This window comes from Leuresthes tenuis, unplaced genomic scaffold, assembly GCF_036924035.1.
Source record: "Leuresthes tenuis unplaced genomic scaffold, fLeuTen1.0.hap1 SCAF_3, whole genome shotgun sequence".
Classification (NCBI taxonomy): Eukaryota; Metazoa; Chordata; class Actinopteri; order Atheriniformes; family Atherinopsidae; genus Leuresthes; species Leuresthes tenuis.
Window position 1 is genome coordinate 4,065,770 of NW_027325357.1, and position 243,793 is coordinate 4,309,562.

A 243,793-nucleotide genomic window follows, 5' to 3' on the forward strand; every position below is an offset into this window, starting at 1 on the left:
AAAAAGTGACGCTATGTTTGAAGGTGTCAGAGACGTTAGAGGGGAGCAAGGGAGTAAATCAACAGAGATATTAAAGATTACCGTAAATTCCAGACTACAAAGTGCACCTGAATATAAGCTGCACCCTGTAATTCTAAAAAGAAAATCCATTTTGTGCTTGTACAGGCCGCACCGGATTATAAACTGTGGGTGTCCACATTGTAATATGAGATATTTACACAGAAAGATGTTACACGTGAGGATTTTTAAACTTTTAATTAAATTTGTATGGTAACATAAAGTAATAGATTTTCCCGAACAGTGCCCATAACACAGATGGTTTTAACTTAAATACCTATCGATAACGCCTTTTTTTTTAACAATGCCTTCAACACAGCTGGTAAAAAGACAGCCTACCAGGAAAAGTCATTGATCGCCTTCTTCATCTTCCTCCTGCGCACTAAAACCATCAAAGTCGTCTTCTTCAGTGTCCGAACTGAACAGCCTCAGAACTTTGTCGCTCACTTCAGGCTCTCACAGTCTCATCTCAGATTGATCACCTTTAATTTAAAGCTGCATCATATGCATTTCTTCGTATGTTTTCCATGTTGAGGATGAGTACAAAAGACCGATTTACAGCAATTTAATAGTGAAAGTGTGTTTGATTTATCGTTCATTGGACCACTGTAAACTATTCGTTAATTTTATTGGTCTAATGTTACGAGGCAAAATGTTTTTGGCGGCATGAAAAAAAAAGAGAAAAAAAACATATTAGCTGCACTGTATTATAAGCCGAGGTGCTCAAAGCCTGGGAAAAAAATAGCGGCTTATCGGAATTTACGGTAACTATTAAATTCCCAAATTGTACAAAGGAGAGTTACAGTTCTCAGTTCCTATTATCATTGAGTGAAAACTCCCACCAATCTGTGACATTTGCTCCCATCAGCGTCATTACCGGAGCATCTCTGAGCAGACAGAACCAGACCAACCATGAAATCTCCAGCTACGTAATCCTCCTGTCTCAAATGAGAGCCACAAAGAGTTTTTTACTGAAAACACGGCGATGATGTCCCGTGTCTTCGGCCCACATTAACTGCACCCAGGCAGTAAAGTAAGCTCCATTAGGTTTGAAAAAATGTGCACTTGACTGAGAAACCTGCGCACACAGAAAAAAATCAAGATGATATAAGACAAACTTACTCAATCACAGTCGCTAAGAAGCAAAACTGCTAATGCACAGAGCGTTGAGGCCGAGAAGACTTCCTCATCTGACTTAATGCTGCAGGGGAACATTTGAAGAGCATGGCTCAGAATGACTACTTTTTCTACTTTTTCCATTTTTAAAGCATCTGTAACATATTTTGTCAGTGCCCCTGATGTCACTTAAAAACTCAGAAGGTAGGCTTCAACTTTAGCTAGCCTTAACCTCACCAGGTAAACACACAGGTAGCCTCACTGTGTATGTCTGTTTCATTAACTGATATGCTCCGTTAACACTGTAAAGACTGCGATCTTCTCCTGAACCTAACCAAACGCCAAGCAAAACACGAATGAAAACAACTACAGTAAGTGAATAAACAACCGTCCAAAGACTCAGACTCGTCTCTCTTGTTTGTGGAACCCACTGACTTTGGCTGCCCTCCCCTCCAGCTGCCTGATGAGGATCTTCTTGTTTCTTTGGGAGCACTCAGCTGACAATGACATTTGCAGTTTTTGCTGTTGGCGTGTAATATTGTCCTCATCTGCGGGTCATGAACCAACACCAAAGGACACCTTGGGGGTATTTCAGAGACAAAACAGCAGTATTTGAGAATGAAAACTAGTTGAATATACTCTAAAGAAAATTATATATCAGTCATCCCTATTCTATGCTAAGACTGATGATTTGGTTTAGGAGAGGATGTCGTTTGGGTAAAAATATGTTATTTTTCATGGTGCCCATCATGATTACAATGTCATCCATCCAGCTACTTAGACGCAATCCTTTGCTCTCATCTGAATTACCACTGCTGTTAGAGGGGTTTATCACTTGGATTATAGGAGGACAGTCTTGAAAGAGAGAAAATAATACTGAGAGGTAATTAAGTTGGCAAACTGAGTGAGCTGGTTTGAATGAGATGGCTTCAAGGATGTGACCGCGAAACAGTAACAAGGAATTCAGTTGTGGGTGTGCATTTACGTGTGTTTTTCTTGCTGCTGCTAACAACATATTCCTCTATGGTCATACGTGCTTTTTGACGTCATACTCATGTCGGCAACCTACTTGTTGTCAGCATAAAAGTTTTCTCTATGTTGCATCTTGCTTGCAGACAACAAAAGTTGGTGTCGAACACCCTCAGACAGACACTGGCACACCTAAAGGACAAAGCAGCCAAAGACAAACTGCAGTGAGGAGTGTACAGAGCTTTATATTGGAGAATCTAAACAGCTTTACAAATGCATGGCACAACACAGTAGAGCCAGCTCCTCACGTCCAGACTCAGCAGTTCGCCTACATCTTAAGGAGACGGGACTCTCTTCTGAGGATATTAATGTTGACACTCTGAAAGAGTTGAGTGAAGGAAGCCATCTATGTATACTTAATAGAGGAGGTGGTCTCAGGCATCACCTTCCCAGCACCTAAAAAGCAGCCATGACTCTCCCCCTCAGGCAGTTTCATAACAATTCACACGTTGGATCCTGTGACCAAAACATGCTTGTTCAGGCGGGTTAACAACTCTCAGGTGAGAACGACTCAAATGACCCACACAAGTGAGTCACACATGACACACATGACCTTAACATCTCGCCAAGTGGGAACGGCATTTCTACTAATTACTAGATGATACTCGTTCTAGTGTTAAGCTGAAGAAGCAGAGAGAAAAAAGATCCTTCAGAATCAAGGAAAATAAGTCCAGTTGCCCTTATTCAAGCTCTTAGAAAATGCAAAATACATGAGCTCGCCAACACAAATCCATGACACATAAAGGCAAGTATATTAATGGCCTTATTATATAAAATATTACATTAAAACATGCGTTTATTTTCAAACAGCAGGAATGCCATTCTTGCATGAGCATCAAAGCTTGGCTGAGGTTAGACCTGCCAGGTCCTGGATGACTTAAGCTAACTGGACATGTAGTACTTTGAGGTGAAAAATTAGAAGGTGTAGGTCAGAGGAGGTAGAGAAAAGAAGAACAGACCACTGCAGGACATCCAGCAGGGAGAATAATTTCAAGAAGCAGTGTGTAGTTTTAACAGATGGTCTGCATGAACAGGTGTCAGAATAAAAAAACCCATTAATTTCAGAATTACTTCAGAATGCATCTGAAAACCACATCACATAACCACTAATGCATCCTGGCTGTGCCGATGTAGATGGGAGGCAGAGCTTAGATGAACACATGAGAGGGGAATTTCACACTGAAACATTTCGAAATGTTTGGTTTAAGAGCAATTTAAAGCTCTCTTTTGTCTGTGGATAAAAGGCCGAAATGTATCATTTTAAAGTTTTTCTTTAAGAGATTCTGATGCCCGTGTGGACAACACCTAAAAAACAAAAAGGAAGGAGTAAGCGAGAGAGAACATAATAAGCCAGTGTGTCAGCTAAACAGCAACCAGTCCCTTTTCCTCCAGACTTCAAAGATCCGGATCAGCAGGGAATTGGACTTCAGCTGAGAGGAGTGGTCACCTCCACCTGAACTTGGCAATTGTGAGCTTCCTTTGTGCATTACAGTAATTTTAGCTGCAGCTTTTATCCACAGCGACTTACCACCAGGCTCCCCTAAAGCTCTCAGTCACAGCAGACTGCTTCCTTTGAAATCAATCAGAGCTGCTCTGCTGTGACCATCGAAAGCATGATCAAATAATTACAGGTCTTTGGTCACTGATTTGTTTTTGATGCTCAGTGAGGCAACTGCAAACTGTTTTACTGCTCTGTTTTCTTATAAAACAGCATTCATAATCTAAACAATACCAAACATGTAGCGGGATAAACCCCAGGGTAAATGTATCTACTTGTGTAAGAGTTTGTCATTGCTTTGTGGAAGCCAATATTTCATTGTGCACAGAGTCTCCCCCAACCCAGAATTCAAAGAACATGATGTTCTTTTCATCTTTTGAAATGTTAACAAGCCCTCTGGAGTGTGCTTGGTTATTCTGTTTGCATTTCTTATCTTCTCCTCCACGACTCCTGGCCATGTCTGAAAAATTAATAGAAATTAAGAAATGAAACTAAAACTTTACCTGTATTTTAAATAAAGGATTAAATCAAAACGGTCTAATTCTGTTTAAACAGCTTTTTGTAAAATGTGGCCAGTTCCAACCTTTAAACATTCAGCCTGTACTGCTGAGGATTTTGGGTTGAAATCACAACTTTTTTCTTTCTCCATTCAACAACACAAATTTCAACAACCTGCGGGTGCAGATGTTGTTCATCAAAGGAAAAGAAGAACGTTCTTTTTTATCTGTCAGCCTCAATCTCTCCATTCAAAATATTTTATCTGGATCAGGACCGATTTTAGGAGGGAGAAACCTGTGAGAAAGGGAACCTGTTTTATCGTCCTCTCTGTTTGAGAATCTTTTTCTAATGAGATCATTAATTCTGTGGAGGAACACATAAAAAACGTAAAAAAAAAAGCAATTAAAACTGGACTTAACTTATTTCTCTAGGATACAACTCTCCTGAATTTGTAATAAAGGTTTCTTTCTGATATGCATCAGATATGGTGATTTGAATAACAACCTGTGTAAATAAAATTCTGCTTATTTCCTTTTATTTTGGCAAATAATTTACCTTATGTAAAAAAATATAAACTACATGTTATTACTTTTTGCTTGCTTTTGAAAATGTAGTTTTGTGATGTAAGAAACTAAGGATAATGTCATCATTATGAATGAACGTGTAGTTGTCTCAATCTACATTCTCGGGATCAGTAGCATTTGGAAACCTGCACCCCCTCCGTGGCTAATGTTGATGTAACCTGTGTGCAAACATCACTTTCTCTTCCAGTCCATATTTTAGTGTATAATACACAACATAATTAGCACTAAACACCAACAATTCAGCACATATTGTAGCCTCTTTGTTTTAGCTAACTCAACAGGTGCTAATGCTAGCTGCTAACTGCTAGCTAACATAAAGATGCATTGCGGTCATCTTTGTGTAGCCCATGTAGATAAGTTATGTAGTTCAGGCAAAGGCAGTTGTAAATAACATAAATTTGTGCACAGATTTGTGTTAAAAAGTCTAACACAAAGTTATTTAATTTTATGTAAAGCTCACTGTTTACAGTTTATCCAAAATGAGCATTGATTAAGTCCATAACCATGAATTCAGAGCTGATATTCTGGCCTACAATTACGCAAATACGTGCTGCATAATTGTTAAAGAGGTTTACCATGAACATATTTTATATAAACAGCTGTCTGCCCTTATACTCCAATGAGTATACGCAGTGGATAAGTTAGGTATTGTACAGATACAACATATTTTAGTGATTTATTCATCAGATTTTGTGAGTAGCTGCGAGTTTCACTGAGAACACCATATTTCTTGCTGGTTCAAACTGTATTTTAAAACTTAAAATGAATATTTCATCCCTGTCTCTCAATAGTCATTATGAATTATTATGTAAAATAGTAGCTGGTGAGTGAAAAACAGCATAGAAGAGAAAAAAACAGGCGGTTGTCACAGATAGAAATTACAGTGTGTGGATGCTGGACTGAGATTGCTCCATAAAGACTGCCAGAGAAATTGTGTGTGCAGTTTGATTTCAGATAAAACAACCTCAATTATCATTAAGTCTCCCAGCTGCCATTCTCAGATGTGGTCAATAAAAAAGCGATTCTTCACCTCAACACATCTCTCATCTTTCAGCCTTTTCTGTTTGTCTTTTCAGCTCTCCCTGTTTGAGCTGCTCAATAAACTATTTAATAGATTTAGCCTCCATTTGTTTCTCTTTTTCTATTCATGTTTCTCTTCATTTATACTTGAGCATGTGTTGATTTCACACCATTTTTACTCATTAGCCTACCTAAATTTTTTCACCATACACCTTTTCTTTCGATTCTTTATCTTTTGTCCTCCCTTTACATCAACTAGAACATGACTGTTAAGAGAAAAATATTACATGTCAAATAAAAGCTTATTTGAATTGTAGTGTATTTTACCACAATAATCTTGTATTATTTAACAAACCATGTTGGTATGGGACGTAAGAGAGTCCCAACAAACAAATTCACTGCAGCAGGACTGCAGTAAAAATGTGTTTTATGGGATTAATGTGCTGTTGAAACACTCAGATCAGGATATCACTAACTTATTTTCAGGCAGCATTTTTAAGTTAATGATGCTGATGACAGAACATCCCCTGCGACTGCAGTAAAGTCATGCTGAGCTAATGGAAATCCATGAGGACTGAGCATGCAGTTATTATATTTGACTACTGGCTGACAAACACTGCAAGAAGCACAGAAGCACTTATCTGCACTGACCACAGAGCAGAGACATGACCCGCTGCATTATTTTCAGTGGACTGTCCTCGGCCACACACGTACACACAAATTTGTGGTCAGGTTGTCTTAGCCTTTTGCCATAATGCCATGTCGCATCATAAGTGGGGTGAAAAAGTCAAGTGGACAGCTGCACAGTTTCTCTGTCGGCCACACAAACAGAAATGCTGCACCTGAAGAGCATCCTTTTAACACTGGAGGACTGCTCCGGCAGGATGTTTACCTTATCAAAAGAACCAGAGTTCTTTACAGAGCCTGAGTGTGTATTTTCCTGATTATAATATGCAATTAAATATGCAATTTAAAGCGTGTTTGGTTAAAGATTAGCTGGGAAAACACTGCACAAAGAAACATAAACTAACAAATGGGAATGCTTTAAGCAGGATCTGTTTTCGCAGTAAGAACACACTGTAAATATGACACAAATGCTTGTCTGAAATAGAAAGAATGAATCATGATTGGATGAGCTTGACATGCCGTCCGCTTTTCTAGTCTAGGAAACTACTAAGAGTGCTTTTATAACCACACACTCATAACCACCGACCTTCCAACTGGGAGATGACCACTTGTCCTACTGAGTCACAGCAGCAGTTTTGTGATGGGACAGAAAAAGCCCAAACATGAAATAAACCCGAGTGTAAAAAAGTGTTTTTTAATACAGGAGGAGAAATACACTTCATTTGTTGTAAAAAAAAGTGTGAAAGAAAAAAGGAATTAAAATGGGATAAATATCTGTTGTTGGGGTTAAATGATAGAATTATGCCATCATAAATATATAAATGTACGGCTTTTCTTTAGTTTTCAAAAGGATGCTTTATAGAACTGTTTTTAAAGGATGCAAGATCGAATCATTTTTCCTTTGCTGTTATTTTCAGTGGGGAACTTCACTTGTTGATAACTGACTAAAAGACATTTATATCAGTTGTATTTTTTATGACTCATAAACTAATCCAACTAAACAAGAACAGCAAAAAATTTAATATTCCTGCAGCTAGGGCGACATAATAACACAATGAAACAACTGAGTCATAAAAATACAGTAATGTTCCGTAATCAGAATACTTTTTAAACTTTGATTTCATATAAACAGTATTTTTGTTATTTCAATTTTCAAAATACTTTTTTTCAATGTAATAACAATGAAATTACCCCCAAATATAGGTAAAAAGTGCTATAATAACAACTATATTTATATTTAACATTTATATTAAATATATAGATATATATAATATATCTATATATATAAAACCCAGAATAGTTTAGGTGCGTTGTTTACAGCTTAATTGTTAACAAATTGATTAATTGAACATAAAACCAGCACCTAAAGGCCTTACACTGATTATTGTGCCTGATAAGAAAGAGTGTGCATGGATTTCAGCATTTGTCCTGAACAGTGGGATTAAAGCTTTCAGTGGCAGTAGCAGGCAGATTCCAGTGGCAGTCATGCATGAGTACACAGCTGCAGGGCCCTAAGAGACACACATGCAAATAGAGCCATAAACATACATACAGATTCAGACGCACACACACAAATGATGACAGATGACATGCGATTGTAAACACATGCGCACACACTCCAGTAACCAAGAAAAGCCAAGTGCACAAACTCACACACACACCCGGGCCCACGCACACACATGGCTGCCTCTACGTTTTAATCTGTGATGACATTAACAAACAACGGCGTGACAGAAGCTGCAAAGGCAAAAGGGAGGCAGAGAGACAGAGGATGAAAAGCAAAGGGTAACTGGAAACATTCTCAGACTTCACGAGGATGCTGACAAACAGAGGAAAGGCAGAAACAGAGCAGTGGTACAAAGAGTATAACATAAGAGGGGTAAAGGAAACGACTAAGAACGGGAGAAAAGGAGGGAAAGATGCATGAAGAAAAGAGACGAGATTAAAGTGACTGGACTAAATACAAAATATGTCTGATTATTACTGACACTGTAGCTCTCCTTCTGTTTTCTAAAATAAATGCTTCAGAGTCAGCATGCTCACCTGATGTGCAAAGGTTAGTATCTTGGCTTTAAGTGCACCCGAGGCCAGGGTTTTGGTATTTACAAGCAAATGGCAGCAACATGATGCAACTGTAGTAAAAGAGCAGCTGAGACTGACTAAATCTATCTCAGAGACATGCTATCAAAGTCTTGTAAAATGTCCCCAGTGCAGATAACAGACCATGAGTGAATTAAAGCAACACCAGAGAAGTTTGTGAACCTGAAAACTATGTGCTTATGACTTGATTTGAAGTGCTTTTTTCTTTTGTTAAGCACAATCCCGGGCCTGAACTGAACTGGAGTGCAGGGCTGAGATACTGAAATTCATTTGGTTTCCAGCCTTGCACGGCACTGCTTTGCTTTAGGGTCACTTGATATTTCTTTGGGCATTTCACGGTGTCTTTGCAGCCTCAACAACAAAACATTGTTATGACAGTGCTGTTACACACCACAACTGTATGGGGAAGCAAAGAGCAAACATTTAGCCAAATTCTCTACTGTTGCATTGTTAGGCCCATTGATTTGCCCGATGGGGCTTTTCCCTGGAAAAGACAACTAGCATCAGTGTATTCTAGTCACTCTCTACACATAACTAAATTACTCAAATACGTATCAATACCAAGTGTTTCACACAATTATACATTATGTTAAAGTTGCACCTTTTATCCTGTAGCCTGAAGCAGTCGTCCATGCTTCTGGCACTCTTGCCTGCATTCGGAACCTGAGAGCCCTGTAACGTAAAACTTCCAGGTCCTGTTGATTGTAATAATGTTAGCGACATACTGTATGAATCATTTTCATCTGCTAGCTGACGAGGACTGCAAGAGTGAAGCAGGCTCAGAGGCGGGCTCCTGCATACCTGTAGCTTCCCCTTTCATGGAGGCAGGGAAAAGTAAAATGACAGAGGCGAAAATAGGTAAAATGTTGGTGCATACTTGAAATCAAAGTTTTACTGCAACCAAAGCCATTTGTACTATAAATAACTGGATGAAAACCGATAAGAGAACCGATAAGGAACCCGAATCGATAAGCGATATCGATAATGGAACCGGAAATTGATAAATTCTTAACAATTCTCATCCTTAGTGTCATGTAAAATGTCACACTGAGTGTTGTTGAGGAAGCAGGATGGTTACTACTGAGGTTAGCCACAAAAGGCTCAGAAACAGTTGATTAAAGCTTAACTAAAGCCATTTGTACTATAAACTGGATGAGATCTGATAAGGAACCGAATCGATATCGATAATGGAACCGGAAATTGATAAATTCTTAACAATTCCCATCCCTATTCATGCAACATTTTCTGTTACATACAGTGATGTGTTTCAGCATATTCAAGCCATTTTCCCCAGATTACACATCTATGTCACCAGCATCTTGCCCAAGGACACTGTGCGATGTGGACTGGTCAAAACGGGGGATTGAACCGCTGATCTGCTGATCGACACTCGCCTGCGAGTCTCTGATTTATTATGTTGTTTCAGTGTCTGCCTAAAGTCCTCCAAAACAGCTTTGGAAAGATAAGACAGATGAGATAAAATAAACCTTTATTAGTCCCACAGCAGGGAAATTCATGCTAGGACAGCTTAAGGAAGCCAAAAATTATGTTACAAAGTTAAAACATCACTGGTTTGAACAGGGGACAATTTCACCTTTTTACATAACTCCAATCTCCAAATGCAGATTTTCAATTTGCATATTACATGTGATAAACCCTGGCTTGCCTAACGAGCCTGCCAGTGATATGACCCCATGGTGTGGACATCTGGTCAGGAAGCCTTTCAAATGCCTTCCAAAGGAGGCGTTTTGGACATGTCCCACTGGGGAGGACAGAGCTCGGACTCACTGGAGAGACTGTACAGCTTATCTGGCTTGGGAACACCTCGCTGTCTCCCTGGAAGAACTGGAAGAGGTGGTTTGAGGGAGGGAAGTAAGGGGATCTAATTAGACTGTTGCTCCCATGTCACGGCCGCAGATAAGCTGCAGAAAAAAGATAGATGCATGAAGACGTGATAAACAGTTACTTCATTAAAAGTTGTTTCATGTTTAATTTCACAAAAGAAAACGTGTTGATGTCCCTGGTTTAAAACATTCAGCTCCTGCCGATCATCTCGTATGATAAAGTCAACTTAACAAAGAACTCTTCATTTGGCTAATATTAAAACAGTCATTACTGAACCTTATGTAGTACAGTTCACATTTATTTTCAGCTGAACTTGGTTTGAATGCTGCTGAATCCATCTGAAGTCATGGGCATATCTCATGCTGCATTCAGTTGGGCTTGGAAATCTGAACGTCACGATTAGCCACAACTTTTAAACTTATTCTTGAAGGCCAGAAGTCAGTATTGTACGTACTAGCGAACCTTATACATCTCTATCCTGAACAGCTCGCAGAGGCAAATATTAACAGTTAGCATTATTTCTTTAACTGTTAAGAGAGATATTCCATAACTTTCTGAAAGATCTTACTTCATATGACAGTTATGACTTTATCAGCCTCCAGGACAATGCTGAGCAAACACACACACACACAATCTACTGGTCTTATCTTGTTATTTGTGATGTCCCACTTCCTTCCATTTCTCTTTTATCTGCAACAGTTCTTCTCTGATCTTTGTAAAGCACTTTGTGACAAACCTGTTTGATAAAAGCACTTAAGGAATAAAGTGGACTTGTCTTGCGGAAGAGAAGAAGAGAAAAGAACATCAATAGAGAGGAGGACAGGAAATAGAAGAGGAAGAGAGATTATATGATAATGGGGATCTGATGAGTTTGAGAGCACTGATGAAGAAAGGGGAAAGACGAGAAGAGGCTTTGGGAAAATCAGCAATTAAAAGGAAGTGATACATTTTGGAAGTTGCAGCCTCTTTAGCAAAGTATTTACAAGATGTTTAGACTTATAGTTGGGCTGTGATTAGGGCAGAAATAATATTTCTGTATACATAAGTCATTCGATTTGTGAGGTGGAGGAAACAATTAACATGTCACTGAGCACAGCTCTGCCTCTGTGAGAAACAAGCCTTCAAAGCCAGACCTCCCTCGCTATTTGAAATCTTTAAGGAGGAACCGGGGAAGAAATAAGAGGAAAAACTTCATTGAGAATCCTCTGAGAGTTCTACTTTGATGCCAGACATAGTTTTGTCTGTTTTATCAGCTTTAAGCTGCCGGATGTCCATTTTGATGAGAACCTATTCAACACAGAAGGAAAATGATGCAACTATGATGCAACAGTCTACATGTGCATGATGTGGATGTGTGTGAGTAAAAGAAAGGGCGACAGATGTAAACATAAAGAAGTGACACGAATAACCTCCTCATAAACATTACAGTCAGGACAGAAGCCACCTTCATGCTCTGTAACTTTTACTGCCTCTCTTTATCTTGCACTCACACACAAGCGTGCACAACTATCTTTATTGGGACATCGCAATGACATCTACTCATTGTGGGCAGCCTAACTGTTGTGATCCATGGAAGAGGACATCATAGTGGACCTAACTAATGGTGAACCAAACACATCTTCATTTAATCAAACTAAGGCCGCTGCAGAACTGGAAATAAAAAAAAAAACAATGATAACACTAAACTGAGGAGTGAGAAACTAAACCGAGAAACTCAACAGGACACAAAGTCTCACAGAAGAATCTAACAAAGAGGACTGAAAACTGAAACAGAACATGAGGAACTGAACCAAAACACAGAACAGAGACTAAACCAAGGGAATGACAGCAACCAAACCAGAACATGGAACGAAAACCAAAGCAGTAGTCATGTTTCTATCCAAAAGTGATTAGAATCATTGGGAAATGCGCATGAAAAGAAATGTGTGTTTCCATCAAAAGTACGGACTCGCGCGAGTTAACCAGTCTGTAAACGTTTTACCGGCTTCCCGACCCGGAGTGTATCACCATGGAGAGAGAGGACTTGAACCCTTATTAAGAATCGTGCATGTGGTATTGGAGCTGTCAGCCCACTTAGTCCTGGCGATTAGAGGGGCTGTCATGCGGAGAAGTGCTATTTAATGCCCTTGCCAGTGTTGCCAGGTGTATGATAATTATCGTATTTGTAAGATAATTTTGCCCTAATATATACAATAATACAATAATTTGACCATTCTGTGAATGTGTGGCTGTAATCGGATGTAATCAGCCTGTTGCAACTGTCTGTCGGATTTTTTTGTGGACCCTGAAGGCGTTTCCATTTCCATGTGACACCTTTCAAGCAAATCAAGCTTTTCTATTTGAGCTACAGTGACGTGCTGCGTTTGCCTCAGAAGTTCCTAACAGTAGGTGGCCTCCAGGCCTCATGATTTGGCTCATTAGTTCCCACTCGTCGTTGTTTACGGGGACATTTAGCCGAACGCACCTGCTGATGCAAAGCCGTGAGTCTGTTAGACGCTATTCAACTCTAGAGTGACGATAGCGCATCAATAGATTTGTTATATTGGTTATGACGGGTGTACGATTATTTCCCTCAAAATACGATAATTTTTACGTCTCTGGTACCATAATACTGAAAATGGGGCAAGAGGTGCTATTTAATGCCCTTTATTGCCCAAGCAGAGATCGGTCTCCGTCTCCGCCTACGCCCTTATGTGTGGGAAAGAAGGCGTCAGCAGGACTTCTGGAGTGTAGTCTTGGGTTGCGAACACAGCTGTTTCCATCCCTTTCGAATCAACCAAAGCCTGGCGCCAGAGAGCGTATTTTTATTTGTGCAAATCAGGGGATTTTAATTCAAATTATGGCGTTTCCGTCATAATTTTCCGATGCGATACTTCTCCATGCGCATCTAAACAGAATGATGGAAACGCACCCAATGATGATAATGATAACTAAAGTGAACACTGGAAACCAGAAGACTAAAAGACACAAACAAAAACTAAATTAAAACCTGCGTACGTAATGAAACACACACACTCCAAACATAACCCGAACCTTAATCCAATCCTAAACCGGACCCCAGAAATCGCCTCAGTCAGACCAGGCTTTGGTCATAAAGGGGACATTTGGTTTAATCTGAATGTGGTGCACACGCTCATGCAACTAATTAAGAAGCAGTGATGAGCCTGTTTTGTTCCTGCTAATGGGTGCTTTTATTGTCACATTTTTCAAAAATTACATGGCTTCGCAATTTATTAGCACTTTAACCTTCACTGCTAAACCCAAGTGCTGTGATTAAAGTCACTGGGAAATAAACCACGGCCGGAGATGACTCTCACATGCTAAGAGGTACAGCTTGAGGCAGCATCATGTCAGAGATTAATCAAAATGCAGACTGAGAGCAGAGGGTAGGCTGGAGAAGAATTAGAGGATGATTTAATGACAAACCCGACAGAATGAAACTACAGTGTTGGAAGGCAAAGTCCAAAGTGAAATTCACAGAATAATCCAAAAAAGGCATGACGGTGCAGAGCATTCTGTCCTATTTAAAACGTGGATCTGGACAAATTAAACCAGGTTGGTATATACATTACTGTGCAAGTCTTGAGCATCTTTATTTCTTTTTAGATTGCTAAAAAAAAACAGGAAATGGGGAAATTAGCAATTTGTTGAAACATACAAACATATACACACTACAAAAGGCAAAAACAGAGTTTATACAGTTCTAAGCAGCTTTAAAGTGAATATTTGGTCTGAGCTCCTTTATCCTCCAACACAGCCTGAACCCTCTGAGACAAGCTTTCTGTCATTTCTTCAGGAATAGTTCTCCAGGCTTCTTGAAGGACATCCCAAAGCTCTTCTTTGGATGTGGGCTGCCTTTTGTTCCGTTCTCTGTCAGATGATCCCACACTGCTTCAATAATGTTGAGGTCCGGGCTCTGGGGAGGATTCATCCCTCCTTAAGACCTGTTGCCACTGATTTTCAGTCCACTTCTTGTGTCATTTGGCATAGCTCAGCCTTTTCTCCCTGTTTCCCTTCCTTAAGAATGGCTTCTTGACAGCCACCCTTCCATGGAGACCATTTCTGATGAGGCTTGGGCCAACAGTAGATGGATCAGCTGAAGGTCCAGATGCATCTCTCAGGTCCTGTCAGGTCACAGCTGGATTTTTTCCTCTTTCTTAAGGACATCACTTTCAGATCCTGTTCATCTGCTGTAGATAGTTTTTTAGGCCTGACACTTCTTCTTTTGTCCTCCACTTGTCCAGTTTCCTCAAATGTTTTAAGGACACACTGCACACCATGCTGAGATATGCCAAGTTTTCAGCTAATAGCTCTTTGGGAATCACCTTGTTGCTGCAGAAATCCTATTTTATGTCTGTCAAACTGTGTTTTCTTTGCTGTTTTTCATAGATGCAACTAAAGAAATGGGAACAAATGATGTGTCTTTCTGACAGGCTGCTGGTAACAAAGTGCCTAAAGATACAGTTTAAAGTTTTTTTTGTAAAGTTGTTATGTTATGTGTAGACACAACACTGCTTCATCTCTCTTGAGTGTTATGTTCTTTATGCTTGAATGATTCATGGTCCAGTCTTTAGTGAAAGTCTGGCTGCTCTGTAATGACACATAAATATAAAAATGGCTCAATAGACAGGCTGAGGTGCCAGTGTGTGCATCTAAAATGAAATGATAAATAACTTTATGTAATAATGAAACACATTTACATTTTTAAATGACATTTTTTACTTGATTGATCTAACTTTGTGTTAATATCCTCATTTATTTTTATTTAATCAGTTATTTTCCACTTCATCCTTCATTTTCTTTAATCTCTGTATTTATCTAAGTTATTTTTCCTAAACATTTCTGTCTCCTTTTATTCCATTCAGTTCAGTTCATTACAGTTTTATTCATATAGCACCAAATCACAACAAATGTCATCTCAAGGTGCTTCAAAGATACAGTCCAATACAAGCCAATTACGATCCATTTCATGGTAATACTATCATAATCCAATCAAATCCAATTCATTAAACTCTAAATGAGTTCAGTTCATAGCTGCCAATAAAAAAACTTTCCTAGCCCCCTAAACGTTATATTTCTGTAATTGAATTTAATTTAAAGCTTAACGATCTTACAGTTCGTGGCACTGAAATAATACTCATACTTCAAGTGTCATTTTTCTGCAGCCTGTAGATGCTGACGGTTGTTGTTCCATACTGAATTTTTCATAAGCTCCTCCATGTCAGTGGGGACAGTTTAGTCAATATAAAGTGTGGACAGTTTGTCACTATCTGCCAAAACTGCCATCAGTAAACAGGCCCGTGTGTCTCTTCCGGGCACCTGTTTGTGTCATTTGTTGTCATCTTTGAAAAGTGAGGTCAGGGATTTTGCTCGACTGTTTTTTCTTAGATTGTGATACTCTCCTTCCTAATTTTTCTGGTCTGGTACTACCCCTGTGGCAAGTCCCTGAACCGAAAAAGGCTCTTTAGGAGTGAACCTAATTGCTAACAGCACTCAAATTAAACTAACTTGCATCTGAAATGGGAAGAAAACAGGGGAGAGACTGGAGCTCGGAGCAGAGACGCAGAAACAGGCAAAGCAGATGATATTCTAAAAAGTTCAGTTTATCGAGGACTTGTACATGCAAAGATCACCAGGGAAGCGGACAGAAGCAGGTAGGCAGCAGACTCACAGGTGAGCTTAGGCACACAACACAGGTAACCTCCAAATTCACTCAAAGATTTATCCAAAAACACACGAGACTACGGATTAACCTTGATACCAGTATTACCACTGAAAATGTGGACTATCTGGCAAAGAATGGGAAAGAAGAGCAGGTATTTATACATGGAAGGTAATTAGGAGAAAATAGAGAACTGGTCCCTGGAAAACCAGGGAAAGAGAACAAAACACGAAGCGGACCCTGGAGTTGCAGCCGTGGCTGTGACAGAGACGAGAATCAAGGGGAACAGAGTAGATAGCAATTTAAGATCATGATTTTATTCTATTTCTGTCACATTTTCATTCTCTGTATAGAGATTACAGTAAACTTTTTAGCTTAAAGTAAGCTTTGTCAGCTTTTATGAAGGCAGTGACATGGTCTCATCACTCAAAGTGTTGGCCTTTCATGACTTCCCTTAGGTCGTATTAACACGAATGATTAATCTGAAGACTTAGGTGAAACAAGTACAAAAAGAACCACAAGTCATGGATTCTCTGCCTTGCTTTCATTTGATTCTATTTAGCTATAATTGATCATCTACAGGAACATTTCCTGACAGATGGTGGTAATTTTTGGGGGCACCAACCATCAGCTCTCACCTGGTATATTTCAGAAGATGATAAAACACCACACTTGTATCCTCAACACACACTGAGAAAGATGTGCAGTTTGGTGCAGAACAGCTGGAAAAAAGTTAACGAGTGATGCCAGGAGCAAGGCTGTAGTTTGACTGCGTGGACCGTTATTAATTTTGTGCATTTGGAGACATTCAGATGTTCTGTTGTGCTGCTAAATTGACAAATGAGGTAGTTGTGTTCAAAAGTGCAGAGTCGGGTGTCATCTGTTCACACAACATGGCATGTGAAGCAGGATCTGAAGCATTAAAATGTGACCCAACCTGGTGTGTTATTCTACATTACAAGAGACCAAACCTGACCAAAAATGAACGTATAGGTCTGAAAAAACAACTAAATGATGAGGGATCTACACCCTCTCATTGGCGACAGTTTGAGCCAGTGATCCCCTACGTTTAAAAGCAGACTTATCAGTATTTATAATAACTATATATTTCCTGACCTTTGCCAAGAAAGCTGCTAGCTTACTTTCCTTTCAGATTGTTTCAGTAGTTTTTGCGTGTAATTTCAACACTTTACATGCCACTACATAGTTCAGTGTTAGAGCAACACTCGAGAAGTTTGTGATCCTGAAAGCTATTTGTTATGCACATTCCTGGGCCTGACACTGCCTTGAGTGCTTGGAGACTGAGGTACCGCAGATAATGACTCTGGTTTCCATCCCTGAAGCACAGCGTTCAATGACATGTAAAAACCCGAAACCACGAAGTATGACAAACAACTTGACTTGATACATTAATAATATGCTCCTTTATTTAAAGGGGAACTTGTTAAACCTTATTTCTGGCATGAAATACGTTCATCTACTCACGATAACAGTTTGGTGAAAGTCGGCGTCCTTCGGAAGATATTTAGATTCCTCCAGATCCATATAACGGAGTGAACGGGGCTTAGACGATGCAGCCTCTAAATAAGGCATTATCTGTCTTTATTTCACCAATACTTTAAGAAGAATGAATGAATGAACGTGTGCTATAGCTCTGTTAGCTCATAGCTGCTGTTATGTGGCTACTTGCAGCTAAAGGAGAGCTAACGGAGGGATTTCTACACACACCTGTACTGGGACCACTTCATCACCTTTGTATTACCTGTTGAACATCCATGAAAGAAAATAGATTAATGATAATTAGCTTTTGGAATGTTGAAAATATTGCTCTTCAATACAAGTTGGCTTCATTTGATCAGTTTGCCTTCGAAATAGACTATTCTTGATCCTATTCTGCTCATTTTTTGGTTTATTTACTGTATTCTAAAAAAACTAAACTTTAAATTTAGAAGATAATGGTGTGCTCTGACAGAAACAAATGTTATTCCCATGAAAAAAAGAGCACATACCCGTGACCCGTGAACACTTATCTGTGATCGCCGTTGGCTTTAACATTTTGAGTCATCTCTTTTGTAAATGTGAACAAACTCACTGGACCCATCTCCTTTGCTGGCTGTACATTAGTCAGAGCTGGACAGCATTGATGTTTCCCTGTCTGCTGAAAAAGCATCATTAAACAAATTCACACTCACAATTTACACAATTTCCAAACACAAACAGACATACAGAGAGTGTCATGCTGCAGAAAGGCAGCCACAACCCTGCACAGATACACCAGGTGCACATATAGGCACATACGTCGTCTTTGTTGAGTGGCATTGGCTGCTGCATTGCTGACAGCCACCGCCGTTTCATTTGCATAAAGCACAGGGGCAAAGCACCTTTCCCTCGCTCTGCTCCACGGGAGGATGATTGGCAGCGACTCGCGCTCTGCCAGACGCTGAAATGTGACTCTGCTTTGACTGAATTCAAGGGAGCCACTGGCTCCTGCACCTCTAAGGGCTACGAAGTTCCACTCAATTTCACCTTTTGCTTGGATCCAATATTTGTGACTGACATTTCTGGATTTGGCCCAAATCTGATGTCTGAGTGCATCCTGAGATAACCCATGTGAGCGCAGTAATTGCAGGAGACACCGGACGCAAACCTCAGCAATAACTCTGAAGGCTTTAACTGAATCTGCTCATGTTGAAATCTTCTTTTAGGTCCATGTTTTTATATCACTGCACTCTCACACAATTTTAATGCTAGCATCATTAACACTGTGAAGTGCCATTATCATCTCTACTTTGATATGCACCATAAGAGACCAAAAACAAAACATGTCGCATATGTGAACGCTGAGAATGGGCCCTTGTACAAAATAACAGAAAGAGAATTAGCGATGAAAGTAAAGGAATAACTTAGACTTAAGCTATTTGTCATTTTTCTCCTGGTCTTGTTGTCACACAGTTCTGAGTGTTATCAGCTTTCATTCTTCCCATCCACACAGAATGGGCCAGTATGTACCTACTCTGCCTCCCAGCAGGTTGTTCTCACTCATTCATATTGATGGAGCAGATGTCATAATGAGCTGTTTATCTGAACTAACCAGAGTCTCCGTTAGGGAGGAGGAGGGGCGGATGGCGACTGAATGTGCAGCACTTTCAGCTGTGTGTCTTCAGTTTGATAACTCTTACTTCATTTGCTCTTTACTAAAAGATGGATCAGACAGCTGCAGCTGATGCAGAACGCTGCTGCTCGACCTCACAGAAGCCAGAAAAGTGGATCATTTCACTCCAGTCCTGAGGTTTCTGCACTGGCTTCCTATTTATCAAAGATTTAATTTTATAATACTGCTGTTGGTCCGTAAAGATTTAAATGGTTTGGGGTATATCTCAGATCTTTTTACCAACTCAGAAGCTTCAACAGAATTAAAGGTTTTCTCTCCCAGAAAGACCAGGAGAAACTCATCCATGCATTCATCTCCAGTAGATTACTGTAATGGTCTTTTAACTGGACTTCCCGAAAAGAGCATCAAACATCTGCAGCTCATCCAAAATGCTGCTGCTTGAGTTTTAACCAGGACTAAGAGATCTGAACACATCACACCAGTTTTTTTAAATCTTTACTCTGGCTTCCAGTCAGTCACAGAATAGATTTTAAAAGCCTTTAAAAGATAGTTTACATCTGTGATATGTTCAGAGAATATAAACCCAGCAGAGCTCTTAGATCCAAGGACTCAGGTCAGCTGGTCCAGTCCAGAGTCCAGACTGAACCTGGAGAAGCAGCATTTAGCTGTTATGCTGCAAACAAGTGGAACAAACTGCCAGAGGAGATTAAACTGTCACCAAATTAAGACATTTTTAAATCCAGGTTAAAAACATTTCTACAGTCTATGCATGAAATCTGCACAGTATCTTTTAACTTATCTAGACTGTTGCTTATTTTTATTCATTTTAATTCATTTGATTTCTTTCTTTTTACATTCTTTCATGTATTTTTAAAGCTTCTTCCACTTGACTTCTTCTTAAACTTGACTTGAACACCTCTCAGGTCTTCAGGTTTGTTTTGTGATTCCTGATTGTTTGAAGCTTTCTACAAGCTTTAAACAACTTATCCATCAAAGTTGAACTTAAAAGATTAGTTTAGTTCCTTCTAATTCCTGGGGTGTCACAGTACCTGGCACAAGATTTGTGCACCTACCCTGGGACAGAAGTGTTTTCACATCCTTGTTTTAATTTATTCCGTTTACTTTGGCTTCACACAGTCTTCCGCCTGCTGTGAAATTTCCTGATTAGTTTTAGGATTTTCAAAGACACCACTTCACAACATTTCACCATGTTTACTACATGTTTAACCGACAAAACGGCAGAATATGAATATGAATATGAAGCCCTCAGACTGAGAATTGTCAGTTTAATTCCACGTAACTCCAACTCTGTCACCTCTAAACTGTTAGGATGGATTCTGGTTGAGTTTTTGCAGCAAATACTGCATCATTTTTTTCTGGAAGCATCTAAAACCCCGCTTGCAGCACTATATGCTCCTCATTCCTCAACTCAGTTTACTCATTATGGTCCAATTACATAGTCGCTGCTTTGGTCAGCGGCGTAATGATGATACGAGCAGCTGGCCCACACTGGACATCTGGAAAATGTGACATCCTACAGGAGAGATTGGAAGTGTGGCTGTTAACTCTTGATTTATAATGTTTCAGCCATTAAAACTTAGTTTTTCTGTCAGAAGTGGAATTCTACTAATACATCATCAGTCCACTAAAGATAAATGTTGTCAGCAATTGAGATATTTATTAGTCAGCTTGTTTAGAAAGTTACCCGACACAGTGGTGGAGTGTAACAGAGTGTAACAGATTGTTTACAACTGAAATAACTGATAAAACAATCTCTCAATTACAAAAAAACATTATTTCCGCTCCAGTTATGAGTGGAAAATCTCCCTCACAGCCCTTCTTCCTGTCTCAACTCCCTGCTGTCTGGGTAATAATAAGAAAAGAGAAAACAATCTAAATATAGCTGCAAGCAGCGATGGTGGGTCTAGCAGAATAGCAGATAAGCCTATGGCTGCTCAGGAAGGCATCATGAGTCCATAGACCAAGATTGGTGTTTGCAATGAACTCGTCTTCATCCAGGGATTCCAACGGTACCTCATTTGTTAAATTTGAACCAATGGCTCGAAAGTTATCAGCAAAATGTATTTTAGCTACTTATAGCGCCCCCTCTGGGTGGAAGTTCACCAGAATTCTTGGGCCTCTTAAAGACTTGGTCATGAGTCTGTGTTATAAGTTTGATGTCAAAAGATCAAATGGTTGATGAAATATGGTCTCACTTCCTATTTGGCATGTCAGCACTGAGTTTGATTGGCTGCTACGGGCAAACGTAAAAAACAAACCAAATTTCACATGATAGCTCTTGTGAGGCTTGGTCTGAAGGTTCTATGTGGTAAGTCCCGTGGAAATCAGACAATCTGAGTGACCTGTAATGCTTTTTGAAGGTTTTTGATCATAGGGTGTGTTGACCTCGTCTCCATCCAGGGATTCCAACGGTAGTTTACTTTTGAAATTTGAACCAACAGGTCCAAAGATATGAGCAAAAATGCATTTTTTTTTAACATAGCGCCCCCTAAAGGTCAAACATTCTTGGGCCTCTTAAGGAAGGAGTCATGAGTCTGTGTTAGAAGTTTGATGTCAAAAGACCAACCGGTTGCTGAGATATGGCCTCACATCCTGTTTGGCGTAGTCGCCGCCAACTTTGATTGGTTGTAGTGGATGAACAAAGTCGAAATTGAAAAATTCCGTCTCCTTGTTCTTGTGCGGATTGGTCCAAAGATACTCTGTGCCAATTTTCATGAGAATCTGTCTAAATGTGTGACCGAAGAAAACTTTTTAAGGTTTTCAACAAAATCCAAAATGGCGGTAAATTTAGTGACTTTGTGAAATTTGGACCAACGAGTGCAAAGTTATGCAGCTGAATGCACTTCAATGACTGAATGCACTTTGACGTGTTGGTGGCGCTAGAGAGTTTGCTTTTTCGGCACGAAAATTCTTGAGCTTGCTAATGGGATGGTCCTAAAAAAGAAAGTAGAAGAATGATAAGAAAAGCTACCAAAACAATAGGTGTCTGCAGCTATGCTGCTAGACACCTAATAAAGTGAAAAAATGACATCCTAATACGGTCAAAATGCACTGAAACAGTGTTAAAGTGCATTTATATATTTATTTCTTTGTGTTACATCACTTCTCTGAGCCCCTCAGGCAGCTTGATTAGCATAATAATTAAACCAGGGCTGTAATTCACCGTTTGTTCCTATATTGCTGCAGCCTGCAGTTGGTTTTGATGTTTCACTCTGAACACACTGCTCCCCCCTATCTGAGAAATCACAATGCATTTAGACAATTGGAATGAATTAACAGAGAGCTAATTTCTCCCAGAGTCCTATATGAACGGTTATCAGCAGTGCCTGAGTGAGTGTGCACGTGCCTCTTCTTGCTTCTTCATTACATGCACTGATTGACTGGGTGACGGAGCGGATGGTGCAAGAGGACCGACGGAGGATGGATGTTGAACGGGAAAACTTTGATTATGAAACTGAGAGTGAGAATTCAATCAGAACTAATTTTGAAACCAATGTTTCTCTTCTTTTTTTCTCATCCGTTCTTCCCTCACCCGCTTTTTCTGTCCTTCTCAAGGATGTTTGCATAGAATGACATGATTTGTAGTGGACTGCAATGAAAGCATAATGATGTTCTCAGTAATGAATTGATTAGCATTTTAATAGATTGGAGAGCAGCGCACCGGAGAGTTGAACTGTCAGTGGGTTAAGGCTCAGAATGTGATTGAATTGATTTACATAGAGACACAATCCAGCCACCAGAGAAAAGTCATATTACACCTCTCGAAGCTGCCGGTAAATATTATGTTAATGTTTGTCACATAGCCATTTTATGTTTCTTCGAACCATGAATACATTAAATCTAAAGAGTTCCCAGCAAACAATATGGCAACATTAATGAGCAAAAGACTTTAATTGTATTTTCACACCTGCAGAACTGATTCAATCTGTTTTGACCCGTAGAACAAATTAAGTAGATTTAATCTGCACTTGTGCTTGTTTCACAAATTCAAATGCAGTCATACATATTTCAAAACATATGTACAAGTTATGAATGCAATGCGTCTGTCTTTGCTCCATAATTCTGTAAAACTTGTGTTCAGTTTGAGCTACATTTAGATTCACTTTTAATTGTCTCTTTTCTTCATTTTAATTGTCTTTTTATAGATAAACCTGGTACTTATTTTCTATTCAGGAATAGGCAACAACACTTGGTCGGGGTTGTGAAAAGATAAAATGTCATTCCTTGACATTTAAAATGAAGCCTTTCAAAGCTCCTGCAAAAGCATCTTATTGGGATGAGTTTGGAGATGATTCTGGCTGCTTTAACTCAGTAATGTTGAGCATATACTCATCCATAGCCTGGAGAAAGTGAGATGACACATGTTTAGACCTATGAAATTGTAACGTTTCACTTTGGTCACTGGGCTGAGAGAGAAGGAGGGGTCAAATAAGAGCCATGAGCTTCTTAAAACGGGTTGCTTACATTGTTAATGATAAAGGAATTTACAGGATTACACTTTAGCTGTAAACCACTCTGGGTCAGCAGTGTCCTTTTATAATAAACACTAATTAATGTATTTCTATCCAAAAAAACCTGTTTTTCTCATCAAAGTTTTTACAGTAATGGAGTATTACATTTAATGGGATCTGCTGGCAGAAATGCATCGTAAAGAACAGAATAATGTTTCATTTCTGGAAGAATGATGTGAATGCAAAGTTTTCTTTAAAATAGAATAAACTATCTGGATCTGCAGGGGGTGCCGGTTCACTGCCACTGAGTTCACTTTGTTGCAGCACCGTGTTTCTACAGTAACCCATCCATCCATCCATTTTCTGTACCCGCTTAATCCAACTGTCGGGTCGCGGGGGGGCTGGAGCCTATCCCAGCCGTCATTGGGTGAGAGGCGGGGTACAACCTGGACAGCTCGCCGGTCCATCTCTACAATAACTCATAACGAACAAATCAGTCGCAGGCTCTTTGAGGTCTTTCTTTGTTTTACTTCCTCCTAAAAGTTTAGAAGAGGAGAATGCTTGTGGGTGTATTCAGTAAGTTGTAATCTGCAGGTCAGTATCCAGATGTCACTACATCTGACACATTGTTCTTTTCAAAGTTTCCTTGATCAGGAATTCATTACTGTGCCTGTACTGATTAACTGCAGGAGCTGTAATTAGATCAGATGAATCTGTCACTTTGATTTACTAGCGAAACCAACCCATTAATTGTTTTTGCTTTTACAGTGAACTAATTAAGTTTACAAATAATAATTTAGGATGTTAATCAATTCATATCATATCAAACCGCAGACCAGTGACATTTTTCACCCGTCACCGCTGTTTCTGTTAAGTTTATAATACTATTCATAGAGAATGTGAGGGAATGTTAGGGCAGGACAGGATGAATGAGCGAGGTTCCCAACCTCCAGCCGGACAGAGAAAAGAAAGGAAAACGCGACTAGGTAGATGCACTTTGTGTCAGTTTAAAAGCTCAGAAGCAGTTTGTAAGTGACTGCGTTTAAGATCAGCTGATTAACGAGCTGATTTCCTGCAAACATTGTTCATCCATCATATTGAACTGGTGGATGTTACGAGGCACTATATTCTTATCAATCTTTTTTTTTTTTTAAATTGAAGTGCCCAGATGTGTTTACCATTCATTTTATGTCAAGTTGAAATGGATTAGACATGATTTTAGAGCAGGGACGTCCACATCCAGTCCTTGAGGGCCGCTGTCCTGCAGGTTTTAGACGGTTCCCTGCTGCAACACACCTGATTCAGATCAATGCATCATTAGCAGGCTTGTGCAGAACTTAAGTCTTTTGAAGAGATGAAGAGAAGCAGGGAAACATCTAAAACCTGCAGGACAGGGGCCCACAAGGTCCGATTTTGGAGAGGTTTGTCTCTCAGTATGAACATAAAAACATGATACTAGAAGGTGGTTGGATCCTTATTATATGGTGCATAAGCAAACTCAGTTATCCAATATCAAGTGTGGTGTGATGTCAACCTTAAATCCTTTATTGGGATCATTTATCTGGAGGTCACAGCCTGATGTCTTATCAATTTTTAGTCCAAATATGATTACAAAATATCACCAAATGAATAAATCAATAAAAAAAAAGAATGAAATTATACCAAATACAGTTACCACATGAAAAAGTTTTTAATTAAGTTGTTAATGAACTTAGATTAAATTAAATGTTGTCATATTTTATTCTTTAAAAGTTTAAACGTACTACACTCGAACTAACAAACAGTTGCCACATGATGCACTTGAACGCCACGCCAAGCTATCAGAATTCGATTGGCCACTTAACGTGTCAATCACCACGAAGCTCATTATTACTCTAATCTTCTGAAGTAATGCGGTTCTTCTTGAATTGTTGCATTTAAAATCATGGACCACTTCATAAAAAGATTAACTCAATTTAAATTTGCTCCCTATCTGTTGTTAGTGAGATGCTGAGATTAGTATGTCGACAGTGAGTTTATGACCATCGATTCACTTTTTCAAAGGGCAGGCATGAGAATGGGAAGGGAAAAAAGGACAGTACTCTCTGAATCAGTCTTAGTGGCATCAGCAGAAACAAATGTCACACTGCAGTGCATGAAAAACTAGCTCTTGTTTATGTTTATGCATTTGGCAGACAGGTAGGCAGGTAGGGTTAGGGGGTCTCGCCTAAGGACCCCCACTGGAGGAAGTACCTTTCATGCAGGAGATTATCACCTTATGTAAATATAAATCCATGGAATACCACTCTGGATATTTCCACTCCCTTTTTGTGAACTTCTACTACTATTTTGTTTAATTATTTGCATTTCATTCTGTTCTTAGAACTAAATTTTGTACAGTCTATAGGGGAGACGCGGGGGAGAGGAGCTATTAATTTACTTACGTGGTGATGAAGATAAGAGACAATGAGGCAGAAGTAAAATGAAAACATCTAATCAGATTTAAGGGTGTGTCTTATCAATACAAATAATCAGAACAAATCTATGACAAAGTATTCGAAAAATATGGCTTTTGAAGAAAAAAAGTTCTGTGGCTCACTTTGCTCCAGTTTAGGTACAAAGTGAGCATCTGGTTGAATCTAAATTAAATCCAGAGACATTTTAAGGATAACATCTCTCTTTTAAAAACAGATTAAATGGTTTATTTTTGTTTTACAAATAATTACGTTTCTTTTTCTAAAGATAATGTAACATAAAACCTAACATAAAGATTACACCAAAGTTGTAAACTTCGCCAAATAGCAGAAACATTCCTGAATAAATACTGAAGTACAATGAATACAACACTGAAACGAACACTTTAAATCTAACACTGAACAAAAAAAACTAATGTCCAAATTAAAGTTGGCATGATATAAATGTGAATTTTGCACTTTTGGGAACTTGCAAACAAACCACCTTTTGCAACTTGAAGACGAGTGTAAATGACTGTTTAACACTCACCGAGGTTGTAGTGAAATGATCTCGCGTCATCGATTTGGCACGTTTTACGCCGGATGCCCTTCCTGACGCTACCCTCACCATTTATCCGGACCTGGGACCAGCGCCAGAAATACAGCCAGAAATACAGTGGCTCGTGCTCCCCAGTGGCTGGGCGCTCACACTACATAGCCTAACATGAATGTTTTTGGGGGGTGGGGGGAAGCTGGAGTAGACATTTAGAACCCAAGCATACACGGGGAGAACATGCAAACTCCACACAGAAAGCCCCCAGCTGGGAATCGAGCCTGGAACCCTTATTCTGGGAGGGGACTGCGCTAACAACCACAATAAACTGGCATCGATATAGTAGCCATTAGATCCGATATGTCAAAATTGGACTTCGATTAACAAAAATCAGTCTTTAAAGAAATTCGGTGCACTTTACTTCCCGTGTGTGCTTCTTCTTCTTTTCACGGTCTGGCATAAATGTTTAAAATGAATGGTCACATGACACTAAAAGTGCAAGATTGACAAAATCTTACCCACTGGCTCATCCTACCCCACTCTCCCCTATTTGGGGGCCACAGATACAAGGCACAAGACATATCAATTAAATTGTCCTAAAGGATTAAAACAACCCACAGTTACTTAATCTTTTATCACTGAAGACCACATACAGTTCAATGCTTGTGTTTTACTAAATTGCTGTTTTGTTTGATTTACAAGATACGTTCAGGAACTGAACACAGCCTGCAAACAATACGAGAAAACACTGCTCACAATATAAAGACATCGAGTCACAGGCCGGCAGGCTTATATCTGTTGTCTTTTCTGACTCTTTGCTTCCATGTGAACTAATTTAAATGTTAGAGTGTCTCTGTGGGTGTGTGTCTTTCTCCGAGCAGATCAAAGACCGCTCAGCTTGTAATTCTCCTTTAATAACTGTAATTTTGTCACAGCTTTGCTCTGCGTCAATAGTCTTTGTGCTGTTACTCTGCAAAGCTTTGACAGGAAAAGGCAAAAGGACAGAGAGAGCAGTTGTAGAGAAGATGACGATTTAAGGAGAAAATGAGGCGTCATTTTGTGGACTCAATTCTCTTTTGTCGCTCTTGTCACTGCAGCCACGATTTTACTGAACACTGATCTCACTCACACACTCACACACACACACACACGCACATTGTAAAACTTCCGTTATCTTAACTCTTTGTTAATCCAAAAAAATGTGTAAATACAATATATTCATTGTGTTTCCATCAGGTCTTTTTGCTCCTGAAGTGTAATGTTTTTGTGACAAAGCGAGCTGGTAGGCCCGTGGTAAGCTAGCTTCATCCCACATGATGTGCATTTCCACTTTGTTGTCCCGTTGAGTGAAATACTGCCATTTTGTTGCCGTTGCCGACATCCTCTCCGGTCTGTTGCTTTTGTTTTAGGTAGAAACAGCGCCCTAAACATTACTTCTGCATGGTGAAACAGAAGTCCCCACTTCACCCAAACAAAAAGTTAGCAGACAGTGAGATAGTCAACTCAAAAAAGTAGTCGACTATGTGCGCTAGTCGTGCACATCCCTAATACATATATGTTTTACGAGTTGAACATTGTAACCATTGGGAACTTCTTAAGTCTAGTTAAGTTTTCCGTAGATTAAACTATCTGGTTATTGAAAGGGAACTTGATAAACTCAGAAATAATCCGCCCCCTCTTATTCAGACCACATCAACCTTTATTTTAGAACTGTCATGCCAGGTCTCTGTGTGTGTGGTCCTTGTTCCTGCTTTATTTTGGTAGTACTTCCTGTCAGTCTTATTCTCATCATCCTAATTCTTTTCACCTGTTAGCGTCTCTAGTGTTCCCCTCTGTTAGTATAGTCATACCCCAGCCTTTGTCTTGTTTGTTGCGTGTTCGTCTTGTCATTTAGTCATTCATTCAAGCAATTACTTCAAGTCTAGATCTCACGTTATTTGACCTTTTGCATGTTTTTTGACCAAGGATTTTGTCAGCCGATTTTACCAGACCTTGGAATTAATAAACCGACATTGATTTTGGAACACCATCTGTCTGAGTCGTGCATTTGAGTCCACCAGTTCGGAGCGTGATAAGAACCAACTTATGTCACAAATCAACGAAGAAGGTCGGGTGAACTTATTAAATATGTCCATGTTTCTTTGTTAAATGTATATGTTTTTCTACTTAAGCATCTGTTGTAGTGTAGTTTAAAACTTGATCAAACCTAACCCAAATATAATCGATGCCTAAACTGCTAGGGTTTGTGGTTTTATGGTCTTTGCTTTTGTTTTTCATGTTCATAGTTTCTCAGTTTTTTGTTCTTGAGTTGTTAGTTTAAGGATTTATTCCATTTGTATTTTTCTAGTCTTTTCAGTCATAGTTACATTCATGTTTGTCTTTGTCATTTACGTGGGTCAGTGTCTTGTCTTGGTTTAGTTTTTCTCACTCGTTGCTTCCCCAGTTTCCATGTTTTGGTCATAAGTTCCACTCATTCGCCTGTACTCAATCCTCTCAGCTGCATCCATTTACTCATCAGGCTCCCCACGGTATTTAAGCTCCCTGTTTTCCCTCAGTCATTATCAGATCCTCACCGTTGCAACCACTTCTTCAGTCGCTACTTTCTTTGAGTTTCTGGTTAGTCTTGTCTTTTCTAGCTTTGGCTACGTTCCGGCTCTTTTTGTTTGCTAAGCAATGAATGGGTTCAGTTCACTTCCAACCTTCTGTCATCATCTGCTGGTCTGCATTTGGCTCCTTAATCAACACTCTTCCCACCAAACTGGAACATAAACCTAACTAAGCTAAATGAGTGACTGAAACCAGGAACTGAAAAATCATCTTCTCTATAGGGGGGCTGTCTTAGCATGTCAGAGCGCTGATGCTAAAGAGCACCTTGCACATGCTTCACACAAGCTTTGAAAAAACTGGTTTATGGCACAAAGATTCAGGTAAAACTACATTTGAAACATCACAGTTTCAGAGGAGTCGAATAGTTGGTGTGCCTTCTGGGATATTTTCCTTGGTTATTCTGGTTATAATGCATTATTTATTGCAGACACAACGTGGTGATAGCGTAACAAACTCCTGGCCAACCGCCATGAAAAAGCACCTTGATAGGTTTCAGTAACATGTTTGTGCTGGAAGATTAGATGCTCATGTACAAACATATTATAATGAGAACAAAGGAAATGAATATATCATTTATTCATTTTTCCCTACAGCTGTGCTTCCACACTTATCATTTATGTATTTAATGTACAAAAGCAGAACTTCCTTTAAGAGAATGTACCTCTCATTAATACACACATGCTTGTCCTACTAATTCAAGTCTTCCATCGTGGTTCTAAAACTATATTTCTTCTTCTTCCTAGTGGTTGTACGCAGAACATCTCTCACTGAAGAGTTAGTCAAGTTCAGCTAACAGCTAAACTGTAAAATGTGGGAGTTATAGTAGCTTGAAATTTTCAATAACACTGGCTGTTCTTTATGTTGTTAGCTGCAGTGTGTGTGCAGGTTTATTTTACATGACGGGGACACAAAACAGCTTATAGCACACCAACTTATTGGGATTTTGTGTAAGAGTGGGGAACAAATATCTAGTCCCCATGGGTACAAAGGGGTAAAACTTGGATAGATTTGGTTATGGTTAGGCACTCAGCTGCAATGGTTGTGACAGTCGAGATTCCCCGTACACGTGTGCACGGACAGAGACTTTTCTGCAAAAGGCATTTTCTTTGATGTCAGTTATAAGGGTGGTACCTGGAGATTTAAACGCTTTCTGAGTACATAGGAAAAAACAATTTTATCGATTAATTCAACTTTGTGGTTTAGGTGTATGACTTCTTTTTAAGGAAAATTGGTTTTCTCCCGGTCTCCTCTGCTGTTTGGAACTGCTTTGGTTTTCCAGAGTCAAGCCTGGAACAAACCACGTTCCATTGCAATGTTTGTTCCAAGGTTATCGCAGCTAACGGTAGCAGCACCACTAATTCATTTCAGCATCTCAAACAGAGGCATCTGGCCGAGCTGGAGAAATGTCGGCCACTACGAAATGGAAAAAACAAACACCCGCTACGAAGCTTTAATGGAATCATTTTCAACATATCCCGTATGACAAGAAGGGGGCGCGATGGAAAGAGATAACAGATGCAGTGGCCGTGCATGTTGCTAAAGATACGTTGGACATTTAACCTGCTAAAAACTTTGGACCCCAGGTACATCACCATGACAACACATTTCTTACATAAGGTGCGTAGATCTTTGTTATTCTTACACACTGTAACTTTAAAAATGTACCATTACCGGCTGTAATTTCTGCATCTTCACCTTATTCTGTTCCTTTATCGTGCTCCCCTCTCTGATGTACTTTCTGGCGAACCATAGGACCACTCTGATAACAATTAACTTGGTTTCAAGGAGTCAGCAAAGATTTTTCCTCGTTCTCTGTCAATGGATATTTTCTTCCTGCTGACGTTAGCACTCTGCTGTGTGTGAGAGGGCGAGGGCTGATGTGAGGCTCTGTAATTCAGTGTATTTCTGCACGTCTGACTGCCAATCTATAACTTGTACAGTTGTGTGTTTTTGTGTGATAGCCAAGCAGCTGGGAGAAATGGCAGCCTGTCTGTCTCTGTTAGTATCTTTACTCTGCCAAGGAAGCTTTGGCTCAGAGCCTGCAGCTCAGACTCCACCAAGTACACACACAAACGCCGACACTTTAACGCACTTTGACATACATAGCTTCACTCCCGTGCACATATAGAGACGTCAGCACACACATGCGGAGCCTCACTTTGACGGGAAAACACATCAACACTCATTAGCGATTACAGACCTTGACATAAACCTGCACTCACACACACTGACACACATGAGCCAAAGTGCACATGCACACAACTAAAGGAGAACTCTATTATTTCATAAAATGGGTCTTTTTCTTGACACTGTGGCTATTATTGGTAATTCCTCTGAATTTAATCCCCTTTCAGACCTGCTCGGCTTTCCAGTAACTGGCAACTCATTGTTTCAGTGTTTGCAATCTCATGAGAGTACAGAACTGTCGCATCATCTTCATCTCTTCATGAGATCCTGTTTAATAGATGGAGTTTAGCTAAGATGCCAGACGATGTGTGATAGATTTATTTGTTTTGTGTTCATCTCTTCTCCAGTTTTTACCTGCAGGTTCTGTTATAACAAATGTTATTTTCACAATAATAAGATGGTTTAATGCTCTATTTTTACGCCTTACCTGAGAATGTTTCCACGTAATGGAACTTGATATATTAGTTTTTATAGGCCTCTGCATATAATTTCTATTTAAGTCCGAGCACTGAAGGTGGTTCAAAGGCCTGTTGGATCTTTCTGTCTCTGTTTCCTTATTTCTAACTTCTGCTGCACAGGATCTAATACTGTCAGCTGGAATAGTTTTAAAAACAGGATTAAAAACAGGATTAAAAACAGAATAAAGCCTTGGTCAGGCTCTGACAACTGACTGCAGCATAGCACAGTCCAGTGTGACCCGAACTGGACTGTAGTCCACCCACAGAAGCTCACAGAAGTACAAATTAACATAAGAAAAACGCTATTAGGATAATTTCACCATAACTGTTGGGATTTATTTAGTTTCCTCACTGTTGTTTGCTTCATTATTAAAAGAAAATGTGCTTGAATAAGTAAAGTTTTACCTAATTTATCTTCAACATGACAGACATCAGATGGTAAACGAGAGGACGAGAATGTTTCCAGGAGGCCGATCAGATAAAAATGGAACGTCAGACCCTGATGAGCGTGCGTTTGTGGATTGATAAAGATGCCGTTGTGCCTACAAAAAGATGCGATAGTGTCAAAAACAAATAAAAGTATATATAGAAGTAGCTGCGTGAGAATCGCCGACATTGTACTGAATTATGGTTTGCTGAAAGCGACAGTAACATGGAAAACAACCTTCTTTTCCAGTATATACCCTTCTTCTTCTTGGCTGCAGTCTCTTGGCGTACACGTGTCAGCCAGGGCAGCCTCTGTTTATCTGTGTGTGTCTGCATTTGTCAGATGGGGAGTGTGAGATTTTGTGTTGTGTGCTGCTTTCTGTCTGGGCTGCTGGCGTTGCCCCGTTGGTCGTTGGAGGGTGAAATAGCAGGATCACCTTCAGGTAATCATATTGTTAGCTTCCTCCATTGCACCCGGCGCTGCAGTGGTCCTGCCGACCTCTGTGTGCATGTGAGTGCAGTCACGTGTCTGTCTTTGCAACCAACTCTGACTTAAGCATCCTGGTGCTGCAGTAGTCAGGTTTTTGTGTGTGCCACACTCACTCTGCCTTTCTCACGCACACAAAGAAAACTTGTCAGAAGGAAAGAGAAAGTAATGTTTGCAAAGTGAAAAACAAAAGCAGAGAGAGAAAAATGAAGCAAAGCTTTGTCTGTGTCTGTTGGTCACAAAGAAGCAAGTGAGTCGAAATTCGGACAAGAAAGCCGCGGTGTGCGCTTAAAGCCATAAAAGAAATGAATGGAGAGATGCATCAAGGAGAGTGTGTGTGAATGTGTAGCCTCTGCAGTGGAGGGATAACCTCCTGCCGTACTCTCCTGAGTGGGATTCGGTGAATCAGGGCTTATCACATACACACATCCTGACGCAGACAAAAATGTTCTCTACACATTCCCCATTTCTGTGTTTTAACTGAATTGCTCTCTCTCTCATTTTGTCATTGCCTCTCTGTCACGAACACACACACACACAGAACTTGGCGTGAAACACTGCTGCAGTATCGGGGTGCTGATGTCAGGCTTATTCTTTGTTGTGATACAAACACATAATAACTCTTATAATTAAAAGGGAGCATCTGCATACACTGAAATATAATGCAAGAAAGATTCTATAAGCATAAATGAACACACACACACTCTCTCTCACACACACACACACACACACACACACACACACACACATGCATGCAGAGTATGCAGCAATAAAGAGCAGTCTGCCTCTAGGATTAGTTGTGGTAATATCTCTACAAAGCCCTTGGAAATGGAAAGCTCTTCTGAGGGAAACTTACCGTGAACACTTTCCCCACCAGAAAATCACTCTTTCCCCCTGGATGGAAACTCAGGCTGAGGGAGGGAGGCACAGAGAGAGGGCCCTGACTTTTTATTAAAGCATCTGCACCAAATGCCACAATGACTGAATTGATCAAGGTGTGGATAATGTTAGGAGGGGAAAAAGAAACCCACAAAGTCACTGGTGCTTAATAAACAAATGGACATTTGAAGGACGGATTCTTGAGCACCAATCCGTCAACATGTCAGACACAAAGATATTTGTTTCACCAGCTGAATAAAGGCTTTATATCTCTGAGACTCTCTTCAGATTTCAGAGGTTTGCTTATCTCACTTTTCCTCACTTTAAGACTAAATTCCCTCTTTTCCATGTAGCTGGAACACTGATACAAATATAAATGGTTCTGTTCCCTGGTGGTTCTGCCCATATAGGCCTCAAAGAAAGTTTGGTCCCCTTGGATAAAAGTTTCCTCCAATTGGCATATTATCTTATGTGACAGTAGAGAGGGAATGGTGATATCATAAATGTGTTCTTGGGTTATAAGTCTTTGATCACCAAGAGAAAGAAGAGAGAAGGATTTAAAAAAAAAAAAAAAGAAAAGCTGAGGTTAGTCTAATTGAAATGCAAACAGACTGTAACCTCAGTAAGGTAGAAAAATGTAATTCTGCCGTGAGGAAATAAGCGGATTGAGAGGAAAAGCAAGAATTAGGGAATAACTTTTCCCTTTGGAGCACATCCCTCATCACCGTGTGGAGAGAAGGAAATGAAAGTAGAGGCTGACATGTCATTTCCATGCAAAACCGTGACAGTTAGCACAACCTGGTGCAGAATTTACTAAATAGACAGAGATGAGAAACTCAATGAGAGAGAGGAAAGAAAAATAGGCTCATCTTACTAAAATGCAAAACCACATGCAGCAGCATTGCCAACAAGAGACTGAGGATGAATTTTCCCCCTTTCACCCAGAATTAAGTGATGAAGGAAGTGAAATACAGAAACCTACAATGACCTTAGTAATGAAACTAAATGCAAACTCTTAAAACTGTAACAAGTTTATTCACCACAACATCTCTGATTCATCCACTAATAGTCTGAAAGATTTAAAAAAACACAATTAATCCTCCTCTGCCTTTTTTCTCATTCATTTAATTTGTTTGAATTTTTACATACGTTTGTTTTACTCAACACTAAGAAATGTCTTCATATCACATAGATTATTGTGTCACTGTAAAACTGGTCCTTCTGTCTTCGTTTCCATTTCACTGTTTTGCTGTTTGCTAGTTCTGAGCACCACGGACATAAATGCCTCTTTTCACCCTTTTCTGGTTAAAAAATGCAGTCACAGGATAATAGAAAGCCACAAAATAATCCGTTAAGAGAATAAATAAATCGCCCAAAACTGGAATGTAACTCTTCTGTATTAGGACTGCATGATATTAGGAAAACAAGCGATATATAAAATCATTGTTTAATGCTGAAGAGAATGATGTTGATAATGTTTGGTGCTAATTTTGGTGTATTAACATGGGGTGCATTCCATTTCTGTGACTGTGCAATCGAGTTAAAGCAGTGGAATGCAGCCCTCTTTACTATCTTCCTCCTCTTCTTTCGGCCTCTCCCTTTATCAGGGGTCAGCACAGCGAGTCGATCTCGCATCATTGATTTGGCACACATTTTACGCCGGATGCCCTTCCTGACGCGACCCTCACCATTTTTCAGCCCTCTTTAATACATCTGTCCTCATCCTACTATTTCAAGTCAAGTCTTTGCAATAATTTGTGCACCAGCTTGAATTCCAGCACACTATCTGCAAAGTGAAATTTGTGCAGAAACCAAACAGTTCTAATGGCTTCTGATGCTGAGGAGGACTGAGGAAGCCCCTTTAAGGATTGCTGCCTGCATGTGTTCCACCTCCCAGAATGGATGAAAGTCTCTTTCTTTTGTTCCTAGGATAACGTTTAGTGTCAGAAACATCACCTGAACCAGTTCTTGAATCAGATGAAGTGGTTCTGCACTTTTAAATATGCAAATTTAATTTTGGGGTCATTTATAAACAAATATCTGACTTTTTAATTGTTCAATGCCAATGTTAAGGACATTTTGAGTGTCATCTCTACATTTTAAGCCTCTTTTCATTCTGTTTGGCATGTTTTTATAGTTTCGATTCCCATTTTTTGTGTTTGGTTAGTTTATTATTCCACGCCTGTTTTCCCTTAGTCTGTATGCTGTAAGTCCTCATGGAAGGAGTCTTCGAGCGCTTATAGCTTTTGCATAGTTAGATGTTTCTTGTTAAAACAGAAGCCAGCGAGTCTGAAAAGCCCCTGTTCTGATTGGTCAGCTCAATTGGCCTGATCAGGATGACTCTACAGTAAGATGTATGTCTACTTCAACAACGTGTCTCACTGGACACAAAGTTACTGTACCCTCCTCAGCTGGCATCTAATGACAAACTGGAACTGAAATATGACTATCTGAACACTGCTGGAGCGGATAGTGACGTACAGATGATGAGTGGTGCAAGAAAGATCGTCAAGCCTTCATGAAGTCAAAGTGAATGTTTTCAGTTTTTATCCGTTCTGTAGAAACAAAGTTCAAATACGATACTGAAGATGAAACATAATCTTTAATTAAGTCTATTACAAAATGCTATCAGGGATGCACACATGTCAGATTCCTATAATTAAAGGATTAATTCTCTCTGACTGGTGATTGGCTGAAGTTACTTTTTTTTTTTTATATTGTTTTTTTCCCTTGTAAAATAAATGCAACATATGCATGTGTGCATGGCACTGAGATTTGGGGTTTGTAAGTTTTTCTTCTCCCAATGACTCATTATTCACAGTCACAGACACAAGCCGGCAAGCAATTAATGTTCAAGTGAACGGACTGGATTTTAATGTCAGAGGGCCTGTAGCCACGTTCAGTTCAGGAGAAAATGGAAGTTATTCATGATCAATGTTCTTGACTGTTGAATTAAAGCAAAAATGCTGTTGTAAGTAGTCGATTATAGCTCATGGACAAAACAATTTGATCCACCAAATATGGAATTAGTAGGTCAGACCAAAAAATATCGGCCAAGGAAGCTGCAATCTGTGCATCTGCGTCCGTATTCGTCACCAGTCACACTGCAGTTCTTCGATGCATTTCTAAATGTTTTCCTATAAGACTGGAGTTCTACAGCACTACAGGTGTAGATTCAACGATGCTGATATTGCACAGCTGCTCTTATTGGAGGATTTTTATCTTATTGGTCACAGGACATGATGCAAGAATAAAAACAAAAGACTGAAATAATGTAGTCATTATCCTTTAACATGCTTCTGGTGTGATTTATAATCCCCCGTTGTACAGCAAATCAAACTTTGCTGTACATTGTTTGGAACTTAATCGTTTATGTGCTGCATATTTGCACAGCAATCCAGTGTCCTTTGATTACTAAATGAGTAAAGTCAGTCTGGAGTCTGTCATCCTGTCACACTGTTGCATTAAAAGGTTAGTTTACCATCTTTCTTGTGAGTGACTAAACAGTCTGATGCAGACATACAGATTGTTCCATTAATTATGGATACCCTGAGCAATGAGCCGTACGCTCCGTCGCCTTCATGAATGCCAATGTTTTGAAGACAGAAGGTGTTTAGGTTTGTGTTCGATCTCATAAGGCAATCTGCACTTTGATGTAAAGTCGATAAAAAATTGATGACAAACGTCCCCCCACTTCATTAAGAAAAAAATAAGATTTGAGCCTGATTTTTATACCTCATGCTCCAAATGGGCTATGTCTGGTTGCAGGGTAGTTATATTACTGTGGAGGTGCAGGGGATGTGTGTGAGGGGGAAAGGCTTTTAAAAGGTCTTTAGGCAGGTACTGAAAGACCTTTTGACTCATTTTCAGTTCAAGTCTAGACTGTATTGATGTTCATACCAGAGTGTGCATCCTTTCTCTCTCACCAAGCCTTATATTTGCTCCTCTTAAGCTCCTTGTTTTCAATGTCCAACACATGCATGTTTGAGCATGCATGGTTCTTCCAAAGCAAGCAAAGTTTCAGGTTTTCCCTGACTCAATAACACATCTTTTTTGGAGAGTGATACGATCTGAGTCCATACAGATAGATACAGATATGGAGGTTTATGAGTTGGTGTTTTCCTGCATGTTGTGTTCAGTTAGTCTGCTGCTTCAGTGTGATACATAGTGGTTTTTCTAAGGCTGAATAATAATCTGGGAATTACTCCACTGGTAAACTGGTAAATCAATGATTTAAAGCCACATGGAGAAACCAGTTTGAGAGCTGTGATGATTTAAAGAAACTTCATGGTTGCAGCTGTTAACAAAGTGAAGAAACAGACAATCTCAGCGTTAGATTTCAGCTGTGTCCACACTAACATCGATAATTTGCAAAATTAACCTTTTTTCTGCGTTTGCACAATGTTTTTAGTCAGAAAAACAGAGGTTTTTAAAAACACTCCAAACTTAAGACTCTGTTCTTCGTGGTCTGTCCAAACAAACCATCGGCACATGTTTCATCATTGCACATCATTCCACTGGTTTTTGCCGAAGGGGAATCGGCTCACGATGCACGCTCAGAATATTCCTCTCTTGTATTTTGATGTGTAGACATTATTGCCACCTGCTGGTTTGGCATGATTGTTTCGGCATGTGTCGCAATTTCTGCGTTTTAATGGGAAAAAAGGAAAAATGGCCCGAATACTGTAGCTGGGGCCATAGATGTGATCCTAATTTAAAGAGACGGAGGAAGAGAAAGCGTTTAATATTAATCCAGGTCTTTCACTTCTCAGAAACTTTGTACCTCTGGAACATTTTACACCCAAGAACACAGATTTTTCTGTTGTCCTAAACCAAAACTGCTGCCTTTAGGTACTGTTAGCATTCAGTTGTTTGGCTGCCTGAGTATGTTTGACCTGGATTAATAATAGATTTGGATTTACAAACTGATTTATAGAAAGGAAATACAAATGTTTCCTTGTTTTGGCTCAGCTCAGATGTATAGCACACATGCCAGACTCTGTCGGTCTGTAACCGTGTTGTAGTGTTTCTCTTTCACGATTTAAAACCGATGGAGGGAAGGAGAAATTGGTGGAAAAAGGGAAAGAAGTAGAACCCAAACAGGTCGGAGGGTGGGCAAAGGAAACTGGAGGTTACATTCAGCTTAAGGTTGTGTGTCGATCCTGATGAAGAAAGAAAGAAGAAACGAGAGAACTGAGTGTATGAGAAATGTAGAGAAGGAGAGTTGTAAGAAAATTAAGATTTAAAAGGAGGATGTGAGAAGAATTCTGTGTCGGGAGGAGGGTTGAAGAGAGCAAAAGTAAATAGAGGAAGAGCAAATGATAAAGGTGACAGATGAAGGTGAAGAGAGGAGAGAGGAAATTAAAAAAGCCCTAACGTGTAAAGCAGAGGAGGTTTGAAGAATTCAGGTTGGATAAACCGGAAGAAAAGAGGGCTGAAATAACAATGGTTATTGCTGAAGGGTCCAAAGACAAAGAGGGAGAAGGGAAGCATTACTGGAAAGTAAGACTGTAAAAAACGCTGACAGCTGTACCCTCAACGTTTTGTTCTTTCCCAAACTTAGCCTGATACCTTCAACAGAGCTCTGTCTGTGTGTGCCAGAGCCAAAGGGCTAAACTGTACATCACAGCGAGGGAACAGAGATACAGTTTGAACAGGCAACAGCAGAGTTCATCGAGCAGAATGGAGCTGTGCCGTGTGACTGTTGTCTCTGGGGAATCTTTAAGTGCTTCAGATCAGTCTGCTTCAGGTCCACCTGCTGGGAATATGCATCAAACATAAAGACAAACCTAAAAGCACATAAGCAGTTTGTTCATAACAGAGCTGCAGCTTGGGACCGTGTTCAGCATTGATTTGTGCTGAAAAGATTAGGACGTGGCAGATGATTAATAATCAGTCATTTCTTTGACAGAAAGTGCAAGCTTTTGTGAAATTACAGTTAAAAAACTGGGATTTTAGATCACTTATAACATATTTGAGTAGCTAATGAATATCAATCCCATATTTTGTATATGTAAAATGTAACATTTTAAATAATTCCATGTTCATTGAAATTTTAGATTTAGAAACATATTTTTTGTGCTACAAAAGATGTAACTATATGTGGATCTATGGATATGCAAATTAGCTCTATCTCACCCATTACCCACTCGCCCATAGCCGAATTTCACTCGAAACTTGAAGAAACTGGAAAACAAGAATTCCCAACGCTGTTAGCTATTGCTATTAGAATGCAATAGTTAATAGCTCACATCCTCACCTACTAACAGCATTATTTAGCTAGGTTTATTCACTTCAAATGAGTAATGAAATCAACATCTTTTACATTTAGCAACATTCAAAGGTTTGTTTGGCGACAGAGATTAGCAGCTTGTCAGCTTGATAAAGTGAGCAGAATTTGGTAAACACCCTCACCTTCTTTGGTATTTCCGGTGTGCAACACCATGGCAGACCTGAGAGAGAAGCCGTAGAGAAAAACTGTCAATTCAATTCAACAAACAGGTGAGAAAAACAAATGGAATCTGTGGGAGCTGCTTGTGTCATAGTGTTCATCATAATGTTCATGACAAGAGCCAAACAGTTCCAGCTGTCATGCAGTCAGGTGTTGGGGTGTTAAAGGCATGCTGAATGATCTATTCATTATACTTTTGGAGGGCTGTGTGGAGTACTCAGGACTATCAAAATCAGAAGCTCTCCTGACAGCAAAGTGAAAGCTAAAAACTACTACAGGTAGTAGTCACAAAGACAACAAAATTTCCTTTTTAAGTTTGGTGAAAACAAGTGACCCCTTATATCTTCAGATGTGACACCCTGAGCTGAGTCTTGCAGGGCAGACACAGAACGAGCTACACAGAGACATCGTAAACGTACAAATACATGTGAAGGCTAATGCTAGATGTTCCTGATTATCATGCTTGGAAAGTTGGCTCCAACCCCCCCAAAGATGGCAAAAGTTGTTGGCTGCATGTGTAACCGGTTAGGTTCTAGTGTTGTCTGCGTTGTGTTTTTATGAACATGAACAGGCCCAGACCAGGATATCTTTCTCCGTTTATTCTGACAAAAGGTGTAAAAAACAACAAAATCCTCCGGTCAATCGTGATCAACTACAAATTAAATGACACAGAAATATGTTAGCGCACTAGCAAGTTAACAGAGGCTAAAACTCTGAAATTTCTGTGACCACAGTGTCGCTTCCCTCTCCCAAGGAGTACAACAGCAAAAAAGGGAGAAGCAAAAGCGTAAGACACATATATAGGAGGGACCCTACAAAAACTGAGTCTCAAACGTTCCACATATTGACTCAGGAGGTCAGACGTGTCAGGTAATAACTATTTACACAGATTTTGTGTAATTATAAATCTACATACTACTGCTGTATAACTGACTCTGTTACACATGAATCCATGTTCTTTTGAGACTGTAACAGATGCACTGTGGTGTCCGTGTGGAAATGCTCACCCACGGGGTTGAATGCATGTTTCACTCCGTCATGTCTTCTTCATTTAACAAAGAAAAAAAGTTACCAAGTTTGAAAACGTGACTTTGAATAGATGCTCTCTCCGTTATCATTGTGTTTGCTTTATGTCTTCTGTTCACGTGCACACAAAAATACCCAGTATGTAGTCGTAATATTGGTCCCTCATGTTCTGTACTGTTGGTGGGTTTGGTAAATGGTTCAGTGAGTGAGAGCTTTTTCTGAAAGCAGGATGTAATTATAATTCCCCTGTGTGTGTGTGTGCACGTGCGCGCACGTGCGTGTGCCCCATGCTGAAACGGTGATTAAGACTGCAGCAAAAATAGAGCTTCCTATTTGAATTGATTTTTATGCCACACTCTGCCCTTTCTTCCTTCTTTCCTCGTCCTCTTGTTCTCTTAAGATGACTCCCACCCTTTCTTTATCTCACTCCTTCTAATCCTTCTTTCTTCTCCCGCAGATATGTCCATATCTTCCCCCCTTTATTCTTCACAGTCCTGCTGACATGCATGAGCTGGGAAGTGCTTTTCTTTAACCTGGCAGATGGTGGTAAAGTTGCTTCTCTGGAGCATATCACAAATGGCTCACAACACCTGTTGGAAATGTTCTGCAACTGTGTTCTACAGCAAATTATGTTTTTGAGTTTTTTTTTTTTAATTTTTGATTGGCCCCAAGTAATTGGTCTACCTCTAAGTGTGATCGCACCATCCAACTGGACATAGTCAATTTGATGAAGGTAAAAAGGCAAAGCAGCTGAAATTAAACACAGCTAGCCACAAACCATCACCACTGCTATCTTTAATGTATATTTATAATAAAAGGAGCAAATCTTGGTACTGGATGACCAGACAGACGTTATCTGTAGTCGAAGGTTTCGCAAAACAAAGTGTTGTATGTTGCTAATTAGCCTATAGTTTTTTTTTTAGCGGAATTACATCAATTTGAAATAATTTCATCGTAACTCGGGATGAAACTCAAGTAACTCAAATAACTGAATGCAAACAAAATCCCTGACACAAGTTATTTGCTTTGATGCATCATTTAATTAACATCAACATGTTCTGCACAGTGTGGCCCTGTGATGGCGACCTGTCCAGGATGTACCCTGCCTCTCGCCTGATGACCGCTGGGATAGGCACCAGCCGCCCTGCGACCGGACAGTTGGATTAAGCGGGTTTAGAAAATGGATGGATGGATGTTCTGCTCAGTGGTCGCACTGTTTCACATGAACAGTTATTACTGTCACAGTAATTGATTCTCAGCTGGGGCCCTGGGTTTGCATGTTCTCCCCCTGTATGCGTGGCTTCCTTCCACCACCCTAAAACATGCATGTTAGGTTCAATGGTGACTCTAAAATTGTCCTGAGGAGTGAGTGTGAGCATGCATGGTTATTTGTCTCTATGTGTCTCTATCATCAGCTAAGTTGATGCCAAGCTACAAAAGCACACAGCCTCGTCTGAAAGTGCAGGGTATGCATCCTGTTTCTGTATCCAAAAGTCCAGCAATGACTTGCCCTTGAAAGCTGATATTCAGAAAGTCAGCTGACTTTTTGAACTTCTCAGATGATTTAAGTCTCCTTAAGTGTTTTTTTGCTCCATTGATTTAAACTAATTAGTTTTCAAAGTGGATGCTAGTTGCATTGTTAGTTCCACAGTTTGGTTCTGCACACATTTGCGTTCACACAGTCAAAAAATGTGGCCACGAACGTCCCGGACCACCTCTGAATGTGCCCTGAATAGTTTCACCCTCAGGTTTGGTTGTGCGTGGTTCATCCAGCATGTAGGTTAATATAAGGTGACCAGACGTCCCCGATTTCTGGGGACAATCCCCGTTTTCGGTGACCTGTCCCTGGACAAAGCTGTCCCTGAAAATGTCCCCGATTTTGACACTGAATGGGGGGGAAATGTGCGCAGACTCAAAGTAACACCAGTTATTACGGCAGCCATTTAACGCATCGTATGACGTAAAAACGCAGCGGTGTCAACAACAACAATCTAGAGACAGCAAAAAGGAAATAAAAGGAGACCAGCGGCCATGATAAATGGTATGTTGTGTGTTAACTTATTTATTTTGTGTGAACTGGCAGGTTTTTTTGTTTGTTTTTTGGGCAGATTTTTCACTGCTGCATTGAAAATGTGCCTGATTTTCATTTCAGAAATCTGGTCACCTTCGGTTAATACCACTTTTGAACAGGGCCTGTGATCCTTTTTAAAAACATAACTTCCACCCAGTGAGCAGATATTTGTTTAAAGTTACCTTTGTTTAAAGTTACCTTTGTTTTGTTCCCATCTTCTCTTTTATGAATTAATCTGTAAGATAAGTTCAAGTGGAATGGTAAGCAAAGCAATGGCAAACTGTAGTATGATCTGTACCAGAACTACACCTGTCATCTCTTACACTGGGTTTGTACACTACAGAAAATAGTTCACATCAATCCAAGGCTGTGCTATTTTCAAAGCTTCAAAAACAGTTCAGTAAACACGAGACTGAGAACAATTTGGTTTTTCAGAACAGTGACGTGACTTAACTGTAAACCCTCACCAAGAATGAAAAAGTCATTTTCATGTCTGCTACACATTATTCATCCGCTTATACTTCTGGGGGGAGGAAAAAGAAATTGCTTTCCATGGTCAAAGGAGTTGTTTTTACTTTTTCTGTCCCCGGGGTCCAGCTGAAATGGGCAGGGGAGCTTTCATACCCTCTGCTCCAGCTGTAGCAAATTCATTCCACTTCCATTTACTTTGACTTCTTCACTGATTTCAGGATGCCTTTTATTCGATTGGCATATCTTTCTATCACTGAATTAAACCTAACAACACTTAATGTTAGAGAATAAACAAAAAGTTCATATTTTGGACATGTCATGCTCACTGTGAGCATGTTAAAGTATAATTGATGATTACACTCATAGTCTAGGAAGTGGTTTGTTATCACTTCGATTAAAAATATGTTGAATTTAAATTTGAAGTGGCATACTTTCTTTAAGTTAAACTAGTTATTTTTCTCTGATAAAGTGACAGTTTTCAAATAAGATGGAATCTTCCACAATGCTGAAAACCTTCAGTATAAAGTGCTTTGCAAGGAGACTTCTGTTCTTACACTGTTCAATTCGTTTAAGAGGATACATTTTGCAAACTTCCCTTTAAGTGTCGTTTTGAAGAGAAGATAGTTGCCTTTGCGGACACTGAAATGCAGCCGTTTGTAGTTAGTGTCCATCAGTGTGGTATTAATGTGAAAATGTGTGGCGTTTTACAGCTGCACTGTGTTTGATGATCCATAAGAACTTCCTGAAACCGCTTTCCTAAAACAATACCGACAGGCGGTATCACTTAACATATACATTTTATTAATCTTGTCTGTGTCACGGCCTCAAGGACACAGATGCAGAGTCTTTTCAAGGCAAAAGGTGTTTATTGATAACAAGGCGGTTGAGGATCTCCAGGCAGAGCAAACCAAGAGGCTGTGAGACTCCTGAGCACTCTCCTCAATAACTATGGATGAGGAGAGTGCGGCTATGAAAATGATCAAACCAAAAGCCTCTCCACTCTAGGAGGAAAACAAAGGGCTATTAAAGATAAACTCACGCTCTCCTAACGAGGCGGACTAACGAAGCTCTCTCAAAAACAGAGGCACTATGAAACTTTAACAACTAACTTAAAACACTCCTTTAACGGAGACACAACAACAAGAAATTCAGAACACAAAACCACTCCAAAAAACGGAGGAACAGAAACGGGCTATAGAACTTACCGTTGCATAAACTATGGCTATGGAATAACTTACAACAAAAATTAGCTCTGAAGGAGGATCGCTCGACTTCAGGCTCATGTATTCTGTGACTGTGGATCAAAAACGCTACTAATGAAGCTCATGACCAAAGGCAACACACTGGCACAAGACAAGGGAGACGCAGAGGAACCAAGGGGAACAGGTGGAAACACTTTGGGAGTCAGGGAAGACAATCAGACGCTTGACACAAGAGGAAGGGCAAGGTACCTGAAAAGAGAGGGAAGTTAGTGATTTCAAAATAAAACAGGAAATGACGAGACAGGACATGAATCAAAACGTAAATCGTGACAGTCGGTGGTCTCCAGCAGCCAGCCTGCTGTGACTGATCATGCTAAGCAGAGAGCAGATGATTTTAAACACTCAACGTTGACTCACTAACACAAGGTGCCACTGCTGCCTCACCTCGGTGGCAAGCCAGCAGTGAGTCTGCTGCGTATACTGCGTCTTACATACACTCACATGGAATGACATGCTTAATGTTGGACGGCCGACTCACGTTTGATTTGGCAGTTTGCTGTCTCTATTCCAGACACTGACTGAGTCCCTGAGTTCTGCTCTGGGCTGGAATTGGCACACTGGCTGCCTCTGTGAATGAGCTCTGTGAGTGCGGGCAACATGTGGAGAGATAGTGTGAAGAAATGGAGAGAAAACGAGGATGGTGAGAATGGGGGGGAGGTATTGAATTTTGTCATCATCAGCTTAGAGAAACAGCAGTATTTGCTCTCAGCCAGTGCCTGATAACATTCAGTTTGTCAATACTGAAGTGACAGCCCTCTTTTGGCAGAAGGAAAGATGATAGTACGTGTTGTGTGATGTTGATGAGCCCCACAGTTAGCATAGGGAGGAAGTTTAGGTAAGCAGATGTATAAAGTGTATCCCGTCCTTTAGATTTTAACCATCACCTCCAAAGTCCTTATTTAACTTCATGATGTTGGACTTTCTGGAGCTAGAATCGACCATATTTGGACAAGAAGTCGGAGCTGAAGGGTCATTTGTTAAAGCTGATCGGGCAAAAGTGTGTTTCTTTGAGATGTTATATCTATTAAATTAGGAAATAATTTCTTAATGACTTTAGGACATTAACCTGAGGCGATGGAACTAATTAATGCCATCTTAATTACTTTATAGCACATAATTTCTTTCCTTTTATTGAATGGGAGCCAGAGATCTTTTGGAACCAGAGTGGTGTTGCACTTAAAGACTTTTATAACTCCTTTACACTCAACAGCGACGAGCTTCGTCTGCTGCTTGAACAGTCGTGATCAAAGGCTCTCAAACTGCGACTTGCAAATGTTTTAAAGGGTAGAGACAAACTGTGTCTCGTTTCTAAAGACATTAAATGAAAAAACATCTAAGAAAAGATTGTGTTGGATTATTTCATTATGTCTAAGGAATGTCCTTCTTATATCTGTGTGATTATTTCTGACGACATCTTATGGAAGCAAATCTACGGAGCCTCCAAGGGGACACGGGGAAAAAATTATGAGTGAAATAAAAAATAAAAAAGTTGTGTTTTGTGGGATAAGATGAGATCTTGCGAGGTCGTATTTAGGAAAAAGTACATCCGGGACGAATTGGAGAGCTTCTTGAGTTCAAGAGAGGTCCCAAAAGAGGACATAAGTTGAATGAAAAGTGAGAAGGTGGGCATAGTAATAGGGTAATATTTTATAATAATTCATTCTGTGTTTGTTTTCGTTCCCATGGGTCTAACCCCCCCCCCCCCACCGTGTCCCATAGGGAGCTCTAGCAGTGTTGAAGAAGAAATTGAAAATGCAGTATGGATAATTTATTATTCATTTTATTTATGGGTGAAAAAATGCATCTACGGCACATTCTGAAAATGATAAAACATTTCTGTTAATGCATTTTGATTTGAATTGTGGTACAGATTTGCTTCCATAACATCTGGCCAGCATCTGATTGATCAATGAGTTAGAAAAGCTGTAGGCCTGCTTTAATTTTCTTTCAGTTACTGGGGACAATATTTCAGACCGTTGTTTACTTGTGAAAGCAGTCACTTTATCCTGATCCCATGCTACATGTTGTCTTTTCCACCTCTTCTTTATTCAGAAAACAGACCATTATAGAGGCAGCCTTGGCTGCTGGGACATATATGCTCCCACCTCTATTACAATCCCCCTTGTTGTTCTCCTGAGAAATTATACTTTTCTCGGCTATTCATGTTTCTTTTTCAATGGCCATACCTGTTTGTACTATCTGGCGGAAAGCACATGCACATATTCCCATTTACAGTCAGAGTACCTGCAGTAATGACACTGGCTAATGGAGTGGAAACCTTTCTGTGTACTAAGAGCCTCTCTCCAGATTAATGAGGTGTGTGTGAGAGAAGGAGAACAGGTTAAACTCCTTCCTCAGGGTATAATAGGAATAAATTAAATTGAGGACAGGCCATTGTTTTAGTAGTATGCACTGTTTTTGCTGTTGTCAGCTGACACAGGAAGGTGAGTGAAGGGAACATAGTGAAAAAAAGACGGCACAGAGAACCAAAGGTGTAGTCGAGATGATGCATTGTGTAAGTCTAATGCTGACTGGTTGAAAGTTAGCTAAAGCCGTGAGAGACCGACAACAAAAGTCATAACAAACACGACTATGTTGCACAACTTTCCAAAATTATATAACTGATTAATTCAGTGTGTCACTGCAGCCTACTTTGTTTATGGTTTCTGCCATTTAGTCGTCTTCGTTATGACTCTTCAGTTATGACTGAAGTTCTATGAAATAAGTACAGAAATATATGAATGGCTAAATTAATACGTTTTATATGATAAATGTCACTAAAATTCAATGAAAAATTGATTTAGGCAAAAATAATCATATGGAATGTGAAATAAATACATGTTTCTGCTTTTAATATTAAACTATATTCATTTAAGCTTGTGTTAATGTCGCTATTCATTTACTTTGACACTCAGTTTTCAGTTGAATTTGGTAGTTTAAAAGGAATAAACTTAATTTCTTTCTTTATTTGTCACAACTGTATTACTTTCCTTTACATATTGATCTATTAAATCCCACCAAAAGATTTGTTTTCTTTACTTTATTTAGATTTTTGTAATTTATAGATAAGTATTTATTTCTGTCATTTCTCCATTGCCAAGCCCATTTATTTCCATGTTTTTACATTTCCCTGTCTCAGTTTGTACATTCCTGTATGCTTTTTTGCTCCATCATGCAAATGAGGGGTCAGCCTTTCAGATTGTGTTGCATAGGATTTTTGGTCTTGTTCTCAGGGGAGAACCTAGGATTGTTCCTCACATTTGGTCCTCACATTTTAAACACGTTTTTTCCTTAACGCACCTCACGGGAGGAACAAAATAGAGGGATCCGTGGATAATGTGACATGTACTTTAATTTGCACACCACTTATGTGCACCTCTGGTTATAGACGTCAGCTTTTTGATTATCGGGTATAAATATTTCAATTAAATTTAAAAATGTTACGTTTCTTCTTCCAAAACTTGTGAAACATCAGAAATGTAAGGGTTTATATAGACTATCTATAGACAGCTTTTTAATTCAAAACACCATGAATTTGCAATGTGATCCTCCCTCTGCTGCTGTTTTATCTCTAATGTATGAAAAGAAACATGCTATATGGCAGAAGTTGATCTTGGTGGCCTTCTAAACCTAAAGTCTTCTAAACCTGTTTAAATTGATCTTGGTGGCCATGTCAGCCAAGTGCACGGACCGTAAATCTCATTATTTTCAAAAAAACATAGACATAATGAGATTGCAAGGTCAAATATGTGCCGTCACTTTAGTAGATGAGAAGGAGAAAATTGTACACTGCGGTACATAAACTACACTTGTGAAAAATGTGGATCTACTCGAACGTGTCTGGACTGTGGAATGGCTTACAATTTTGGTCATTTTTGTGTCTGTATAAACAACATACTTATTTTTAAGCGGTTTCATTAGTGAGAGCTGCTGAAAACAGCTGTGTGTTTTGGTCTCAGGTGGCATTAGCTGTGATTGCCAGGCTCTCCGTCTAACCCCAGGGAACCTTTTCCCTGTATATTGTCTCCCCCTCTCTGCATATTTTCAACAATGAAAATTTATAAATGTATACATATTAAACCTTTGATGTAGTTATACTGTAACTCTAGTTAAATGTAGTAGTACAGTTAATTACGACAGAGAGGTTGTATTTTTTGACTGATAGATTTAGCGTATTATGCAGCCGTGGCGTGGTCCTTACCAGGTCTTAATCAGGTAAATACAACCAACAATTACAAAATTTAGGTCAGAAGCAGCATGTGAAAAATTAGGAGGACAAAAAGAGAGTGAGGAGCAGGCAGGTGCCGCTAATCAAATCTTTTTCTACTTCTACAGCCAAACCTCACTTTACTGTTTTTATTAGTTTGACCTTCACTGTTATTATTGTTTTCTTGCAGACAAAAAGGAAAGAAAGAAACCATGTTCTGATAATATATCTTTAGTTAAAAGAAACCGTCTTTCTGGTGTACGCATGCCGCGGTTATTGGCACCACTTCATTTGTTATCTTGTGCAGCCTCCTTTTGCCAAGCTAACAGCTCTGAGCCTTCTCTAATGTGTGATGCTGGTGCATCTGAGACAATTTCTGAACACATAATCACTCTGGATCATTCAGATTCTGAGGTTAATGCTTGTCAAGCGCCTTCCCTTGTTTGGGGATTTAGTTCAGGTGGCTGTAAAGGCTGTCGCAGAACAAATTTGCTGCAGAACCTGAGGTTTGCTGACCCATTGGAGGGTCCAGCCAGTGCCCATTTCAGCTCCATGGCACAGGCTTTTTGGTATTAATCTTGGTAATTCATAGCTTTGATGATGCCAGGCTTTCTGACAAGATGCCCAAGAAGAAAACATCCCCACAAAATCAAATTTACACCACCAAACTTTACAGTTTTATATGTTTATAATGTTTGTTGAGGTGAGATCTTGTTGTATAGTACAATTTATCGTAATATTTACTGCCATTTATTGTAATTACGATAATCGATTTATTACCATTTATCATAATAAATCGTAATAGTTATTGCCACGATCTTTGAAAGAAGTATACTAAACTATTTAGAAATGTTCCTGTATCCATCTCCTGATTTATTTTTCTAAAAAATACAGCCATTGCACACAGCTGCTGTGCTCTTGGGTCTTTCTCACAGCAGTGTATGAATAACAGAAATAAATGTGAAATAAATTTCGTTCACTTCAGATTGATATGAATAGCACCAAATCCCAACAAATGTTATCTCAAGACACTTAAAAATACAGTCCAATTCAAGCCAATTATAGTATAAATTAATTGTAATACAATTCTAATCCAATCACATCAAATGAATCAAAATCCAAAATTATCCAACTCATATAATACTTATTTATTTTTGAAAAAGTAGCCTTGCAAAGAAAAACCAACAGATTATTTAAAAACTTCGGTCTTCGATTTGATCTCCCGTCCTGAGCGTGCACGAGGTGATTGTGGAAAGAAAACGCTCCCTTTTAACAGAAATAAACCTCCATCAGAACCAGAACCAGGAAGGGCGGCCATCTGCCTCCACCGGCTGAGAGGACAGGAAAGAGGGGACAACAAGCACCATAACACCAGGCCAGGGATACCTGCTGAGAGAGAGAAACACAAGTTAATGACAAGAATAGTGGCTGTGTCCGAAATCACTCCCTAACAACTATATATAGTGCCATTTTGTAGTGGTGCCCGAATGTTTAGTGATCACTATGTAGTGCACTGAATGTATCCCACAATTCACTGCGAAATGTAGTGAACAGCCGATGGTCACTAACCGGAGCAAGATATCCCATCATGCAACGTTTCACCTCTGCAGCCAGTTGGATGACAGGCGCGAGACAAATTCATGAGTTGTGGAGCAGTACAACAGTCACAAAGCCAGTTTATTCCATTGTTTACTTTATTACACATTTCAGAACAAAGCAATTTAAATCACTCGGCTTCCTACAGTCATTGTTAAAAAAACGAACAGCATCTGAAACATTCCAGTAGGTTACACTGTAACTTGCTGTTACTAAAGAGCCAAGAGAATAAAATATGAAAATATGCTTGAATAGTAAACAAAACTTACAGGACAGTAATCAAAAGCCTCTAATTTAACAAAAATGCAGAAGTAAAGGCATTAGGAGTTAATGCGGTGCGTTTTAATTGTGCGACAGCGATGACGTCATTACCAGCACCAAGAGTAGTGTCCAAAAGATTTTTCTGTTGAGCTCACTATATAGTCCACTTCATTTATTTCCCTATGAAGGGAATGAGTGAGTGATTTCGGACACAACCTATGTCATATGTACATGGAGAGTAAAGAGAGCAGAGGTGCATCATGGGAGCTCCCCCAGCAGTCTAAGCCTATAGCTGCATAAATATGAGATGTTTCAGGGTCACCTGAGCCATCCCTAACTATAGGCTTTATCAAAAAAGAAGTTTTCAATCTTAAAGATAGAGAGGGTTTAAATGTGGCCCAAATGCTTTGTAACATCCATCCATCCATCTATGAATGTCCAGCCTTTATCAGGCTGTAGTTACAGTATATTGATGACTTTTGATTTTCAGTATATGTGATGGTGTTGGTAATGGCTGTTTTTGTTTCTGAAAGAGAAAAGAAACTACACCTGCTAAATGTGACATAAACATTTGTGTTATTAAGGTTTTATGTATTTGTCTTTTCTTTGTAATCTCTACTGGGTTTCAGTCTCGAGTTAACAGAACAAATTAGTCATACAGGGCCACGTCCTGACTAAAGCTGTTAGTTTCTCCTGTGGTCATTTCAGTGGTAATATTAGTAGTCAAAGAAGCTAATTTACATCACCACAAGAGGGCATCACCATCACAAAATATGTGACCAGGCAAGAGAGCACTGAAAGAAGTGGCACGCAGGGGAGGATGGAGTTAAATTTGAGTAATAATCTGAGGGCAGAGGAGATGAGGGGATGAAGCTGGAGGACAGAATACAGAATCACGGAAGCAGAGGGGATGGAGGTAGAGGTAGGAGAGAAGGAATTGTTTTAAAAACAAAGAGAAGGAGCAGGATAGAAGTGCCTAAATGATATCAGTATATTCTTCGTATCCATCTTGCTGTCCAGACTTGGTGAAAGGGGGAAGCATGACATCTCAACAATGCTCCTCTCCTAGCTTCTAATACAGGGAAAACCCGACTCTAAAGCCCAAAACCAAGTCCTGAACCTTACTCAGCTGGGCGCTCTCAGATTGTTCTGAATTGTTAGAAATGTGTCTCTCGTTGATGAATATTGTCAAAGATGTTCTCACTGTAGAAAATTCCCACACTTGTTTGTAATTCAACATGCAAATTTCAGTGTTTAATCAGACGTAAGTGTCCTTTATTTCCCTGTTTCTTTTCAAAACTATCATTTCCGTGACCTCGATTCTTACCGTAAGCTAAATCTCGGGGTCCTAAAATGGTCCCAAAGTGGTAACAAAATATATCAGAAACACTGTGTAGTGGTCATGATAAAGGATCAGAATCATTAGTGCACTTTTAAATGATCAGATGGTGAGATTAAACGTATAAAGGATGCAGAACGTTGTCTGAACAGGACACAAACATACAGACAATGCTCTCTCCAGCTGGAATTCTGCACCTGCCCTCCCAACAAAACAATCCGTCATATTTTCATTCCACGATTCTTGACGATTCTCCGCCTCCTCTGGAAAGTTCTGTGGTTATTTTCACCTGTTATTATGCTCCGTCTCTTTTCAGTTCGTGGACACGATGTCTCCTACGGATGCTCTGTGTGTCAGCACTGAGGAGGCAATCTTCCCTTCACCCATCAGCTGTCACCGGTGGGCAGAGGGCTGACACGCTTAAGCATACTTTTACAGACTAATGCTCGAGAATATCTGCTGTCTTTGCAGCATGAGCTTCCTTCTAATTTACCTCGGAGCCTCAGTTAAACTTCATGACCACTTGGGTGCGCTGTTCTGCTGGTGATAGACATCTATTGTATTTAGATTTACCCTGTAATGCTGCTTAGTTCTGCCTACACTGGCGGTGATTTGTGCTTATTTATAAATCTGAAGCTTCATTTTGTAGCGTTATGTGCAGAACTAAGCGGAGACATGCCTGGGTTTGACTCATTTCAGGTTATTTAGATAAAATGAAATAAGAAAACAGACAGAAATACCCATTTTAATCCAATCCAGGTATTATTCATACATGATTTCTCAGTATAATGCGAGTGTTTGGCAGCTCTTTAAGGGTTTGTTTTAGACTATCTATTGAGGAGTGTGTCATGAATTTTTCAGCCTCGACAGAACATTGATGTCATGGTTCAATGTTTTGGGTTTTTTTTCTCGGTGCCTTGGTTTAGTCTTTAGTTCTGTGTTCTTGGTTGATATTTTCTTTGAGCTTTATTCCTCTCAGGCCTCAGTGTTAGATTCTGTGTATCCTTGTTTCTTGTCATTACCTGTGGTGTTGTTCCCTGGTCTCATTCACGTCTGTACTCGAGGAATCAGTCACCTGTTGTCACTCAACTCATCAGTCCTCCCAGTATTTATCGCTCTTTCTCCTCGGTCATTTACTAGATCACTGCATGTAGTCTCTACCTGTTGGTTCCCAGTCAGTTCATTCATTCGTCCGTCCATCAGCCAGTCTTTGTTTATCATAGTTCTGTTGGTTGGTTCAGTAACTGTCTGTTTATGGCAGCGCCCTTAGTTAAAGTCACCTTGACCATCTCTGTCTGTCCGCCCCCTCCTTCTGCAGACCTGCATTTAAGCCTGCTGTTGCAGTTCTAACAGCACTTTGCATTTAAATGTTATTTAACACCAAAGAGGAAGAGATAGTGACTAAGTTGGTATAAAACACCAAAGATAAAGCCCTTATATTAAATAGCTTGGACATTATGCTAATCATACTGTGATAGGTGTTATCTCGGAGGTATACAGAGTGAATACAAATGCACAGTGTTTGATAATGGACATCTGGGAAGATTTTATGAACTTCTCTAAGATTCATGTTGTGTCGTACATTTAATATGAGGAGCCACATCAGTTGCTTTCACTGTGAATTCAGGGAACACAGACAGGCCATAATTAACCAGGTGCTGTTAACTTTGTGCACCGACTCTCAGAGAAGAAGAGAATAACCAAATCTGTGGCAGCTTTCATAATTAACAATCTGCAGACTTATTAAGTCTATTAAAGATTCACATCCGCAATAGAGGGTCATAGATTTTGTCCGTCTTATAGTTGATGCTACAGATGTTTACACCTGGATCTTTGCTGCTGACTGGTAGAATATATCAGTCTCTAAATCTCTGCAGGAGAAAGCATCTCAGGTTGGCTGTTTTTCAGCTCAGATAAAGCTCTAAAGTGTTAAACAGACTGGTTGTAGCTACATTTGGGCTCGTTGTGGAAAACTTCTGAACTGATGTAATAAAAATGTATACATAATTCTGTCCACATTGTGGAATTCAATCATCTCCTCTGCTGGATTTCCTCTCTAAATTGAATGGTGTTCCAGAAATGAAGTTAGCCTTAATCATCACAGCACAGACTGGCGAGCTGAGAGCAGTGGCGAATGTGAACGGAGGAGCCTTGGAATGAGTATATTTTCACGAGTTTGTGTGTGTGTGTGTGTGTTATAGTCTCTGAAGGGAGGTGAGTCAAGCCAAGAGTCGGTGTGTGTGATCATCATCTCCACGGGACGGCAAAAAGAGCCCACAGCTTATTGAAGGGATCCCCACATGAGGGCGAGGCGATCACAGAGCCAGCTGGAGGTTCCTCAGAGCAGTCGAAGCAGTCAGGAGTGGAGGGAGGCAATGGAGGGGGAGGCTGACATGGAAAAATAGACTGAAAAATGAGACATGGGTGGGGTTTGGAGGGAGGTTAGGTGGTTGCTAGACGGGACAAGTCTTATGATGGATAAAAACTGTAGGTATTACATCACACAATACTTAAAAATAATTTACCTAATTCTACAAAAAAGTATAATTTAGCATCTTGATAATGTAAGAGGAGATTTATTTGTGTGAGGACAGATTTCCTTATTTTGCATTGTTCATTATTTTGAGTCCACATAATTTAACTAATTGTTTCTACATTTATAAATATTTTATTCTGCAGCTTAAGTGTCATCTGGAACTATGTAATATGTCGCACTTTACATCCAGGTAATGTGAGTGATGATTAAGATTGGCAGAGTGATATGTAAAAAGGTCAGTGTTCAGTGTGGGCCTACGTGGGTTTTTGGTTGCAGATTAAAGTGAATCCAGATATGGCCGAAGTTGTCCCAATGCTCTTACTTTACCCACAGCCCTCTGATAGTTTATGTAAGACAATAATTAAACCATCCCAAACCCGGTCTTACAATAACAATGTGTTGTTTTATGTCTTGTAATTACTTTTTTGACCTCATCCATTTCTGCATCCTGCCAAGTGTGGGCCAAGGCCAATAGCATCTCCACTGCCATCTCAGAGCCTGATCGGGAGCCCGTGGGAGCAACCAAGGCTTTTTGCCTGAAAACTATCCTTGGACCTAACAAGAATAACTGGATTGAGGCCATGTCACCGTAAAAGGGTTGTTTACCTGTAGTGGACCAGCTGTTTATGAAAAAAAAAAAGAATTTTTCATGCACAATACTGTACACTGAACTTGTTGTCAGAGGATAATATATGAAGACAAATTGACGGCCCCAGTCTGGGCCATGGCTCTGCCACAGGATCCAGATTCAGTTGGTGAGGTTTTTTAAATCTTTTTTTGCTATTGATTTTGTTTGCTTGTCGAACAGAAAAATTAATAAACTGAAAATCTGTCAGAGGCTTAAAGTCGAAGCTGCAATAAACAGTGGCTGGTTTGTTTTAACCATGGCTTCATATAAGGATATCCTGGATGGATATCTGTGCATAGCACAGCTATTTTTAGTTATAAGGCTACAGGGTTCTGTTTTTAAATCTGCACTGGAAATATTCAGCACTCGATCTCCTTGGCTGTGCTGTAGGCTTTCACCTTCATCTAACTACCTAAAATATCTCCTGTTAAACAGCTCAGACTTTACCATAACCAGAACTTTTCATATGACAAACTCATTTGAGCATAACCAAGTGCAGCATCTTGTCTTGTGTAATGCTTTTTTGGGTAGAGCCGCTGCTCCTCCGCATTGAGAGGAGTCAGATGAGGTGGCTCGGGCATCTGGTTAGGATGCCCCCTGAACGCCTCCCTGGTGAGGTGTTCAGGGCACGTCCCACTGGGAGGAGACCCCGGGGAAGACCCAGGACACGTTGGAGAGACTATGTCTCTCGGCTGGCCTGGGAACGCCTCGGGGTCCCCCTGGAAGAGCTGGAGGAAGTGGCCGGGGACAGGGATGTCTGGGTTTCTGTGCTCAAGCTGCTGCCCCCCCGACCCGACCCCCAGAGAGGCGGCAGATGATGGATGGATGGATGCTTTTTTGTGTTTGCTGTGATTCATTTAGATTGCTTTCATGCTGTAAATGATGTATGAGCGTATACTTTACGTGCAAACCGTCACTGCTGGGACTGATTTTGAGCAGTTGGGTGATATTTACAACAACACAGCATATTGTGGGCAGATTTAAGGCAATACAGGTCCGGCGGCCCCTGAATTTATAAGCAAAAAGAGTTTTGTCTTTGATCTTTAAGCGTCAGGATACGATCACAAACTGGCATGAAGATGGCTTGATAGTAAAACTGATTCCGACATTTACTTCTTCTAATTCCAAAACTCGGATTCACACTGATGTGATTCTTTAACGCTTGATGGTGGATGGACCTAACGTTTGGAGCAAAAAGCAGTCACTAGATCAGATCAGTCAGGTGATTTGATTTCCTGGTGTCTGGGCTGCAGTTGGAAAAATTTAATTATTCTTTACTTTTCCACTGCAAGCTAGCAAAGCAAAGCAACAGACCCAGGATTCACTTCAATAACCCGAAACATCCCTTCAAAATAATAAAGAGACAACACAGTTTATGTCTGAATCGTTTCAGTCCATCCTTACTCATCACTCTTGCCCAGATCATCTCTAAGGATGATCGCGCTTGGTGTTGATACAGTATATAATCCAACAGGTCTGTTCCATAAGAAATTCAAGACATTTTAATTGGCTTTGCCTTTCAAGCTATTTGTATTCTCATGAAATCTTCAAGATCACAATCGCAAGTTGCAGCCTAAGTGGCAAGCAATACATATGTGGTCAGGACCCAGTAGTTTTAGACTAATCAATGTTTCATACTGGCAGCTACAGTTGGCTTTTAGTTGTGATGGCTCCAAAAGAGGTTTGTGTAGATGGCGCAGTTCTACTTGTTATACAGTACTGAACAAAGGCCAAAGAGAGACACTCAAGTCTTTTCTTGTTGGAAGCAATGATTCTGCTCATGTCACGAATGATTCCAGCAAGGGTTTGTTTTTCCTAGTCGCTTCTGTTGAGTTGATCTAATTGGTGGTGACTGATGGTTCATGCAGTGACTTAATAAGTAGGCTTACTCGTCCTTTTCCAAACGGTTTCTACCAGCAGCTTCCCAGATGATTCAGTACAACAAACAGATTATTCCTGGTCCAATCTCAGAACCCATTGGTTTGTTTTTTGCCTTGAGGAGCTTGAGGAGGTACTTATTTATGATTTTAAGAAGTTAGCATTTTCGCTTCCAATCACTTTAGATCTGTCAAAAGTGAGAAACTTGATGAAGATATTGAACGACTCTGCTCAGAAGCTGGTAAAACAGCATCTGGACAAGCAGTTTCTCTTGCTGTGAAAGTCAGAATCATCGGGATGATTAATGTTGTTTACAAGACTTCTTTGGCTCTCCCTTCATTATGTGTGGACAAAAATCACAAAGACATTGATATTCATGCTCTGAAAATCATGAGACTCCCTTTGGTTAAAAGTAGGGCAGCGGTTTTCAGGGAAATAAGGGCAACTTTTGGCAGTTGACAGGCCTCAGAAGCACGATGCACAACAAAAACTAGACGCGTGTGTTTGCAGTCACTGGACCTCTTTGGGGCACATGCGCTCAACAGACAGCTTCTTTATTTCCCCTTTGTTTGTCTCGGACACAGAAACGCTAAAAAACACTTCAGGTCACTGTGTTGATAAACCAGAACAACAACCCGGCAGGTGAATTACAAAGCCTGTCACCTCCCACAAAATTTGCACATATCACAGTTTTCTCAGACTGTATTCAGCCTCTGTCATGCAACACACACACACACACACACACACACACACACACACACACACACACACACACACACACACACACACACACACACACACACACACACACACACACACACACACACTGTCTGTTTGCCAATTTTCCAGGTTAGCAGGAATTTGGAATCCCACTTTGGTTTAAAAGAAAAACCACTAGAATTGCCAGTGAAACAGAAAGAAATTGTGTCTTGTCCTTGGTGTTCCAGCTTTAGCCATTACTGTCATTCTTGGTAATCTCAAAGATGCAGGCACACATTTAGTTTGAAAACACCACAAAGGTGTCACAATGTGCTGTTAATGTATTCCAACACAATAAAAGTCTTCTCCATCTTTAAATCCGATGACAACCTTAAGCTTTCTCAAAACCCTCCGTTTATTCTCTTCTGGTAAATTTGACGAGTTGGAGGGAGATTCTCTGGAAGAAAGTGTTATCTCAAAACCTGAAGCTGACAATGTTTGATTAAAGACGTTTCAGTTGATTGCTTTCAATGTTTAATTGAATAAGTCTAACTTCTACCCAAATTAAATTTGGGCAGAGCAAATTTAAATTACTCCACAGTGAGTGTTTTATTTGATATATGCACAAAAACACACACATACAAAAGAAAAGGTGAAACAATATTTTGCTATTATGTCTGTATTGATGCAAGTCAATAACTATTTTAGCACAAAATGTGTCAGTATAATTAAATGATGTTTGGTAAAAAATGGGCCTTGGGTGCTTCACTCCTAAATACCAGTAAATAGTTAATGTTAATTAACTAAAAAAGCATTTCACCATTTTAACCTCTGAACTAAATTCACAATCTTTATGTTACATAGAGTTATGAAGAACAAGAATATAGACCCAACGGACATTTGCACAGTTGCTCGTATCTTATCATGCTGTCATTTCAGTAAACTCGACTGCGATGTCTTCAGTGCACAACCTACTTTATATGATCGAGTTAAACAGACAACATAATGGCATTCTTATCACGGAAATTCTCCTCCTTTTAAATCAGATACAACATTAATGGATCTGAATGATAATGAGCTGCAACGCTCAAATCAGTTTATTGTACATCTACCCTTTATCAGATGAAATATCTTTTAAAAACCCCGCTTTGGTGCTCAGGAGTAATGAGTCAGCACCGTGCTCCACTGCAAGATAGTCAGCGGGTCCTGCTCATTAAAGCGCATCGAAATAAACATTTTAGCGTTCAGTCTGCAGCCCGCCTTCCTCGTGCTTCTTGTCTTACTATCTGTTACTATCTGTTACTCCTTCCTTTTACTAGCCGATTAAAGCAGATTAGCCAGTCGAGTGCCAGTGACAGACACCTCAGTCTCATGTGAGGTAACTTCAGCAAGAGACAAAGATAACAGAGCAGCAGCTGTGTGGAAAAACTGTGGCGTGGCAGCTCGACCACAGATACAGTCTTGTTTAGTTCATGACACAGGTTAGGACAGAGTCTGCAAAAGCACAGCTGTTGGTTTCTAAAGCCTAATTTAAAGTTAAACTGACCTGACAGGAGCTTTCCTCTGGTTTTCCTTCAGATTCAGCTGGCAGGCTTCACTGTTTTCAACGCCTCTTTACTTCTCATCTGAAACCTGCTTTCTGTTTCTGGACACCTCGATGTCTGCTGTGGGAATGTTGCTGCATTGCTCTGCTTTATGTTCGTCAGTCAGCGCTGCCTCATTCAGTTCAAAGTTAACAGAAAATTTCAACGGTGTTCGTGAACGTACTCATTTTAACACGTTCATTCTTAACACTGGTCGTTGAAAACCAATGCTAGCTTCACGCTCCGTAGTTTTAACATCTGTGGTCTTTAGCGTTCCATGTTTCTCTCATTTGTTCACCGTTAGCATCTGAGCTCAGAGGTCCACACCCTGAGCTTGAACTTATTAGTAGTCAGGTGCTCTGTTTTTGTTTTTTCATGACGGTTAGCGCTCAGTTTGGTGCACCAGATGTTGGCAGTTGGTAGTTGGGCAGCAGTGGTGAGAGTGGGTCGTCCAATAACCCAAAGGTTGGTGGTTCAATTCCCACTCTCACTGTTCAAAGGTTAGTGAACTGACAGCTGGAGGGGTATCAGTTCACCTCCTTACCACGAACGAGGTGCACTTGAGCAAGGCACCATACCCCCATGCTCCCCAGGCGCTGTGAATGGCTGCCCACCGCTCCAGTGTACGGCATCTGTCTCCATGAGTGTGTGACCCTGTGCATGTGCATGTGCGTGTGTGTGTGTCAACCTGGATGGGTTAAATGTGGAGGAGTCATTTTGTGTATTTCCTGTGTCTACATGACAATAAAGTCTACAAAGACAATAAAGAGAAACGATTGGATTTCTTGTAATTGTTTAGAAATGTATTGGATGCAGGTTGTGTGCTGTGTTTGTTTCTAGGAATGAATCCTTTCATATTGCTTCATGTGTTCATTTAGTTGGACTATGGTCTGATTCTTCTTATCAGTGGTCAAACAAAATCTAAAACCTTAATGATAATTTGGAAAAAAATGTTAATTTCTGATTGAAAATAAGACAACGTTGATATAACTGACACAATTAGAGAAATATATGAAGTATGCACAGGTAAAATGAATGATGAATAATGACTTATAGTGGGTAAAACACTGGAAGGAGACCTATTTATAGATTTTTTGTCAGCCCAAACGTCAGAGTAAATCTTAACTAAGTAAAAGCAATTAGCAGCTTATGGTTAAAGAAAAAAAGTATCCTGTCATTCGCTGTAGTTTTCATTTGCCCTCGTGTAAGTAATAGAAAGCTTCATGTAAAGACTGGTCACTGTTTAATTTCTCTCTGAGATATCACTAGAATGTGTTGATAGATTGTACAAAATTGGAATTAGAGTAAAAATGTAAGAGGGAAACTAAATTATAAAGACGAATGACGAAAAGTCAGCAACACCGCAGGTGAAAGAGAAACTGGCAGATTAAGAAGAGAGAGGATATAGAAAACTGCTGTGGAAATTTGGTTAATGCTGTGTGCAGACTAAAGCTGATGAGTTTGGCACTAAAAAGCTATGAAGCTGGCAAGCAACAAGAATTATTTGCCAAAAAACTATATCCTCAGTATTACTGTTTAGTGTTATTATCAAAACAGAAACACACCAGCCACTGAAATACCTGCTATTGGTTCATTAAAGAATCACATTGAAAGGTCAAAGTGGATAGTTTTATCTATATTTATGGGAATATGTTTTTTTAAATGTGTAGACTTTAAAGTCACATTAACACATAGTTTCAGCATTGTTGGCGAAGGCTTTGATGCAGCTTAAACTTAAATGCATCACACTGAGACTGGGTCAGTGTTCAGTTTCCAGAATGTGCTGAAACGAGCGTGATTACGTCCATCAGCTCTGAGAAAATGAACGGAGTTACAGAGAATATCATCAGAGTGGTGACTTAAAGAGAAAACAGAGAGTGATGTTATACAAAATGATCAGTGAGCCTCTCTTCAGGCTGCAGAGAAACTGCAGAGTTAACTATCTATCCATCCATCTTTTACACCCATGTAATCTAATTCAGGGTTGTGGGGGGCTGGAGCATATCCCAGCTGCCGTTGGGTGAGAGGTGGGGTGCAGCCTGGATAGGGCCAAGTCTTTCACAGGGCCACACAGTGACAGATAAACATCCATGTGGACTCACTCCTGGGGTCAATTTAGAATCAAGAAGCATGTTTTTGGACTGTGGGAAGCATCTGGAGTATTGAAGGAGAAGATGCTAACTCTACACAGACGGCCCCACTCGGGATTCAATCTAACCTCCACACCACTGTGCAGCCCCAGAGTTCCAGAGCCTGGCTAAGTGGACAAAACGTTTGCTGTCTGGACGGACCACCAGAGGGTCTGGTTTTAAAGGCCTTGTAACTTTGTCAGTTTTGTGCTGTGGCACCAACCCAACCCGCCAGATGTGCTGTTACACAGAACAACTCAACACGCCAGATGTGCCGTTACACAGCACCATCCAACACGCCAGATGTGCCGTTACACAGCACCATCCAACACGCCAGATGTGCCGTTACACAGAACAACCCAACCCGCCAGATGTGCCGTTACACAGAACAACCCAACACGCCAGATGTGCCGTTACACAGCACCATCCAACACGCCAGATGTGCCGTTACACAGCACCAACCGAACCTGCCAGATGTGCAGTTACACAGCACCATCCAACACGCCAGATGTGCTGTTTCTTATAAAGTTCATCTTTACTCAAATTTAACAAAAGCTTGCTTTCATTTTGTTTGGCCAGTTAAAGTTAATTAGTCTTACTCAGCCATGAGTATTATTCATTAGACTCAGTCCATTCCTTTGTGTTTCTGGAGTATATGACTCTCCCTGTGTGTATTCGGCGCGTGCATGTGTGTGTGCTCAGGAGTGCTGCAGTGTGTGACAGACAGCTCAACATTATCTCTGCTGCACACACCACTCTCCTCCTCTCATGACCCATTCAGCTTCTTTCGGTGCATATGAACACGCATGAATCTGTGTCACTCAGGGAGTTTGAGTGGTCAAGTGATGATGGCGTGTTTGTTTTAGAGCTATTTGCATGCCATGTCTGATGTTTCCATCAGAGTAATACTAAGTAGCATTGTGACTGTGGAAAAAACATCAGAGGGAAGCACGAGTGTCAGCAGTCAAATTATTATTCTGAGCAAAGACAGCCTTATTGTCAACTCATCATTAGTTTAAAGATTTCTAAGAAAGCAGTGCACGACACTCAAAAGCTGGAAACACATCGGTGCTGCAGTCATATGACGCCTCTTGCATCAAATGTAAAGTTGTGCTGCAGCCCACACCTGACCACACAGATTGTGGGCTGTGGTGACTTTAAGATAAGTTCCTGACCTTAATTGTACATATTTTTTTTTAACAGTGGTGTTTCATCTTCAAAGTTGTACGGCTACCTTTTACCAGGGCCTTAACTCGTTCCTTTTCTAGGTACAACAGTGAAGCGTAATGGTTACACAGAATCGGTCTGCGTAGTATAGTCTGTGTTGACACATTTTAAGGATTCGAGTAAAAATCCACAATCTAGTGTTTTCTCACACTGCTGTGACGTCTTTGAACTTTGTTCTGAAATCTTCCCTGAATCTGCCTCCAGCTTTTGTCACTGAGACAAAAAAACTGCACATACACAGAAATCGTTGAGTGAAAAACACAAGACTTAAAGATTTAAAAGAGGGCTGTTTAGTTAAGGTCTTACAGGACTCCTTTGGTTCTAAGATGCAATGCCTCGGGAGAACATTTGGAAACATTTCACAGTTATAGCTGCAGTGTAGCATGTTTAAGGGCCTGTTTATGGCTGCATGTAGATATCCATCTGCATCACTCTCAGCCCCCACAGAAGGCTTTTCGCTCGATCTGATCCACTGTCATCTACATTTGGATCGAGTTATCTCGGGGTCTTAATTCGATCGTGAGTAACCCGATCCAATTCGATTTCTTGTCAGATTAAGGTGTCTCCATGAACTGAATAACTCAGTCTTATTGTATATTAGCTATTAATCCAATCCGATGGCGCGCATGTAACCATACTGACTCTTTATATCTTTATACACTCGGAATTTGATCTCTTCCACAGCAGAGGAAACTTAAAAGCTCCAACAACAGGAAGGACAAAACCAAGAGCAGCCCACTGCTCAGATTGTTCCACATATTTCTAAACTACACCTAAGTGGCAGCTAAACGATAGAACTTGAAGGTGTGCGTTTACGAAGCCCCAGAGCTTGGTAGCAGAAGTCAATTCAAAGCAAAGAATGACACACAACCAACAATACAGTCGATCCAGCCCACAGTAAAACATGTTGAAGGGAATATTCAAATTAAGGCAGATTTTCAGAGATTTCTCACATTATTTCAACATATTTCCAAAGTGTGGGGTTCTCTATATACTTCCCCTTATCTTGGATCCTTATTTCTTTCCAACTCCTTTCTGTCCTTATTTTAGTTTCTGTCTTTACAACCTGCTCACCTCGAGGTTTCACTACCCCCCATATATCCCACATACCCTCAGTGGAAGTTTAAGCTTTACTGAGCAGAGGAAAACTCAGCAATTTCTGGAACATGGCCTGGATTTTAAATCCTGCGTATTTTCTTATTTCTCCCAGATTTGCTCGTGTGTGACTCTGAAGGAGGCAGAAACTCTTCAGAAATGTTCTCAGGGAATACATTTTGCTGCATGTGTTTGTGTATGTAACCCAGAAGATTTTAGAGAGCACAGTCGAGGGAAAGTGTGTGCTCTGCAGTTCTCACAATCATTTGTCCTCCTCCCTCATCCCCCCTCTTCTTCTTCTTCTTCTTCTTCTTCACTTTACTTTCCCTTCACATAGAATGTTCTATTCCTGTCTTCTTTTTGTGCTTCTGTTCCTCTCATTGTAAAATAAAATCCTGTTTTTTTTTTAATGTGTGTGAATGCACGTGTGCTTATGATGAATAGTTTCTCCTTTTTAGCAATGCAATGTAGAGTTAGACTCTTGCACGTGTAAATGTAGTTATGATTTGATTAATCAGTGCAAAAAATGCTTTATAACAGCCAAGTAAAAAGTACAGCTACAATCAGTACTATGGAATCTAATTAGTTCCTCTACTGAAAAAGCATTGGTATTAAACCAATGTCTCTAGATCCAAATAAGATAAAAACACATTATTAACCCACACGCTACTCCTGTATGGAGATGTTTAGGGGAACGTTTTGGGGGATGTGCACACTTTGGCCACATTCTTCCCACAACAAAAGCTCTAAAGTTGACCCAGTGTGTCCCTCTTACTGCAGGTCAGTCTAGCAAAAGGTAATAAACAAGCTCTTTCTTGCTGGAGAAAACATGAGCAGCAGAGACTAAAGAGAAAACAGAACAATGTTAACAACCGGTGCATATTATGTCACACATGTAAGGGTTGACAGGAAGTCTTGATCTGCCTCTTTCAGGTACAATATGTTTTCTAAAAAACCCTTTCTCAGTTATATCTGTTCGTTTGACATTTGAAATCTATGCCTCCAGCCAAAGACAGAAAATGTGAGTGGAGTTATGTGAACCTTTTCTTCTACAATATATTGTGAGTCACCTGTGAAGTCATGACTGTTTTTTTTTTTTTACCATTTTATTATCAAGACTTGGTCTCTTGTTTGCTTTTGAGCTTTTTCAGTCATCTTTCCACTTTCTTCTTAAATGTAAGACACGCACAGATGTCAGACCTGTCACATATGCATTATCTGGTATGATTCACATTTTATTGTTCCATTAATGAAGGCCAGCTATCCTGGCGCATATGCAGAAAAAGAGCCACAAACCATGATACTACCACCATCATGTGTAACAGATGAGTCGGGGTTCTTATGCTGGAATGGTTCTCATTCAAACCAGTAATCTCTACAAAGTGGTTTAACAGCTTTCTGGCTCATCTAAATTAATGATCTTGAATGGTCTTTTGCAGAGCAGCAGCAGCATAAGTCTCCTAATGGTGGACATTAAAATAAAGTGAGAGCTTAAGATGCTGAGAAGTTTCTGTGAGACCTTGCAGGCTATTATACACATTGCTATAGGAATGATCTTTGCATATCATCTTCTCCTGTAAAACGATGGTCTTAAATTTCCCAAAATCCCTCTGTTTTGCAGAGGAAAAGCTTTCCTTTTCTTTTTGGCATGAAGCAGTAGTGATCATGTAAATATGCACCAATACCCCTCACATTACATAACATTGAGTTATTTTAATGAATGTTAATGTATCAGTGTTTAGAAGGGTGCTCTTTATCTACCATTAAGCTGTGGGAAAATGTGATAATTTGGGTTCTGTTTATGCAGAAATATGCAAAATTCAAACTTTAGAGTGTCACTGTAAGTTTTTTAAGTAATCAGAGTCATCAATCACTTTCTCATCAAGATGTTCACCAAAAATAAGCTGCTTGACATGAATTAGCTCCTCAGATTTTCCTTTTTGCATCATATAGAGATCGACTGCAGGAACCATCATACTCATTTATCCAGGATGTCAAGAAACACTTTAGCCTGTCAGTTCATCACTTCACTCCATTTTGCAGTACGTTATAATTTAGGACTTTGACACAATCCTACTTTGTAGACTTCAGTCTTTGTTTGACAAGGAGAGAGAAAAACAAAGCCTCGGAACTGAGTAGGAGAGGCTGATGGACAAGAACGGGAGGAAACAAGAATTTAGATTCAATAAAGGGACACAAACCTCTGTCAATCCTTATGTAATGATGCCTTTTAGGTTAGGAAAATAGCTGAGGAAAGTGGGTAACATAGAACACAAAGGGTAGAATGAATTTTGATGCCTTGGTTTAGGCTAGCAACACTTGAATTGGATGTTTGTCACCCAAACACTGACATGGTCATTTTACATTTCTGCAAAACAGACGCATACAATCTTAACATACTCCTGAGGCTGCTGGCTTTTTGAAGGACTTGAATAAAGGTAACCAATCATTTAGTTTTTTACAGTGTGTACATTGTAAAAGCCAATTAGCTTCCCACAATAGCACAATGTAATGTTACGGCCTCCCAGCAGAAAGCAGCCAGTTCACATATCGAGTCCACTGAGCGGAACAAACACAAGGGAACATTTCGCGTTAGCATTTCATTGAAAATCAGTCGGCTTGTTAGCTGAGAAGGAAGCTAGCAGAGAACAGAAGGAAGCTAGCGGAGAACAGAAGGAAGCTAGCGGAGAACAGAAGGAAGCTAGCGGAGAACAGAGGGAAGCTAACAGAGAACAGAGGGAAGCTAGCAGAGAATAGGAGGAAGCTAGCAGAGAATAGAAGGAAGCTAGCAGAGAACAGAAGGAAGCTAGCAGAGAACAGAAGGACGCTGAGGCTTGGGCTGGGCGATAGAGACTTTTAAATGGTATTATTGCAAAAAGTATTTCTTATATGGTTACTTGATTATTATTCAATGGAATAATTGATAGAATACTCAACTGTCCAAATAATAATTTGTTTTGCCCTATCAAGGAGCAGTTGATTGAGCTTTCCAAAGCCCAAGTAATGCCTGGAATAAGACCCCAAATGGAGAGGAGTTGAAGAGATGGGGGCAGGGAAGATGGGGGAAGGGAGGAGGAGCTTTCAGTAATTTCTCCCCTTGACTTGTCATGAGAAATACTCTACAAATAGATACTGCTAACAGAGAAGATTGCGGTGCTTGTTAAGGGCAGGTGGTATGGTCATGGAAATGTAACTTAATTTTGAGCTATTGCCTGATGTTATCTGTTCATGTTGTCTACCAGGGGAGTTCACCTGTGTTACCTGCTGATGCTGCATGCGCACTCATGAGCTTGGTTGTTGCTAAGCTAAATAAATAATGCCCCACTTTCATTGACAGTGATCTCTAAAGATTTCTACAGAAACTCCCTCTTCAACCTCTACTATTCAACTTTTTTTTTTTTTTAAAACACATCAATTGAGTTTTATTCTATTTTAATAACTTTCAATCACGGTAACATATTTTTGATGTTTATTAACACAGAAGTAATATGATATCCCTTCTGGGATTAATAAAGTTTTATTGGACTGAATTGAGTTGGAAAATAAATTGACATTAAGTGGTCTGTAAGCTGCAGACTGACTGCTCCATCCTCTGTGTGATTGTTTCAGTACAAAAACGTCTCCACAGTTTGCAGAAACATAATTTGCCAACATGTTATTCGACTTACTGAGGTACTGTTTGTCATACTGTGATGGTACATATTTTGGGAGTAAAGGAAAGTTAATATTTTCTACCACTGAATTTAAAAATCCCTTTACACTTTGTGATGAATGACTTAAATATTTTAAATGGTTCCAGGATTAACTAAATCTGCTGCTCAGCACATTTAAGAAAGCGGGATTCACTTTATCCCCTTACCCCAGTTGCTTCTGCTTGGTTGTCTAATCAAGAAAAACTGCTGGCTATTAGATGTCCTCATTTATCTCCTTATACACACACAAACTCTGCTACAAGTCTTGTCCAAGTCGCTGAAGTTACATTTTCTGCTGTTTTCAACTCTCTGAGGAATGGCTCCTCCATTTCCAAGCGTCTGCGTGCAATGTCTCAAGTTGGCACCGGTGATTGGCATTGTCCTCACCCAGCCAAATAACCTGCCAGTCTGAAATCAACCAGTCAGTCAACCCTCCATCCAAGGCAAGGAGTGAAACAGCTTGGGTGAATTCAGAGCAAAGTCAACACCAAAATAGGTCATGAGTTTGTTTCTGCTGGGTTGCCAACGTGACACAAGCCTGCTTTGATGAGGCTGCTTCCCTGGGTGTCACACCCAAGTGCTTTGAACCAAATAAAAAGTGAATATGCCATCACATAAGAGACATATTCAAAGTAAATTAGAAGGTGCCCATTGGTCGACTTGCCCAAAGTTAGATAAATAAACTTGCAGAGGACCATAAAGAAAAGTCTTTGTCTTTGTGCGTATGAAAGAAAGAGAGGGGCTTAAATTGGGAAACAGCAATGCTCTTATTTACTTGTCAGAGGAAGAAATGGTTGAAACAACAAAAATAAATGTCAGATTTTTGTACCGCTTTTACTTATAGATACTGACTCCTTCGGGTCAGCCATGTATCACCACTATACTTTATACTTTTTCATATATTGGTCCTTGACTTTACATAAAAATCCTTCTTAAGAAAATACCGTTTTAGGAATAGGGACAGATGAACACACTCCAAACATTGGGACACAGTCAAATTTATCCAAATTGACACTTTTTAGTGGTTTGGGACCTGAGGACACCAAGTGTTGCAGTTTTTCAGAGGAACCTGTGTTCATTTTCGCTGAATACAAGATTTCATCTGCTCAACAGTCCGTGGTTGTTGCTGTCTGATTCCCCTCTTCATGATGCTCCATACATTTTCAGTAGCAGACAGATGTGGACTGCAGGCAGGCCAGCCGAGCACACGCTCTGAATGGAAGAAGCCAGGCTGTTGAAAGTCGTGCAGAATGAGGTCTGAGGTCAGAGAACTGGGCCGTGTTTCTGCACAGAGCTGATATATGGCTTCCTCATTGTGTAATACAGTTTCAGCTTACATTTCTGGATGCGTAGGTGGACTGTGTTGAGTGAAAGTGGTTTTCCTGAGCTCCTCAGATATAGCTCTGTTGATCATGGTGGCGTGATGGTTTCTCATGCAGCACTGCCTGAGGACTCAATGATCCGACAGTGGTTGCCTGTATGCACTGAGATTTCTTCAGACTTCCTGGATCTTTTCAGAACGTCCTGCTCTGTAGTTGCTGAAATATAATATAAACAGGGGGAGGGAAATGGTGTGACCGGCTGTCTTTATTCCTTACCCATTTGCAACTTTCCTTGTGAGGCAGTTGCAATTTCGTAAGATCCATGAGAACCCTTTCAGAATCTAAATTGCGAGGCCTCAAGCTTTGTGTTTTTGGCTGAACTCAGTTGTTTCCAACCAGTCATTGTTCCTTACCGACGGTTGGAGGCAGGTTTAAGTACTGAAGAGTAGTTTTTGCAAAGGAAGACACTGAAAGACATTATTGCTGTTTTTGAGTCTGATTTGTGACAGCAGAAAATATCAATAAAGATCAGTGCAGTGCTGTAAGAGTGGCTGTACATCAGCCATTTTCTTTCATCATGCGTGTCCAAGTTGCTTCTTCCTGCAGGACGAAAGTCCCAAAAAGTGTCACTTAAATGAACAACAATTCACTTTTGATGGATACATGTGAAAATGAGACTGACAAGTACTAAAAGGCAACATTTTCCTTAGTTTGGAATAAAAGTTCTATGTTGCCATTCTTTGTCTCTTTGCTATTTCATTCCAGGACCATCATCATTTACACGATCTATTCTTTATTGGTAGGTTGATTAAGGCAGGATTCACTTGATGTGTTTTAGGCATCTACAGTTTCACTTCTGCTTCGGCAAATTCTGGGTCTGTTGTTTTACTTTTGTAGCATAACTAGTGCCGGAGGGTTGAGAAGTTGACTAATTATCTGTCAGATCTCGTGATTGATTGTCATTACAGATCCAAGTGTCAGGCACGCCCAGCATCATGCCTCACAGCACCGCATCCGTGTGAATCCTGCCTATATGGTTGCTCCTTTAATGCTTTCTTGCATTCTCACAGTTCTGTCACTGGATGAAACATCTTAATTTTCAGTTGGATCTTAAACGCAGCGCTGAAGAACAAAGGTACAGCAGCGCTGAATCTCGAGAGGCCGAGGACTTTTTAACACCTTTGACACACAGCAGCTACCTAAGAATCTAAATCACCTCAGTTTTAATCAGGTATTAAAGGGTGAGTCACCCATGTGTGTGTGTGTCCATGCAGGCATGTGTGTATGTATTCAAAACGTAAGTCATTTGAAGTTGAACTGCAATGATTAATTCCCACCCTCACATGGTGAAACAGTTTCGTAACAAGTTCATGTAGAGTGTCAATGATGCTCACTTTGTCACACACACTCGTCCCACTCACACATATCTTGTTACGAATCTTTCAACACCCTCCTGACATCAGAAAAGTATCCCCTCTAAGTGTTTTAATGAAGCAAAGACAGGTTTGTGTCGTGCTTGTGAGTGTTCGGGATGAGCAGAGGGCAGATCCACTTTGCAGACATCGACGAAAATAGATGAAGTGTGTGAAGTTATTTTTGTGACAGTCTTTTATTGAGAATTTAAAAGCTTTGAGCATAAACAATCATATGAGATGAGCCAAATGCATTCAAATATAAATATACCTTAAATATCTCATTTCCAGCCCACTGCTTGAGTTTCACTGGTGATCAGATCGGATCTGACACGTACCTCCAGCCAAATGTATCCCAATTAAAAAAAAAAATCATTTTGTGAATATCAATTCAAAATATTGGTGCAGAATTATCAGAAAAAATTTCTTTTTTTCTCATTTTTTAAAATTATACCAAAAATTCTGTGATTTTAAGGGATCCTTAACTGTAATAACTTTACATCAACTGCATCCCAGCCAAAAAGAACTCCATCAAAATGAAATATATTAATATAACTGTGTCATGTATATTGTCCTGCAGGCTATTGGGTTCTTTTAAGAAAATCAAATAAGTAAACTAAGAGCCAGGGTGATTGTAAGGTTCTGTGGGGGTTAGTTGGGACTGGGACCCTGCACCGGCCCAGGAGTAGCCTGCTGGGATTGCGGTTATCCATGGATAACCAGGACTTGGAGAGTGCTTTGACCAAGGGGATCTCGCTCCTTGAGGGTAAAACCTTGCTTTGTTTGGGGTGCTGTCTTGTTCCAGCCTGGTGCCCTTTGCTGCATGTCTTCCCCCATCTCTCTGCCCCTTTTCTGTACCTACTTTCAAATAAAAGCCAATAGTGGAAAAGAAGATGAAAAAAAGCTTGCGTTTTTGGTGGAGGAAGTGATGAGAGGCACAGAGAGGTACCAGCATCCATGCTCCTTGAGATGCCAAGTGCTGAAGTCCAAAGGTTGGGCGGCCAAAGTCAATGACAATCCACATCTGTGGAAAAGCTACTGATTGCTGACCGGGTGGGAAAGATCCTCGACACGATACATCCAGGGTCCAGGAACTTTGCTGCACGTCTGATGTCAAAGTTTAAGACAGTTCAGTACATGCATTAAAAACAGGAAACTGTGAACATCATGGCTGGTCTATCTGTACTGTAACGTTTGAGGTTTTCCAAAGTGAAGGATGGCTGTTCATGTTTGCCAAAGCTGGAGAATGAAACAAAACAGTTAATCGATACTTGTGATTGTGGTGGATTTTTGGGTATTAAGAAAATACCTCTGAGCAAACTAAATTCAAAAGGTGAAACAGAGCGGCTGTTGATCAGATGGAAGTCTTATTTCCTTCAGTGATCCAACATGACTGTCACATTTGTTTCATGGTAAAAGAATAGTTTTCACCTTATAATTACAAAATGGATTCTGTTGTTTCATATTTCATTTAAGTTTTGCTTGCAAGAGACAAAGGAAGATATAGTCTTGTCAGTATGTAAAATGCTGTTTGGTTCATGGAGCTGCCACAGTGTAGTTGCTCTGCTTCAATTTCACCTCAACACATAACAGCAGTCAGAAAAAACAGCTGGTTTTAGATTTTTGGATTTGCTGACAAAGCTACTTGGTGAATTGAGTCTATTTCTGTCTTTCTGGCTGCTGCAGAATCTGAGGACCATCTCTCTCCTGCTCAACATGTCTGCCTGTCTGCAGCTGACCTCCTTTTCACGCTGAGTTTAAGTTAACTTTCACCCGAGTTCTTGTTGAGAAGTAATTATGTCTGGTTTTCAGAAAGACTTATAATACAACTAAAACCAGAAAAACGACTGAAGAATTACTGTGAATTCATTCTCGGTCTATCTGTTAGTTTCTGAATGTTAGATGGCCATAAATCTTCATCAAATAGCCATGATCATGTCATACAGGAGGAATGACTTGGTGAAACCTCAGGTGCAGCTTTGTACTGGTTTGGGGAACATCCTGAGGTTACATACATACTGGAGGGCCTATCTGAAAACCACATGCCTTAAAAAGGCTTTTCTGGTAGTTTTATTAGTCAAATGAAACTTTGGTTTCTTCCACATCTAAGCGTGATGAAATGTGAAGCTGTTTTTATTTCCTTTTTTAAACAGGAACATCAGCAGCTGTTATTTTCACAGCCAACATTTTTATGTCTTGAAAATATTCATTATTTGTGCTGTTTTGAATCTGTTGACATATACTTACACTGACTGGATCAGACATCACACACGGCAGCAGACAGCTGACAACAGGGTTGTCATTTGATCAGGGGGTAAAGAAAAAATGCTACGTCCTCTAAAAAAGCTATTGAAATGAAAAATTGTCAGCAAGGGAAACTTTGGCTGTCACATTCTCGTTCTTTACGGCCATAAACCCTTTGATAGAATCAGATGTGGACTGATTCTAAACCTGTCTTGGTCACAAGAAAGGCAGGAACCACTGCTTTAACCAGTCAAATGAAGTCGAGCAAACCAGATAGACTCCGTATCTTTCCACCAGTGAACAAAGCCATGCTGCTAAACCTTAGCTGGCTTTATCATTTAACAAACAACTTTTAACTTTTTAACTGTTGTCCAGTGTTACTCCCTATGTACAGAAACCTGAGATTACTTTCTGTTGTGAATTTGTGCAATATAGGGATCATTAAACTAGGCAGACTGTCATAGATGCCCGTTTTAATAATGCCAAAATTCCACAGATAATCAAATCCTTAAAGATCTCGGAGAGGCAGCTTGCTCGAGACGCTCAGATCCCTCAACAATCATGACAAAGTGATTTTTAACTCCCTGTCAGTGATCAGTTTTGTCACGTGTCATACTTTTCAGAGAATGAAAACTTCTTGGGAGGATCCCACTGCATATATGGATAGTTTCAGGTCAGTGAGTAAAAAGCATGTCCTGAACTCCTGAGGTGAGTTTTCATCCATGCTTCCCTTCTTTTGTGTGTTTCTGAGTGACTGTAAATAGGAGGTATTTACTTTTTTTGTGACCTTGTGTAATTTTGAACATGAGCTAGCTAAGGGGAATTGTGCACATTGCACTTCTACTTGCTAAAAGATTACACAAAAGTGTGTACAAACTGTGTGTGTGTGTGTGTGTGTGTGTGTGTGTGTGTGACCTCTTCTCCAGAGTAAATGATGAGCTTATTATGGAGGGACACGAAACAGAGATTAAACAGCAGATGAGAGCCAGCAGAGACGGGGAAATGAAGGCAAAAAAAGAGGGGGGACAACGAGAGGGAAACTAAAGGAATCAAATGAGATGGAGGTGTTAAGAGAGGAGATTCAGCCTGTTCTCAGATATATTACAAATGACTACATTACATTCAGCTGGCATGTAATGAGTTGGCATCACAGGCAGGTATCACCATTTACATTTACTCATTTAATCATTGCAGGGGCATTCATTCAAGAGACCACAGTTTGTGTCCTGAGTGAGATGTCTGATCTGTTGCCTCATTATCAGCTTCAGTCACTGTTAAAGTTTAAGTTTACTGAAGCAGTTTTGACTTGAGCTTTCAGTTTGGGTTTGGATTAAGTTTGGAAACTACCCAAAAACCTGTTCGTGGAAGTTGTGGTGTCTTTAGGGATTCATAGGGTGGGATTAGACATAAAGAGAGACGTGCATTGCACTGTCTTCCGTTTCATTTAATATTTTTTCCCCCTTCAGGGAAATGACTGACAAAGCAAAGCGCCTGCTGAGAGTTTTTAAGGTTTGATGTGGAGGTGGTGGGGTGGGAAGGTGGGCTGCTGTGCATGAAAAGGAAGAGAAAGGGAAAGGAGGGGGGAGTAGATGTGCAGCCTCTGCCTTTCTCTCCCTCCTCTCTTTTCCCTCCGTGTCTCACTTCTCTCGTCGTTTCGGTCATCAGATCTCTGTGAGCCTAAGGTGGGGGAGGAAAGAGAAGGGGAACGAAGAGAGGACTGAGAAAGAAGAAGAGATGTAGAATGAGCTAGGTGTTTGTTGAACTAAATCTGAGCAGCTCGATGCTGAACTGTAGAAGGAGAAAAAACTTAAGAGGTTGGATTGTTTAAAGAAAGAGGAGGGATTTTGGGAAATACGTGGGAGGAGAGGAACGAGAAACGACTAGGTAGGGTAGCGAAACTTATCAGCATTCTGATCAAAACAGTTGGAAAAGAACAGGAAGTGGCAAAATCCCCATAAAAGCAGAAGAGAAAGGAGGAGAGGAGAGGCAAGAAGTCCAGGTTTGAAGACTCCAACTGTTACCCAGGATGGACAAAGTGGAGCGGATGATGAAGATGGTGAAGAGGATGTCACCAAGGAAGAAGAGGAGAGAGGGGGGAAGAGGAGGACCAGGAGAGCTGGAAAGCCCAGACACTCTGTGTGATGAACTGTGCCGTTTCAGCCTCTGTATTACCGGTGAGAGTCTCCACGAGTGTGTGTGTGAATTTGATTGTTGCTTAGTGAGATGGTGCTTGTGGGATTGTGTGTTAACACGTTTCTGTCAGAGAACTTCAGGAAAGTAACGGTCTGTATGAGTTGCTGAGTTTGTGGGACATGCAGTGGCTTCTTGTTTGGGTTACATTTCAGAAAGTCTGGGTTACATTTTAGAAAGTCTGAGGTTACATTTCAGAAAGTCTGGGTTACATTTTAGAAAGTCTGGGTTACTTTTCAGAATGTCTGGGTTAAATTTTAGAAAGTCTGGGGTTACATTTCAGAAAGTCTGGGTTATATTTCAGAATATCTGGGTTACATTTCAGAAAGTCTGGGTTACATATCTGGGTTAAATTGCAGAAAGTATGGGTTACATTTCAGAATGTTTGGGTTACATTTCAGAAAGTCTTAGTTACATTTCAGAAAGTCTTAGTTACATTTCAGAAAGTCTGGGTTACATGTCTGGGTTAAATTGTAGAAAGTCTGGGTTACCTATCAGAATGTCCATACTTTCGCGGCTGACTCCAGGCCCTGTTTGCCACCTGGACGTATGTGAACTGATGCTGACTTTGTATTTGAACAACGATTACAAACAACATTTTTAGAATAAATGTTAGCCTTTTATAGACTCTCCTCCCTCTAAAAACAACCCAGTGGTTTATTAATACTGGCATTAAACTGTAAATGGACTGTACTTGTGTAGAACTGTTCTAATCGAGTTGACCACTCAAAGAGCTTTAACACAACCTGCTGCATTCACCCATTCACTCAAGGAATATATGACCTGGATGGTGACTACTAAGAGGACACCATTTTGACATATTCAAAGACTGTGTTCTAATCTTAACTATGAGATTCTTGTGACTTACGATATGGAAACACTGACATATAACTCATATTTCCACCTATAGGGCAGCAATATAAAGGAGGCTCCTATTTGTCTTATTTAAGGATATGAACAAATAAGCTCTCTATTTTGATCTGAAGACTTATTGATGTGTTACACCAGCATCCACTGCACAAATGCATTTGGATCGAACAAGAAGAGGTGCCCCTGTGTTGTTCTTCATTGGCAAAACAATGACAGTAAGTCAACCAAGAAAGATTACACAATCTATTCTTGTAGAGCTACTTTCTTAAGGAATGAGCCATGGATAACAGCCTTATCTCAGCAGAATCTCAGATGTTGCACATAAATCTAACAGTGTTCAACAGTGGAAACCTTGTTCTAAACTTTAAAAAATGGCTTGCCCCAACTAAAATGTGGATTTTCACTTCCTTAGAACTTTTTCCTCCTGGTTTAAGACCTGCTGGGAGGAAAAAACAAAAAACACTGGACAGTCACACTGGTCATCAGATGTATATTTGACTCCTGGGTTTATGACCCCCTGATATGTACTACTTTCTCTCTCATCCATGAATGAGTGCTTTGGTAATTTGGCTAAACTTGGATGTCCTTGTTTTTGTATTTAGTGCCCTGACACAATTACCACAAAACCCTTCATGCTCACAAAAAATTGGTGATGAATTCTGAATAACATTCAAAGTCAGTAGGGCTTGTGATCAGCGGAATTGGCTCTTTGTTTGGTCTCTTTTCTGTAGTATTGATGTCTTTCGTCTCCCTCTCAAACTTCTTCTTGGCAGTCATGATTTCATCTGTTAGCTTCTTCTGATATTCCCATTCATTTAGGAGGAGGAGTACTTGAACGAGATTACTTTGTTCAGATCAAAATCATTTCTGTCTAACCTCATGAACAGTACATTTCTCTCAGCTTTGTTGGCCTGAAATATTCTTAATGGAGGAGTGTTTTTTCAAGTAAAATTCTCAGTGACTGGAGGGAAACTGGGACTGCAGCGATGGTCGATACACATTTTATTATGCAGGAATAAAAAAGGCTCTCTTCTACCCTTTCTACGAAAATATTGGTCTCTGTTTCCTATTGATTTCTACATTACTGGCCTTAATAACTTTAACCATTTAATTACCTCTAAACTGGTTTAGTGTTGAAGCTCCAGTTTACAGGTCATCTCATGTTCTTCAAAGACTTCTGGGAAGTGTTTTACATGGAGCTCACATTTTCTTTGGTTTATTTTTTAACTTGCTTTGATCGCCGCGCACAAAGAGCTCCGTGATAAAAGAAGCAGAGGCTGAACGTGGGATAAAATTCACGGACACAGATATAGAGTTTTCCTATTTTCTCTCCCCCTACTATATATTCTTTCATCAAACAATCTTTCTAATCACTCAGCAGAAACTGCAGCGTGCAGACTTCAAACGGCATGAAACAACAGCCAGAGAAACAAACATTCCTGCAGGCGGGGAAAGGTCGCTTTGAAAACACGAGGAGATTTGGGCATATCGAGGTAAACCTCCAAAGTTAGCCCTCTGTTTGGGTGCAAACGTTTCTTTAAAATACATGTTTTACCAGACACATATACCACGACATATTAAGGTTAACGTTTGCTAAATTAAATGAATTAACATCATCTCTGTGTGGCATTACCAGGTTACTGTAGAGTGAATGTACCTACGTTATGGTCCCATCTGGCTGCTCTGTAGGATTGGGAGCAAAGTAAGTATTTTTCACAGATAATTGAACACAACATAAACACCAAGTCAATTAAAAGCTTAACAACAAGGGAATTTAATTTTTAATCAAAGGCTTTTGGTCTCGACAGGCGACCTACCGAGGACCACAGACTTTAACACCTTGCCTGATAATTAATATAATATTGTCCTATTAATATAAACCTCCTTCTACACAGAAATTCACAAAGCAAAGCCTGTGGGCATACAAAAACCTGGATGCCTAATCAAACTTTAAAGAGGTCCCCATTGGACATTCATTTCGTGAACGTTAGTACAATCACTTTGTTTCATTATAACTATTGTTAGGAAACCTGTAAGCCAGCAGTGGCCTTTCAAAGCAAATTCAGCTACTTTGGTGACACAGACAGAAAGAAAATGCTTGGAGGGACATTAAAGCTCCACAGACAATAAACAGATGTTAAATAGCTGATCTGGTTTTTTATTTGTCAGAAATAGTGTACAATTATGACTTTTACCCAAAAATCTAACAGACCTGACTGTTACGATCTGTGTATTTTTCTGTTTAGTTCCTGTTAGTCCCCAGTTAGTTTAGTCTTCACCTTTCCTCAGTTTCCTCCTGCCAGTCGTCAGCTCCACTCACTTCACCTGAGTTTCTTCCCTCAGCTGCCTTCTTTCACTAATCACCCTCCTCTGCATTCAAACTCCCGGCTGTCATTCAGTCACTGTCAGATCCTCCGTCATTCTACCCTATTCTGGTTCCTGTTCCACGCCATGTACAGTCTAGTGTTAGTTGTTTTTTCTAGTTTAGTTATTTGTATTTCCAGCTTGGCTGTGATTTTCATTTCCATTATAAATAAAGCGTTTAAGTTTCCTCCTGGCTCCTGTGCTGTGTCTGCATCTGGGTCCTCCTTTGCCTCCACCTCCAAACCGTGACACCGACTTAAATTCACATTTAAGGGCCCGGATACCAGCTGTCTTTATGAATTGCAGAAACACATTTGGCTCTCCTCCCTTTACTTCTTGAAAGTTTGTTGAAGGAAAACCCAGACTTCTTGATAAAATTGTTGGTCCAGTTAGTTATGTTAGTTAGTTAATGGTTAGTTACTCAACGGCTCTTGTTTTAGGTGTGTTTTCTGTGTTATTGCACTGGTCAAACAGTTTGCAGTCATTAAGACAAGTGTCATTTTGCCACTTTGTGGGTCTAACCAAAAACATTTTGTTTATTACCTTCATATTGGACTCAGGATGATCCGATGTAGTAAAAGGAATAGAATTGGTTTCTAGACAAAAATAATAAGGATAATAGATAAAATGAAAGCAACTTAAGATGAATGAAAGCAGACCAATGAATCTGAATTCCATCTTAGTCATGCTACATCAACCTGTGCTTTGCTTTACCTGTATATGTTTAGTATGAGGTGATAGTTGCCATATTCTCAGCTGTTAAACTTCCTTTTTCATGTTGGTAGTGTTAATCATGGTGAGAAGAGGGTTAAACTGAGGTGAAATTCACTTAAAAGTGTCATGTGACAGAAAAGAGATCATAAAATTGTCTGCTTATACCACAAAGGAAGAAAAGCCAACATCTGGCGGTTTGCTATAAGTGTACATCAGAAGACTTTGCTGGTTTTAGTAGCGTTCCTTTTCTGTTTGAGTTTTTTTAATCTGTCCCAGGTGAACAATTCCTCGAACAAACAATGACTGCCCAAGACCTCCTAATTGTTTGTGGCTTTACTGGACAATTGTAGCATCCCATGGAGGGCTGTTGTTTTAAAGGCTTTTCCACACTGACAAGCATAACAACATGAAAAAGGTCAGCCTTTAATTCAGTGAATATTTCCACAAAGCACTGGCAAATCTGCGGTGTAAAAATATCTTTCTATCTTTTGAAGCCCAATAAATCAAAGACTCCTTTGTCAGAGCAACTTAGTGTTCCTTCTTAATCGCAGTTCATGTGGCAATCTTCCTCCTCAGCTAAGTGCACCAACTGACAGATGGTGACAGTCACAACGTGAGAGGAGGAAAGATGAACCCTTTATATACTGTCTTTAGACAATGTGTGTGTGTGTAAAGTTTTGAGTCTAATGTGTTCTATCTATCTATCTATCTATCTATCTATCTATCTATCTATCTATCTATCTATCTATCTATCTATCTATCTATCTATCTATCTATCTATCTATCTATCTATCTATCTATCTATCTATCTATCTATCTATCTATCTATCTATCTATCTATCTATCTATCTATCTATCTATCTATCTATCTATCTATCTATCTATCTATCTATCTATCTATCTATCTATCTATCTATCTATCTATAAACACAAAAACCGATCAATATTTCAAACAAGAGCTTAAAGAATGATACATTTTATTCAATAGACTTACTTCTCAGTTGCTTATAAAGGACACAAACTTAAACGGTTTGGGTAAAGCAGAAATGAATCTTCCCTCGTTCACACTTGTGTTTAACTAAACCAAATGTGGATGATTAAAACAATCACCAAGTATATAAAATTAGGTTGAAATATTCTAATAAAGGAAGCATTTTTGTCTGTTTTAAGGCTCTGGGAGGGGTGTCTGCAGAGGGTACTGACATTTGTAAGATCAGCTTGAATAAACCACCATTCCTGGCAAAAAGAGTGGTATTTTTTAACTGAAACACACTGCATTGTTATGAAATCACATGCACACAATACAGATATGTTTATGCATTTGGCAGATGCTTTTATCCAAAGCGACTTATACTGGTTGGTGGGTAGGGTGAGGGGGTCTTGCCCAAGGACCGCTACTGGAGGTAGTACCTTTTATGCAGGGGATTTGAACCCAGGTCACCCACCTGAAAGGTGGCAATTTTACCACTACATGGGTCAGTGTCTCCAAGGATTCAGCAGAGATATGGGCACAACCTGAGCTTGACTGCAGGGGAAGGAGAGACTCCATCCAGCGGTCGCAGCGTTCTATTGGTGTATCTGTCATTCCCAATTATGTCAGCTCAAAGTATGTAAAACTACCAGAGGAAAAATTAAGTGGGTGTTGGTGGTGATTCTCAATTTTCCATCACAGTGGCTTTGCATAAAATCACTAAGTGTCTGCTGGGGGGTTTAAGACCACCACGGTCTGGTTGTAGATGGGTTTGAATGCAGTTGGTTGAGATTTGTAGCCTGTGTCACTAAATGTCATTACATTAAACACACTGGACCTTTAAGGTGGGATACTCTCATTATTCCACAAAATTCCAAAGACTAAGCTTCCATAAATATCTCTAACAGCAGGTTGCAACTTACAATGCACAATCATCATTATTCTCAAGGAAAATGTCTTTCAGTATTCAGCTGTGGTTTAAGTGTTCATGCTCCCCCAGTTATTGGTGTCATCTTATTTCTTTATAGCGGTTAATTTTCATTCTAAACGTCATCTTGGTTTGTGAAAGATAATGAATCTGGCTGATTAATTTTGACACTGACTGGCTTCCACAGACACAGTATATTGGTTTCCTGGCTTGTTTACAGCAGCTGAAATGCCTGAAAGACCTTTTAACTGGAAAAGAGAGTGGAAGCACCAAAAGCACTTCATCAGGGAGAGAAATCGTAATTAAATCAATCTACTAAAAGCAGCTCACAAAGGTCGAAGTGGATGAACAACACCTAGGACTAGCTTATTGGCTGCATCAGCATAAAAAGTTCAGCAAAGGGGAAATAATTGAAAAATAAAAGATCACAGCAAACGGAGAAGTCAGCCAAGAGGCAAGTTATAAAAACCTGCTGTGAAGTTTAAATATCATCATGTTGATAGCATCACATTTACACACTGATAATCACAACCCTTTCACTATGCAATACTGAGGAAACATTGATTCACTTTCAGTGCCACATCAGAAGCTGATCCCTCCTCAAACTGATGGACCCTAATTACAGAATTAGCAACTTTAACAACTCACACCACGAATAAAACAAAAATCCAGGGAGATATGTCTCCTGCTCACTGTAAAGCAGAATCATTGATGACATATCAATAAATAAACACAACCGCACCATCAAAATGCAAAAATAACAGCTATTCAGTTGATTTTTACGATGAGAGACGATGGTTGTTGTTCACACAAACGTGAAAACATTTCTGTATCCAAGTGTTTGTTCTTCGTTAACTCCCACAAGTGTTTAAAGCTTTTAACACATGACCTCTGGAGGTTTTCAGGAGAAAGTGCTCACAGTTTGGTGCACCTCAGTTGCTGTTCACACATGCGCTTGACAGCAGGAGACTCTCTGCTGGAGACGGGCTCTCACAGCGATATTTCTGGAGGTCGCTGTTTTTATCACACGTTGAGAATAGCAGATGAGACTGCTTGCTGTGTTATTATTGGTACCACATGTATCTTAATGTACCCACGATGACTGAGTGGACAGAAACATGCAGGTCAGCAGTAAAGAGGATGAAGCAGCAGCTCACACCAGCCGGTAGTAAATGCTTTGGAAGATTTGCTTCTACGTTTGTACTTTGTCTCATTTGCTAATTTTCCAGAGATCTTTCTCATACCCCTTTTCCCCCAAATCAGTTCCAAGGGCTGGTTCGGGGCCAGTGCTTAGTTTGGAACTGGGTTTTTTGTTTCCACTGACAAAGAACTGGTTCTAGGCCAGAAAAACGGTTCCAGGGTAGTATCAGCTGCTTACGTCAGCCGGGGGGGAACAACAACAATAGCAGGACCACGAGAGGGCTCAAATCTATCGCTGTTGTAGATATGACTTAAAAATATGTTTGTGAATTTGTGACGATTCTAGCAGGGACATAACACCGGCTAACGTTAGCTCATAACAAAGGCTAACATAGCCGTCTCACATTCAGTGTAAGTAAGAGAGAAAACATTATTAGGTTATTTACTGTCTCCTAGAACGTAATCACCGTCCACTCAAAACCTGTCGATCAACACAAACATATTGGATCTGCCGTTTTCTGATCCCAATGAAGCACCGTAAGGCCAGAAGCAGCAGCTGTGCAAACACAAAGTCATCCATTATTGTTGTTGCTGCGTCTTCTTCTTCTTCTCCGTGTTGTTGTTGCTTCGATGTTTGCTCCAAGGTGTCTGCAAACGCAGCGACGTAACTGACCTATACAGTGACGTAATGACGTGGCTCCCCATAGCACCCCGAGCTGTGGAAAAGCAAACTGGTTCTCAGCTGGTTCGCAAGTTGAACGAGTTGTGAACCAGCACCAGCACTGGCCCCAAACCAGCCCTGGAACCGATTTGGTGGAAAAGGGGTATTAGAGGCTGGGTCCGGAGCAAATATTGACACATTTGTGTCCATTTATGCCATTCTCTAGAACATTTGAGCATGTGTTAAAACTACTCAAACGACAACGTTAAAGAAATATATGAAAAACACCCTCAGCCCCTGTGGAAGTGGAAGCTTCAGAACTAGCAAAAGGCTAACTCAGAGGATGAGTTTCAAGGTTGCATTTGAATCTAAATTTACTTTGGTGAATAAAATGAAAGGTAAAGATGAGTCATAGCCGTGGGGAATTATAGAACATACTAAAATCAGTTGAAGAACTTTGGATAAAAGTTTAGCTTCTCTTCATCTGGCCTCCCATTCATTATAGGGAGACTTAAAGTTCACAGAGGAATTTTTAAAAACTCATCCCTAAGAGGAATTAAAACCTTTGTATTTCTTTCTTTTATCTGGATTTGACAAAGAGACGCTGTCTTCACTCTGCTTGAAATCGGACTTTTACACAGTGTTGTTCCTGCATACTAAAGTGCTCACAAAAAATGGCATGCACACAGAAATTGGTATGGGATGCAACTGATGTGTAAAAGAGACAAGGACAAATGAAGGTGAGAATATAGTACTTTGTCTGACAGCAGGCGGCTGTGGAGGCAACTGACTTACATCAACAGAAGCAATCATGACAGTGATTACTTCAGTCAAGGTTTATTTACTCTCTGCTGGTAGACAAAGCTGTAAAGTCTGCATCTGAAGGTAGAAGAGTGTGGCTTTGTGTTTTAGTCCCATCTTGTTGTTACAGCTAAACTAAAAAATATCTGTCGATTTAGGCACGTGGCTTTCTCTCACCCTGCTGAAACAGCTCTCCTGAGACCAGGCTGTTTGAGGGACGGAGACCCCAGATGGAGTGAACAATTCTCTCACTGGTACACGGCGAGCAGTGAGGAGAGGACCGGTGTTGTGTTGAAAACCGTTTAACTAGAAAGCTTCAGCTAACAAAGTAACGTGGTAACAACAATGTTCATCTTTCAGAAAGTAACAGCTTAACAACTCCTTAGAAGTTGGTGTACATCATCTTCATTAGCTGAGCTGTTAGCGTTAGCTGCTGCTAAAGGAAATAATAAATGAATAAATAAACCATGAGGAATTATTTCTCAGATGCTTCCATCTCCCTGCTCTGAGGTTCAGGCTCTGAGAGTGAACTGATCCTCTTTGTGGCTCAGTTTCTTCAGTCCAGCGTTGAACTGGACCAAGTTGTTAAAACAGTGGGATGAAAAGTGGTTGCTGAAAGCAATTCTTAGCCTCCTAAAATCATTTTGTACCTGTGGGAACTAAACTTCTATCCCCACACTCACAGGACATCCCCTTGACTTAGTGTGCAGTTGTTCTGCAGATGTTTGTCCCCATCCTGTTAAAAGTGACAGATCTTAGGATTCATACAGACTCAGGATGTGTTGGTGTCATTGAAATGTACGTTGAACATATTTTATCTTTTATGTATTTATTTTTTTGAAGTGGTGGTGAGTCATCACAACTGCAGGCATGTTTTACTAACCTGTGAAATCACTAAAAGGCTCCTAAAGCAAACAGCTGAATAAGCAGTCTGCTGTGAAAGTGGCAGCTGGTGGAAATCTCTGTTTATATTACTGAGCAGAAAGCGACATATCTCCATTCTCTACATGGTTGCACTGTGCTGTCAAAACTAGCTTTTTCTTTTAGCAGCATCTTACACCCCTCTGACATCATTTTTAACCTTTCTCACAAATTGCAGCTTTGGGTCCACCTCCCTAAGAAGAAACATCCTTACCAAAGACGTGCAATGCTTAATCATTAAGATATAAAGGATTTCTGATGGCATGACCTTCTGGTCACAAGTCAAGCAGATCAAGCCAAAAATCGTTCATTTCTGGTCATGAGCTAAGCAGTCAATGCATCTCTACTCCATTTTCAAATTTTCTTGATTACCAGGCTGATGTGTTGTGAATAATTCCACCTAAAATTGTGTTTTCTCCCAGTTTTACAGACCCAACTGTTACACTTTTGTATTGAGGACTAATCTATATGGACACATTTGAATGTGAGACACGACTGCTTTGTGTCCATCAGACAATGGTGCAATAAATACTGTTTCTAGTTTCCAGAATATTAAAAAAAATGTTTTACCAGTGGAGAGAAAAAAATGGGCAAAATCTGCATCACATTTCCTGTGTAATTGATGATATGGAAGATGGCTTTTTAACGTGTAGACATCTTTGACCGTTGACAACATATGTGTAATGAGACAGATACAACATAGAGACCAGCAAGCTGCAGCTTTGCCTTAGATATATTTGAGTGCGTTTCCGTTTCAGGGGCTATATTTTGCAGCTGAGGTGACCCAGTTTTGCCTCAGGGATCAACACAGCTCATCATATCTTCTTATTTATCTTATTCTGCTATATCAGTGACAACACTGTTATCACAACATCTAACTGGAGAGAAAACAGAACACTGCTGCGAAGCTTTATCAAAGAGCCTACAAAGTGTGATCTCACTTCTAGTATAGGGTTCAACTTACCTATATGTTTTCACATTATACTTTTATTTGAGGCTGCAGGCGTTTTCTGTTTTTCTTTAGACTCTTAATCCTATTTTATCACCCACTGAAAGTGTTTTTGTCTGCATTCATTTTCCTTTTTTATGATTTTCCATTTTTATTTAGCAGAGTTTGTGGTTGCAAACTTTTGGCAGTGGGTGATTATACGCCAGCCAATGACAGAGCTCTGATGTGGGGATCGTAAAAATGTACCGATCAGTTCGAATTACTGTCTCCTCATCCTCATCTATTTATATGTCTGTTGCAGATTTCAAAGGAAAAAAAATTTAAAAGGAGAAAAAAAGCCAAAAAACAGTTAATAAATATTTCATATTTCAACTTCCGAGGCTGGTTCTTGTTAACTTTTATAAATCATTAAGTTTGCGACTGGAAACCCCATAAACTGGTGTGAGGATGTGAACTACACAGACTGGAAGCCTTTCTGTAACCATCTCCAGAGCCTCACCAACACTGATGAAAGATAATAAAAGACAAAACACACCATCTGGCAGGTGATAAAGAGGTGTAAACTGTCAGATCACCATATTTAGGGGCAGCTTTTCTCCCCAGATAATTGAAATTCTTGACTACATTCCTAAAAGAAAGTCATTTTTATGCTTTTAGGATTTCTTCACACATACTGTAGAAGTTTTCTTGAGCTGCAGAAGGAAAAAAAAACCTGTTACTTCCATATGTTTTACTCAGTAAAGACCATCTTGTGTGGCTTGAATCAGATTCTAACCAGTCAAGCTGCATTTAATTAGACTTCACCTCCACTTGTAAGCTGTCATTATCCTTGTTCATCCTGTCTGTCACTGTCTGTTCAGAGACTGAACAATGTGTGAGTGGTCAGCCTGAACATTTAGTTGATCAAAATAGCTAAATGCTAAATGTGGAGCATGACCGATATAAACGTCTACTGGCAAGAGGTCTTCCCACTCTGAAACACACGGGACAGAGAGCTTAGCAAAGTAATGAAATATTGATTTTGTTTTGTTTTTGCTCAGTCTAAAAGTTTCTAAATCTGTTTGGAGGCTGTAATCCAATGATTATTCTTACTGTGTAAGATAAAAGCGTGAGAGGCATCCATCTCTGTAGAAGTGTACTTTACTAGTTGTAGTAAAAACTAGAAACATGTGAGTGTATTAATAGATATATTTGGGCTGGTGTAACTATACCTGGGAGGCACAATCAAGTATTGCGGACACCCTGAACTTCCTCATAAAGCAGTTGACAGATCAGCTTTGCAGAATGGTGCCTTTTCTTCTGTTTCCACCATAAATCTTTAGTCTTTTTAAGCTCTTTGCGATTAATCGGCCGGTCGATATATCGCTCCGATACGTGCGTGCGTTCGGCGATCAATTAGCAAGTTAGCGATTTTTCACATTTCTTTTAAAAAAATGTTTTTTTTTGTTGTATTACTGTAACAAATCTTCTCAGGAAGGTCATTTGCACTACAAAGGCCTCGTGCTGCTACGTAAAGTGCACAAACTGGGTTTTCTATTGTTACATACTTAAATGTTCTACATTGTTTGCTACTGTTAATATGTTTTGTTATTTTCTTGTTTAAATATCGACTTTTGTAACATTTGTTATTATTGTGTCATTTTTATCATGTAAATGGAGGAAGAAAAACCAATATCGGCTTCAAGAATCGACCCAAATAAAAATCGGCAGCACATATCGGGGATCGGTTGAGACTGATGTCAAAATAATCGGTATCGGCCTTAAAAAACCTGTATCGGTCGATCACTAGTGACAAGTTGCATTATCATCCTTTTGAGAAATGGAATGAGAAACGTGTTCATTATTTCGATCTCCACCTGTGCATTTACTGTTCAGGTGATGGCTGCCATCTCCTCTGGTCCTTTACCCGACATCAACCCCATATCATCAATGATTGTGGAAATCTGCTTGTTTTCTTCTTTCATCTTCCCATGTTTCATTGGACCTGCACCAAACTAATGTTCCAGCACCATCTTCTTTCATCCAAACATCTACAGACCATGATTGCTTCTCTTCAGCCCACTGGAACCTTATTTTCTTCTCTACATTTGGCTCTTCTGGGTGGGAAGCCCATTTCTTTCAGCTGGTTTCTCACACTTCGTTCACAAACACTAACTCCTGTTTCTGTCCATCTGTTTGTGATTTCCTTTCTTTCATATATTTTCTATTGTCAGGCACAGAGTTGTCCATTCCTTAGTCGACCTGTATGTTTTCCTTTTACAGCCTTTCCATTTTTATTGTTCTTGCTCTGTGCAAGGATATGAGGCAGTTTCATAGTTAGAGAACTTATCTAACTCATACTGAGGAAGCCTCATATTGTTCTAAAAGAGTTGTAAAAGTCATATTTTCACAGAATGATAATGTAAGTTAGATTGAGAACACTTTCGGAGGGAATTTAGTTGACGCCAGCAGCAACACAGAAGTAATAACTTAAAATGTATATCTTAAAGATAACCTTGGCAGAAGCTGAGCCTATTTAAAAATCCTTTTGAATCCTCTGTAACTTTAACACCAGGTTTTTTTTTTTTTTTTACCCCCAATTGACAGAAATTATACATCATTGCGGAGTTGATAAATGTGTCAGTGGTTTTAGATTAGGAAATCTTCTGTTTATTCAGTTCTGGGCAGTGGATGCTATAGCTCCTGTGTCTGTATGTGCCCTCATGAGACATATTTAGCAGCTAAATTTAGGTGTTAAATCCTTCTTTTCTTTTGCTCTCTCATCTCTCCACCCCCGGCACTCTTTCTGTCTCGTTCATTCTAATTTACTTTGCCCTCAATCTCTTTTTTTTCTCTCTGGGTGAAACTACAGACATGAGTGGGTGGATGTTTCAGTCCTTCCTCTCTCTCCCTCCACCACCAAAACCTTCTAAGCTTCTATAACTCACTGCAGCTGCATCTGTAATAATCCCACCCATCCTGATTTTTTTTGCTTTTTGAAAAGTGAGATGCACATTATCAGTATAATCCATCAGGAAGTGATGCATTTCATTATGTAATGTATTAATCTGAAAAATAGAATTTCAAATTCTTCTATTATTCCGTATTCATGTATAGATCCAGTCAATCTGACATCTGGCTTTTTTTCCAGATGTGTTCATGTCTCTACTTCTGTTCTCGTGGATTTGTGATGCCTCTGTTGTTTCAGTCAAAATGCTGCTGTCAAAGTCTGCTTGTAGGGAAACACATATTAGATTTATGGGTACTCTATTTGTATCCCTGCATACGTGTTGAGACGGTAACGTTACATCCCTGTTTGAAAGCTGTGACCTGTTTTGCGATGCGTGTTGATTACACATGCAGTCACTATCCAGCTGGATCCTGATTTACAATTCAGAGGTGTATTTTCAAAAAGAAAGGAGTAGAATAAGAAATGTGTCTTGTGCAGTTTTCTTTATGCTGACCCCTGGAAGTTGTTTATAAGTCGTATAAAGCAGGATTTATGCATCAACATCAGACCGACACAGAGAGAATGCAGTATGATGCTTGATGTTAACTTCCCCAGAAATCGCAGCCACACAGACCGTACAGCTATGATTGGTCCACTCTGTGTGTGTTTACATGGAACACTGCTTTGCTAAAATACCACAGCCCTGTGGGGCACAAATGTAAAAATCTAGCAATTGGCTCAGGTTTACTCATTATGGGAAATAAATGCCAGTGTTCTGCCAGCAGCTATCTTCTCATTTTAAAAGCTCTGCCAGTGTGTGTAAAAACTCTGCTAAATGTTGGTACATGTCTCTCCTTCAGCATCTTCACCCTGTCTGTGTTGGTGCAGTTTCAGTAAAAATTTATGTTTTTTTTTACTGTTTTCCTCACAAACTTGTTCATTGCATCCAGTTACTTTAGTAAACTTTGGCTGAATATTGAATAAAGCAGCATGAGAAACCCCACCGCCCACTGGAGCTGTGAGAGTTGAAACTGTAAACTGATGCAGACACAAACTTAAATGTTCACATGGCTGTAGGTCACTTATAGAGGCTCTCCCACAGGCTCTGTATCAGTCTGACGCTGAAGCATAAACCAAGCTTAGATCTGTGGATTGCGTTCCACAGTAACAGTGGAAGTTAGTTTAATAGACATCGTAAATGTAAAAATGTTCTCAGATTAGTGGAACAGTCAAATAGTCGATCTCAAAGATGTTCTAGGACCGCTGTTGTCTCATGTTAATAATCCATAAAGTCTTTAGCAACATGATATGATGTTGCGTATAAATAGCACTCCACTTCAGATGTATTTTGTGTGCATTTTATTGCATTTTAAACCTATTTGTCTTATGATACATTTAAAACGACAAACAAAATGGTTGTGGTAAAGGTACAAGGTACAGCAGAGTATCATCAAATACTTTGGTAGTGTTCATTTACTATTATGTGTAACCAAGCTGGTTTTAAGTGATTTTTTTTTTTCACATATTCACAAGAAATTTAAATTGGCAATCTTTTAGCAAAGGTAAACTTCCCTGGGCTCCAAATACATTTGGGAACATTTTTGACGTATTGTTGTCCATCTCAGCAGACCAGAGTGATATCTGAACTCTTTCTGTTGATCTCATCTGCTTTCACTGGATTAAAACCCTTAATTAGCCTCATAATGATAAAGTGACAAACTCAGATGAGACTAAAACTGCTCTGAAAGTTTGAAGATGATCAGTCGCCCTGGAACAGGCAAAAAGCTGTTTTTTCTTAATAAAATCTGGCCACATACAAATAAACTTAGTTAAGCCCAAATCCTCTCAAAAAAAGTCTGAGTGACAGTTTCCTGCCATCCTAAGAACCGTTAATGGCAGCACAACCCCTTGTTTTCTGTCACAGGTCAAAACTCATTTCCTCTCCTGTCACTGATTCACGTAACCCGACGCTCTGTGTAATCGATCTTCCCACCTGCCTCTTTATTTCCTTTTCTGTGCATGTTTCACAGCATCCCAATGTGGTGAATGTTGGAAATCAAACTCGTGCAAAAGAAAAGCTGTAAGAATACAAGAGACATACCCAAAATGTTAGATGATCCTGCTGTTTAGTGTTACATTTTGACTTGTGACTGTACATTTCAGCTGCATGGTCCTTCCAGGGAATAGTCAAACAGTTTGATTCTTTGTCTGTCATACAGGACTAAATCTAAATGATCTTAATCAAAGAGAAAGGAACAAGACTTCAGTTAACTTTGGTTATGGCAAATCGTGGCATTTACAGCCCAACATCAGCCAACTCTCATCAGAAAACATGTAATAGGTCACAGTCCATGGTTGTGGAGGGAGAGTGTTCATGTCACATGACAAGTGCACAAATAGTAAAATATGTAAGCCATAACATGTAGATAACATTTATTTTGTAACATGCAAACCTAACCATGTGTGTTAATTTAAACCCTCAGTATGTACTTTTAAACGAACAAACTCGAAACGTTTGAAGGTGAAAGCAGTGCAGAAAAGTAAGGAATCTAGAGGGAGAAATGTACAAAGAGTGTTAAGGCAAAAGGCTCGATGATTAGCACCTTCCATGATCTCCTCCTCCTTCCTTAGAAGTGGGAAGTGGACGTTATCATATAGGAAGGCATATAGAGCAACTTAAGCTGCATTTTTGTTGGGAAGATGTAGCAATTATGCAGTTTTCTAATTGTGAATCTGCAGCGTTTTGCACTGTGGACCAACACAGCTGTTTCATGTTCTGGCATGAGATCAGTTTACTTATTTTAACATCCATAGACAACAAATTCCCGAAGGATGTTAGCTCTGTTATTCAACCACCTTTAGTGGTGGGAGCTGCTGGAAGCCTGAGGTAGAGCCAAATACATCATAGGTGAGCACAGGCAACAGTAAGATTCCTTAAACATGGCTTAGATGAGCCAATCAAATGTCATCTGAACATGTGCTTCAACAACTTGTAATACTTTTAATAACATTTTGATATTTATGGCCTGCTGTGTCATTCAGAACAGTGAGACAAACTTCAGAGGCTGCTCTGGAATTACAACATGATGTTACATCACCAGAAGCTCCTTCTCCCTCTGCTGAATGTTTTTCTGCTGGATTTCTCATTTAATTAACCCCTCACCATGAGCCCTTAGCTGGCTGATGGAAAGGCCACTTGTCTGGATGGATCCTTGATGAGACTGTGGAGGCTGAACAGGGACTGTGGGCAGTTGGGGGAAAAAAATAGACAGCAATCACTTTAGAGAGGGTCCAGCTGGCTCAGCAGGCTCTGACAACAAAACTGGCAATTTGCTTCCACTCTTAATTGTCCGGGTCAAAAGGCAGATTGGCCGGCAGACACCCATGATAAAAAGAAGATAACCAAGCCGTGCAGCACAAATAGCCGGCCTGTGGGCATGAGACCTAACAAAGCCAAATGTGCATCAAAGCACAGCAGAGCCAGCTTATAACGCTGAAACATTTTGTAATTTGTCATTTTAAAAGTCAATTTAAAATGCTTTACTCACACCTTTTGGGGGCTTGAAAAAGGCATATTGCATCAGAGAGATGCTATTTGGTACATTGGAGATCCACGATCTGCTGTCCTTAATAGAGTCTGACCTCTCTCATTTGATATGTCAGTGAAATTGGCAATTTGCCTCGTGTGTGACCGGAGAGGTTGATTCATTGCACCCCCTGCGATGGGGCTGATGGAGTTGGGCCACACTGAATTAACTGTACTGTCTGAGAGGAGCAGCTGGACGACTTGGAAGTTGAGTGAGTCTGGTGTCTGTTCCATGAGCTGGATGTTGGGTTGGCCTGATGGGGGTCGACTGGGCTGCATCCCGGATGACAGCCACAGAGGTTGGGGAGAGATGTGAAAAGGCAGCCCTCTGGGATTTGTCACAATACCTAATGGCCACTACACAACAGTTAGGAGGAGCAGTAAGTAGTATCAGAGATGATTATGATAATTTAATTGAGTTTATTTACTGTCGGCACCATCCAAACTGAAAATTAGAAAAGTGAGTGATCCCATGTGACATGGGATCAGTCCAGTCTGCTCCAGCAGTCCTGGACATACAGGAAATACAGTGTGTGGGTTTGATAGTAACAGCATTACAGTTAGCACAGCATTTTTCACACTTTATCGTTCCTTCAGTCCATTTTTCTGTGTTAAATGTAATGTTTTCCACTCACTCAGCTCTTCAGGGTGAAATCTATTTCAGCTTTTAGAGAAGATACACAAACAGAAAGGAAATCAAGGGTTAGGTTTATCCTATAAACGCTGTCAGGTTTAAAAAAAAATAAAACATGTATTTGCATTTGAAATAAACCAAACAAAGACCTCCGACTACTCTTAACATTTATATCTTCCTGTGAAGGAAACAAAAAGATGTTAAACTCAATCTTTTCACCTTGAGGCAGGGTCGTATTGTTGCTCCTACCCTTGCTCCCCCTTACTTTTTCAGATTCTTACTTTACAGCCTGTCAGTCATCTTGATGAACTATCAGTCCAAGTTTCGGCCTCCTCACATCTGTTGACTCAAAGACAACACATGTCAGATCAGTAGGGGATTTACAACATGATCACGCATGGTCACACACTGATGTTAGACCACATTTCCAGAGTCCAGACATGACTTTTACATTTGTTGCATTGGTGCACCACCACTAAATTTCAAGTAACCCCAAATTTTTATCACCACAATAATACTTCATGAGGGTTACCACTGTGCCATCTCCCACACTCGTTGGTAAATTACTACAAATGAGAAAAAAGATGCAGGTAAATATTTCGCTTCATTTGAATAAAAACACAAATGTACAAAAACTATAGAGAGATATTTAAAGTGCTCGATGAAGTCAAAGTTTTCTATTTTTTTACTCAAATTTAGTAAAAGAGATCTCTGCTTTGGCCGTGTTATGAGCGGTGTTGAGTTTTCTTATCATCTCTGACTCCTCGCTACTTCAGTGTGCTCCTACCTGATGCTGAAATGCTGCAGGCATTTTCATAACCAAACATCAGTCGAGAAGAATGAGATGAGAGAGGCAAAAAAGAGAAGAGAAAACCTTGATATTCTTCTTCTATGATCACGAGTAGACATGAGAAGAAACAGACCTGGTGGATCAGTTCATTGAAGTTCTTGAAGTCTTGCATCATCTGCTTTTTATGTTGGCAAATAAGCTCACAGGTGGAGGTGGGAGGATGGCAGGGCTTTAGGTCACTGGACCCGTCTTGGAGAACTGAATGTGGTTGCTGTGTGAGCTTGTAGTTTTCCTTTTTCCCCTCAGGTTTACACAACAACACTCCTGGTTGAGGACAGTTACACGTGTCCTGTGCCAACAAGAACTCTAAAACAACAGCATTCTTATTCTGAATGTCGCCTTGGTGACAGGTTTCAGTCACAGTACTGTAAATGTAAATGTACTTTATTTATACAGCCCTTTACAACAATCCATTTCGGTGAACCAAAGTGCTTTACAGCAGATAATGAATAAAGAAAAGAATAAGTTAAAAAAAAAATTTATAATAAAAGCATTAAAAAAACAACAAAATCGTAAGATAAAAGTGTCATAATACTACTGGGTAATAAAAGCCATCCTAAATAAGTATGTTTTTAGCCTAGATTTAAAGAGGCCCAGGTCAGAAATAAGACGCATTTCGGCGGGGAGCTTATTCCAGAGCCTGGGGGCAGCAGCGGAAAAGGCTCGGTCACCCCAATGTTTGTATTTTGACCTGGGCACTTCCAGCAAAAGTTGATTTGTTGACCTCAGAGCTCTGCCAGGATTACAGACAGTTAAAAGCTCAGATAAATACAATGGGACGAGGCCGTTAAGAGCTTTAAAAGCAAACAATCAATTCTGTAAAGGACAGGAAGCCAATGAAGGGAGTTAAAAATAGGAGTGATATGCAAACGTCTGTTAGTGTTGGTTAAAAGACGGGCAGCAGCAGCATTTTTCACAAGTTGAAGGTGACTGAGAGAAGTCTGGGAAACGACAACATAAAGTTCATTGCGGTAGTCTAACCTTGAACTTATTAGGGCATGGATGGCTTTCTCAAGGTCGTGACGGCTTAAAAACATTTTGTCTTTGGCCAGGAGACACAACTGTAAAAAACTAGCCCTGACAACATTGTCAATTTGCTTGTCAAACCTCAGATGACCATCAAACGTTTCTGACCCAGATTTCTGACGGTTGAACTGAGCTTTGAAGACAAGGTGCTACAGCCAGCCATCACAGCATCCCCAAACACAATACATTCAGTTTTATCATTTAAATGAAGACATTTTTGGGTCAACCACTGCTTAATGTCAGCAATACAATCAAACAAACAACATTGTGCACTGCTACTATTTTGCTTCACTGGCAGAAAGATTTATAGGTAAATCGTCTGCATAACAGTGAAAAGAAAGGTTGTGCCTGGCTATAATTGACCCAAGTGGTAACATGTATAATGAGAAGAGGATAGGGCCAAGAATAGATCCTTGTGGGACTCCGCGGGAGAGAGGAGCAATGAAAGAGGACAGGTCACCAACCATAAGGGAGAAAGTTCTGCTGGATAAGTAAGACGTAAACCACTTCAATATAGTGCCGTGGATGCCAACATAATTACTTAGACTGTGATGAAAAGCAGCTTTGAGAAGCATTAATAGTTCAAAGCCAGTCTGACAGACAGACGGTGTCGTTGTGGTGTCCCTCTGTCCTGTAGAACTCTAATTTCCACTCTAAAGCTGCATTTAGCAGAGCACCAACACAGAGTTTTGCGTAGATGGACTAAGCCCTCCATGGCATCATGTCAGAATATGGTGTGTTAAGTCAGAGGCAGGAATGTGTAGGATGACGGCAGAGAGGAGAAATGCTCTGTTTAAACCTCGCTCTGCTGGTGAGGATGAAGAGTTTTCTACCATTGGAGGGAAAAACTGAAAACAATTCCTCTCCTCCTCTCTGTTTTGCTCTTGATGTTTTTTGAAGCAGGAGGAGCATTGTGTTTTCTCTTTGAGCTTTTACATCTAGTCATGCAGCCGCTGGCGAGAAACTTTTGTGTCACTCAACCTCTTTCAATAAATTGGACTTCATACTTTATTATTTCATTACAAGTGCTTATTTATTCATTTGCAAAAGTTGCACAGCGAACATGTCTGTTTTTTTATCAGTGGGAGGATTGGAAGTGTTTTTTGAAGGCTGGTGGCCTATTTCTAAGTGTTTTGTTTTCGGTGTCAAACAAAAAAATGTCAGATTCCATGTTTATACGGTAGCACAGCTTACGTAACATAAACAGCACTGACGGAAGTTTTTCCTTTCTTACATAAAGGGTCAGGCTGGGTTTACTGATTTTATAAAACTTCTTATTTGAGATTGGCTTGTTAATCTTGTATAAGCTCAGTTTCAGTGGATGGAGCTCCCAGGAGCAGTGCATTGACATAACTTTGTTGCAAACATGCATAGCTTATAAAAAGCTTACGTTTTCAGTGTGCTGACACCTAATTGTCCGTTCTACTTCACTACACTGCCTGTCAGGTAGCCGTTATCTGGTGGACATTGATGTGATGACATTGTTGTTTTTGTCTGAAACAGCTGCTATAAAGGTTTTTGACTTGTTTTCCGTTTTTAATGCACCAAACATGGGGCCATTAGTTTTGGGAACAATCCGACATTGATGAGGACAGAGCTCATGAGTTGTTTAGTGTGCTTGTTAAGATGACCGACAGCGGCCGGTTCGCAGAGGAGGTTTGAGGCAGAGAGTCAGTACAGACCAACCAGGTTTTTATTCACCAACAGACATCCAAATGACAGGAACCCGTGCATTGGGCATGTAGCCCAGGATCACAGCAGCCTAACCAGCTTCTGATCTTAACCGACTGCCTTTTAAAGCCTCCCACTAATCCATCCCTGGGCTCTACCATCTAAAGAGAACGGACCATTTGTTACACAACCCGCCTACAAGAAAATACACCAAATCATAAACAAATACCTTAGAAACAAACATTTGATGATCAAAAAGGCTTTGACACAACTGCATAATATGCCTTGCTCTCTTAAATCTTACTGACTTTATGTTACCCCCCCCTCCTTAATGGAGACGTGGTTTCACCTGGAACTTTAGAAGGCTGGCCCGGTACAGAGGGACTCTTTTAGTCTGAAAACTCTGGAACAGAAAACAGAAGAGGTAAGAAACTTACACTGGAAATTCAATCATCCCTCATTTCTCAGAGAATTTAACCAAACATCCTGTGCTTCCAACAGTACAAGTCTCTTCAGTTCCAGCTGAAACAGGAGCCATCAAAACATCTTAATTTCCAATAAAATATCCCTTTGTTTGGTGACATCACTTCTTACCTCACTGTACACATTCAAGTTCATCATATGGCAGATATTATGCTACATGTAATGGAGACCTTCGTTACAGTGCTGCTACATCCTTTTTTCAAAGTATTGTGAAAACCGTTGCACATATGCAGTTATTATTTTATCCCATAAATGATTATTTTACTGTAACCTCTAACTGCCAGCCAGTGATCAAAGTGAGCAGTATAAATAAGTAATGAAGCACAAATTTAAGATGAGTAGTTTCCTGGTTTTCAAGAACGATGCTGAGTGACTCACAAAAAGTAGGTGGTGGATCGGATAATTGTTGCAGTGATTTAACACATCCTTTCATCTGTCGATTTGTCTGCCCATTTACAGTCTAGATACAAATCAAACAGTCTTTTCTGGAGCTCCAAACTGTCTACAGAGCTTACAGCTGTTCTTCCTGCAGCTAACCACAGCCACAGTGATTCTCACAGTCTCATAATTGCTTTGGCCTATTTTTCACGAGTTGCCATAAATTTCCATAAATCAAATGCACCTGTTTCGGACAATTTGGCTCATGTTGGATTATCTCGTCTGAAGATATAACGCCATCGCAGTGCAGGTGTAAAATGCACAGAAAACAAAAACGAGCCCAAATTAACCCCCTCATCAGAAATAAACCTCCAAGGTGACAGTTAGCAGACAAAGCAGATATTCAAATGGTTTATTTGAACACAGGATAGGATGTTTTACAGGATAAGATCAAATTTTCTTCATCAAGCTTTTTCACAAAAGTCTGTTTAAGTGATGGCATTTAGTCTTAGCATCAAAGTTCCCCTTCACTCAGACAAAGTGGCAAAGAGCCACAGAGTGTGTCAAATGGAAAATTAAATCATAGAGTGACAGTTCTTTCACAGCATGTCATAATTCACAGAGTTTACACTGTCACCGTGAGGCCGGACTGAACCCCTGACTCATCTAACTGATCTCTGTCAAGCAGGTACAGCCGTCATGCAGACAAGCCTCTCCCTCATTATCACCACAGTATACACAATATAAGAAGCTTCTGGTGATTTCTCTGTTTTGCTTCCCTTCTAAATGAAGAGAAAGTGGGAGTTTAACCTCCACAACTTCTCTCTTGAGTCTGTTATATTGCATGTAGAGGTATCCTGGACCCTCTGAGCACTGATGATAAACCTGCTACATGCCATTGGAGTGGCTTTAACCAGCTTGATTTAGCAGGTATACCTGGATTTGAAAGGCCTACTTAAAGGGGAACTCCGGTATTTTTAAACCTGGACCTAATTTCTGGCATGAAATACGTTCATCTACTCACCGAGAACAGTTTGGTGAGAGTCGGCGTCCTTCGGAAGATATTTAGATTCCTCGAGATCCATATAACGGAGTGAACGGGGCTTAGACGATGCAGCCTCTAAATAAGGCATTATCTGTCTTTATTTCACCAATACTTTAAGAAGAATGAATGAACAAATGTGTACTATAGCTCTGTTAGTTCAGAGCTGCCATGTTGTTGTTATTGGTGGCTATCGGGGGGCTTATAGAGGGCTTTCTACACACTTTGTATCGAGACACTGCTGTGCTGCAGCAGTGCGCGTTGATGATGTCATCCCAGTAGACGAGTGTGTAGAGGTAAGGTCTAGGTCTAGGTTTAAAAATACCGGAGTTCCCCTTTAAACATGCTTGTTGTCTCGCTGCCTGATACCACAGGACTCTCACTGTGCAGTCCACGCTCTGGTAGGTCGAATGTGGAAACACCAGCTGCCTATGGAAGATGATATATTGGCCCACTGATGTAAATGGAGTGAAAAAATCACGTCTTCATCTTCATCAGACTTTGGCCATTTAAAGTGTGTAGCTCTTACAAAAAGGCATTTTTCCTCAATCCATTCTTTAGAAAAAGCAAAGTGAATCATTACCTAAATTGCATCATCATCTTGAGGTTTTGAAATGTGAAATCTGACTCTCAAAGTGCTATTATGATAGCTAAAATGATTTGAACAGGCGGCAGCTCAGTAAAAGAGCTCTTTATGTTTCTTTCCATCATTCATCTGCAATGTGAGTCTTTTTTTTAAATCTACTCTCAGCACTGACACAAAGGGAGATAAAAGGAAATATGAAGAAGGTGAACAGTGGAGAGTATAGCGGGAAGATTATTTCTGGAGGAGTTTTCGAGGGAAAAGGCAGAAAATATATTCTGTCTATATATTCTATATTTTCCTTCATCTTTTTGTCCATCATAGAGATTAATATGCAGAAGGTGGCACACCGAGGGGACAAAGATGCTTCCAGAGATACTCGTGAACCAAGCTGGAAGTTTAGAAATCAGTGGTGGATAGCTCTCAGTGACCCGGTTACGATTCCTCTCATGTGTGTCCACTGGGAGTCTCTCTATTATAGCACCGATTAGTTTTGTGAAGTTTCGATTTATATTCTAACAGCAGAAATGACACATCCACCACGCTGAGTGTTGATTGCGCAAGTAGAAGTTGGCTTTTCAAATACACTGATATACTTCAGTCATTCTGGAGCCATTTATGCATCATAGAGGTCAATTCAACATTAATACAGTGATCTATATTTCAAAATACATATATATACATACATCTTTCGCTGCGATGTGGCCCAAAATGATTGAGATATTTGTTTTTGACCATATCGCCCAGCCCCACATCCCAGTATTTTTAACACTGTTCTTGTTGCGAATGCGCTGCATGCTGCAGTTTTGTTGTTGGAGGCAGTTTGCTTGTCTTTTTCAACACCCTCTCTGTGGTTTGATTGTTTGAATTACACTTTAAATAAGGCATAAACAGCTCAGACATTTTTCTGTCTGACGGTGTGCCTATAAAAGCAGGATTTTAGCAGCTTAATGAGCTGTGTTTTGGACACCATTTCACATGTAATTCCTCCGCTGGCTGTTTTTGTTAGAACTCAGCTGACAGTGTGTGAGAAGATAGAGAGAAGCAGACAAAAAAAGACTTTTGTATCAGTTGATCGTCTTATTAAAATTAAGTATGCAGCAGGTTTGTAATATCAGTTTAGTCAAGTGTGTTTCAAAGCGTGTGTTTATGCCTAATTTTTACATATAAGCCAGTGTGGTACGACAAGAAACAGCCTCAGACTCTGTACACTTGTCACCGTGGGACCAACAGAGCCACTGGTGTCTTGTTTCTCTGGCATTACAAGCCCAAAGGACTTGCTGGTTTGTTGTTGCATTGTGGGATTGAAGCAGCAGTGGGTGCTGTTGCTTCTGGTTGCATCAGTTACTTAAAAAAGCAGAGAAGTGAACACAGGAGAAATGGGAAAGACAGGTGGGTGGGAATGAGAAAAGGAAAAGATTTGGAGAAACAACCAGAGTTGGACCAAGGAAAAAGAAGAGGAAGAGTGAGTTTGGGATCTATGGAAGAGGAAGAAAGACAAAAATATATCAAAGTGAGTTTGATGAAAGGATAAAGATGAAGGAGAGAAAGATAGATGTCAGATAACCGAGTACATGGATTAACGAGGGCCCAAAATGGGAAAAAAAGAGAAAAGAAGAGGAAGAGACTGAGGAAAAGCTTTCAAAGAGAAGGAGGAAGACAAAGGGCACAATGGACGGACGGGATGATTCACATTTAGATGATATGTCTGATGGGTGAAGAAGAAACAGAAGACAAGAAATGAAAGAGAGGAATACAGTGGAGTACAAATAAAGAGGGGAAGAACAAATCAATTCACTGCCAAGAGGAAGAGAAAGGAAGATCTTAGACTTAAAGGGGACTCGATGGGAATTCTAACAGCTCGAGTAAATCGGATAACATTTGGTGTTTGCTTGATGCTTTTTCAGCTTTGTCGTGATTTGTCCGTTGATGTTCATATTTACATTTCAGCTTCCTAATGTTTGCCTCGCCACATGTTTGTGTCTTTCTTATAAATGAGTGAGTGTGGTATTTGTCCTTTTCTTTTCACTGTTTTTCATTCTGCCTGTGAGAGTCTTGTTGGATTATAAGACTGATCATTCCATAACTTTTGTCACTTTATTTCAAGTATTTGAAGACATTTCAAATATAATGCGTTCTCTATGGAGAGAGTTTTAAAAGAAAGTCCTAAAAGATGAACAGAAAATAATAATAACACCCTCATTTCTCAACTTCTGAAGCAGACAGAGAAATGGTTTAAAACTGTCTGAGGGCATAAATCTTCGGCTTTTATGGTAAATTGTCATAGTCCTGCTCATGTTCATCCATACTTAAAAACATATTAAAGTGAACCAACATGTCAGTCAGAAATGGAAGAGTTTTGCCATAGCAGCTTATGTAGTATTGACTTGCCAGAGGATGAGAAGCAGGCTTCATTATTCTGGAAACTCCAGGCTTTTTCAAACACAGTCTTCAGGGGCCGCTGACTTCAGGCCCCAATGACTCAGGCGATATTGCTTTAGGCTTTTAGGATGTATTCATGCATTTTTTTCTGGAGACACAGAGGGTAGTTTCTTACCAACATTAGTTCAGTTTTTCCTGACAAGAGCCTCTCAAGGGTGTGACCAAGTCAGACGTTACGTTAGAGCCTTAAAACCCAAACCCACTGTAGAAAATACCACAGAAATACACATTACGCTGAGCCATCAGAAAAATACAGTAAAATAACAATGAAAATACAGTTCCTACTTTTACTCTTACATGGCTTTTACTGTGACTTTTTGTAGGATGTTGACACATGTAATGATGTTAAAATTACATGTTAATGTGGTAAAAATCTGGAATATACTAATTCAGGCTTGTAATTTTAGCACATCGCTGTTATTAATTGGATTGTTCTTCGCTAAAATAGGCAGGAAATGAACATGCCACCATGCCTCACGGATTGCAATTTAGGCTGATATTCCAGAGCATTCATCTTTGCACTTGCTCGCCTCACACACAGATCTGTGTCATGAGTTTGGAGAACTTTTTTTGTGCTAGTTTCATTTAAAGTATTACCACTGGAGGGTGTGAGAGGCAGAGAGATACAAATAACATTTGCCTCTCTCGTTTGTGTATGTACACACACACTTTAACTTCTTTGCACTCTCGTTCCATTTCTCTTCATTATCACCCTCATATTAAAAATGTAACTGCAGCTTTCCCTTATTACGGGTCTCTTAAGACCTCTTTAGCCCTGAACTAATTGTGCAACGTCTCCCTGCAGAAGTACAGGAAGAGTTACACTGAAATTTGGTGTTTAGTTTACCACAAACATGAAATTAATATCACTTTTGTCTCATCGATACTGCTACAAATCTGTAAGGAAGACTGCAGTAGCAAATAAAAGTTAGAGCCCATATTTGTGTGTCCATCACTCAGCTGCACTTCTTATCTAAAAGCCCCCTGATTTGGCTTTAAAAGAGAACTTGTTCTGCTTATTTTTGCCAACATGTTGCAGCCTCATGAATCAGTGATTATTCTTTATATGCTGCAAATCCAGTGTCATTGCCATCTCGATGTTTGACTGATGTCATGATGTTACAAGTTGCGGTTGTGCTCATTTCATCACCACCACTCCCCGTTGGCAGCTGACATGCTTTGAGATTTCAAATATGCAACAATAATGTGAAGCTAGTGTAAAGATCTGAAGACATGGCCTAGATTTAAGGTGCACACAGACATGTAGAGCACACAACAGCAGAGCAGACATAAAAAAGATAGAAATACAATGCAAAAAGCCAGCATGCATGTAAACACACACAGGATAAGGGTATAAGGGAACCCTCAAGAGCGCCCAGGAAAACAGAGCACACAAAGGCGCATAGCCACAAAGAGAAAAAATAAGTAGATAAACCTCACACATACAAGGTGGGTGGGAAGCTTTGAGTGCTTTCACCTTTGTTGGTGGCTGTGAGTAGACAGTCCCAGGCTTCTCTGAGAGCAGCTTTTATGCCCAGTTCTAAGATTAACACGAACAAAACAGGAGAGGAAGAGCAGGGGTAGAAGAAAACAGCCACAAACACAGAAGAAGAGATGCAGACACAAAGGACAATGCTAAATTTGGTCATAAACACCAAAAATATGTTCTTTTTTAACTGATTATTCAGACATGTGCATGCTTTCAAATAGACCAATGACCTAATTATATGGATTGCTCCATACAGAAATGTCTGTTTTACCGTTTGTCCTGGAAGGAATGAATGTATGGATGGAAGCTGATAAAGTGAAAATGACCTTTTCCCCCTAAACAAAAAGTCAACAGTCAGTGAAGTGTGGAGGAAAATGGTGACTGCACCAAAGAATATTTGAATGTACTGGAAGGGGAAATTTTATTCAGTATGTATGAATGATGCAAACTCTCCACCTCCCAAGTGCCAACACAGTCTCAGTTGGAAAGCTATGTTCATCCATAACACAAAACACAGCAGTTTCACAATAAATGCTCAAAATTTGGAAAAAATGACAGTTTCAATGCTCAATGTTGGTGTAGATTCTTCATCCAGGTCATGGTGAAAAGAGCTCTAAAACAAGGCAACTGGACTTCTTCTTCTGTTGTTGAAAATGTTTCATTTTTCATCTGAAAGGCTTCTGCGGTTCAAGCTGGAGGGGAGTTTCAGGCAAATAAAGCCTGGGTGGTCATGTGTCCTGGGGTATCCAATCACAAACACGTGGGTTTCCCACATATATGAGTGACATCTCGTGATCATATCTCAGTTACCTGCTCTATGTACTCAAAAATGTAGCTCATATCTCACAATCAGCTGTCACCTGAGCACCAAGTCGTGTGAGAGAGGCAAAGAAGCATGTGACAGATTATTTGAGAGCTCAGTTTCAGATCACCTCTGCTGATAGACACTCCCACAGAAGCTTCTAACATCTTAAATACTGACGGCTCACTGTTGGGCCATCAGCTGTTTTCTACACATGCTTTGAATGATTCTTGCTTTGACTGATGCAAAACACTTTGGGACACAGTGACCACAGTGGGTAGAACCAAGGAGGCAACTGGCCTCCGCAGAACAATATTTTCCTGATGAATATTGTCCTTTTTCATTGACCAGGGTCTCAACAATCCAGTTCAGTAAAACCTATAACACAAAAATGATTTCTTCCATATATTCCCACGGATTGCTGTTGCATCGTATAAATGAGTCGATGGCTGTGCCCTAATCTTAATGTATTCTCCCTTATGCCTATAAATATTCTTGGTGTTTACATGCAATTCAGTGCATCTTTGTTGGCGATTTTGAGGGCAGATACATACATCCTGATATGGATGGGAATGTCAGTTGCATAGTGGACCAGTGGACGGAATACGTCCTGAACCACTACTGAATGTTGCTTTAATGATTAGATTCATCCTGAACGCAGTCACACCTGTATTTATGTACACCAAATGTCAATAGGACCACAAGCATTCGACGGGACAAAAAACATTATTTGGACAAAAAAAAAAAGTGTAAATGACCCAGCTTCCTACTGTCAGTTAGAACTGAAGAAGCCTTTGGGATAAGAGGTGAGAGGCCTAAAATAGCCAAGAAAAGATGGAAGCGCTTCACCACAGGAATATTTTCAACTGTTAAGATGCCCCGAAACACTTGGTTTAAAGGAGAACTCTGGTATTTTTAAACCTTATTTCTGGCATGAAAGACGTTCGTCTACTCACCGAGAACAGCCCCCCCGATAGCCGCCAATAACAACAACACAGCAGCTATGAGCTAACAGAGCTATAGTACGCGTTTGGAGAAAGTCAGTTTGGTGAAAGTCGGAAGATATTTAGATTCCTCGAGATCCATATAACGGAGTGAATGGGGCTTAGATGATGCAGCCTCTAAATAAGGCATTATCTGTCTTTATTTCACCAATACTTTAAGAAGAATGAATGAACAAACGCGTACTATAGCTCTGTTAGCTCATGAGTAGATGTGAGTAGATAAACGTATTTCATGCCAGAAATAAGGTCCAGGTTTAAAAATACCAGAGTTCCCCTTTAAGTATTAAAAACTAAATGGCTTAAAAGAAGAAAAACACATGGTTGGCGTCACGTCTCATTAACACTACCGGATACAAAAAGACTCTGCTAAACAAAACATTGCCATTTCATAATTTTTAAGCCTTTATTGTTACACTGCTGTGATTTTACACTAAGGACAAATGTAACTGTTATCAACTCTGGATTAAGACTCAGCTGTCGGTGAATATGTGCCATGAGAATGTGTGTGTCTATGGAGAGCCTATATTCCTGTGTGTGTGTGTGTTTCCTGCAGAAGATTAAGCTAATGACGGCAGAGCAGTATTAATCCTGCCACAGTGCACCCTAATGTATAGACCTCACACATTTGGTCTTTTGTGCATGTGTGTGTGTGTGTTGGAGTGTAATAATAACAAGCTTTAATGGGGACATCCAGTTTTAATTAAAATCCACCACAACAGATTGTAAAGGGAGCCTTTTTAAGCCTGTGAGAATCAATTCAATGCAAGCAACATGTAAATGTCTGACTGCACATCTTACGTTTCTGTGGTGAGCTCAGTGCCGATCACTGTCATGAATGAATGGATGACAGAAACGCTCATGGCAACAAATTTGCCAGAAATTTAGAGCCCACCAGTTTCTGTTTTCTTTTTTGTTCATCTGTCCCTGGCACACTTACAGCTGTGGCTATAAGTACAGAACAGGAGCTGTTAGCTGGTTAGCTGCCAGAATCTATCTTAATATAACTTTCAGATATTGTCAGTTTGGCTGCTCAGCCGAGGACATTTCTAACCTTGCTAAAATCAATCATTTTGCTCTGTATGCTGCATAAACCCTGCTGTGGACAGCTAACAGCAGCAGCTTGTCTGAGAGCGTTCACCAAACAAGCTCAGACTCAAGGTTTTTTTTATACATTATCGCCATATGTGTCAGTTTAAACCCTAAACTGAAACTTTAAAGTCTAATAATACCATAAAAAATAGATTGGGTAACTTGTAACATTCACACAATGTTTCAGCCGTACCATTGAACTATAGGTGGGATCCAAAGGAGTAAAATCCACCAAAACAAAGCATAATTCATTCAAATGTTGCAGACTTAATTCACCCCTGCACAGGTCTGTGTTTTCACACTGAACTGAGTTGCTGTATGAGCTGAAGTGAGCAGCCATTTTGGCTTCTTGCAGAACTCTGTGGACTGTAGACAGCTGTGATGATTTATTGAACAAGCTTTGGACTGTTGGTTCCCGCTCTGCTCATCTGCATTGTTCATGCTGTTCCTGCTTTCATAAGGATGTAAGGTCTCATCTGAGGGCAGATGTTATATATTGTGCTGCATTGCAATTATGTCACCATGTTATTGGAGAAAAAGTTACAATTGCTTTACACTGTAAGTCGTATTATTTTTAATTGTCTATATTATTGTTTGTTTCTGTTATAGCTTTTTTATGTCTTAGCTTGAGGCTACAAACTTCTTTATTTATCTCCCTTCACTGTCATTATGGACTAAATAATTAAACAGGTTTGGTGTTACACTTGCTGCTTTGTACACTCCAACTTTGAAAGGTGGTAAAGTATACTTGCTACACAGCAGCGCTGTGATTAATAACTCTGCTGAACACACACACAAGAGACCAGAAAATGATGTGGTTGCATTTTGCAAAGCTTTGTATGCATGGCTTGCTTAAACATTCTTCTGTAACCCTTTCTTCTCCTGTAAGTTGGTAGTTATCTGTGTTTTACCCTTAATGTCTAGCAAATTCTAATCAAAGCTGGAATTAGATGTGTTCATATAACTGTCTTTGTAAGAGCAGTACAGGATAGCTTGTTCAAGCAAATGCTAACTGCTGTTTTTACATTTATAAAGTTGCAGTGCTTCAAAGTACCACCAATGTGTTCACACATGCAACCAAAAATCTGTGGATTGGCACTTATATTTTTCCTTGTTCACATTGATAGACCAAACATTTCATGGGTCTTTCCCCCAAACTTTCAGTCATAGAAGAAGAACATGATGGGCAGAGCCAATCAAAGGTCTTCACCGACTGGCTCTGACTGGAGAGTCTTCTAGACTGTTTCTTTATTAAACTGTGACCCGTAAACTACTCTTCAAGAGCAATGCATGCGAACAGATGGACTCCATTCAAGGCAGCGTCAGACTCGGAGCCAGTTTAATGTAAAAGATCCAAAATATATTCAAACACATACACACTGGGGGTGTTACAATACGTCGATCTATATCAATTAACGAGCCAGTATCATCAGTCCAAAATAAAAACAATGATCAGACGTTGATCATTTAGTAAGACACTTTTTATTTAGAAAGAACCTGTACTCCCTGTGAGGAGGGGGAAACATGACAGAATGGCAGCATTTTGGATATAGAAAGTAGAAGAAGAGCTAACAAAAATTATATTTTGTTTTATTTTAGCAATTATTTTTGTGAAAAGTTCTTTCATAACCAAAATCGTTCTGAAACTGAATCATTTTTGAAAGGAAACAGAAAATAATATTGAATTGGATGGAACCAGGAAAGCAGCAGCGATACCCAGACCTACTCAATATAAAGAATGTGACACTTTGTCTATTTTTCTTAAAAGAACCGAGCTCAGGAATAAAAATGTCAAACTATATTTCAATTGCTTTTTGTGATTCAGTATCAATGAAAGCGATCGTTTTAAATCAGCACGCCACACCGTCACATTACGATCTACTGAACTGAATGAATATCTTATCACGGCAGAAGTTGCGATATTGGCAAACATTGAATCATTGGCCATTGAATCGATACAATGTTGTATGATGATTCTTGACAAAGTTGGCACACAGCAACTCAAAGAAACACGTCGCCTGACAGTTTTCTTGTCACAGCAGTGCCCCCCCCACCGCCGCATTACAGCATCAGGCTGCAGCAAACCAAAGACATAGTTAAATTTATCTCAACTTAAATAATAAATTATTTTGGCACTAAATGCAGCCTGAAAAGAATATTTCGTGTGTACCCACAAGTTAGTCTGGAGCCCCGTGTTGGTTTATTATCACACATCATCTGCGGGTGTCGGCTGTCGAGTCAAAACGCTGAGATTCTGTTGCATAGCTCTCCTTCACAAACAGAACCACATGTTTTTAGTTAAATAGATAATATACTCAAACATCACCTATAAATACAACATTTTAAAGGACAAAAACTCCACAGTGCTTAATATTTGTCAGTTCTCTCGTCAAGTTCACTCTTTTTTAATGAATATTCTTTTCTCAACTGTATACATGTTGCTTGTGTGACTTAAAGAGGAAGAAGGTGCAAAGGAATGAGGGGAAATCATAAATATTGATCAGTTTCTCTGCTGATGAATGGAACTGCCAAACACTTGGATCTCCCTTGGGCTACTGCTGGGAACTACCGTTCTGCTGGTCATGTTTGCTTTATAGACACAGTCTCACTAAATTCTGTGGGGAAAGTATAATCTTTTATAATGCATATAGCGTGTAGAGGTCAGATTTGTGGCATATGGTTCTGGAATGACCTGCTAAGGAGTTGCACTGGTGTTCCTCTTCCCTGTTTCTGTAACACACCATTAACTTGTGATTAAATAAACTGTAGAAAGCCAAGTGACAGTGTAAACAGTTTTTTGGGTAATTAAGTGGGAGTGTTTCATGACATTTTGATAGCATATAAATGTGGAAGCAGTAAGTAATAAACTTAAATGTCATTGTTCCCTCTTCCCGATAGTTTAAGCTTAAAATCTGACCCCCTCATTTGAATTTGCCCATCTTGTGCTTGTTTGCTGCTTTGTAGCTGCACAATGTTTAATTTAACTTGCAGTTGAAGTATGCAGCTCTCATACTTTCCATTCCTTCTGATTTAGATTGCAATAAAAATATAAATGTATGGGTTATAAATGAGCAGAAGAATACAAAAGATCTAGCTCTTTTAGACATGCAATGCATGAGTCAATGAATCTGGTGGTAGCTGAATGTTTCAGTGTCATGTGTGAATCTCGTACAAGGTAATGTGGTGTACCAAGCTAGCCTCTGTGAGTCCGAGAAATATCAAAACTAATAAAAACTATCAAACCCACAGTAAAAACTAATTGAAACTAACTGAATTGGAGGGAAAAAAAAGTCAAAACGAAATGACACTAAATTAAAATGAAACAGTTTTGAAGCACAGTTGTGTCCCCTGCACGCAACGTGGAAGCGCTTCAAGCCTCATGGAGGATGTCAGAAGTTAAGGCAGGCTGTATTTTTAAATGACCGTTTTAAGAAAGTTGGCTGGATTTATAAGAGAATAAGTGAAATATGAGGCACACCTGCCGGTTTACTGGAAATCAGCCAACAATCTGTGGGAACCGATTTTGGAGGCAAAAAGTTTTACTTTCCGTACTCTGTTTCCCTTGTGAATAAAAATAAGTTTATCTTAGTAACCTGCAATAATTAGTTCCATAAACTCTTAATTTATCAGCTTCTCCGTAACAAACAGGCGTATTTACGCATTTTACGGCCTTAAAGCTGCTGAATTAGAGGCGGAATGTGGCCGTCTCAAGCTTCCCTAAACCTGTCAGTGAGTGGGATCTTTAAAGTTCTGTTAACACGCAGCTGTACCTGGTAAACACGCACGGAAAAAACGCTTTTTTAAACCAACATCACGCGGAAGCGACATCATGTCCAAATAAAATCTATTTCTGACTTTTTGGGATGAGTTTCCAGACCTCAGCCGAACATACCTCAGTTCGGTGTCTGGTGCCGCCATCTGGGCAGCTGATATAGGTTCCCGCTGATTGCGCGCACACCTTTTCGTTCACGCGCAGTGGAAGCACCACATATAAGTGAGTCGGCGGCAGGTGTTCCGTGTTGTCTTCATTCAGCACAGTCAGCTACACCAGAGGTTTGTAAAATACCATCACTGACAAGGCAGCAAGATTTATATGCAAAGATATGCAGCCCACCGGTACTGGTACCAAAGAGCTCAGAGGACGCAGAACAGCTGTCCCTGTTGTATCCGCAGCACACTGGACGGAGTTTACATCTCCTGTGAAGCGGTTGTAGCTCTCACCACCAACTATGTGAGTGCAAAGCATTGTGTGGGCCAATATTTGACTGCATTTAAAGGACTGTGAGTGAGACAGTGACTCACCAAACCCCAGCTGGTGGAGGCGGATGGCCACCCTTCCTGGTTCTGGTTCTGCCAGAGGTTTCTTCCTGTTAAAGGGAGTCGTTCCTTTCCACAGTCCCTCAGGCTCAGGACGGGAGATTGGACTGAAGACAAGTTTCGGTGCAATCTGTTGGTTTCCTTAGCTCGGATATTGTTTTTGAATTGGCTCTATATGAATGAATTGGATTATTTTGAAATTAATTAATTGGATTTAATTATATTATGATTACAATGAATTGGATTGAATTGAACTATATTATTTAAGTGCCTTGAGATGACAATCGTTGTAATTTGGCACAAAATAAATAAAACTGAATTGAATTGAATTTAACCTAGTTTATTAGGATCCACAAATTCTAAAGTAGGAACAATTCTCATCTGCTTTTGCTTGACTAATGTAAAAAGTGACAAATAATTAATTAGTTTAACTAAAAATTTAAATTCTCAATCATGTAAGACTGCTTTTTCTTGTGTAGCTTAGACTCAAAGATGCATCAACCAGGCCTAAAAAAGACATGTTGTACCTGAAGTAGACTGTTGCTACGTGGGTGGAGGTATACTCAGTTTAAGATTGAGCTGACTCCTTCAGTTTTCAGCTCCCCCAAGACTGTCAAAGCAGAGATAATCCATTAATCAGTTGGTTTCTTGGCATTCTGGACATTGTTTTCCAAAACCTAATGAATCACTGGATTAAATTAGTTTGGCATGTCTCTTTCTTACATTCCACTTCTCTTCATCACTCCTCAGCGGTTTCCTGTCGGGTTTTTCCCTCCTCTCTGAGCCACCTTTTCATCCTTCTTTCCTCTGTGGACTGTAATCTGTCTCCTCTGCAACGACACCCAAACCAAACAGCTTTTTTCTTTGCTTTACTTTTGCCCTCTCCTTATTCCACCTCTTCATTCCTCTTTTATCCCCAACCTTGTTCTTCCCTCACGTATTCTGTCAGCTGTTGTCCACATTTATCTTTATCTTTTCTGCTTCCTGCCTCATCACTGCTGTTCTAATTTCCCCACCTCCTCTTTCCTCCTTTGCCCTCCATTTTTCCACCTCTCTTTCTCTTTGCTCCCCCACCACCTCTTTCCTCCTTAGTACTCTTTCAATATCCCATCCTGCTTCTTCACTTCTTCATCCTGCTATTCTTCTCTTCCTCTGCTGAGCCCAGGCATTTGCAGCTTTGATCTCTCTCTGTCATTTTTATAAAACCCCCACTCCACCCCCTCAACTCTGTTACCATGACAGTAAGAGAGATGGAAAGACCTTTCTGGAATATAGTGAAGATGGTGAGAGAGGAAGCGGTGGATCATAACACTTTGAGCCTTGCAGACGATGATTTGAGACTGAGCTGACTGAGAAGATTAGTGTTTGGGTTGGGACAAAAACGTGGAGACAGAGAGCGGACGAGGAACAAAAAGTTAATTAAATGTAAATACATAATTGAATTATTGTTGTAGAAAAGACTCCAGCGCTGCTTCTGCTGGCTATGAACATCTGTACTGAATGTCCAGACTCAGATTCACTCAAAACTTAAAATGTAAAGCTACAAGTGACCAAAAGTGGTTGAGTTATTTTTTCCAAGCCTCGCAGACCATGTGAGTCACTTGACTTCACTCTCTGACACAACTTTCATCTGTGTTTCTCCCACACTTATGTTGGTATTGAGAATAATTTGAGACCAAAAACGTCTGCTGATCAATCATCTGATTCTTTTTTTTTTTTTCCTAAATCGTAAGGACTGAGTGTCGCTACTTATTTCCTGAATAGTTTCATTTCCTATTCCGTAGGTTGTGATTCAATTTGATTTTGATTTTTAATCAGTATCAATTCAAATAATTTGGTTCCAGAACAAACCAGGCTTGGCTATTAAAGAGGTTTTCACAAAATAATTGCAAAAGGATATGTGTATAGATAAAATCCCCTTTTTGGTCAGGTAGAATATTAAAAATGTTTCTTTTGACTCTATATCCAAAGTGCTGTCACACATCTGCCTTCAGGTGTTATATTGCTGCTGTCAGTGTTGCTGCTTCCTTTGTGGTTTCCCTTTCCACACAAACCTCACAGGTAGTCCCAGACGCCTGCGTGAATCTCGTTGCTCAAGAACACGAGACTCGTCGGGTGAAACTAGTCTTCTGCGATTGTGCACAAAAGCTCTAAAGAGTTGCATTCCCTCTTTATGTAAAACCCAAATGGTTGCCAGCCGGCTGGTTTCATGGTGCACTTTAAACTGCATCAGTGATGACAATCGGACTTGTTTCGTGTTCACCTTGTAAGTCATGATGGTGGGTGCTTTCACTGGTAAATCTGAATGGGACATCCTGTGTTTCGGCCGGCTGTCAAACTGTTTAAAAGGTACATGCTCACTCGGCAGGCTGCTGGTGGTGTAGTGGTTAGCACTGTTGCCTCGCAGCAAGACAGTTCAAATATGCGGCTTCTCTACAGGTACTGGATGATTGTTTCTCTGTGTGGCGCTGTGATCTACTGGTGACCAGTCAAGGGCCTCCCCTGCTAGGACAGGCTCCAGCTCCCCCCTGCAACCCTGAATTGATATAGAAAATGGAAACTTAGTGTGCTGGTATAGCTCCACTCTTACGTTTACTTTGGAGTTGACAGAGAAGTCTCGTTTTGAGTGACTAAACTTTACTTAGTCAGATTTAAATGGTAGATCCAGGCCATCGACCGGCGTTTAATTGATTTTAGTCAGTCTCTGACATTAGAATTGGTAGTTACATGGATGAGATGTGTCATAATTCAATCATAAATTGTTACATATTGTTGATGGAGATGCTTTTAAGTTGATGCGTTTTTGTTTTTTTGCAATTTTCAGTCGTGGAGGATGCTTTTTTTTTTTCTTACACAGGGTAGAGGAGTTCTCCTAAGAATTGTGAGATCATAAATTAATTTTGCCAGGATTGCATACATGTGACCAAAATACAAAAATTCCGACCAACCAGCTTTTCATTCCAACACCTACAGACTCGTTTCAGGCGTGAAAACGGCTTCACTACTCATGTTTCATTAATCTGATTGATGGAAGTTTGCTCATGAAAGACATGATGCTTGATTCTAACTTATTCCCTTTTCAAATCAGTTCTCACTGAGAAATTTGCCAGATGCTTCAGTTTGACAAACCATCTGATGTGTTGGGTAGGTTGCTGCTTGGTCTAGGCACCAAACATACCTGGTTTGGATCAGGTAGGGATCTTAGCTTAAACTACACTGTTTCACTACATTTAAAGCCCATAGGAAAACTCAGCTGCCTGATATTTTCCGGTTACCGAGAAAACTGAGCTTTTGCTTGCACTTTTCCACATGACCACTAAATGTCACTTTTTTGCATGAATTACTTCCTACTTATTTCACTTCTTTTTTTAGAAGGAAATTTATGAAGAATGAAAGCAGAACAAATGAGAAATAAAAAAAGATCAGACTGCGTGAAGATGGCGAGGGAAAGAGGAAAAGAAGTAACATCAAAGTGACTGAGAGCGATGGGAAGGAAGCAGCTCAGTTTAACGGTGCTTCCCACACAGAGAGAGTGAAGAACAACAATAAGAGGTGAAAGATGAAGACAGGAGGGGGGTGTATGTATTCACTTATCCCTGTTAGAGAGAAGCTCTCTCTGTTTCTCTTTCCTCTCTTTGCCATGTGACCGGCCGGAGCTCCAATACCGCACTCTTTCACTCTCTGCCTGTCTTTCCATCCTTCGTTCGGCTCACACTATGTCTGACTGAGGAGGAAAAGGAGGAGGAGCAGCAGCAGGAGGAGGGATAGGCAGGAGATAAAGAGACTAAAAGAGGGAGAGGATGTTCTCTGTTTCGCTGAAGTGCCGGTTAGGGGTCATCAGACGCCGAAACAAGGGTACAGTGTGTGTGTTTGTGCATGTGTCAGAGAGTAGACTAATGTTAACTATGATGTATGTGTGTGAGTGGTTTACATGGTTATTTGCTCATGCCTCAGATGTGTGTGTGATCTTAAACACACAGTAGTTAGTTTGAGTCTGTGCTGGTAGAAATGTTTGTGTGTTTGCACATCTGTGAGTTGATTTGCATGTCTGAAGTGTATTTCTGTGTAAGGATGGCACAATGTTTTCCTCCTGCTGATGTTATTTTCTCACCTGCCCTCCTTTCCTTCTTCTTCTTCACTTTTTTGACCCACTGGTCTGGATGCAGGAAGCCACACAAACTGAATGAGCTTTGTGTTGAGAGAAAGTGAAGTGTCGCTGCAGGTGTTCAGGGACAGACACCACTTTTAGTTTTCTACTTTGCATTGAGCTGTGTTATCAGTATCTCAACAGGTTGCTTCTTTTGGCTGAATGTGAGCCACACAGAAATTCTTTGGAAAATTGGCAGGTGTTGTGTGTTTGTGTGTGCTTGAACTGATGTAGAACAGCTTTTTTTTTGCTATTTGATTTGGTGGTTCAATGCAAGGAGCTCACACTTGTTTTTAGAAATCAACATCAATTATCTATTGGTATTCATTATTCTTTTCATTGTTATGAAACCAGGAAATGACACCCGGCTGAGGCAGCCAAGCATATAAGAATGCTACATACAAAGCATGGAAGGCAGCATCATATGAAAAAATTCACAATCAGAACTGGCCTTACATTTTTAGATACAAATAGAAAGTCTGATTTATCATTTTACTTCTTCTCATGTCTATGGTACTAAAATTAGACAAAGAAAACAGTCACTTTATTCGTATAATTCCCAGCATCCCTGATGCAGCCCTACTTCACACAACCCCACTTAAAAAAAAAAGATTTTTTTAAGTAGTGAACTATAAATCTGTTTCTCATGAGGCGAGTTAGATCTCTCTGAACCTGTAAACCTTTCTGTATGTGATGTGATGGAAAAATATTATTGCTCTAACTTTAAGCTACTCTTTTCATAGAGATTAATGAACAGTTACTGGTTTACATCCTCTCAGAATCGATGTGTTTTATATTTAGAAGTTAATATTCTCTTAAAGGAAAATAACTGAACTATTAGCAGTTTGCATTTTACTTAATGAGGAATGCTTGTGATGGAAAGTTATGCACTTAATCGTAACCATGTGTGAGTAAGAACCACTTATTGGATAAGAGCAGGTTTAGAAATGCTTATGACCGAGCACTTTGGAATAATTTATTCAACAAATTCACTCAAAGTGGAATGAAGCAGCAAAGTATCGTGGTTCATGAGTTTTCTGTGCTTTGGATGTTTTGGGTTTCGTTAAGGGTCTCGTTATTTCCTGTTTTATTTTGGTAGATCCTGTTCTTTTGTTCTCTTCTGTTGGTTTTACAGCTTCCTTGCCAGACCTGGTTGTAATTTTCTCCCCAGTTTATGTTCTCTTGGTTTTCCTTTTGCCAGTTCGTTGCTGTCTTCAGCCTTTGTTTCTGTCAGGTGGTTGGTTTCATCCATCTGTTCAGTTGTTCTTATTGTTAGTGAGTTCTTTTTCTTTGTGTCTTTGGTTTTCTGTCCTGTTTTTCCACTGTTTAGTATCAATAAATCTTTTGTAATTTAACTGCCTGTCCTCGCCTCCTGCCTCGGGAAGTCCTGCATTTTGGGTACCTCTGTCTTTATTTATTAATTTTTTTTATCATGAGGGATCCAATGTAGCTAAATTCTGTCTACACCATAATCCCTTTGGCACCATTAGACCAAGTTAAAGCAAGTGCACTCCTGCTCAGGGTTATTATGAAATAACCCAGCATGTTGGGTTGACATTTTATTCACCTCACTCTGATGCATTTAACTCTCCTCCAGCTCTGCATGCACTGTTTGCAGCCCTGGTCGCTTAACTTGCTCAGCCGCTATCTCCAACACTTTCCCATTTCCAACTCATCACATACCTACACCTAATAATCCAACAAACGGGGAACGGCTGCACATTGCCGGTTATCCTTCATCGATGCTAAGCAAACAGCGGCAGGAAAATGTCTTTCTATAGCTCTGGGTTACAAACGAGTAACGCGGAAGTACGTGAGGAGGTCGAAAAGAGGAAGAAGAGGATAGATATCCATCTCTCCTGCAACCATGAAACTGCTGTTTTTCAATTTCTTTAATTTTCTTCCCTGTGCTATTTTTTATTTTTTTTACTTCTTTGGTATACTCTGAAAATTTAAGGCAACATGGTTAGCTGTTAAAATGGAGAATAAAATACATTTTATTGTGGAAAGTAAACTTAAATTCAGTGGAGTTTGCATGTTCTCTCCATGAATGCGTGGGTTCTCTCTGGGTACTTCGGCTTCTTCCCTCATGCATGTCAGATAAATTGGAGACTATAAATTGACCCTGGGAGTTGGTGTGAATGTGGATGGTTGTTCGTCTCATTTGTCTCTGTCCAATGTGTACGATGCCTCTCACCCAATGACAGCTGGGATAGGCTCCAGCCTGTATGGATCCTGGATGGATGGAAGCCTTGGCAGCATTTTGTATGTTGCTATGATGCCACCTCCCCAGACTTGTCATGTTAAGAGTTAATACCTGTGGGAGGCTAAGGCTTTTGGGGTACTCTGTTAATTTAAAGCCAACCCATTGGGCTCCCGAACAAGCATCACTGTGTGGGGAGTTGGGAGTGAGAACGGGCTGTACAACGCTGTCTCTCCATGTTTTTGCCTTTGCGCCACAACACACACGTTAATCGATATTTTGTTCATGTGTTTGAATCACTGTATTTACGGAGTCCCTCAAGATGTGCATCTCCTCACCTTTTAAAGAGTTGAAACTTTTTAGGTTGTCCCCTTTTTTTCTGTGATGTACAGCTTTTTGTGTTTCTAAAAGCTCTGCAGAGTTGCACAAACCAAACCAAAGGGGGTTATTCTTTTGTTCCTCAGGCTGTTCTTTCGTCATTTGTCTGCCTCATTCTAAAGCGAGTTTGCATAATTACCACCTAGTAGGTAGTTGGGTAAGCTTTAAAGAGTGGGAGCTGCAGTCTTGCATTCCACTATTTATTTATTTTTTTACTAATTAGCTGACCAAACCGAGCAGACTGGGCCTTAAAGGGAGAAGAGCTGAAATTGTGCGCTGCAGTCAGAAGCTTAAAAGAGAGCAGCAATGTGTAGTATTAGAAAATTATGTGTCGTTTGAACATTAAAGCAGGCAAACCTGTGCTAGTAGAATAACCAGATAAGATCACGACCCTCTAAATGAGCACATTATGGTTGGTCAGTCATGGTGAGGGTGTTATGCAGCAGTGATTTTGGGGGGCTCAGCAGCATGATAGTTGGTCAGCCTGTCCAGACATGCAATGGACAGCTGGGGCACTGACAGTGGGACTTTGAGGTTAAGGTTTTGAGAGGTTGGTTGTGACCAGGAATCACAGAACAAGCACCCTTTGTCTTTCTGCGACATTGTCCAGATGTCTGGTCTGTTGAGTTACCTGAGAAGACTGGCATGATAGCGTTTTTCTGGTGGATAATAAGGCCTTGGAGGTTGTTTTCACTGAGGGAAAACCTACTGCAACAGCAGCCATCACATTCCACCTTGTTGAAAGCAGAGGCACTCTATAGTGGATAAGAAGTGGTGAGGGACTCCACACTGCAGTCCTGGGAAGGGCAACAGAGGGTGTGCAGCCAGAGCAAGGAAGTCAACGATGACATTCCACCTCCATGGTTCATTACAGCTGACTCACGGGGCAGAAGAGATCATCAGCATGAAATATATGAAAGGTCCAGCAAGTTTCCTGCTCCGTGTCTGATGTCAAACTTTAAAGTCTAATGTCAAAGTTACCTTACGGTATGCTGTGTGTGCGTAGGGGAGTTAACTGTGGTCGCAGTGTTGGGCAGTCAGAGTGAGATTCATTGTTGCTCTTTACTGGAGCTCATGGTCAGTCTGCTGTGTGTTTTTAGGACTGATCTCCAAATCTGTGCAAGCTGTTGGGATAAATAAATGGTCTATCCTTCACTTCTTCTACCCCTCTCTCTGTGTGCCTGTTGACTTTCATTATAAATGAGGCCACTGTTCATACAGTGAGTTTGTGTGTTTGAATAGTGTTTATGTGGCAAACAGTGAAGGTAAATTGATGCTGAAAAAGAGAACGGTACTTCATGTCCGACAAATTTTCCTGTGTAAAATACATCTTTAAGGCTGTGCGAGCTTGTGTGTAAAACTTCAGGTGTTACTTAGTTGTAGGTGCAGAAATCAATAGAGCAGAGGTGTCCCTGGGTCCTTTAGATAAGAGGTGTACATGTAAAAAGGGCTGAAGCAATTAATCTAAATGTGCATTCTGCCAAGCTTCTTGTTATTCATCATACTTCTCATTCATATGATAATTTCACAGTCATAGGCGTGTGTGATTGCATATCATTTGGCTAGAAGGTGCAGGTGTAAGATGATATTACAAGATTTATCTGCTGCTGAAGAGGAGAAAAGAGTTTCTATATTTATATTCACCTGAAAAATAGCATCGTTATATCAGAACAGACATTCTGGTGTAAGTAGATTTGAAATACGGATCTTCCTTTTGTACATTTCTGATTCTTTCTTTTTTTTTTAAGCCAGCAGTGGGTGGAGTAGATATGATGATCTCTTTAGGCATGTACACGAGCCATATTTTTAGGCATAATACTTTGTTTCTGGTGAAAGGGTTTCTCTGACTTCTTTTGGTGATTCATCGCTCTGTGTAGGAGATGATATCTCACCAGAAATTAAAGCTGGAGCCACAAATTCATCCTTCAGTCGAATCAGATGACGTATTCGTACATGGTTTTCTTTAATATTACAACCTAAACTTGTAAAACTGTGTCTCTCAGACATCAGCAGACGCTTTGTCACTCCGTCTCATTTCCTTTGATCAACAGGGCAGATTGAGGAATAATGTAAAGAGCTATAATGAATTAATTTTATTTGACAACATCTGCTATGCTTTACTTTGTTCTCACTAAGATGAGATGAATAGCGTCTGAACCTTCATCCCTGGAGTGTTACTGCCTGGTTACCATAAATACCAACAATGTATGCAGACTGTAGATCACACTGCTAACGGTCGGAGGTAGGGATCCAGCAGGTTATTGATTGCACCAGCAGGCTGCAACACTGAACACAACAAGGCAGTGAAAAAGTTACATCAGTGCTTATTTTAGCCCCAACCACTGGGAGACATTACATCAGCAATATGGTTTACTTCAAGTAGATAACAAATCTTCTAAATAGCTGTTTAAAAATTAAAAATAAAAGATCTGAACATGCACATTAACCAAAGAAGAAAGTTACTCTAAATAAGCTGTCACAGCCTAATAAACTATAGTAACACAGACGTATTAGACCAGTAAATGTCAACTGGGATCCATTGTTTCCACAGCTAACTTAGATACAATACGTTCACATCATTCACTCAGACATTCCTGGATCTTATAGAAGAAGGGATAGCAGCATGGGTGTGGTTGATTAGTCACAGGTGATGGTGATTTTGCTCGCTGTGGGGTAAAAAAGAGTATGGTGAGCCCAAGACTTCTGTTTCATTGAGTCTTCTTTTGCTCCTCTGTGGAACCAACCTGCTATTTGAGTGCATTTATGTTCCCCCTGAGCGGAAGCTCCCCCTGTTAGTGTGACTGGATTAAAAGTCTCTATTGCTGATTACTGTTCAGTCAGCTGTGTCTCCAGGTCCATGATCCAATGGACCGGAGAGCTTGTAGCTACTGGAAAATAGATTCTCTGCCACTCAAGACTTAGATTTTTTTTTTAACTGTGGAGCTGTCCCTGGTGCTGATCTCCGGCCTTCATTGGTATGAGATGTGTTATTCAGTGTATGCACCTGTTTATCATGTTTTGAAGGAGAATGTAACTTCACCTTAAACTTAAACAGTATATTTGCTCAACAACATGACATTTCAAATTGAATTTCTGTAAATGTAATCAGTGTCTTCATCCTTACCCTTTTTTCCTACTGATTGTGGATTAATTGCAGCGTAATCATTCATCCATCCATTTTCTATACCGTCAATCCATCAGTCGGGTTGTGGGGGGCTGGAGCCTATCCCAGCAGTCATCGGGCAAAAGGCGGGGTACACCCTGGACAGGTCGCCAGCCCATCACAGGGCCACACAGAGACAAACAACCACACATGCTCACACTCACTCCTAAGGACAATTTAGAGTCACCAATTAATATAACATCCTGCTACCTAGCAAATTAGAGACACACCCTCATAGCTTCTTAGCCCTCCATAAGCTACAATTGCTAGGTAATTGGTAATGTGTAGTCTTATTGTTGATCATTTTCCCATGAATAAGTTCATAAAGAGCTGCTAAGCCACAAATAGCAAGATGTCAGAGTTATTCTTTTTTTCCTGCTATGCCTTGCTGGTTGCTATGAAAATAATGCAACGCATCTTTTATCTTTGTAGGGAAGTGTTCTTTTTATTCACATCAAGGGAATTAGCGCATACAATCTGACACAGTGTTTTTACCACTTTGAGGGATTGTGTACTTTTACTCATTGACACGTTTATTCATTGATCAATGAGGAGTAGTCTACACATAGTAGGTTGTAAATATCCTTAAAATGCTTCAGTCTATAAGTAATTAACTTTTTTTAGCCTTCCTTCTAAAAAGTCTTTTTATAATCCCAACTGCTGTGGAAAAATACTGATGGCTCCTAACTCTTTTGTTTCTTTTGTTAGGCTGTGCCATTTGTTTTAGGTGACACTGCATGAATAGATTGGCCACTCAGTTAAACTGACCAAAACAACAGCTGACGAAATGTCCTCAGGCCACATAATGAAGCGTCTCCCAACTCGCTCATTGTCGTCCTCTTTTGTATGAGGGCACTGCAAATAAATGAGCAGCAGAATCAATAAAGAATCATGATCTTTAAAGGAAATTGTCATGATCACAGACGATGTAGTCTTCCTCCACTGAACCAGATTTTAGCAGCAAATGTGAGATTAAACAGGAGCAGAGTCGAACCCTGATAACCTGATGAAGAACCAAACAAAATCATTTAATGTGTGAGCCTCCTCAGATGTCTGTCTGGCTCCATGTCGCACGATTATATTCATTTAGATCTATAACAGGGATCAGAGTATGAGGCATCCCTGATAGCTGAAAGAGCTTTATGTGTAAAAACATACTTGTTTCTAGCCAGTCCAAGTAATTTTTTATTTATTTATACGATTCAACCTGTAAAGTTTCATATTTGCATTTAGAATTTACCCAGAAGTTAGAACATTTATTGTATTGTGCACTAAATAATGAGAGGTTGAAGATGTGATGCTGCCATGTTTCCAGGATTATGTTGAATCATCGTAGGCCTTATCCCGTGTGCTGCAGATTATGCTGATGCTTTTTGGTTTTTTATTTTTTTATTGCTTTAATATAATGATCTCTGGTTGTTTTGTTTGGAGGGAAAAAAAAGTCAGTGAATGCAACTAGAATGAAATGAGAATAAATGAATAATGTATGGGATACTAAATAATTAAATGAGCTGCTTCCATTTTCAACTGCATCCAGTTAACTTTGTGCTAATACCCCTCCATGTATACTCTGTCAAAATCGTTTAGTTTTATTTATTCATCTGGATGTTTTTAATTTCTTTCTTTCTTTGATGTTTAATACTTGTATATATTTCTATTAAGAGTTTCTTTGCATTATTATTTTCTCTTTGGATTTGTCCCCGTTTATTTTCCCCTAGTGCATTTCTTTCTTTCTATGTATTCTTTTTAAAACTTTCTATCTCAGTTTTTATATTTAATTCAGTTTATTTATATAGCGCCAAATCACAACAAATGCCATCTAGAAGGATTCTTGAATGCATTTCTGCCTCCTCATGCAAATGAGGGTGTCGCTCTTTCAGAGTGTCATGAGCTTAGCTTTTCACATCCTGCTTGATCATCAGGCTGCAGAGATTTTATTTACAAAATGGCTATGATACAATGATAGAAATAGCTTGCTGATTAATCTGACTGTAACTTTGTTCTCTCAGCGACTAAATTAACTTCTGAAAAGTACAGTTATTCTTTATAAAATTAGATCTTTATGCACCTGCAGTGTTGCCAGCCTTCCCCACTTCCAGGCTCTGTAGAATAATAAAGCAGAAATGCAACGGAAAAGTAAAAAATGGAGACAGAAATGTAAAAAGCAAACAACGTAACGGAAAAATGACTAAATATACAAGTTCATGTGTAATGTATTGTTAGAAGGGCTTTGAGTGGTCAGCTGGACTAGAAAAGCGCTATACAGTCCATTTAGCATTTGTTTGCTGAACTTCAGCGCATGTTCTGGTCCCCAAGAAGCATCAACAACTATAATGAATTATAAAGAATTTCCAGCCATTCAAATGAAAAGTCTGTTGCCCTAAAAGTGTGTGTGTGGGTGGAGCCTGTACTTTGATTTTCATCCACCTGAAAATGTTGCTGATTGAAAAATGTTTAATCAGGAATACCGGCGTGTTCACTGAGCAACACAACGTATTATATGCAGCGGGGATTTTTGCTTCTGAGCAATAAGATGCCTTAGCTATGAGTTTTCAGTAAAAGTAAAAAAAATAAATAAATAAGAAATATGTTGAATAAGAATTCCAAGGTGAATGAAACGGTGAGGTTGTTGAAAACTCTGCTGGAATAACATGTTTTAGTTTGTTACAGCATTTTTTTTTTGCCATTCACTTTGTCTGGAGATCACAAGATGGAGGGTGTAGTGAGGTTTAAAAAAAAAAAAAAAAAAAACTTACATTAGCTGTGTGACACTGATGTATTGATCGGTGTGTATTCCAGTCTATGGCTCACAAATGTGGTCATTCATTAGTCAAACCCTCCTCTCTCTCAGCAGGCCCCTGGGGCTCCAAACTGAGCTACTTAATGCAGTGGAGGTGCAAGACAAACAAGTTCCAGTTTCTTACTTGAGCAGACTGTTCAAGTGACGTCCTCATGCACCACAGTCATCCTCTCCCCCTGGGGCACATCAACACGGAGGTTAAATGAGGAGTGAGTGAACAAGATGCGGAGTGTGATACATTAAAAATTCACAGTCTGGAAGTAATTTGCATAAAGCCACTTTTATCCCGGCCTTGCTTTCTCAGCTAATTAAATATTAAAAAATAAAAAAGTCACAGAGCTAATGTTTGAACAGAGTCGCATCTCTTCCTGTGTACACCTGTAAAGAATATCTGCTGTACGGGGACTGTCAATCTCTAATGATCTGCTTGTTCTTTAAACTTTTAGGCCTCAAGGGTGGAACATGCTGCTCGCCTTTCAATCAATCAGTGTCTTGCTTTCAAAGTTTTCACTCCTCTAACGAACTGTCATTAAATCTGAGTCTGGGAGAATCAGTTGATGCTGAAGAAGCAGAAACTTTTTCCAGAGTTACAGGCACAAATACACTGATGCTGTGACGTTCTTTCATTTAGCTGCCAGGCTCAACTTGAGAGCTCCCTGTCAACTGGAGCTGCGAGTCAATGCCGGTTCCATGATTTAATTACCAGCCAGCTGTTTACAGTCTGACGTCTCTCAATAAGCAGGTTTACATGGCACTAAACGAAGATCAAAAGTCAAAAATCTTTTTAAATTCATGTTAATATGTTAGCATGAAAGTTTGCATGTTCTCCCCGTGTATGCGTGGGTTCACTCCCGGTTCTTCGGCTTCCTCCCACCGTCCAAAAACATGCATGTTAAGTTAATTGGTGACTCTAAATTGTCCTTAGGAGTGAGTGTGAGCGTGTGTGGTTGTTTGTCTCTGTGTGGCCCTGTGATGGGCTGGCGACCTGTCCAGGGTGACCCCGCCTCTTGCCCGATGACCGCTGGGATAGGCACATTAAGTGGGTATAGAAAATGGATGGATGGATGTTAGTATCACATGAAATCAAAGCTTTAAAATCCAAACTAACACACCTGGATATAATGGTTTAGGCTTGAATCACTCCTTCATGTGTACACTCAACTAGACTCAAATGGACCTAGTTGCTCCACACATGCTCAAAAGTTCCATCTTTTATTAAAACAGTAAGATTTTACAAGTGTAAACATATATTAATGCAGCAGAATTCCCTAAAAAGCTTTCGTCAGACATCTAAACATGTCAGAAACTGATGAAAAATCGCCCCATTAAGACTACGTATCAACTCACAGATGCTTAAAGCGTTTCCAGACTGTCACTCTGCTCTGAAATCCTGATTTTTAGAACTGCAGGGGTTGTCTGACTATGGTTACAGCTGACTTGGCCATTTAACTGGACCAAAATCCCTGACCCAGTATACAGGTGGGGAATCTAGTTATTAAGGGAAGTACGTCCGATGTTCAAGACGATCTGCTGCGTCTAACTTTCTCTGTGGGAGATCATGTACAGCTGAATTCACCACACAGACATGGTCTTTAAGGTACTTCAATGCAGATTTTGTCTGATTTTATTGTAAAATCATGGTTGTGTGACAATCTGGAAATGCTTTAAATGACCATGAGTTGTCTTAATGGGACTTTTTATTTTTAACACATTTAGCTGTCTGACAAAAGAAACTAAGAATAAGTGAATGAGAGCAGCTTTATTGGGAATTCATTTCTATCAACGTACACTTAAGATTGAATAATTTTACAAAACCCACCCACATTATCTGGGTGTGTTAGTCTGGCTTTAAGGAGCCATTTTGTTTGGACTAACAGGTTTGCATGAATTTTAAGTGTCAGTCTAACACAGTTCGTTTCCCTTGTGTCGTCTAAACATGCTTACTGTCATTATTACGATACATTCATTGGCTGCTGGGAACTGTTGAGTTTCTGATGTCACCTTGTGTTGGAATTTTTTCCCCAAAAAAGCAGTTTACACAATAAACAAAGCAATATTTTCTTCATCTTGATCTGCTAGTCAACAGTATTGTAATTTTCTCTGTGAAGAAGAGAAAGAGCCAAGTCTGAAAGGATAAGGTTTTCAGAATAAGTATACCTTAAACATAATTCGTGCAGATGCTCTTACCCCAAGCACTGCCTTTGTTTACCCTTGTTGACTCTAAAGGGAGTTGTATCCCTGTCAGTGTTACAGCTTTACTTTCCACACTTCAGGTGCACTGGAACCACAGTCTTTCTCTGAAGGAGAGCCCTGAGGGTTCTCGTGTTGATGCTCAGTTGGATTAGAGTTATGAGTCTAATAAAACAGCTCCTGCAGCATGTTTTCTGTCGGCTTGTTCATGGATTCAGGAGGATTTTATCTAAGCTGCAACTCATATTTACATCTTTGCAGAGGGTTGCAGTGAGCACTGTTCAAGGTTTGGAGACTTTTTACTGCTTGTGTTTATAAGACAAAATGTTATTAAAAGAAGACTGATGCTGGATAGTCACTGGCTTGATCTGTCAAACTTTTGAAACACTAAAGCTGTTTTTTTCAGTCCCTCTTCAATTTGTGTTTAAAGGTGTATTGCCAAACTGTTGCAGCACTGAGAGAAAAAACTTCAGGGTAGATTTCAGTGTGTTGACCTCAAATGTGACTTGTTTTCTGCTGTTTCTCTTAAATTTTAAAGATGGAAACTTGTTGGAGCATTAAAAACACGTTGTGGTGTGTCTAAAGTACCATAATTTCAGCATTTGGTGATGGTTCTCTGAGGCTGATGATCACAGTGTCTTCGTTGTTCTGAGCACCTTTCGTCAGAGGCGAGTCTTGGATTGTATCTATGGGTTTGATGCCTCTGTGTTTGACTGAAGGATACACCACTTCCTCCCTGTTTCAGGCTGATTTAATTTGTCCCAACTCAACTTAGTTCCATCCTGAGGCCTTTTCAGATGACATCTTTCAGCCTTAGCATGAAGCCACTGAAGGATTCACTCAGCACTGTCTCTAGGAGACGTGTATTAATGCAGATGACAAGAGCAGGATTAGAGTTTATGGACACTTAGCAAAACATGGTAAAATTTTAATGATATTTTGACACTAATACTTCTTTAATCTCTTTTAAGGTACTCAAACATCCTGTTTTTGTACTGACATGTGAATGCTGGACATCTGAAATCCATGAGCTTTAATGTGCTGCAATAGTCTGTGTCATCGATCCTGGAAAAGCAGGAATGAGTAGGCGAGGAGTTGTGATGGAGAAAAACAAATGCTTTATTGAAAACTAAACTGAAGGAGCTGCCAAAGCAGGGATAAAAACTAAACTAAACGGAACAAAAGAGGACAAACTGACTGATTTACAAAACTAACAAGAAAATCACAAGAGGGATGAGAACAAAAACTGACAGCAGCAAACAACATAGAATGATCTGGTAATGCACAAAGGAAAACCAGGAAGGCAGCAGGCGGGACAATCAGTGATGGAAACCAGTTGTAACACCAGAGGTAAAAATAGCAAAATACACATGGGGACAGACTTTATAACACGGGGAGCAAAGAAAAACCAAGAAATCGAAGAGAAAGCCAAAGAAAAGCTGACATTATGACACTCAGAGGGTTTTCTAAATGAATCTGAGTGCAGAGAAACGCTTCCGTTCAGACACACAAGCTTTGGCGATAACTTACACAAATACTGGATGGAAAGGCCTGGTCTTCTCCAAACTGCTCCAGAGATGGTTCACATACTTTGATATGTTGTATCACTGTATTCACTGCAAGTGTGTGATTAGTGTTTGTTATTAGACTTGATTATAAACTGATCAGGATCAGGAATGTTCCGAAACACAATTGTCGGCAAAATCCAGTCAAGCTGCTGCTGACTTGGGTTACATCTGTGGGTGATGCAGCATCTGAATAGTTCATGTGAAATTTTTATCACTTTTGAACTTAAGATTTAATTCTGCACACGCTTGACATGTTTACCATAACCACAGAGGTTCAGCTGCACTGCAGCCAGTGAAAAAGAACACAGCGGCGTGGTCACGTCATTTCCAGTATCTTTTCCAAGGCTCTCCACAATGCCTCTGATTCAGTGGGAGCAGTATATGCACGCCTGTTAAAAGTCAGAGGCTTCATTGAGTGGGTGGAGTTTGTTCTCACCGACTCTACTCACAGCTATCATACATCTTCTTCTGATTTACTCGTACACATTAAGTCAAAAGGCCGAGGGAAGCTGCTTAAACGCAGCCTTGCTGACACCTTCCTAACCTGCAATATTACTGTCAGCAAAAAAAAAATAGGAAGGGCACATTTCAGCTTCCCCACAGTCCACCTGAGGCGTCCTATCTGGCTTAATAGCTGTTGTTGTGAGTTTTTTTTCTTCTTTTCTTTCATTATTTACAGCTCTGCAGCACATAGTGTGAGATTTTTCTAGGCTTCTCGATAATATTTAGCGTTTATTTCTTTATTTCAAAATATTCTTCTCTAGACTTTTGCTGGTTTAGCATTGAGATGAAATTCTTACAATTACATTTTAGAATGCTTTCTCATCTAAAAAGCAGTAAGGAGGAGCTGCTGTACAACCACTGCAGCAACTCTAATAATAATTGGGGTGATAAAAACAGGCACACAGGCTACATCTGCTTATACACTTGCTGTGGTCACAGATTGCTGCTGGAACTTTGCCTTTCTGAAGAATTAATGAGCAATATTGTGGATTTTTATCAGTTTCCTTAGGTGTGTCTGCAGGATAGTGATCTATACTGATGGTGTGTGACAACTTTGAGGGACTAACTTGACTGTTCACAAAGATCACAAGATGTACCACAAGCTAGCGCAATAGTTTCCTTTCATCTCAGTAATCTATCAGAGAGTGCGTGTTTGTTATACTCAAATATAGTTCTCCTTTCTGCAAGACAAGGATATTGTTTTGCAGGATATAGGCCAGAAGCTGATGTAAGGAGTTATCCTGTTTTTCCTGAAGAGATGAAGTGGAAGACTGTGGGTGTGTTTTCCAGCACGTATTTAAGACTTGACTGTGCTTTTGTGTGTTAAAATGCAGGTTTCAGCCCACGCAATGTCAGGAGAGCTTAGCCTTCTTAAACTGTGAGTACTGAGCACCTTAAAGTCGGCGACTGAGGCTTTTCACTGTGGGTGCTTCTGCTCAGTAAGACCTGAGCATCAAGTCTTCTGCTGAGGCTTAGTACATTATACATAATATCACAGCAAACGCACACAGGCACTGAGCAGTTCATACCATAAATTATTCATGATGTCACTGCAGTGTGCAGCTCACATTGTATTTTATTCATAGCTTTATGACCTGTGACAAGCATCATCCACACACCGTGATGTCTGTTGTAATAATATATGATTTATATGCATTGGCATGCACACGTGTTGAAGACCAGTTTATATCTGATCATTAAAGTAGATATGGTTGAATAGAGAATGAGTTCCTGCTGGAATAACTGGGGTAAAAGGTTTAATTAATCTCAATTCGTATTTAAGAGAGCTGCCTGCTGCAGCAGTTGTGGATCCCACATCTGATGTGCACGCACTAAAAGTTTTTTTTAGTGAGATAAAACGCATTCCCTGTTTTCTTGTTATCTGGAATTCAGAAAGTGTGGGTCTCCTCTTCCTTTTCTTTCCTCTTCTCAGCTAGCAAACCTGTCTCCAAATCTTGGTCGTTCTGTTGCTGTGGCTTTGATTCTGTGGCAGTCACAGTCGGAGACATCGTTCGTAAATCTCTCCCTCCAATTAGCATGAATGTGAAACCTCAGGAATGCCTCCAGAGTTTAAATGAGTCACAAACATCCATTTGGACTCATGTTTTTAGCTGAGAGTTGAGTATCCCTATGTCTTTTATTACAAAAACTTAGACTCCATATGTCGCTCACGCAGATCCACTGTGGTTGAGAATCTGGGTTACCTTCAAGTTTTAGAGACTATGCGCTTGGATAAAATGAGGATGATGCAAAACAAGTTAAGAGTTTTTTCCTTCATGCGTTACAGACCTACTGAGGTGTCAAGCATAAACATGGCATTCATACTAATAACTTTAACTTACTCTCGGTGTGTGGCTTGCAACTGCGTGGGTGTATGAAAATGCAAATATAGTTTTGAGACTCGAATTATTTAAATTTATACCGGGGATAAACTTATGTTCAGTGTGTGTGTAAACGATTCAAACTTCCTATAAAAAGCATCATGCAATTGAAATATGAAATATAGAAGTTGAATTTTCATGTAATTGGTATTAAACTTTACATTCCGATTACACTAAGCCTGTTGTAAACATATTCTGTAATTACAGTGCAGAGTCCAGTCCAGATAATACATGAGAAACATCATTATATTTGTGTTTGCTGCTGCTGTTTATGATAGTCTCTCATATATATCTTTTTTGTCAGTATGGGGTCTTTTCACAGTGGGGAATTATGAGGAGAAGACCGACAGTAGTTACAACCCAGCTTCATCATTGTATGTGTGTGATTACATCATAAATATGCACAATTTGTATACCTGATGCTTGAGTGTTGAGAGTCGAGGGTAGTTAATTTTATCCATTAAGTAAAAAGTCATTATGTGACTTCAGCTGAGCAAGAGACAGACAGCGATACAGCTTCATCTCCGTGTGTTTGCATAATTACCATTTCCGTTTCTAATTTGTAGGCACATCTTGTTTGTTTGCTCGAGGTGGTGGGGAGCCTTTGTACCACAGAGAGTGAAGAGAGTAAGAAGAACAATATGTTTCTTTATGTTTTTGCTTGATTGTACATTTAATTTGTTTGGTTTTCTGAAAGAAAGAACATGCAAAGATAAACCCTCAGTTTGCTTGCTTTACACCACCACAACAGCAAAAAGGTGAAATTTTGAGTCCAGTGTTTACATAATTCCACCAGGAGGAGCTGACATTAGTCTTAAGATCTGTTCTTACACGACCAAAAGACGAGACCGTCACAGAACATAAGAAAATTCACATCAATTCAAAGAAGGTGAAGGTCAGAATTTGTGCTGCTTGTTAGCCATGTAAGACGGAGAGAACAAACTATGTTCGGTGAATAAAAACCATTAGATGAAACGTAAATCTTCATTTATATTCAATTTATTTTTCCTGTTTTGTGCATAAACTCTCTCACCAACAACAAGTTAGTTGACAGCTGAACAGGAATGAGATGAACAAGAACAGGACGAGCCATTAAAATGAAAAATGGGAAAGAACACCGACACGAAAATGGTCAGATTGATGCTGGTATCAATCACCTGTTGAAGCAGGTAAAGGAATTTATGTTAAAAGGTGATTAATTAAACAGACAAATAAGCCATGAATAGATTAGAGTAGATTCGCTGTTGCGCTGTATGGGGAGGAACCAGTTGAGGGGATTTGAGCACATGGTCAGGATTCCTTCCAGAGAAGGCGTTTTGGACATTGGGATGAGGCCTCAGGGCAGACCCAGGTCTTGCTGGACAGATTATATCTGTCAGCTGGGGGATCTCAGGTCAGACTGCTGCCTCCCAGATAAGCAGCAAAATGGATGATGATAATAATGTTCTGTTTTTTTATGCAGAGAGCCCCAGTAGCTGTGTCACGTTTTGCAGTGTACCAGCAGTTATATGATTAAAAGATAAGAGTCTGTGGGGACACCATACTTCTCTCTCACATCAACCCCCTCCTGTAGCTCCTTTGGAGAGATAGAATCATATATAATAAGTCCTAAACGCCTCCCCTGAGATACTGACCAGATGCCTGAAGCAGCTCGACTGGCTCTTTCACTGTGAAGGAGCCATGGCTCTGCTCTGCCTGAGCTCCTCACCCTTCCCCTGAGGGTGAGGGCAGACACCCTTTGGAGGAAGCTAATCTGTGCTGTTTATATTCCTGATCTGGTTTTTATTTGGTCACTACTTGCAGCTCAGAGGGTAACAGAACATCAACCCACTGGTAAATCACCAGATTTACCTACCTGGTGTGTAATCTCTCTGGAGTAATGACATCACACTTTGGAGGTAAATGCAACATCATAACAGCCTTTGTCATGGTTTTATGATGACCTGTTACAGTTTTTCTTTCCACCTTGTTTCTGTGGTTAAATATTAATCTGAACCATCCTGTACTGTGTACATTTCCTACCGATTCTTTGCTCCTCACAGATTATAAGCAACTGTAACAGCTTTTATTCCTTACGTGTCTGTTGGATGATGGGACTGTATATGAACTTTGACCTTCCCTGGTAAATTTCCCTGTCTCACTGCTCTCTGATGATTGGCTTTGGCTTGAAAATTAACTCTGGATTTTGGTCATTATTCTGGCCTGGAGAGTCCAGGAGTCAGGTTGTTATAAAAGTGCCGCTGAGATCATGAACTGATGCACAATTTATCTATGATGGGTTAAATAAAAGTGAGAACATCCACTTTAATAAAGCTTAACAGGCTCCCCCTTCTCCTCCCTCCTCTCTGCTACTTTAATCTGTCTTTCTTGCCTTTATTCTTGTTTTTCTCTCTTTCCAACACTCCTCTTCCCTCAGCCCACTTCAACTTTTTAAAACACTTATGCAACTGAAAAGTGCTTTACAGAGTAAAATATACCCAGTTATTTCCATTCTTTCCTTTCCTTATTTTCATATGATTTTCTTCCTCTTCAGCGTTCATCTTTTATACTCTACGCACGTCTTTCCCTTCCATTCATCTCATCTCTTTTTCTGTAATCCTTTACCGTCCTTTTGTACTTTTTAATTCACTCCACTCATACCCTTCTTCTTCTTTCATCCACTTTCTGAGTCATTAGTGCCCTCTGCTGATATTTGGCAGCTTCACATCACCATTAAGAGGTTGAACCCGTGTGTCATTCTACCACATGGGAAATACCTTTTAGCCAAACATCTCATAGAGCACAAGTGCAGGATCCCTTAGTCTGATCAGCCTCATTCTTCGGTACCTTTTAGCTTCTCTACTCCTTCAAATCATTTCCACCTTATTGTTGCATAATTCAGGCAACAATCTCATATGCATTTTTACTTGTGGTGGTTTCTACAGTCTCGAATCTGTCCATCAACAACGGGCGCTGTGATTGGCTGCCCACCGCTCCAGTGTATGTGGCATCTGTCTCCATGAGTGTGTGACCCTGTGCATGTGTGTGTTCAGCAGGTGCCGACCTGGATGGGTTAAAAGCGGAGGAGTAATTCTGTGTATTTCATGTATCTACATGACAATAAAGAATGAAACAACCGTCACAAAACCACAAAGAAAAACAAACTGACTGTTGCTGTAACATGTTGCTGCTACGTTTATGAGCTGCTCTCTAATCCTTTCTTATCACACAGTCTTTCTGCTGCGCTGAGTCTGTGGCTCATCCCACAGGCAGAGATCCAGCAGTGATTAGAAGAAATATAAATTGTGTTTGTGGGTAGTTCAGAGATACAATTTCACATCAGGACTGAAAGCTGATGGAGATATAAAATGGGGTCAGCAAGTCTAGAGCCGTGTTGGATCAAGGTTGGCAGCGGTTGAACGTGTTGGCCATGATGACAAAGAGCTAAGTTCTAAAGTCCACTTGTAGCTACAGTTTATATCGCAAAGTAAATAAAATAATGCAATGTAACACTCTCGATATGTTAATGTTAATCTATGCCCAAGTGTTAGGAGCTGCTGTCGAAGGGCACGAAATGAACTAAAAATGGGATTCTTTACCTCCTTTCCTGTGAAACAACAGTAGAAATGTCTGCTAAGATCAGGGGGCTTCCTTAGTTTCACAAAAAATAAAGTAAAAAAGTTTTTATATTTGCTTGAGACAGTTTTTCCTCTTTGTAAAAAAGATTTATGCACGTTAGAGGAGATAAAAAAGACTCCAACGACTCATTAATACCATTGTGAAGGTGTTACTTGACTAATCACCCTAATAAAGAATAAATGTGAAAAATATTCACTGACATGAAAGATTTACTATAATATACCCAATTCAAAGGAATTCCCAAAGACCTGTCTCCGGTTCTTTTTTTGTTCCCAGGTGACAGTTGTTTCGGTCTTCTTTGAAGTTTTGTTGGCAACAGCTACGCCGCTTCTAAGAGGCCTTTTACCGAGCCAACAGTCTGCTGTCGGTCACATCTGCATTGTGAGAACGTCTGTCTTTCTTGTACTTTCGGTGTGCGCGCTGTTGGCACTGTCAGACTTAGCTGCTGTCTTTCTTCGGTTTGATTGGCTGTTTAGTGCACTGAAGAGACAGCGGAGACAGTAGAAGGCTAACTCGACATGTCAAACACAAATTCCTCTCATGTGTCTTCTTCATTTGTCTAAAACAAACTGAAGACCACCTGATAAGGATTTAACAGAGGGGAGTTCTCTGCACATCTTATTTTTATTCCCAGTTTGTGTGTAAAATGTGTTTGTATAGCAATGTGTAAAATAACCTACGTCACTTTTGGGTGACTCTATACAGTCCAGTTTATCAAACGAGTAAAAAAGGCCTGCTGCATATTCTCTATCAAGGAGCATTTCAGAAGTTTGCTTCAGTTTCACTTTGCAGCAGAGCGGCAGCTTCTGTTGTTCATGTAATCGCAGTCTTCTTTGGCTTGAATTAAAGTGGAAACATTCACCATCTTTTTGTCCAGTTGTCAAGTGAGTTTGAGGCAAAATGCTTGAAGCGAATCAGAAGGTTCTTATACAGCAAACCAACATGAGGGCATCGTGGCATTCTCTGTGAGATTAAGTTAACGGATAAATCAGAAAACAAAAATGTTCAAAATATATGTAGGAACAGAGCAGCAGCAATAAATATCAATATCTAGATGGCAGCAGCCATAAAGTTCAAGTGTGACTCTGTTCATTATGATCTCGAGGAAAAGGCAGCGATAACTCTTGGACAGAAGCTGTTTCTTAGTCTATTTATCTTTGTTTTAACTGTCCTAAACCTTCTGCCAGATAGTAAGTTCATACAAGGAGTGACCAGGGTGTGCGATGCCTTGATCATCGTTGCACGCTTTCTTCTTCAGTGTTTTGTTTTAAACAGTGTTTTCATCAGGAACTTCTATCCCTGGGCTGCCTTCACCACTTGATGGAGGCAGTGACTCAAAAGTGCTCCTGTAAAAGCTGAGAAGCAGTTTGAGAAGTAGTTTGGTCTATTTGAGTTCCCTTGGCAAGAAGAGTCTCTGTTGGGCTTCTTTAAAGAGCTGCAATGTGTTGAGATGAACTTCAGATTTTCTATATTTCTACCAGCTCCCTGTGTATGTACAGAGGAGTGTGTGGGCTGAATATGGTACGTCAGTGATCATCTCCTTGGTTTTAGTGGTGTTGAGAATGAAGTCGTTTCCTCCACACTGCTCAGTAAAATGCCCATATGCTGTGCAAGAGGGTAGCAGTAGTTTATACATCATTCAATAAGGTACAAAAAAAAAAGAATAAAAACACAAACAAAGTTATGTTTCAAAATGCTAAAATGGCTGAAAAAAGCATCAAAGGAGTCCAATGGTCCCTTTGGTGCGTTGCACATCAAAAAGACTGCCAGATATTCACCGACATCCCTGACAGCTGGTCGTTGGCTTGATCAGCGAAAGAGCCTAAAAGTAAATGCGTGTCGTTCTAATTTACAACGTTATGCAAAGCTGTAATAAACAGAGTGGTCTCACTAACCGGGAACAGATCTTAGAGGAGGAACACAACCAAAATTTGACCTCTTGGCTGTGTACGAGAAAATACTAATCAAGCAATTAATCCGAATTTGTTTATTTAACTTTAAGACTGTAAAGCACTTTGTACTAAGTCCAGAAGGCAAATGCAAAAAACAGCAAAAAGAATAAATATATCCCTCCCTGCACCACCCCCCCATCTCTGATGCACTGAAGGATTATGTTATGAGCAACACCAAATATTCCTGGTTCAAATCTCTGTCCTCCCTGTACATGTGTGGGTTCTCCGGCTTCCTCCCACCATCTCAAAAACATGCACGTTAGGTTAATTGGTGATTCTAAATGGGTTAGGGTTAGGATTCTTTGTCTCTCTCTGTGTCCCTGTGATGGACTGGTGACTCATAGGACAGCCTTTCCCAGCTGCCATAGCAGCTGCAGCCCGCCTGCAACCCTGAGCTGGATGAGGCAGGTACAGAAAAGAGATGGAGGGATGGACAACCCTAAATATAAGGGATGAAGAACTAAGCAAACACCATCACATTTAGATCTAGAATATCTCAGAAATGTGTGAAGAAACCCTGGAGGCAGATAAAAAGTTGCAAAATGATTCTATCATGTTGGTGAGTGTCGGCCATGTTTATTGGCTTTATGTGTATCAGTCCATCTAATCTGCAACATCCAGATGCACATTTAAAATCACTGACACACTCGATTTAACACTTACAATGATTGTAAGGAATAGCATGTTATTTTAAACATAGCATTACCTAAATATACAGGAAACGGGAGAGAAAGTTTCCCTTTTTAATGTTATGATCAGACTATGAAACTATCCTCAGAAGCCTCAGTTGAGCTGAGAAACAGCCTGCTGTGTGTGTTTGTGTGTGTGTGATGAATGTTTGATTGTGTCATGGGAGATTTATGACATATCTGGAGCAGAAACAGACACTTTGCTCATTAGAGGAAAAGGAAGGTGAGAGATGGATGAGGAATGAAAAGACGAGTGGGAGGACAGATGGATGGATAGAGAGGCAGATAGTTGTGGCAAGACATAATTATAAGAAATAAGAGGAAAGAATAAAAGAAACACCAGAGAGGGAATGATGAGGTCTGCATGCAATGCTGAAAAGACTGAGATGAGTGGATAAGAATGAGAAAGAGGGCAGTGGCAGCCTGTCAGTCCTTGAATCAGGTGTTTAAAAACGATCTTTCCAAAATGTTCAGTAATCATCACAGTAATTCCTTAATTACAGTGATTCTGGTTTATTTTAATTCTGTAACTTTGAACAGAGAGAGCAGAAACATCAGTCAGACTCTCCCAAAGCAACTCAGGTGCTTCTTCCTCAAAGATGCGCGATACATTTCTGCAGAGGCGTCTCTGAGTCAGAACCTTTGCTCTGAAAAAGTGGCCCGTGAAAGGGGCTGAGTCAACTGGATCTGCTCCGGAGGATCACTGAGGCCTCGCTGGGACGTTTGACACTTTACTGACTCTGCAGCGCGACACTTTGAAACACCTGTTTCATGTTTGAGGAGTTTTGATTTGCTTCCAAATTTAGCTTGAAGACACTCCTTTCTGAACCTCATTGGGTGCGGTTCCATCAGCCTGCTTAGTTTCGCATCGAGAAGTATCGCATCGGAAAATTATGATGGAAACGCCATCATTCGAATTAAAATTCCCCGATTCGCACAAATGAAAATACGCTGACAGCTCCAATAAAGCTCCGATTCTTAATAAAGGTTCAAGTCCTCTCTCTATACACTCCGGGTCGGGAAGAAGTTTACAGACTTGTTTTCATGCCAACCTGCTGAATGTTTGCTGGAAACGCACATGATTCGGATTCCTTTTAATGCATATTTCCAGTGATTCGAATCACTTTTGGATGGAAACATGACTATTGACTGTGAACACAAACTTTTTATTACTGAAGTGGCTACAAATCTTTATAGACAGTTTCACATTTGATTGATCATTGATAGCATCTTCACATTTTACACAACTACAGATATCATTGCAGATAATTCCCTAAAGCAGCCATTTTTCAGTAAGATGACCTTACCAAGAAAGAATATTAACTCATCTCTCAGTTGTTTATGTCTAATTTCTTTGTTTTACTAACCAGGATTACTCTGAAACACTGTGAAGTTGCTAAATCTTCAGCTAAATGGCTGTGAAAATCCAGTGGTAAAAAATTGCTCTGAAATAAATTCTTTCATCTATCAAAATGCAACATTTTAATGTTGGGTACTTTTTATAGCTCACATAAACCTAATGAGTGTGGTTTGAAATGCACACTTAAGTAGTTTAAGCTTGTTTCTTCATTTTTAACCATGTCATGGGATCATTACTGGTGGTTCTGGGGGGGATAGTTTATTAGATGTGGGGTTTATCTTTATTTTGCCTTTTATTGTCTCTGTGTTGTTTTCTTTTTGGCTTTGGTTATTTACCCTCAGACAGATATATTTAATAAAAGTCAAGGGAATCATAGCATTTTTGTTTCCTCTCAGGAACAAATGCATTTGATATTCTTGTTTCACTTCATTCTTTACTTTGATGTGCACACATTTTCAGCTTGAGTGTGTGCACAGCATCGTCTAAAGCTGCTGCTTTCAATTAAACTGCAGGATTGTGAATCTTTAACAATAAATCAGACGGTAGATGCTGTAAACGCCTTGGACCTTTCCAAGCTGTGACTAAGTTGTGGTTGGAAAAGGTCTTCAGTATCTTTGCCTTTATCTTGTGTTGTTGTTGTTTTAACTTTACTTTTTTAACTTTGTGCTCACCTGCGCACCCACATCCTTTGCAGATGTGGTTGTTCAGACTTGCAGGTGTACTGAGCCTGTTACCAGAAGTTTCCACAGGGGGGCACACCAGCAAACTCAGACCGTACAGAACTTCTGAATTTGCTGGATGGAAACAATGAACATGGTGACAGTAAAGGAAGTTGGTATCATGGCAGAAAACATGACCGCTGTGCTAATGCAGACAGTATCTAGTTGCATCACATGACGGCATCACATGTTGTGGGTGCTTAGTGGCAATTTTTGAGGATTTGCAAACGGTTGCTTTTCTTCCATGTTGCCAGTCTTTCTTCTAGTCTTTCAAAAGGGCGCTGAGCAGTAGTTCTCTTGGTCAAAACTCTTTGCTGGTGCAGTAAAAGTAAATCTGAATAGAAAAACACACAGTGGAGCACTACCAGTCATGATCTGGCCTCCCCAGAGCCTGGGCCTCAACATTACTGAAGCAGTAACACTTTTTTTTTTTTTTTTGCCATATTATTTCATTTCACTCATTTAAAACCGATTCTCACACCAGAAATGACGCATTTAATTTGTTTTACCAAAGACGGATTTACCAGTTGTGTGCGAGTGGACACCCTTCATAGCAGTAAGACGAACATTCATCTCTTCTGATGAGAAGCTGGATAGAAGTTAAAAAATGCAATCATGCTTCTGATTAAAGTAAACCAGCAAAATGCTAATTTTCTTTTCACAGTACAACCTTTGCTGTCATTCATTATGATGCATCTCAACATGAGCTGCTTCTTAACATTAAAAGTGAATTTTCCCGTAATTCTGAGTTCTAATTTTTTTCATTGTTTTTTTTTCATTAAAGCCGAAAATAATGAGCCCCGTGTGTCTTATCCAGCATGCTTTATTAAGTGTGGCATAACTCTGTGTGTAGCCACGATCCTAATTAACTGCAGCAGAACTCACATGGAATTCCTTTTTCCTGTGTGTGCAAATCTGTGCATCCCTATTAACTGTGGCAGAACTTTTGCACGCACACATCAGTGTGTCTGTGGAGCATGTGGACAAACAGGACAGTGCTTCCGGTGAAATAAACAGAAAAGACTTGAAAGAACGAAACAAGGATATGACAAAGAGGAAAATAGAAGGAGGAGATCATAAAAATATCCATCATCTGCTGCGGCTTCATGCTTTCATGGTTAAAAAGAAGCAAACATCACAGTCGAAATTGAATGATTTAACATACAAAGCTCTGCAGAGATGATCTAAAAACACTGGAGTAGATTCATTACATTATAATTGAAGATAAATTACATTAACAGTTGAACTTGTTTAACAGCAGACGTGTGTTTGTTGAAACTGTGTTTGAGGAAGCGAAGGAAGATTGGAAAACGTGACCTTAAAATCAAACCAGAAGTAAAATTATTCAAATCCTTCATGTGCTGCCTTCGTGGTTTGAAGATTTGACTGCAATCAGAAAACTCCTCTCATGTGCCACGTCACACCTTTAAGTCAGCAAAGCTTTAATCCATTATTCAAAGTGGCAGTTAGTGGAAATTTTACATTTTTAGACTCAGTCTACTATAATCCTCTCTATTGCAGAGACAAAAGCCAGTTTAATTTCTCTATATTAGAGATGATCCTGCTTAATTATGATCGTTTTATTCACGCCTAAGTGACTGTCTAAGTCAAAATCAAGCTGACAGATTGAAAGACCTACAAAAATCTGATGAGGGGGAGAATAGCTTGAACTCATCAATCTTTTATGAAGCTTGCTAGTTAAACATAATCTTCTGAAGTGTCTATTCTCTTTAAGATGTTATTGGGGCAGTTTGAGGAGACAGCAGGTGGTTTTCGGAGCCTTCAGGGGAAGATGTGGAGGAGCAGGGGAACCGTGTCTCTCAGCTGGGCCATCAGCATCTGCAGGGTTTGTATTACAGTATTTGTTTTACATCTGTGCTTACTCATGAGTCGGAAGACGTTTAGATGTGTGGATTTGTAGTTGAAAACACTTGAACATATTTTGTTAGATAAGCTATAAGGATGAGTGAGAACGTTTTCACACCTGTTCATGTGCGAAATGTTCAGCTATGTCACAACATGTTTAAAGGCCAGTTGTGGTTAAATCGAATAGTGTTGATTAAGGTTTTAAAATAGGAAACAAATGAGCATCTCCGTGTAAAAGTCCCAGATTTTGCCCACCCATCATCATCCCAAGAAGAATTTGTGGTTTCAGCCAACTAGCTCTAAATCCCACGGCCATTCTATCAAAGCCCCTTGGCCCTTTTGAAATGAAATTTGCACAATAATTTGATTTGTAAATGTGTAATGTTCACACCAGCAGGCAAGAACTTCTGTTGGAGGGCAGGATGGCTTGTTCTAAAGGTAACACACTGAATATGAGAAAGTAAGGGTGTCAAAAGGTCACATGTACTGTCAGTAATAATCATCCTGGTGATGTTAATAACTTTGTATAATGTGAAAAAGAAGCGGTTCTATTTTACAACAACTCTAAGATTACAGTCAATGAAGCATCAAAGAGTAGCTGACTCAGAGAAAGAGTTTCTATCCAGCTCAGAATTCATTGTGCAGCTGCCATCAGCAGCTCCATCATCAGTGAAGATGAGTGAGCAGAACCTGTGGCACCACGCATGCCCACACCATAACACCCCCCCCACCGTGTTCAACAGAGGAGCTGCTATGCTTCGGATCTTGGTCACTTCCTGTTGGTCTCCATACTTTCTTCCTGCCATCACTCTAAAACAGGTTCATCTAGGTCTCCGGCTTCCTCCCACTGTCCAAAATCATGCATGTTAGGTTAAATGGTGACTCTAAATTGACCCTTGGGGTCTGTGGACGTCTGTCTCTGTGATGGACTGGCGACCTGTCCAGGTCGTACTCCGCCTCTCGCCCAATGACCGCTGGGATAGGCTCCATCTCCCCGCGACCCAACAGCTGGATTAAGCAGGTATAGACAATGGATGGATTCTTTAACACAATGGTTTAATTTTAAGATTCTGATCTAGTCTTTAAATCTTAAATTTCTCAGCCTCTAAAGAAATAAGAAAAATAAACACCTGAGTGGCTAAAACTTCTTTTTTAAAGAATGAATTAGCTTGTTCTCATGTTCCTCAACCTTTTTTTTTTTTTTTTTTAAATCTTAAATGTTGATGTGACGTGTGCAGTACTCCAGACTTGACGTGTAAATATCACACATGTCGCTTCAGGTCATAATGGGGTTAAAACAAATCTGCATGCAGGAACCTTTTCTGAAACAACACTGATGAAGCCTGTCATCTGATCTGGTTTACATTAATCAAACCTGCCTCTGAGCAGCTCCAACTTTGCGGATATGTTGCTCTGACAGCGGATTCATAAAAGGAAAAACGGCTGTAATTGAAGCACACTTTGACAAACACTGTTCTGATTCATACTGCAGTTTGCTGACAAGAAGCAGCCCAATTACATAATAAGTAGAGCCTCACTTGTCCTCTTAGACTTGATCAGTAGTGCCTGATTGTCTGCTCGAATGAACCCCCTGACTGACTGAGCGGCTGTGCAGTAAGCGGTCAGTAGCTGGGACCTGTCTGGGTGAGTTAGTCCTTTCTACTTTCACTGTGTGTTTGATTAACACTGAGCTCCTGTCAGCTGGTGTAACCAGATACAGCTGTTATCTGATTAGATCAACCCGACTCACCTTTTGGAATAGACATGGCCACCCCGACCTGACCCAGCAGGGAGAAAACAGTCCTATGGAGTCTTTTAATTTGAATTTATCATGAAAAAAACATGCTGGGAGTAGAAATGTAACAGAGAGGGAGAAGGAAAGGGAGCATCTGAATAACACCTGACGATATTTTGAAAAACACGGACAGAAAATACTGAGGATGCTCTTGTTGATTTAATGTGCATGCGGAAAAATTTGATAAAAAACCTGCCTCCACATCAGCTGCGCACTGCTTCTGAATCGTGTTGTGACTCATTCGATGTCCCTGTGTGTCCGGGTGAAAGGCAGGAACAGCAAAAAAAGTCCACAGATGTAGCCACAAACATCAATATGAAGGCTTTGAAAAGAATCAGGTGAGGGGGATGAAAGAGAATGTTACATCACACTTAATCCAGATTTTGTCAATGTAGCACAGGGACGTCCACATCCGGTCCTCGAGGGCCGCTGTCCTGCAGGGTTCAGATGTTTTTCTGCTTCTGCACACCGGATTCAGATCAAGGCATCATTGGCATGTTTGTGCAGAGCTTAACGACCTGTTGGAGAGCTCCATTTCATCTGAATGAGGTGAATACAAGCAGGGAAACATCTAAAACCTGCAGGACAGTGGCCCTCGAGGACCAACTTTGAACCTGATTTAGCACTTTTGACTGAAGGTTAGCAACAGAGACAGGTAACTTACCTGCCTCTCAGGTAAAATGCTACTCAGCAGTTTATATGTAGAGTTTCAGATAAAATCATCTGTTCCTGATGATTTCTCAGCCAGTGAAATCAAATGGAAACAAAATGAAAATGTTGTCATGCAGAAATAAATCAAATAAGTCATGTTTAAAGTAATTTAATTTAGATGCCTATCAAATGTTGGCATTTTAATAGTGAAATTTAACTGTGATAAACAACATCTTTTCAGTATTCAATCAGTGAAATAGTTGGTAACCTGAATATGTTCCAGACAGTATGAAACCTGCTGAGCTGCACATTTACATCTATTATAAGATTCTTTGCAGTTACAGTAAAACAGACTGCAGGCTGCCAATATACCGACACTCCTCTCTGTACTGCTGGTATTAGATCAAAGACCTACTACAAAATGTTTTTAAAAATATTCAATCGATAAGATGGATCATTTCCACAAAGTTTATGTCAACATAAACAGCAAGCTTATGTCAACTTATCAATTTTCTGACTGCAGTCGTCTCTTCTTAGCTGCAGTAATAGTGTTGTTCTTCTTCACATCTTTCCATTCATACAATCACACCTGCTAATGAATGAAGTGTTGGTGTATGTCGTGTGGAAAATGCATCCAATAATATGTGTAAAACGGCCTTTTTTATGTGAGCTTGAGCTGATTTTGAAAAGGAAAGCCTGGGTTAACAAACAGAGATCAGAACTACCATCGCAGGGACGCTTGAGGTTCAGACAAGCAGCAAATTACCTCTTTCATGTCATATTTTCATGTTGATTTTGTTTTCCGGCTGATTTATTACACCAGTCGAACTTCCATTAGTATTTGTCAGCCCTCAAAAAGCCTTGTTGGACCTTCTATGTGTTACTTGTTCAACAAAAAGAGCCTATTAAAAGCTGATAAAAGAGGTATGTTCCATCAAGCAGCCCATATTTCTCTGTGTGTTCAGGGTTAATGGAGACCACAGTATAGTGTTTGTCCATTTCATATTTGCATTTCCATATGGCCGAGTCACTTCGCTGTGGTGAGAAAAGGTTTGCATGACTACATGAAATAAACATGAGGAGTGCTTGTTTTATCTCAGCTTGCACCTGATGCGTCGGCTGCATCAGCAGTTTCAGTTTGAGTGTCTCAGGTCAGTCAGCAGCAGGACAGCTCAGTCATTTCTCTGAAGAAATGTAGAATCAGGGAGAATTTTCTGACAACTTTCAATCGGAGACTGTGACAGCATCGAGATAAAGTGGACATGTTGATACCCAGATGTAGGTTTTTCAATTCACATCGTTTTCTGAGGATTGTCATAATGACGAGTGTGAAGATGACAGAATATTATGAGAGTGACACTGACGTCTACAGCGCCAACAGGTTTGCTTGCCAGTTAAAATCCTACTGATCAAGGCTGAGTATAATGAGGTAAAACAGAGGCTCTGTGCGTGTTTGACTCAGCTGCCCAAAGATGAGATGAAGGAGGAGAAAATTAAAATGCTGTTCAAGGTTAAAGAGGTTGTTTCAACCTAATCTAATGAAAAATCACTTTTTTTTTGTATGTTGTCACAACACACCTGATTCAGATCAATGCATCATTAGCAGGTTTGTGCAGAACTGAACAATCTGTTGAAGAGACCCATTTAATCTGAATCAGGTGGATACAAGTTGAGTGATGGGATATAAAACAAAGCAGGAGTGAGAACAAGGAAACTTCTTTATCCTCTCTTTTGAAAGGATGCCCACATCAAATCATTCACTGTTGGCTCAGTGAAAGATAAAAAGACCCGGTGGAAGGTGGTGAAAACTTTTCCAGCACTGCTCTGGGTGACAAATTAAAAAAAAGAATTCTCTCAAAATCACTTGTTTCTTAATGAACAGAGATGGGGAGAATGAAATAAAAACAAGGTCGTCTGCTCAGGACACTGATGAATAAAAAACTGATTGCATCACACAGGATGAATAAGTCATGAGTCGTCTGTCAGTCAAACCACACAACCAACAACTAATGCAACCTAATGCAATATCACTGCAACAAATATTAACTCTGAGATGGCTGTAATGATCTTGTTAAGCCTGAGATGTGTTTTAATGGAGCTGAAGTAAACTTTGATGTGAAGGGAAGAATGGAGATAAAATCAAGGGAAGCCTTGATTATGTTCTGTAAGATGAGTTCTGTAAGTTATAAACCATGAGATTGAATAAAAGGTAGTCATTTAAAGTGGAGGCAGAATATAGTCTGAAAATATCTGCTTTATTGACAATCTTTTAAATTGGATGTCCTTATTTTGCTGAATTTTCCAGTGTTTTTATTACCTAACCACCATATTGTTAGTGTTACTTTGGTCATTCTGAACCAGATGAATCCGCATTAAGCTTGTTAAAAAGTCCTATAATGCTGAAAAATGTCTGTCACCATTTGTTGCGACAGATATACATGTTTATGGTGTCCTTGGAGGGCAGTGGTGCATATCATGAGGCATTCTGTCTTACCTTGTGGATCTGTTGTTGTTCTCACCCCAGAAATTTCCCAGCTGACATGAGAAGACATGAAAAGGTTTTCTTCCTGACACAGAAACTTCTCTGTGACAGTTCACAGCCAATCGCTGAGGCGCCTCAGAATGTAGCAGTTGTTGTTTCGTTGACTCTGAGTTTATTTTAATCTTTATGTTACCCAGGTGAGTTTGGTGGGAAAAGCTTGTTGTCAGCAGTGCCCTGCTTTTTAGTGTCACATTCCTGAAAGCTGCCTCGAGTGACTACAGCGACACATTGGGACAAAGCTGCGAGTCTGCCTGGAGGACAGCATATACCGATTCACTGCTGCCGTGCACTAATGAATTTTAGGTGTTTCATGTTTTGTTTGGATGCCATATTGTGAGGCTTTTTCTTTAATGCACTAAAATCTAATATAAATTCTCTTTGGAGACTGATAATTTATTATTGAACTCAGTTCTAATGATGGATCTATATAGTTTATCTCACTTAGTTCTGTCCCCACACCCTTCTTTGACTTGTGATTTAAAGGGGAACTCCGGTATTTTTAAACCTGGACCTTATTTCTGGCATGAAATACGTTCATCTACTCACCGAGAACAGTTTGGTGAAAGTCTGTGTCCTTCGGAGGATATTTCGATTCCTAGAGAGCCATATAACGGAGAGAACGGGGCTTAGACAATGCAGCCTCTAAATAAGGCATTATCTGTCTTTATTTCACCAATACTTTAAGAAGAATGAATGAATGAACGTGTACTATAGCTCTGTTGGCTCATAGCTGCTGTGTTGTTGTTATTGGCGGCTATCGGGGGGCTTATAGAGGGCTTTCTACACACTCTTTTACTGGGATGACATCATCGACGCCCGCCGCTGCAGCACAGCTCGTTGACTCCGGTAAAGACGTCCATCTTACTCAAAGTTGTCGTTAAAATCTGATAAATATCCTGCCATGTTGCACAAAACTATCAGTAGCAAACTACGTGTGAAGTTAGCCGACTGTCACAGAGCATGGAGTGAATGAGCTGTGCTGCAGCGGCGAGCATCAACGACGTCATCCCAGTAGACGAGTGAGTAGAAAGCCCTCTATAAGCCAGAAATAATGCCAGAAATAAGGTCTCGGTTTTAAAATACCAGAGTTCCCCTTTAATTTGTCCTGGTAAGGTCCCGTCTCTCATTTTTCTCTTTCCTTCTCCAGCAGATTTGACCCTGTTGACCTTTTGGCCAAACAACACCAGCTCGGCACTCTGGTCGTGGTTAATGCCAGGATTCGATATGCAAACTCTGTGAAAAAAGAAAATCTAATCTAGTCTTCCAACATCCACATCAGAGCCTGGCAACATTTTAAGCCCTTTGTGGGCTCAGCAGGAGATTTCCTTCACATCAGGTTAAGGCCCTGTTTAATAATCACTTATTGAACTGGAAACCTTTCTTCTCCTTAGTTGCCAGTGCATGATTGGATAAGGAGGTTTCAGTCCTTTCTGACAGTAAGTAGCATGAAATGGGTGAAGCAAATGATTAGAGATGCAGTAACAGGGCTGGTTAATATTCACCATCCGTGGGTGTGAAGTTCAGCTTTTAGCCCAATTGTTTAGTTAACCATAACTTAGCAAACCATAGATGTATTTTTTATTCATATATTTAAAGTCCTAGTCTTGTGGAAGCTGATTTGTGCGCTGGGCGACTCATTTCTGTGGCGTCTGTCCACAGATGTCATTCGTAGTCGTCTAAACTCCACACAAATGCGGTTCTCTGCAGCTTTGTGCCTGAAATTTGGTAGTTAAATTGTTAGCACAACGCTGCCTTATTGGAGGAACGTCATGAATAAGGAATGAATCGGTGCAAATTGTTGCATGTCATGCTTTTGATGTAAAACCCAAACCATAGAGCTATCATGAACCAGAATCTAACCAATGAGTGTTTGTTCTGACTCACATCCATCAAACTTTTAGAATTACTAAAACCAGTAGAGTGCAGAATATCTTTGGTTAACTTTGTATTTTTCTTTAATTACAAACAGCCTGAACTGAACTGAAGATAGTTCAGGTTTCTTCTCATCTTGATTTAATTTTACGTCAGTTTTTGGATTTCTACAAAAAAATCTGTGACAGTAAAGATTTGACTTTGTCATTTTTCTATTCCTTCTCTCAAACTCGCTCTGAGGTGTGCAACAGTAAGGGGTCGTTACCCCCTTCTTCCTTCATTGCTCTCCAGCATTCTTGATTCGGTACTGATCAGGACTGCAGCCCAGCCCGTCCAGAACCATCATTTTGTAATGTATTCTTACTTTGTCTGGTTGAAAAGTGCATGGACATCCCTAGAAAAGATGTGGTCTGACACAACCCACAGTAATCCCTGGTCAGTGTGGTTATGTCTGTTATCTAAAGTTCTTGATAGTTCATGATGCAGTTCTGTCTGAGGGACCAGAGCTCATGGGTGTCCAGCTTGTGCCCCTGTCCTTAATGTACTGAAATTGAGGTTCCTTGAACATTCTGCACTCCTGAGGATGAAATATGCAAATCCCTTCTAATCTTTCTTGCGGAACATTCTTTTTAAACAGTCCAATGATTTTCTCATGTATGTATTAAAACCGTCTTGAGCCTGTCGCTGCTTCTCAGAGACTCTGCCTTTTATGGATTCAGCTTTTGTATCAGTGTTTCAGGCCTGAAATACAAAAAATGGAAACATATTGACAAATTTGACGTTGATGCGACAAAAAATGAAACCTCTCGAGTGCACGCTGTCTTCACATATCTGTAAGTCACAGTAAATATATCAATCTCTGCATTTATTTCAAATAGCACTTTACACACCAGCCAAACCTTTGGGGTTTTAGGAAGTAGGTGAGTTATATTTCCCATTACAGAGACTGCACTTCAGCACAAACCTCTTAGATAATGTTCATGACTGCTGACTTGCACAGCTGAGGCTTCTCTGAGTTTTTACAGTCAACTATATGTACTGTACAAGGATTGTTGTCATTTCTACACTGTTCATTCATCGTGGATGCAAACACTCGGATAAAAGCTGGGTTAGCATCTCAACCCCAAAATCATTATTTTGTGTCAAATTAAACAAAACTGCCTCAAAATTTTGAACTAAACACACTGTATGGCTGAATCTGCTGCTGGTGAGGGAGAAATGTTCATGATCAGCGGAGCAGCTGCTGTACAATGAAGTGTCCGAAGACACTTTATCCTATTGAGTTGTTCTATAATTAAGACTGCTAAAGCACACAGAAATATATTATTGAAGTCCTGCAGTGATGGCAGGATGTTTCTGTGCCTTTTGTTTCATGCGTGCTGTGATATCGTTCAGCCCCTCTTTGTGGAACTCATCAGGAATCTTTGGTAATGAAGATGAAAAAAGGTCTGCGCAAAGAGAGAGTCTCTGTTTTATGTCACTTCAAGGTACTGCTCACCTTATGATCATCAACCGACAAACCCGCGAGCCAAGAAATGAGTCGTGATCTCATGGCTTTCAGTGTTGGGAGCTTTCATCTTTTGGCTACACTTTGGATGGCCTCAAACGCACAGGCACTCACGCAGACCTGCTACACACGCAAGCTCATAAGACACAGAGACTGTAGAGGAAGGGAAAAAACTAGGTCATCTGAAGTCCCGAAGGCTTTGAGCTACAATTTTTTGCATAATCAGGAGAGAAATTTAAGCAGGAAGAGGAAAAGAGAGTGAGAATGCAGTAATTAAATTAGTGCATAAAGAAAATGAGGATAAGAACATGGATCAGCCCTGTCGGAACCAGACTGGAAGCAACAGACTCAGTATGGCTGATTGAAGTCTATTAGGGGGCGAGTGGGAAAACACACGCATCAACACACATGCACAGTTCAGCTGCTGTCAACAAGGAGGGCGTCTCTATGAGGGAGTAAACGGAGGAAGAGGACTGAAGCTCAGCCTCCCTCTTCCTCCTCTGCTCTTCCACGAGGAGAGCTTTACCCATCCGGTGTGGACTCAGTGTGGGGGAAAATGCTCTTTCTCCAGGCTATATTGAAGAGAAGGCTGCTACAGAAAGGTAAAAAAACTAAAAAGAAAATTCTTCTTTTGTGCAGTATTTCCTCATTTGTTCACTTTTTCTGCGCTTGTTGGTGCAACTCCCAAGTTCCACAGCGCTTCGGCTCACGGTTTTGTTCGGACATGTTTGGACTTGATGGAACCAGTTGAATATTTATCCACCAGGTGCCTTTATTCCTAACTGGCGAGCTCGACTTCAGGGTCACCGGTTAGATTAATGTGATCACCTCCGAAAATAGGGTTCAGTATCCTGCATCCTCCTCCAAACACAGGCTGCACAGACGAGTAACAAACGATTAATTATCACATTTATATGTGTGGGTTAGTTATCTGCGTGGTTTTGGCTGGTGATACCGTGCGTGTTTTCTAGGTTGTGTGGTTAATCTTTGAGTATGTAGAGATTCTGAATGATTAAAATGTTGAAAACTTGAGTTGTCGGACTGATGACCATTAGAATTTTTTATATTTCTGTGCCCGACGATTTTTCTTAAATTAAATAAATAATTACTCGTTCTTAACTATAAGTTCTTAAACTTAAGGTTAAGAACGAGTTTCTATTGCATTTTGATACTGATTACATGTTTTTTCGCTTTAGCGTCACAATACACCGAGGTTAATAGGGTCCTGATGTCGGAATTGTACTCCAACACAAAGCGGCTGTAGCCCAGAATAGGCATCTCAAGATCGCTGGTTCGATCCCTACATCCGCAGTCTACCTGCAGAGATGTTCTTGGACAACATACTAAACCCCGCACTGCCTCTTGTGTTTATAAATTTAAAGTTATGTAATAACTTGGCTCATATGGTTCCAGTTAATCCAATAAGTCAGGTAAATGAGTTATGAGTGGCCTAATCACATTTAATGGGGCTGTGTGGCAGTGACACTTTATTATCACATTTAAAGTGATCTTTGAATGTTTTATGTTGCTCCTGTCATTCATTACATGGCATTTTCTTCCACATTTTCTCTGTGTCTTTATGATCTCATGTTTCAATTATAAAATGCGCGTGTGTGAGACGAGCCGTTTGTCGCCTCTTTCTGTGTTTTTGTTGGAATGACTCAAGCAATTTTCTCTTTCCCTCTCCAACTAATTTATTTATGAGTTTAGAATTGTGATGCTTTGATGTGAAGCCTGGAGATGCAGTGGAAAGAGAGGCAAACAGGGACGAAACGCCACCTATCGGCCTGTCAGGGAGCGCTGCCCAGCCTGGGATTACGCTCATAACAATGCCCATCAGGACTAAGAGCTAAAGTTGGTCATATTGCTGCAATGTGTAGCAGATAAATCACTGTCAAATTTCCCGTGTGTATCTGGTGTTAATGATACTGTAGAGATCTCTCTGACACAGTTCCATTGTATCAGTGTGCATCTAAAGCTTTATAGCTCTCAGTTGAAACCGAGGCATTGTGTTAGTTCTGACAGTTGAGGGGAGCAGCGCTGATATTTTAGTGGGTCAGTCAGCATGTAGCGAAAACATGTGCAGCTGTTGTTTTTATTACAATGAATGTAAAACGACAAGCTGAGGTGATGAAATTTATCACGACTGCTCATAGAATGATATTATAGAGTTTAATTGTGTGACATTTAGGAGATGCTCTCCTTCGGACTGACGGCATAATACGCTTTAATGTCAGTGATATTTATGTGAAAAGGCTAAACTTCAAAGCCACACCTCCTGGGCTGCATCAGGAACAGAAACATGTCTAATAAAGAAATGTGCAGCTACAGTCTGACAGATATTTACGCCGACCACCTGTTCACGTGCGTTCACACATGCACACCTTGTGTGATTCAAAACTTGTTCAATGCAAGATCTGACCCCCTAAATCTTCTGTCTTTTACCGTTCTTCAGGGTTCTGCAGTTGAATACGTTACTGTTAAAAAACATTGAGATACCCCTCGTTTCTTTACATATTGCCACGACAACAGGAAATAGGTGCAGGGACAATTCTGACAAGCTTGAAAGTTAATATTTGGTATGAGGCCCTTTATTCTTCAGCAGAACTTGAACCATCTTTGATAAGCTTTCTTTTCATTTCTTTAAGTCATTTTCAGAATAGTTCTCCAGGCTTCTTGAAAAACATATTCTGTTCTTTAAAGCTCCAAGAAAGAGCTTCAGATATGTTTTTTAAACAAAAGTCAGTATAAAAGCATGTCCACATGTTCGTTTGTGATAAAGACGAACAAAAACGGCTCCATCTGCCGTCTTACGGACATTTCAGTGTCCCAGTTTGTAAACCCTGCAGGGTCAGAGGTCAGGAATAGGAGATCAGTGTCACAGTTCACTGCGTCTTTGTGTTTCACTGCCAACTCAAAGTTTTGAATGCATTCACTTTACGTCATCTTTAAGCTGCCAATAAGAGTCCTTCCTTTATTCAGTCCTAATAAAACACCAAGGTTCTTGAATCATTCTGCAGAAGTTGGTGCAACATAGTTTGATTTTGTAGTGCTGAAAGGCTTCAAGGTTGCCTCTGAAATTATTTTCTTTCCCACAAAGTAAAAGACTGATAATTTTCCAAGACCTGCACATTTGCTTATAAAATTACATCAAATCTTAGGGACTAATCAATAGTTGAACAGTTTCTCTTCTGTTCATGCTGCTTCCTGTGTTTTCTGTCCAGAGGGAGGTAACTCAGACTTTCTCAGTGTTTCAGTTGGCTCAGAAAGTTCCAGTTTCTTTATATTCAGAATAGTATCACACATATTCTACTTCTAAACCTACCTAATAATTCTGAGTGAGCAGGTGTGTCTGAACCTTTAACTGGTGAACTGCCACAGGTGAAATCTCCTGTTGCTGCATCAACAAGGCACCCTCCAAAGTGTTGTCTTGTACTTTGATGTTAACATCATATTTGAGCCCAAATCATTCCTAAAGTAGTTTTGAGTGCAAAACCTAAACGAGTAGCAGTGATGGCTTAACGCATGGACGTCCACATCTGGTCCTCGAGGGCCGCCGTCCTGCAGGTTTTCACTGCTTCAACACACCTGATTCAAATCAATGCGTAATTGATGTGTTGAAGCAGGGACACAGACCTGCAGGACAGTGGCCCTCGAGGACCGGATTTGGACATCCCTGCTCTACTGGCTTAATTAACAAACATGTGGGGCTTTTTTTTTACACTTTTAAATGCTTAAGTCTACAAAACATTGCTCATTAGTATCTGCATATTTGGTTTGATTCTGTAGACCTGTGACAGATGATTAAAAAGTTGTGCTGGTGCAGTTTTTCTCAAAGGTTGGGCAAACTTGCGTAGGCTCTTTAGATTAAAGTGGGAGATTACTTTGTGCTGAGAACTGAGAGAGCTGGAGGCTGACAGACCTCTGAAAGAACGGGGGAAAAAAGGCTGAACCTGATGAATGCTGCAGAAATCTTCTCTGAGAAGCTGATGCTGGCAGTGTTACAGAACATTTATTTCACGCAGGGAGTCTGAAACTTAAAGAGACCAAAACATTTTTTTGGATGTAGCTTTAAATTGTGTATCCAGTGTTTTGGCAGACATGTTAATGATGGTATATCAAAAGTGATGTTTAACGATCGGGGAGCACAGGGTCTGCAGAAATATCAGCTCCGTTGTTGTTGGTCATGAACTTGGTCGTGTCAGTTCCTTTGTTGAATCTTCTTCTATTCACCCAGGATCTGCACGCCTGGCTTCAGCTTGCTTCTGAACACACCTGTTCTCTGTTTGTCATTGTCTCACCTTCGTTCACTCTCCCGATCACACTCGGTTGTATCCACTTCTGAACTTGTCATTGTCTGATCCTCTGGTTAGATTTCGGCTCTGTTTCTTGGTCTTTGCTTGTTTGCTTGAGCTGCCTGCTCAGATTGTCCCTCCTCCCGCCCTGTTTATCCACCTCCCGCATCATGCAAGTCTGTGCTTTGGTTAAGTTTTGAGCAAACACGTTAAATGTCAAAGAGTGTAATTTATTGACTTACAGACTAGGTGTGTGCTCCTCTCTTTCCTCTGGGCTCAAACTCTGTCACCACAGTCAGTTTCCTGCAGGGGAGGCTGACCTAACATGCATACAGAGAGCAGAAACAACAGTAACTGTAGTTATTAACATCTGTTGCAGACGCCTTGGCTCTTGCTGGCTGCTTCAACCAGACACGATTCTTGTCAGAGTGACTTCACGGATTTCCTGTTTTACATCCTGCTGAACTAAAACACGATTTTCATTCAAACTATAGAAGTTCTGTCTTTGATGAAGTATTTTTCTGATCAGAGACTGTAAAAGTGTCACGGCAGAGTTGTATCTCGAGCACAAGAGGGAGGTAAGATATGCATCTAGAATTTAGATGAAGAAGATAGTTACTGCGGCAGGATTGAGAGGAGGAAGCTTGTGTGGAAGGAAGAATGACAGGATGATACTGCCTTTCAAAGACTGGTTCAGGAAAAAAAAAACCAGGGTTTTACTGAACCAGAAGGTTGACCTCAGAAGGGAGAACGAGGACACTTTGACAGGCTGAAACAGAAGACCAGCCGGAGTTGTCTGTACTCTCTGGGATGAGGGCAGATTGGAGGAAACGGATCTTTCTCTCTGAACTCGTGCAAGTTTCATTTGAGTCTCATGAGATGATTTGAATTTCTCTTTCAGGGATTCATATTCATGTTCAGGAATCTCATTTTAGCTACATATGGTTTGTGTGTGTGTGCATGTGCTCAGGCACTACAGGTGAGCTCCCTGTGGCTAATAGTGTGTGCAGTCATGATTCACGTTATATGGCTTTAAGGATCGGGATGAGCTCAGGAGTGAAATCTTTCACCTGATTAAGCCATTTGCATTTTAGCTGTGCTCTGCTTTTTCTTTATATTGACATATAAAGGAAAAAAAAGGGTTTGTAAAACTAATCTGAGCAACTTTGTGACACAACAGCATATTTTCTGTAGAAGGGTTTCCCTCAGGGAGCTGGTCATATGAAGCAGGTTCCCTCTTTAACGTGTGAAAAGCCCATATTTTTGTAAAAGTAGTTTAATTTCTTAAGATGATTCCCCAATCTGTCAAAAACAAATGGGCAGAACTGTGTAGGCCTGAACTGGACTTTTCAAAGACTTAAGCCTTATGAGACTTCTTCAAAATCTGTTAAAGTGCTGGTGAAGCAGTTGCCAAGCTTCTGTCAGTGTTGCTTTACTTGTTCATGACATTCATGAGATTTAGTTTGTATCAGTGGAAATAAGAAAGCGAGGTTGTCAAACATTTTGTGCTTCTTTATTTCAGTTTGCCATCACTAATGTGTAAATGAGGGACGCCTAACGTACAGAATGGTTCAGAAAAGTAGAATGGCAGTGATTAGACCTCAGGTGAGCTGTCTGAATAATGCAGACATGAGCTGACTGAGGACCGAGTATAGTGTCCCACATACTGAAACTAAGACGATTAATGGCACTAAGATTTATGCACCACTTTTTGTATCCTTTCAAATCCTCGACATGAGTCTAAACCTGCCTCTGCCGGTTCCATCACATCTTTCACTGACTTCATATTACAGTTTCTTCTCATTACCCATATACAGCCTTTCTTTGAATTCCCTGTTTGACCCAAAAGTTCCTCAGATTATCACTCCAGTCCTCAAAGTAGATGAAGAGAGTCCAGGGGGAAGAAAAAAAAGGGGAAATATTTGACTTTGTCATTTATTTACTGACAAAATCATCAAAATGAGTGCAATCAGTATGCTGTGTGACACCCCCTCTTGCAGCATCAACTGTTCATACTCATTCTGTGGATCGACCAGTGGATTCTTTTGCAAAGGTTTTAAGCTACTCCAGTGCTATTTCCGTGCTCCTAACAAATCAAAGCATTTCATGTTATAGAACGTTTCCAGAAATATGTTGTGAAAATGAGAGTTTGACCAAGTGAAATGAAATTGGACGTCCGCTCCCTCCCTCCCGACTGCGTTGACTCGCCTTACGGATTCAGTTTAAAAATGCAAGTTTAACATCCACTTCTGTCCCAGATAAATCCATGAAAACTGATCAAAGCAGAAGGTGTAATTATTTTTTTTTTTGTAGAATATTGAATTTATAATCTTTTTCATTCCGAACATTATTTTGAATCAAAGCTTCCCGAAAGATATCGCGTAAACCTTGAAAGCTTTTACCTAAATCTCTTGCTCTGTCCCTGTATCCTCTAACTTTTTACTCATTTGTCTCTCATCTGCATTTTTCTCTTCTTTATCCTGACTTGCTCCCCCTTCCTGTCTACCCCTCTTCCTCCCCTCCGCTCTCCTCTCAGCAATGCAGATGTGCTTTCTTTGATTTTGTCACCAGAGATTAATTAGGACTTTATTAGGAGTCCTATTTATACCTCCAGCAAAGAGAGAAAAAGCAAAAGAGAGATGGAGACAGAAAGAGGGGATGAGGAGAAGAGGAAGAGCCAGAAAAGAGGGAGCTAGAGACTCGGGGAGAGATGGAGCTGGGAAAAGACTAAGATGGTGAGATCGAATGAAACGGACAAGTAGAAAAGGGGAAAGATTGTCTCAAATATGGGATTAAAGAGGACAAACTGAACAGCAAAATAGGCCAAAATGCAAACCAGCAATCGTTGTGTCAGTAGAATGCTACAGTAGATAAAAGTTAAACATAAAACGGGTTGTAAGTATGTTTTTGTACAAAATATAACTGAGAATCTTATATTTTACTGTGGCCACAAGAGGTCCGATAAATGTGTGGGGGAAAAAAATAACTGTATTCTTGAGAACAGTCTTGGTTGGAGCAATGAGAGGATGGAGAGTAAGATCAAAGGGTGTGGGAGAAGAAATGAAGTGAGGGGGGAAAAAGAGAATTTATGATATGAAACTGAAGAACTGGAGTGTGAGGAAAAAGGCAGAGATGGAGGTCAGAGACGGGGCAGCTCAGGCTTGCATCAAAATGTAAAACATTTGTTCAGTAAAGGCTGTAAAATTGTGGTTTTGGTTCGAGGAAGTTTCATCATCAGAGATTGTAAAATGGAGCCATGTCACGTGTGCTGAGCATTGTTAAAGAATCTGTTTGAAGCAAGTTTTTGCTAACCTAACCAAATACCAGCATAAGTCTGAATGTGGTTGTGAACCTTTAGGTATTGATCATGGTTTGGTTCAAAGAACTGAAAGCAGAGTATGACCATTATGACACGCTTTGGTAATGAGACTGGTTTGCAATTGTAGAGTGAGAGGAGAGTTTGAGAGGAGTAAGAAAGATAAAGAAGCTTATGTTGAGGACTGTCAAAAGATATGGAAAAATAAGTCCAGGACCAGGAGAAATTAAACCTAAAAATGAACAGATTCTGTCATATAGGCCTGCTCTCACGGTTAAAACTGCTTCTGCCAGCAAATCCTTTTGAGCCTGTTGGTGCAGAGACAAACTTGAAAAAGAACACTTCATTATTAATTTGTTGTTGGATGTAATTTAATCTGTAAAATCTTTTTTTTTTCCCCATCAAGAGGTGAGAAAGAGTTCACACTTGATTTCCTCCGCAGTGCTTTGCTGCGTTTCACATCTGATCGTGTCAGGCGGGCTGATGGTCAGCACACCTCAGAGTATTGTTTGGTTAACATTAGCAGCTACAGTTCATTTAGTTTCAGAACACTTTCTTTGTTCCAAAGCAGAGAAATTTGCATTGTTTTGGTCCATTACATCAAGTTGAAAAGTTTTTGTAAAACTGTTGCATAGCAACTGGAATGATGCAACCCTCTGAGCACCGGCCTGCTGTCCAATATACTGCACTCAGCTGCATCATCAGGGAGTTGGAGCTCACATCCAGGTGCGGACGCAAAATTACGGTTATTAGATGCTGGAGATGGAGCTAAAATGGTCTGTGTTTCACTCGGAATCGGCTCGTTCCACCAAAGGGAACCCGTTTGATATCAGGATTGCAAATTTGACATTAAAGTTATTTATTTTTATGCACATCTGGTCATCTTGAATGCGTTCTAGTTCTAACTGAGGCCTTGATGAACTTACTGTATTTATTGTAACATGACAGAAAATGACCAACATCATTTATAGTTGGTGAAAATGCTGAATAATACTTTCTTTAAAATGCCGCTCATAGCTGATACAAGGCACAGAAGGACTTTCCAGGTCATGGCAGATGCATGTATGTGCTGTCTGCTTGGTGCTGTTATATGTATAGTCTGTAATGCCCTCAGAAGTACTGGGAGAGCGAGCAAAGGCTGAAAGGAGGAGGAGAAACAACAAAAAAGGTATGTCAAGCTTTTAAAGGAACATGGAATAATATGGGAGAAGGACTGGGGAGAACAAAACACAAGGAAGTCAGAAAAATAGAAGAGGTTGATGAGGAAAAAGGGCTTTAAAGCCGGAGGAACAGGCAAAGAGGGGTATGAGCTGTAAAAAGTGTTTTTTATGAGAGGCAAAAAGGCCAAGAGGAAATGAGAAGGAGCACTGTGCAAGAGGGAGGAGAAACAAAATAAGACAGAAATGATGAGCTGGAAAGAGAGAATCTGAGGAAGCGACGGCTGTTGGTGTTTGGTGTTGGGTTATAGAACGAAGGCAGTGAAAAGTGTCGGCGTTGTTGGGTGGAGATAAGGGCATGGGCTGACGTTTTCTAGAGGAGCTTTCAGAAATCTTTTCAGAAACTGTTGGGCCTCTCTCAGCAGCCTTAGTCTGCTGTCAGTGAACACAATGAGCTGAAATAAGTACAGCCAACAAATGGAAACCAAAAAAGATGAGAGCAGAAGAGAGGGACAAAGGAACAGAGACGGAGGTCTCACTTTTTTTGGTGGTTTGGCCTCATTATGTCAAAGCCCAGTTAAGAGTGGGAAATGGAAGAAGAAAGACGGAGAGAGAAATATTTAGGATGATATGAGCCTGCTGAGAGAGATGATGATGGGGGGGGTCACAGAAGCCAATAAATGTGGAAAATGACGGGTTTATATCATGCCTCACACACACATGCAATGAAAAACAAATCCACAGCTGATGTATCACACTACAGCTCACCTTTTCAAACCTGAAATATTTAGTGACATTTAGGACAAACATCCCCAGTAATTACCCACAGGAGCAAAGTCTCTCCCCAGTGGCAACGACTCCTCACTCTGCCTCTGCTCAGTCCACGGTGGCTGCACCTGTTGGCCGCTTGTACATGCACAGCGGTGTGTTGATGATGCTGGTGAGTTGGTTATAAAAACAGCATTTTGTCAGAGCAGAGCAATGAAATGCTGTGATAGTGACCAAGGGTTGACCCAGGGGTCTTAATGGGGTACTTTTCTATCACAGTTTTGGACTTATTCTGCTGTCTGACAGTAGAAAGGGGAGAAATACACTGACTTGACCAAAAAAAGACTAATTTTTCTTGACTTATTTTTCTCCAGAATCTTGTATTCATGATGCAAGTGTCATGAGTAAAATCAATACTGGATGTCTGTGATCTTCAGGCAACAGACCTGATTCTGTCCTGGAAATCACTGCATGGGCTCAGGAACACTTCCAGGAGTCATTGTCTGTGAACACAGCTCACCGTTCCATCCACAAATGCATCATGCATACAAGTTTTTTTAAATGTTTTGCTGCCATCAAATCCAAATTGAGCTCACTTTCAACATCTGATATGTTTTCTGTGTCTGCAGTTTGCATTTTACTCAGCATCTCAGCTTTTTTGGACAGTGGTGTTGGTGAAAGTGAGTTTTTCCTTCAAGCTCTGACCATGAGCGACGTCCTACACCAGGGGCCGGGAACCTTTTCGGCTGAGAGAGCCATGAAAGCCACATATTTTAAAATAAATTTCCACGAGAGTCATGCAATATTTTTTAACACTGAATACAACAAAATGCATGTATTTTAAAAGCTTTGTTATTCTGCAGCTAACCAATAATAAATAGAATACTAGCAAAGCTAGCCGAATTCCAGTCACCTTGTTGCTGCTGGTTATCTTGCACTCTGCACAGTAGCTGTTGGCATGCCTTCTTCCTGCTGGACATATCGATGCAAATGTAGCATGACATGTGTCAAAGTGCTGCTTTATATTTGACCGTTTCATCGAGGAAATTTTATCATCGCACACTGCAGTACCTGCTCTCCCCACAAGGGCAAATTCATCGGTCTATTCGTGGTGAAATGTACCCGAACCCGTAGCTGCCACGTTATCCAATAAAAATAGACCCTGAACAGCAGCGGTAGAAAATAAATGGATGGATTAAAATGCATGAGAATGTTTTGTACTTATACAACACTGTGATTTCTGTAATGTTTTAAATTGTTCATTACTTATCGTGTTAAGAAATGTCAGCTAAGATTTATCTGTGAGCCAGATGCAGTCATCAAAAGAGCCACATCTGGCTCGTGAGCCATAGGTTTCCGACCCCTGTCCTGCACGCTCAGACCTTGGCTGAGAAAGCAGAAAGCCCAGTTTGAATTTTAAGTCCAAAACACTGCAATATGACATATGTTGGCTGTAGAAATCACAAGAGTAGTTATAGTTTGAATTCTTTTTTCCCAGAAGTGGGGCATTGCCCGTCTTTGAAATGAACGTGCAGCCAGTATATAAGTATGTAAGCCAGTAATAGATGCAGCTGTCTTATCTTAAGTCTTGTGATTTGTAAAGCAGTGTGCACTTACAGGTCACGTGGCATAAATAGAATAATTTTCTCATTATCACAGCAGAGATTGTAAAGAGGTCAGCTGGCACTTGTGGTAAACTAGATATGTAAAAATCTTCCAGGTCCATAAAAGGCACGTTTCTTTGAGTCTTTACTACTTTGTCGGTGGAACATTCAGCCTTGAAAGGAAACGTAAAGGAGCAAGAGAAACGGCTAATTTAACAGAGGAAAAAGCAAAGGGAGAAACAAGAGTGAACTGTGAGAGGACTGACAGGTAGCTGGCACAGCAGAAATTCCACACATGGAGAGGGAAAAACAGATTTGGGATTAATTTGCATTTCAAACTGAGCTGACTTCCAAGTTGCATAGCCAAAAACGTGCTGATTTGCACACCACTCTCCGCGTCATTCTGTCTCATTCCACCTCAGTTTTCACCAGTGGAAACTGTTCCTCGTCTTTTTTTGCTTACCTAATTGTTTTTTTATCTGCTGTCTTCTTGGCTACCTGCTGTCTTTATTTCAGAACTGGATCATTTTGGTGGTCACTGGTTAAACTCATGGTTATATTGTAGCTGCTTGTTCTGCATATTTAAAGGCTTCAGAATATTTTAAATGAATAGATAGCAGAGGGGGAAAGTACATCTTTTTTCAATAGACTCGCACGTCTCTGCAGGTATTTGTGTCCATGTGGATCTTTTTTGGCCGTTCCTCGTTGCAGACAAACAAAGGTTTCAGACGTAAATCTGTCAATTATTCATTGTGTTTTACAACATAACTAATGTGAAACAGTTGGTAAAATTAAGTTTGAATAGTCCTCTTTATGACTTCCTTCAGTGACGAACCATAGTCTGCCTCGAACGTCATTTTTATGCTGCATTTGACCATTTAGAACATAAAGTTTCAGTTTGTGACAAGGAAAAATTACAAATGCCTCTTAAGTCTGATTTTCTTGTCTGTAACTCAGTATGTTTTCCCAGAATTAAATCTTAGACGGGAAACAAAAAGGTTTATATTTTTTAGTCGTTGAATTCTAAGCTTGAGGTTGGAAATGACGCGACTGAGAGTTCCCGGTTCCTGTGTACATTGAATGCAGCGTTACTGCAGCAAAGGGAGGGAAGTGCTAAGCTTGAAGTGCTTCATTCACAGCTGGTAACAGTTTACTACAGCTGCATTATAATTCATTTGATCGGAGGAGAATAAAACTATTTGTTGAAAACTTGAACATAAGTAGAGCTGGATGAAAAGGAGATTTTGATGCATTTAGCTGGTTAATTTTTTTTTATTGTTCTAATTTCTTTCATTAGTGAAACGTTTTCTAAGGATGCAAACTAAGGATCAAATTTTCATCAAAGAAATTTGAAAGTGAGCTTTCTGCAATAAGTCACCATCACTGACTATATTAAGAACCTTTGACAGCTTCATGTTCAGTGTGTTTCTTCCTCATTAAAGGCGAAACAATGAGCAGAAATCATGATAGCAAAGCTGCTGACGCTGTTTACTGTGGTCGTATGCTAGTTTTCTACTGAACTGAGCAGCAGAATGAGTGAACTGCTGAAGTGATTACAGTTTGAGTCAGTATTGAATGTGCTGCCATATGAACGAGTCAACAGAATAATAAAGTGGAGATATATTAACCCACAGTGCAGTTGTACAGACTGAAGTGTAGCATGTCCACTTAGGTTAGCAACAATTTGGACTGAGCTGGAGTCAGTAAGGATGAAGTGATGCATGACCTCCTCTTCATTTTAGGAAAACCATGAACATTCAAATCTATCTCTAATTACTCATGTCTCCTTTCCGCTGCATCATTTATTCTTTCTGTTTGCTAGTTTTATCTCCGTCTCCCTCGCTGTGAAGTTCTCTCCCACTTTCTCTGCTGTGCTTACCCATCGTCTGTTTGCCTCGTTTTTTCATCTCATGTGTTGCTCTCAGGCAGTTTTTTAGGCTCCATCTGTCCTCATTTGTGTCCTGCAGTGTAAAGTGCCATTAGAGTGGGAGAATGAAGATGCTCAGCAGGGGGAGATCTAGACTCAAAGAGAAGCGGAGGGGGAGTTTGAGAAAGTAAAAGGAGGTAGAGCTACAAAAAGTGCTGTAAAAGTGGGACAACAGATGGAAAAATTTGATGTTCACAAGTATAAAGACAAGTTTTTAATCTTAACACCACAGTGAAGCGTAAAATGAAGATGGAGAAAAGGTTGAATGAATAAAGTTTATTGAGATATTCAGGAGACGACATGAAATTAGAAGCTATGATGTCCAGAGTTCTCACATGGACCCATTGAGTCTTTGAGCTTTGATGACTGATTGGTTTCTGGGTCGGTTTGGGATGAATCTGTAAACTGGATGGATCCTTTTTCAGACAATAATCCGGAATTTGCTGCATTGCAGATTCATGCTGCTCTTCTCTGTAGCAATGGTGGGTGAGTCCTGTAGGTGTTGTGTGGGCTCAAATTAAGAGTCAGTAGCTGGGTTCCCGTCGCTGTTCTTGATTCACATTTGTAAGACATGAACAAGAAAAGGTTTTGAAAGGAGTAAAAATAAATCTTCCTCTAAGGCTAAACACACTGTATACAGTTGGTTGCAGTGGCGTGCACAGACTTTTTGAAGGGCAGTGGCGGAAAGAAAAAAAAAGGATGCATATAGCGTGTCCTCACCACTGTAGAGGGCAGTTTAGCACGCGTTTTGGCTCCCGAGAGGGCAGTTTAGCACGCGTTTTGGCTCCCGAGAGGGCAGTTTAGCACGCGTTTTGGCTCCCGAGAGGGTACTTGAGGGCACTTTCGCACACATTTTTCCCAAATTTTTTTTTCCGGCTATCCACCACAGGTAATTGTACTCTTCCTCCTTGGGAATTCTGGGTGTTATATGCAGTTTTATGTTTTTTATCTGCAAACAGCTGTCGCCAAAGTCACTTTTTATTATCTCTGCAACAATGCTGCGTGTTGCACGAGTTACTTTTGACACAAACAATCTGAAATTTTTTCGGCAGGTTGAGAAAGCTTTATTTAAAATATCAAAGTCTGGAATCATTTGAACATGAGTTTACAAAATAAAAAACAATCTTGTTGTGGATAAGCTGAAATGGGGACTGGATAGTGTAGTGATTGCCACCTCTCGAGACCTGGGTCCTAATCCCCTGCATGAAAGGTACTACCTCCAGTAGGGGTCCTTAGGCAAGACCCCCTTATCCTATCTGCCTACCTGTAAGTCGCTTTGGATAAAAGCATCTGCTAAATGCATAAACATAAATATATTCATTATTTTTTATTTCATTATTTTTGGGTGGAAAAACACTCAAAGTTGTCATAATTAAAGCTTGCAGTCAAACACTGAATATTTCATTTACAAATTGTTAATCATTTTTAGATCATTCTTATCATAATAAAATAATTGAACATATTTAACACAAATATTTATTTTTCGATAATTGTTACTCTGACGTTCTGTGTATGATCTGCAGAAAACAACTTTTTTTATTTATCCAGTTTATCTTTGCTGGATTCTATTAAAAATAAATTCCCAGACAGGTTTGATCTAATTAAAGTTAATTTTATTCAAAGCCTGTGGTGCAGATCAGATAGCTGACTTCGTGCGTGTGCTCGTGTGTTTGCTCTGCCTGTCCTCACGCAGATATGTGCGCTCTCTTAATCAGCCGACTGCTATGATGTGTGTTGGTGTGAATTAAGGGGTTGCTCTGTGTGTGGAAGTGCACGAGTGTTCAAACACGTAAGTGCGTGTGTTTTTCCTGCACCGAGCCACAGGAGGCCATCATCTGCCACTTCAAAGTACTTACCCATAATCCTCAGTGTGGATTCATTTGCACTTGAAACCCACAGATTGAGAGAGAAGGAGGGAAGAGGAGAGACGAGACACAAACGAGAGGACGAAACTGACCACACGCAGCATAAGATGCACAGTCAAGTGATGTGTGTGTGTGTGTTTGTGTGTGTGTGTGTGTGTGTGTGTGTGTGGAGGAGCGAGCTGACATGACTCATTTTCCTGACTGCTTACTTTGCCTCCTTCCGTCCGTTTTTTCCTCTTCCTTCCTGTTATTTTTTGTATTGCTTGAGGAAAGCTCTCCTCAGATCCCTGTTATTGGGTAATCTTTGTTCATTTTCATCCTACAGAATTATTATTAAGTGTGGACCTACTTTTAATCCAAGCCTTCCCTCATCAAGTACTTTCGGTAGCTGTAGTTAACCGAAAACTAAACCTAAAAGCAGTTGTCTCATATTAGACCTAAAATTGCAACAGTCATCATTTCTTACAGCTGATATTTTGTGCTTTGTCAAAATGGCGGTGTTTAATTCCCTGGTAGCGTGAACAGGTTGGCGATAGCCATCTACACATGATGCTCAAGTCCTCAGAAGCTTGTTTGGGATGTGAGAGACACAGAATTTACAGCCTGGTTACACTCTGTCGCCAGGTCCATGGTCATCCAGGGAGAGACGGACTCGCCCATCCTCTGAGGATGTTCAAATGTGCAACATACAGCCTACAACAGCAAGCAAATGTTCTCATTAGTCTATCTCCTGTTAGTTCTGCGACTGTTTCGGTGTAGACTTCAAAGCTACTTGGTTAGCATCTGAAAGAAGACCCTTGTTTGGTTTAGGGTGCATAACTTCTCAATTTTAATCAATAATGACAATTGATTAAGACTCCTGACTGAATCAGCTGTCAAAACAGTAGGGTTTGGGTGAAAATGAAACGTAACTAAGAAGAAAATAAGTGAAAGATTGAAAACTTGACACTTTGAAATGCTGATGTAAGCAGCGATGAGAGCAGAAGTCAAAATGCAAACATAAGGGAAAATGAGATGAACAAATTCAGTAAAATCTCTGTGAAAGAGGAAAGGTTGGTCTTAGAAACAGAAAGGAGGTTTGAATCCCGGAGCTGGTTCCACAGGACAGGAGGCTGAAAACTATGGGCTCTGCCTCCCATTCGGGTCTCAGAAATCCTGAATAACAAGCAGGCCAGATATAGAACGATGAGATCTTTAAGGTAGTCCAGAACTATATCTTGAAAGGCTTCTTATGTGGTAGCCAGAAGCTGGATGAGCAGCATCTTCTATTGTAACCGCAGCAGAAACTTAGTGGCAGAAGTTTAAAAAGATGTGGTTTTACTCAAAATTTGGGCAAATCGGAGGACTCAGGAAGTGAATGGGAGGATGGACTCCAGCTGTGTTCAGCACATCATCTTAGGAAGGGTTGGATTTAAAAGAAACTGCTCAAAATACCTGGAAAAGTTCTGAAATAATTCTGGAATTGGTCACTTCAAAACACGTACTCTACTGCAGATATGCTCCACATTTGTGTAGCAGTTCACGGCTGAAACTCAGATGGCAACTTATTTGTAGGCTTTAAACCATAAACAAATATATTTTTCAAACCCATAATGCATGTTTTGAATTCTTATCCCAAATCATTTGTAAGTGAGAGCGAAGTTGAGAAGTGAAAACGCTTCTTAATCCCCTGGTTTCGTGTTTTTGTAAGCCAGCGTTCTAACGCCGTTCTCTGCCATTTCTTCTTCTTGTAAATGATCAAATGAATAGTGAACAACACTCAGTGAGCGCCATCGGATCGGATTAATGGCTAAATTACTAAATTACTGAGTTATTCAGTTCATGGAGACACTTTAATCTGACAAAAAAAACCCGGATCGGATCGGGTTACTCGCGATCGAATTAAGACCCTGAGCTAACTCGATCCAAACGTGCACTGAACGTGCACGTAGACGACAGTGGATCGGATCGAGCGTTCTGCACATGCTCCAGATTTTTTCCCGGGATCGTCACCTGGAAGTCGAAGGAGACGATATTCCTGTTGTTGTCGGCGCCGTCAGAAAGAAACAAACAACGTGATGGAGAATGCGCCGTTGTGCATCGTCTGTGCCATAACCAGCTCATCACAGATGGAGAGGGACGCAGCTTCATCTCGCTCTGCGTTCGCCATCTTTCTGAATGCCTGAGTTTGTTGCTGTTGGTGGTGAAGACGTCAACAGGAAGTGGCTCTATTAGCGATAGCTGAAATGGGGACAGCGCCACCTATCGTACCGGGGTATGACATGCTTTGTGCCAGTGATTCCATTCATTCACCGCCATATATCCAAGGAGAATTACCCTCAGATAAGGAGCAGAACCCAACTGTAGCTGTAATCCAGTTAATCTCATCATGGAGACCCACTGACTGTGTTGTGTAGCGCGTCACCACAGGTGAACAGCGTGATCATGTGGCTGCATGTGACAGTTGAATGCCATCACATATCTAGAATTTGGGTGGAAATGTAATCTAAATGAGCTGCATTTTCTTAGTTTTATTGTAAAACTGTGATGTTTTGCATTGAAACCTCAGCGGTGAGCTGCCAGCTGTGGATGAGATTTCTCTGCCGGAGGTTCAAGACACTGTAGAGTCTTTTTGTTTTAGCCCAAACTCTGCTGTGTCATGTGGGTCAAAGATGGAAAAGGAGGGTCTGAATATCTGTTGAACCTTAGAGCCAATGAGAGGTTATGGAAACAGGATCTGGATCAGCTTTTTACCCTCTTGAGATGTTCTTAAAAGTTGCTCGTCCACGCTGTAATTTGGTCTCATCAGGGTCTTGTGTCTATGTTGCATTGACTGTTGTGTGATTTGGAGCTAGACCAGACTGTGGCGGAACTCAGAACGTCTGCAGATGTACAGATGTGGGGGTGAACTCTTTGGGATGAATTTAGGTCAGACTGCACAGGGCGAGCGGCCTTTACAAGGAACAGGCCATGAGGCAGAGAGAGAGTGTAACAGGGTTATTTGTCTCTCTGCTCCCTCAGCCAGCCAACAGACGGATAAGGCTTCATATTTGTGCTATCAAAGCATGTCTGCATGTGCAACCGTGTTAGATACACTGTATGCATATATTTACTGTATATGTGTGTGTTTCTCTTTATTTTTTCTTTGATTATTTTAGACAGTGGGAGAGGAATGATGTCTGAAGCAGATACCTTCCAGTGAGGGGAGAGAAATGGATATGGAATAATGAGAGAAAGAAAATGGTGCTTGAGAATAAAAGAGAAGTAATTTCAGCAGACAGCACGGAGGAGATAAAGCCAGTTAGGAATGATGGAGAGAAACTTTGTTTATCTGGTGGTGCAGCCAGAAAGTTTCCCCCTCGGTATATAAAAAAAAGACCATTTTTCATTTGTAAACAAAACGGTAGAATTTTGAATAATATAATATTCAGTGAAATAACTCGGGCTTTTACATTTGTGCCTCTTAATGATTTACTCCAATGTTTTCCATCTGCAGAACAGCTCTCACTACATGTTGGTGGCCGACATTCACTTAGGACATGCCTGCTAAATATGACTTAAAAGATGCATTTTTTTCTCCAAACTTGATCTGTTTGTCAGGAAAGTGGACGAATATTTCCTTTTCCAAGGTTGTTTGAATAACCCAACTTTGTCATTTCTATCTAAAGTATCTTCTTCATATGCACATGGCCTGAAATTGTAACAAACTAAATAAATTTGTATTCCTCCTGCAGCTGTCTGAGAAACTTTCTGATGGAGACAGTGGACCAAACCACTGGGAGGCATTCAAGGGGGAATCCTAGTTTTTAACAGCATGAAAGTATTTTTCACCATCGAAAACGAATTTTGCAGTAAAGTTGTTCGGGATGCATTCAAGAACGGTCTGGGTTGCGCCATCATGTGGCGAGACGGATGGCGTCACACAGGACGGCGTTTTGTCGGGCTGCCCTGAAACATTGTAGGTTAAGATTGAGTGAAAATCAGCTTTTCTGGTGACCATGTTCTGAAAAGCTTTCAGCTTTAGCTCTGCTGTTGAGAAAGTTTCTGCTTCTCCAAACTGAGAGCACTCCGACTGCTGCGGGTCAGACTCTGAAGTAATTCACACAATTCCACTTCAGAATTAAAAAACAGATAAAAATTATCTCTTTTAAATACTTTCTAATTGCAAATTATTGTATAAAATATTACATTTATGCTCTGTCCTCAGAAATTATGAGACAGTAAGTTTTCCCCGTTCTTATTTCTGTATTTATGCCCAATAGAGTTAAAGTCACAACTTGCTGATATTTTAGCTGATTTCAAGCATTTTGATTTATTTGAAATATGTACTCAGCAAAGCAAATGATGATGTTAAAAGTCGAGACTAAAAGACATTAAATTGTATATAAGACTATGAACAAATGACCCTACTTCTTAATAGAGGTGTTTCTGTGCCTTGTCTAGGACTGAAACTAACAACTATTTTGACAGTTGACCAGTCATCGATTATTAACGACTAATTAATCGACTAATTGGTTAATTACTAATTTAATTACTAATTTTTAAAAAATCTAAAACTGAAAAAGGACACATTCAAGCCACATTTTTATCTTGACTTTTAACATTAACTGAAAATGCTAAGAAGAGTGTGGCTGTAATGCACCAACAGTCAGATCAATACCAAAGAGTGAAAAAGAATACTGTAACTTTGGACTGAAGTTGAATGATACAGTTTTAATGTTAAAATCCAAGACAACTCCGCTTATTTATAGCTAACAGGCTACGCTAACAAGCTAAATATCTTCCAAATGTTCATGCCTGACATGCTCCCGTGATACATGAGGTCGGCTTTACAAAACTTGCAGGTAATCTATTTTTTCTGGGTGTTGAGGGTGAAATGCTGCCAGACCCTGGACACTTTTGGACGACAGGACGATAATTCAGCCGCAGCCATTTCACTGTGTTTCTACAGGTCATCTCCGCTATTAGCATCTCTAAGCAGAGATAGGTAGGAAGTGAGATGACTCACACCGTACGAAAAATTATGTTCAGCTCGACAGAGTGAAAAAGAGTGTGATGACGTAACGACAATTATCAACAATTAAATACGTGGGCGAGTAATTATGTTATCGATTTTTGTCGACAACTTTGACTAATCGTTGCACCCTTAGCCGTGTCATCGTGGAGGTGCAACAATGGAGCAAAAAGCAGCTCCTACCAATTAGAGTCAGGCTTCTAAGCAGAAAGAAAGTAGTTCATGCACCAAACAATAAATGAATAAATAAATCGACTCCTCAGTATTCAGAGAAGATCACATCTCTTTGGCTGTACCAGAGGCAACAAAGTGTGGAGGAGTGACTGGGTAGTGGTGAGGTTGCTGCCCTTCATGTGGGTGTTCAAATCCTGACCTCCCCCTGCATGAAAGGCATCACCTCCAGCAAAACGATGACCTAATGCTGAGATGTGAGTGTGAGTCGCTTTGCATAAAATATATTTCATTTTTATAATTGCTGTGGTCGAAACTGAAAAGGTAATCTGTGCTTATCTGTGCTAGCCGTTTTCCCAGACTTGGTTAGTCGTAACTGCTGTCTCAGTTGTTTACAGTTGGTGTTATTTCTGTTAAAAGTGGCAGACTGGAAAGTGGCCTTGACATTAAGCCCAATAAGACTAATGTGACCACTTTACTGATACTTATCTAATAAGAAGAGCAGAAAATGCACAGCCAAGGCTCATTCAGAAATGGTCTCTGCTTACATTTCCCAGAGGTTTATCTGACAGCGCTGAACTATGAATTAGATCTTTTGCTTATTCTTTGCAGTTTGGACATTTGAACGAATGTCAACGCCTCAGTCTAAGTGCTTTAGACCAGAGGTTGTAAAAACAGATTAATCAGATCTTTAGACGTTGTTTCTCTTGTGATTCAGATTCAGCTTGGCCTAATCCATGCCTTTGAATCCTCTACTGTTTCTGTTTCCCTAAACATTTGAAGAACTTTGCGTTTATTTCAAATCTGTTCAATGAAGGACTTCTTTACAATCTTGCGACTGCCAACCAGTTTTGCACCGGGATGCACACGCATCCAATAATGTTTGTAATCAAGAAATTGGTCTATAGCTCGACTCTCTCTCTTCTATAAAATGCAAAGGTCTTCATTTTGTGATCTTGGTGCCATTTGTTGTAAAACATGACAAAGCAAGATTTGCTTTTGGTCGGGAGATTGTGTTAAAAGGTTCCCACCATATTATTGAGTGTGGTTTCCACTGGTTTTAACATTCCCATTTGGGCATTTAGCTGAAGCTTTTCTGATGATTTTCCCAGTGTGCATGTTTAAATATCATAAAGATTAAAATATTAAACTCATGATTTTAAAGTTTTACCAGCTTCATGGTCTATAATTGGATACTATCCATCCCTGTGTATAAAACACATCTTTTCCTGTAAAATGTGAAATATGGAAACACACAAACTGAGAGAAATGGGTCTAAAACAGGATTTTTATATCAACCCTGTCTGAAATAGACATGGATGAATTGACAAAAATGACTGAACATCCCTTTCTATGTTGCTTCTCTTCTAAAAATGAACACTCCTTTTCCTCTCGGTTTCATCCATCTCATTTTATCTCTTTGTTGCTTGCACTCACACATCTCCATTTTTCTTTTCACCAATTACTACACACTTTCTCTCTTCAAGCCTCAGCCTACCCTCCCACCTCCTCCCCCCTCCTCCCCCCTCTCTCTCTTGGGGGTTGAGTGGTTGTAACGTAAGCGCCAGTCATCTCTTATCATCGCCACTGTGTTCCCCGAGCGCTCGGCAGTCCACATCTCTCCCTCTGTCTCTTCCTTTCTCCTCCTCTTCTCCGTCAGTGTCTGCTGTGGATGTTACTCTAATAAGGGAAAGTCGATGTCTGCGGTCATGTTTTGCGGTTTGAGAAGGGACGTTGGGGCAGCCAGTGTTGGTGAGTTTGAAACTAAAGAGAGGCATTGTGTCCAGTTATTTGGGGCCAGTGTTATACGTATTCATTATTTTTTTTAAACCACTTTTCCCAGAACTCCTGTGCCATTCAAAAATTGCATGGGCTGTTCATGCAATACGGTTAATGTCCTGCAGGTGGGGCTGTTTTCTTTGTCAGATTTTTTAATTTTTTAAAAAACACATTTTTATTTTCTCAATACAAGCCGGTAATGGTTTTAGACTTTTGTTACGGTGTTACTTTGCATATTAATTTTGTACTTTTTCATACAATTTGAATGTCCATATCTCTGACCTAAAATGCGAGACTACGTTGGCATGTTTATTTGTCTAATGCTACTGAAATTTGAACGTATTTATTTGAGTGACTTGAGGGCAACGTACAGGTCAGAGGAAAAACGGCTCTTATCAGCAAGCGATTCACTTACTTGCACTGAACGGTCTGGAACAGAAAATGTTGCGGACATTTGCTTTTTCGTACGCCGCCATTCGGTTATATCGTTGGCAGATTTCAGGGCTGTGATGCACGAGTAAAAGCTGCTTTAGTTTACCTGCTAACAGACAAGTACGGCAGATCTTAAAGCTTCCAGTAAAACGAAATGCCCCTACAGCCACCTGTTCCATCTCCCAGTTCGTTGCACACTGAAACTTAGTTAATTAGTTAGCTAATAACCCTTCTTATAGCAGTTTAATTATATCTGCTACAACTTTAGAAACTGCTTTTAAGCATCAAGATGGTGATTTACTTGAGCATCATGCTAATGAAAAGCTATTGAGACCACTTGGAGGTTGTGTCTGTGGCAGTTATTGTACTTTTTCTAATAGTTTTTGTTTTTAGTCGAGTCAACCTCTTTTAACTTCTTTAGATAATAGAACTAAACCCCTTAAAGTATTGTTATCTGCTAACAACACCGCAGGCTTGAGAGAATGAAATATGTAGAGCCTTGAACATTGAATATTGCTGCTCAAAAACAATTACTTTAGGATTGGACTGGCTGTTTGTTTAGGTTTAGGCAACAAAATTAGTTGTTAATGTGCAGAAAATCGTAATCTCCTAAAGTCCTTATACTCTTTTCCTTAGCAGAACTCATCTGGACATGGTCTGCTGGATCGATTTAAGATGTTTAGTGACTTCTTTGAACTACATTTGACATTGAAATGTGACACCAAGAGTCTTGACACGGTCCAGTTTGTGCCGAGTTAGAACACGTTGGTCCATAATGCCCCCCCCCTCACACCACCAGAGGAGTATTCTGGGTAAACTGTAGAAACTTGCAGTACTGCTGGCGACAGACCTGAATGTCAGATGGAGTTAAAAATGAAGTGAACAGAGTAGTTCTTAATAAGCTGAGGCAGGAAAGAGAGAAATTAAAACAGCTGTTCAAAGCCACCGTGGCTGAATGACCCCTGTACAGCCTGCATATTTCAACCAAATAAATTCTGCTTGTGTTTTTGTTGCCATCCTTAAAGATGTTGGGCTGAGCATTTAAACTGTTGAAGTGAGTTTGAAATTCATGACGAGCACAGAATTGTGGCCTCTGTTAATAGATGATATCCGTAGGTCTGACGCTTGCACGGCACTCACTGAATTACACACACTCTCATAGCGAAGATTCAAAACGAGCAAACATGATGGCACTATTCTAAGTCTCCCTGATACAGAGTACATTACTGCGATAGAGTTAACCATATGCATCAGGGATATTAATAAGGTGAGCGCCATCCTATTTCATGCACCGATGAGCATAGTGGGAGCGATATTCTCTGCAATGGCCTCAGAGACTCCAGCTAAGCTGATAACAGTGTGGGGATGCTGGGGACTGACAAAGCTGTTTTCATTTTGTTTGTAATTTTATGTAGATACATGCACTTCAGAGGGTTCACCTTTCAGAACATGCTTTTTAAAACCTCTTTAATTTGTCTTCATTGTTATGAGGGATTAAAAAGAAAAGTTCAGAGGAGTTGCTATGAATATTTAAAAAAATATGTAGTTTTTTACCCCCCCCCTCTCCTTCTGTTTATGTAGTTTGAAAACATATTTTTCACATGTTCCTCACACAACTGTTAGATGGGTAAATTGTGCTGCTTGCGGTATTTTGGGGATTGATTTAATCTGTTCATTACTGCTGAAGAGATGAGCACATAAAATGCCAATGGAGGAGAAATGGACAATAAATGAATGATGAGAGCTTTATCACCGCTTTGGCTTTCTGCCGACTGCTCCGGTTGATCCACTTCATTTTCTGAGCATTACAGAGCTGACCGAACCAGAAATCTAGCGGGGTCTGTGAGGCGGTGAGCGTGCCGGGTGTTATCATCAGCTGTGCATGATGCGTGCAGTTTGCTCTGCTGTTCCCTGCAAACTCCATTTTCCTCAGCTTGTTGCAACCGTAATCTTTCAGCAGGGCGTCTGTTCTGTGAGCTTGATGAGGATGCAGCCTCATGACATGCAAAGACGGGGGCTCATTGTACATCCATGATAATAACCCTTATTATTTATGTTACACTTGACTATGACTTACATTGTGGTAATTGAGAGATTCTTGAATGTCCCTGGTGACAGTTGGAGGAGTGGATGATGCAGTGGGAGAAATCTATTTACATTTTTAGGCAGTTGGATAATGTTCTTACCTCAACCAGCTTACGATCGTTGCAGGTACAACACAGCCGAGTGTGTTGGTATCAAACCATGAAAGTTATTAATGACACACTACAAAACCATCTTTTTTAAAAATATTTTTGTCTCCTATCGCCGGCCCTCTCATGAACCCGTCAACAGAGTTAACAGGGTGTCATGTGGGATATGTTGGCAGGAAGAAAGTCAAATGCAGCTTCAAAGGAGTTTTTTGATGTTTTGTTTTGTGTTTTTCCCCGTCCTACTACTGCCAATCTGTTTTCTCCACGCGCTTCTCTGCAGCTGAGAGAAATGTTTCTTTGTTTCTGAGAACCAGCTCTCCTTTCGGTGTGATTCAGCAAAGGTTTGCCTCTTGATTTGGAGGATATGTCCAACACTTAAAGAGCTAAATTCATCAGAAAAACGAAATCTTTCTTTCGTTTTTGTCTTTGGGCTGCAGCAGCAAGGTGTGCAGTCGGTATTTCCTGAGGATTAGAATATTTCTTCTCTTTCAGCTCATGATGAAAATAGAGCTTCTTTATTTCTGGCGATGGTAAAAGCAAACCTCGGACTGGACAACACTGTATGTAATGTCTGTGGTGTTACTAGCAGGCATTTTAATCCAGTTATTGTTAACACAATGGATTTTAGGATGTTGAATGGATGCTAACCGTCTGACTTTCATGCAGGAGGATGGGTTTTTGCCTCCTGTTAGAGATCTGTTTGCCATTTTATAAATGCTACCATAGTCTTTTCCAACCCAGCGGCTCCACAACTGTTTAGCAACAATTGAATTTGGTTTGAAAGATGCAGAAGTTTGATAAAGTTATATTTTTGTTGGCTAATTTGTATCTTTTTAGATTGGGATGCACACATTTCTCAGTGTAGACTGGTACATTTCATGCTTATACTTTCTTATCTTGCATACAGTCTATGCTATAATTTAACAGTTAAATGCCCTCTTATTCCAATTTGTCTCGAGAAAATGTGTCTACAGTGGTGGTAGTGGACAGGGCTGTAAAGTTCTGATTGGTCGATTTATTTATATATTTTTTTTTTACCGTGTTAATTTCATACGGTCTATGGTTAATTTCATCAGGAGGAATGTACCAAGTGCTAATGGGGGTGTTTTCAGAGCACCTGTTTCACAGGTAACAGCCTGTCTTCAGAGAAGACCCCCCTTGTTTGCACTATTTTGGATTAGCCCAACCCACTACAGACGGGTGGATTGAAGAACGTCCACGTTATTCAACGTCCGGTGGTTTGCTGAACATTTATTTTTATTTTGAGCGTTTCATTTACAGTGAGTCCTCCTCTACCATCCATGTCAAAGACATCAGCAGTGTCTAAATAGATGGCAGGAAAAAAGTTGAAAAACAAACAACAGTTTGCATATCACAGCTCGACTAAAACAGGGCGTATCATCTAAAAACTGTAATATTTCAATATTATAGGCTATTAATATCATATTAAACATATTTCGTTTTATAACTGCCGGGGCATCCCTCAGATACACCCAGACCACGCTGGGTGTTAAGCCTCTATCATCCAAACGTAATGCAGTAATGCGCAGCTTTATTTCGTTTGCACTTGTCTTGATCTGGAATGTTTAATAAAGATAACTTTCCCTGTATTGCCTTTCATGTTTAATTGCCTTCTTGTGCTGATATCAGTATATTTTCGGTAATAAAGGGCTATTAGTTTGCGCAGATGCACATGATGCAAAACTCTGTCAGACTCGAGTTTGCCCCCCATTAGTCCACTTTTAGTTGAAATTTCAGGGTTTCAGTCGACCAAGAATTTCTTTGGTTGAATACAGCCCTAGTAGTGGAGGTAATCTGCACTCTGTGAAAATAAAAATGAATCTCATCCAAACAGTTGACTTTCTTAAATTGACTTCAAATTGATCCTCCCTGAAACATTTTCTGTTAAAGAAATGACGTGCTGGTGTTAAAAGTAACTTCACTTCTACATCCAGCACATCTGAAAATCCATAGACTGAATCAGAGGCTCCAGATTACACAGCTGCAACCTCCTTGATGAGTGACACGTGGAGCCTGTAAACACTGGCTTCAAAGTGCATAATACTGTACATTTAGTCAGAAGATGAGCTGTTGGGCAGGCAGGAAAAAGCCTTTGCTGTTAGAAAAAAACAACAACATTAGAGCAAGACCACAGTTTGCAGTGAAAATGTGACCCGTTTTTTTTTTTTTTTTTTTTTTTGTAATGTGAGGTAAACAGTAAAAATTCAAAGATAGTTGTTTGGCTACAGTGACAGTTAACATTTGCCCATTGTGAAGCATGGTGATGGGGGTGTTACGGTTTGGGGTTGCTCTGCTGCTTAATGGACTGGGCAGTTTTCAGCCAATGATTTCACTGACTTTGTATCATATCCAACAGATTTTGAAAATAACGTGAATGGGATCTTGAGTGTACTACCAAATAGTGGCTAACAAAAAAGACGTGGACGATCATGGAATGATTTCTTCAAAGCCCAGATTTGAGTTGTTAAAAATGACATCAACTGGATGTTGGTGGCAAAATACAACAAGCTCTCAAGGAAATAAAGTGGATAAAGGTTGTGTCTGATTCTCAAACGGGCTGTTGTAGCTCAGGAAGAAGAGCAGCCATCTGTTGAAGTGCCCTTGGGCAAGACACTGAACCCCCACATTGTCTACTGATGCGTCCGTGGTTGTCTGAATGTGTGTGATGGGGAAAAAAAGCACGGTGTAGCCTGTTAAAGAAAAAAATTGTGTATTTATAGACAAAGACGAGCTGTGAGTGAAAAGGTGAATGTGGCATGTGCTGCGAGTGGTCAGCGGGACCTGAAAAGTGCTATAAGTACAGTCCAATTACCATTTAAACGTACACCCAAGTGTCTGTTTCCCTCCTGATCCTCTTCAGAGTTTGAAAAAGTTTTGCACAAACAAAGTCTTCTGCTTTGAAAGAAAGGGCTGATGCTGAGAAAACTAAAACATGAGATCATTAGAACTGAAGCGGTGATCAGACCCATCTCCTGTCCGCCGTCCTCCCCCTTCTCACCCTCAAAACAGATCTATACAGGCTGCAATTAACCACAACAGACAAGCCATTAACCATCCTAATTACTGCTTGTTCCTTCCATAGATGTTCAGAATGTGTGGGTGAGATCTGTATGTGTGGTTGGTGGATGAGGATGTTTAAAAAAAGTGTGTGGGGGGGGTGATGGATTTTGTATGTGTATGGATCGGGATGACTGTGTGCGTGTGTTTTCTGAGCATTTATTCTTCACATCCTATGTTGGATAACTACAGTCAAACTGTTCGCCAGCACCATTGCAGACAATGGCTAATTACACTTCTTCAGCAGCGACAGCATCATAATGACAGCAATCATACGCCTTGGTGTTCAGATACTCCTGTATATATATTGCAAGTTTGTGATTCTGTGTTTAAGGTGCCACACGCAGGTGTGGGTGCTTTGTTATATTTCAAAATCATGTAGCAAATATGGAAAGACACATAATTCCCTATGGGGGGGTCTATCTGACCTGCTAAACCCTGAAAGTAACAGCTACGAGTGTTCTGAAAACCAAGAATAGTGAATCAATTGGATGGATCAGAGCAGGAAATTGGAACTAGATGAATGGCTCGACATGTTGCAGACAATAAGATCATCTAGAGAAATCACGAAATATTTTAAATATCCATCCATTTCCTGTATCTGTTCAATCCTGTTCAGGGTCATGGGGGTGCTGAAGCCTTTCCCAGCTGTAAGCAGCAGAGTACAGCCCAGATTTTCATCATTAAGCATGATGATTGCTGCTCACAATTCTCTGAAGGTAATCATTAAAATTGAACAATTCCAACAAAGTACCAAACATTTACTTCATGGATAAGATTGTCTTTTGCAGTCCCACCAGTTTGTTTCACTCACAGGTTCTATAGGAAGCCATAGCACTACTATGTGGTGGATTAGTACTGTCAGACAGAAATGAACAATAACTTGAAAAGACCGAACTTGAATCAATGACTGTTTAATGCACATCTCTAAAAATAATGGCCAGTTTTAGTATGTCTTTGCACCTGTCACAAAGCTTATTTTGTTGTGGTTTGTTATTGTCAAAAAGGCGCAGTGGTAGCTTAGCAGGAAGCATCTTGTTGGCAGCCTGAATAATTCCATTTTTATAACACTTAACATGAGATATTAAATGCGTTTTCGCCAGCAGTGACCAATGAGAACAGAAGAATATCTCCATATTAACATATACTGTCCCTCTTTCACCTCACAACTGAACAAAGTCTTGAGTGAACTCAACATAGACATCCCAGTGGGGTTTTTTTCTGGGATTGTAGCTGGATTTACAGACTTCAGTTGATTAAATTACAAAGAATAAACTGCCTTGGTTAAGATTTGACCATATTTAATCAGATGTCTTCATGGATAAATGAGGGTTAGGATTAGACGCAACATTAAAATACTGGTTTGGTATTAAAATGAGCCTGTTGCGTCTGCGTTTGTAGCAATGGACACGCCCATCTGCACTTTGTATGATTTGCGACTACATTCTCATTTCCCCGGCTTAGTTAATCTGCTTCAATGTGTCTGAGTGATGGACAAAGAGCCTGTAATTTTCAACCACATTGAGAGAAATGCAGTTAATGATCTGTCCTGCCTGTTAGTGTGTGCTCTCTGTGTCAACTCACAAGGCAACATTGAGAAAATGAGCTGCGAGTCTACGTTCTTATGTTTTATATTCAGTCAGTGATCGCAGCCAAGTTAAATGGTATGTTTCTAACCTTTGCAAACGGACCGTTTTCTAAAAGACTCGAATCCCAATCAACTGAACCAGTCCGCATAAATAATCAGAATCTCTTTATTCGCCAAATGTACAACGTACACAGGAGTTTGACCTGGTGAAACAGCGCCACAGGACATTAAATAAAAGTTAACATAGCAGGACAAGCAAAAAAGAAGTGGTGCTTTAAAAATAAAAAATGTGGACAGTTGAGGTGGGATATGTACAGAATGATATGACCGGAAATATATACAAGATGGCAGGAATGAATATTGTAGAAGAGCTGGGGGAGAGTGCTGCTGTTATTTCAGCTGTCTTTGGGAATGGTGGGGGGGGACTGGGATGGTTTGTTTAGGAGGGCGATGGAGGAAAAACTGTTCAGGTGTCTGGTGGTTTTGGTCTTGATGGACCTGAACCTGCGGCCTGATGGGAGGGTTATAAGCAGGGAGTGAGCTGGGTGTGATGGGTCTCCTACTATCCCTCTCACCCTCTGCCTGGATCTGCCATCATGCAGAAAACACACGGGCTCCTGTTCAAGGTCCATTAGACGGCTGGCTGTTCGCACGATGTGCTCCATAAATAACCAAAAAACAATACAAGCTGCTCACCTTCAATCAGCTGATTGTGAAGACGATTTGATGGTGAAAAGAAATGGGAAAACAATAAGTTTGTAATACCTCACTTAATAACGGGGTTGCGTTTATTCCACTCATTCACTGTTCAGGCAGATATGCAGGCACCCTTTATTTTACCTTGGTTCTGATGTGTGGTCAACATGTGTGGAGTACACTAATTTCATCTGAGAAATGGAGATCAACCTGATACCTATCGAACTGAGTAAAAACAATAATCTTATCAGTTTTTGGATTCATTGATGTTTGGGATCTTTTCATCGCAGGTTTTGGACTTTGGAAGTTGGATGTTTCTTCCAACTTTATGATGCCATTTTGGATCGGATATCGGTACCGATATCAAAGAAAATCCAAGATCGGGTATCGGTGACAATGGGCTGATTGCCATTTACTTTGAAAGTCTACCAACCAAGCTATTGTTTTGTTTTTTTTTCAATTTCAGCTCCTTTATTATTTATTATTTTGTTTTACATTGGATTTTGAGTCCCTAATTGCTGACTGAACCAGTTACACTTGTTATATTTTTATGGTTAAGATTGTTTTACTGGTGCACAATTATTAAATAAATAAGTAATTCAGTACATCTATATCTGTTTTTAAAAAAAAAAAATAGGAAAGAAATGTATAAGTCAAGTCATATGTTGCCTTGCACAAAATAATGATCCCAGTCTTTTCCACACAATGAAACTTACAGTTTGTTACCATAATTCCACACAGTTATTCTGCATCGGATCGGTATCAGCCGATACTAAACCTCAGATATCGGTATCGGAGGTGAAAAAAGCGGATTGGTGCATCCCTAAATCTTAAGGGACTCTAACCTTCAATGGTAGCAAATGTTTACTCTTAACTTGTGGAAAGAATTTTAAGTGTGACCATAAAAAAATCCACACTTTAGTTTTTAATCTTTCCAAAAAATGGCATTTTCCTTTTTAATTACATGTTAGAGGAGGAAACTGGTTGAAAGACAGTTTAATTGGGTAATTTAAAAACTAGGCACTGTACAGGCGTTTGCATAATGGTTCAAAGAAATTGGTGGTCAGCAGGAAGGTCAAAGTAACCTGCTTATTTGGTCACTTTGACAGGGTAATAGGTTTTGTGGCAACAGTTCCACAATGTTTCTGCCATTGCTACTAAAAAGGAATAATGATTAGATGCACAACAAACAGTAATTACTTTCAGAGCTGGCTCCTGAATGATCAGAGGTGAACACGTCCTAAGTTCTTTTCAGTCTTACATACATTTCCACTGCTGTCATTCGTCCGTTGAATTCAGCGTTCTCATTTTCTGTTGAAGGTGTGCATTTTGGAAATATTGGTACATTTCTTGTTGTTTATCACAATAAGCATAAAGTCGCAGAAAAAAGTGACGTGTTGTTGCTGTGCTGTGTGAACAGTTGTCTGCCTTTATCTGAACTCCACCAGCACACGGGCTCCTTTGTTCTGTCATACCTACTTGGTGGTTTGGTGAATAGCGACTTGATTATAATGGTGTGTAGGCTTAAAAGCCTCATTCTAGTAACTAAAAAGAAAGAATAGATTGAATGGGTTACTGTGTTTGGTTCAGTTCTTTTAAACTGCATCCTTTCTTTCTTTTATGTCCTCTGCGAAGCTTTGCTGATTATTGTTGCTCCTCGTCTCTGCAGCTGTCTGTTTCAGTTGTGTTACAAACATTGGCACCTCCTAGCTGCTCATTGCAAAAACAGAACATGCGTGTAATTTTAGCTCATTCAAGTGTATTTTCCTATTAAATGATGCAATGACATATCCTAAATGGATGCATACGGAGTGTGTACATTCTGGACGTTCATTAGTTCTTCCACACATTGTCATTAAGTGTTCCGTTTTCATGAATAATTTCCATAGTAGTTCAAGTCATGTTTTTCCCAAAGATGAATCTCACTTCTAAATGGTCATGAGTATGGAAGGAGTCTTGTTGTTGCGTCAGTGTTTCTACTACAGGAAAAAAAAGGCCTGGGAGACATCAGAGTTTTCACTATCCTGCATTTTAAAGTCAGCTGTTTTAACATTTCTTCCAACCTAAGATGCAGTCCTGGCTTCTTATGTTCAGAAATGTGGTGGTTTGCACTGTCGTTGTTCTGATTTTCCATCCATCCATTATCTGCCGCTTCTCCGGGGGTCGGGTCGGGGGGGCAGCAGGTTAAGCAGAGAAGCCCAGACGTCTCTGTCCCCGGCCACTTCCTCCAGCTCTTCCGGGGGGACCCCGAGGCGTTCCCAGGCCAGCCAGGAGACATAGTCCCTCCAACGTGTCCTGGGTCGCCCCCGGGGTCTCCTCCCAGTGGGACGGGCCATGAACACCTCACCAGGGAGGGGTCCAGGGGGCATCCTAACCAGATGCCTGAGCCACCTCATCTGGCTCCTCTCGATGCGGATTCTGATTTTCACTTTTGATATTTTTATCTCTTTATATATTTATTTTATTTTATTCTGTCTTCTCTCTTTGCTATTGGTTGCAGGTATAAAATACATTTCACTGTACACTGAACTGTGCATGTTACAAATAGAGATCTGATCTTATCGATCTTGTTTCGCAGCAAGAAGGTGCTGGGTAACAAACTGCTTGACAGGTGCCTTTCTGCATGGAGTTTTATGTTCTTGCAGATACATAATGCAGGAAATGACGATGATAAGTGATGCTGATAGAACAAAAAAAGAGAGAAACCTGCTTAGCCATGGTCCTCTGTTCTGTGGGGAAGTTTCAGTGCAAACTCTCGCAGATGACCTGAGAACAAAGCATCCAGCACATATTTTCCACAGCTGTTTGAAAGTTTAAGTCATTATAATGACATTATGTATTAATAACAGTCTTGCATCCCAAAAGAATGTGATGGCAAAATGTGAAAAGTGGCAGTAAGTCAGAGTAATAGTGATTAATTCCCAGTTATTTTAGGTGTTTTGTTTTTTTTAAATTTTTAGTAAAGCAAAACCTTCACTTTTACTGCTTCCAGGTCTCAGAAATTATTCACGTTGTGAACTTCAGCAGCTGCTGTTTGTTTAAAATAACTTCTTTTAAAACCCTGCTTGTTGCTATCTCTCTCTGTGACAAGGCTTTGCAATTATGTTCTTCAGCTTGAACCTCAACATACTCCATTATTTAACTGGTTATTGTCAGGCATTAGCTATGGTTGCTCTGTATTCCTGTAGGGTGCTACTTTAAAGTCATTTGTTTAAGATGACTAGCTCATTTACACGGAGAAAGAAAGTTATTTGGAAATTAAATGAAAATGCTTCAAACCTCACCCTTGATAATCAGGATTTCAGTGGCGTCTGTAACAGCGGCCACAGCACTGCTCCTCATATCGTGCTGCTTTGGAAGCCCCATTGAAGGACTTCCAGGTTAACATTTTTCAGAGCTTTGGAAGATTATAAAACCGCTACCATGACTTCTCTGCAGCATTGCACATGGCTCTGCCAAATTCGTGTTCCCGTAAAGGTACACAGAGCTAATCTAGAGTGGCACTGCCTTACTCCCACTAGAGCTTCTGCTCTCTGTGTGTGTGTGTGTGTGTGTGTGTGTGTCACATTTAACTCCACAAGGTGAAACTTTGCAGGTTTCCCCATATATTTACATCCCTGTCAGATTAGGAGAAATCGCTTCACAATTCAACATGTGTGTGCCTGCATATGTTTATAGTTGTGAGGTGATGATTGCATTGAAATGGCATTTGTATAGACTTTGCATACTTTTGCATGAAGCTGTATTTGAGTCTACTGTCCTCACAGATAAGGTAATGTCACAGCAGCAGCCTCTAGCACAGCAGCGCCCTCTGGCAAACTGATTAATACAAGTGTTTTTGTGTGTGCGTGTGAGATTGTTTCAGGAGAAAAAGAGACACTCTCTGTTGTGTTTTGTGTGTGAAAGGATGTTCATGTTTGGGCATATTGTTGACGACCTCGAGGTCTGTCTGTGCCATTCCTTGCCTAATAGCTTTTTGGTAACCTTGAGGTGGGATGTGGAATAACTTTATAAATATGCATGTCGATGTTTCTGTTGCGAGTGTTTGAACAAACTCAGACGAAGCTAAAGAGAACTTTTTAGGTAAATGTGCTGTGGACCTGGAGGCAATAACACATATTATTCCATCTTTTTTGGGAAATTTACTTGTCATATTTCAGGTTTATATTCATGGTTGTCAAAAAATCTAAACATTGCCTTTCTGCGTTGTCAGGTTAGGAAAATATTGGAGTGTTGTTTAACCCAAAACTTCAACTTTTTGATATTGCCAGCCTAATGCCATATTCCCCGGTGTTTTCATGCCAGTCCACAGCTTGATTCATGTGGCTCTCACAGTTCTGCTTTGAGATTCAAATTCAGCATTTTGATATGCAAACTACCTCGATTTTCAGACCAAAAGACTTCCAGACATCACATTTCTATTTGGTGGCACTTTTGTGCTGTGTTTCAGCAGCTATATAACCACATGTTAAATTATTGTCTCGGAAAGCTTTAAATGCTTTCTTTTTTTTCAGTTTTAACTTGGAAAACTAAAAGTAACTCAACTAAAAAAAAACTAACTGTGGGAGGTTTTTAGGCAGAACAGATTCAGTGGATCTGAGTGATCAAAACTGATGTGATGTGATGTGACTGTGATGTGCAGTTTTGTGAAAAGAGCTGGAAACTGGTACACAATTGTAAGGCATGGGTGGCAGTAGAGCCTCTGTTGTATCTCATACTATATGCCTGAGGTCAGTGTGCATGTGTGTGCTCATGTGATGGCTTTAGGGAATCCTGCACAACTCTGCAGAAGGGATGCTGTTGGTATTCACTGCATGGAAAGACACATTCAAGCATATAAATCCATGTGTACAAACCTAGTTGGTGTAGCAAGGGAGTAAGAAAGTTTGCCAAACAGAATGCAAATGTCTGTGACAGAGCAGTGCAAATAGATCAGTTTCACTTTAAACAAGGAGTTCCTGAAGAGCTTTTAATTACAGGTCTGTAGTATGTTTGTACTTCGGTTGCTGTAGTACAACCAACTACGAGTGACTCCATTTGTATCAAAAGATATGTTCGAGTATTTTGGCCGTAATCAACACCTGAGCCTCTGGTGTGCATTTTAATGCCATAAGTAAACATATTAGCCTACTGCTCCAGTCACACCTTTAACACTCAAGAGTTTTCTCTATATATTTGTAATTATAGTACTTCATTGATCCTGTGTGGGAAATTCCTATAGGTCCTGTTAATTAATGCTTTGTTATCAACAGTAACGGATCAAGCAGGAGGTGTACACAACATAACTTAGTAGTAATGTATGCATAACATTTACTGCATTTACACATGTTGCATATATTAATGTCACTAACTAATTGTACTTGGAGACCTACATCTTTATTATAAACATGCCAAAAAGCCACACCAGCAACATTAACACACAGAGAGTGGTACGTTAAACGTAGCAAACAAATGCTGTTACTATGACGAGAGGCTTGTAATGTTTAATGTCAGTTTGCATTTGTGGTTTCACATCTGAGCAGTTTGATTGGGTTAAAAGAAACTCTGTTTGGTTTTCCCCATTATTACAGTTGGTTAGAGCTGGTCTTGGATCTTTCAGTTAACATCCTGAGCAGACATGCCTTCAGTGTCTTAGATCAGACTGCTCACGTTCTTATCATTTCTTCAACCTTTTTTAGCCGGGTGGTTGATAACACATTTTTCCATGTATCAAACCCATTTAAACACATTTAGTTCTTCTTTTCTCAGACTTTAAGCAGTCCATTCAAAGAAGATCTTAGATATTCGTAGATGGTCTTAAAAGTCTTTTTCAATCACTCTTAATTTTGCCTTGAACATTTGTGTGTTCAGTTTTTCTTGCTGCACACCGCAGGCAATCATCAGAAGTATCATCAGATCATCTTTTTGAATTTTTTTTTTATTTTCATCGAGCTGCTAAGAATGCCAGTGTAGATATTACAGCAAATTAAGAAATAAACCAAATCACAATGCATTTCTAGATAATTCAAAATTTAACAAAAATACATATAAGTTGTACTTAAGATGTGAAACGGTTGATTTGTTTGGATTCTCCAAAACTGAAGTAGCCGGTCGTTTTTAGCACCGTAGTATATTTCTACAGCAGATCTATTTCTATAGCAGATCTATTTCTATAGCAGATCTATTTCTATAGCAGATCTATTTCTATAGCAGATCTATTTCTATAGCAGATCTATTTCTATAGCAGATATATTTCTATAGCAGATCTATTTCTATAGCAGATATATTTCTATAGCAGATATATTTCTGTAGCAGATATATTTCTATAGCAGGTATATTTCTATAGCAGATATATTTCTATAGCAGATATATTTCTATAGCAGGTATATTTCTACAGCAGATGTATTTCTACAGCAGATGTATTTACTGCACTCTGAAAAATTACTCAGCAACAGAGTCGTTCCTGTTGTAGAGAAATTTATCTCAATTTTTCCTTTTTTTTTTTTCTGATAACATGCATCCTTTAATCTGCCGAGACTGTACGAGCTAAAGCCATTACTGTCTCAGCCAGAAAAGATGCTCATGCTGTAAGTATTGTGTCTGCCACAGAAAAAAAAATCTGGCCTGAGGCTTCCTCTGTAACTCAACCTGTTCGGTAACCTGACAGTGCCAGCAGTCATTAGCCTAATCGCATTCAAATTATTCACGAGGACACATTAATTTATGAGACAGAGATGGGAACCGAGAGGGAAGGCAGTGGAAGGACAACTTAAGAATCACTGTGAGGATGATAGAAGACTAGTTGTACTAAATGATCCAGTGCAGTGCTTTCAAATGCTTGTTGTGATGAATAATACCCAAGTTAGAAAAAGCTGACGTGAAAGATTTGTGGGTTTGAAAGATGAGAATTTCGGATCATACTGCTTAGAGGAAAGATGTGTGAATAAAAGCGTTTGTCTTGCATCCAGTCAGCAGGACAGAGATGACGAAGCTGCCTGAGGCATCCTTAACGTCTGTGTGAGTGGACACGTATTTGTGGAAGTTCTTTTTTTCATCCAGATATCTTCTGCGTATGCAGGTGTACCACTGGTGCTCCTTTTTGTGTCACTTTGAGCAAGACTTTGTGTTTGTGTGTTGATGAGCATCCTCTGGGGTCCATTACGGCTGTCACAGCAGGAAAGCAGTCATCCAGATGACTTATGAATGTGGTTTGAAGCCAAACTGAATCCACAACATGTGAATTATTAAACTTATTACACCTCTGAGGAGATCGCTAAACTCTGGGACACAACAACAACAACAATGGCCTCTTTTTCCACTGTCACCTCTGGGGAAAAGACCTGATTTTGAAATGTTACCAATGGGGAAGTGATGTATATTTCAAAGTTGTTGGAAGGCAGCAAAATATGACATTTTTCATGGTGAAACCCTTCATAAGAAAGTATGCAGAAGTAAAAACTTTAACTTGTGATATTATGTAGCGATTTCATATAAAAACATTAAAGAGTCACTAAAAATACAGATTTTAGAGGTGCTTTCCTCTAACCGGAGTTGCTCTTAAATGTATTTAATCACAGATTAAATTCTGCTTTTGTTGCCAAATCCACTCTTGATCGCTAAGTGAATGTTTTCACCAAGTACAATCCACAGTCTGCGTGGAAGTAAACTGTTCATCTTCTCCACCTGCTCAGAACTCTCAAGTTCAGAGTCCTCAAAGATCCAAAAGTTCAGTGAGTGTGGCACCCGTCAACGGCTGGTCTAGTTTTTCTGCCAGTTAGCTGGACCCACTTGATCCTCTTGGGGTGACTGGGTACTAAACTCAGAGGCCAGATCCATCCTGCAGGGACCGTCATCCCCACAGATTTAAGTCCACCGGTCGTTGAATAGAACATGCAGCACACACCTGTAAAACCTGAGAGGAAAATTACATAGCAATCTCTGGACTCCTCAAGCAGGCAACTTCATTAATTGAGTTTTTAAACATGCAGAGTGAAGTCTAACACCAGCCCGATCCGTTTCTCACTCTACCAAAGGATTCTGTTGCCCTAAACTGGATCAGGTATTTGAGAAGAAACCTGACAAAACGGTGACATAGTTACTCTAACTCCTTGATTTTACTCCATTCAACACCTCTCCAGTGTCCAGTTGTAGCTCTTTTTCAAAATGGAAATATTTATCAGCTTTATTATTCAATAATGCATTTACAGAACGGACAACTATGTTGTGCACACCGTGCTTGATTACATTCTAGATAGTTGTCACCAAAGTTTACATGCATGCTGAAACTAAGAATAAAGGGGAAGATTTTACAGCTCCATCTTGTCAGATATCATTCCGATGTCAGGGCAATCCTGAGAACATCCCATTAGATGTTGCAGCAATCATTCGCGATCCCACAGGTTTTTTATTTTATTCTATTTGGATAACAAACATAGCTACAGTGTCTGTTAGTCAGTGCTGTTAAAATGGAGCTACGACTGCTCTGCTCTCTGAAAACCCCACAGCTGAGATCCCTTTGCTTGTCCCATCTCTGAGTTCTATGAGCTGTAAAGCCCCACTATGTAGTTCCTCTTTTACCAGTGTCGAGTTTACCCTGCAGCTGGATATGTTCTTTATTTCTTTAAAAGAAAGAAAAATTGGTCTTCTCTCTCACGGTGTAACTTTCCAGGACAACGGACCTCCACTTTCTCAGCTTGGTGTCTCCAAATGACAGACATGTCACCCTCTTCCCATAGACTCAAAGCCTAAACTAGGGCATGACTTTCAGTGAAAACCAGAAGTGACTGTTGTTAACTCATCAATATGTCCACATTTTGTTCACCTGAACTAAAAATGTCACATTGATGTATGCGGGAAATCTGTTTTTTCCCCTAAATGATACCAATTCAAGACAAGATTGTGGTGAATCTCTTTCTGCGGGACTAAGGGCTGCATTTGATGTCACCGCGGCAACCTGAGCTCTCAGACCTCACAACATGGTAGGACATTTGATGAATCAGCAGCTGCCTCATTTCTGTCCCATTTACACACACGTTGGCAGATTGAGATCAAACTTATTTAGCTTTACAGAAAGAATGGTCAGTTTCTGCACTCTCCCTGACATTTCTAGATGTTCTGCGTGGTATTACTGCAATTCTGAGCCCGAGAGATGCAATAGGAAGATAACAGTGATATTTTAAAAACAGCATCTATGCCCCAATAAGTTGACGGAACATAGGAAGGAAGATGATGGGTAGATATCACAAAGAGGATTTTTTAAAATAAAACTCATTCAGTGTGAATACGCTGCAGTCCCGAAGTGCCAGCCACCGAGCTACAGCACAGGATTTTACTTTTTGATGTGTTAATACAAATTAAAACCTTTTGACAGAATCAAACAATATGTCCCACATCCAGGATGCGAGTCAGCAGCTCAAAAATCTAACTTCTGCAGTTTCTTTACAGTGGTGAAGGGCTTTTCTATCTTTGTGCTTGTAAGCTGGTTTAAAATGTTGCTTTACATGCTGAAAATTCATATCAAATATATATTTACTCTGCAAGTTTAGCAGAGATGTTTATGTTTAAACTGTGGTGTAATTGCGCCTGACTATAACATCCCTGAATGACACTCCTGGAGTATGGTATGAAAGTTGATGAGAAGTGGCTTATGCATTGTTAAATGCATCTCATCCCTCTGATGGAGCAGAGGTTGTAAAGGAGGACATATCCTTTCCCCTCAGAGTCACAACAGCAGCCTCAGCTCCCCATTACGGCTGTCAAACTCGGTTAGTGGGATGTGGGATGGCAAAAGATGGCAAAAAACTTAACATCCTTCATATGTCATTGATGAGCTCATAATGTGTACATCAATCACAATGTGATCAACGATAAACCCCTTTAAAACTAAAATTGGACACCTAAAACTGAGCATTTACCTAAAAACACCAGAGCAGTTTTCCATATTCGCCTGCAGTGGAAAATGAACCGTAAGTTAATGCAGAAGTTTGTCCCACATGTCAACATATGGATCCAGGGTGTCTTATTCAGCCTTGTAGTCTGCGCCTATTGTTCGTGTTTCCTTTGAATAATCCTTAACAATCCTCGGTTTGTGTTATTTTATCATTTCAGCCATTTTGAAAAAGAATTTCACCACCTTATATTTGATCTACTGAAATTATTTGAGCCACATGGCTGTCACTTTTTCCAAAAGTTTTAACAAGTTTAGATAATGTGTTTGAATGTGTCCCACGTAGTTTGACTAAAACCACGTCACATGTGATGTGACATTTATCCGGTCAGTGCTGCTGGTGCTTTTTGCAACACGAACAGATGGCTTTTATGATGTGGTGTCTTACGGCTGTGTTTTGTGAAATAAATTTGTACCAATAATTTTCTATCATGGCTCCAGTTCTATAGTAACTTCCTGAAAACCATCTCCCCAAACAATCCCAATGGGTAGCGTATCTTTGCATATAACTCCTGCTGTCCTGTTGGTGATGGTATTAAACGCCTCTGACAAGGAGCCTGCTGTGGCTGGCTGTGCCAAACAGCAGGCAGTCAGGTGATGTTGAACACCCAATGCTGACTTGCTTATTTGCCTCGGTTGCCTCACTTAGGTGGGAAGCTAGCATGTGAGTGTAGATAAAGACAGCTGCTGTGCACAAAACTGCCAAATTACCTCGTCTTTACTTTGTTTATGGTGTTGGATCCAAAATACTTTCAAATACCACTTTTCACATAAATTGCTTTTGTGATTGCGATCTTAGGATGGCTTTGCTTGCTGATTTGAAGCAACATGGCAAACATTTTGTAGAATGTATGCCATTCGGTCAAGCTGATGCCAGAAAAAAAATAGTTTTATGCATCAGTCCATGCAGCTTAGAATCTGAAACCAGCACACACAGAATTTTGTAAAATTCTAACGTCTTACTGACATTTAACGTTTCCCCTACATTAAAACCAACGTTCAAACTTAAAGATGATATCCATGTCTGTGCTGCTGTTTGCTTTGATTTCCTTTAAACTTTGTATTCCATCAACCATTTTCCGTATCTAACTTTTCTCTGTCCAAAATTGATTCATTCATTGATTTGCTAAAGTAGTGATATGTTTCTCTCTATCATGTGCATTGATTCCACAGCTTAAAACTCCAGTTTTACACATGTGGGTATTGTAACAGATGTGAAATGATAACCTATCAAAGCCTATAAAGCCTGAGACTATAAAGCAGCAGCATCTGTCCCTGTGTAAGTGGCCTGTATCAGTGATGGCCTCAGTTTCATTGTCCAAACTGGCAGGAGGCTTCCTTCTGTGGGTATTTACCAGAGTATCAACCATCTGGGAGTACAATGACACTGTAGGTACCAGGGAAATCTTCCTTCTGTGTAATCTTCTTACTTGGGTGTAAGTACAAAATGGATGCAATTGCGTGTGTTGTAAGTAGATTATGAATGAGGGACAGGGGAAAAAATCATATAAAAAAGCTTTTAGAGAACATTTTCCAGCTTGGTGTGCATCTCTTTATAACTTTGTAATTATTCAGAAAAACTTATTGCGTGTAAAATATGATCCATATATTGTCTAACTGAAAGTTAATATCTGGAGTTTTGATTCTGCTGCCAGATTACACGCCATCAGGGACAGCTATATTAAAATGCTCGTTGTCTCAACCATACTGACTTTTTGCCCTGCAAACCCAGCCTGACATTTTTCTCTAACTTTTAAGCTGGTGGGTTATAGATTAGTGGCTACAGAAGAACTAAGTAATACGGTTGTGTCACCAAAGGGTGAAAATCACTGACTGTGCATTGGCCCCAAGCACTTCCTGGATACACTACTTTATACAACAATATCTACCCTTTTGAACAAAGTCCAGAGTTTCAAAGTTTTATGATCATCCTTACAAACTAAGTATTTTTCGGGTTATAAGCTGCATTAAATGAAGCAAAACTCAGATAAACTTTATTCAACTCACTTGTTGTGCTGTGTGACTGATAGCGTTGAGTTTGAGCGCTTCGTAAGCATGTCTCCTAACAGGAGCCATTTTTTGGAGCAGCGGGTATAGAAAATGAATGAATGAATGCACACACCTTAATGTTGAAGCACAGATCGTATTACTCCACGAGGCTCGTGACTATGGTGGCCTTAATGCTCAATCCATCAGCTGACCAAGACCGTGCTAAAACATTTTGACAGATTTTTGAGCGCCGTGTACCACATAAAATCGGTTCTAGGTCAGAAAGCACAACCAGAATTAATTCATACATTAGACGCACCGCATTTTAAGGTGTACTGTCGATTTTTGAGAAAATTAAAGGATTTAAGTGCGCCTTATGGTCCGAAAAATACGGTAGTTTAATGGTGTGTTGCAGCACCTTATAAAGCCAAAAAGAACAGCAAGTTCAGATAAGCTACAATCTATCTTCAAGAAACTCTTGAAGACCCAGCTCTTCAGAGAGCAGGGTCTTATTTTTGAAGGTTTATTCAGTTCCTCTTTTTCTGTTTTTGTCGTCCTAGATGATGGGCCATATGGAAAAACTAAGGATATCTCTGGACCAGAACACACCATGGCTTTGAGAAGACACAGTATACCAGGTATGTGGTACTTTATCACAGAAAGAATACTTTCACAGATAAATGTGATGTACTGGGATTTTGCTTGTTGGCCTGACAGTCCAGAGCAAGTGTTGTGGACATTTTGGTTCTTACATGCTGCCCCTCTTGTTGTGCACACAATAAAACGGCTTCACACACACACACACACACACACACACACACACACACACACACTCACACACACACACACACACACACACACACACACACACACACACACACACGCACACACACACACACACACACACTTGATGTAAAACTACAACATATCCCTGACTTCCTTGAAAACCCACACTTATGTAGCATTTGATGGAAACTGGAAACTCTGAGTTTCCAATCTCACACTGAAAAAAATCCAATAAAACTCCATGAGACGGTTGATTTTGTAGTCTGTACCCCAGGTTTCTGAAAAAGACGGCTAACACAGTAAAGGAAAAAAACTAATTTTCAACTTGAAAATGACTTCATCCAGAGTTCAACTTTCACCCTCCAGAGATACTTTGCATTAAACATCATTCTGCAGCCAACTGGAGTAAAGGCCATATTTGAACAGCTGATTTTACAAACAGTAACTGCCGAATATTTCTTCAATCTTTTTATGAAACCATAACATTTTTACACTTTCCAATATGTACTCAAATGTCTTCACTCCCTGATGACAACAGCAAATCCACATTTGGAGTGAAGAAAATCAAAATTCACTTTATAGTTAATACCTGTTGAGATGTACTATACGATATGATCATTGCAATCTCAATTTGTAACATTTGTTCAGCTGCATCTATGAAAAACAGCAAAGATAACACAGTTTGACAGACAAAACAGGATTTCTGCAGCAACAAGGTGATTCCCAAAGAGCTATTAGCTGAAAACTTGGCATATCTCAGCATGGTGTGCAGTGTGTCCTTAAAACATTTGAGGAAACTGGACAAGTGGAGGACAAAAGAAGAAGTGTCAGGCCTAAAAAACAGCAGATGAACAGGATCTGAAAGTGATGTCCTTAAGAAAGAGGAAAAAATCCAGCAAAGACCTGACAGGACCTGAGAGATGCATCTGGACCTTCAGCTGATCCATCTACTGTTGGCCCAAGCCTCATCAGAAATGGTCTCCATGGAAGGGTGGCTGGGGATGTCCTTCAAGAAGCCTGGAGAACTATTCCTGAAGACTCCTTAAAGAAATGACAGAAAGCTGGTCTCAGAGGGTTCAGGCTGTGTTGGAGAATAAATCTCCAGGGCACAGAACATTATACATATTTTGGTTTTATCTTTCTTGTCTCAGCTTTGCTTTGATCTGGAAATGGAAATGAACACAGCAGCCATTAACAGCCTGTTTAACTGCTGCATTTTGTGTCTGTGTGTTCACATTCGTCTGTGTCCTTTTTTGTGTGTGCGTATTGTCGTGATCTGTGTGTGTGTCTTGTATGTTTTTGGTTAGAAGCTCTGCGGGGTGTGACCATGGTGGAGCTGGTGAAGAAAGAAGGCAGCACACTTGGACTCACCATCTCAGGAGGAACTGACAAGGATGGGAAACCGCGGGTATCAAACCTACGGCCTGGAGGACTGGCAGCCCGGTGGGTGAAGCTGGTTTTCTGCATTTTAAATCCCTCCCGTTTATGCAAGCTTTGACATGTTCGGATTCCCTCTCTGGGCAGGAGTGACCAGCTAAACGTCGGCGACTACATCAAGTCGGTGAATGGCATCAATCTGACCAAACTGCGGCACGAGGAGATCATCAGCTTATTGAAGAATGTCGGGGAGAGAGTTCTGCTGGAGGTGGAGTATGAACTGCCGCCTACAGGTACATAACGGTTCAGCTCTACGTAGCTCTGCAAGGTTGTATTCAGTGAGAATGTGGGCTTTCTCACCGTATACTGAAATCAAATTACAGCAATATAGTATCTGTGCACGAGGCACATCAACTCTGGAGTCATATTAATGGAAAAGACCTCCACACACTTGCTTTCCATATATATATATATATTGGATGTTACATCTGCAGTACGGAAAACTGCTTCCGACTATAAATCATGACATGCAGAATCATTCAAAAATGAATGTATTTCCATGGGAAGATGCAAACTCATTTTCATTTCAGTAATACAGCTGTAGGCACAGTGGGGGATCGATGTGGAGGGCTGTGGAAGAAAAACAGCACTGCACTGCATGCCGGGAACTCCTAACTCTGTTCCTCGCACTCATAAGGGATAAATGAATGTTGCTGTGATAACTTTTCAAATGTACAAGTGTCTTTGAGCTTTTAGATCTTTTACCCAAACAGTCTCTTTTTAGATTACACGTTCAGTTATTAATTGTGCTTCGTTTTGGCAGCTTCAGAAGCACATTACTACTGAAGCAGTCTGATTTATACCTCTTTGTGCCCGTTTCTCACACATGTCCTGTGTATCTCCTCCCTCTCAAAGCACCAGACAGCACCTCAGGGGTTATATCCAAGACAATCGATATCTGTTTGCACAAAGAAGGGAACAGCTTTGGTTTTGTCATGAGAGGTAATGTATAAATGTAAATTTATATGAATAAATGCAATAAAGATTAAAGATATCTCACAGCAGGGATTCATATCAGCATGCTGCCTGTTCTGGGTTGTTGTTGTTTACCAAACCTTTGGATAAATGTGAAATTGTTGGGGACAAATGTCTTTGGTGTATTCCAGTGGTCATCGGTGTAGTAGTTGCAGATTTAGGATAGGTGTGTTGTGCCGGTTTACTGGTACATAATTTAACTCTTGATATCTGTGGTGCTGTGTTTTACCAGCCTGAGCCAGTGCAATGCATGACTTAGGTGGATTGGTTTCCACTTTCTGTGGTCAACCTTCAGACAAGAGACATCTATATTTTCTGTTTGATGAATGCTAGTGTGAGCTTTTAGGCTGCTGTACACTCACTCATACACTGATAACATGCTTTGATAGCTATGTTACAGGATACAGCATATGTTCAGATTTTCTTTTTCATGCTTGTGAGGAACTCTACTTTTAAATGAGGCACAGTGCCAGAACCAGGAATGCCCCATTAAAGCATTGACTTTGAACAGAGCTGTATAGATATGGTTGAGAAGAGTGCTGTAGTACTGTCCTGTGTGACATTTCAACCAAAGCATGTCACAGACATTTCATTAAAAACTGTGTAAACACCTTTTAAAGTTTGGTCGGGGGAAGTGTTTATGTTGTTTCTATCATTTTGCCTATGCAAGCCATGTGTTTTTGGTCCACAAGGCTCAAGTTAACAGACTATTCGTGAGAATCTGTGCAACTTTAAGACAGGAGGTGGTTTGATTAAAGTGAACATGGCCTGTAGTGTCAAAGTAATATTTTAAAAATTAAAACAATACATTTGTGGGATAAATGGCAAAAATGGAGAAAGATGGACATTTTTGTAAATACCTAAAAGAACACAGGTGGAGTATAACCAATGTAAAAATTAAGATTAAGATTTTAGGAGATTCTACTTAAAATATATATGTATATTTTTTTAATTGTTTTAAACTACTTTGTTTAATTTTGGGGGGATATTTGGCTCTTAAAACACGAACCAATATGTCGTCTTTTTGTCTGTTTGATTTGTTCATTTATTTTATTTGTTTTTTAAGATTTTTTCTTTAATATAGTTACCACAGTTTTAACTTTAAATTGCTCATTGATTCTTGGAAGAATTTATGTTTCTGATCATTTTTGTCAAAGATTTAGTGTGAATATCTTCTTCCTGCTCCTCTTTAAGGTGGTACTCATGAAGACTGGCACAAGACACGGCCCCTAGTTGTCACCTATGTCAGGCCAGGAGGCCCTGCAGACAGGTACAACTCATATGTGCCTAAATGGGAAAACTCACATATCCAGACATGCTTTAACACTTACGATTGTACTGAGACATTTGAGCAAACAAACCGAGTTGCAGCCTGAGACGGGGATTGTTTTTCCTTATTTTTTTGCTGGTAGTGATCGTGGGTTAAAGGGGCAACATCTACAGGAAAAATAAGCCATGAAAGCAGTTGCTTCTGTCAAGTATTACATTTCCAGCCTGGTAGATTCGACTGCGCCTTCAGAGGAATAAACCCCAAAGATTATGGTGTCGTTTCCTGTGACCATCACTGATATCTTGACAGTTCTGCATCACTCACAGCTGCACCAGCATGAATCACCTGTATCACTTTAATTCTGTCCTCGTGTGTCTGCCTCTGCCTTCAAGTTCAAGTAATAATCCATGACATTTTCATATACACGTCAGTTTTTTCCAATGGTTGAACTGCTGTGATCCAGGGATGAGTCAACACATCCCGTGCATACTCCCAAACTGTGAGGTTCTCCAGTGGAAATATCATCCTGGAATGAGAATGAAGCTCTTGAAATGTACATTTTTCTTGTCCAGTTTACTTTTCCAGAGAAAAATGTGCTATTAGCAGCAAGTCAGATGTCATATATTCTAATTGAAAGACTCTGTTGTCATATTTTTTGAGCAGTTTTTACCAAATACATTTTTTGATTTTGAACTTTTCTTTCATGAACCTTCCTTAAGAATTAAGTTCAGCGAGTATGTATGACTGAGACTTTGGTTCAGTGTACCTCAGTCTTTAAAAACAACAAATATGGGATTAAAAATGCTTCTCATGAAGTTCCACATAATTGAGGAGTTTAGTACAAGAAGCGAGGCTGGTCTACACACCTGTGGTGAAGTGAGAGATTATTAATGACTGTTTCCTATCCCTTTGTAGATTACACAGATCTGTGTTTAGAAAAGCCATCGTGTAGAACGTGCTTGACTCAGCTTTTCCTCCACTTCAGCCACAGCTAAGACGGAAAGAGACTGAAGAAAAGAAATGTACCCCTCAGATCACTCAGCAGCTTCAGTCATTTCATGCTAGACTTCAGAGCTCTAAGATGTTATCTGCCGACATCTATTTGTGAGAAGCATGCAGCAATAAGGCATATGCAGATTATCTTCATGAAAGTAACCGCTTTATTATTTTCTTTTTGATGAGGTGATTTGATATTTCCTTTAATATTTTCAGGGCCTGTGAGAGGACTTTCAAGTAGAATCCAGTCTACATAAGATGCATTGCAGGTCTACTAGCGATTAGTTTTTATGAATTATCACCTTTAGATGTCCTGATTTCCAGTTATGAAACCACTCGTATTTATATTCACATTCTTAATTCTGATTTATTTTGCTCAGAGGCTCATCTTGCATCTTTCGAAAGAAATTCGTCTGCAAAATGTGGGTCAGTCCAGGGAAACCGATGAGATATTCATGCCACTTTATATACCAATTATATGCCAAGTGCAGAAACTTAATCCACAACATCATACAGTCCCAGGAATCCCTACATTTTTAGCATTACCCAGTGGGAATTAAAGCACCAACTGAGAGCCTCTGAGAACCACAGAGCTTTTACTCAGGGTCTGAGTAAAATAAACTGTTTTCACTGCATCATCAGAAACAGAGAGCCTGCAGGTCCAAAATGTCAGTGCAGTCCTAAAGGGTGCGTTTCATCCGCTCATTTCTATTAGAGCAATCTCCCACACTTGAACACAGTTTAAATCCTCCCAGGCTCTTAGATTTACCGCTGTGGGTGGTGTACATTTGATATCATTTTAATGCGTTTTCTTCATAAGTGTGTGGAAAACTGGTCATGTTGGTGCTGGTCCTGTTTGTAGAGACATCACTGCACACCAGGAAACAAAAAATGTAAAACTGTCTCAAATTGCTTCCATTATGTGACCCAGTTCCTGCTGTAATAAGGGCCCTTGGTCTCAGCTTAGCTTGCGTCGTGTTGTTAAAAAGCTTCAGGACTGTGAGTGTCATATTTTAAAACTTCAGGCGGAGATGGTGACAGCTCTGTATTCCCCCTATTCTGGCTGCCTGCTTAAAGCATTTATCAGCTCTCTAATGCAGGCCTCTGTATTAAAAATTCAAAATGCTGCACATCTGTGTTTGTGGAAATGGATAACTACCTAAAACATGCCACTAGGTGTTCCTGAAAACATTTAGAGGTTCTGTCTGTAAAAACACTGAAAGCAGACTGACATTTTCAATACTGGAAAACGCAGCTGAAAAGCCTGAAACTTTACAGGTTTCCACTGTGTCAGCAGGTTGAAATCAGTGTGAAATTTAACTGGACGTCTCAGACAGATTAGGGGGAAGAGGAAAGGGGGGCTAAGCCGTTGGTAGATTTAAGACAATATCGTTCTATATCAGCAGTAAATAACTAATTATCTGAATAAAAGTCGATTTTATTTTTCTCACTCACACCCTGGCTGAAGTGGGTCTCTGACAGTCTCCCTTGTAAAAACCTGAGGAGATGCTTGAGAAGCTGTAGAACATCCTTGATTCCAGGTCAATGGCAAATTTATTTCTAAGGCACATTTGAAAAACACAAAGGGGACCCAAATGCTTTGCATTCAGATAAATTTACAACTGAAATAACAGCAATAAGAAAAATTAATTTGAACAGATCAGCAATGAAATGTAATAGTAGTGCAAAGTGATCTATTTGGGTGTCATAGTTTCAGTCAAAAACCAAGGAGAGGAAGTAATTTAAATATGAGTGGTACATAGCTGGGGAAGTAGACTGTTACAGAGTCAGGAAAGTCACTGCAAGAGCTCAATCTCCTCTACGTTTTAATCTGGATATCAGAACATCAGGCTGGTTTGACCGCAGTGCACTTTTAGAGGCATGTATGTGAAGGAGATCTGTTAAATAAGACGGTCCATTTAAAATTTGAAATCAATCCTGAAATGGACAGGCAGCCAGTGAGGAAATGCCAGCATTTGAGTTATGCCTTCAAGCCTTTTCTGGCCAGTTAAGGGATGAGCTGCTGCATTCTGAACCTTTTTAGGAAAAGCTTAACTTCTGCAACACTGGCTTTAGCAAGTGGAGTGATAACCAGCAGCTTCCAGGCATAGAGTTTAGAATGATTTTTGCCCATTTTGATTTGTTAAAAAAGTTGGATTTAAGTTGGATGATGACAGATTATTGGAAGTGGAAAAAATATCACTGGTATGTATAGTAAAGGATCCATTGTCTATACCCACTTAATTCAATTCAGGGTCATGGGGGGCTGGAACCTATCCCAGCTACCATCGGGTGAGAGGCGGGGTACACCCTGGACAGGTCACCAGTCCATCAAAGGACTGAAGGTGCCCCCAAATCTAGACGTTGATGGTGCTGGATTTAGGAAATGACAGATGGTTGAGAATCATAATGAAGAGAAAATCAGAAGGAAGAGTGACAGGATTGCAGGGATATTTAAAGAACAAGACTGTGGGCTGATTGGGGGCAAGAAACTGCCAAAATATCAGAAGAGATCAGTGATGTGGAAATTGAGGATGTCATTTTTGCTGTCAAGTGTGGAAAAGCAGAAGTGACTAAATTAATAGATCTGCAGTTGTAGCCGACATTCACCACAGAGGAAAACGGATTCAATGAGAACGTCTTCAGCTTCACTATATTTTAAATGTTGTCCTGTTTGTATTGGTGGTTATCTATCAGATAATTACCAGGTTTCGCCATCTGATGTCATGTTTTTGACATGTTTGTGTGCGTTCACTCAGAGAAGGCACGCTGCGTCCTGGTGATCGTCTCCTGAGTGTGGATGGCGTGCCGCTGCACAGCGCCAACCACAGTGACGCCCTCAGTGTGTTGGCTCAGTGTGGCCAGGAAGCCCTGTTCCAGATAGAATACGATGTCACTATCATGGGTGAGACGCCACACATACACACGAAACATGAGCCTTCAGCAAAACTGAAATTAAACAAAATGATCACCAAAAAACCTCTTTTTCTTAATTCTGTTGGCTTATATTTCAAGTACATTTGTACTTCAGACTTATCTTGTTAAAACTATGAAGAAAGGAAAGGTCCTTTGCTGTGTCGTTACAGTAAAGAGCAAAATAAAAACTAAAGTCCATTTTTTCCCACATCAGACACAGTGACGAATGCCTCTGGTCCGCTATTGGTGGAGATTGCCAAGTCACCAGGGGCAACGCTGGGGATCACGCTGACATCAGCCAGTCATCGAAACAAACAGGTTATTGTCATCGACCGGGTCAAGCCTGGCAGCGTGGTGGACAGGTGTGTACACACAGTCTCACACACACCGTGTGTGTGTGTGTTTGCATGTGCAGCTGAGCCTGGAAGCAGTGTCTGTGTTTTCAAATCTTTATCTTTATCCTGGTTTACACGGAATCATCTGGTCTTTTCCAGGTCTTATGAGGTAAATACAACCTCAGATGAACAAAAGCACGTGACGTATTACATTGTGTCCTGAAACTAATCCAAAAGGAAGACGCAGCGTGTGAAAAACTAAGTCCGAGCTGTGATTCAGTAGCTTATAGAATCACCTGTCAGAAAGACGTTTCCTGTGGGACGTTATCAGTCTCTCTCATGGTTGTGGAGGAATCTCGGCCACTCTTCTCTCCAGCGCTGCTTCAGCTCATTGAGGTTTGCAGCATTGGTTTCTGCACAGCTCTCTTAAGGTCCCACCACAGCATTTCAGTCAGGCTGAGGTCTGGACTCTGACTGGACCATTGCAACACCTTGATTCTTTTCTTTTTCACACATTCTGCTGTAGATCTGCTGCTGTGTTTGGGATCATTGTCCTGTTGATGAGCCAGTTTCAGCCCAGCTTTAGCTGTGGGACAGATGGCCTCACATTTGACTCTAGAATACTTTGCAAACTGACAAACCTTCTGCGTTTATGGAGATGTTTACTGCACCTGGCTTCTTCTTAACCTTTCAAATCCTATGGAAGGTGTAAGGATGGACTTCTGGCTTAGTATTTGTAAATTGTGACATGGTATAATACGTCATGTGTTGTTCATTTAATTTTGAAGACTGTTACAAACTGATTTTTTTTACTTATTTTTTATTATTTCCTGAGACGTTAAACCTTAAAATTGAAAAAAGTTGTACTTTCTTCTGGCAGCGATGTAGATACGACTTGTATAAACATCTATGAACATTACATTACACCCTCCTCTGAAGCCAATCCTACACTGCAGGGTTACAGATATGCAGGGGTTGCATTTATGTACTTTACATCCTCTCACAGACACACAAACGCACCCAGAAAGACACAAAGCCTGTGTCCAGCCATATAGCTGACAAAGGCGGTATGAGAGAGGATGTTGCCCCGAGCTGAGCCTCAGGTCGGGCTATAAAATATACATAAAGCATCTGAACTTGAATAACCTGTGAACAGGTTAGCTGTGGAGGTCTTTGCTTTAGTTGAAAAATGTATTGTACTGACTTTGGATGGCAAAGTAACAAAAAAAGGACTTTTTAAATCATCAACAGAATCTGTACTGTTATCATTCGGTCCTTCTTCTTCCTTTCTTCCTGATCAACCAGATGTGGAGCGTTGCACACTGGGGATCACCTGCTGTCCATCGATGGGACATCGACAGAGCACTGTACAGTCCTGGAGGCGACACAGCTGCTGGCGAGCACAACTGAACTGGTCAAGTTAGAAATGCTTCCCTCGCATCAAACAAGGCTAACTGGAAAACAGCATGACACAGGTGGGTGCGACAGCTGTGTTAGGTCCCCCAAGATTAACAATCCCTCTGTGGCGTTGTCCAGTTGCATGCAACAGAACTTCATAAGGCAGCTAATAAAAACATGTTGGCTGTTTAATCTACAACATCTGAGTAAAAACTGCTCAAGTTGTTGTGGACCATCAAAGCTGTCATGAGGTGATGTCACTCTCATAATTGCTGAATCCTGCGACGATTCGTTGATTTTACAAGTGATTCTTTGTCTTTTTTTAGTGTCTAGTATCATAAGCATCATAAACTCAAACATGTTTGAGGTGCACTTTGGATGGTATGTGCACAAGCTTGAACGTCATGAAACTTGCCCTCTTTGAAACCAACTCAAAATTAAAAATATTTGCACAGTACTATTGATCCGTAAAGCTCTGACGCATTTCAGCATGCAAGCTTTGCTCAGGGAGTAAACAGATGTATTGGAGTATTTGTTGTTTTCTCGTGGGCTTCCAACAATAGAAATCATAATTTATACATCAAAAAAGCCTAATTCAGCATTTCTCTCATCCGCTGTTTGGCTTTAGCGTGGTTTTAGGCGGTGTCCTCGTTTTTTTATTTTATTAATGCATTCAATTAATGTGTTTAACTTTCACCATTTGGTTAAAAAAGAACAAGTCAGGCTAAAAAAGAATTGGTTGCTGAACTATCAGTTTTTTGCTGACTGTTGCCGGAACATTCAAAAATAGTCTCCACAGGACTCTCATATACTCTGAGGCTGGGGGTTGGTGCTGTGATGGGTGCTGCCCTAACAGAGTAGTTCTAATCAAAGCTCACTCCATCATTCTGACTGGACAGTGACGTCTGAGCTGGCTGCAAATTGAACAGCTCACTGACATATTTTAGGTCTTAAACAGCCCTGACAAAGTACCAAGGTTGTGTTACACTGTCACGGTTTTCGAGGTGGAAGTCACATATAGGTGGTCAAATGTATGCAGATATATTCAGATATATTGCTGTGTAACTGGGTTTGATAACAAAGCAAGCTGCCATTTAAATTTCAAATGGATTTCTCCGTTTGCACTGCTGTTTACCTCAAAACTATCACACTCCGAACTGGAGACTCAAATGCACGACTCTGACAGAACAGATCCCCAGAATCAGTGTCGGTTTAATCAATCCAAGGTTTGGTACACGGGCAGGCAAGAGTAGTCAAGGCAAAGGTACAAAATGGGCTGGCAAAATCTCTGGTCGTAAAACATGCAACGAGCAAGACAAAGGCTGGGGTATAAACACACTAAACAGAGGGGAAGACAATGATGCACAGGTGAAAAGAATTAGGATGATGACAATAAGACTGTGACAGGAAGTGACTACCAAAATAAAGCAGGAACACAGAACACACACATAGACCTGGCATGACACGTTTGCACTGCTGTTTACCTCAAAACTAACAGGATTCTTGAACAAACCATGAACTAAACCTACACAGAGAGACTTTTCAGTTTTTTTTACATGCATCACTAATTAAACAAAAATGGAAGTGTTTAATAGAATAACAGAAATGTGGGTGGAGAATCTTAAAGTGTAGTAAGACACTTATGTGGCTAAATTCAGTGTACCTGCCGTGTGTTTTATGCACCTTGTGCTGTCCACCACACCAGCTGTCATGTTGTGTCAGACGTGATGAGTCTGTGGTAAATAAGTTTTGCACTTTTACTATTAATGTGATGTAGAAGTGGCCGATGTGGACATCTGCTTTTTTTTTTTTTTTAGTTTAGTGTGCGTTAAGTTTCAGCCTCTGGCTTGTGGAGTGAAATAGAGGCTCGTCAGTAATCTGTTTCAAAACCCTCATCCAGACTTAGAACTTGTGTGCTTCTGGTCAGGACCTCTCTGCATCATACTTCCGCACTCAGATGATCTTACAGACTTCATAGATTTCTGAGACAAAGTTCATCACCGTATTAGGACTTATCGTGGTTGTAGCCGTGAAGACGCAGCGCGGTGAAGTGTGTTGCGTCTTTAGTCTGCTGTTAACATTTTCCAAAGAGTTGTTTTAATCCAAACTGTTATCTTGAGGCCAAACGGTCGTTTGGTGCTTGAAACTTACCAGACAATGACCGAAGCAGAAAAGTGTAAAACAAAAGTGCAACAACGACAAGACAAGTCGCATATTTTGCCTTTTTTTTTTCCTTCTGCTGCTGACAACTTGAACAAAGTTGGACTATGAGCTTGTCAGAGCTGGTTGTGTTCAGGTGTGGTGGTCGCCTCACAGGAAGGGGGTTCCTGGTTTGAATCCCGTCTGGGAGTTTGCATGTTCTCCCTGTGTATGCGTGGGTTCTCTCCGGCTTTCTCCCACTGCTCAAAAACATGCATGTTAGGTTAATTGGTGTCTCTAAATTGACCCCAGGTGTGACTGTGAGTGTGGTTGTTTGTCTCTGTGTGGCCCTGTGATGGACGATCTGTCCAGTTTGTACCCCGCCTCTGGCCCAATGACAGCTGGGATCGGCTCCAGCCCCCCACAACCCGCGAATCCTGAGTTGGATTTAGCGGGTATAGAAAATGGATGGATGGATGGTGCACAGCATCAAGACCTCCTACCTTGAGTGGAGGACATGTGGTCAGCAGTTACGGTTGCTTGTTTTTGTATTAAGTTCCTCATCACTTTTTCTAAGGCAGTTATTTTGGGCGTACAGGAATGTGGAATCAAAGAAGAGTTAAAATGGCAACAAAGATTTATTTTGGATTTAGCATCACTTAGGTCGTCCTGTGCAAATGTGGCAGATCACAGTAAAACACAATCTCCTTCCTCTCTTGTCTTTCAACCCACTCTTCTCTATCATACGACACAAAAGAATGTTTTCATCTTCGATGGCAACTCTGTGCCTAATTAGTTGAAGGAGCGTTTTTTTTCACCCGTGGCCGGATGATGACTTTTCGCCTGTTACAGAATTAATGCCCTCTGATTTACAAGGAGACTGCTGATTCCAGACGCTGCTTTATTATCCTGGGTTAATACTTAAAGCTGGGGGGCTCAAGTGAGACAAATGTGCACATTCATAAATGAGGCGTGTACGCAAATGGAAACACTGATAATCACTCACATAGAGCCTGTGATAAAGCCTCCAGTACTGTAGCGTTAAGCTTTAAAACGCATGAATTTATTTAGTCTTTTCCTCTCAGTCATGCAAATGTGCACACGCCTACTCTTTTCTTTCGGTTTGGTGGGAATATTCTGCACTGCATTTTTGTTGACCTGATTAGACGCACATCAGAGAGGATGAGAGAGATAAGGCAACAAGGGCTAAAATACTGCTATGAAAATGAGAAATTCTACACCAAATAGTCCCTTTTTTAAAAAAAAAAAAAAAGCTGACAGAATTTCCAGAGCTTTTGATGAAATGTCTGACACACTTTGCCAGAATAGTTCAGAAATACGGGACCACAGCTCTCCTCTCACCCCATCTTCACTGCTCCGTTCACAGGAGCAGGTTTCTGAGGGTGGATGGAGCTATTCGACTCGCCTCCACCTGCCTTATTTGATAGTGGTCATACAGTTTTGCATGACCGTGCAAACTTAAATCTGGATGCAGTTACACTTAATAACCCCTGAAGCATGTTATTACCATGCAGTAAGCACACTGAGAGCTCAAACTAGCTCACATCAGACACTATTGCTTATATGGGTAACTTTTCATCAGTGTTTCTTTTTTTTTTCTAATAGCTTTTCTAAAAGCAGAATGACTGCTGTGCCCACAAATTGTATAAAAAATGGACAACCTCATTTTCCACAAAAATTAAAGCCAAAACATGTTGATTGCCCTCCTTTACTGGCTGCAGTATAGCTAATAACCCCCTTCTCCCTCCATATCAATGGATGGAACACGGACCAGACTCACACAATATTAAAGTGCACCTCAAATGAATTTTTCCCCAAACAGACCCATCATCTGTTATTTATACTGACAATGGTTATGCTCCTGTTGGTGCATTCAATTACAAAAGGAAAGTTAATATCCAGCTTCCAAATGGGAAAAAGTTCAATGAAAACACCAATTACAAATCAGATTTCCTCATTGGGATATAAGGTATTAGAAAGCTTCAGTGCTTTTTTAAGTGAACTGTATAACTGCTAATTCATTGTTGATTTCAAAGTAAAGAGTTTCGACTTCATATTTCCAAGGTACGGTGAATGCAGCCTGATTTGAACCTTTAAAGAATAAGGGCTAGATTATTCTACTCTGAGCTGGAAGTGTGACGTAGAAATCCACTGAAAATCTGAACAGTTTAGGGATAAAAAAAATATGAAAATGTGAAAATATGTCAGACAAATGAGGCCTTAAACAAAGCAACACTTTTTATTTTCCACATGTCTCCTTTGAACTGAACTTAAACCTCTACTTCAGTTGAATTCAGCCGAAATGTGTGGGGTAGGAATTTATTCGCAGCATTGAAAGACCAGGACAGGGCTGTGTTGGGTGAAGTGACGGCTGGCTGAATAATCCTGTAGAGTGACAGGTAATGTAGAAGCAGGATGGTATTTAATTAAAGTCACTGTACCTCTCTTACAGCTGTCAGAAACTGCTTTCAGCCTGCTACTTCGTCCTCTCCGCTGTCCTTTTTTTAATCTCCTCTCCTCCTTTCTTCACAGAAAATTCCTTTCTCACCGTGATTTATTTTCTTATAATGCTCCTTTTATTTTCCTTCTCTTTTATTATATATTTATCTTTTTTTTTTATAGAGGCAGAAAGCTACCATTTGAATGAAGTCCTTGTAGTTATTCAAGTGAGCAATTGCGCCCATTTAAAAGTTGCCCTCCATCTCATCTGAAATCTCCTTCGTTTGTCCTGTGGAAGCATAATTCATGCTTTTCTTCCTTGTAATCGTGGTTGTGTGCCTGCCGTTGGAGTGTGTGTTGGGAGATGAACACGGCTCATTAGGGTACTGAAGGCCTTCCAGCAGACCCTGCAGCCAGCTTGCTGCTGCTTTATTAATAGACACTTTGATTAAAGGTTCTGCCGTTGTGTGTTTGACGCGTATTAGTGATGCATAGACTGGGCTTGATAAGTCTGTGTCTTCTCACGTCCAGTCATCACGTGTAAGTCTGCAAATGACTTTCTTTTGTGTGTCCTGTCTGCGTGTGGCAGCCGTTTGCTGTAAGCAGGTCTGTTTCTCCAGAGAGTTTCACTTATCGTAGAGAGGATTAGATGGGACATTGTTTCCACATTTCTCAGAATTCACCCTGAAGTTGCCCTACGGTTCTGCTCCTCAGACTTCCCTCCATCACAGTGGTTTCGATAAGTCTCGGCTGGATGAAAGTAGCAACACATTGCAGCTTTGGATCAGCTTCAGAGTTCAGAGGGGGATGTGTGGGGAGGAATTACACATGGAGCTGTATAGGTTGCCAGACTGCAGCCTTGATTGTATGCTGATGCTCTCAGTGGGAGTTTCCCCAGAGGATGTTCTCCCCCAACATCTGAGGAAATGTGACTTTTTAACAGATGGCACAGCCCAGCACAGTTTCTGTTTTTCCAGGGTTGCATTTGTAGCCACTCTGTTACAGATAAGTCATAAAAGAATAACCGATCTTATTGGAATGTCATTTGATATGAAATAATAACCTCTAACACGGTTAGTTTTAAAAAAAAAAAAAAGCTTTTATGAGATTAGTTCGCAATGTGTTAATTTTGCAACAATAAAGAAACAGTCCAGTTCAGTTCAATTCTTTATACTCCAATTAAAACAGTTTATACAGATCCAAACTACTACAATTCATATAATGCCAACTGATAAAAAGTTGCCCAGCTAAGGACCAGCTGGGGTTTGAACGGACAGGAAAGAGGGGACAACAAGCACTATAACACCTGCTGAAAAAGAGGAAGGAAAGTTCTAAGTCTAATGTTGAAGGTAGAGAGGGTGTCTGCTTCCTGAAGCCAAACTGTTTCCACAGAGAGGGGCCTGATAACTGAAGGCTCTGTCTCCCATTCTGCTTTTAGAAACTCTGGGAACCACAAGGAAACCTGCAGTCTGAGAGCAAAGTGCTCTGTTGGGAAAATATCCAACTATTAGATCTTTAAGATATGATGGAGCTCGGTCATTAAGAGCTTTAAACCTGGATGAATAGAACTGTCGGAACTATTATTAATTGAACCAAGTATTAACAATTCAAATCTATCAACTTTAATTAGAGAAAGACTCCAATAAAGTACTGTAATGATCTTCATAGGGACCAGCTTTATTAGGTAGAAATATTTAGCAGCAGTGGTACCATCTGTTAGAGTTTTTTCTTGTAAAATAAAAAACCTTCTTGTAAAGTAAAATTCTGCACGGGGAGAACATGCAAACTCCACACAGAAAGGGCCCAGTCGAGATTCGAACCAGGAACTCTCTTGCTGTGAGGTGCTTAAAAACACACCACTGTGTAGCCTGCAAGACAGCTAACAGTTACAAATAAAGTCCTTCTACAAAGAGACAGTACATTATAAGCATCTGGAACTAAATAGAGCTGAGTCCAGTTCAAAGGCTGTTTGAGATGTTGTGAGATTATCTTTGGGCCAAGCAGCAGGTTGGAGCTAAGTACAGTTCAGTTCAGTCTGTGGTTAAAGCAAGTGACCATTTGTGACATTTATAAATGTACTTATGTGCCATTTATTATAAAATCTGACTTAGTGTTGTTGTCTCACATTGATAGAATGATTAAAGGGTATCAGCTATTACAGAGACCATGAAACGGCTGTTTGCTTCAGCATATTTTCATGATTCCTGTCATGATTTACGTGATATTGGAAAAACTTCGACTGTCTATATCTGTCTGAAACCAGACTTTTAAAGTACATAGAACCATGTTAGGCTGACTAAATCAAATTTTCCAGATTCTGACTGACACACCCAGAAAGTGCTATTGGAAGTAGAGCTCCCGCCTGCACTCCCGCCTGCACCCGCAAAACTTTGAGAATTTATGTCCGCACAGTAATAGAAATGCATTGATTTTGTGTCTTCTCCCGTCCCGCAGGAGAAAACTTGTCATATTATAGGCTATCAATAAAGAGATTCATGGACAATTGAGAAGCTTCTACAAATGTCAGACTTGCCTTGCTTTGTCTTTGTGCTGTAAAGACCTTCTTTGACCTTCCTTTCCACATCATTTTATTGACATCCTGTCAAACTGAACCTGCTAGATGTTTGGAGCATGCGCCACACTTCCTGTCCTGGGCTTTGACCTGTAAGCAACAGAAGAAGCCGATCCACAGAGGAAGAAGCTGAATCAGGGAATAACCACAAGGGATAGAGCACATGAATAAATACACAAATTCATAAAGCATACAGCTATACTGTGTATGAAATGTAAAGAGCTGTATAGATGTCAGTTTGGTAATACCTTGTTTTTGTCCATATTGTAACAGGTCAGCCAGAGCAAGCCCACTATCAACCAACTGAAAGGTGCATATCGCCACCTATTTTAGCAGACTTTAGTCAATAAAACAATTCCCCTGCTTTAAAGCTGGAACGAGGACAGTTGCCCAGTTCGATGGCGTAGTTGGGCTGTAACCGTAGCTCAACTGAGCCATGCATGTTAACATGTGGTAAACCGAAAATCTGAGTCTGCTCTGTATGGTCAGCTCCAGTGACCTGATAAAGCACCGCGCACCATTTTGCTTTAGCAAAGTTTCATTGGATACAGACTCGCATGCCTCTGAGTGCAGGACAAGCCAGAAACATTTCAAATAAATTTCATGACATTACAATTTCTAAAATATGCCACAGAACACCTACAAAATGATCATATAAAGATACTTTAACATCTGATTTGATTTTCTTGAGAAATTTAACTGTTAAGGAAGTCATGAAGATCCAATTGTGAATCGTATCAATGTCATATTGGATACTTTCACAGTATATTAGCTGACATTTTTAATGCCTTTTAATGTCTTTTTTATGATTAAGTTAAGAATTTGAACTGGGTTTGGCGATTTAGGCAGGCAAGGGTTGAATATACAATGTTTTAAACCTCAGTACAGTAGAGAAGTGATTGTCATGCAAAGATATTAGAGGATGTATAGACTTCTGCTGCTCTAGTGTGACATCTGGTGGTCTCCTGGAGTCGTATACTGCACCTTTACTCTTAGGAGTCTGTGCGTCGCACATTTTATTGATTGATTAATGATTTTTAAAATTTTTTTCAGCAGTTGAATCATGCCCTGAATTAATTTTCCCATCAATTTACATATTTCTTTTTGTGTAAAATAAGTCTGTCGTGTATGCGGTGGGATTTGAGATTTACCGAACTTATCGGTCCGCAAAGTTAGCTGCACCAACTTGGACATATCTTTGCTTCACGTTTTCAGTGTCATAGCTGAGAATATTCTGCACATTTTGATATGCAACACATGGGGCATCAGGTTATATGAAGTGCCTTAAAGGGTGATTATAAGCAGATGTAGCAATTAGGGACATTTCTAACTCCGAAGGGTTAAGTTTAATGCAAGCGTGGCATGGTCCTAATTAACAAACTGACTTGTGTGTGTTCCAGTGAAGGTCCAGAAGTCAGACCATCCCCACTCCTGGGACCCCTGTGTGAACTACTGTCACCCTCCAAACTCCACCCTCTGCAACACGAGCTCCACGCTCAACAAATCGTGGACTGCCTCCAACAACAACACAATCAACAGTCTTGACTACTGCAAGTGTAAGAACATAATCCTGTCAGCCAGTCAGCTGGGTAAAATCCTTAAAAGTTGACAGTAATTTGAAAAGTGCTAAATCTTTTTTGACAGTCATTTTTTCGTTTGTTGTGTTCATCTTTTGCTGTCTAAACCTCGGTTTCTCTTTTTTATTTCTTTCTCTTTTCACACCTGCAGTGACGTAATTCTCTTTCTTTATATTCATTGCTGTTTTGGAACCACGAACGTTGTATTTTTCTCTTTTTTGCAGCTCTAGTATCTGCCAGTTTCTCTCCGGGCTCAACCACTACGTCAGGCCCCAGTAGTCAGAGCTCCAGCACTCTGCCCAGGCCCACAGTTCCCATGAGTCCTCGAAACTCGCTGCTCAAGCGACGGCAGAGGAAGAAAGAGCACAAGAGTTCCTGTAAGTTCCAAACGTCAGTGAAATCATCACATTTCTCTGAGGGGATGGCAGCCAGCCTAATCGATGTGCTTATGTCTGTGTTCAGTGTCCCTGGCGTCCAGTTCGGTTGGTCCGGGTGGTCAGGTGGTTCATGTAGAGACCAGTGAGGTCGTCTTAACCGGAGATCCACTTAATGGCTTTGGTGTGCAGCTGCAAGGAGGAATATTCGCTACAGAAACCCTTTCTGCACCGCCACTTATCCGATTCATAGAGCCCGACAGCTCAGCAGAGAGGTGAGCACATGCTCTTGTTCACACAGAGGCACATTTGCACTTTGATGGATGCATTAAATCTATAAACTGTGCTTTTAATGTGTAGCCTTGTCACTACAATATTAACTGTTTAAAAAAAAAAAGATGCAAGTTTTATTTTTTGGCTCTTCAATTCCAAAACACTTCTACTTCTTTAGACAGACGGCTTTGCTCGTTTGCTCCCTTTGTGTTCTTAAGCAAATGCTGCAGTTGGGTCCAAAAATAAGATCCTTAATTAAAATGTTAAATTAAAATTAAATTAAAATCTTACATCATCTCAATATGGGACGTTTGGAAATAAATGGTGCTTAAATTGGAGGACAGAAGCCAAACTATAGTTCACAGTTGGCAGCCGTAAGCAGAAATGTCACTCAGAAGTTGGACGGGATTAGTAGTTAAAATAAGAAAATGTAAAAGTAATAGTTTAGACCAAAACTTCTTCAGTGTCTGCACTATGAATAAAAACCTACATTTCCAACGTTGCTCTTCAGCTGCCCCTACAGTTGTATGATGTAACATTACTGTCATAAAAACAAATCTCCCTGTGAGCCCTGCACATGCACAGCCATACACATGAATGTGTTGTCACCTTAAAGACATTTAAAAAAAGTGTGGTGCAGGACTGGAAACCAAAGTTAGGAATTGTTGTATCTCAGCCCAAGAGTGTTCCAGGGTTATTCAGGCTGTAACAAAGGTCATTGCACTTTAAAATCAGTCAGAAGCACATAGCTTAAGGTTCACAGACTGCTCCAGTGTTGCTTTATTCGTGCAGAGTTGACTCTGATAAACTTGGAAACGCTTTAACTGGGAGTTTTCGCTGTATTTAAAGGTGCATTCCCTGACCGCTGTGAACTTGCATTTTTCCAAACTCAGACTGAAACACATTTAATTTACCCTAAAAGGCAGTTTAGCACGTGTCCATAACACATTTGATTGCCTTGTTCTATTAAAGCATTAAACAAGGTTAATTTAGGAGACTTTTGCTAGTTTCTTTTATTCTGTCAAGTGAACTAAATAATTTCTGAAAATCGTTTGTTTTTGATGGCAGAAAAAACCTGAAGTTGAAGTTTGTAAAATTCTCGAAAGGCTTTGATTTGCATGGAAAACAGAAAAACTTTCAGTGCATATTATGTCAAATTATATATGCATAATGTTGTTGATGAATTGTTGAGGGGGAATTCAGTCTTTCTCCCTGGAAATGAGGGATTCCAGACCACGTGTGTGGTCTGTTTGGTGGTAGGCAGAGAACATCCTCACAACTACAGTGTGGTAGCTGGAACAGAATTATTGTGTCTGAGTGACGTATTTTGCTCTTGTTCTGCAGCTATGCTACTACCTCTCCCTGTGTTTGTGTGAGAGGACATGTCGACTTTGATGCTGCATTTGCCGCTTTAGTCACTGTGGTTTTCATGTGTGTATGTGAACATTAGCGGCTGTGTGAGACTGATGTTTCGGTGTGTAAACAGCTTTGCCTGGCTCTGTGTCATGTGTGGGTGTGTGAGCATGTGCCTAAGTTTGGAAAGACTTTTCTAAATATTGATATGCAAGTGTGTCTGTATGTTAAAGTCACTTATTGCTCTGTTCCTCATAACTTCATCTAAGTCTCGTTGTGTAATTTGTTCATTGTGTATGTGCATGTGTCCACAGACTGATGTCTCCATCATATTAACAGCTTTTCTGAGTGCTGGGTGTGTTTCTGCACCCCGAGGCCACCCTCCTTTTACCATTAGCGCCCACACTAACAACACCAATTAGTTAGCTTCCCCTCGCCCACTACAGAGGAATCAATGCATACTTTTCTTTCTGCTCGACAGTTTGAGTCCCTTTTTCTCACCATCACACTACACTGAATTTCCTTCCAGTACAACTTACAGCATTTAGTGTAATTTAAACACATTCTGCTACTCAGAAAACACAAAATATTGATAATGTTCTTTGTTTTCTCTGTTCAGTTCTTTGTCATATGATCGGAAATGCAGCAAAGTAACAGAATAAATGCTCAAGATAAAACAAAATGATCATTTATAAAGATAAATACGTAGGATAGGAAAGAGGATATGAAAAGCTGCATGACTCTAATCCATCAGTTGCTCTTTGGTCAGAGATGCTCTTTTCTACATGTGAGAAAAATGAATGTGCCCCATGAGTGTGGGAGTGTGAGTGGTTGAAAGTACAGTCCAATTATCATATATGGCAGCGACATGTCTGAAAGGTTGGGACACTGTGCTCCATCCCCTCTTCTTTTAACAACAGTCTGTAAACATCTGGAAATTGAACATTTGGGAGAGGAATCTTTTTCCATTCTTGTCTGATGTTGGATTCCAGCTGCTCAGCAGTCCTGAGTCTTCTTTGCTGTATTTTGTGTTTTCAATTAGTCAAAACTCTGAAAAGCCATGCATTGTATTGCTGAAATATGCAAGGCCTTACCTGGAAAAACATGTTATCTGGATGGGGCCGTATGCTACTCTTAAACCTGTATACATCTTCCTGCGCAGATCACACAAGTGTTCCCTGCAACAACAAGGTTGCCAAATATGAGCAGGGATGAAACCAAATCTTTATAAAGCACAAATATATGTGCTACTAGTTAAATTTGTCAATGTTCGAACTGCAAAACCGCTGCAGATTGAGGCAGCATTAAGAGTACCAGATAAGTATATTTTCCATGATGTGGTTGAGTTTGAATTGAGAAAAGATTAACACATGGCACAAGCTGAAATAAAGCACAAAGAAGCAAATATGTTTTTAAAAAGAACAGAATGAGATAATAAGGAAAAAGAAGAAGAAATATTGCACAAGAAAGGAAAGAGATGGAGAAGAGAGCCTTGGCAGGCTTTTATTCCTCAGTGGCTCAAAATGAAGATGTCTGACTGTATATTGATGCAGAGCACCCACTCATGACTTAACAGAAGCTTCAGCAGTTATGTGTTTGCTTTAAGACGAGTGATAATCCAGGAACAATAACTGCATGTTGGTGAGGACTAGTTAAGAGTGAGACAAATTGCTTCATCCTTAATTTCTCCCGGCAGATGTCTCTTTTGATCAGAAGAGAAGAACTACTCTAAGCAACAGACTCATTCCACCTCTTTGTAGGACTGAACGCCACAGGAAGTCCTTTCTTCATGTGGCCATCAGATTTTCAAATTCATCATCCTCAGGTCGAGAGAGGATTAGTGGAAACACTGCGTCCTGAGGCCAAATACCAATGTCACTTTACAATGACACTTCTCCTAATCACTTGCTTCTACATACTGTTATTTTATGTTCGCTTTATTTTTATTTATTTATTTTATTATTTATTATTATTTCTTTTTATTTTATTTTATTTAGTACTTTCCCCCTTGTTCCATAACTGTTGCACAGCAATTTCCCTCAGGATAAATAAAGCCTCTTGAATCTATTCAGTTCCAGAGAGTAACATGGCTTGTATTTCAGTTCAGTGAATCACTGATGTGCGATCAAGTGTTGTTTGCTTTAAAGAAGAGAATGTTTTGTACATCTAGTCTTGTGTGGTGAATGGACAACGAGAGAGAAGGACATGAACGTGAAACAAACACTTAACAGTATGGCCTGGCCAGCAACCACAGATTAGAAATGTGCAGCTCGGAGGGAAAGACTAAGTTAGTGACATTAAATGACAGAGTGGAGAGGAGCAGAAAGGGCTTTAGCGCATCATGTGAGCCTCCACAGTACAGATGGGCGATATAGACTAAAAAATGTATCCTGATAATTTCTGGTATTTATCACGGTAACGATAAAAATGACGATGAATAAACACTAATTCAGCCTAATCTTTTTGACTATAAATCTATCACCAAAATAATTATAAAGGCTACTAAACTACATCAATTAAGTTCAAGTTGTACACCTGTCCTGCAAAAATGTAGTGAGTGGCACCAAACAATCAAGTCTGAAATGTGAGAACAGAATCATTCATTTATTAAAAATGTATAAAAACTTTTTGGCACTCGGGCTGTGAGAAGAAACACTTCCTTGAGGGCGTCTCGTACCCGGCGTCCATTTTATGGATCATTCGTTTGAATCCTGCCTGGCAACACATCTTTGGCCAGGCAAAACATCACTGCCTCCCTTAATTCTTTCCACTGTTTGCTTTGACGATCATACGCTGTGGAATGAGCAAATGTATCGGCAAGTTTCGTCTGAGTTGAAACTTGGTTTCTTACCGGAGGCTTTGGCTTTGGATGAAGTCGACGCTGCTTCTGCATCTTTGTGCATTTTCTGGCTACCTTCATACTCTGCTTTGCGCTTGTGTTTGAGGTGGTGGAACTAATTAGTGGTGTTGCTGTCCTTTGTAGGCACTATTTGTTCATTTTTTGCAGCTCCGCGTCAGACTTTTTAAACCCAAACCAGTTCCAGATAATGGCGCCTCGTTTAGAAACGAGCTCCTCGCTGCCCGGCGAATCCGCTCCGCCTTCCGCCATGTTTGGCCATATTCCACACGTGTTGGGCTGCGAGTGTTTCGCACACATATATACGTCATCAGTGCAAATTTATCATTTTTATCGTGGGAAGACATATTCTTACCCTGGGGAATGTTTTTGACGATATATCGTAAACGATGATTTATCGCACATTGCTGCTCCACAGGCAGCTGCTCACCTGAGCCAATATCAACTTTAAGCTTTAAGCTTTTAGAGGTTTTTTTTGTGTAATCTTATAGAGCTAGAGTCCGACTTGAGAGCTTAATGAAACATAAAACAGATTTACCTGATGCCAATTGGCTGATTTATCATTTATTTGTACAGAAATAGTCCTGCACTCCAACCTTAGGTTGGAAAAGCAGAACTAATCAAACAGCATTCTGTATATCAGTGATTATACGATTAATCAGTTTCAAATGCTCACTCTGAATTAAAACCACAGGGTAATAGCTCCTTCAAAGGCTTCAACGGTTTTATGCTTACATTTGGGGAATGTTTTGTTGTAACTGTGAAATTATTTAAGCCAATTCAAAAACACTGAAAGTCACTGTGGCTAAAAATATTAATGTTGTCGTGATGCAGTGACAATTATAATGTAAACGGATCTAAAGGAAATCATTCCAGGTGGGGGGCATTCTGCACACCAACCAGCATGAGTGTGTCTTTCCCCTTTCCGAGCATATTGACCCGGTGTTGATCGTCTCTTATGAGGCGCCGCAAACCGCCACACAGACGGTTCTACCTCCGACAGGAGAGAGTGATGGGGTGTGTGTTCACGATCCTGAGTGCACATGAACACGCTTGGGAAAACTGATGATCCTGTTTGGACATTTGTTGAAACCCCCGTCTCTCACCCCTCTGAAAAATGCATAAAGCCAATAAACTGGAGAAGCTCAGAATGTCGAACTGCTCCATCATGGATCCATAAACCCTGACAGCGTGGTGATTTACAGTGAACCTGCTCTTTTTCGAAGGTCTGTTCAACAAGGTTATCGTTCTCATTTCAAAGCTTGTGGTTTAGTAGGCGTCTTTGTACCCAGATGCCGGGGCAAAAGTGATCACAGCTGAGCCAAAAAAGGGGTTTTAACAAATAAAAGCTAATACTAAGCCTAAGCACAGACATGGAACATATTTACATGAAGTGACATGGTTTATTCAACCCTTCATGACGATGTGCAGAACACAAACAGGGAAAGAAGTTTTGTGCTTCAGGCCTCCAGCGCTGCCACTGTGTTTTAAGACACAGCCTTCACTACATGTTTTATTTCCAGCTGTGCTGACATCACCGTGGCAACTGTTGTTGTAGGTGTGGCCTGCTGCAGGTTGGAGACCGCCTCCTGTCAATCAACGGAATCCCTACAGAAGACGGAACGCTTGAGGAAGCCAATCAGCTTCTCCGAGATGCGGCACTGACCAATAAGGTCTCGCTGGAGATAGAATTCGATGTCGCAGGTTCGTAGAATTAACAAAGTTTACTCCATTCTGCATGTGTTTTGCTTTCTATTTCTATTTTAGGTCGCTTAGAAAAACACTGTTGTGACAATTTGACTTAAGCTTCCTGTCCATCTATGTGGGTTGGAAACATTTGCTTGGGCTCAGGACGCTTGCAAGCTGTTTAATCGTTTTGATTCTATTTACCTACACTGTAAATACATTAGCAAAGTTTGGATACCCGGGTCACACTCGGCTGCAGAGAGCTCTCGTGTCAGCACAGGCAGGGGTGGACAGAATAATTGCAGCTTTTCACTGCGGGTAGTGGCCCCATCAAAATGCTTTTAACCCCATGGACACTTGAGTGTATTATTTTCTTCTCCCCTGATTTCTGTGTATGAGGAAAGTCACTTCAGACATTCTGAAAAAAGCCAAATTCATAGCCAAATTCATAACCTGATTAAGATTTTTTTCCAGTTACGGAAAAGCAGAGTTAGTGCAGCGTTTGTTTTTAAGAGAATCTGTTGACAGCTAATATTCAGTTTATTTAATGAGTCGGCTCTGTGAGAGAACATGAGAAAGTGGTTTATTTATGAATTACCTCTCACTTTTTGAAAAGTTTTCTTCAGATTGACTTCAGAAGTCATCGTAGTACAGAAACTGAACTATTAAATGTCATAAATGATGTTGGGATGAATTCTGATGCCAGCTGATGTACTGTCCTCATGCTATTGGATCTCTCTGCAGAATCTGATGCAATCAGTCGTGGTATTCTAATGTAAAGGCTGGAAAACTCTTAAGTGTGAATGGGATTGTCTCATTGGAGCTTTCACTGTTTCTATTGGGGATTCCAGCTCCAGTTTGGCAAACATTTACCAATAATGTCACTCTTATTTTCCATATACACGTTAACACTTGGTGAGGTTAACAGCAAAAAGAAAATGTCAAATTTTATGCCGATGACACAGATTTATCAGTTAATACAACTGACATTACCTAATTTCTTCTCAGTCTGTTTTTATTCATGTAAAATCTTGGAGTTTTTTAAAACATTTTTAACTGATGAGATTAAAATGATGGTATCTGAACTCTGTTGTCCAAACACTGGTGTCCCATCATCATCTATTAACTCATGAGGCAAAAAAATGTGCGTATATTGTTTGATTCCAGCCTTAATTTGTCAATGCATTTCAGTCACACTACCAAAACTTCTACCTTCTGAAAGATAATTTCTCTTATTCAGCTTCTTCACTTCAGATTTAGATTACGACAGCTCATTATTTGCGGGGCTGCCTCAAACGTTATCTCATATATCAGCTGTCAGATGAAAATATTAATATATTTCTCATTCTTTACCCTCACTGCATTGGTTACCAGTGGTATGAAGACTTAATTTGATTGCTCATTTTGAAGTCATTAACCGGCCATGCCCCATTCTACATTTAGACCCCAGTTTGTGCTCTTACATCTGCAGACCAGCTGCTGCTCCCTGTCCCCAGGGCGAGGCCGGAGACAGAGGGTGGTAAAGCATTTGCTGTTAGAGCTCCAAAACTGTAGAACAATCTTCCCTTTCACCTTCTAATCTGTTTTTTTCACCTTTTGGATGGGTTTTATTACAGCTGCTTCTTGCACTTTGCAATTAATTGTTTTTTGTTTGTTTGTTTTTAGTCTGTTTTATGGAATGCATATTTTTTCTCCATATATAAAGGCCCTTGTTAAACTTGTTTTTCAAAAAATGGCTTTACAATTAAAGCTTATTATCAGGATTATTGGTTTTGCAGGCGAACAGTGAGCATTGTTTGCCCCAGAGGAGAGCAATTCACAGCAGATATGAGTAAGAGCTAAATGCATTGTAATTAGAGGGAAACAAAGCAACAAATAAGTACTTCCATCCAGCTTAACATTTCTATGTTTAACACCGTGTCTGCATTTCTGTTTCAGAGTCAGTGGTGCCTAGCAGTGGCACTTTTCATGTCAAGTTGCCGAAGAAAAGAGGAGTGGAGCTGGGACTCACCATCAGTGGTACGAGGAGACACATTCTTCAAACATGTGATCTATTTTTTGTTTAGCGCTGCTGCTGGCGGAGTGTTTACATCTCAGTAGAACTTCCTGTGCTTCATCTAAAACACACACACACAATTCTACACATTTATTCTTCATGGTCACCCATCCTGCAGGGAAGCTCAGCTTCAAACGCAACCTGTGTTGGTTACAGTTTGTCATTCTGATGCCACTGGCTGTATGAGGACAGCTGTGGGCGCGTTTATGCTTTTCTTAGTTAGCTTTCAGTCTGTTTTAGCATCACATGGTCAGAGCAACTGAGTTCAAACAGAAAAAAAAACTGCGCAGCGTCACTTTTTCTGATAGTACAAAGCTTCAAACTTTGTGGCAGCAGTTTGGAGATTGCTGCTTTCTTTTTTCAGTAATTCACCCTAAATAAAAAGTCCGGTGCAAGATGGAAAATGCTTTGCTTGTTTGTTGTGGAATAACTTCTACCCCACCGTGAAGAACCTATGAGAATGCTTACTATCAACTGTCCCACATGTCCAACATCAGTGCACAACTAACAATATACTGGCCGACCCAATCCCATGAACGAACATTTGATAGCTACACTGGTCCACATAAGGCTCCCAAAATTGTGCGATCATTGTCAGCAGGTTGACCTTTACGTCTCCATACAGGATGATGTTTGTGCTCAATGTCCTTAAATTCTAAGGGGCGGCTGTAGCTCAGGAGGAAGAGCAGTCGCCCACCAATCGGAAGGTCGGTGGTTCGACTCTGGCTTCCCCAGGATACATGTCGAAGCGTCCTTGGGCAAGACACTGAACCCCACGTTGCTCCCCCAGTGTATCATTGGGGGTATGAATGTGTGTGAATGCTTAGAAAGCACGTAGTTATCCCCTAAGACGTGCTGTATGAATGTGTGTGAGTGGGGTGAATGCGGCATGTAGTGAAGCGCTTTGAGTGGTCAGCTAGACTAGAAAAGCGCTATACAAGTACAAGTCCATTTACCATTTACCATTTAAATGTGCAACAGAAATTTTCCACGTCTTGCTACATGTTCGGCATGGTTGATTTGAGCACAAAGTTCAAGTTCCAGACACATCCTGTACAAGTTATTTCACTGTTCTTTCACTTTTTATTCCTCTCTGTATTTAAACATGAGTGGTAGGAGTTCAAAGCACACGGTCAGGGTTAGAATAAAGACGTTTTAGTGTTCACTAAGTGGTCACATTCCCCCGTGTGGGCGTGGCCCTACAGGAAACATCAACCTTTGGATTGTGTCATTAATACGTTGCAGACATGTGTCCATGTATCTATTACAGGTCTTCTGTTGAGACTTGGCTGGATTAAATCCCTACAGCCAAGTTTCAAATCCTGAGAGCCTTCCTGTCATACTGGAGGCTGTTCCAGCAGAGTTTTTTGCCCCCGTTTATAAAGGAGTTCATCACATACTCCTCTGTGGGACCGACCTACATTCATTGTTTATCCTTATCCTGAAATGTGTATTTAATCCCAGTGTACTTTAGTACTTCAACCAGCATCTGCCCGGTGACAGGTCACTATTAAATCTGACATCTTTTTATAAATATTTGGAAGAAAACGCTTAAAGACGATTCCCTACTGGATCCAGGGAGTCTGGTACAAGCAGACTGCGCCAACGTGTTTTTATTCATCCTTTTCAGGAAAGTGTGGGACGTTCAGTGTTTAGTTTCCGAACTATTAATATCTTGGTGACATTTTCTTCATTGCATTTTTATTATTACAAATTCAGTAATGGGGGTGGTGTCAGCCTTTTCTTTTTTCTTCGATCTCATAAATGAAGAGCTGCTTCAGAGAAATCCTTCCTCCGGTGGATCTCTTAACTCAAACATTCAGTTGTTTACTCTGCATTCAAAAGAAGACTTCTATTAGAATACAAGGAGTAAAAGTGTTTCTATTTCTCCATCATATTATTAAGTGAAGGTAAATAGGTTCCTGTCTGCTTTTCAGGACTTTTTTGACATTTCCTGTCCACAAAGACGTCATATTGCACATTTATTTTGCTTATTAAACTTAAAATGCAGTAGAGTCCAAAAGAAAACTGATGACACAAATATCTGAGTAAGAAGTCAAGGATCAACAAATAATGTTAAAGACAGGCAGAATCCTTCGGCTGCCTGAGATCACTCTTTAAAGCAGTGATAAGTGCTAAAACTAAGAGACATGCAGCTATGTGTGCTCGCACAGTAACAGTATTCATACACGTATTAATAGTCACACAAATGAACCTTTTTGACTGGGAGGAAGAGAGACTGATCTTAACTTTAAGTACATACCCAGTGAGATCCAGTCATAATGTTTTCATATGTATACTTTTACCACTATATTGATATTTAATGTTTTATTATTTTTAATATTGGGATTTTGCGGCACCCCTACTTCACAAAGAAAGGTTTCACGCTGTAGCTTCCCTGCTGTGGGTTAAACTCATTTACCCTCTTGTCTGGATGCACACCTTCACTGAAGCCATTTGTCTGATTATTGAAGAACTGTCATGTAACAGATTAAGCGCCCTCACCTGCCTCATCAATCCCCTGATTCTGCATTGTCTGATTATACAGCGGTGTCCTGCATAATGGATGGCTCTACGTAAAGGAAAGTTTGTTAATCATCTTACATGGGTGCATCATTTCTCGCTACTCTGAGTGATGAATGGCAGGTGTGTGAGTCAGAAAGTATGTGATGGATGACGAGCGTTGTTACTGTATATTAGTGAACCAGCGACCTTTAAAGTGTGAAGAGTTTGAAAGGGGCTCAATGAATGGAAGCGAGGGAATATGTCATTAGTAGGAATATATAAATGTTTGGGATGTGATCTAACAGTTCAGATACAGTGAAACAGAAGGAAGTCAGAAATGATCAAAACTAAGCCAAAAGGTTGTTATGGGGCCTGTTTTCCAAACTTTCTCATACACTGGAAACCTCTGCACTGTAATATGTATGACAGGTTGTTCTGTATCGGGCTCCAAGACGGAGAAATGGTGCAATGCTGCCATCTACTGAGCATCAGTGTCCAAAACTATTAGAATTATTTGTCATAGTGACCGTTTTTAGCCTTAGTGTGCATTTATTTTATTATAAGTACTAATTATTTATCATGAAGAATCATTTCTGACTTTCTTCCATTCGATCAAAGTAATTGAAATCCTTTTATTTCTGCCAGTGTTGAAGGCAGCACCACCTGTTGGGCTATGTCACAGTTACAACTACAGTTTCCTGTGATTCTGATTGATCGTAATAGCAGGTCTGTACTACAGCTGTGTTATACTTTGCTGTGGTTGCTGCTGATTGTTGTTGCGATGTCATTTTTGTCCACAGCCAGTAAGAAGTCAGGAGAGCCCCTCATCATTTCTGACATAAAAAAGGGCAGCATGGCTCACAGGTATCTCACACTGTCTAATCTGAAGGAACATCTTCATCTCTGTCACTTGTAATTTTTAATGAAAGTTAATCTCTGGAGGTTGTCATATACTGAACACTTTGAAATAAACCTCACAATATTGTTTGTTACGACTTTCTCAATCTGCTTGCTAAATACAGGTGCCGCCACATATTTGGCACGATCCTCTTTTCTGTAGTTGAAATTCACTCAGTAGGTCATTTGCATTCCTGGAAGAAATGTGAAGCAGCAGTTTGACCACGGCAGAGCTGGTTTGATCAGTTGCTTTGTTTGTGCCTCTTTCTCCGTCTCCCTGTCACTCTCATTCAGAACAGGAACTCTGGAGCCTGGTGATAAGCTGCTAGCCATCGACAACATCAGGCTGGAGAATTGTTCAAAAGATGATGCGGATCAGATCCTTCAGCAGTGTGAGGAACTGGTCAAACTAAAGATACGCAAAGATGAAGACAACTCGGGTATTTATGTGAATGGAGTAATTAACCTAAGCTGCTTCAGGACTGTGAAGTTGAAGGGCCGAGCGCTGAACTGTAAAACAGCGTTACCCTTGTTTCCTGAAAAAAGTTTAGATTTTTGCTGTCTGTGAATGTGTTTGAGGCTGTATTTGACAGTTTTCACTGACCAACTTCATTTACTTAGGAAATATAAACAAATCTGGAACTTGTTGCCAGCGACACACTCAGAAAAGTTGGGATTGACGCAAAGAAAGACAGAAAAGTTTATGGAAATGCAAATAACGGCATTCTTTAAGATTCCACAATCAGCAGATTTGTTAATGACAAGTGAGGGTTTTGGGATTGGATATCAATCCAATCCTTAGTGTTTACAAACAAGGACAAGTCATGGCTCACCCCTTTGTGCCAAACTTAGTCCAGCTGTAATGGGCGAGAGGCGGGGAACCCCCTGGACAGGTCGAATGGAGCATCATGAAGACGAGAACCAGACAACAACAACCACAGGCTGCTGATCAGCTGGAATCTTGCATTCAGCAAGAATGGACACAGATTCCTCTGAAAAACTGCAACAATCAGTGTCCTCAGTTCCCAAACCATTAAAAAGTGTAATTAAAAGGAAGCTGATGGAACACGATGGGAAACACGCCTCTAGAACAGCTTTACAGAGTGTGTTGCTGCATCAGAATTTAGATTTGGTAAATCTTCTGGTAGAAAATGGGGTTTGCATCGATTTTCTTTATTCATTCAGCATAAATGTAAAGATAGCTGCGCTAACAGTGTTCGACCACAGGATGGAGCTGTTGTTCACCGCTTACTGTGGCTGTGAAATGGTTCCACCTAACGTACAGCAATATTGATCAATTAGGAAGCAGAATCTACTGAAACAGTTAATCCAATGAAAAACAGTAGAAGGATATCACACAATGAACAGATGGTGAGTTCAATGTTACCCATTGTACAGCTGTCCTCCCCGTGCTAATTTCTGATGGATCCCAATAACAAACAGATTAACTGTGCCAACCACATCACTTGTTTGGCTGAGGTAATAACACGCACGTACACGCTCACACACAGAGGCTGTATTCACACAATACAGGAAATAATAAGCACAGCTGATATGTTCATCCTATGTGATGACAAGGCAGTCTTTTCCCTGGTTCCCATGGAAACTGAATCTTCATTGGCAGTGTGGTTCTTAGAAGAGTTTTGACCTACTTCTGGGATGAATAGTGTGTGTGTGTGTGTGTGTGTGCACATTTCAAGTGAGCAAGTAACGTGGCACCGCCAGTGAACCTGAGGTGTTGCGTTTGTTTTTGTATTAGATGAGGAACGTACATCGGACAGCATCATCGGCTCCTGTGAGCTGACACTTTAGAATAACCTCTGTGCGTGTGTGTGTGTGTGTGTGTCTCAGATGAGCAGGAGACGTCGGGCAGCATCATCTACACGGTAGAACTGAAGCGGTATGGAGGCCCTCTGGGTATCACCATCTCAGGCACAGAGGAGCCTTTTGACCCCATCACCATATCAGGCCTGACCAAGAGAGGGCTTGCAGAGAGGTACACGATCAAACACACACACACACACATATACTCTGCTTGAAAATCTAGGTGGCCATTTTGTTTACAAAATGTGTTTTGTATTCCAAAGGAGAGTTCAGTCTAACAGAGTAACTTCGTGCTTCAGTGGCAGCGTAACATCTTCCAGATTAGTCTGAAAGTGTCTTAATAAGCTGATTTCTCACCACGTGCATCCAAAACATGAAACCAGCCCAACATTCAGAATGGTAAATAGGTTGATTCCCAGAAGTACCCTGAAAACTTTTTAACTGCAGTGATGCACATTCTCTCACCCGTGAATGATTCAAGACAAACGCAGCATGCATTTTAATTCTTGTTTAATCACTGCGGCTCAGGATAACGCATTTGATGGCAACGAGAAATAAAATGTGAATTATCGCAGTAACTGTGCTTTGTTGAGGCAGCAGAAACGGTGCAAATTTGAGCAACCCCAATCAGATCTGTTTGTACTGAGTTCATAAGAAAAACAATAACCAAGAAGGTACAAATAACTTCACCTCATTAGCATAAACAATCAAAAACCAAAGTTTGCAGTGATGATCACCCGTCATACAGGGGTCCGAGTGTCTCCTTCCAGCTTTGTGTTGGTTAGACTTTCATCCTTTCGCAGTATCATGAGGTGGCCTGTACGGTCAGATCAGGTCTGTCTCTGCAACATTACACTTTTTTATCTCCTATAATGTACCGCGAAAAGACGAGGAAGCACAACCAGCCGTTGAGATGTTTATTAGTATATTCTTTGGTTCATGTATTTCTTCTTTCTTTGAAGTAGGGCTGTGTAGGCGGAGTGGCCACCGGGACGACCGGGAGTATTCCCAGTCGGCCAAAAAGCTCAAGAGAACCAGCCTGCAGACCGCCCTGCGCAGCCGTGTGAAGTTCATGAGTTAAAACTGTTGTCCATCAAACATGTTCCCGTGAAAATCTCCAAGATTTCCGACAGCCAGTTGTGGGCTCGTTGTGGGCTGGTGCAGTCAGAATTGTCCCGGTGGATTTTTGTGTCCCACTCCGCCCCTGGTGAAGTACTTTGAAGCAGTCAATGTCTTGCATGTAGTAGAAGGCAATCAGAGCGCTCTGTTTGAAGAATTGAGGAGGAATTCTGATGGGGCCACAGGCGAGGGAATTTTCACCATCTAAAGCACCTTAAACGTTAAGGGATATAGTGTATTTTGCACCTGACAGTTGAGAAAATCGTGACAAAATGTGGCCCAATTGTTGAAAAACACATAATAAAGTGCCCTCTACAGCAGTGAGGACGCGCTATATGCCCTTTTTCTTACTTTCCACCCCTGCCCTTCAAAGAATCTGTGCACGCCACTGATGTAGATAACTTCAACTTGTGACATGCACATCTAACCAAGTACATGGATTCAAACCTTCCCCCATCTACCTTTAACGCCCAACCCAGAGCTTTCGTGAGTGGGAGTGCAGTACAAAAGTAAGGAATCTAGAGTTTGAGGGAACTACAAAAGCTCAAAGACTGTTCAAAAACATGCAGGACTCAAGGTAGCAATCTCTCACACAAAAGGACTGCAGTTTCACAAAGATCTGTGGATTATTACAATCCTCTCTGACCTTCTGATAAGTGCTTGTTGCCTGTAAACACGAGCAAAACATGGAAAGTGGCCCTATTCTGAGTGGAGGGATTCCCAGAATCCCTCCTTGATTATCCAAACTGAGGGCCTCTTGACTGCTGTCTGCTGCAGGTAAGAATCTGATTACTCAAGTACTTCACAACTCTACTTGAGAAAAATGACACGTTAAGCCTTTAGAAACAGAGGGAAAACTCGCAGCTGTTTCATTGTTAATTATTATAAATGAATTGTTCAGAGTTCAAGCCTGTCGTCATTCAAATCTGTTATTGTTTCATGGAAGCAGTCTATTTGCTGCCTCCTCTGTATATTTCAGGCAAACATCATATTATGACCCCACCGGTTAACCATTTATCTCTCAGGACTACTCACACAAACTTAATCCCAACTAAACAGATTCAAAGAACCACTTTGTTACTTTATTTAGATCTCCTTGAAAATGGAATATCAACCATACAAGTAGAATTAACAGAAGAGTAAATTGTGTGAAAACTTAGAGAGATTCCCATTAGCAGCTGAGTGTGCAGCAGGTGCCATTTGACACTTTAGGATGACAGATGAGATGTAGAGAAATGTGAGCTGGGTTAGCAGCAACGCTGAGCAGATAATGACATAATGGCTTCCCTGAGTCATAAACAACCTCTGAGTTGAATTAATTTATCTTACATGCAGGCGACCACATACACCTGTTTCACTATAAAATGTCATCTTACATGTAATTCCACCAAGAGACACGGTGGGTGGCTGTTTGACTTGCTCGCTCACACACACACACACACATTGTGACCCATTTCTTGGAGTGATGTAATTGTTCCACATCCCACTCTAAACTGTTATCAATGAAGCACTTTGCCTCAGACCTGTTTTCTAAAAGCTCTCTAAATAAACTCAGAGCAGCTTGACACAGAAGAAAATTTGGGAGAATAGGTTAGATCAACATCAACGCATCTGTGACTGGTGGGAAAAGTTCACGCTGACCCCATTTTTTTTTTTTCTTTAAGATCTTTCAGTGCTTTTATTTTCTTGAACCATGGAAACAAATCATGTAAAAATGGTAGAAAACCAAACCTGCGGTCTCAGATATAGACATCTGACTTTAATTGCTTGTATTCATACATTTAATCTCTGTTAATGTGATGTATGCGTGCATGTCAGTTAGCACTTGGTACTGAATGATATCTTGTGTCCTACACTGACAGCGATAAAGGGCTAGTTTTGCATTTCATAACTGCTTCAATACTGTGGTCAGTGATAGTGAAATGAAAGGGAACAGCTGTTACTCTTCTCAGTCACTCTGTTGGGACCTTAGGTTTGTCAAGTGGACGTTTGCACAAGGCTTGTTTGAATATGAATAATGTTAAATTCACTCTGAACATTGACTGTGGCACTGCAGCCAATGTCTGTGCTCTCTTGTTGATTTGTTTAAAATAATTTCAGCTTGAAAATGATCTTTTGGAGGAAGTATAGTGAGGTTCGGCATCAATTAGGATGTTAAATTAAAAAGGTTTCTCTTGTGTAACGGCATTTATAATAATCTTAACTGAAAATGATATTGCTCATTTCTAGTTTAGGCACTATATTTTTCTTTCTAAGTGTTCTGAGGGCTGCGTGCTTGTGTGCTTCTGTGCGTGTTCAGGACAGGGGCGATTCATGTCGGCGATCGAATCTTGGCCATCAACAGCGTCAGTCTGAAAGGAAAGCCGTTGAGCGAAGCCATCCACCTGCTGCAGATGGCCGGAGAAACGGTCACCCTCAAGATCAAAAAACAGCTCGACAGTGAGTCTAAAAATCTTCTGGCTCTCACAGAACTAATCGCATCATTTTGTGTGACATGAACCCAACAACCTGTTTTGTTGGTGCCATTTTATGCCCTTTAAGTGAAAGTTGCCTGACGTCTTAATGAAAAGTGTGATAAGTTTCAGTCAACATACCACAGAGATGCAGTACAACAGCTCCCTTTCTGCCATGAATTTACAGCTATGTTCATAGCTTTCAGTTTTAGTGGTTGTTTGGAGCCAATTGACTCTACTCCACCCTTCTCTTCCACAGCTATAGGTGACCATCCATCCATCCATTTTCACACAAATTAAACTTAATCAGCTTAAAAACAAATTGTTATGAAAGAGCATACAGTATCCAGCCTGAGAACTTACACATAAAACTGGTAGAAAAAAACTTTACTGGCAGTTTTATCTTCAAAAACTTTTTGCTCATCTGCAGTTTGGACAGTTGGAAGCAATCCCTCTTTCAGGCACAATCTAGTCATAAGTCTTGCTTTAAACTGCCCAAGGTCGTTAAAACACTGGACCACAGACAAGTTATCAGAATACCAAAACTCCTTTAATTAGTAATCACTTTCCAAGCAACAGCAAGGCTGACCAAAGACACACAGGCCAAGGGTAAAAGCTGCAGAAATACACACGAATCAGAAAACTTTATTGACCTTGGAAATTGCTCATAACGTTACACAGCTGGCTCAGTGACCGTGGACTGTTTGACTGACCGTAAAACACAGAAACAAGAAAAAAATTAATAAAAAAAGACCCAAAAAACTTGTTTTGTGAAGCTATTGGGGGTCTCGATGTATGCATTTCTATTATGGTCAGACGGCAACTTGGTGAATTTCAAAATGGTCAGCCAGATCACGCAGTCTGTGGTCGCAATGTCTGTCTTTGAACTTCTCTCAGTGCAACATAGGCAAGCTGGATTAAAAATGTCAAAATGTGCATTTTACCAAGAAAGCGAGAAGACTCGTCCGAAGAGGCCTTAAAACTTTTTTTTCTCTTCAAGATTTAGAGGAGAGGAAGGCAGCAGAAGTAGAGGACACGACAGAGAATGAGATCAGCGACCCTGAGGAGGACGATTTGACGGACAGCCAACAGACCAATAAGCTATCAGAACTTTACTCCACAACTATACCCAGCGTGGACTCTGCCATGGAGTCCTGGGACGGCTCCGGGCTGGACGCAGGCTACGGCAGCCAGGGTAAGCTCTCAGGTGAAAGATGCGCATGGCTGCTTTCTTCTGAAAACACATTCATTGTGATCTTTCACCAAAAACTGAACATAAATCATATTCTTCTGTCAGTTTGAAACCCTTTTTCAGAATGTTTTCATGTGGTTCTCATTCTCCTCCTGCAGGTACATACAGCCATCAGGCAGTGGGTATCGCCCTCCACCCGCACGAGTGGCGCAGCACCAAGCAGCAGCGCAGCACCACGCCTCCTCCTGGACGCCGGAAGAACTACCCGTTCAGCGATGGAGGCTTCAGTGAGGATGACTGGGACAAACCTCCGGGGTAGGACTTGAGCTTTCCTCTATCTTTTTGTCTACATATAATATCTTCTTCATGTTCCTGGTGAGTAGTTTTAGTGCATTCTCTACGATTAGAGAGTAGAGTTTCAACAGCTGTTGTTAATGTTGTGCTCCACAAAAATCTTATGATTCAAATTTCCTTTGCATAATCCATCACTGAATATCAAATCTGCTTTTTGAAGATTAGTTTTAAAGGTCGATACGCTGACATACCTCCTTAAGGTGATAAAAACTGCTGAAAAGGCTATCGTTATAAAGCACGACATACCTGAAGGTGTACATGCACACAAATGTAATCAGATTTATCTCTGGGTAGAGTTTATAAATCAAAACCATCTGGGAATGTTTCCTCCCTCTCAGAGGACGTTTTGGGTGTTTATAACAGTTATATACAGGTGTAAGTGAGGTTCCTAAAGGTTGTACGATGATTAATTATCACGGTTTAATTATTATTGATGAGGCAGGTTTAGGTAGGCTGGATCAGGAAGTAGATGGGTGTTTGTCCTCAAGTCTTAAAGTCAATCCTCCGAATAAAGAAGCAAAGTGTCTTTGGGCCATATACTGAACCCCTGCACTCAATGTGTTTCTCACTTAGAAGTCACCTTGGATGAACCTCTGCTAAATAGATCAATAAATAACAGTAATAAATAGAAACGATAAGGATGTTTGCCTCCATGTTACTCTAAATCAAGGCCGAACGTGGTGCCTGTCGCTCAGTTAATGAGTAATAGGGTTTTACGCTCTATGTTCACTTCTAACTGCATATCTGTGTGATACTCTGCTGGCAGGTGTTTCATCATTTTACTCTCAGATTGGCTCTGCCAGTATCAGAACCAAGAGCCGGTGAAGTGCACGTTTCTGTGCGGAGGTTGAGTCATAAAGCGAGATGAGCAGAGTATCTGGAGCCTCTGTGTGTTTGTATCTCTGTGTTTATAGCGGTGAGTCAGGAGGTTAAGCCTTGTGAGGATAGTAACGTTCGCTGGGGTTATATAACACTGCTGGGGGTGGAGGGAAATACAGGAGGGAGATAGAAAAAAAAAAAAATAAACTGTACAGTTAAAGTGAATTAATCTCGTCAGTCAGGAACATTCGGTGTTAAAAGATTACTCATGTTGGATTTAACCAGAACAAATAGACTTGTCCTATACGGACTCTGCGGCACGGGTTTATCGGCTTTATTGATGGAGAGTGCAACCAAGGTTATTTTCTGTGGTTGGAGTTTATAGATGTACCTAAATGGGATGTGATTAGGGTACAAGTAGATTCTACAATTTACAGATGTTCTCTAAACTGCTCATATGCAGCTGATCGGTTGTGACGAAAAAAGAGCACGAGACATTTCAGCGTTGCATCTAGTCATAACCCTCATTTAGCCATGAGTGTCACCCGTTAAGTTAGCCCAAGCAGTTCACTCCTTATATATTATTTCTAATATCACACAAACAAATGTAAATACATAAACTGTGCAAGTTAAGTCTGTGGATCATGCTAAAATCCTAGAGAAACCTATAGTCCAGCATTGATTTTTAGCTGAATATTGTTCAATTCTGGACATCTAAAACCTTTTGTCGCCCAAATTTGGAGAGATTTTGCTTTTACTTGATTTTACTGCTTTGATAAAACTTCCAGGAACACATGGTGAGAAGATGCATCACATGCCAACAATCTGTTCTAAAAAGTTAACAAGCAGCCCCAAAGGGGAAAATTGTGGGTGTCTCTCTGATCCAAAAAAATATATATATAACCTTATTATATACAATATAACCACCACAGACTTACACACAGTCACAGCTATAGATATAACACACATGCTGCTTAGAAAGGAGGAAAAAAATCTAAGACCCAACCAAAAGGAAAAACCTGACGCTATAAACAGAGATGAGCCCTACAGCCGTTTTATCAGCCTTCACACCGATTTTCAAATTTCAATCTGGCTTTACGATGCAATTCATCATTAATTCATGAGCTTGTCTGTATGAGGACTACATGCATGTGATGGCCCGAGCGGTAACAGGTTAAAGTCAACAAAAAAATAATCAAAATACCAAAAAACAGCAAAGAATTGGGTCCAAAAAAGAGGTCAAAGTAACAAAACTCTACTCAGACAAACTGACCTTAAACTTAAGCCTAGTTTATGCTTCTCCGTCACGTCTACGCCGTCAACGTGATGGAGTGGCTGTGTGTCTGTGTGGTTTCAGGGGTTATAGCCGAATCCTTGCTTTTTCGTCTGGTCACAGTTAACAGGAAACAATGGAAACCGAGGTGGAGCAGCTGTATTTGCAGTTGGAGCTCATCAATATTGAAGAACAAATGCTTATATTGCAAATGTTGAAGTGCAGGCGACAGAAGACGTTTGCGGAGGTGGTCTGTACGACCAGCCGAGGCTGAACGGGTGAATTTACAACACTGGTTCACCCACTGAGGGACCTGGATGAACAAATGCGCTATCGATACTTTCGAATCTCAACGGGCCGATTTGACAAGCTTCTTCGCCACTAAGACAAAGCAACTGCTGGAAATGACATTCTGAGTGGACCAATCACAGCCCTTATGGCCGCGTCAATGTGACGTGTAGTTAGAATTTTCCGGCTACGGCGGAGGGGTCCACGTAATGACAGAAAAGCATTTAGATGCTGGCTGATCAGCCCACAAACAAGACAAAGTGGTCAAACAACTACCGAGACATGACAAAAACAATGTAAACTAAAATGTGCGCACTAATTTCAGATACAAATACAGTGTTTGTCAGCATAAATAAACTAATACCAAACAACACCAGTTATATAAATGGTCGGTTATTCATGAAGAAACAAACAGAAACATTGTGTGTATAGTTCTATTTATTGCAGGTTTCCACGTGTGTGGCTGTAGAAGCAGCATCACAATGCAAAACCATGAGTGTATTTTATACACGTAAATAAACCCAATAACTTCTCTAACTAACAACCCTTTTACCAGCTGAACTGCCACAAAGCACCAGATGTCCCATTGAGAAGATATGATTAATGGGACAACGATGCTTTTAGAAAACTCTGGTTGTTTTGTTGGTTAAAGGGATTCATAGAATCAAAACAGAACAGTGATTTGCAGTGAATTTCAAAGATGGATAAATGAATCCGATTACAGGTTTCTCTCATTTCTAATTGTAAAACTGAATAAAATGGTTAACTATTGAATGAACCATAACAGATGAAGTGGGGAGACCTTTTTTTTTTTTGCTAATGGCCTTTTAACAATCGTTTTCCATCAGTATGTAACGTCTTCTCTTGATGCTCTCTCCTCAGTACACAATGACACAATATTATGGCTTTACCATCTATAACTATGAGGAAGATCTACTAAGATGGAACCCAAATATTTTGCCTCGTTCGGTGGCTTAAAATGTTTTTATTCATTTTGTGATGAACACAGATGGAAGTAGATGAGAATAGTTCTCCTTTGTGTCTGTGACAGATTTATCAGCCAGCAGCCAGATGGTATTCTGTTGGATCCCGACGACAGTTTCTGGTGTCAGGCACTGGAGGACCTGGAGACCTGTGGGCAGTCTGAACTGCTCAGAGAGATCGAGGTCAGTGAGCGTCTGAATTAAAGCGCAGGTCATTAGCATTAAGCAACCAACATATGCACAGTGGTGCTTGAAAATTCGTGGATTCTTTCTGCATAGATGACGGGTCCAAAAACATGGTCCAGCATCGTCCGTGAGGAGCACATGTATGCAGCTAGTTCATTTGAAGGTGTAACTACTTAAATGGGACGACAACAGGGTATAAGTGGGTGCTGGTGTATTTATAGAACAGGGATCTGACAACACATATTTTAAGAAGGTTTTCGACAACCTGAGAAAAAGTAGCTGGGTGTAATAATCAGGCTGGTTTAAAAAGCCACGTTTAACAGGTTTGGATTCCACCAATTCAGTGTTAGACTGTGGACAAATAGAGGAAATTCACCCAGTATTCACCCAACAAAGGTCAGTCCAACATCTGTAACTGCCCTCGGTGACAAGAGAACCCACCATCAGGAGATCACTGAACAGGTCACTGCAGCCCGTCTACACTTTTAAGAGAACGTGAGCAAGTTTTAATGAGGGTAGAATCAAATTCAGTGTTTTTGGTTTGGAGAAGATGTGTTGGGTTTGGAGACAGGAAGGCCCATCCATCCACACAACATGGCCGTGGTACTGCTGTGGTGTGGGCCTGGGCCAGGAATGCTTGCAGTCATTGATTACACAACCAGTTCTGAAGGAAAGACATTAGTTTGAACTGAATCTCACGAAGCAGGCGAGTCGTTCTGCTGAAAAAGGGTCAAGGAGGGATAAAGTGAATGTTTAAGTTAAAGATCTAGTAGAAATTATGCAGATACCGGAAGCAGAGATCCACATACACACTCAGATCTAAATTATTTGTTTAATTGGAGTATTGTGTGATGCACAACAGTCTTTCCATAGTAATTGTATTCCACCCACTGCAACAACAGGTGGGTTCATGATATGTTTTAGGCTCCATTGTATCAGCCAGAGTATCTTAATTATTTTACTTTGTGATGTAGAGCAATCCTAAAGTGGACTGAGTCACATATGATGAAGCTACAACTATGAATATACACCTTAACCTTGTCATAGAAGGATAAATCCAGGATTCTCTGAAGAGCTGTGATGTCACCGGAACTATTAAAACTTTGTTTAATACACAAAAACAGTACAGATGTTAAACTAAATTAAATGTGCTGTAGGTAAGAATCTAAAATGTTGCATTTGAACAGAGAGTTTTTAGACATCGCATACACATTTGTTTTCTTTTCCAGGCATCCATCATGACGGGCACAGCCATCAGTCTGGGTGTCGATGGTGTCAACAAGCCTCCACCTGAGTCCATGCTGAGCCACAGCAGGATGAGCCCGTTGAGGAGAAATTCTCTCCTCCACCAGGGAAACCTGCTCCACCAGAGTGCACACCTCCATCAGGGCGTCCACCTCCACGAGGAAGCCCATCTACACGAGGAGGCCCACCACCATCACCACCAAGGTCGGGGGCAAATGCAACAGATTGCTGAGTTGGCTAAATTTAATGGAGTGCCTTTTTAATTTGAATGGATTTAAATGAATTTCTTAGCATGTAAAAAGGGTTGATTACAAAGAATCTGTAAAACCTGCATCCAGAGACCCACCTGAACGAGGAGGCCCATTTCAACCAGGAGGCCCACCTGCACCAGGGGGCCCATATTCAGCACGACAGCCAGTCCCCTCTCCTGCACCACGAGTCCAAGTCCAAGGCGTCATTGAGAGTATCAGAAAGAACGTGGGAGTCGCGTCGGATCAAAGAGGAGATGCAGGGAATCTTATCCCCAACGCCTCTGGAGCTGCACAAAGTGAGTTCAAACCAAGTTCTGTGGTAGTTCAGGGTCTGCTCTGAGCCAGGATGCATGAAAGCTGGGATTATTAGGCTGGAAGATGTGGAAGTAGCAGAAGAAATATGTAGGGCTTCAGGTACAAAATCTAAGTTTAGCTCAAAGGATGGTTTGGAAAACACATTCACACATAAGCATGGGGGGAAAAATCGTAATTGCATAAAAATACCAACTGGGTCCATCAACACTAACACAACTGGGTGGTAAACCTGTGTCTCTTAGCCATGTTTTCTTGATTAGGAGCACAGATGATTCACCCACAAACGTGCAGGTGCCCATCTGCTTCACATTAATCTCACCTTAAAAGACTTCAACCGTCGTTTTACAGAAACTAGGATTGAATTAAACGTCTTTCACTGTTGTGTTGTCCGCTTACAGGTAACAGTCATAAAGGATCCAGAGTGTGATGACTTTGGCTTCAGCGTATCAGACGGATTCTTGGAGAAAGGCGTTTACGTGAACATGATTCGGCCTGATGGGCCAGCGGACAGATCTGGCCTTAGACCATTCGACCGGATCCTACAGGTAATCATATATAAAACAGTGTAGAAAAACCTGACTAATAAACTGCAGACAGATTGAACCGATAGTCCTTAGGGCCCCCTATAAAAATAAAAAAAAAAAAAACAGAAAAAACTAGGACATGCTTGTTTGTGTGCAGATTATTCTGCTGGTAACCAGAGGGCAGAAAAGCTAAAAGCACCAGTGTGAGTTGCTGAGCCTTTGTCTTTCCTAAGTCACCCGGTTATGTAAATGTCCTGAATTGCTGGGGCAGGGTTGTGCTGTGCAACTGCTCTGCCAGGATGTTGTGTACCCTTTGAAGATGGGCTACTCGGTACATATGTGCAGACTGTAGGACATGCCCGAGGAAATTAGACCTTTGTTGGTCTTTGAAAATAGACCTTTGCCCACTTAATGTTTTCATGGATGGTGACCTGAATGTAGATGGACATCAAATTCAAGATTAGCTAATCTTTTTTTATATGTTTGAGATTTATTAATTAACACAACACTGCCTCCATGTTCCAATGTATCTGTATATTACCGTGTTATTACTGAAGGAGTAGAGATTAGATTTAAAGTTGTAATTAGGAGTCATCTCAATCTTAAACAACTGTTTGTTTCAATCCAAAGAGCTTGAATAAGGGCAGCTGGACTTCTTGAAGATGCCTTCTTCAGGTCTGAACTTGTTGGTGGAGTATTGGCTTATAAGTAGCAGAGGGCATGTTTTGGTTACAGCATCAAAGGTGTGAAACCTCCTCTGGACGTTTGAAGTGCTTTCTTGAGGTGTTGGTGTTCCTCTTGTTTTCCCTCAGCCTGGTGATGTCATGTTCTGATGACAACTAGTTTGTGTTCTAGTGCAGTGTTTCTCAATCCTGGTCCTCAAGGCACCCCGCCCTGCATGTTTTCCATGTTTCCCTGCTCCAGCACACCTGATTCAAGTGAATTGGTCTGGTCTTAAAGCTCTGCAGAAGGCTGAGGACGACCCGTTTAACCAGCCTGAGAACCCAGAGCAAAGCAAACTGTTAAAAAATTACTTAAACAACCCACACACTGGTCAGGTGATTCAGTCAGTGGGGTTACGTGAGTGCCATCGGATCGGATTAATGGCTAAATACTTTTACAATAAGACTGAGTTATTCAGTTCATGTAGACACTTTAATCTGACAACAAATCGGATCGGGTTACTCGCGATCGAATTACGACCTCGAGATAACTCGATCCAAATGTAGACGACAGTGGATCGGATCGAGCGTTCTGCGCATGCTCCAGATTTTTTCCCGGGATCATCACCCGGAAGTCGAAGGAGACGATATTACTGTTGTTGTCGCCGCCGTCAGAAACAAACAAACAACATGATGGAGAATGCGCCGTTGTGCATCGTCTGTGCCATAACCAGCTCATCACAGATGGAGAGGGACGCAGCTTCATCTCGCTCTGCGTTCGCCATCTTTCTGAATGCCTGAGTTTGTTGGTGTTGGTGGTGAAGACGTCAACAGGAAGTGGCTCTATTAGCGATAGCTGAAATGGGGACAGCGCCACCTATCGTACCGGGGTATGACATGCTTTGTGCCAGTGATTCCATTCATTCACTGCCATATATCCAAGGATAATTACCCTCAGATAAGGAGCAAAACCCAACTGTAGCTGTAATCCAGTTAATCTCATCATGTAGACCCACTGAGTGACATATGACCATAACGACCAACCCCTCCACTACGTTTACTCCTCACCTATTAGTTCAGAAGTAAAGAAGTCCAGTTGCCCTTATTTAAGCAAATAGAATTACCATGAATAAGAGCAGCCGTTACCTTTCTCTCTGTTCAGGTAAACCATGTAAGGACAAGGGACTTTGACTGCTGCCTGGCGGTTCCCCTCATCACAGAGGCTGGAGACAGACTGGAACTGGTCATCAGCCGCAACCCACTGGCCAACGATGATCCAGAAGACAACAACAACACCTTAGACCATCCATTAGATCTGTAACCCCCCCACATACACACAGACAGATCAATCTCTACCCATGCACAGTCAGTCCTGTTCAGGCAGGAGACGTCTCAAGTTATGAATTTTAAACAAAATGACTGGAACAGGCCCAAATATACACAGAGACCTCCTACTGGAGAACACATCCTAACATTTGCATGCACAGTCACCTCATCCCTGTTACAGAGTTGTACTGCTGTTATACAGTTTATTCTTTAAGGAAACATTACCACAATGCGGGAAAAAACTCGAGAAACTCTCCTGCCGACTTGCATGGTGGTCTCACTGTTTTCCAACATCAGCACACACTTTAGTGGCATTGAAAGGAGAAATTTTTACTGATTCAGATTTTTGTTTAAGGAATTTAATGAAAAGATAGAGTAGTTTCAGCTGGTATGTTTACCAGAACTTAGGTTCACGTTAATCTAAAATGCTTGTGTAACCAGACAGATTTGCCTTATTAAACAATGCAAGTGAATTTAGAAAATGTAAGATATTACAAAAGGGAAAATTATCAGTTTGTGGATAGTGAGATGTAACAAAAGATCCAACAGTTTGTAAAAGATCTGATTATGTTTTGTACAGATGGAAACCAGTTTTTTTATTTTTTTGTTCAGCTGTTAAAATGCAGACTGATGTTGGTTAGTACATCACAATGAAGAAAAGAAGTGCTGTCATCACATAAAAGAATGATGTCATCACAACTGAGTTTGTTTTATACAATGAAAAGAGGGAAAAAAGGAGGCACGGGTGTGATTTTTATACTTTTTTTTTATTTTTGAAGGGTATTTTAAATTTAATTGATTTGGGATGAAACAGAATGGGCAAGTGTGCATGTTATATGAGAGTAAAATTATGCTGCCAGCATAAAATCATCTACCTACAATATTTAGAAGTTAATGACCAGTTTCCTTTTTTGTGCCAAATGCTGAGATGTTGCCAAATTGGTCATTATAGCTGCTCAAGAGCCCGAGCAAGGAGCAACGTAACAGATCGGTCATTGCTTGTTCCAACTTCTCTGCATGGGAACTGGCACACAGCAAAGCTTCTCCTGTCACGGATAAGAGTTTTTGCAAATCTGTACAGAGAATGAAACTGCTCTGTAATTTTTGGGGTTAGCAAGACATCTATAAGCTTCTATAAGTTATGAATAGAAGCTAAATGTTGCTACATGACAGAAAGCACCAATTATTCATTTGCATCTTTCCTACTCTCGGATTACAGATTATGTATTTTGATAGAAATTCATTTCTAATGAAGCTGCTTTCATTCACATACTTTTGTCGTCAGACAGCTAAACAAGTGAAGTTGTGATTGCCCAGTAAGATTAGCTCGTCGCCAACAGTCACTTTTAAAATATTGTGAGACTTCGGCTCTAATAAAATCCAGATTTTTTGTCTTTAAGCACTGCTAACCAAGTTAAGGACAACATACTTGCTGTGATTTGTCACCAGACCTTTAGAAAAACAAGCTATTAAGGGAGTTTCAGCAGCACATGTAACCTTCAGGTCCAGTTTGGTCACATTTTCCAATCAAACACCCACTAATTTAAAAAAAAAAAAAAAGCAGCTTACTTTGAGAAAAGCCCGAATCCATTTTGCAGTGACCTGTACTTGAAGAGCCCTGGGATCCTGTCATCTCGGCTCATTCTGGCCTGTAGGGTCAGAGTTGTAGCGCCTACTGTATGAATGCCTTGAACAAAGAAATCACGATTAGCTTTAAAGTTCAGCACGATCACCTACACCTAGCTTTGCCATTAAATGTGCAGTGTTGAACGTAAATGGAAAGTCACAAAGTAGTTGATGCTGAGAGGGATACTTGAGTTGACTGGAGAAAAGCAGTTCTTTTGAGGGTTCCCTGCACTTCACCGCATTTGCCATCTCTGTTGAGATTAAACGCATAAATGGAAGTAGTCAGAAGGCATCTGGTGTTGAAACCAGTTGCTTTCATTTGTAACAACTTATGACTAATGAGTTGGCAGCTGTAAAACCACACACAGCACCTTTTTATAACGGATGGATCGCTGCTTCTGTGTGGTTTTTTTAGGGAAGACGGCTCAAAGATTATAAATGAAGGTGAATGACCTCTACAAACGGATTCAACTCGTCGGGATGCAGACTATGAACAGGTCTTGTACACATTCAGCGGGTGTGAAACCATGCTGGATTTGTCTGAAAGGGTGCATCTAACATGGGAGTTACTCTTTCAATCTGGCAAACAAACTGCTGAAGCCTGGTGGTAGCAAAGAACTGTATATGCATCACGTCAAAGCTAACGCAAACAAGATCGATGAGGCCACAAATACACAGTAAAACTAAAGCAGACTTCTTTTCAGTTAAGTTTTTCATGGAAATTTTTGTCAGACTATTTAAAGCTCCTTGAATAGACTTTATGGCATGAGGTATTGCAGTAACAAACTTGAAACTCATCTCCTGTTTTATAACAGCAGACATTCCTTCCACTTCCTTCACCTCCTGTTTTTCATGATTTTCTGAGATTCCTGCCAAAATGTCTTTGCTCAAGAAGTCTCGGATTAGCCACAAGGAAACTGGCTGCTGCACCCCTCCCTGTGTACTTGGCAAAGTCTGAGTGTGACAAAGTGAAGGAGTGTGTACAGAGCAGAAGGCAATATTTTTGAGTGTTCATGTGTTTGGATGAACAGTGCTGTGCAAAAATGCCAAAAGGTTTTTACCCACATACTTATATAATGCTAGGTTCAACAACTGGGAAAAATAAAATCCAAATCAGTGCTTGGTGATGCCACCAGCTCCCCTCCGAACTGCACCACCTATGAGAGTCTGAGGACTATAGCCTTCTGTTCCCAACGTGCTACTTCCACCTTCACAATCACAACAGAACTGTGACTGACATTCGTCCAAAACCACCACAGATTGTTCATATACCTAAACATGACCAATAGGAGCTTACAGGCCATCCATTTTCTATACCCGCTAAATCTATCGGTCGGGTCGTAGGGGGGCTGGAGCCTATCCCAGCAGTCATCAGGGTACACTGTGGACAGGTCGCCAGTCCATCACAGGGCCACACTCACTCCTAAGGACAATTTTAGAGTCACCAGTTAACCTAACATGCATGTTTTTGGACGGTTGGAGGAAGCCGGAGAACCCGGAGAGAACCCACACGTACACGGGGAGAACATGCAGACTCCACACAGAAAGGCCGATCATACCTGGAACCCTCTGCTGTGAGGCGACGGTGCTAATCACCTCACCACCGTGCAGCCCCGAGCTTACAGGCAGCTTTATTAATCAACACTTCAGCCCATGTTCCCTCTGCATAGGAAGCACTAATCTTAAAATTCATGAAGTGAAATACATAAGCAACAATTGTAGGTTTTCAAACCAATGGCTTCTACTATTAATACGTTCTCTCTTACATTGCCACCATCATAATGGATGTCGTATTGCTCGTTGCATCGATGACCCACCCTCATAACACGTTACAACTCTGTCTTCTGAATTAGGCAGTAACACTTGTTTCGGGTAAGAAATCAAAATTTACTTGGGGATTAAACTTGGTTAGGACTAAAATATGTCGTTTGTTCTATGCCACCATAGTAGATACCCGTTACACTTCACATGCAGTTACTCTTGCTACCACTAGATGTCGCATGATACGTCGTAATTGCCTGCATGAACAAACAATCCACGGGCTCGTCTCCATTTCTTCACAAAATAATCTTGCAGGTCAGATCTGAATCCCGCTGCGATTATACGTTGACCTGCGTGAAACTCACGACTAGAAGATGGCAAAATATAAAAGAGGCGTGTTGCAAGTAAAAAACCTCCACCAAAAAGTACAGGATTGTCGACTTACTACGGGTTGATTGGTGCAGGAACCTAATCCATCTTTGCTGGCAAGCGTTACCGTCAGGTAGTCTTTGTCTTGATCAGCACTGTAAGGCAGAATCCTGACAATTGTGTCCTTTTTTTTTTTTTTTTGCAGACATAAGTGAGTCGCTTCGCTTGGCTTCATTGTCACAGAAAAAAAACAGACAATTTTAGCAGCTTTAGAACAGGCTTCTTGATGTCACAGGCTTATCTGCCTTCTACTGGACATCTTCCAGGTCTAAAGAATTATCTAGCTTCATGTATCCGTCCTCTGCTGCTCTCAGTCTCTTTGGCAGTTTTCAGTTTCAACCTTGCTATGCAATGTGGACTGAAAACTTTAGCTGCTTGTCCAGAGACATTAACTGTCAGTACTGTGTTGTGGAGAGCTACCTTTCTCTATAGCCTTTGGGCAGCTGCTTAGGATACGTCCAAGCGTCTCCCTTTCAGAGCAGACATATTTAACATCATCCCAACATCTCAATGGAAAACTTTCTCCATGTATAAGAGCCATCCAAGATAAATGTCTAAAGCTAATAAAGCTTTTACACAGTGTATGAACACAATAGATACCGCAATGATGAGTCTTGATACATACAACGCATGAATAATGTAAGAATATTTGTGTTGGAGATGACAGAGCAATCTTTGTTCTGTGAAGGATTAGAGGGTCTAAAAGGAACAATTACAACCTCTGTTCTCTTCAGTCTCACTTTTTCCTGATGTTGCATCATACACTTTGAATACAGTTGCTCCCTTTGAGAAAAAATGTGAGAAAAGCAGAGTATATGCAACTCTGCAGAAGTGATTTGTGTTTCTGTGAGGCAATGTATGGGCCTAAAGTTTTCATTTTCTTTTCTTTTTCTGGTGTGTGTGGAAGAGGTTTAGGTGGTGTACATTTCATTGTACAGTGGTGATGTTTTCAGGATGGTTTCGCTCTCCTTTCTGAAACCCAGATGAGTTCAATGCACATAAAAAAAAATGAAAAAAAGACTCATTTCTCCACAAGCACCGACGACAAAATAAGAAGCACACTGTTGAATATCATACACTGTAATATTTTCATGTACGACTGAACAAACTTGTCTGAGTGCTTTTTAAATGCAAGTAGCCAAAAGAAAACAAAGAAAAACTTTTGTAAAAGCAAGAAAAAAAAATGATGCTGAGAAAAGCCTTCCAGAAATGTGTTGTTTTTACTTTATTTATGTGTGTGTGGTCATCCATCCTCCCTATGCATTCTGGGTTTGTTTGAAGCCCAATCCAGAACCGTGAGTCCACTGGTTAGGTGAAGTTTACAAATGTATATTTATCATCCCAGCGATGCGTTATTAATTGCACTTTTACAGGCGATTCAGAACTGTGACACTGTAGGACTGATGTCTCGGATATGAATTACAGATCAAAGTTACAATAGAAGGATTTTCTTTGGGGGGGCAGCTTTTATGACAGTATACTGTGTTTTATTGCACTGGCTGGTCGTCATTACCCACCTTAACCAGTTAAATGCATTACACGGACATCTAAATTGTATTCATCACAACATCAGCTGCGTTAAAGTGAACATTTGTGTTATTTTTTTAGGCCGATAAGACGAAATCTACTTTGCTCATTTTTGTCTCAAAAGCACACTTTCTGCAAATTTATGAAGCAACTATTTAACCTAGATTTATGTTATTTTATATTGACTCATAAGCCCATAACTGCTACCACTAAATCATTTGTCCTCCTTCTTGAAAGGGAAAGAAATGAAAAAATGAAGGTGGAAAAATCCTAAATGAACCTTCTGGTTGTATGTGGACAGATTTGTAATAGAAAACCCATGTTAGCACAGTTGTGAGAGTTTAAAAATGTGATGGGGGCTCACTTTCTGTCACATTATCACGGTCAATAAGAAGCTTTTTCCCCCCTATTACCCATGTTTAATATTCCATCAGTTCAAGCACTCTACGAGTTTCTAGGATCAATGACGTGAGCACACCCTCTATAGGAAGCAATATTATTAAAGTCTAAATCTGTACGTCAGAGAACTTCCTAACAGTTACCAAATAAAGCCTCTGTATTTAGCTACTGATCTATAATGAAGCTAATGGTTAATAGTGAGTAAACATTAATGTCAAAGTCAGTATTCCTCAGTTAGCTAACCGTTAGCTTGCTGCTTCTTTGTCATTCCAGTCAGATTGTTGCACACCAGCAGACTCGCTGTATAATGTCAGCAGCTTGCCAGCTATTGATTTAACTTGCGCTTCAGATATCTTACAAGCCTGTTGCCATTCCTGTATACATGAAAACACTCCTATCTCTGGACTTCCAGCCAGCTGTACCTGTGACTCTACGTGGGGAAACTGTTTCAAGCAGCGCGTCTAATCATTCGACACGTTTCCTATGATTACATGGTAACTTTTTGTATAAAGCTCGTAACATTTATATGTTTTCTGTTTTTAACAAGTTTACATGTAAATTCTTGATGCGATTCCGGATTGGGCTGTTAATGGTACATGTGTTGATATTGTGTATTTTTTTCAAATTGTGTAAAGGTATATTCTATGTAATATAGTATTTTTGTATGACAACATTACTCTTCCAAAAGATGGGAAGAAAAAAAAAACAAAATAAAAAGAACAGAAACATAAAGTGTATACTTTGTTGTTGTCATTTGATTTTTTTTTCTCATTTTCTATGAAATGAGTGTACTGCTATGCTTCTCTTTTTGAGAAAGGGAAAGATTAAAAGCAAGAAAAATAAAAACGTTTAACTTTATGTTGGATGAGTGGCCTGTTTTATTCATGCATGCATGTCAGAGGACTTTGTGTTTTCAACCAACAAAAAAGAAAATCTACAGCTAAATAAGTTTTAAAAATGTGACAAACAGAAAACAATGACGGAACAAGACAACAGGAGAAGCACCGATGGAGGTATTTAAACTTTTAAAAGTTGTCCCTCAGTTTTAACAACAAATCTGGTGGTAGCATTGTGTCTTTCAACAGGTGCCAACATGGATGGGTTAAAAGCAGTGTGTATGCATGACAACTGGGGCTGCAACTAACAACTATTTTGATAGTTGACTAGTCATCGATTAGTCCAATTTTCCCAATTCACCACTGAATGCAACATCCGTACAACACCTGTAACAGCAGTTACAAAACCAAACTTTGGTTAAATATTGAACAGTACACCTAACCCACTACAAACCGCATGAAGGGAGCAACAGGGAAGCAGATCTGTGACGGAGGAGCTTTGACTCAAGTTCTCAACAGTATCATTAACCAGCCTGCAAATATTAGCATTCTGCGTTTTAACAACTTGGGCCACTTCAACACAACTCGCAATGAGATGTGCCTAAAAGACATTAGAAGCCAGCCAGCTGTCCGTGGTCCAACTGCAGACAAGGGAATTGTAAGTGTTTAAGAATGAAATAGTCAAACAGTTTGGTTTGTGGTCTGAGCTCTCAGGTCGTTTACTTTATGCTCTCATAGCATGATTATGAGCTCCAACAGTTTAAGTGCTACAGATCTGGAAAGAGGCAGAACAGGACGAAAAGGGGGAAAGAGCAGAGTCCAGTGGGTCGCAAGGTCATATCGTCTCATTTGCTAGTAACAACACCATACACAACTGCTTTATTGCACCCATGATTAAATAATAGTGTATATATCAGAGAAACAAATGAAGGAAATCGGACAAAGATACCACCATACGATTCTGGTGAAAAGGTTTTATTTTAATTTGTAAATACTGAGCGTGAGGTGTGCACAGCTTCAGTTTGTGAGAGCAGCATCTCTTTGACAAACCATAAAACTGCCATGAAGTGATGCTTCTCATCGAAGCTGATAAAGCTTGAATGTTTCTGCCTTGAAGAATGTGAGAAACTTACAGAAAGGAAGGGAATGCCAGTTTTTAGGAGCATTTTCCAGGAATACTCAGAGATACAATTACTGGGAAAGTCCTTTTACTTTGAATACTAATGTAAGTAGGGTTTTGCTGACACGTTTTATCAAATTAAAATGGTCTGAAACTTCTCCAACGGCAGAATGAAATCATTGTTGGTCTGGATGCAATGCCAGCTCTACTGATTTGAGGAGAGAAACTTGCCCAGAAGTGGCACTATGGTCGTTTCTAAGCACTGCATTTTATGTTTTACATTACAAACAATCATTTGGCTCTATTTGAGAAGATCATAGCTGGAACCCTAAAGGTGCCAAAAACAGCCTTTTAATTGATTCTTTTTTTTATAGTTTCCACTCAGTTTATTAGTGAGCTACGTCTTCTTTTCTTCTGGCTCTAGGAAATAAAATGTAAATAACATGAATGATACGCTGATAAGCTTAAAGGTTTGTTCGCTAAAGCCGCCGCATGTCAACCATCACCTGCCACATCTTTGTTTTGTGGACAAAGTACATAAGGAATTTGTTTGATCGGTTCCGACACTGCTGGGCAGGTAAAGGCAGGTGTTCGGTAAAGTTATATATTTTACTTTAAACGTCAGGTCAAATGTTTAGCAGAATTCGAGACAAATAGTCAACCAATCAGGCTTGGTCCATCAACGACATCAACGACAGATGACCTCTGGCTGCCTTGCAGGCTGCTCTGGATTCTCTCCTGACTCTTCACAGTGAAGATGAATGAGTTCCTGCACCTTCCTGCTTCAGTGTTTCCGACTCACATCTGTAAACACCAGAGCAGGTTGACCAGGTGTGTCGTTCGTGCAAATGACACCGTTTTTTTTTAAGAGAAGATCATAGCTTGAACCCTAAAGGTGTTTAAACACCCAACCCTAGCTCTTACTTTTACCCTGAAACCAAATTTAATCCTCAAACAGCCTTTAAAAGGTGGTGGGCAGCTTATAAATATTTCTGTGTACTGCATTTGTGCAAGTGTGTACATGTGATTTTTTTCCCCCCGTCGACTCTGCCAAATAAGTCTTTTTGGTGTGTGTGTGCTGTACATTTTGCTGCTGCCGACTTAATTATCCCCATGAGTATACAGTTATATAACAAGTCCGACACACACAGGACGTATAAATCGCATATCCTCAAACAGCCAATGCAGTAACACATGTGGAATTACTTTAAAACCCTGTTCACAGAACTGTATATGCACATGTGCCTGCACGCGTCCACAAATAAATTAAATATGGAACCTGAAATTCTGTCAAGAGAATTAGTCACGCATACATGAACACGGCTAATGGAAGTGATTTTTCCACTTAAACCGACAGTGGTGGAAAATAACCGAACAACACTGAACAGACCTCTAAATGACTCACATTAAAGACTATTAAAGATTTTCTCCCCTTTGTGTCTCCTCAGCAGCAAAAGAAAACATTAAACATCTGAACAGATTATGGCATAAAATGCAGGTGGAGTAAGTATAATTTAAGCGGTTTAGTTTCTCTGAACTATAGACAGAGACCTAATTAGTGATCACTGTCCCTTAATGGTCATCACTTTGAGCTGACCCTAACCCTTTATAGTGCAAATTACCATATTT

General features: G+C 40.3%; 1 protein-coding gene across 3 annotated transcripts; it reads left to right on the forward strand.

Annotated features, from left to right (window-relative positions):
* Nucleotides 1-113,325: 113,325 nt before the first annotated feature.
* grip2b (glutamate receptor interacting protein 2b) lies at nucleotides 113,326-241,037 on the forward strand. Of its 3 annotated transcripts, none has more exons than XM_072381467.1 (25): nucleotides 113,326-113,466; nucleotides 189,351-189,428; nucleotides 190,884-191,019; nucleotides 191,101-191,246; nucleotides 191,869-191,955; nucleotides 193,183-193,258; nucleotides 197,014-197,159; nucleotides 197,385-197,532; nucleotides 198,811-198,980; nucleotides 207,475-207,630; nucleotides 207,876-208,028; nucleotides 208,114-208,300; nucleotides 214,067-214,212; nucleotides 216,133-216,213; nucleotides 219,556-219,619; nucleotides 219,947-220,092; nucleotides 221,504-221,648; nucleotides 224,895-225,034; nucleotides 226,049-226,243; nucleotides 226,399-226,555; nucleotides 230,026-230,140; nucleotides 231,373-231,592; nucleotides 231,727-231,935; nucleotides 232,353-232,499; nucleotides 234,303-241,037. In XM_072381467.1, exons 1-25 carry the CDS (start codon nucleotides 113,412-113,414, stop codon nucleotides 234,459-234,461), a joined length of 3,462 nt encoding a protein of 1,153 aa, XP_072237568.1. In that variant the 5' UTR covers nucleotides 113,326-113,411; the 3' UTR covers nucleotides 234,462-241,037. The 3 variants fall into 3 exon arrangements, with proteins under 3 accessions (XP_072237568.1, XP_072237569.1, XP_072237570.1); XM_072381468.1 differs by having other exon boundaries at nucleotides 190,887-191,019; XM_072381469.1 differs by lacking the exon at nucleotides 113,326-113,466 and adding an exon at nucleotides 147,355-147,617.
* Nucleotides 241,038-243,793: the final 2,756 nt, after the last annotated feature.

Excerpts from the sequence above, each read along its gene's own strand:
- grip2b (XM_072381467.1), top strand. The coding sequence starts at position 113,412 with ATGTTCTCTGTTTCGCTGAAGTGCCGGTTAGGGGTCATCAGACGCCGA. Across the intron at positions 225,035-226,048 it reads GATCAAAAAACAGCTCGACA|ATTTAGAGGAGAGGAAGGCA; the intron begins GTGAGTCTAAAA and ends TTTCTCTTCAAG. Across the intron at positions 226,244-226,398 it reads CGCAGGCTACGGCAGCCAGG|GTACATACAGCCATCAGGCA; the intron begins GTAAGCTCTCAG and ends CTCCTCCTGCAG.